General features: G+C 36.5%; 15 protein-coding genes across 21 annotated transcripts in view; 7 read left to right on the plus strand and 8 right to left on the minus strand.

Moving 5' to 3' along the window:
- Positions 1-6,104: 6,104 nt before the first annotated feature.
- Positions 6,105-9,716, minus strand: LOC120632091 (exosome complex component RRP46). Its single transcript, XM_039901879.1, has 5 exons — positions 9,517-9,716; positions 8,463-8,589; positions 7,676-7,784; positions 6,671-6,869; positions 6,105-6,336 (listed from the first exon to the last, which is right to left on the minus strand). The coding sequence occupies exons 1-5, from the start codon at positions 9,611-9,613 to the stop codon at positions 6,212-6,214; spliced, it is 657 nt and encodes a 218-aa protein (XP_039757813.1). The 5' UTR covers positions 9,614-9,716; the 3' UTR covers positions 6,105-6,211.
- A 288-nt stretch (positions 9,717-10,004) lies between these two features.
- LOC120631937 (nuclear export mediator factor NEMF homolog) lies at positions 10,005-28,655 on the plus strand. Its single transcript, XM_039901640.1, has 18 exons — positions 10,005-10,279; positions 10,404-10,575; positions 11,261-11,463; positions 12,468-12,604; positions 13,116-13,291; positions 13,408-13,602; positions 13,844-14,026; positions 14,355-14,602; positions 15,134-15,329; positions 16,164-16,342; positions 16,839-17,010; positions 20,310-20,439; positions 20,888-21,156; positions 22,069-22,138; positions 23,501-23,709; positions 24,405-24,557; positions 25,239-25,366; positions 25,809-28,655. Exons 1-18 carry the CDS (start codon positions 10,224-10,226, stop codon positions 26,005-26,007), a joined length of 3,075 nt encoding a protein of 1,024 aa, XP_039757574.1. The 5' UTR covers positions 10,005-10,223; the 3' UTR covers positions 26,008-28,655.
- A 791-nt stretch (positions 28,656-29,446) lies between these two features.
- LOC120632263 (radial spoke head protein 6 homolog A) lies at positions 29,447-42,708 on the minus strand. Its single transcript, XM_039902085.1, has 13 exons — positions 42,578-42,708; positions 41,039-41,228; positions 38,107-38,232; positions 36,990-37,078; positions 35,951-36,038; positions 34,467-34,554; positions 33,533-33,669; positions 33,224-33,343; positions 32,425-32,578; positions 31,627-31,772; positions 30,870-31,084; positions 30,295-30,439; positions 29,447-29,539 (listed from the first exon to the last, which is right to left on the minus strand). The coding sequence occupies exons 1-13, from the start codon at positions 42,706-42,708 to the stop codon at positions 29,447-29,449; spliced, it is 1,722 nt and encodes a 573-aa protein (XP_039758019.1).
- A 205-nt stretch (positions 42,709-42,913) lies between these two features.
- On the plus strand, positions 42,914-51,274 carry LOC120632264 (mitochondrial GTPase 1). Its single transcript, XM_039902086.1, has 4 exons — positions 42,914-43,498; positions 43,941-44,149; positions 44,638-44,825; positions 49,937-51,274. The coding sequence occupies exons 1-4, from the start codon at positions 43,095-43,097 to the stop codon at positions 50,135-50,137; spliced, it is 1,002 nt and encodes a 333-aa protein (XP_039758020.1). The 5' UTR covers positions 42,914-43,094; the 3' UTR covers positions 50,138-51,274.
- Positions 51,275-57,491: 6,217 nt separating this feature from the next.
- Positions 57,492-76,308, minus strand: LOC120632034 (flavin reductase (NADPH)). Its single transcript, XM_039901791.1, has 3 exons — positions 75,915-76,308; positions 72,797-73,183; positions 57,492-59,677 (listed from the first exon to the last, which is right to left on the minus strand). Exons 1-3 carry the CDS (start codon positions 75,985-75,987, stop codon positions 59,520-59,522), a joined length of 618 nt encoding a protein of 205 aa, XP_039757725.1. The 5' UTR covers positions 75,988-76,308; the 3' UTR covers positions 57,492-59,519.
- Positions 76,309-76,729: 421 nt separating this feature from the next.
- On the plus strand, positions 76,730-99,981 carry LOC120631904 (protein RRP5 homolog). Its single transcript, XM_039901581.1, has 20 exons — positions 76,730-76,927; positions 77,669-77,812; positions 78,228-78,383; positions 79,267-79,414; positions 80,207-80,326; positions 82,439-82,593; positions 86,476-86,583; positions 87,008-87,145; positions 87,989-88,121; positions 88,915-89,103; positions 89,873-89,964; positions 90,965-91,120; positions 92,099-92,218; positions 92,728-92,808; positions 92,904-93,392; positions 93,913-94,125; positions 95,400-95,528; positions 96,801-97,056; positions 98,142-98,307; positions 99,797-99,981. Exons 1-20 carry the CDS (start codon positions 76,853-76,855, stop codon positions 99,954-99,956), a joined length of 3,228 nt encoding a protein of 1,075 aa, XP_039757515.1. The 5' UTR covers positions 76,730-76,852; the 3' UTR covers positions 99,957-99,981.
- Positions 99,982-100,311: 330 nt separating this feature from the next.
- Positions 100,312-101,460, minus strand: LOC120631906 (N-alpha-acetyltransferase 80). Its single transcript, XM_039901584.1, has 2 exons — positions 101,209-101,460; positions 100,312-100,979 (listed from the first exon to the last, which is right to left on the minus strand). Exon 2 carries the CDS (start codon positions 100,970-100,972, stop codon positions 100,358-100,360), a length of 615 nt encoding a protein of 204 aa, XP_039757518.1. The 5' UTR covers positions 100,973-100,979; positions 101,209-101,460; the 3' UTR covers positions 100,312-100,357.
- LOC120631905 (EEF1A lysine methyltransferase 1) lies at positions 101,008-103,379 on the plus strand. 2 transcript variants are annotated; one of them, XM_039901582.1, is made up of 4 exons: positions 101,008-101,232; positions 101,816-101,974; positions 102,484-102,634; positions 102,973-103,379. In XM_039901582.1, the coding sequence occupies exons 2-4, from the start codon at positions 101,825-101,827 to the stop codon at positions 103,314-103,316; spliced, it is 645 nt and encodes a 214-aa protein (XP_039757516.1). In that variant the 5' UTR covers positions 101,008-101,232; positions 101,816-101,824; the 3' UTR covers positions 103,317-103,379. The 2 variants fall into 2 exon arrangements, with proteins under 2 accessions (XP_039757516.1, XP_039757517.1); XM_039901583.1 differs by lacking the exon at positions 101,008-101,232 and adding an exon at positions 101,515-101,628.
- Positions 103,380-103,906: 527 nt separating this feature from the next.
- LOC120632316 lies at positions 103,907-105,427 on the minus strand. Its single transcript, XM_039902159.1, has 2 exons — positions 105,385-105,427; positions 103,907-105,278 (listed from the first exon to the last, which is right to left on the minus strand). Exons 1-2 carry the CDS (start codon positions 105,421-105,423, stop codon positions 103,941-103,943), a joined length of 1,377 nt encoding a protein of 458 aa, XP_039758093.1. The 5' UTR covers positions 105,424-105,427; the 3' UTR covers positions 103,907-103,940.
- Positions 105,428-105,777: 350 nt separating this feature from the next.
- Positions 105,778-107,088, minus strand: LOC120632115. Its single transcript, XM_039901913.1, has 3 exons — positions 107,011-107,088; positions 106,659-106,832; positions 105,778-105,905 (listed from the first exon to the last, which is right to left on the minus strand). The coding sequence occupies exons 2-3, from the start codon at positions 106,819-106,821 to the stop codon at positions 105,838-105,840; spliced, it is 231 nt and encodes a 76-aa protein (XP_039757847.1). The 5' UTR covers positions 106,822-106,832; positions 107,011-107,088; the 3' UTR covers positions 105,778-105,837.
- Positions 107,089-108,703: 1,615 nt separating this feature from the next.
- LOC120632124 (kinesin-like protein Klp98A) lies at positions 108,704-159,009 on the plus strand. Of its 2 annotated transcripts, XM_039901928.1 has the most exons (27): positions 108,704-108,831; positions 110,640-110,709; positions 114,828-114,938; positions 124,346-124,462; positions 127,908-128,147; positions 129,580-129,755; positions 129,955-130,079; positions 130,555-130,667; positions 130,988-131,158; positions 131,860-132,099; positions 132,896-133,085; positions 133,235-133,406; positions 134,353-134,509; positions 135,299-135,472; positions 139,007-139,132; positions 139,620-139,742; positions 140,537-140,684; positions 141,562-141,694; positions 143,590-143,821; positions 145,273-145,360; positions 145,778-145,926; positions 148,107-148,321; positions 148,712-148,880; positions 149,748-149,784; positions 150,637-150,803; positions 150,916-151,104; positions 158,497-159,009. In XM_039901928.1, the coding sequence occupies exons 1-27, from the start codon at positions 108,785-108,787 to the stop codon at positions 158,530-158,532; spliced, it is 3,915 nt and encodes a 1,304-aa protein (XP_039757862.1). In that variant the 5' UTR covers positions 108,704-108,784; the 3' UTR covers positions 158,533-159,009. The 2 variants fall into 2 exon arrangements, with proteins under 2 accessions (XP_039757862.1, XP_039757861.1); XM_039901927.1 differs by lacking the exon at positions 158,497-159,009 and having other exon boundaries at positions 150,916-151,196.
- Positions 159,010-171,856: 12,847 nt separating this feature from the next.
- On the minus strand, positions 171,857-202,215 carry LOC120631853 (bromodomain adjacent to zinc finger domain protein 1A). 2 transcript variants are annotated; one of them, XM_039901508.1, is made up of 25 exons: positions 201,884-202,215; positions 201,349-201,678; positions 199,822-200,011; positions 198,993-199,242; positions 197,995-198,194; positions 196,031-196,316; positions 194,891-195,032; positions 193,972-194,141; positions 193,071-193,195; positions 192,157-192,391; positions 191,433-191,609; positions 190,256-190,434; positions 189,166-189,351; positions 188,911-189,075; positions 187,930-188,062; positions 186,932-187,138; positions 185,968-186,242; positions 182,908-183,020; positions 182,235-182,410; positions 180,295-180,384; positions 178,317-178,428; positions 177,413-177,477; positions 177,063-177,202; positions 175,445-175,608; positions 171,857-174,420 (listed from the first exon to the last, which is right to left on the minus strand). In XM_039901508.1, exons 1-25 carry the CDS (start codon positions 201,994-201,996, stop codon positions 174,297-174,299), a joined length of 4,347 nt encoding a protein of 1,448 aa, XP_039757442.1. In that variant the 5' UTR covers positions 201,997-202,215; the 3' UTR covers positions 171,857-174,296. The 2 variants fall into 2 exon arrangements, with proteins under 2 accessions (XP_039757442.1, XP_039757443.1); XM_039901509.1 differs by lacking the exon at positions 180,295-180,384.
- Positions 202,216-203,335: 1,120 nt separating this feature from the next.
- LOC120632019 (DNA-directed RNA polymerase III subunit RPC1) lies at positions 203,336-233,807 on the plus strand. The gene is made up of 27 exons (XM_039901767.1): positions 203,336-203,379; positions 205,002-205,137; positions 205,490-205,639; positions 207,503-207,844; positions 208,771-208,925; positions 209,464-209,641; positions 210,393-210,530; positions 211,585-211,782; positions 212,923-213,047; positions 214,332-214,443; positions 214,774-215,006; positions 215,320-215,420; positions 215,704-215,839; positions 216,196-216,309; positions 217,230-217,349; positions 217,868-217,947; positions 218,745-218,858; positions 219,632-219,789; positions 221,101-221,273; positions 222,888-222,992; positions 224,104-224,293; positions 226,729-226,947; positions 228,529-228,647; positions 230,034-230,246; positions 231,006-231,099; positions 231,970-232,170; positions 233,580-233,807. Exons 1-27 carry the CDS (start codon positions 203,336-203,338, stop codon positions 233,790-233,792), a joined length of 4,161 nt encoding a protein of 1,386 aa, XP_039757701.1. The 3' UTR covers positions 233,793-233,807.
- A 1,528-nt stretch (positions 233,808-235,335) lies between these two features.
- On the minus strand, positions 235,336-250,166 carry LOC120631847 (retinol dehydrogenase 13-like). 3 transcript variants are annotated; one of them, XM_039901502.1, is made up of 9 exons: positions 250,123-250,146; positions 242,345-242,448; positions 241,760-241,838; positions 241,417-241,543; positions 240,380-240,516; positions 239,177-239,333; positions 238,232-238,400; positions 237,459-237,663; positions 236,643-236,775 (listed from the first exon to the last, which is right to left on the minus strand). In XM_039901502.1, the coding sequence occupies exons 3-9, from the start codon at positions 241,831-241,833 to the stop codon at positions 236,643-236,645; spliced, it is 1,002 nt and encodes a 333-aa protein (XP_039757436.1). In that variant the 5' UTR covers positions 241,834-241,838; positions 242,345-242,448; positions 250,123-250,146. The 3 variants fall into 3 exon arrangements, with proteins under 3 accessions (XP_039757434.1, XP_039757436.1, XP_039757435.1); XM_039901500.1 differs by lacking the exon at positions 242,345-242,448 and having other exon boundaries at positions 235,336-236,775; positions 249,871-250,152; XM_039901501.1 differs by lacking the exon at positions 242,345-242,448 and having other exon boundaries at positions 250,123-250,166.
- Positions 250,167-257,171: 7,005 nt separating this feature from the next.
- Positions 257,172-288,358, plus strand: part of LOC120631988 (thyroid transcription factor 1-like) — a 74,229-nt gene continuing 43,042 nt past the window's right edge. For both annotated transcript variants that reach the window (XM_039901716.1, XM_039901717.1), the window contains exons 1-2: positions 257,172-257,426; positions 264,925-265,124. In XM_039901716.1, coding sequence (XP_039757650.1) covers positions 257,203-257,426; positions 264,925-265,124 — 424 coding nt within the window. In that variant the 5' untranslated portion in view covers positions 257,172-257,202. The remainder of the gene's footprint in view (positions 257,427-264,924; positions 265,125-288,358) is intronic.

The raw sequence follows: 288,358 nt of genomic DNA on the forward strand, positions 1-288,358 counted from the left end.
GATTTAATGATTATTTTTAATTCAATTTGAGCGCCTAATTTTAAAACTATAAAAATATAGGTAACAGGAAATGGTACGCGATACCCTTTTAATGGTAAAGTACACGGCACGAACCGACCACTTCCATCTTTGACAATCTCCCTAGCGCAGCAGTGAGCGCTGTGGTTTTAAGTGCAAGGTCCCGGGTTCAATCCCGCAATGCCGAAGCCTTACCCATTGACTATCACCGCTCCCTACTTTAGACCTGGACTGTCAAATCCGTTCCGCAGTTTTGCGAGAAAGAGTAACAAGCCTATACCTTCATACATCCTCACAGACCTTCACGTAGGATGTGGCGCCAAAAATTGAGACAATATTTCAGCTGTCATTTGTTTATGACAGTCAGTAAGTGGTAATAAGTGTCATTAACGTCCATTTTCAATATTCAATCAATCCGAAATCTATTGATTTATTCCTTAGCAGCTTATTAGGTCAACGCTTACCAACGTTATTGTCAAAAAATATCCATACAATTTTTAACAAATAACACCTTTGCTAAGCAACTTATCAACCATGTCGATATCGATTACCGATAGAATGAAAACGGACGTTAGTAATACATTTGCAAGTCACATTTCACATTCTCCGTGATTCCCACGGTGTTGTGTCCCTCTCGAATCTTTATTAGCGGCTTGGTGAGTGGCCAACACGCTGGCCTAGATAGATGATCCATCGATAGCTCCACACTGGACTAGCCTTCAAACTACTACTATTTATTAACCTAAGAACTTTTAGTTATAAAAGAAACCCCATTTTTATATCTTACAACGTTTAATCGTTTTAGTATCTCTAATTACAAAATAGCACATTATAAACTCAAACATCAATCTACCTGAACTTATAGAACAATTTTTAAAAAACTGCAAAGAGATAACTTCAATCTTCCCTTGACACTTCTGTCCGTACTCTCCTCTTTCCCGCCATCTATGGAGGGTAGAGGTAAGGAGAGTCATCTGTGTATATGAAAAAGTGTCGTCAAAATGTATTAAATTAGGATGGCGCCACATTTGCATCAGGGTAACTCTTAAAAAAGCGCCAAATATAAATATTGTTAGAGTAGGCTTGAAAAATAAACGAGGAAGTATGGAGATACAAGGAAGTAAGGTTATATTTACCACAATATTTTGTACAACGTAAGTTGTTGAAATTCTCAATAATTAACTACTTTAGTCGATAATGACATTAAATTTTTTAACTCGGCATACTTCAATTCATCTACGATTGCTACATTCATACCATACCCTGTGCATCCACCAGCGCCATTGTGGAGGATTTTTGAACTGTTATTTAGCGCATACACTGGACACTTCTTCAACTTTTCTCCCATATAAGATGACTCTCCTTACCTCTACCCTCCATACCGCCATCTTATATGACCTTTCTTTTTGATCTGGGTTCCTGTCATTTTGAATACCTACTCCGACTTATACCGACCACAGATTTCTTCTTTAACCAAATGTACAAACAAAGGCAGATTTGCTAATAGTTAACAACTATCATATCTAGAGTTTTGGCTACGTATAAATCGTTTTCCGGCGATACCCCAATGGGTAGGGCTTTTTAATCCCAGCAAGTGCATCTAACTTTGTTAAGTAATGTGCGTTTTAAGCAATTCAAATATCACTTGCTTCAACGGTGGTTGAACGGCAACGGTTTCTTCATAATGTTCCCAGAGGTGTGTGAAGTCCACCACCGCACTGGGCCAGCGTGAACTACGGCCTTAACCCCTTCTCATTGTGGGAGGACCCAGTGCCCTGTAGTGGGCCGGTATGATCGCTTTTTCAGTTTCTTCTTTTCCTATGCTATCATTTCATTTTGTGGTTTACAAATAAAGTGTAGGTACCTACTTATCCATAAGTAAGTTATAAAAATTCTTATGAAATCAAAAAGTTTATCTAATACCATGTTAAATGGGACCGGAACAATCTTTCTTCTTTATACTTGAGGGATCACTACTGATGAAGCATGGAAAACTGTTTTTAAAAACATTTTTGAAGTGAAACTTCTTAATCGGGGTTGGAAAAAAATTTAGTGTAACATTTTTCAGTTACGCGTCACATTTTTTCGTTACGCGCCGTCTTTTTCTTGTCCCAACCACGGTTGATTCGAGTTATTCGAACTTCAAATGCATTGCAAAATTTAAACGGATGAAGACGTAAGCATATATCATAATACTAATGATGTTGTTAACATTGTAACTTCATCGATAGATTTTTCTGTTGTTGTTGCACTTTATATATCTCCAAATCAGAAGTTGGACGATATTATTAATTTTTTTCTTCCTCCTCCCTCTTCGTGCCTCTTTACTCGGTTGCAATAATGATAAAAAACCGATCTGCATCAGAAAAATCTTTGAAGCTAGTTGAATTTTTGTAAGATTATTTGAATTTTATATATTATTAAAAAAAAGTCCTCAAACATTAACAACAAGATCCGGCACTAAAATTGCTGGAGTTTTTATGGAATGTAAACAATATTTGACGGCCGACTGGCGCAGTGGGCAGCAACCCTGCTTTCTGAGTCCAAGGCCGTGGGTTCGATTCCCACAACGGGAAAATGTTTGTGTGATATGTATATTATAAGTATTTTATTTATATTACCAATTCATAAAAATATTCTTCAGTCATCTTAGTAAGCATAAAACAAGCTTACTTTAGGGCTAGATGGCGATGTGTGTATTGTCGTAGTATATTTATTTATTTATATTTCAAAATTCTGTAATAATCTTAGTAGTAATAAAGTAAAATGACATAATTGTATTATTTGCATTCATGTCCATGATAATAAAAGCCTTTTGTTAAACGTTATCTAATTGAACTTTATTTAACCAGTTTCTGTAAAGTTGCAGTAGATCATTTTTCGAAAAATAAGAAGTCTTTAAGAAGTTTCACTTTTTACGTGTGTACACTAGTACACGCACACATTTTTTTTTTTAATTCAATTAAGTTCCATTGTTCAAATACCGAATGCTTTATTGAAGTTGGTTGTGTAATATCTACGGAATGCAGTAAAAGTTACACTATCTGGCGGCCATTTGATCCCCGCAGTTGATTCGTACGGACAATGCCGCTGCGAGTAAATAGAGCAAAAGTGTCGCTCGTGAACGCTTCAGCGACATTTAAATGAGCGGCGTCGCTTTGAGGCCGCCATTTGCATGGGATCGCGTCGATCCGCCATCTTTTGTTCTTTTTTTCGCGCCAATACTTTGCGATTGAGCTGTGAGCACACCTATACCCCTCCTACAAGTTACTGTGTCGTGTGGTATTAAAAATTCTGGATCGACTCATTTGAGTTGAGTTTGTTGTGGGCTTCTTCGTAAACCAGGGCGCGTTTGGAACCATCGTAGCTTTAGTTTTAAGTTTACGAATGTAGTTATCGCCATCATTACTCACTACTATGTACGTTTTGTATGTACTCAACGCATCAAAAGTGCCATCTATGTGCCTATTTGAATAAAGAAATATTTGACTTTGACTGGGTGACTGAAACGCTTTCGCACACAATCGCAATCCATTCGCACACAAGCGTCCTACCTTTCTCGAAAACCTCTCGTTCGAAGGCGCATCTTACGGGGTACCTACGCCTTGTTTTACCGTAGTGTAACTTTTTAAAATAAATATCACTTCAAATATTGTCATCTGCGATAAATATATATAAATAATTTTATCCGTTGTCATTTTATATTGACGATCAAGCTTCTTCAGTTTCACAAAAATTACATAAAAAAATATTGCACTATCCAGTTTCCATTTATTTGCTTCTTTTATTAAGGGTTGCCTAGAGGAGATCGCTTAAAGCGATAAGACCGCCTTTGAGCATTTTTATTTTTAATATTTATTATCTTTATTCCTTAATTGAGTGCAATAAATAATATCTAGGTATCTATCTGAATCCTGTGTGTGGAGACATTATAACATTTTGATTACACACCTACCTCTCTACTCTTTTTAAAAAGTTTGACTGAAATTAATTGTATATTGTGTAGCCTTGTGTACCACCGGCCTTGCAACAAAACGATTTATATTACGCCGTGCCGTGTCCTTTATATTCGGGAGCGGCATCAGCCGATCAGCATCACAAACACGCCGAACAATTACTTTTCTTGTTTATAGTTACTTGCTTAAACGCACGTTTGCGATAAAGATAGAACCGCTAATTAAGTGGGTATAAAGTTTAATTACAAACTAAGTATAGTTGAGGGAGTTTGGTAGTCGCAGCACTTCGGCCAATTTCACAGACTAAGCAACGTTGATCGGAATCGTCAACTCGATGGATGACCGATTTATGATCAAAAAAGTAGTCTTACTTTACTTTAATTTGAACTTCTCATTATTAAATGTTCTCGCTCATTACTATGAATGCTCGCGTTAACACCTGATTGAAATATTTTAAACCATTTGTGCTAAGTGTCTACAAGATCTAAGTATAATACTTCCTTTTACAATCCCATCGTTCGGATGTGCCGCCTTACATCAATCGCCTCGTATCAAGTAACCTTAAACAAATTGAGATTTTTAAGGGGGGATAGGGTTCGAGTCAAATCTCATCTAATTTTAAGTTGGAGAGAGGGGGGTCTGGGAAAATAACACGCATTTTTTTTTCTAATTGAAACAAAACAAAAATTCTATTTTGGTCCATTTCATCTAGATTGTACATGCTTAAGATTTAATTTTAAATGCAATCGTAATACGATTAAGATCACTAATTCGTTTGAAAGAAAATAATTTCATTCATACTTCGACGTTATACATCAACTGACTGTCAGAGCACCGTATTTGTTTTATACCATTTGTTTCTTTCTTTTTACAATAAAAATCCAACGCGTTTACGTTAGAAACCCACATTTTAAAAAATTGGGGGATGGTTGAATAAAATCTCACGACATCTCACCAGGGGGTTAACAGAAAATCTAAAAAACTCCTCACGCTATTTATGGACGCCCCCTTATAATTATATATATATATATATATATTTATATTTTTTTTTTCTTTGTTTACTCTTTGTTGTAACTTTAATTTTATTTCATTTAATTTTTACTTTTTGATTAATTCGAAGTTGTGTACACATACTTTGGGTTAAAGTATGTGTACACATACTTTGGGTTAAAGTATGTGTACACATACTTTGGGTTAAAGCTTTAGAACAAAACTTATTATTATTTATAAATCACATACTTCTACCAAATTACTGGTACTTTCCTTCCTTATATAGTATATAAAAAAAAAAGGAAGTATATGATCTAAACCTAGTAGTTTTCAAAATTTTACTTTGCACCAACTTAGAAATGCATACATTATTTATTTCTTGGTTTTTAGTTGTATAACAAAGTCGGTTTATTTTTGTAATTTTTTTTTATATTTTATTTAATGAAGAGGGCCAAACTACAGTTATAAAATAACTCAGAACAATTTTCATGTGATCGGGACAGATTAAACACACAAATTTAAAAAATTAATATATTCAAATTTTAAGGTTTACTTATTGCTAAATTACAATATATTAGGACAGTTTTGTTCCATTCATGTTTAAGAGGGTTATCACACTGTTATGTTCATCTCATCAACTTAGGTCTTCTCCTAAAATGAGAAGGGGTTAAGTCCGTAGTCCACCATGCTGGCCCAGTGCGGATTGGTGTTCTCCACACACCTTTGAGAACATTATGTAGAACTCTCAGGCATACAGGTTTCCTCACGATGTTTCCCCTCACCTTTGAAGCAAGTGATATTTTAAATACTTAAAACGCACATAACTTAGAAAGGTTAGAGGTAAGCGTGCTGGGATTCGAACTCGAAAGTGAAGTCGAGCTCGTATCACCGCTTCCTATTACGTTATGTGCGTTTTAAGCAATTAAATATCACTTGCTTTCAGTGGCGTGCATAGAGGGTATGCAGATGACATTAAAATGACGAAAATCTCCAGTACGAGTTATAAACATTTAAGGGAAGGCTTTTAATAACTCTTACAAAGCCTATCCTTAAGTTTTTTTAAGTCGTACTGGAGATTTTCTTGATTTTATATCATCTACATACCCTGTGCATACCCTCTATGCACGCCACTGCTTGCTTTAACGTAATGGGTTGATGATGAAAAACAAAGTGATGATGATAAAAAAGTAAAGTTTTTTTTTTTAAATCCAGTCCCAGTGTCTACTGTCAGCGGGACGAGGTTTAGGTCAGATAACGTTGGAGTACTTCTTGACCACATCTCGGTAGAATTGGAACACGAAGTCGCTTGCGAGTCGACACCGCACCAGGGCCTCTTCGTATGTATCCTCACTGAAAGTGCCCTCCGTGAACCCTAGACAAATAATAAATAAATATACTAACGACAATACACACATCTATATCAGCAGAATTTATATCACCGCCGCACCGCGCCGCTGACACTCTATATAGGATGCTTATTAAGCACCTAACTTTTTTTTTTTAAATATTTATTAATTAAGTTGAGTGATCGCCGCTGCTCATAAAAATCTGCAGCACCAGAGTGGCCACCAATGTGTTAACGGTTTTTAAGGAGTTTGTTTATCTGCCCTTTGACCATTAATTTAAGTTTCCTTTTTTTAATTACCAATGAATAGTAGGCACTGGACAGATTAGCTGGAATACTCAGAGATGTGTTAGTAACTCACCAGTAACAAGGTTCTTATCGCGGCTGTCGAAAACGAAGTAGAGTAGAGCCCGCGCGCTCTCTGCTTCCTGTTGCGTGGGCTCGAGCACCAGATCGCCCACCTCGTTCACTGCGCAGCTGACAGCCGCCACCACGTGGCGCATGCCCACGCCGGAGTTGATGAGTGCGAGACACGCGCAGTTCACTGCACACGTCAGTAACTATAAGAGAGTGGATCTTTATCATTATCATCAAGATTCGGTCTGGTGGGAGGCCTTTCTTCGCCCTGACTTGGTACGATGTCGCGTAGAAACCGATATGGGTTTAATATTACTCTCTTTCAGGTTAGATTGCAGTCAATTTCATTTAATTCTTTTCATAAATAAAGACTATAGAGTGAAAAAAAATTAAGCTTAATTTGTGTACTCCGCGAAAAACAGGAGAATATGTATGGTGTTATTTATAATTTATTCAATCCTTATACTCCACACCAAACAGATCCTCGGCAATGTACTCACTACGCACGTTTCGCTTCGAAACCGGAGCTTCTTCAGGAGATGTTGACTTTACATTGAATAATTGTTAAGTCTTTATTATATTATTATTATATTAGATTACACAGCTAAAATAAACCGCGCAGATAAATTCGACCCCGCAAACTTTGTACTATGATATAAACATAGAGTGTATACATAAGGGCTTGGCAAAGCACGCCGCTGAACAGATGGCGGCGGCGGCGTTATGAAAATTATTTATTTACAAAGAAATATGTTTTAATTTTCCCTCTACGCACGTTTCGCTCTGAAACCAAAGCATCCTCAGGAGATGTTGTCTACACTTAGAATGTTTTGAATTCGTTTGTGTGGAAATATAAATGTGCTTTTTTTGATTTAATATTTTTCAGAGTGATTCTTTATGAAATATACTTAAGCATTCTCCTAATATTATTTCGTATTTCTTTTACACGTTGTATAAGTCTAATTAAACTGAGTAATAAATACAATACACAATTAACAAAGTCTCTCACCCCTCCATAGTTTTCCAATTCTTGTATTGTCAAAGTGATGCCAGTGCGAGGATACAGACACCCGAGAATTGCTGTCTCACAAGTGTTTCTAATAACATTCTCTTTGAACCTGGAAAGGTTATATATTGTAATGATTAGAAGTGTAGTTCGCTCTTGTTTTCTGACTGAACCTCAAACCATCAAAACATATTTTATACCCACCATCTGGATATCTAATATAAGGATTTTAAGTAAGCTTACATTTTATAGAAACTTTGAACTTATTGAATGACATCTAAAAGATTTCTTTCGGTAATTTGTTATAAAATAATATACATTTGTCATTGATTGAATTGGTAATTTTATTGTAGCCTAGTAAACTGCACAAGTTTATTTTTGCTATTCTATTATCTTATATTCATATTGTTGGAATGTATGGAATATGTATTATATTTTTATACATATCTTTAATATGTTATGTTTTATATGTACTAATGTTTATTTTATGTTAATTTAGATTAACTCCTAATATTTCTCTAATGTTTGTTGTACCACCCACTAATTTTGTATAGCATTTGGTTGCCTGGAAAAGATCACTATTTATATGAGGCCATTGTATGTATTACCTTATTGTGCTGTTATATTTGTATCTCTGTTGTGTACAATAAAAGTGTATTCATTCATTCATTCATTCATTGTTAGTCCTCATTATATTTTTATGGACATAAATTAATCTTTCATAACGTAAGATAACATCTTGCAACTAAGCAGGTTTTTCATGCAGGGATGTGTATGTAAAATAACAAACCTATCAGCAACTGAGGGTTTACCCTCCTTGCTGCAGAACAGTACTTCAAGGGTGGCTTTCTCTATGTTCTGGCTTGTTGTCTTGATGTCCAGTGGGCCATTTACACTTGCTAACACTACTGTATCACCTGGAAATTCAGAATAGCACCACTACAGAGACCACACTATTTCATAATGATGCTTACTCAGTTAAATGCAGAACTCTGAACTAAATAAGTGGACAAGTGTCGGACTAAAACAGATTTTACTTTGAAGAAATCATGTTAAAAAAACATGTTGCTATAATCTTTAACAATCCAGACAAATACTGTGTAATTTTCGATTACACCATGCAGATCTGTTCTCTACCTAAGCACATACTGCTCAATTAGCACAGGATCCTCAGGAGATGAATGAATGAATGAATGAATACACTTTTATTGTACACCAAAGAAAAAAAGTAGTTACACAGATATAAATACATATCAAGAGAGTACAATTTGGTGGCCTTATCGCTACATAGCAATTTCTTCCAGGCAACCAATGGCGTAAAAGATGAAGAAATGTTTACGTATAATGTATGTTGGAAGAGATGTTTACTTGACAAGTCAAAATACTCTATTATTCTACAAAGAATGGTGATATATATGATTAGAATAGTACTTTTGTGCTGTATAAGTGTGTTGTGTGATGAAGTCAGATCAGAATTCAGTTGACACCACCCCTCCTCTTCCTGCGGGTGTAATATGACGCAACTATAGGATGGTTAAAGGATGACAGCAGTATTCCCTATGCTACTATTACCAAGTATTGCAATCAACAAACCGTCTGCCTAGCATGGTTATTAGGGATAAACATCCCAATTTTAGTCCAGTTGCGGATTAGTTATTATAGTTTTTTGTTGGTAAGGCTATACTAGTTAGTATAGCCTTACCAACAGCCAAAACATTTTATTAAGTTATATGTTCTTAAAAAGTTCGTTTATTTATCCATAGATATAATAGAACGACTTTTGGAAATTGGATTTCCACAAGCAGAAGAAAGAAAACATAATGAGGCGATAACTATAATATTACCTTGTGAGAGAATCGCCGACCCATCAGATTTACTAAGAAAATTTAGTTCGCATTTCAAAGGTTTTAATTTAAAGTCTTGCAAACGTTCAGGTACCATTTTAATAATTATTACAACGGAAATGCGGACAGACCAAAAACTATGAAATTCAAACTTAACTTAAAATACAAACTTAACCTCAAAAATTAACCAAACGTAAACAAGCACCACAGAAAGTTTTTAATTACCTTGCTTTTCGGCTCTCTGTTCTAGGTTTTTTAAGCAAGCAAAAAGTATGACATAAATCCTTATTTTTGATGCTTGCAGGTTTTCGAGTATAAAAACACTGTAACATCAATACGTTAATAATGTTTCTCATCTTAGCAAAAGCAGTTTTGAAAGGTGTAGAAGTGACGACTAATTAGAATCAAATTGTATCGTTTACAGTAGGCTTTAATTGTTTGTATTTCGTTATCGCTGTCAATGTCAATGTCAAAAACGTTGCAAAGACCAAAATTACCAAAATAGTATGCCAAATTGCAATCATTGTATTGCAGATAATTCGTTCATATCTGAATTATTTTAGGAAAATTCATTTGTAACACTATAACTGTCCAGTTTTTAGACTTCCATAACTGTGCAAAAAAGGGAATATTCCCTTGTAAGATATTTTCTTTTTGGTGTTTACCATTGTTTTACTTATTTGTATCGCTTGAAACACAATTTAAAAATGAAGAACCGATTCAATACTTACGACATAGTGTGCATGGTTGCTGAATTGCAAAGGTAATTGCAAAGTTGTCCTAATATAGCCTTTTAGTAGAAAGTTTTGTGTTTAATGTTTTCTAGGTTATGTTGTTTATGTATGTATAATTCATAGATTATTTTCAAATATTTGTATTTTTTCTAGGCTCGTAGGTATGAGAGTGAATCAAGTGTATGATATTGACAATAGAAGCTATGTGATACGCTTACAGAGATCAGAAGAAAAGTCTGTGCTGTTACTCGAGTCTGGCAATAGGTTCCATACAACACAGTTTGAATGGCCAAAGAATGTTGCACCGTCAGGGTTTACTATGAAGGTTTGATTCACGAACTATAGTTTTGATAATTAAATAAATCAGTAAACAAGTCTTGGTTTGATGGGTGGGTTACCCACAATAGAGCGATAGGATTCTATAATCCTTTCGCTTCCCTCTTGGGGAAGGGGGTTTACCAACCCCTCCACACACTCAGCCGATGAAGCATAGTTAATAAACAACAAATATGAAACTTCTATCGCCTTATAATCATTTTCAAAAATAATTTCTCCTATAAATTCTAAAATTAAAAAAAAAAATCTATTGAATGGGCTGCCTTACCCACCAACCAGAGTAAAGATTTCAGGAGATATAAAGGGGCTGCCTTTGTTATCTATTCAAGGCTATAACCAATCTTTAAGAAATTTAGCATAAAGATTGCATTTAGAAGAGCTTGCATACTAAACAGATAATAAAACTAGATAAATGCTGAATGCTAAAAAGCAAGAGATTTAGAATCTTATTTGAAGTCTTATTTTACATATTATATGATTTCTAACCATACTAAAAGGCAACAGAATAAATAGACTATACCTGCACATTCTTCTATATTCAGCAGTTTGAAGGACTTTTTGCTCATCAGTTGGGAATCTTTGAACTAATGATTTCTAAAACATTTAGACATTAAGATATAGTAAAACTAATTGAAAAGTTAAGAGCCTATTTATAACATTTTGTCCACTTTCAGCTCCGAAAACATCTGAAAAACAAACGTTTAGAGAAATTAAACCAGCTTGGTATAGACAGAATAGTGGACTTACAGTTTGGCAGTGGTGAGGCTGCATACCATGTTATACTTGAACTGTATGATAGAGGCAATATTGTACTGACTGACTGTGAATGGACTATACTTAATGTACTCAGGCCACATGTGGAAGGTGATAAGATTAGGTAAGGTTATGTTAATTTTTTAAATAATATAAACTGTTAATACCTAATATGAACTGGAAAAGTTGATGAGATTTAACTAACAATGAAAAGAATAAAATGTCACTGAATGTCCAATATTCTAAATGTTGGTTTGCCGCTTAGCTGTAAATTGTTGTAAATTGTTCTGTTGTACTATGCTTTGTTTAATCCACACCCAAGAACACTCGCTGTAAAATTAAAAAGAATTGTTAACATGCATAGAGGTGCTTCTTGACATCCCTGTAGTAATATCTGACATTAATAGTGTTACATCAGGGAACACTAATGGTATTCATGATTTCTATAATAACACTGCTTAATTCAGAAGAAGAAGAAGAAGAAAAAGTCTTTATTGCACATACAAATATAAAATCAGGTTAACAAAAAAATAAAAAATAAAAACTATACATATGCACAAAGGCGGTCTTATCGCTTGAAGCGATCTCCTCCAGACAACCTTTGGTTGAAGAAACATATTAGAGAAAACGGGATAGTGCAATTATTAAATTGTGCTAATTATAAACATTACATACTAATACTAAATATATATAGTAAAACATATATATTTGTATATAAATATCAATATATATATATATATATATATCAATATATAAACTTAAACTATTTAAACATACACATAAAATACATAGATATTTTGCTACATACTAGACAGGAAATAGTCTTTTAACCGTGATTTAAAGATGTTGATGTGATGTTCAGATATGTTTACCCCAGAAATGAGGCACCATATGCATACATACATGTGTATATACATAAACTCCACACAGTAACATATTACACTAGAAATTTTTTCCAGGATTAACACTTGTTAAATGCTAGTATTAGAAGTCTTGCAATGTTATCCTATCCATGCTAAATAAAAAAAATAGGAACAATCTGAACCAAATAGATCCTTAAGCCAGAATGAATATAAATAGATGAATTTTTTTCGTCCTTAATTAAATTTTGCTTGTATGTAATTGTAGGTTTGCTGTCAGAGAAAAATATCCACTAGACAGAGCTAAAACTAGTTATGAGGCGCCCAGTTCTGATGCTTTGAAGGAAATACTTAGCAAAAGTAAACCTGGAGACAATCTCAAAAAGATACTTAATCCTAAGTTAGGTAAGTAAAGAATTGGAAACAAATCAGTATATGTATAAATAAAAACATTGACTCTCTACACGATAGAGAAAAATAACGAAAATAGACACAGAGTTGGTAAGATAAAAGGTACAATTTAGTGGCCTTATTGCAACCTCTTCCAGAAATATAATCTGACTCATCTTAAATCATCAACTAGGATTATAAGAAAGTCCATTCCAACATAACTGAAATAGAGTAATATGCTCTGTTTTAAAACCAGAAGGTTCTTTTCTTTCATGAACTACAAGTAAACTCTTGGCTGTAATATTTCTTGGATCTCACCTTATGAAAATCACAAATCAAATATACAAATTTGTTTCTAGTTCTAATTAATTTTTAACGCATTCTAACATTTTAATTGTCAGTGTAGATTTGAATGTGTTAATATATCCTATTTTCAATGTTTTTTTTTTACTTCCAATTCTGTAATTAACTTCTTACAATCAATTATGCCAAAGATTTCAACCTTCAATCTTTCTTTACTTTTTAGAATATGGCGCAGCTGTAATAGATCATGTATTACAAGAAAATGGCTTAACAGGCAATATGAAGATTAATGCAGACCCAAACAAGGGCTTTCAAATAGAACAACACCTAGATAAATTGGTTAATGCTTTAAAACAGGCTGAATTGCTCATTGATAACGGGAAAAACCAAATTGCGAAGGTATACATAGAAAGTATCCCACTTCTGATAGCAGAAAAATTGTGTCATGCTCTCCAATTTTTTTTATATATTCATTTAAAAAAATGTAGTCACTAATCACACTTTTTTCCCTTAAGGGCTACATAATTCAAAAGAAAGAAGACCGTCCTAACCCTGAAGGCGGTGGTCCTACTTTCCTGCTTACCAACCAGGAATTTCATCCAATGTTGTACAGACAGAATGCAGACCAACCCTATGCTGAATTCGACACTTTCGACAGGGCTGTCGATGAGTTCTTCTCAGCTTTGGAAGGACAGAAGATTGACCTCAAGGTATGTTTTCAAGTTTCATTTAAAAACAAAATGTTTTGGAGATTTTTTAATTTCAATTTATTGAACGCATTTGATAAAAGAGATTATGAATAGCTGAGTTATATTTCCAAACTGGTTAAATAATAATTATTCTATCTATCAGCAGAATGTATTAAACTGAAATAACGTTTATCATTTCAAGTATGTATATTACTCGGTCTCGATAAATAGAACATTAAATAATTGTTAAACATTTTTGCAGACAATACAAGTAGAGCGTGAAGCTATGAAAAAGCTCCAGAACGTTCGAAAAGATCACGAAAAGAGGATAACAGAACTAGAGCGAGTGCAACTGGAGGATAGAAAGGCTGCCGAGATGATATCTCGGAACGAACCTCTGGTTGAACAAGCAAGGCTGGCCATCCAAACTGCGATAGCCAATCAGGTAATTATTCTATCCTGCTAAAAAAATATAAATTTGTCTATTTTTATATTTCATTTAGTGACTCTACCACCATTCTCGTTTGTGGATGGTGGTAAACTCACTATTAACATATATACTTCGCGGCAAAAAAAATTGTAGTCGTAAACAGGCCTACCGTCATCATCAATATTTTCTGATTGTGTTCTGGTCTTTGGTAATATGAAATAAATTTATAATATTAAATATTTCATAAGCTAGATATACAGATATCATAAATCAAGACGTAGGGCGTTGGCCGTAGACCCTAAAAATGTGTTAACTCAGATTTAGGAACAATATTCACCCTCAGATGTCCTGGGACGACATACAACTCCTAGTTAAAACTGCCCAAGATAACAACGATCCAGTTGCTTCATCGATCAAGGAGCTCAAACTTAAAACCAATCACATCACGTTGCTACTCAAAGACCCTTACAATTTTGATGAAGATGATGACGGTGAAGATGATGAAGATGATGATGAAGATGAAGCAAGAAGACTAAAACCAATGTTGATCGATATAGACCTATCGTTGACTGCGTTTGCTAATGCTAGGAGGTAAGTGCAAAAATGGTCATCTTACGAAACTTCATTTGCTAATTTATTATCAAACATATCATTGGAAAAACATAGAACTTGTATTTTTAAGGATTCATACATTGGAGTGAGCAGTGTTGCAGTGTGCCCGCAATAAATACGCACTTTAACCATATTATTTCGACTTTATAAATTGAAAATATTCTAAAAAAAAATTTAAAAGGCTTTCGATCAAGTCGTACATAATGTTTTATGATTACTATTACATGTCAATTAATAAATATAAACTTAATTAATTAATATAAATAAAATTTATACACCGGGGTTAATATAAATGAACTATTAAGCAAATACAAATACTGGTGTGCTACAAGGTGCTCCGTTGTTTCCAATATTTTAGGCTCTTTTATTAACCCGTTACCGACCCACAGGGCGCGGGTATTATGTTAGAATGATCTAGTAGACTTCACAGTTTGAGAACTCAGTCCCCCCTAATTTACCGCTTCACTGGTCTAACACGATTCTACTCACATTTCTCATTACCGCCACTAGGTACTATGATCAAAAGCGTAATGCAGCAAAGAAACAGCAGAAAACTGTAGAATCAGCGGGTAAAGCGCTTAAAAGCGCCGAGCGAAAAACAAAGCAGACTTTGAAAGAGGCCCACACGATCAGCAACATTACCAAAGCCAGGAAAACTTACTGGTTCGAGAAATTCTTCTGGTTCATATCCTCTGATAACTACTTGGTAAGTTGATAAGTGGATTTGTTAGTTGTGTTTTGTCCAATTAGTTTGTCTAAAGAAAAAGTGATATGATATCTTATCTTATCTTATATAATCGTGTGTACATATCCTAACTAATGCCTTTTTTTACTCCACTACAAGTTACCTACAAAAAATGTTGCTGAACCAACATATTTTGTATATCACATAAATATGAATTTATAAAAATTTACATTTTTGTTCTATAATAAGAGATGTTAATAGATTTAGGAAAGGAAACCCAAAGAGTTTGATGAAATCTTCATTATCGCGAGAATAAACTCATCACATATGAAGGCAAGCATTAAAGCAGCCTTTTCCCAGCAGTGGGACATTAATAAGCAAAAATATTGTTACAAAGAATCATATACATATACCTATTACTTGGAACGTAAAGTACATAATCGCTCTTGGCAATGTAACGTTAACGTGTACCGACTCTACCAAGCAACAAAGTAATTCCGAAACGTTTCTACCTTCCTTTTGTTTACGATTTTCGAGTAAATAAGGTTCTAGGCCTCCGAAAAGTGGTATAAAAGCGGGTGCACGTCACTACAAAGTGAGTCTGTTCTGAGAGCGATGTTAAGTAACATCTAAGCGATACTTTAGTCAAACAAGTTGCAATCTATTAACCTCAGCTGCGAGTGTGCTCTGGAACTTTCAATTGCAGAGAAGGTCTTACAGGTGGTCCGATTCAGATCTGAGAATTGGTCTTAGAAGTCGGATTTGTAAAAATATGCCATCGAAATGCCATCTGCCAAATATGCGATCTTGTGCTGAAATGTTTTTTAAATATTTAATAACAAATCTTGATCTTAGGTCATAGGGGGTCGCGACCAGCAACAGAACGAGCTACTCGTGAAGCGGTACATGCGCTCCACAGATATCTACGTGCACGCGGAGGTCACGGGAGCCTCCTCCGTCGTCATCAAGTGTCCCTCCGGCCCTCCGCCCCCCAGGACCCTTAGCGAGGCCGGACAGGCGGCGGTCGCTTACAGGTACATCATAAAGGTGGAAAAAAGTTATTGGACGCGGTTGCCGGACGCAACTTTCCCAAGACTTCCGGACGCCGCGCCGTCTTGCCGGCACCCATTTTATATGTATCGACCAATAAAATAGGTGCGGTATATAAGAAATAAAAAAAAAAATTGCTTCGAAGAATTGAAAAGAAGTTAACAGTGGTGCCCATTTACAAAATAGACGAGTCTAATGAGGCTTTCATTTTTAGTGGATTTTTTGTAAATTTTCTATATTCAATCTATCCGTAATCCATGGATTTATTACTTAGCAACGTTGTTCTTGTTGCAGAATAGCCATATAATTTATAAAAACCAACAACTTTACCGAGCAACTTATCAACAGATCACAGATTGATTGAATATAGAAAATGGACGATAGTGCGAAAAGGACAGATCTGTCTGTTCTTTTTTTTCTGTGTACAACCAGCTTATCTAAGCAGTCTTATTAACCACGATTTTATATTGTTTGCCACAGCGTGGCTTGGGAAGCTAAAGTGCTGACGCGCGCCTGGTGGGTGTATGGACACCAGGTATCCAAGTCTGCGCCAACGGGAGAATATTTGACTACCGGCTCTTTTATGATCCGCGGCAAGAAGAACTATCTTGTGCCAGAACATCTGCAGTTCGGCTTCAGTTTTATGTTCAGGGTAATTCAACTAGCTATATCATTAAGAATCTCGAGAGAATAGGCTTGTTTCACAAAATCGTTAGTCCTACTTTCCGGGGCTAATAATAAACCCATGTGTCGATTACAAAGTAATTAGTTTCATATTAATTTATGGCGTGAACACAAAATAAACATCTCTCTCCTGTTCAAAAGGCGAGCAACGGCCAACGCGGTTCATCAAATGGTGCAAGCAGCGTTTGAAGCGTGTTTTCCTTAAACTTTTTGCAAATTAATTTATGCTTTGAACACAGAATAACAATTTATCTTTGTTGTCCGAGTGCGGCTAGCGCGTTTTATCAAATGGTACTAGCAGCGTCTCGCGCGAGCTTCTCTGAAAATATTGTTTCTAATCCGACTAGTTTTATATTTTAAGAGCTGTTCAGTAGGGTTTTTATTTTGTTTGCGAATTTCTGCTGAATTCCTTATCGGATACTTCTCCGTACAATCTGCTTTCTAAATCGGTGGATAAGTCAAACAAAAAAACTTAAGGACCTACTTAAAAGTGGGTCTACTTGAAACGAAACGAATTTGTGTATAAATACCGGATGTTTGGTGCATCGTGTGCCAAATCGAATCTGATGATTGGAGGGGTCTTTGGCTATCTCTTCAGCCCTCGTAAAAAAATCTTGCTCAAACGGTTTTTTTTATACTGATTTTAAATTGTTTTTTTAAAAATTGTAAAAATTCTACATTTAAATTTTAATAAAAAATAAAGTTGTTAAGTATTAATTAATTTTCTTTTTAATCTTTAATTTGTAACGTTTTACGCTTCTTTTGAAACTAGAATTACACGCCAGCAACATCTAGTTTTTGTTTTACAGCCCCGCAAAGTTTTTTTTACGTAAAAAAATAAGCTTGAACGTCAACTTTCGGTTTTAATAAAAAAAAAACTAAAAGTGATCATGTTCTTCCAATTTTTTTAAAACATCTCTGGACTGTCCCCTTTCTAATGGTGTGCAATATGCCATGAAAAGTAATTAGTAACATCACTAATTTTCAAATTTTCTAAACTTAGTCACAATTTTCTAATATTCAACAGATGAAAGAAAAACAAGTTTTTGCGTAAATAAAACTCACAAGCAGGTAAAATTTTTAAATTTCGTAGGTTTTACTTGAAATAAAAATAATACATTGCATTTGAAACATTTATTTCATAATTTTTACAAATTCTGCTCAAATTGTTCACCCCTGTTTCGAATGCAGGCCCGACATCTTTGACGTATTGTTACAGTTGTAGTCCGAAGCCGTATTTCGTTCTTAATTGTACCGAAGGCCGCTTCTATGCGTTGTATTAGTACCTCCCTCGTTGGGACTTCTGTGGCGTATACTAGCTCTTTGGCACGTCCCCAGACATAAAAATCTAACGGAGTTAAGTCTGGGGAACGTGGAGGCCATGCAATAGGCCCATCGCGCCCAATCCACGAATTGGGGAACACATTATCGAGGTATTCCCTCACAGTTAAACGCCAATGCGCGGGACAGCCGTCATTTTGAAATACTATGGGCACATCTTCATTAAACACGGGCACCTCGGCCAATAATTCCGGCAGATCATTTTGCAGGAACTCTAAATAATTATCGCCATTTAAGTTATCAGGCAGGTAGTGCGGTCCAATTACCTGATTCCCAATCACTCCTGCCCAAACGTTCACACTAAACCGTCTTTGAAAAGATTGCTGTCTTTTGGCATGTGGGTTTTGCCGTTTCGGTGCCCAATGGTGTAAATTGTGCAAGTTAAGAATCCCTTCTCTGGTAAATTTGGATTCGTCAGTCCACAGTATTCTTTTTAAAAAATCAGGATTATCCACATCTGTGTGTAACAAAAACCGACAAAAGTGCATTCGTCTGTCAAAGTCGCCACCCTCAAGACCTGCAACAACCAAAAATCTTTTTAATTCCCCTTGAGCAGTAATTAATTGCACTAGAAGATTATGGATACCTGCTAAACAAAGGCAACGTCAAACAAAGGTTTTAAATTACGTACCTTGAACCGGAGTCTCGTGGAATGGATATTTTTCGTTTTGTCGAAGGACTTTCCACACTTTCCATATTGAAATATCAAGTTGTGCCGCCACATATCTAATGCTTCTTGTGTCGTCTTCCTCAAAAAGTGCCAGTATTCTCTCGTCCACTTCAACATTATGTCGCACAACATGTCCCCTTGGTTCATGAAAATTGACACTCCCAGTCTCGCGTAAACGTCGGTATGTGTCTTGGAAGACTCTGCGGCCAGGTAATCGTCGACCAGGAAAGCGTTCCTGGTAAAGTCGTTGCGCTGCACGAGCGACACCACGGGCTGCACCATAAACCATTATGATGTCCGCATATTCCTCGTTAGAGTATGTCGTCATTGCAACAACAAAAAAGTCAACAAAGTTTAACAATAACACCAAAAGTAAATAAAACGTAACAAAAAACAACAAAACTTAACGAAAACTAAATAAAAGAATCGTGGAGTACAGTAAGCTAGCACACACGTTAGGCAGCAGAGGCAGTGATGTCTCGACTAAAAAATAAGATGGCCGCCGTGTCGACGCGACGCGGGGCCCGTTCGCGATTGGTTCAAACAGGTTTGCACTATGCAAGAAAGGAATAGAAGATAGATTTCGCTTCACTAGAGTGAAAAAACTATTTTTGCCTGTTTAAACGAACAACGGGCGTATAACTTTATGAAAGAGACAGAAAATGTCATCTGCCTTGTGAATTGTGAGTGTTATTTACGCAAACCCTTGTTTTTCTTTCACCTGTTGAATATTAGAAAATTGCGACCAAGTTTAGAAAATTTGAAAATTAGTGATGTTACTAATTACTTTTCATGGCATATTGCACACCATTAGAAAGGGGACAGTCCAGAGATGTTTTAAAAAAATTGGAAGAACATGATCACTTTTAGTTTTTTTTTTATTAAAACCGAAAGTTGACGTTCAAGCTTATTTTTTTACGTAAAAAAAACTTTGCGGGGCTGTAAAACAAAAACTAGATGTTGCTGGCGTGTAATTCTAGTTTCAAAAGAAGCGTAAAACGTTACAAATTAAAGATTAAAAAGAAAATTAATTAATACTTAACAACTTTATTTTTTATTAAAATTTAAATGTAGAATTTTTACAATTTTTAAAAAAACAATTTAAAATCAGTATAAAAAAAACCGTTTGAGCAAGATTTTTTTACGAGGGCTGAAGAGATAGCCAAAGACCCCTCCAATCATCAGATTCGATTTGGCACACGATGCACCAAACATCCTGTATAATAGTTTTTGGTAATAAAACATTTTTTCAACAGTTGGAAGACAGCTGTATAGAAAAGCACCGCGATGAGAGGAAGTTCATTGCGGCAGATGACGCCAGCGAAGTGACCTCCATCCTGGATACCGAGGACGAACAGGAAATTATAGTTTCCGATGACGGTGATGGTAACTATGCTTTAATAGTAAACGTATTGCGAGATTTTAACTTCCTAAGTAGTTTATTAACACTCTTTTAACTCTAAGTCAATATTAAGTCGATATTTCTAAGCTTATAACTTGAAAAACAAATAATAGATGTCTATGTTGTTTATAAAGCGAAATTTAATGCTTATTTTTTTAATGTTATTACACTCTCTTTTTTTAGTATGGCAAAAACAAAACTTTTGATATATTATAAAGTATTACATGATAAAATATATAGATATTTTTGAAGAAACATAAAACACAAACATATATAAATAAATATATATATATATATATATATATATATATATATATTTAATATAAATATAATATCCGATCTATATCGGAATGGTGATCCTGAAGATCTGAGAGAAAATTTGCCGTCTCTAAACGTCGCGGTTATACTGATTCAATAAGTCCTAATTTTTAGACGATCCAGCAGAAAAAGACCAAGATACAAAACCGAAAAGTGCTCTCGAAACGATATCTGAAGAGGTACCAAAACTAAAACAACAAGAAGCAACGGATGTTAAGGTGAAGGAAAAACGAGAATCAGACAATAAAGAAAAACAAGAACAACAAGAAACGGAAGAGAAAGATGACAATCAAGCTGAGATTGATGTTCCGGAAGAGAATGGGAAAGATAATGACTCGGACAGTGACAGCTCCGAGGATGGAGTTTTAAACACGCATATCAAGGTAAAGTAAATAGAAAGAAGATTTGTCAATTCATATTTCATATTATAAATGCGATAGTATATCCTTTTATTCTTTACGAATGAAAGCGTACCGATTTTGGCAAAATTTGTCACTAGTTAGATACTAAAGATACCTCGGGAGTTCTGAATTTGTGTGCGTAAAAAGTCTAAGTGTTATCATAACTAGGTACTAAACAGACGGTTATCCTGGACCCATCTTGAAAAAGACCCGATACTTATGACACATTTATCCTGGGAAAGCTTATCAGTTTTGTTCAACATACTTAATTTAAACAATTGTTGACTTATTTATTTTAAAGACTAGTGATGACATTTTGATGACATAGGAAATGGTATAAAATGCCCAGACACAGAATTCTGGGTGCTTTCTGACCACGTAAGTTCACACCTACTACTTTATCATATCAACCCATTGCCGGCCCACGACAGGAAACGACATTATGGCACAGAACTCTCATGCAGATTTCCTCACAATGTTTTCCTTCACCGTTGAAGCTAGTGATATTTTAATTGTTAAATCGCACGTAACTCAAGTTAGAGGTGCGTGCTTACTTAACCCACACTGAGCTATCACCACAACTTTCTACAAACAACTAACACGTTTTAGAATTGCTGTTGATATTGTTAATTATTTACTTATTTATTTTTATTATAATTATTTATACTCTTTATTTGTACACCACATCAATATCAAAAGAACAAAAATAATGAATAAACACTTTAATAATGAAGTAGGATACAAAAGGCGGCCTTATCGCTAAGTAGCGATCTCTGCCAGGCAACCTTAGGATTGAGAAAACGACAAATACATACTAATAAATACATACTAATACATAAACCAGACTACAACAATATATATTATGTTATGTAAGTAATGCATCGATTATTTCAGGTGGACCACGAAACGGGTCAAGTATTCATTGCATCCAAGACCAGGACGATATCCGAAGTTTCTGATAGAAGTAAGTTATGATACAATAATGGCCGACTGGCGCAGTGGGCTGCGACCCTGCTCTCTGAGTCCTAGGCCGTGGGTTCGATTCCCACAACTGGAAAATGTTTGTTTTTTTTTGTTTTTGTGTGATGAACATTATTGTTTTTGAGTGTCTGGGTATTTATCTGTATATACAGGAATATAATACAGGAAACACACACAGGAACAATTATCTTAACATAGATTATGTGCAAATGGCCGCCTTATCACTAAAAGAGATCTCTTCCAGGCTACCTTAACTAATGGAATAAGGCAATGAAAGGCGGGAAATCGCAATTCTATCGCATCATAAATAATGAAATAAAATAGTAAATGCAATTAAATATTATATGTATATATATATATATATATATATATGTTCATATATATATATATATATATGTGTGTATTATATTCATAAAAATATTCAACAGCTATCTTAGTACCCATAAAACAAGCTACGCTAACTTTGGGGCTAGATGGCGATGTGTTTATTGTCCTTGTATATTTATAATTCCTAAAAGTTCCATTTTTTATTTTTAGTAGTTGTAGAGTTTTTTGTGATTGAGCTCTTCCAGGGCAGTCCGTCATGCTTATATCTGCCGCTAAGAAGCATTTCTGTGTTCTGATTTGAAGGGCGTGGTTACTGGTGTAATTTCATTCATATGAGGCTTATCACCTACCCGCCACTTTGTTGCGCGTTTTAGCGTGCATGTCCTTGCGAATCGTTGCTCTGTTATAGACGATGTTTTGCCACTTAACATCGTGTCTAACATCTGTTTGGCGCCTCCATAATTATAAAACATATATAAATTAAAAAATTTAATAAACCCCCTTTTTATATAGTGTACATTATTTCACTAGTCAAGCCATTTCAATTGACACCCATTCATTTATTCATAAGAAACACCAGCAATGAATTGTAAATATGTACATTCATATAAAAAAAAATATGTTTTAGAATTACAAATTCTGTCTAGTGCCATTACAATAATCAATAAATGTTTAATGTAATGTAATTATAGGTGTATACAGCATTATCGTTGTTATCTCCGGTCACAATTTAAAAACTTAAATAAGTATTTAACTAAAGTTTATTAAAAATAATAATATAAATATGAATTAATTACAGATTGATTAGTAATATTTAATTAAAATTAAAATATTAAATTAACATTGAGGGAGAGTGACAAAAAAATTCAATTCGCCATTTTATTACGGCGGCCATCATGGACCGATTTTCAAAATTAAAATCGGTTCAACCGTTTGAAAAATACGATGCAACAGACACATACACACGGCAGTCTTATAAAAATCCTTAACTTATTAAAGTAACTGCACATATTTTTAGGTGAAGACAAATCTTATTCATTCCCCGCTTTACCCAAGAAGGGCAGCAAACCACTCAAACAGAAGCAGAATAAAAAAGAACAGAAGAAAGAAGAAAAGAAAGAAGACAATCAGGGGGTAAAGCGCGGTCAGAAAAGCAAGTTGAAGAAGATGAAAAAGTATAAGGACCAGGATGAAGAAGATAAAGCTAAGATAATGGAACTCCTACAGGTATGTTATGGACCTTTGTGATAGTGATGATACCTTAAAGTACTAGGCGCCCAGCATCTCGAGGCAGTGCCAAAACTATCCAGGATTTCTTTTAATTATTTCGATATAAAACCTCCTATCATAGATTTAATATATTATACTATATCAGCTATAAGAAACTAAGGCGAGACCAATCAAACCAACCAGGTTGATGGACACAAGGCGGCACTTTGCTAGGTTACAATATTGGTAGTGTGTAACAAAACCAAACTGGTATAGTAAATTTCACGCTTTAACTACTCAATGGATCATCTTGAATTTTTGCGTACACGTTGTCAGGGAAGAGCAACCGAAATGATTGAGAAAACCAAGTAAACGCTAGCGAAACCGCGAGCATAAGCTAGTGTGTCATCTTCATCTCAACCCATTACTGGCCCACTACACGGCACCGGTCTTTCCGACAGTGAGAAGGGGTTAAGGCCGTAGTCCACCACGCTGGCCCAGTGCAGATGCCTAGAACATTAAGGAAAACTCTCAGGAATGCCGGTTTCCTCACGATGTTTTCATTCACCGCACATAACATACAAAAATTAAAGGCTGGGATTCCAACTCGGCCCCCCGAAAGTGAAGTCGAAGTCCTACACACTGGGCTAACAAAGCTAGTGCATAAATTAAACAAAAACAAAATTAACAGCCATTTTAACACTACCTTACAGCCAAATAAACCTGCGAAGGAATCAAAGAAGGCACTGAAACAAGCAAGCAAACCAAAAAGCAAATCTGCCTCGAGGCAACAGAAAATCCCGCAGCCCGCACCGCTCATATTGGAAGCCGAGTCCGATGGAGAAGAACCGGAGCCCGAGCCGGAGGTAAGTGATCTAGAAGTGTGTTGTCATCTTGATACTTCTGTATACATATATATATATATATATACAACGTGTAAATTAAAACCGAAATAATACTTCACAGGCTTTCTATTACATTAGGTACTGTCGCTGAGACTTATCTGTGAGACCGAAAAATAATAGTTTTGAGTAAACCACTGTCCTAGTTTTTACTGCAAGAGTTCAGATAACAAAATTAAAACCATGTGACTCCTGTCGCTCTGTTAGTTGCGTGACGCGTAGCTTACGTTCTATGCGCGTGTCGGTCATTTATCTTCAATAGGGTTGTCAGAAGTAAACACTTGTTGTGAGTGAGTGTTTTATTTTGTAAGGAAAAATAAAATGCTTTTTTTATTTAATATTTTTATAGGGTGCATAAGTAAGAAGTTCATTCCTTTTGAAATATACGTGTGATGAACATGAATAATTTTCAGTGTCTGGGTGTTTATATGTATATTATTCATAAAGATATTCATCAGTCGTCTTTGTGCCATTGTACCCAACACAAGCTACGCTTACTTTGGGGCTAGATGGCGATGTGTGTATTGTCCTAGTATATTTATATTGTGGGATACCCGTGCCCTGATGTGGGCTTATAACTGGTTGATATGATGGTGATGAGCGAGAACAAACAGATGGTAAAACATGATCTCGTGTGTCCCCCAGACGGAGCAGGCCGGACCTGATGCAGACACTGAAATGCTATGTCAGCTGACCGGTAGTCCCTTCCCGGAGGACGAACTGTTGTTTGCGGTACCAGTTGTGGCGCCTTACTCCTCGCTGCATAATTACAAGTGAGTACCATCTTCGAGACTTGAAATCATCTTCATCATCTTCAGTCGTCTTCAAATGTCACAAACAGGGTTCTAGTGACATTTGGCGATTTGTCCAGTACTCTTTTTGAAGTGAAACTTTTTTTGAATCGTTGTAATTAGAAACTCGATGAAACGAAAATGATAGAAAGAATATACATTTAATCATGTTTGGTGTCATAAAACCTTTTATTAATATAGTAACAGAAAGTCTGTGTGTAAATGCGTAATGATAAAGAAAGAAATACATTCTATGGGAGATAATGAGATATAACTATTTTAGTTACGATAAACAAATAATTCCAACAGACTTCGTCGCTTCGCCTAGCTGCGTCATTACATCGTTTGCTAGGCTTTTGTTCTCTCAGAATTTCGTTCGCCGTTTGCAAAGGTTGTACAATAAATTTGAAATAATGTTTCGCAGGTACAAAGTAAAACTGACTCCCGGAACCAACAAGAGAGGTAAAGCAGCTAAAACGGCAGTGCAAGTTTTCCTCAGGGACAAAGCGGGGTCGAACCGGGAGAGAGACCTCCTGAAAGCCGTCAAAGAGGAGAACATCGCGAGAAACTTTCCAGGAAAGGTCAAACTGTCCGCGCCACAGTTGCACAAAAAGAAGAAATGATTAAAATCATTAACAATCGGTTTAACATCGGGTTAGTTCTTAATAACAGGACACTAGGAACCCCCTTTAGCACTTTAATCATACGACGGCGCCTGGCGACCGTAAAAATATGCGTACGCGCACGCGCTGCTAGTCATACACTAGCGCGCACAGAGTTTTTCGAACATAGTAGACCTAAAGCAGTATGATGTCATAAAATGGAAAATCAACCTTCCATACCAGTTACGTAAAAAAATTTGAGTAGGCAGTGCTGGCACGCCACTGGCCATACATTTCTGTTTTCTCGCAACCGCATACACTAGTTGTTTAAGAGCGAGGCAATTTACTTTAAAAATTACAATAAAGTCGATAACTGTTAGAAATGTTTTGTTAAAATTCGAGTGCTCCGAGTCTCGTACGCGGCGAAGCTACACAACATTTATAGTTATTAAAATTTCTATGGAACATGACGTGTTCGGGAAATATGAGAAGTTACTACGTAAGGGTAATTAATATCGGATTTTGAGAAATGGATTCTTATGAAATGCTTTGTCCAATTAAGGATGATTATTTTGACAGCTCAAGTCCATGAAGTTTTGTCTATTTTGTCTCTTAAATGTACTACAGACCATTGTCATAAAGTGCCATTGGTTTAGAAATATAATAAATGGAACGTAAATTAACTGAATAATAATTCGCACCAGTGGAAATCGTCGTTTGGGAGGGAATGTAACTAAACAAGCTGCGCCCCGCTGTGCTACCCGCGGTGAAAGAGTGATGACTCGTTCACCGTGGCTTTGTTTAAATTCAAATTCAAATTTCATTTTTTTACAAGTAAGCCTAGTTTAGAAGCACTTTTGAAACGTCAAGTCATTCTGTTTGTAGTAATTCTACCACCGGTTCCGATTCCACCGAGAAGAGCCGGCAAGAAACTCAGCAGATTGCTCTTTTCCAACAGCAATTGGTGTAAAAATATGACCGTGAATGACACATTCGGTGTTTTATACGAATGTCCCTGTAAACTAACCTTGGAAATTTGATGTTTTTCGTAATCCAAAAGTAGCCTATTTTACTCTCCGTCCTTTCAACCAACTCAAAATATCAAATAAATATATAAAAAAAATTTTAAGCAATCAGGTGGGAGAATGATTATTTAAAAATGATTCGACAGAATCTCACACTGTTTGGTTCAATTTTACTCGAAAAACAAAGAAATGCACATAACACAATCAACTAACTAATCACAATATGGCGGCGCAACGCCACTATTCGACGGTAGACGACAAAATGACTCCAAACAAATGTGGCAATCGCCTTTTATAGGAAAATTCCACCACCTTTGGTGCTAGGTTGGAATTGATTCCTAACAATATAATGTTAAATATCATGTACATTTGTTGCTTAGTTACGGCCCGAAGTAGGGATAAACAAACCAACACACTTTCACATTCCAAGTTTAATGCGAATAATAAACATTACATCATTTCTAATATCTGAGTCAAAATTACCATCCACAATTTGATAAAGCATCTAGCAAGGTTCTACGACGTCATAACAAACCGACATGGCTGATGGCGCATATGACAGACAAAAATACGAAAAGAAAATAAAAGTTTATGACAAATCTATGTAAAAATCTTATGTTTTTATTGCCTGGCACAAAAGTCGTCTAAAAGCAGTATATCTGTGTGTTTATGAGACTTTCGATATGATTTCATGTTTTTTTGGAATAACGAGTATCTTAACAATAACTAAGGTTTTTTTTTTTAATCCTGCTCTATAAAATCTCTACGAGTAATTCATAAAGATCCTTGAGAAAAAATATAGCATTATTTATATATGTATTTAGTTTAGTAATGTATATACAACCGTGCCTTTTTCACTCCGGACTTTTGGTACGAAATCGTATCTAAACGTTAGAGTTTTGGTTACTCTTTTTTGTCACCCAGCGACAGTCTTAAGTTACGTGTTCGTTTGTTTTAATATTCAATGCTTCGTTTATGGTTTCAACACAAATATATATTTATCTCTTTGCTGCCTCATTGGGAAGACTAAGTGAGGTTCGTTAAATGGAGCCGCGTTTCGCAAGAACAATAAAATCGTTCGTGTGTTGCTAGAGTATGATACTAACTGGCTCGCTTGTTGAAATATGAGCCGTCTAATATGGACATTAGGTTCAATTTGGCTTGCACCATCGCAGAATAGGTAAATATTAAGTTAGACGTCTACAAACACTTTTATCAATTAATGCCCACGCTCTTAAAGTCTCATTATCATGATCAGTTTTGATGAAGTACTAATTCGAATTAACACCATTTTCAAAATTTTTATATAAGATTAAGTTTTTTATTCATCATCGTAATTACTATGATACACGATAAAGTGAAACAGTTCTTAGATTTTTGCGCTTAAAATTGCAATATTCCCAAAATCTATCATGGCGGAATATCTGTTTATGATAGCGTTAACAAGTTTGTATCCCTAAAGAAAATGTAGTATTTTTTTACATGGAAATGTATTTGTTTTTACTTCCAAGTTGTTTCTTTTGATACAAAGTGGGAGTAGAAATAAACTTCTTAAGAGCCCCTAGTTGCTTGTTTACCAAGAATCTTACCGTGATATTACCGTTATTGTAGATAAGAGGAGTTTAATAAAGTTGATCGATCGTACTACGTGTTTTTATTTCGTCAATACCCTATAACAGTCCACTGCTATACTTTAGTCTACCGAAGGAAGGGTTTGTCCGTAACCACCACTCTGGGCAGACGGGTTGGTGATCGCAGATGGTAGTAGTAGACCGGAAGACACTGCTGCCCATTCTCCGTTATATTACCTTAGTCACCTCGTACGACACCCGCGGGAAGAGCAGGGACGGTGACAATTGTATTCTGGTCTGTCGTCACTACGCGACACACATATGTATTTATTTTTACAACACAGGCAAGTTAACGCTTTGTAGCTATCTCAACTTCAAGCAGGATGAAAAACAAGGCGTGCACTTCATGCATGCACAAAAGCACTGCCTACCCTAAAAATTTTGTATAACTCATAAGTGCGAAGGTTTTTACCATTTTATGCCATCTTACTTCGTTATGCATACCCTGGTCAAAAATCCTGTGCACGCCAATGATGAAAAACATAACAAAACTACGATATTTTTTCCCGTTTTTAAAATTGTGGTAAACGAATAAAATAATTACTGTGAACTCCTAAATGGAATGAAGTGAAAAACTGCCTGTTCGAGAAACACTACTAAAATGGAGTGATTTTCGATGCTTCTATTAGCCGAGTACGGTTTCTGTATAGTCTTAATTCTGTCATTCAAAAACACCATCTTGATCTCCATCTTGTCTTCATCCTACTAAAAGCTGACGATATCGCAAACAATAAAACACATTTAGACACAAAAAAAATTATAATTAAAATTGTACTAACCTACAAGGCATAAAAAATATTATATTTAATCTTCTTCCTCTTCTTCGAGGGGGAAGCCTTCTCCTTCTCCTGGCAGCTCAGGTGGTGGGGGAGGGGGTAGGTGAGCGATGCGATATGCCTACAAAGATATAAACACTAGAACGCGGAGTTCTTTGTTCCTTAGAGAAAAATAAAGTGACACAATCTACTTAACGCATATTACTACCCTATAAGTATACCTTGCACGTTGGATAACATTCGAAAAGCTTCATCAACATTATCACCATCCTAGTGACCACTGCTGTAGCCTTAGTACGTACAAAATTTGCTCGCTCAAATACATAGAACAGTCGTATTCGAGTATTAAACTCTGTATCGTCAAAGTAAAACTGAGCTACTATTATTCGTTTTAGAGTCGCTTCTGATTTTAGTTTTACAAACGTTCTGTCAAAAGCCCGAGATAAATTAAGGAAATTCGAGCTTTAATACAATGTTAATAAGATCCATTCTACTCCGATGTTCTCTATTTCGAGCAAGCAAATCTTTACTAAGCCTTAGATTGGACATAGGTCTTTGGTAGGCAGTTCCGACGGCTCCCTGCGACTCGTTTGATGTCCACCTAGTCGGGGTCTACCAGAGCTACGTCTACAGATGCGAGGTCGCCATTCCTGCACCTTGAGACTCCAACGTCCGTTCACCGAGCTACGTGCTCCGCTCATTGCCACTTCAGCTTAGCCACCCTCGAGCTATATCGAACGGCTAACACTTGTATAAATAGCTCAAGTATTTAGCTTGTCGAAAAATAACGCGCTTCACCAGAAAGCGTAAAAGAAAACTACCAGCTACAAAGCCAGCAATAGGCAAAATAAAAAAATAATGAAAAACACTTTTTACCTCTTCATCTGCAAAGGTCGGGTCAGCCATCTCCATGACCTCGGGGCCGATGACGTATTCATCCTGAGGTCGGGGCAGTTGCAGCGGCGTGAAGTTTGGTGGTTGGGTTTTGAGACCCCAGCCCACATAAAGGCACTCTGATTTTCTGAAACATATGGCTACGTGTTCAGGACAATGTAATGATTTATGAAAGCAAGTATACTTACACAAATTCTACCTAAGATAACGAAAGCTAATAATGTGAACTTTTCTGTCATCTCCGTACAATATTATCGACAAGTGTACAGCACTCAATACATGAAATCAACTTGTTGGAAAACCTGACAGGAAAGATACTAAATAGCTAAAAGTAAAATGAATGCGCAAAAATCGCAATATTGTAATGGGGAATGGAAACGATAGATAGAAAGAGAGAAAGCTATTTAAGTATGTCTACTCAGGAGATTAGATCCGTAGCGAGTTAATTTGTAACCAATCCAACTAGAATAATAGCCTAACCCCCACGTCACTGAAGTAGAGTTGCGTGTTTAAATTACCAGAGGAGATAAATCATCAGAAAATCAAGGTCAACCCACTTCCCAGCCGTAGAATACGCAATAGCGCCAGGCCATATATTGCTCCTCAGCACAGCAATAGCGCGATCTGGAACCAGGTTCGAGCTGACGCGCGTGCTCCATGCGGCGAGGCCCTCAATCCGAGCATCATCAGACAGGGGAGAGAACAGCAGAGGCCCTGATTCGGGCTCTACCGGAGGAGGGCCTTCGTCTTCTTCTTCTTCGATACCTTCTTCCTGTGTATCCAAACTTTATTAGTATCACGGTTTGACGAAATATATAATAAATTCAAATTCATATGGCCCTATTGGACGGAGACCTCGATCCTTGTCCTCTTTTGTAACTACCTGTACATTTGACCCCTATTTCTTTCCAAAACTTGATGTTGATGTGTTTGTAGAACTCGGATTTCATTGCTGTTAATTAATCAACCAATAGCCTAAAACACAGCTCTGCTGGACTAAAGGGCTCCTCCAAGTTCCAACGGGAGAATTTGCCCACAATCACCACGCTGGGCCAGACGTGTTGATTATCCCAGCAAGTGGTAGAAGTAGCAAAGAGGACGCTGCTGGCGTTAACCGCTATATTCCCTTAGTCGCTTCGCACTGCGTACGTCACCCGCGGAAGGAGAAGGGGTGGTAACAACTGTATTGTTCCTATTCACACGGTATAAATTAATGGAGTACCTAGTTAAACTAAACCAGAAAATCCCACTGTTCTCAAACCTTCTTAACCCGACTTTTTTTAAATCAAAGATTATTTCAATTTTAGAGCTAACCATGCCAGCGTTAGGATTCCACCATAAGGTTCTGCCCTGCTTCAGAATATATCTCCCGTGGTGCACCCAGTACGTCAGGTTGGGGTCCAAAAGATCTTTTAATGTGTGGCCTTGGTAAAACGGGTTGGGATTGAATGCCAGGTCTCCTGATACCAAGGAAATAAAAAAGGTAAAACGAAGGTAAATCTCTATTCGCGATTTCCATTGGAGTTGTGGTGACGAAGAAAGTGTATAATTGAGATGTAGGTTCATGTTGCAGGTATTTACTTGACCCTGGGTACTTTTAAGTAAGAAACATTCACAATTTTACAACTAAAAAGGAACACGGATCACAACTTCGTAGTGCTAACATTTGCTTTAACAAACCACGAACAAATTACGGTAAGGTTGAAGGAGCATTAATGTATAATTAATTACCTAACAACATTAAAATAAAACAAAATTTAAATATTTTTAAGAAAAAACTTAAAACTTTTGTAATTGACAAAATCTGAGTGCGGTCCTGGCTATGTATGACAGTATGAAGTGTTTATAAATTTATCCTCAAGTTTTTTATATAACTTTTGATTGTTTTGTACGTACCGTTGTTTATAGATTTAATATTACCTACATAATAAATATTATCATTGAGTGAAATTGTATTTTCTTTTGATAAAATAAACGTCTTTAACCACAAGCTTAGACCACACAAGGTACCACAGATAGATTTGCAATTTTTGATTGGTTGACATGATATCATCTAACCATCATCATTTTACAACATGGACTTGAACAACGCCTGCTTCTACGCAATATTACCTGCTCCTTCTTCCATATCAATATCCTCTTCCTCCTCCCCGGAGCCGAAGGTGTAGAACCCCTGCGGGGATATCGACGTGGCGGCCTGGATGCGAGCAATCTGGGCGCGGAGGTAGTTGCGCTCCGTGCCCTCGAAAGGCGGAAACGTGAGCACCTAATATGGACACCATGGTTTAAATGGATGTAATTAGGGTGATAGCCTAGATGGTAGTTAGAAAGTGGTTGGATATTTATCCACCGCTGTAGGGCCACCAGATCGATCCCCGGCACGCACCTCAATTTTTACAGCATTAGCCGCGTTAGAAATCATTTAATATGTTTAAACGGTGAAGGAAAACATCGTGCGAAAATCAGCATACCTCAGAGACAATATCCTCAAAGGCATATGAAATCTCGCACTTGTTCAGCGTGGTGAACTAGGTATCTACAGCCCAAACCTAGCTCAAAGAAGTATCTGCAGTGAGCCAGTAATGGGTCGATAAGTTGAGGTTATATATTTTAACAACGATATTATTTGCCTGTAATTGAAGGAAGGAGTTCATCAGTTTATTAAACTCAAATCCTCTAATCGGTTTTTGCACGGTTATCCGGGACCAAAGCATCTCACCAAACCTTGTATAAGTATATTTGGTTACTTTCTTCATACACCTGCATATTAGGTAACCACCCTGAAGCGTGTCGCGAAACCTGGTGCTCTACGTGGCATCGTAAAGGAAGACGAAATCGCTTTCCGGCAAGGATTGGCAAGAAGATTGCCTCTGTAGGTTGATTAATGAAAGTTTTATATCTGACGTGGTACCTCAGCATCCAGATCTCCAGTCATGCATCGCACCGTAAGCCTGGCCACTCTTATTTGCTCCGGAGTGACGTCCGGCAGACAGACCCACGGCTCGCCTGGCTGGTTGCACACGTAATATGCCTGCACACATGTCATATTTTCACGTTCAAATACCGTCTTCTTTGACACGTTTACGATACTAGACAAAGCCTATACCTACCAAGTTAATTTAAATTACTAAATGAAGAACCCATGATCTTTTCCCCTTCCATGAACTATTCCGTCGGAATAAGCTGGTACTTTTGATACAGTAGTCAAAAAGAGACTTACCTTTTTGTTAACTCCTTGCCCAGGTCTCTCAACGGGTATGGGTATGGGAGGTGACCAAGTGGATACAGGTACAGGGGGCAATTTAGGAGGAATTGGACCCTTCGGCTTTTCTTCCTTGGTTTCGCCACCTTCACCCACTTATGAAAACGCCAAATATGAATGAATGAATGCCTTAAGGAATGAATATACTTTTATTCTACACCACACACAGAAAATTCACAAAACACAAATATAATAGAGCGTTAAGGTAGAAGGTACAATTTGGTGGCCTTATCGCTATAGGGCGATCTCTTTCAGGCAACCAAAGTTGTACAAGAAAATACTATAGAAGCTTGGTAGGTGGTACAACTTATATTTATATATACTCGTATATATAATAAAGAAGTATTTGTCTTTGACTTTTACTTTTGACTATATATATTAATGATATAATGATAGAAATACATAAACTTAAAAATAAACAAATGTTTAGCACTTCAACGGTAAATACTTTTAAAAAGGCAACATTTTTAACTATTTACGATAAAAATAGGAAAAAAGGACGACCAAGGAATAGGTGGAGTGGAAGAAGACAGGGTCATAATAAATAGCCGCGTAGTTTCAGACCAGGGTCTGCCTCGGTGGGCGGAACAAAGTTGTGTGCAAAAGTTTCCTTGTGACCCAGTCAACTTAATGATGGTTTGTGTAGAAATTCCCAGACAGGTTTTCATGAGTATATCCCCACTAAATAGAAGAGGCCTACCACGTAAAGACGACTTTTCTGTAATTTTATGGCCTTGGCTAGATACCACCATAACGACAAAGATGTCCCGCTGAGCAATTTAGCATTCCAGTTGCATCATCCTTTACAGTCAAAGGCTAACATGCAGTCGAATATAAAAAAATACAAGCTTTAATTTTAAAACTGTTATTTTGCGATTGTAACAAAACTAACCTAATTCCTTTTGTTCTTCAGCAGCTTCCTGGGCGCGATCCTCGTCCAATCCCTCTCCTTCACCGGGCATATCTTTCAATTCAAATGCCTAAAAAAATAGTCATGAACGACATCGAACCGAGCAGCTTCAGTAAAATTGATTCGCGCTGTCTCATACAGAAACTTTGAAACCTTTTATTATTGGCTTTAAGCTTTCTACAGAAGCATGCTTATGAAATTTTAAACGTTAATATTCTAATAATAGTCTATCATCTAGTAATGTGTTCATGATTTGATTTTTTTCTAACAATTATTGGACAGATTAAGTTTCCATGACGCTTTGTCAATGCTATGTGCACTTGTAAATGACGCGCATATCAGTGCATATTACTGCGAGTGTGGTATATTTCAAAACGTTTAATATGTATGTTGTTGCTCTTAATAAATAAATAAAGCCGCAAATAGAATTTATAAAGAAATCCGAAAAAAATATGTAGTAGGTAACAGTGTCGTGCATAGAGGGTATGCTCAGGGTATGCAGATGATATAAAATGAAGAAAATCTCCAGTACGAGTTAAGAATACATAAGGGTAGGCTTTTTATATAGGCACTGTAAGAGTTATAAAAAATTGGTTGCCTGTAAAGTCGGTATACGTATTCGTATAGTAGGAAGAAGGATGAAATAATAGTAACAATTTAAAACATTTATTTATACAAAGAATTATATTTAAAACATTTATTTATACAAAGAATCTCGCACTGAATTTCATATTAACAAAATTTTATTTTTACTTTTTTATTTTTTTATTTTATATACAAATATACATACAATAACTTGCAATACATTTGCGTACAATGAAACAGCGTTTACTACAAAGGGACGCGTGCCTTTCACTGTTTATGTCTGTCTCTCTCGCTCTTAGGCGGGCGCGTGCCTCTCACTCGCTCTCATTGTGAGCGCATAACGTGAGCGGAGCGTAACGCAGTTTCTTGAAGTGTCACCCGGCAAACCAATTTATAAGACGTTGTCACGTCAAAAGCTCGTACTGGAGATTTTCTTTATCTTATATCTTTAAACGAGCAATTCTTATATATATAATTGGAATCTCGGAATCGACTCCAACGATTTTCATGAAATTTTATATACAGGGGTTTCGGGGGTGATAAATCGATCTAGCTAGGATTTATTTTTAGAAAATGTCATTTTATTCGTGTTTTCCGGTAATAACCGATTTGTCGAAGTTGCACGGGTCAGCTAGTTTTATATCATCTGCATAACCTGCGCATACCCTCTATGCACGCCCGTGGACTAAGTACATACATAAAGCTAGTATTGTACGATACGGTTGTTTCGTTTGAATTAACCTGCATGTCATCTAGCAACTATGGATGGGAAGGGGTGGAATGTCGATTAGCGGTCTGAGTGAACATTGGCCACATTTTTCCGATAGGAAGACTACCATCAGATCATGATAGATAAAAGGTTTAAACGAAAGAATGCTCACACGAATCCTCCGTTCCAACTCTTCTATGGTCAGATCAACTTCAGCCACATAGTAGTTTATTCTGGTACCGAAAATCTTCCCAAAAAATCTGTTTTCAAAAACTATAATAAATTGAAATTCCTGATAATACACTGCTTTACAACTATAAACCTTTCGCAGAGTACATTTAATAATTTGGCTTAGCATTGAACTTTTGATAGTCGCAATGCGATTCCTACATTTATTGTTGCCATTGGTTGCATTTATTAATTGCTGGTACTCGTTATTTATAAAACACACGAATATGAGCCAAATAAAAACTAAATTAGGTATCATTACACCACACCGAACGGCTCACGCACTGAGCCGGATATCGAATATGCCTACTGGCATTGCGCAAGACGCTGCTGGCACCATTTAATTACTACGTTAGCAAATGCTCACCAGTCGGATGACAAAGACGAAATCATTTATTTTATGTTCAATCTATAAACAAAGTGTAAGAAGTAATACCTACCAAATATGAATCGAACAAGCGCTTGCTACTTTAGAACTTAGTAACAAACCTCCTTCAGCCAATAGATTTTACTGGCTTCATTGAACATTTGTACCTTTGTTCAATGAAGCCAGTAAAATCTTAGAGCTTTCAGATTGCAATAATCATATTATCACTTTCAATGCTGCCATTCCATGGTCGGTGTAGCCCTCGTTCACCTTCGCAAGCACTGTGAAACTACCATGCTTATTTCTGCCGCTGAGCAGCATTGTTGAAATATTGTGTTCCGGTACGAAGAGCATGGGTGCAGATGTAAATACTGGCACATGAGTCCTAACATGATGGACACAGAGTAGGGCACGTTGCTGGACATGTTGCTTGCATGCCCTACGAAGTGTTACTATGTTTATCGGCGATGGTTTAACACTTACCATCAGGTAAGTGCCATCTGCTTGGTCCGTTAATTTTTGTCCCAAAAAACAAAAGGTTTTTTTATGAATTGTTTTTTTATAATAAACGCGGACGATAACGCGAGCTACAGCTAATTTAAGCAATAAAACTAACCTAACAGTAGCGACAGGTTCCTTGATGGCTAGCATGTTTAGGGCTATGTAAATCGCGTAGCACTCGCTGTCTGGCAATCCGTAACCTCCCTACAACAGAAATAACCAGGTAAAAATAATAGTTTAAAAAAAACTAAAAAACACGCTTTTTATAGAAAACCGAACTAAAAATAGAAAATAAATTTTAATAAATTTAAATTAAGAAAAGCATGGGGTGCTTTTTAAGATATTATCAAAATAATAATCACCCTACTCATATCTGTCAATAAAATATTTATAACTATTGACACCATGCAACCCATGCTTTTTTTACAATAAAATATATTTTTTATTCACACTATTATTAATTTATATTTATTGAAATTTTTAACACTATTCTTAATTTAAATTTATTAAAATTTATTTCCTATTTTTTAGTTCGGTTTTCTATAAAAAGCGTGTTTTTTAACTATTATTTATTTTCTACTTTTTAGCTTGGATTATTTTAAACTGTTATTTGATCTAATCTACTATCAATTCCGTGATAACTTATCTAAAACAGCCCATTAAAAAGTAACAGCTAACGCCCTCTACCATCTAGTAGCTTAATGTTTTCTGTGGTATTTGTTAGGTACGCAAACGCCATCTGTTGGAAACGCCATAGGTTTTTTACATTTGGGTCTAGATGGCGCTTTAGTAATTAGTAAAAAATCTTATTTTTTATATTGAAAATTGGAATAATCTTCTCAGATTAGTGTATTGTCATCGATCCTCGATATGTCTATAAAGTTTGAATCAAATCTGATCGTTCAAAGTGTGTCAAAATCGCGCCCAAAGAAGTCGGTTACAAACAAACATACAAACATACAGGTGAAGCTAATAAAAAGCGTGTAAAAAAAGCGTATGGTATAAAGGTAGGGGAATCTTAACCTTTGCCTAACTTTTGAATAAACCGCTCAGTAGGGCTACAGTCGCCAGCCAGATGGTCAACTTTACTTTTATTTATTTAACTACCTATAAAACTGGATCATTTGCGTCTGTTTGCCATACACACTACACTAGCTAATGTTACATAGAGGTATCTTTGGGTAGTTTTGTGTGACAGTACGTTGTGATGTAACATACATAAATTATCTAACCTCACGAAAGAAATAGTTATGCTCGATAAGATCCGCTACTCTCGGCTTCATGGTATCTTCCTCCAAGTCCAACTCCTGCTCCTCTTCACCCAAGTCTTCTTGTCTCTGCGATTTGCTGGCCACCAGCTACATAGATTTGATCGAATTAACGGACTATACAAATCGTGACACACTCTATATCAAGATATTTCAAAGTGTAGACATGTCATCATTATATCACCCGTTACCGGCCCACAGCTGAGCACGGGTCTCCTCCCACAATTACAAGGGGTTAAGACCGTAGTCCACCCACTGTGGACTCCTCACACCTTTTAGAACATTAAGGAGGACTCAGAAAAGCCGGCAAGGATTCACCGTTGAAGCAAGTGATTTTTAATTTCTAAAAACGAGCATAGCTAAGAAAAGTTAGAGGTGCGTGCTGGGATTTTAACTCCCTATGTGTATTGTTCTTTGGTCGCCATTTGCTTTTAATATCTTGATGTATCCTTTAATCTGTATGTCGTATTTTACGCAATAAATATTACATAAATTTAATATTAAAGAGACTATTATATAATTTTATCCTGCGTCAGCATTGTTTTTGTAAAAGAATCGCTACTATCACGATGGACGAGGTAGGTAGATAGCACCTAGGTAGTCGCGCTAAAAATAACTGTCCCGATAAAAATATATTATTTTAATACTGGGCACTTATTGATAAAATTAATACTTTATCAACGAACGGGTTAACTGATTGTTGGTAAGGACTTAGGAACTTTTCCGAAAAGAGTTATCGCGTTATTGTGAAAGGCAAAAAATACGCTGGAGTCAAACTACTTAGTATTGACGTCCACTGCTTGGTATGGGTCATATCAAGCAGAGGAATCAGTTGATGAGATGATGTTTATAATGATGATGATGCTCTGGAGATGTGGTGCTGGAGACGAATGCTGGGAGTGTCTTGGACCGAATTTCGTACCAACAACTCTATACTACAAGAAATCGGCATTAAAAAACGTCTTTCGGCGTTAGTACAGAGTCGCATCTTAAAATTCTTCGGGCACGTCTCCCGGCGTGAAAGTGACTCCATAGAGCGTCTTGTCGTGCAGAGCAAGGTAGAGGGCACAGAGGTCGGTCGATCGGGAAGGTCACCCATGCGATGGACCGATCAGATTAAGTCTGTTGTGGGCGGTCCTTTGCACGAGTACACCAGGCTTTCGGCCAGCCGAGAAAAGTGGCGGATGCTCGTGGGGCGTGTGACATCTGCCCTCAAAGACGCTCCATGATGACGACGACCACTCTGTCAAGAGTGTAACGACAAAGAAGAAGAAGATAATTATAGCGAGCAGCATGTGCCATTTAATTTCCATTTTCGAAGGGACATTTGCCGATGACCACCTGAGTGGAGTGGGGGAGTGGGGCGAGCGCGGGAGCTCGCCATGAGAAGAGCCCCAGTGCTACCTTTACCCTTAATATTAGATTTACTCGCTCGCAATCTAGAAGTTGTTTTCGAGTAACGAAATACTTGAACATTATAGTAAAATAGTTCGTAAGTTTTGGTTTTAAAGCTCATATTTACCTGAAACTCTGCAGCTAGGGCTTTTTGCAAATCATTTGTTAAATGAAAGTCTAGTACTAGATTTGCTACAATAAAACCAGCGAATAAGGCCCATTTTATTTTGACGTTATAGCATATCAAATTCTGTAACGTAAAAGTTAAGTGAACCTATTGTTAACTCAACGTTTTAGAGTCGCAAATTCTGTACTCCTGATTTTAGATTTGAAAAAGATCTGTCAAAAGCCCGAGCTAAAAAATTTTAGGCAAATATGAGCTTAAACTCGAAGCGAATAAGATCCATTTTCCTCCGATTTTCGAATATTTCCATACTCGGAAACTGTGTACACCACTTTAACAGTGTGCCTCGAACAGGCGGTTAGCCACTTTATTCCATTAAGCAGCCGACAATAATTAGTTTACCTCTAATTTTCTAAACGTTTACCATAAAATAGGGAAAATGGAAATAGTTTGTGAACTAGCAACTTTCTTCGGGTGTAAAGTGACACGTGCAGGACGTGTGTACTGTTTTTGGACGCAATGCACTGCATGCCCTGTAGAGGGCCTTTAATGGGTTGATAGTGATGATGACGTCAACTACATAATTTCAAAAATAAGTACCCATAAATGAAACTGTTTAAACTAAGGAACTAGTACTTACAATATAATTTGAATGATAAAAAAATTTCAGTGTTAAGGAAGTACTAGCCCGCGTTTATTACGATTTTTTTACAAATCTCGTCGGCACTGTTTGTTTTCGCCTTTGTTACTCTCCAACTCCCCAATAAACTCTATGCTACAACTCAATGCCACCTTCACGCGCTCTGTGAGTAACCGATTACTCACAGAGCGCGTGAAGGAGATCAAACTTTCGCAATTAAAATATTAAGTAAGGATATTGATTATTTATTTAACTCTTTATTTGTACACCACTACACAGCTAGGAAAATTAAAGACGAATAGAGAGAAACACGAAGACTGGAGTAGAATACGAAAGGCGGCCATATAGCTTAGAAGCGATCTCTGCCATGCAACCTTAAGATTAGGGCAACAAGAGCGAGAACAAATGGGTATCAAATCATAATAAATAAATAAATAAATAAATAAATAAATAACCTAAGACAATAAACACATCGCCACCTAGCCCCAAAGTAAGCGTAGCTTGTGTTATGGGTACTAAGATGACTGATGAATATTTTATGAATTATATATAAATAAATACTTAGAAAATACATATAAACACCCAGACACTGAAAAACACTTAATGCTCATCACACAAACATTTTCCAGTTGTGGGAATCGAACCCACAGCCTTAATTAACCTACATTCAAATAACTACATAAGAAAACATAAACAAAAATCAGAGAATAGCTTTATAATAGGGCGTATAAAGAGACCTGAAACATCTCTTCAACCCGTCTAACAAGCTGCAATTGCTCAGGCGAGCGGTAGATATCATTGAGCAGGTCAAAGTTAGGGCGGAACTTCTCGTTCTTCACTTCCCAGGAGTACTGCTCAAACTGGTCCACTACGTCTGGTGGTTTCTGTGAGAGGATCTTGTGGATGACATCGACCAGGTGATCGTATCTGGAGAAAATTTGGATCTTTTGAATGAATGAATATACTTCTATTGCACACCACAAAAAAATAAACGTACAACAAAATAATTTTCGGCCTTATCGCTTCATAGAGATATCTTCCAGGCAACAAATGGATCTTTTGACGATCTGACGTGACGTGGTGATGCAAGGAGCATTTCTATTTTCTAGTACTTTAAGTATTGACTGTGAGATGGTGATAACAAAAAAAATGCTTCCCTCCATAGAAATCTTAATGATGCACTATAAATGCTCCTAAGCACTGCGACTATGAGATGGTGAAAAAACCCGTTTAGGTTTCTTGTGGGCTCTTCTTAGATCAGGGCGCGTTTGGAAACCTCGTAGCATTAGGTTTAAGTTGGCGAAGTTATCACCACAATTATGCAAACATATATGAATGAACGCTTCATAGGTACCTGCGATAGGCCTGCATGAATAAAGAATATTTGAACGTCGACTCCCAGCGAACGTACCTACCACCGGCATTTATACATTTCTGTTTTTCACAACGACGTCCACTAGTTGTTCTAGACCATTAAAGGCCAACGTAATTTAATTAAAAATTACAATAAAGTCATGACATGGTGACGCCTACGCAACCCTTCAGAGTTCAGATGTCTTGTTCTTAACATTTCTATGGTTCCCTTAATTCCCCATAACCCAGGTAAAAATTAACGAATAAAATATATTCAAAAATGTTAATTTATTAGTCTATCAACCAGAATCCTCGACCTCTGTGGATCAGTGGTAAGCAGTGTGTTTTCATCAGGCAGCACGGCTAGCATGGGGCTCGGCTCTTCGGGGAAAGGATAAAATTGTATCTTCTCCCACAGCTTTATCAACTCTCAGAGCACTGGCGCACAAATGGCAATAATATATGTATAATAATAAACAGGGGTAAAATTCTCCTATTTAATGTCCCCTTGCAGGTGGAAGAGTTATGTCCTCTGCCAGGGAATATAATTTTTGTCTCCTGCCTTGTGCTAGCTCTGCAGGAGCATTTTTAGGACTGTTTGGAGACTTCGGCCGTCGCTAGATACTAATCTATCGACGTGCAGCCAAACTATTAAGCAGCGTAGAAACCGATGAGGGCTTATAGTATAATACTACTGTACCCCTAACAGGATGGCGCACCTTAGATTGCATCACCACTAACCAGGGGAGAATGCCGTTCAGGGCTACCTTGTAGTATAAAAAACGATAAAAAAAAAACAAGCGAGGCGTGTCATGCTCTTAACTCAAATCGTAGATATTCTGAGGACGTCTTTCACTTTTTTTTGTCGTTCGCCGGATAAATATATATATTAAAGCAGAAATAACGTTTGTTTTATTATTTACAATGTATCTCCAGTAGCGGCGCATTGTTGTTTTAGGAAATTCTTCGCTAGCACCAATTCATTATTGAGATCTGGCATAACATTTTCTGCCGCTGCTATAATATCAGGCTCCAATAAAAATGTTTGAGACATTTTTACTATCTTTATTTATATGAGATAAAAAGTATTCGAAGGCTTGAATATTTGAAGTTTAATAATGATGTTGTCATTAATGAATATTTATTATTTTGTTGATTATTTGGCTTATACATCTCTAGTCTTTTTTTTTGAATAATTTTCTGAACGAATTATTTTTATGTCAGTTAAACACATGTCAATGGGTCAATGTCATATCAGTTTTGTTTTTCTGGTTTGAGCTCAAAACAGCATAATCGAATAAATTTCAATATATATTTTGTTATCTTTAAACACATTAAAGTTCTTACTTAATTACTTTAGGGTTAACTTATTAAAATAGCGATGTTCTAACTAAAATAAATGACATATAACCTCTGAATATTATCAAAACAAACACAGGAATGGCAGCAAAATTTGACGCCGCTGCTTATACTTTTCGAAAGAAATGCCCGTACGTAAGCAAGGATCTCCTGCGGTGGTTCCCGGGGCACATGAACAAGGGTTTAAAGCAGATGCAAAGGAAATTAAAGTCTGTCGATTGTGTAATCGAGGTTCACGACGCAAGGATACCGTTTACGGGTCGAAATCCCATATTCACAAGCACGCTAACTGGTGCTAAGCCTCATATTCTAGTGCTAAATAAACAGGACTTAACAATAAGGTCGTTAATACCGAAAGTAAAAGACCAGCTGAAAAATGAAGAGGGTGTTCAGAATGTGGTGTTCACGAATTCTAAGGACCAGCATTGTCGAGGATTGAAGACCTTGCGACCCCTTCTTGTGGATATTATTAAGGCTTCTAACAGGTAAATCATACAAGTTGTCTCTGTTTATTTATTTTCTAAATTATCACTTCATTTAGATTCATAATAGCTGATATGATAATTGCTTTATTTATATTCAGAAAACTATGAGTTTCTGGGTTTAACCTCCAGGTTGAGTCAAGAATTATTAGTTTTGGGGCGTCGAAAAATTGGTTGTGTTGTTTGTTCCTTGTTCCTCAGAGAGCATCTTTAGCCATGGATCATGTTATTATCACTAATAATAATTGATAGGCCAGGACCTCTTTCATCTTAGATTGCATCATCTCTAACCACCAGTTTGTCAAGGCAGTCAGAAGGCCACCATTTTAAATATTATTTTGTACATTTGTTATACATATACAATTGTATAAGAAAATTACAAAATAAATAAATGTAGCTTTTACTTGCAATCATGCTAATTCTATAACACCTTGCCCCGTAACAGATACAATCGTAGTGAAGAACTGGATTACAATGTAATGATAATCGGAGTGCCGAATGTTGGTAAATCTTCACTAATCAACATGTTGAGGAGCACGAACATGAACATAAGGCATGCTTTACCTGTTGGAGCTGTTGCTGGGATCACCCGCAGTCTGATGACAAAGATCAAAATAAACAGTCATCCGAAAATATTCATGTTTGACACGCCTGGTAAGCATTGTCAATACATGTTGTTATTGTGTATAAAGATTGAAAACATTATAAATTGAACCTATTTAATTGAGATTTGCCTGTTCGCTGTTTGTCAATTATAGCAAACTAGATGTGATGTTAGCTGCAAGTGTAAATTAGTCAAATGCTTAGTCTGCTGGCTGATGCTGGTATAACGGATACACATACTAGTAGTTTATTTTAGTCAAATTCAAATTCACAACTATTTTATTCATGTTGACCTTATTACAGGCACTTATGAAGCGTTCATATATTTTACATGTTATACTAATGATAGTGATGATGATAACTGCATTCGTTAACTTAAAACTAAAGCTAGAAGGGTTCCAAACGCGCCCTGGTCTAAGAAGAGCCCACAACAATCGCCAGGTTTTTTTTTTGTTATTACCATCTCACAGTCTAGTTAATGTTGAGCTATGAAGTTAGAAAGGTGTTGCAATACCTCCATTGTATGAATTTGTAACCAGGAATCCTCGAGCCTTCGGTAACAAACATAGAGATGGGTTTGAAGCTGGCCCTGTGCGCTTCCCTGCAAGATCACATGGTTGGCGAGGAGATCATTGCCGACTACCTGCTGTACTGGCTCAACAAACATGCCAATTTCAAGTATGTGGAGTACATGGGCCTCTCTGAACCCTGCGATGATATTAACAAGGTTAGTTTATCGTTAAAATAAAACGTGTGTGTACTTATGTTCACAAGTTAGAAGTTATACTTCTTTGGCCTAACTCTACGTTTATAGAAAAAACGACACTAACTAATGAAAAGGGTCTCGCACTCGGTTTCGCAACTACCTTCATCCTGTTAAAATCGTGTAGTGTAATGTAATCGTGTAAACTTGCTCGCATTTCGTTACATCGTATTATTTCACTGCCATGATTTTTTGCTAACAACGCTAAAGAAGTATAACTTCAAAGAACAACAATTCTTCGCGGCCTTGACACATAAATATATTAAAGTATATATTTACTGTGGCCTTGAGAACATTTACAAATACAGTTGGTAGCAGGTACCCACTTCATTAAGTATAATATTGTATAAAACGACACAATAAAGCTGGTTTGATTTTATTTTTGTCCTATTGATAATTTCTTGTTAAATAATTTTAACAGTTTGTTATTCTTAATCATCGGCGCAAAAACGACGAAAATAATTAAACCTTAAATGTTAATAGCATTCGACCTTAACTGGCGTGAATTTTAAGTACCAGCGTAATAAATGTGTAACTACCGATTTGTTAAATAACAGTTTTTATCACTGTAGTTTTATGACTACGACTTGAATTATGAACATTTTATTACTGGCGGTAAGGACTTCGTCAGCGTAAAACTTCTCGTTCCTTTTCCTTTATAAGTTTCCCGTTCAACCCGTGCACCGCGTCGCATCGCCCACCTGCGCTGTTATTTCGTAAGCTAGGCTACTTTCGCAAAAAATATTTTAAAAGTTGGACTGTTATTTCCTGAGTTTAGTGCGTTTAATTGAACCCCAATATTTACTGAATGGTTAAGTCTGGGGTAAGACTTCACCATCACTTTTGGGGGGCCAAGTTCGAATCCCGCACCTCTCACTTTTCTAAGTTATGTGCGTTTTAAGCAATTCAAATATCGCTTGCTTCAACCGTGAAGGAAAACATCGTGAGGAATTCTGCATGATTGAGAGTTCTCCATAATGAGAAAGGCGTGTGGAGTACACCAATCCGCACTGGGCCAGCGTGGTGGACGGCTTTAACCTATTGTGGGAGACCCGTACCCTGGTAGTGGTCCGGTAAGTTAATATGAAAATTGACTGAAATCTAGGATGTAAGCAACAATTCGCAGGCAAGGAAAACGTCCAACTAAACTGCCGCCATTAGTCTGTAAACCTGAGGCGTAACTACACTGGCAAAAACGCCCTTCAGAACTCTGTGTTCTGGTCTAAATGCTTGGCGCCACAAATAACCATGTCGGTAATACATACCCGGACGAGCTTTGGCACAAAATGCTCTATTGCCACTAAGCTGTCTGGACTGCATATCTGTAGGTACCTACGTTTTGAACGAATGATGCCTGGACTGCATATCTATAGGTACATTTTGACCAAATTAGTATCCAGTATGTAATACGGAACACCAAAAATTGTAATCTAAGTGCATTGCATACAATCTGATTAGCATTATGTTACGTATGTTATACCTTGAAGTATCTTATGAGTTTTTTTTCACATTTTCACATCCTATATATTGTGTGATATAAGCTTCTGCCTGCGACTTCGACTGCGTGGACTTCAGAATTGGGTCTAAAGGCACATTATCATTCGCGTTAGAACTATTGTTTTCATTTTGTAAGTACATGTTATAATTCCTTTTTTTGACATGCACGAAATCCTCGGACACGTCCCGTAGAACTATGTTCCCGCCAGTATTCACGATTTTTTTCAACTTTTGTTATTGGCATAATTTTAAAATTAATTTATTAAGGAGATGAAAATATTGACACCAATAAAAATTCATCAACAACCAACACACTTATGATAAAACTTTCTAATACGCAGGCGCAAAACGTAAGATTAGATGAGATTTGACTCGACTCCCTCCCCCCTTATACATTTTACGTATTTTATGAACGCCCCCTAATGTTTTATCTCATTCTCTCGCCGACTGAATTTATACATTTATGAGTTTGTGTCTCTATGAACTTATTTTTTCGTTTCATTGAGTTTGAAATCACAACGCTTCTAAAGAAGTTTCACTTAAAAAATCAAACAGTCGTATTATGAACCCTCTTCTTTTTTTAGGTTTCTCATTTACTAGGTTACTTATATTTAGGATCGCAGCAGGGTGCAGAATAAAATTAGGTTAACACTAATATTATTATACTAGTTGTACCCTGCAACGCTTCGCTGTGGCACATTGTGATTGAATGGTTGAGAAAAATAGATAAAAACAATCCTTGATGCGTATTATATATTATGCTAAAATTTCAGCCCGATCATTGCAGAACTTTTTGAGTTTTTGAAGCGTACACAAACCAACATAACATTTTTATATATATAGATATGTGTTTTAGCACTACAGATGACCCTCCTTCTTCCAGAGGCAACCAGTATTATTTGGAAATTATAGATAGTTGCTATCATTGACTGCAAATCCTACATAGACTCTTCCGCACGTAAAGTTTTAGTAGTAGTACCTATTAAAGCATTTTGTGGCCAAGCTTGTCCAGGGAAGTCCCTACTACCCCCATGCCTATTTAAGCTGCTAAGCTGCGTTCCAGTCCGAAGGGTGTCATTTCATAGGATGTGTTCCTTGCATGGTTATTCAAAGTGTTCCTCTGTTTATGTAACAAATTATGGTTTTTCACTAACCATTAGGTTACCACAGCTTGGTCCATCATTTATTACTATAAAAAAAACTTTTAGGATGTTATCAACAATTATAATTATATAAAAAATTTTAACGCCCCCACAATCTCCTCTAGGGCTAAAATTTTTCGAAATCTGATAGTAAGTGACCTGAATTTAACAAACATGAAACTTTTATTAAATTTTAAGTCTGTGGGAATTTTAGTATAAAATTTTCATTTTTTTTTCATTAGCACCCCCGTAACCGATTTTGTGATTTAAACTTCATTCAATACATTCTTGTTTGCTCCTAACATAGCCCAAAAAATTCTGTTCAAATTTCATGTCTAAAAGAGTTAAAATTCAAAATTTAGTTTTTTATGATTTTTTCTAATCATTAACGCCCCCCGCTTTACACTTCGGAGATTTAACACTTTTAAGTTAGCCTATCCATTAAGTCAATGTCAAATCCTCTACATGGATGCAAAATTTGAATTCAATCGGATGTATAGTTTAATAGTTTTAACGGAACAACCGTAAAAAACTCTATAGATTTATATATTAGTATAGATATAGATTAGTCTAAGAGTTACATTATTAATTATTATAATTTTAAAACTAAACTTATTAACTATGCTCGGCCGATTAGTGGCACGAGCTCCCTAGCCTCGGTCTTACATGGTTATTTCGTAATAAAGGATCTCGCATCACGATTCAAAGCAGCCGAATGGCGCAGTGTGCAGCGACCCTACTTTCTTGAGTCCAAGGCCGTGGGTTCGATTCCCACAACTGGAAAATGTTTGTGTGATGAACATTAATGTTCTTCAGTGTCTGGGTGTTTATCTGTAAAATATGTTTATGTACTACGAGTATATTATTCATAGAAATATTCGTTAATCATCTTGGTACAAACAACACAAGCTACGCTTATTTGCTAGATGGCGATGTGTGTATTGTCGTAGTATATTTATTTATTTACCTTAAAAAAAAGCTTGCCTCCGAAATTCGCTGCACCGACGTAGCTTGAACATGATGCGATACGGCCGCTGCTTGGTTAGCAGGCATACTCTGGCTGTCCCGTGGGTATGCTTACGGAACAGATTAATAAATACAAACAAAAAATTTCGCATTTGTAATATTAGTGTGATTGATAAGGTGTCGATCAATGTCACCCTGTTGTTGACTGATAAGACATTTCCCGTATCAGCTATCACCCGTTTATCTAATCATATCTATTTATATTTTTCTGAATTTCACAAGTTTGCCTTTTTACAGGCCCACAGGGCTTGCACGTCAAACTTTTTTGTTTAAATCCAAGATTACTTGAACTTAGCGACGCTCATGCCTGATGGAAACCAATGTTGGAAGATTTGGGCGCGCTTTCCTACAAGATGCCTGTTTACTATACCTTGAGGTACTCAAACCCATGACAATCCTCTATCCTCGGGGCTTAGAAAGCTATATATTTTCTTAGCCCATCATCCCTATCCCTACTTCCCTATTCCTACTAATATTATAAATGTCAATGTAAGTTTGTTTGTTACGCTTTCACGCAAAAACTACTTAACCGATCCTCATGAAACTTGGTACACATATTCTTGGAAGTGTTAGAAGTAATATAGGATACTTTTTATCCCGACATTAAGCTCGGTTCCTTTGGGAGAGGGGATGAGTGCTTGACGATTTTACACCATAACTAATTATAACCGATTTAAATAATTATTTTTGTACTATAGAGTTTATAATATGTGTTTAATTTTGCCCAAACTGTGGTTGGAGATAGAAGACAGAACTCCTCAGCGGACAGCAGCAAACCCCTCATTTAAGGCTTAGCGATACTAAATACTTTATTTTTTTTAGATCTACAACTAAATTTAATGCCACATCAGAAAACAAAAGCAATCAACAGCTAGTGATAATAAAAAGCAATGAATAAAGGGTAAATGTAAATTCCTCTTCTTGTCTTACTCATAGTAGACGGTTTGGGCACCCCATGAAAACTTAGTGGTTTTCGTGGTGCTGAAAATATGTTTTTATTAAATACTAGCTGTCCCGGCGAACTTCGTACAGTGGATCATTTTTTTTTTATGAATGTTATATTTTAATACTTATTATCCTATTCCGGTCTAAGAGGAATCCAAAAAATCAAATATCATAAAAATTTGTCCCGCCGTATTTGATTTATAAATGGTGTAACTAACACAACTTTCTTTTATATATATTGATTTAATAGCAAAAGAAGGATCTTAACACATAGCTAACGTAATCGAGGACTTCTACAATGGACATGGTTTAACGCCGCTGTTTTGCCTTGCCTTTAATCCGGCAACTTATTAGCTTGGCGGTTAAGAGCTCTCGTACTCTTTCCTCTATGCAAAACGAGGACAATGCCCAGCACTGGGATAATAACACGGTGATGATGTTGAACCCGGTATTTCTTTGTTCCAGGTACTAATATCAGGCGCTTTGAAATTCAATCGGATAAGGCGTACCCGAGACTTCGACGGCCGCGTCCGGGACGTGCCTGACGTCACGGAGGTCGCCCGGACAATGATACGCGCGTTCCGGACAGGGGAAATCGGGAAGACTTTATTGGACATAGACCTTCTGAAGAGGGTCCGGGAAAAAGCGGAACAGAATTTAGCGTAGATTTTTTTAATAGATAATATGTAGATAAATTACCTTAATATCGAGGTATAACGGATACCGATTGATTATACTGACAAAATATAAATATACTCCGACCCACCGCGTCGTGCCAGCCACGCTTGTGATATCAAAAAGTCTGTATCCTCAAGAACAAATAGTAGTTAGCCCGAAGAATTTCCAATGATATGAGTTTATGACTCGTGTTATTCTTTTTTTGTTATTATTCTTCTACAAATTAAGTGTAGCATGTAAGTGATGATGCACTCTAAAATGGTAACGGGCTAACCAAAATGGTACGGCAGTTATATTAAACCCATACCCTAATTGGTTTCTACGCAACATCGTACCGGAACGCTAAATCGCTCATCGTCTTCATTTTGGTGGTAACTACACTACCAGATCAAACCAGCGAAAATTTATAAAAAAATTAAATTCCCAGATTGCCTCCGACGGCATCGAACCCTCTCAATTAAACTCAAAGCTTTCACCGCTGCACCAGGCAGGTCGTCAATAATTCAAAACATCAATATCACGTATTGTCTTGACTCATAGAGTCACCCGATATTCCACAATTGGTAAGTAACGCAACACCGTCAGAAGCTGGTCAAATTACGTGCCACTTATAATGTTTTTACGGGTGACAGTCGCACTGGTATCGAATTTCGTGTTGCCACTGGTATTAGTAAAATATCACTTTCTAAGAGCAAAATAGTGTATCGATTACACAAGTTAGTTTGATTTACAGTTTGTATAATATTTATTTTATTGCCTCGTTGGTTGGTATGTTCAACTACGGATCCCGAGGTGTCGGTTCGAAACCCGTGGCGGGCTGAGAATTTTGTAGTATTGAGTCTTTCTTTCAATGAGTAATCTTTCATAAATTTCTTTCAAAAAGGGAACTCAGTACCTCCGTAAGAAACACCAAAGCCACTTCTTAACATAGCCACTGGGCTGTCACCGCGAATTACGACCAACTTTTACGAACTCTCAAAATATTTTAGTTAATATGTTGCTATTTAAGTTTTAGAATGTACATAGGTAGGTAGTAACTAATTCTATTGATGTAGTTGTAAATACTGTAAAGTTTTGTGATACCTAGAACTTAGATAGGACGTTAATAAAAAAATGTTTTTAGAATTGAATCTTTAACTGACCTATAGCCACGTCATATCTATATATATTCCGAGGTGAACTTACTATAATGACTGATCTAATAGAACATTTTTTACTGACCTACAGCCATGTTATCAGTGGCGTGCATAGAGGGTATGCAGATGATATAAAATGAAGAAAATATCCAATAAGTGTTATAAATTACTTAACGATAGGCATTGTAAGAGTTATAAAAAGCCTACTCAAGTATTTATAACTCGTACTGGTGATTTTCTTCATTTTATATCATCTGCATACCCTGTGCATACCCTCTATGCACGCCACTGCCTATAGCAATGTCATACCTATATAGAACATATTTTACTGACGTATAGTCATGTCATACACAGAACATCTTTTACTGACCTATAATCAAAACTTGTTCGTCCGTTTTTATAACGGATTTCCTGAAATAAAAACTATACTACGCTACTCTCCGTCCTTTCGAGTAACGTTAAACGGTTTTCTAAAAATAAGTTGATTGATTGCTTAGTTAGAGTGTTAAGGAAGGACAAACAAACAAACTATATAACTTAACCATATATAAAATTAGTAAGGATTGCAACTTTTTGCTATTCCGACGACATTTTGACAAAGTCCATTATACAAACGTCGCTCATAACAGACGTCATCGAATCAACCGCAAAACAAAACTTCAAGACAAAATTCACAAAAGCAAATGGAAAAAAAACTGTATGCTAACCAACAAACCTAAAACAAACGAAATATGGTCAAGACATATTGAACAGAACATTGAGGGTGGAAACCTAGACGGTGTCCATCCAAAATGAACCCGTTCGACTGTCTCCAGAGGATAGTGGAGTCTCTCGAAGACTACCGATGGATCATAGAAGCTGCCACTGATTGCTACCCCATAGCAATGATGTCTAGAATACACACAGCATAGTAACAACATTTAAGAAATCAACCGTCCAGAAGCTTTTCTTGTTCCATTACAAGTTAGCCCTTGACTGCAATCTCAATCTGATGATGTGATCAAGTGATGATGCAGTCTAAGATGTGAGAGCGGGATAAACTGTTAGGTTGACTGTTTTATTACACACGGTCCCCTAATCACTTTCAAATCGGTATGCTATATCGTTTGGCTACACGTCTGCTGAACCAGACCAAACCAGAGAAAGTTCAGAAGTTCATTCAGACTTTATTCCATTCAGTGCATTGTGCCCAAAAACAGTGAAAACTACCCGCGCATATTTCACTTCACACCCGCGAAAATGGTAGCTCAACAATTTTTCCCATTTCCCCCATTTTATGGTAAACATCAGGTGTAAAATAATTTCTGTCAACTGTTAAATGGAAGTGTCTTACCGCCTGTTCTAGAAACACTGCTATAGTGGTGTGATTTTCTGATGCTTCAATGTTAGTCGCGTACACGGTGTCTGTATGTTTTTAATTCTGTGTTCCCACCAGACAAAAGAAAAGATGCCAAAAGCAGCACGTGTTACTGGGCTATACCAGGTTTACAGGGTCCAAAAAGTATTACCACTAACACGTTCTGTTAGCATGACGTTGTCTTTGAGTTTACCGGAGTTTGAAACATCAAGTTCAGATCCGACCAGCACAACCTCAACATCTGATTTGAGTGAATCATCCTTCTCATCGGACATAAGTCCTTGTAGCACCGATAACACGCTAAGTATGATCACCACTCCGTGGACAACGGAATCTTGGTCTGTCGGGAGCATACCAGGAACTTATTCGGAGACTTTTACTATGGCAAATATATCATCTCTAACAATAGATCCAGCGACTACCGTCTCTACTGGCGCGGACAGACCGCAGTTATATTCGCCAAGCCTAAATACGTTACTCGAAATCAGTGAACCAAATACGTGCTGCTCTGTAAACTTAAAATGTCCGTCTAAAACAGCAGTTTCAAAAAGGAACACAAGTGAAAGCACTTTTGAATCGTGGACAGTGGAATCTTTTACAAGTTTCGTTCACTATTCTGACTCTAATATAATAAAAGTCAAATACCCCTGGAGTCCATGCTCGTATTTAAGTGGCACGGACATTTACCCCGACTCGATGGACACGTCCTCCCGGATCAGTTTGGTCAGTTTGAAAACATTGGATAGTATGGATATGATAACGTCTGCACCAAAAGTGATGTCGTCATGATATAGAACCAGGTATTTTTCAAGTGAACAAAATATAAGTACATTTTTAAACAACCGCAGTTTTTTATTTGCATAATGTGTGGTGATACGATAAATGTTGAAACGGGTACGTTTAAACATTTCAGTCGTGCCAAATTTTTCCGTGTTTAGTAACTTAACTGATAACAACAAAGTAGTAATCTTTGTTGAAAACCGATTGCGAGCTAGTGAGAATTTTTATTTGTATTAAATAATTTTCATTATTCGTCTGTCTTTCTTTATTTTGTTATGTGAAAATATCATCATCATCGTCTGCAACCTATTAACGTTGCATTGCTGGGCATAGGCCTCCGCTCTCATAGGAGAGCATAGACCCACCAAGCTGCTACAATGCGGGTTGCTGAGTTGCGAACCTGTTACTGTACATAGAGGAAAGAGGAATTGGGGCGCATTGCCAATGAAAATTTATAGGCGAAACAACGCGTCGGGTGTATTTAAATTTATGCTAATGATTATTTGAAATTGTTATTGTTTCAACTTACTTACTCAACTGAAACTATCTACCTACCTGCCCCTGAACTGTCATAAAAGAAGCAGTCTATTATTAGGTAGCGCTGATAGCTTTCGAGGGCGGCCGAGTGCGAATCCCGGCACGTACCTCTTAACTTATCAATGTTATGTGCGTTTTTAAACAAATATCTTTTGCTTTAATAGTGAAGGAAAACATCGTAAGGAAACGTGACCTAAAAGTTTACAATAGTTTTCTCTAAGGCGCGTGAAGTCCAACAATCTGCATTTGACCAGCGTGGTTGACGGCCTGTCTTCTCTTCTTAGTCGTTAGTCTGGACAGACTGGTCGTGGTCCCCATCTAGGTGTTGAGGCTCGCTTAAAAATCCGTCGCCACTCTTCCCTAACGGTTGCCTTTCTTGCGCATTCATGTAGAGGAGCCTCGATTGCGGTTTTCACTTGGTCCGTACATCTCATTGGTGATCTACCGCGTGCTCTGGTACCTTCTACCACAAGACGCTCAATGGCCACGTGACCGAAGATTCTGAGAACTCGCGCTTGAACTGCGGAAGATAGGCGATGTTTGATGCTGAGCTGACGGCATGTAGTGGGCCGGTAATGGGCTTATATGACGATGATGATAGTTTAGAAAGCTTATCTCTCAAGGCACAATACAAACACAGTAGTACAGCAATAAATAATAATAGTAATCTTTTATTTCAGGCTTTACCCATAAAAATTTAACATATTACTTACATGAATTAAACAGAGTTGCAACTTGCAACGTAATATGATTGGTGTTCTCTGGACTTTTATCTTTAATACAAGTATTACTTGTACCTAACAGAATTAAAATGAATAAGAATCCCAATAACGTAAAGAATAGGCCGGTAATGGGCAGATATGATCATGATACTAAGTTCTACGAGCACTCGTTTACAGTGCAACATAGAGCTATGGAATGTGCTCCCAATCGACATAAGGCAGTCTAAATCACTAAAGCTGTCAAAAATAACTATAGTTTACATTAAAGACGACTTGTAATAGTATTTACTGTTATTAATGTATTTATGACCAGCTGTTGCCCGCGACTTCGTCTGCGTTTGATTTTGTTTTTAAAGTATTCAGTATTGCTAAGCCTTAAATCAGGGGTTTGCTGCTGTTCGCTGATGAGTCCTCTATCTCCAACCACCTTCATCAGATCTACACAAAGTTTGGCCAAAATTAAACACATATTATAACCTCTATAGTACAAAAATAATTATTTAAATCGGTTATAATTTGTCAGAGTTATGGTGTAAAATCGTCAAACAATTTCATCCCCTCTCACAAAGGAACCGAGCTTAATGTCGGGATAAAAAGTATCCTATATTACTTCTAACACTTCCAAGAATATGTGTACAAAGTTTCATGAGAATCGGTTAAGTAGTTTTTGCGTGAAAGCGAAACAAACTTACATTTGCATTGATAATATTAGTAGGGATAGTAGGGATTATTTTATTTGTGTAATCTAGTTCAAGTATTATAATAGTATGTAGTTATTAGTATGTATTTTTTTTTAATATGCACAACCTGCAGTCTGTTATCCTTTTGTTTTCCTTATCCTAAGGTTCCCTGGAAGAGATCGCTACAAAGCGATAAGGCCGCCCTTTGTATACTGCTTCTGTCTGTGTTTTTTTATCCTTCTTCTGTATTTTTTTTATGTGCAAATAAAGCGTATAAATAAAAAAAATATGATGATTATAAGGTATGGAAAGCTAATTTCTTCAAAAGCACATCGTAGACGCAGTAGTGCAGCAAAGAGTTGCAACGTAATATGATGAATGTTCTTTGGACTTTAGAACACGTATTTCCTGTACACAGAATAAAAAATACTAAGTAGCATGTGTGTAAAGAGTAAATAGAGAGTCAACTGCCGAACTCGGGCCGAAACTGCAACGAATTGTAGCGGGGGGGGGGGCGGGTTATCGCCACCCCCTGCCTAACTTGCGCGCCTGTACGCACAATGAGTATAATTAGCTAGCGGGATGTCTATTCCAGTACCTACCTTGTGATTCCGAATTCTTAAGCTACCTAACAGGTTGACTTCCTATACCTACATAAAGTCAGACCGAGGGCAAAATTTTCAGCGCCTTAGCCCTCCACGCGCTAAGGCGGGAGTTGCAAACGCCCTGCGTCACACATAATGGGAATTTGCGTGAGACAGTCAAATGAGACATCTCCTGAGTGAGTGGCCTTGGGGTCATTAGTGTGAGAGAAAGCTTAAACCACTATCAGGGTTGGTTCATTAGGGTGTTAGGTGACTGTGTTAAATCAAACAGCTGTATTAATATAGTTATAGCCACTATTCGTAAAGCTTAACAATCATTTCATTGTAAAGTCAACGTCTCCTGAGGATGCTCCGATTTCGGAGCGAAACGTGCGTCCGAAGGAACATTGCCGAAGATCTGTTTGGTGTGGAGTATAAGGTTCGAAGAAATTCTGAATTACACCATACAGATTCTCCTTATTTCCGTGGAGTATAGGAAATTAAGCTTAATCGTTATAATCTATCATGGATTTCCTCAAAGTAACGCCTGCTTCTATCCAATATCCTATCCAATATTAGTTAGGATTTGACCGACCAAGCTCAATGTCCACCGGATGGTAATTGAAAACCATAGTATAAAAAGAGGAACTCATCACAGAGAAAACATCCTAAAGGTGGCACAGTATATCCCATGAACCTGAAGCGATACCTTAAGCCACATGTGCTTGTAACTAGACCGGGAACGATGCCCTTCAGATCGGAATACAGCAACGCTGCTTCTTGGCGGCAGAAATAAGAAGCACTACCAACTACGTAATTATAAAGGTACAGCATTATAAAAGTAATCTACATAATTTAAATATCTTTCCAAAAAATGGTGTCCCCATTTTTAAAGAAACGTGTTTATTATTTTTAGTTTTTATCAAAGAACCTTGTGCTAAAATTAAAAAACAGGTTTAATTACTATCTTCGGTTTTTTTTGATTATTTTTACCTTCAAATTTAACAATGTTAATATTTTAAGTTTTTATCAGAGCCTTGTGCTAAAATTAAAAAAAAACAGGGTAATTAAAATCTTTGTTTATCGATTCTTTTTTACTTCTGTTAACATAACCGTCTTTACCTGTACATTTATAAAAAAAAACGACTGTATAGCTGTTAACAAGCAAGAAATAAATATTTTCTACATTTTTAAGTCCAAGTAATAAGGAATTTACTTTTCTACATTTCAGTAAAATGTAGATAAATTACCGCACCGACTTAAAAATCTTGTAATATTTATTTGCTGCTTTTTATTTGTTTAACAAAGTCGGCTTTTTTTCATAATTACATAATTATTCTAGAGAACCTCCTCTTTTTTGTAGGTCGGTTAACAAAGGGGCCTTAGTTAAGACTGGCCCAAGTATATACTTAAAAAAAAATTATAAAAATTGAAGGAATGGCATGAGTAAAAGAGAAGTTATAGCTGTACCGTGATGTACCTTTGCCTTTTCCCTATGGGATCGGAGTAAAGAAAAAAAAATGAGTAAAGGAGTTCAAGACTGAAGAAGAGAAAGAATAAAAGTATATTAAAAAGTTCAAATTAGTTGATTTTTGAGTTTTAATGAGTTATGCTACAATTAGAGATACTTGAGAGATTTAAGATAACAATAAGAGATTTATTTTACTTCAAATATAACAATTTGTATATTTCTGTCAAAGAGGCTTATGGTAAGGTAAAAATTGACCAAACGTGAACAAATTTTTTGTTGTATATTTTCGAGTAGACAGTATTTTGTATAAAATATTTTACATATAAAACAGTTCGTATAAAATATTTTACAGCTAAGTTAAATAAGGCAAGTAAGCATATTAATTTAACGTACCTAGGTATATTGTAATCGTAACATAAATACTGATTTTATACTACCAGTAGAGTTAGTACCTATACCTAAGATTTAGATGCTGCGAGAGTACAAATCTTATTAGTAAATCGTAGAGACGTTTCCAGTATAAAATCACTGAAATGTCAAGAGTTTATGAAACTTACTTAGGCAGAGCTGGGAGGTTAAGGGACAACAATAATTAAATATACACGACATTTATTATAGCTACAACGTAACTACAAGCTGTAGAAGAGCTATTGTACGACTTTAAATAGCGTTTCCACTTTTATTGCCAACTCTAAGTTTTCATAGAACGCCGTAACTGAAGACAATTTTTCAATTATTTTAAATGGCCTTTTGAAAATTACTAGGATGACATAGTCGTAATAGTTAGGCAATGTTTTTTCACGCTCTTAAATTTTAAATCACTGCGAGTTATTCTGAGGTTTTGCCACGATTACTAATAAGGCCTTATAGGCGTTGTAGTAGCATTCAGAGTGCTAAGTATGAGATTTTCCACCTACGTTTACTTATTCGATCGCGTGAAAGTTATCTATAATTTATATGGAGAAAGAGCTCCATCTATTGACAGTACAGTTTCCAAGTATACTAACTAGATGGCGCTCCTTCGATACCGTATATCGCGTTTAACTTCCACGCGATAGAATAAGTAAACGTATGTAGAAAATCTTACACTTTACACTATGATATTTGTAAGGTGCTACCAGTTGGAGTGTGACAAAACATTGCGTTACTATTGTAACGTGCGAGTTCAAGTTAATGCAGATGAAAACGTTGAGCACAACGATCCTACATTATTTTGTCTCTAATTTAACCTATATTACCTCTACCTCATTTCACTTATGAATTTATGACAATTACTAAGTTGACAGGGCCAATATAGCCTCCACTTTAGATTCTAATTTCCACACTGTAAATTTAGTTTTATACAAAAATGCGTTAAGAAACTTAATCACAACCAGCAAAAAAAAAAGAAAGTATTATACAAGAAAATTGTTCATATTTTTTATAGACTTCCGTCACACGCGTCCAAAACCTATGAAGTCGACCGAAGATCGCCCACAAGTGCCGCAAGAGAGTGGGAAAGCAACGTATAGGTACTTGTCATTTATATTGTTTGTGTTATAGTTTTACTTTACACACATAATGACAAGTATCACTGTAACTATTAACTTTCGAACTCAAGTATATTTGTGCACGTACTATAAGTTACGCCTGTAATTGAAAATCTATTTGTAAAAAAAACATCTATAAAAATGCGGCCGTCGCATAATAAAAGGGCGCGCGAATATCTTTTTATGTAAAATGAATTAGTGAAAAACGTTTTATTTAATAGTGCGGGTTATATAGTTTAATGAATAAAAGAAATGTATTGTTATCCGTAAAAGTCGATCGCGTCAACAAACACAAATGCCATATTAATTATCGGCGTCCGTTGGTTCTGGCATATACTTTTTTACTTATATTTTTTTGCTGTAACGTCACGAGGATCAGAGTTCAAAACCAGCATCGTGGATGCGTCTATAAACGACAGCATAATTTATGATCAATTTTACGCTACGATAAAACGTACTATTTTTATCGTAAACAAGAAAAAAACTCTCTTTACTTTGTTAAAACTCTGTGTTAAAGAAATGCGTGCGGCTCTTGCGGCAGTCTGCGACCGACTTAACATGAGAAACTGAAAAATCATTGCTGCGGCACGTTACAAAGTCCTATCACAGCCTTGTAGTACTCCTCCTGCGTCAGGGAGTCCACAAGGAACTTGCCCAGGTCGTATTTGGATATGCAGCGACCTGGCGACTTCTCAGGATTGACCTCCACGATGATGTCACGGCTCGGGTCATCTGTGAAACAAAATTATGTTACTACTAGTTCTTGCGTGCGACCTCGTCCGCGTTTATTTGCGAGATGTGTGGCATTCAAGATAGTTTAAAGTTCTTATGTTTAAAAACGGGTGTAGTTTTTAAAGATCTGTTTTGTTTAGGTGAACTCCTTCTAAATTAAATGTCCATTTTGAATGATGATAAAGCTAATGTAACCCACCTCTGTTTCAACCGGCGATTTAACAAAATTTTACAATACAATAGGTGCTATTGCGACTTATCTATTTGACGGCCGATTGGCGCAGTGGGTAGCGACCCTGCTTTCTGAGTCCAAGGCCGTGGGTTCAATTCCCACATCTGGACAATATTTGTGTGATGAACATAAATGTTTTTCAGTGTCTGGGTGTTTATTATATTAGTAAGTAATTATGTATATTATTCATAAAAATATTCATCAGTTATCCTAGTACCCATAACACAAGCTAAGCTTACTTTGGGGCTAAAAGGCGATGTGTGTATTGTCGTAGTATATTTATTTATTTATTATTTATCTAAGTACGATAGTTTAATATATCCCCTCGCGGACTGTAGGTAATAATGACTATTTTAATCTATTAGTACATACTTATTTAGTATCATCAAAAGTTTTCTCAGCGCCCGCCAATTATCATTAAATTATCCATTCAATTAATTTTAAAGGCAAAATTTTGTTACTTTGCGTTACATTACTGCAATTTTCTAAAGTATCTCAATTTTCTTTTAAATAAGATATAAACGTTACTTCGTGAAACTAGCGTTATTTTTTGCGAAGAAATTGTTTAAATCGTCCAGTACTTTCGGAGCCTATTGGGTACAAACAAAAAAATCTTTCCTCTTTATAATATTACTACATGTGGCCCGCGACTTCGTCTGCGTTTGTTTTTGTGTAGTTCTACTGAATTTTTTTAGTTTTATATTCTTAAAAAAAATGCGGGTTTTTAAAAATAAATTTTTCAATTCACAGTAAACAATATCTAAAATGAACTGTCTGATCAGTCTCAGCTCTTTCGTACCTCCGTACCTCCGCAGTCGCGTCGTGCCCACGATCCATACAACTGGGTCGAAATATCGACAAATCCCTAAATATTACCGTTGTATGCACCCGTTGAACTATATTTAAGAAGTATTTATTAAAGTAGTTACGCCAAAATAATAGAACCCCAGTTTATAATAAAAATCCTACTAATATAATAAATGTGAAAGTGTTGATGTCTGATACTCAATCACGCAAAAACGGCTGAAGGGATTTGTATGAAATTTGGCAGGCCTTTTACATGGATAAGAATATAGGTTACCTTTTATCCCGATTCCTTAAGTAGTTCCCGAGGGAAAATTGAAAATTGCTTACGAGCTAAGCCACGGGCAGACAGCTTTGAAATATGGCATGCCTGTCACCTATGCTATGGAAAAGGACATGTACTCTATACCGATCTCTCGAATAGTTTCTGTGGTAGGATCAAAAATTGTTAACGAGCTAAGCTTTAGACCTATTTCTGAAGTCCACGCAGACGAAGTCGCGGATAGAAGCTAGTATTATATAATTTCCAAAATTAAATTATTTCACGTTAGCTTTTAATTATTAAAAGCACTTTTGATACGTAAAGTCTGTCTGTTTGTAGTGACTCTATCAATGGTTCGGAAGGCAAACTCTACAGAAAAAAAGCCCAGAAACAGATGCTCTTCTCTCCATTTTTTTAATTTATTGAAAGCCTCGAAGAGGTACAGTTAAGATGAAGTTCTATAGATAGCTATAGGAGTAGATTTATGCCCCTAAACGAGGTCTATGCCCTGCAGTCACCCTCGCGTAGACGGCCGGAACAGGTCCATTACACAGACGGGACAAAACAATTTATCAGTTAATATCGTTTTGATGAGGATGAAGTCTTAGCTGGAACTGAAATCTGTCAAGTGTTAACAAATGGCCGTTTTCATGAACGTCGAAAAAGGTAAGTATCGTCTACTCCTATTCTTGTTTTATGTTTGAATTAATGTAAAAAAAAAAAAATATGAGCGATTCATGCGCTTTCATCAATTTAGCTATACGAAAAATGAATATGATAATATACAAACACAACTTTTTTTTGACAAAACAGGACCGACATTGTTATGCAATTAAAAGGCAAGAAATAAATATTCTCTACAACATTTTTAAATCGGTGTATCTAAGTAAATAACGAAAGTTACTATCTATAGATCATATACTTCGTAGCAAGAAAAGTTCAAATCGGTTTATACATTACATAAAATATATATATATATATATATACAAACGAATTGAGCACCTCCTTATTTTTTATAAGTCGACTAATAATACCTCACCTTGTGACAAGAATCATAGACAAGTTAGGTTATATGAGTTGACTAGGCAAAATCGATTGGTGAAAGGTAAATGTATGCCTAGGAATCTTCTTTGATTAGGCGTTACTTACCTATGCATTGCCTTGTTCATCGTTAGTGAAAACGGGCATGTGTTAAATGCATACACAATATTATAGTGTTCAGAGGGACATCCATTTTATATCAAACTGTGACTTTGCAGCCAAAGCCTAATTTCGCCAAACAATACCAGTACCAATTCCAGGCAAAATAACGGAACCCTCTGTACGCTAGTTTTACTCGCGCTTGTTTAGTTTTTATTATTCTTATATATTAAGTTACAAGCTACAGCAAAGTTATTTATAATCAAGAGTTTTTTTTTTAACAAAATGTATTTAATTTGAAATCTTTCTTATTCCTTTGACATAAAGATCTAGTAAGGCACTTAACAGGTTCTTGGTGTTGTAATAAAACTTAATTGTTCGTCTATAAGACTTTGACGTCGTCTACATGTCCTTTAAATGTAGAGTGACCTACATCTTCAACAAATAAATAGGTACCTATTAGCTTCTTAATAAGCGTCTAAATCATAATTATCTGGTTTATTTGAAATTAATATCTATTAATACATAGCCATAGAGGCAAATTTATAATATCAATTTTCTTATTAAGCGACATACTATTTTATATTTTATTTCAGGCCGCAATTGTCAGAGTTGCAAGTTCAAATCCTTTCAGTTCCGAAATTTTATATGCATTTTAAAAATTAAATCTGAGATACTATTTGTGTATTTACAATATCAGTAGATTTGGCCGAATACCGATGTATCCACAAATATCCCAAATACGCCAGCCCCAAATGAACATTCTTAAGACTTCTTCCCAAGCTAAGTGATACGGGAATCTAAACGGGGACTTCGGAATTTACTCGAGCACGACATAATGGGGGCAAACTCGCGTCTTGTGAAGTACTCCCACCATACCTGAGCCATGTACGTCAAACGTCTAGGACAGCCGATAAGATTGGTATACAAAATCGATCGTTAGATATACTCGAGCGCGTCAGATAAAGGTAAGGCATATAAGTAAGAAAATTGTGCATTTCAATAATTGTGACTGGAAGAGAGCTGTCGAAAAAAAAACGTCAACTGTAATTTCTCGAGCGCGGTTAATTTCAAAACATACAAATTCCAAAAGTTTCAAACGAGATAAATTGAAAACTGACAGCTATTGAACTATTCTAAACTTTATTAGAATTATTTTATTTTTTTAGTTTTTGAAATTTGTGATTGTAGTCTAATATTTATTTAAATTTTAAATTTTAATATTGTTTTTAATTTTTTTGTATTATTTGCAATTTTAATTTGATTTCAGTTTGTATTGATTTAAGATTTCTTATTTTTTATACAGTATTTTTTTGTTTTTATTTTTATCATTTTTGTCATATGAGTATTTGGCCTGAATTAAAAGCATTTATTATTATACATATTACTATTATCATTCTCTTTCTCCATTTTAAAAACACTTCTTACCTCTCCTCTAGAAATCCTTTCTCTTTCTTAAACACTAAGCTCTCGCGACAGCAGCACGTCTTTGTCAGTAGGGTGAAAACTAGCCACGGCGAAAGCCTCCCACCAGACCAGATCAAAGAAAATTCAGAAATTATAAATTCCCAAATTACTCCTGCCGGAAATAGAACCCGGGACCTCCTACTTAAATTCACAGCGCTCACCGTTGCGCCAGGAAGGTCGTACAATTATAGTGTATAATGTAATTATTATAGCATAATTATTATAGTATAATAATTAATAGCTTCATGGTTCTAAAGGTGGAATGCTCTAACCTTGTGTACCTTTAATGTATATTCCGGCCACTTAAAACACTCATTCAAGAAACATTTCAAACGTGAACCTACTCGTATAACTTGCAATTTATTTTATATTCAAATTGACTATTTATATTTGCATTACTTCTCTAAATACCGATTTTTTTTTTTGGGATAACAGTATTAATAGACCGTAGTAGTACGTACCGAAGCTCGACTCGAAATCGACAGTTTTGTGTGGAGAGGTGACGGAAAATGGTTTGATTACTAATGATTTTCAGAATTGTAATAAATAGCATATAAATAGCAGCGGTCAGATTAAGAACCCATCTATGTGCAGTTATTTTATTTGGTTTAATTTAGTTTAAGAGCGAACCGCAAAACTCCCATATTTACAAACAAATATGCAAACGAATATATTTTTTTTAACACCGAATATTTTTGAGAATAGAATAGAATAGATCTATATAGAATATAGAATAGATCTATTACACGATTTTAATGCAGCAAAGCATGGGGGGGTTGTATCGTTAGAAAATAATTTATTATTATAAAAGCAAATGTTCAATTGTACAGTTGTCACCATCCCTCCTCTTCCCGGGGGGTTGCAAAAACTGGCATGACTTTTATCATTCCGCTATAACCTTGTGTAATAATAGTCCTTCTCACCTAGTGCCAACAATGATGCATCGAAGATGGTAGCGGGCTAACCGGTTTAAGGATATGGCAAGCAGTCCGAACCGCTCAGTTTCCTACGCGGTATCAAACCTAGTTACTAGTACATATTGAAATTTTCCATACTCAGTTTATTTCGAGTTAGTTTTTTTTGCGAGTGCCAGCGAATGAGTAAAGCAAATATTGATATCAAAGTCTACTGACGTATATATTGTGTTAGGGCCAAAACATGCAGAGCTCTACGTCAATCGCATCACAAGGTCAAAACGGCCATATTTCACATATTCTATGAGCCTATCCTCACTAATATTATAAATGCGAAAATGTGTTTATTTGTTTTTCCTTCCTTTGCGCCCTAATTTTTGGCATTGCTTTAGTCGAATAGTTGACTAGGCTACTTTTTATCCCAGCAGCACGGCTATCATGGGCAGAGGACAATTATATCCCCGGGGAAAGGATAACAATTTATCTTCTCCTACAGCTTTATCAAATCTCAGAGCATTGACTCCACTAAGAGTGGAAATTATATCCAAATGATATATTATGTGTAATAATAAACGGAGGTAAACTTCTCCTATTCCATGTTCCCGGGCTTTAGCAGGTTGACACGTTAATTATATCCCTTGTTAGGGGAAATAATCAGGTGATATAATTTTCATATCCCCTGTCAGGGGATATAGTTAACGTCTCCGCCTGCTAAAGTGCTGAAACATGGAATAGGAGAAGTTTACCGCCGTTTATTATTACAGATATAATATTTAGGATATTATTTCTACTTGAGCGCCAATGCTCTGAGAGTTGATAAAGCTGTGGGAGAAGATACATTTTTATCCTTTCCACGGAGAAATAATTGTATTCTGCCCATGCTAGCCGTGCAGGAAACCTAAAGATCTCCACGGGATTTGTAAAAAACCGTAATAAACGTATACGAAGAACGCGGACGACAGCTATGGTTGTGTTACTCAGGAATGAGTCATTCGAGTGTTTCTCTCACTTTCCCGCTCACGGGCTGTATGGCACGACTCCCTTGCATTACTATATCTTTAAAAAATATAATAGTAGTACCATAAGTAATAGTTCAATTCAAATCTCTGGGCACTTGCTAATGAAAACCCTATCCTTGACCAAATACAGCGTAGTAAATGATTTACGCCGAACATCCGGTGTCCAACAAGAAGCATTTCAATGACAGCCAGGGGGAGGCAAACGAAGGCGTGGAAGGCCAAAGGCAACATGGAAGCGGTCTCTGGAAGCGGAAATGAAGGCTTCAAACTTATCTTGGAACACGATTAGGTATGCAGCTCGGGATAGGTCTGGGTGGAAAAGAGCACTTTTGGCCCTATGCGTGGTGCAGGTTTTGAAGGACTCAAAGAAGAAGAAGACCATAAAGGATTACAAAAACGTTGAAATGGTTATGATTTGCTAACTAGAGTAAGTTAGTTTTATGTAAAGGAGAGCCGTAGCTGTGTCAAAGCGCTCATTGTCAGGTTCAAATCCTGTCAGTTCCGTAAATTTTTATATGCATTTTCAATTTATAAAATTGATATTTCCTCCAAGTGCAGGTAAAAACACTATTAAAAATTATTAATATACTTTTAAGTGATTCTGCGAGATATACTCGTAAATATAATTACAAATGCTCAGATTTAACAAGGCCTTCCTTACAAAGGAGTTGAAATCTAATGGAAAATTACGGCGTTAACGCAAGATCGCCAATGAAACATCTGTGCAGAATACTTTTTCCTTTTCTGGAATTCCTACAACAGGTTAAAAAATAAATAATTCGGGTTCATAGTACCGCGCTTTGATGGGAGATCAGAAAACAATTTACCAACCCTCCTCTTACCTCGGGTGTTGTACGAGGCGACTAAGCAAATATAATGGAAAAAGGGGCGACATCGTTCTCTGTGCTACTACTGCATCTGACAGCCAGTTGGCGCAGTGGGCAGCGACCCTGCTTTCTGTATCTAAGGCCGTGAGTTCGATTCCCCCAAACTGGATTTTTTTTTGTGAAATAAACATGAATGTTTTTTTAGTGGCTGGGTGTTTATCTGTATATTATAAGTATTTACGTGTATTACATTCATAAAAATATTCATCAGCTATGTAAGTACCCATAACACAAGCTACGCTTACTTTGGGGCTAAATGGCGATGTGTGTATTGTCGTAGTATATTAATATTAAAGAGCTAAGTAGGAAAATGTTTGCAACCATGAGCTCACTACGGCGCCTACGTTTTGTTCTCCCGATCCCTACCAAAGTTATGTTGGCTCATTCTCTCCTCCTCTCTATTCTAGATTATGCGGACGCAAGCTATCTGAATCTGACTGAGGACCAACTGAACAAACTTGAGCGTCTCCAAAATCTTGCTATTCGGTTCATATTTGGCTTGCGCAAGTATGACCACGTATCTGAATTTCGTCAAAAGCTCAAGTGGCTACCTATTCGCCGTCGCCGGGATCTGCACGTACTTTCGCTTCTGTACTGTGTGTTATTTAATCCCAAAACACCTCCTTACTTGAAGGATAAGTTTAACTTTGTAGGAGCGGCATCTGACTTAAGATCTTGTCGTATGCTGACTTTGAGCATGCCATTCCACAAGACGAAGTTTTATAAGCTTTCCTTCGCAGTTCAGGCTATCGAATTGTGGAATGCTCTCCCTACGAACATACGACAGGCAAAATCGCTTGATATGTTTAAAAATGCAGTTAAAGCTTATTATCTTGCGCAATAAGACGACTGGTTTTTATTTTTATATCACTATTAATTAATATAGCTTTTCAGAATATATATTAGTTTATTATTTTTAAATTTATTTATAAATATTTTATTTTATGTTTTTATTTGTGTATATTTTGTTTATGTATTCGTATGTAGTTATTGGTATGTAGGTTTATAATAATTTTACACCACCTATTTGTTCTCGCTCTTGTTGTCTCCTAATCTTAAGGTTGCCTGGCAGAGATCGCTTTTTAGCGATAAGGCCGCCTTTTGTATTCTACTCCAGTTTTTTTTTTTTTTTTTTATGTTTCTCTCTATTCGTCCTTTATTTTCCTAACTGTGTAGTGGTGTACAAATAAAGAGTTTAAATAAAAAAAAAAAATAATATTATGTGTTCCGGTTGACGTCCGAAGTCCTTTATGAAGAGTACATCGCTTTTTTGCCACGGCATTTCCGTCAGATGTCACTAATTTCGGTCACGTGTCGCGCCACTGACGCCCCCAACAGCTGTTCTGTGAACTAACTACCACAAACCAAAACAAGCCACCCTAATTTGTCATTGTTGCGTCGTCTTTCGACCACGCAAGTTCGTTAGATGTTTTATTATAACATTTTCTCTAAAACTTTTGAGATAGAAGTAAAAAGTTTTTAAAATTAAAATTAAATAATAATTTTTGTTTTTCGTGAAGTAATTAAGTTTTGTAAAATGGATAATATTCCCGCGCCACCGGAGACCGACAATATAGTTCGGTCTGAGAATTTAACGTCGAGTGAAAGTGAAGATTCATCATCAGAAGGACCGCCAACGCCACCGAAAAAACGGCGGCGTAGCGGCCCAGAGCGCCGCAGCCGCTCGCATTCTGCCTCAGAGGAATTGGAACGGAGGTTTGAGTTGCTTTCTCAACAATTGGTGAGTCAAGTTAATAATATTTTGTGTGCCCAATTGGCAATGCCAGAACCAAATTCAACTACTAGGCAATATGCTAGCCCTACTGAGGCAAATACTAGTGTATTACAGGATCCCTTTTCACGACCGCCTGGGAAAATAGAGGATATTTCTGAACTTATTGTATCAATTAAAGAACCAACCGTCTCAAAGGCTAAACCGGAACGAGTTGATAAGATATCCGCTATGCAAAGATTTAATTCCACTGATTGGAATGCCGCACGATATAATGAAGTACAGAAAAAGTATGTGGCGTCTCCCGCTTTCACGGAGTTAAAAGTAAATGAGGAGTTAAGGCGTTTTGAAGATCCTTTCAGCCCTGTTAGATGGTTCCAAATGGAACGTAGTTTTGCGGCATTATCGAATGCATTTCTGGCCCAAAATGAGTTGCTAAATGAAGCCTTGCAATCCATAATGGATTGGTCGACTAAATCTGACACACAAATAACTTCAACTTCTGTGTACGATAAGTTAAAGCAGTTATTTGGCAACGAATCTAACTATAAGGGTATATCACATGATATTTTCCAAATAATATGTGGAAAACGAGCCGAAATTTTGGAATTACGCCGTAAGCAACTTTTAAAGGGCTTAAAGGGAAAGTACATTCGTGAAGATTTAGAAAAAATACCCCCTTCTTCGGAATACATGTTTAGTCCATCGGATTTGTTACAATATCTACAAAAAATTGGAGGTATTGTATTGGAGGTATAAATTACAAAAGCAAAATGCTGAAGCGCGCCCGCATTCACGGGCACGTCAAAAATCCCCAGTACCATCCACATCTGCAGAAAATTCCTTTCGCCCTCAACAAGCCAAGGGTAAACCAGGAAAAAATAGAAAAAGAAATATTGACTCTTCCGATAGGAAGAAAAAAGGGGGGCAAAAAGAGAGCGAAAAAAAAAATAGAAATTCAAGAAGATGACTCGACAAGGTTTTCGGGCGGCTGTCTCAAACTTTATCGAGACAAGTGGGTGCATTTCAAGCCACACAAAACTATTTTAAAGCTAATATCGGGCGCCAGAATTCCCTTCAATCAAGCTCCTCCTTTAGTTCTTCCAACTTCGGAGGTTTTAAAAAAATTTCAAACTCCATCTTCCCAAAGCATGACTTTAGAAATTCAGTGGATGATCAAAAATCAGGTATTAGAACCAGCCCCGCCGACGGCATCATTCATTTCCCCATTATTTATAATACCCAAGAACAATGGAAAGAGCAGAGTCATCTTCAATCTGAAGGCTTTAAATCGTTACATGTTACCGAAACATTTTCGTCTTTTTCATCACCATCAAATGCCAAATTTTTTACAACCGGGCGATTGGATGGTCAAGCTCGATTTAAGCCAGGCCTACTACCATATTCCGATAAAGGAAGATCACCGACGTTATTTACGTATCAGTTACAAAGGTCAGTTGCTACAGATGACTTGCCTGCCATTTGGTTTAGCGGCCGCACCAAGAATGTTCGCTTCTGTGACAAATTGGACGGCCCAAGTATTACGCGACACAGGCCTCCGCCTAGTGGTGTACTTGGACGACTATCTTATTGTCCACCAGTCCGAGAAGATTCTGAGAACTCACGTTCAACTAGCTATCCAATTCTTAACCAACTTGGGTTGGTGTGTCAATATCGAGAAATCGATCACAACACCAAGCAGATCGCTCGAATATTTGGGGGTAAAATGGGACACCGACCTCAACGTAAAGTCCCTACCCCTAGACAAGATAACAAAAGTTCGTCAGATTCTGATCTCTCTCCTAGCATCCGGCAGTTGGACCCTCAAGCAGGCGCAACGCCTCCTAGGGTATCTCAACTTCGCTACCTTCGTCACCCACCGGGGAAGGTTGCATTGCCGTACAATCCAGCGTCACAGCAATTGTCTTCGTCAACATCCACGCAAATCCAGACAGTTTCCGAAAAAGGTACGTGTCGAACTAGAATGGTGGCTACAAAATCTGATACAGACTACTCCGATCCACCCAAAGAGAAGACCGACAAATTACGTAATCACAGATGCATCAGATGTACAATGGGGAGCGCTAGTAAACAACAGCAAAATAACAGGCACGTGGAATCGAAAACAGCAAAAATTCCATTGCAACTTAAAAGAAATGTACGCTGTGATTGCCGCCATCTCAACGAAGGCCTCAACACTCAAAAATTCAACAGTGGTCCTTCAGAGCGACAACAAGACCGTGGTGTCATATATAAAGAACGAAGGAGGAACAAGGTCAGCACTGCTTCTAGACTTGACAAAAGAGCTTTTCAATCTGACGGACAGCCTCAATATTGTACTCCTTCCACATCACCTTCCGGGAGTGTACAATACCGAAGCCGACAAGCTCTCACGCAATCAAATAGGCTCGGAATGGCACCTACAAGAACGAGCAACTTCAAAAATATTCGAACTATGGGGAACACCAAATATAGATCTGTTCGCGTCTCAAAGTGCTCACGTGGTGCAAAATTATGCTACGCTAGACTTGTCCGACTTGAACGCCTGCTTTCACGACGCATTCAGCACTTATTGGAGATACGAACTGGCGTGGATCTTCCCTCCGCCGGGACTTCTTCCCCGCGTCCTACAACACCTCAACTCAGCAGAGGGCAGGTACATAATAATAGCCCCCAAGTGGAAGAAGCCTTTCTGGCGTCCGGATCTAAAGAGCCGTGCACTAACGCGTCCGGTCAAGATACGAAACCTCGGCAAAACACTCGTCGACACGGTGACGGGACGACCGCCATCTCACATAAAGACGCTGAAATTGGAAGCTTGGCTCATTTTGGGTGGGACGCATTGACGGTAGATTGGTCGCATGACGAGAGAGAACTTCTTTTATCATGCTGGAGAACATCTACGCTAAAAACATATGCCCCCATTTGGAGAAAATGGTCAGAATGGTGTTCATTAAATAAGGTAGATTTTCGCCGTCCGTTACCGAAAGATGTAGCTAGGTATCTAGCTAAATTGTATTTGACGGATAATTTAGCTTACCGTACCATACTTGTACATAAATCAGCAATAGCTTCTATTTGTGAAACAATTTCAAATATCAAAATTTCATCAAATAATTTAGTTAAACACATTTTAAAAGCAGTGTCGTTGGCTAGACCGATACCTCCTAAAGTACCTATATGGGATGCAAGAATACTCATTAGGTACTTACAGGAATCAAATCCCAAAATAAATAGTTTATACGAGGTATCTAAGCATACTGCCACAATACTTTTGTTGTCATCTTGTCGACGTGTTCATGATCTCACACTTTTACATTGTGATCCAGAGCATTTTATAGATAGGGATAGTTTGATAACGTTGCATCCCGTATTTGGTTCTAAAACCGATTCCGCTACATTCCAGCAATCAAGCTGGACATTCAAGGCTTCTCCTGATAGAAATACTGATCCACTTTTTTGGCTCAGAACTTTAATTTTGGTATCAAAAAATTTTAGAGCTTCTATGACTAACTTATTCATTACCACTCGTGAACCATACAAACCAGCTACTCCAACTATTATTGGGGGTTGGGTTAAGAAGCTTTTATTAGAAGCCGGTATCGAGGCTACACCAGGTAGCTTTAGATCCGCAGTTTCGTCCTTAAATTGGGTTGAAAAATATTCTATAAATGATATTCTATCTAAAGCAAACTGGAGACATGAAAATACATTTAGGAAATTTTATCATAGAGAGATTGATAGAAGGGAAAAAATTAATAATAGTACAGTACTTACAAAGTCCCTGTCACAACATTCCTCTGTATCAAATTAAATTTACAGTAAATTGAATATTAAAATTATTGTGTACTGTATTATTGCGTATGTGATTATTTATTTTTGATTGAGTATTTTTAGCATCTAGCAACTAATGTTAATAGTTCCTATAACTGCTAAAAATAATTCTACTAATTAATCATTAAATAAAAGCTTTTATCATGAATTTATAGTTATCATGAATTAAAGATGTACTTATCACATTGTTGCGTTTTTATTTTCACAAGCCACCAGGAGATAACAAACAGATCTCTTCATAAAGGACTTCGGACGTCAACCGGAACACATAATATAGAAATTTTACCTTTAAATAAAAGTTTCCTAAGACGTCCGAAGTCCAAATAATGTCTTCCTGGTGATACCATTCTGTATACGCATCATTATGAACAGAACAATGACAAATTAGGGTGGCTTGTTTTGGTTTGTGGTAGTTAGTTCACAGAACAGCTGTTGGGGGCGTCAGTGGCGCGACACGTGACCGAAATTAGTGACATCTGACGGAAATGCCGTGGCAAAAAAGCGATGTACTCTTCATAAAGGACTTCGGACGTCTTAGGAAACATAATACAAATTTTATTTAAAGGTAAAATTTCTATATTAATATTATATTATATTAATATCTACTGCGTTAACCAACCCGTCTGCCTAGCGTAGTAATTGGGGGAAGCCTTAAACCAGCAGGGGACTGTTAAAAGATATATATGAAGAACCTGTTCTTATCTGCACTGTACTGTCATAAAAAGTATCGATAAGTTGCACTCTAAAGAGTCCAGCACACAATCGACTTGTCAAATCAGAAAGTTAAAAGACTTCGGAAAACCATAAAGAACTAAAAATATAACTTACCAGAAATATGAGGCGAAAAAACGGCAATCCAATTAAGACCACTCTCCTTCAGTTCAATAAACATACGTTTATGATCTTTTGTCACCTCCACAAATCTTGGCGGTACCTTATCCATCTCATAAAACAAGAAAGCTGATATACACGCAGAAACATTCTTGACGTTCTTCGCTCTCATGCCTTCCACGATGTTCTTAGTCCCCTCTGACATATCCGATGTGGGGTCCAAGCTGCCTCTAGTGCCTATAGCGATGACCACTCCATCCGTGCCTTCGATTGCGTTCATGACTGAATCCGGTTCAAGAAAGTCCCCTTGGAAAACATCAACTTTGTCCTTGATGTCATCAGGTAGCCTGGATGGATCGCGTACGAAGGCCCGGACTTCTAAACCTGGTGAGGAATGATGGGTATTTAAACTGATTTGTAATTGTTTCTAATTTATTTTATCGATAGTTGTTAGAGCCAGCAAGAAACCCGGTTGCGTCTGTTCAAAATAAATCCGTTATTATTATATTACTAGCTGTTGCCCGTGACTTCGTCTGCGTATGATTTCGTTTTTTGAATTTAGTTGTAGTTCTAAAAAAAATTATAGTATTCAGCAGGCTTAAATGAGGGGTTTACTGCTGTCCGCTGAGGAGTTCTGTCCTCTATCTCCAACCAAATTTATCAGATCTACGCAAAGTTTGGGCAAAATTAAATACATATTATAACCTGTAAAGTACAAAAATAATTATTTAAATCGGTTATAATTTGTCGGAGTTATGTTGTAAAATCGTCAAACACTTTCATCCCCTCTCCCAAAGTAACCGAGCTTAATGTCGGGATAAAAAGTATCCTATATTACTTCTAACACTTCCAAGAATATGTGTACAAAGTTTCATGAGTTCGGTCCAGTAGTTTTTGCGTGAAAGCGTAACAAACAAACTTACATTGACATTTATAATATTAGTAGGGATAGGGATAGGGAAGTAGGGATAGGGATAGGGATATGGATATATGATATATAATATATTTGCAAGTGTTAATTAGCATATATAATATCAAATAATGTTGCACATAGATTCCCATGTTAGGCTTATTACTCCAGCCACTAAATGAACTGAGATGGCTGAAATGTATACAGTAGTACGAATGTATCCCTCAGGAATAAAGGTGGTCTATGAAGTTCTGGAATGACCTTCATAGCTTGAAGTAAAGAGTATACGGCGGTGACGGCTGATTGAGGGTAGACAGCGACAGCCCTGACAGCCCGCGTAACGATCGCTATTATTCTGTGACGTCCATCCCTACAGTGTTTTTCTTATACGAGTAGACAGTTTTCAGTTTATTAAGTTCTGAGTGAATGGGTATACGTGATGTCACCGCTACCTGTTGCTGTCAACCATCAATCAGCTGTCACAGCTGTAAAGTATGATGAACCTTCCTCACGGAACTCCTTAGTTTAAAGTTATCATGATAAAGAACTTATGTGATGAACCTGGGCTAGTGAAGAAAATATGTGTTTTGTTAGAAAACAACATTTATACTAGTTGTCTCAATACATACCACAAATTCATTGTGTACCAAACACAAGGTACATCATAAAATAACAGGATAGATCATTTAAATGACAAGTCAACAGCTATATCAGAGACTGGCAAATGTTTTGAAGCTAAAAATTAGTTCCAGGTGGTTTAAAATATAGTAAACATTCAATCTCTTCTCATTATCCCTAAAATTATTGTTACCAGTGGCGTTTACTTCATAGTTGTACAAAACCACCGCTTACGGCTTACCCTCAAAATTTTGTTTAACTCATAAAGGCAAAGGATTTTTCCATTTTACACCATCTTCCTGCTTCATGCATACCCTGGTCAAAAAACCTTTGCACGCCACTGATTGGTACATAAATCAATCGCTGCTTTGTCATCATTATCATAGCCATCCCACAGCTGGGAACATTCCCTCTTTCATAGGATAGAGGGTTCTAGAGCGTGAACTCGCAAGTTAAACATGCTCCCCAATACACTGCAGTGTACACTGCACACTGTCAATTTCATTACTTCAGGCTTGTACTGAGCATTTTTACCAGAATAACCTTATATTTGACCATTATTAAACCAAGCCGGAATCGAACCTAGGACCTTGTGATCTTTAGGTGAACATGCTACTGCATACTACTAGACCAATGAGGCAGTTATAATAAGGAAATTAGAAGTTTAATCAAATTAGATTTTTAACTATTCACACAGACAGTAATGAATAAAAACAAAGCAAATTAATTTATTTATGATAATTTCCTACTTTCATAAATACATTAGCTGTATAATGTTACCTTTGTACTTTGACAAAATAAATACCTAACGGTATGGGAATTCAAAAAAATTTGATCACAATTGCCAAATATATAAGGTGATCCTAAATAAGTTTTTACAGACATTTGAATTGTTTGTACATCTTTACTTCATTGTGAAGTGGTCATTGTACTAAAGCAAAAATGGTTTATTTTTAATGAAATTATGAATCTAGTAAAACACTACTTAGTTCTTATGTTTGAAAATCCATAAATTTTACAAGGAATACAAAGATAAGTCTCTATGATATATATCTGAAAAAATGCTGAACTGATCTTGATAAAATATTGGCAACTAATTAATTCTGATTCAGAATTGTAATAAGAAGCCAGGAGCATGTCAAATATACGAATATCTTTAACGGTGCCCAACAGTGGGACTTTAATAAGTGGATAATAATAATAGTCTCATAACAAAAAAATGCGAAAGTATGTTTGTTTCCTGTCCTTACTAAGCTAAGTCCTTACAAACTAAGCAACTAAACAACTTTAGTTTTGGCAGACTTAGTTGATACGACAGATATTGCCTACATAGGCTGCTTTTGGTACTGAAAAACATCAAATTCTCAAAGATGGATTTCATGAACATTCGTATTACACCAAATATAGTCCTTCCTTCACGTCGTAATAAAGCATCCAATCGGCTCATTCACCGCAGCTATGTATTAAATAAATGTTCAAACTTTTCCCTATAAAAAATGAATATTGAAAAAGGAATAAATGAAAGCTCTGTCTTACGAAACTTATTTATCTGTGTTTAAAGATTTTGGTAAATTATTTCTAAATTACCTTTTTTTAATGCCGCCTCCACAGCGCAAAGGCCGGTCATGCCGGTAGCACCAAATATCACGATTTTCTTCATAATTTCAAAACTTTTTTATACGTCGATACGCTTCGCACAACCGTTCACAACTGCGGTGAATTTAATTCGGACTGTATTATCGCCTCTGATCGATTATGAAGAAAGGAATGGATTAGATTAAAGTTATCTTAGTAAACTGATAAAACCTGGATTCTTTAATTCGTATTAAATGTTTGAAATTCGATCAAAGAAAATTCATCTAATCTTGTGTGTTCTTTAAATTAAAAGCAAGTTTCAATTGCCGCTGAATTAAATGAATAAATTAACTTTCGACCTAGGTAAAAAAATATTTGGTACGAGAGTCAAACAAGGAAAAGGAAGACACATGGTGTACCGTGTAGTGTAAATTATTTATATGAACATCTTTCAGTCACCCTTTTTAATTATAAACTATTTGCTTCCCTGTTGCTCTTATGAACATTTTCTTAGGAAAGACAAGGATCGACTTTATGAATTTCATCCAACTAGACCTCATTTGGACATCTTAAACGAGTCATATTATAGTGTGACCAGTGGTTGATAAAGAGTTAACAGAAAAAAATTAACAAGTTTATTCAAAATCTTAATAAATAAAAATAATGACTGCATAAATCATTTTCAGAAGTTTTAATACATTTGAAATTGTAAATTTATAAAGGGTCTTATTGATATTTACCACTTTGACAAAATAATTTTTAAAATGGTTAAATCTGAGCTGAGGTCTTTATTTTTATTTATTTACTAGTCTGTGGCTCTAACCTCAAAAATTCATGCCTGGTTCAGCTGTGATAAATTTGAATTGTTGGCGAAGTAAATCGTACCCAATTGGTACTGGCTTGCATTAAAAAAAAAAAATGTGTATTTATTTGATTTAGTTTTATAAAAAATGGCTGACACTGAAGACTACTTTCCCCGAGGGGGTAAGAAACCGACAACAACATACTTTAAGCAAAATGAGAACGTAAGTTTCACAAATTTGTAACCAAACAAAATAGTAAACATTAGGCAATACGATATTAGTTATTTAACACTTAGGGCCATGGCCCTAGGGACTAAAATGTGAGAGTATGAATTAAAACTTGAGATGGTTGTAACGTAACTACTATAATCATATTCTTCAGTACATCAATAAGTTGTCGTTCGCAGCATATGAGGCCTTCTTCCATTATATAGTTATATTATAAATAAATTATTATGATAACTGGGACTCTGGCAATATGTGTTGATAGCCAAGGCTTCGGCTTCCATTTCGAGGGAACAGAGGGAGGTCCCCGGCGCACCTCTTTTAATATACGGAGTTATATGCGTTTTTAGTTACAGCAAGTAAAAACCTGCAAGCGTCATTGTTCTCCATAATGTTCTCAAGGGTGTATGAAGTCTTCAGAACTTCTGTGTCTTGTTAGTAGGCCAGTAATGGATTGATGATGATGAACTTAGACTAACAGCCTGATATACTCTCAATAATCATGGCTGAAATAAAAAAGTGAAAACATTAAAATTGTCATTGGCCACAACTTTGTATTTTGCACTCTATTAATTTTTTGGCCAGGAATAATATCTTAATGTTAATATTATTCAAATGCTATGATTTGGTGGGTGAAAAGGTAACTTGAAAAAGAAATAAATAGGATAGATACCAATAATCTTTTAGACATTCTTACACACTTGCCTTTTGAATATGAATACAGACTTTTCTTCATAGTTTTTAGGAGGCACTGAAAAAGGGGAACGGAAGAAAAAGAAATTAAAGAAAAGGTCTGAAGAGGATGATGGAGATTTATCTGATGAATTGGTTCAGGAGGTGGATCAATCATACAAAATCTGCGGGATTTGGTTGAATTATAAGGTCGGTTTTTTCATCAATTGTGATAATTTACTACATAATAAAAGTAGTTCTTCTCAGAGAACATAACATAGTAATAACTGTGCCCTGGCTTTGCCTGTGTTAATTATGGGATGCAGTGTACTGCCACATGACTATGTAGCAGTATGTTGTGTCAACCTTCCTGAATAAAACTTCTTTAGCGAGTGAAACAGTGGGGAATATAGTTACAAAGGAAAAATAACTGTACCTATGTTTTTATATTGATTAATTTTTTCTCCATCTTGTTTTTTATTATTTAATTTTTTAAGCATGCTCAGGTAACCTATAAGTGGGTTTATATTAACTTATTTTTATTATTGTTTAGCTTGTATGTAATATTTTTACATACAAATAAAAAGAACGAAATTTTGATTTTTGTCAAAAATCTGTGTTTTAGGTTGTTAAAGAAGGGCAGTTACTGCTTGGCAGGGTCCGCCAAGTCAAAGAGACTAGCATCCACATATGCCTCCCATGTCGCACCCAGGGAATTGTCATGGCATGTCATATAAGTGAAGCATATAATAAAATGTTGGAAGCATTTATCAATGATCAGGTAATTATGGTATTATGTTATTAATTATGGTACTATAAAAATGTAACAAATCTTAAACAATAAATATAAAGAGTTCTTATTGCTAATATAAACTAATATTTTTTTGCTGTGCAAGCTACAACACACCTTTGGAAACATATAAAAAAAATTACAATAACTAAAAACCTTAACCTTATCGCCTACATTAAAATAATAGTTACACTATTTAACCTTATACAAACATGCTGGTTCCGCACATCATTCATACTTATTCAAAATAAATGGTATTGGTTATTAGATTTCTGCACTAATATGTTGTTAATATGACAAAGTAAATCTTACAATTTGGCTATGCAGCCACAAAGCTAGACAGAGCATGATCCAATTTCCCTGATTGTTTTTGGCTACAGTGGTCAATCTTCAGAGAGATTTTTCAAGTTTGCAGGAGAAATTATAATGGGACAGCAAGTCCAATACTATGTGAAAGAGATCATTTGTAGGACTGACAGCTTAATGTAATCTCAGAAGCATGTAGAAAACTAAACTATTTGATAATAGAACCCAATACTATTCATTGACCTGAACTGGGGACCAAACCTTGTGATCTGCAGTAGAACAATCTCACTACTAAACAAACAGGGCAGGTAGCCAGATCATACAGCAATATTAAAATCATGTGGCACGATAGACTTCGTACTTCGGCTAAATGCCATTTGATGTGTTTTAGATTGAATTTTATTTGCAAAACAGAAATGTATTTAATACTTAGAAATTATGGTGTTAATATATTGAAAACATAAGTATTCAAGCATATCAAAAATTGGAATATTAGGAATACCACACACCAATGGATCTATAAAATGTAAATTTGTAAAATTCATGAAACTAAGCAATCTTTTTACAGATCGAAAAAGTGTGTGAACTACCGCAGATGTTCCGCCCGGGACAATATGTAGCGGTAAAGATTCTAGAAGTGCAGGACAATAATCTCATGCTATCCATGATGCCTCAGCATATTAACAGTGCAAGGACTTTCGCTGACTTGCATAAAGGTACAAATTTCTTTATATAGGTAACAAGGTGCATGACATCAAGCAAGATGCTAAGTGTTGTTGGATTCAAAACTAATCTGAAAATCTTAACCAAAGTCCTAGGTGCTGCTTTGAACCAGGGTTTGGAACCTTTATCTGGTGAAGTTTCAATTCAACAGATAATTTTAGTTAATAACTGGTTTATTTTAATGTTTTACCAGTTAAATGATTGAATGAACCAAAATGCTATAGGTTACTGCTCTAATTGAGCGAATTTCAAAGAAAAACCAAGCAGTTTAAGAAAAATGTTGTGCATTTATGCCCATTTAGTCCTGCCGCTTCAGATTACCCATACTTATAGCAGCGCGCGCAGCAAATCACAAATAGAACTGAAATTAAGGTTTGTTAAACCAGTTAATATCAATCAATTGACTGAAATAATGAACGGTTTAAAATAATGATACTAAACCTCAACCAACATTATTCCAATATCGGGGTAAATTTCAAACCAGTTTCGGTCACTCGGACCTCACATGGAGAACAGCTCATATCTTTGGACTGGGGCACCTCTTTACCAACTCCTTCCATTTGATTGAATACAAAAGCGGTGCTACAAATATTTGTTTGCCCATTATTAATATGAAAAAAACAAAGGCTTCGCCCCAAAAGAAACACATCACTGATACAAACATTGTGCACCTAACCTAATAAGCCTAATCTCAATCTCTACGGACGAAATATAAGTATATAAGTATATTTCAGCCCACTTTCCCTTAAATGCGACTCGCTGTTGACTGGTTCATACACTTCCAGGTGCTCTTCTTCAGGCAGCAGTTTCATCAGTGGAAGACCACGGCTACGTGATGGACATTGGCATTCCCAATGCAAGGGCGTTTTTACCAATAGGCTCTACTAACCCGGAGATAGAACTTGGTAAGTGGATACTTCCAAGAAAGAAATAAAAGTAAGGGCACCTGTCTCCTCTCAGAATAAAAAAGGTTTGGGCTGTAGCCAATAATAACTAACCCCGGGTCGTAAGTGCGGACTGGCAGACTTCACATGCCTTTTTATAATTTTTTTATTTATTTATCTATTTTTCAACTTACGACTAATGTTACAGTACTTTTTATTTATTTAACACACAAAGCGGATCATGACATAACATAAACATAAAAATAGCAACCAATAAAAATAAAACTAGCAGCTCTCCACCACATGCGTGTATAAATGCAGCCAATAGATGTGACGTAGTTACGTTCTAGGATATTTTCCTAAAAAAAAAAAAGCAATTATTTACATATCATATAATATAGTGTAAGAGAATTATGAAAAATTATTGTAAATTTTACATATGTCAAGCAGAGACTACAAGTATGGAGAGATTTATGAAAGAAACAGATTTATGATTGAAGATGTCTAGATCACAGGAGGATACCAACTTGTTATAAAGGTGGCACATCCTTACCACAGGATTGTGGAAGGAAGTGTTGTGTTTGTATACATTAAGAGTAAAAGTTTTACTGGTTTTGGGATTACTGCATGTAAATTGAGCATTATGGAGAACTCTCAGGCATGCAGGCTTCATTATAGCTATCACCATTTATCATTCATCATTTTTTTTAATACAAATAGTTGACGAACAAAGCCAATGGCCCACCTGATGGTAGGTGGGAAACCATCGCTTATTAATACTCACATACCTTTGGATTGCAGGTATGCGTGTCACTGCTGTGATATTTCAAATGGATTAAAGCGGCATATTCAAATATTTATTATTATTAACATAAACAGAGCATCAGGGTAGGCAAGGGACACATCCTAGGTCCCAACTTGTGTCCATCAACCTGGACAAATACGGCTGTCATTATACCATCGAATGCGCCCAAACGCAAACCAAAAGATATTGAACTCTATTCATTATCTCGTCAATCTTTATAGAAAAAATACGAGTAACGGGTAGATATCATTATATCGTGGTGTTATTAAGGGGCTTCCTACGTTTCCATTAAAACGGGCATTAGTTTTATATATCTTCGATATCATATAACAGTCCATTTCTGGGCTAAACCCTTCCTTTAATGGCAATCCTCGATGCCCATACTGCTTTAAAAAATTCAAAAAATTCAAAAATTTGCAGGCAGGCACTTTTCAATACATATATGCGAGCGTTCATACATATATATCGGAGAAGGCGTCTTGCCGTCGTTTAAAAAGATGCTGAACCGCTGACCTAACTTGGGTCACCGGTTCTGCCGGTTATACTGTTCTTTGATATTAAAATTTAGTTCAAAGCAAACGGGATTAAATGCCAATAGATTATAATTATTCATAAATTGTAAACCAAAATACAACTTATTTGTTTCTTAGAATTATTATAATTATTCTATTGCGTCTATCACGCTTGCATATTTCTTCAATAATAATAACCCTGCGCCCGGGTCCGCCACTGCGCACCACGTCTTCTCCAAAACTAGCCACAACAACAAAACAAAACAAAACAAAACAAAACTATAATCTTACTTATTTATTACAAGTAAGTTATTGGCAATTAAATTACATTAAAAATCATTAATAAAATGATGATAAAATTTAGGTAAGATCTGAATGGCAATCAGACATAAAATTCATTAGGAGTATTTTATCGCTGATATTGCCATCTGTTGTCACAGCGTAGAACTATCTCACAAAGTGTAAAAGTTATTTAAATAACATTACCAAAGCCAATATCAAACCATTTGACTTGAAAGAATGAGGTTTTACGTTACAAAATAAGTTGCGAGTTAAAATTATTAAATAAAGTTGTTCAAATAAACGTCGCTCAGCCTCCGCGGCGACATATATGTTTTCATAATTATAAGGGGATAGTGATAACTTCGTTAGCCAACTTAAACCTAAAGCCGTTATATTCCGTTATAACCGTTATATTCCTTTAGTCGCCTCGTACAACATCCGCTCGAAGAGGGGGGAAGGGGGGGAGTGACAAGTGTATTCTGATCTAGCAGATCAACGCTACTGCTACTCTTAATGAATGTATTCTATTGACAGACGTAGGCGTGTTGACTTGGGTGGCCGTCCGGGAGCTGTCTGCGGAGAGTGGGGTGGTGACGCTCAACAGTGAGCTCGAAGGGCTGCAGAAGGCGGTGCAGAGGAAACCAGCTGCCCTGCTGCCGGGCACCGCTTTGGAGTTCACTGTGGATAAGGTGACTTTAAATAAATAATAAATAAACACACATCGCCTCCTTGACACAAAGTAAGCGTAGCTTGTGTTATTGCTATTATTATTTGTTGCACACACAAAAACAAAATACAAAAAGAAACACAAAGATAAAATGAAAATTAAATTAAACTAGTTTAGGTGTGCAAAGGCGGTTTTATCGATGAAGCGATCTCAGACAACCTTTGACAAAAGTAGTTGTAATATTGGTACTAAGATGACTGATAAATATTTTTATAAATAATATACAACGTGTAACAGAATTACGAAATAATATTGAAGGATGCATAAGTATATTTCATAAGGCATCGACCTGTAAAAATATTAAATGAAAAGCAGCACGTTTATTTTTCCATACGAACTAATTTTAAACATTCTAAGTGTTTACCTATGACAACCCTATTGAAGATAAAAGACCGACACGCGCATAGTACCTAATAAGGCGACCGGAGTCACATTTAAATTTGCATGTGATGTTAGGACTGTATCTGATTTCTTTCAGTAAAAACTATAGCGGTGGTTTACTTTAAAACTATTAAGTTTTCGGTCTCTCAAATAAGTCTCAGAGCAAGTAAATAATGTATCTCTAAAGTCTGTGAAGTATTATTTCGGAATTCAATTACACGTTGTATATAAAAAACTTGTAATATACAGATAAGCACCCAGACACTGAAAAACATCATCACACGAACATTTTCAAGTTGTCGGAATCGGACCAATTAACCTAAATTTTAGCTCTAATGATGACAATGACAATGCCATAAAAATGCAATATAAAAGTAACAGTAAACAGTAAACAAGCGGAAAAAAAGATATATAACTGAAAGTACCGTACACTTTTTTTTACAGGTTGTACGATAAACTTGTCTCTACACTAGTGTACTTAGTGCATAATAAATAATCGTCCGATTAATTTATATTGAGTTTAAGTATTTTGACGGCCGATTGGCGCAGTTTGCAGCGACCCTGCTTTCTGAGTCCAAGGCCGTGGGTTCGATTCCCACAACTGGAAAATGTTTGTGTGATGAGCATGAATGTTTTTCAGTGTCTGGGTGTTTATATGTATATTATAAGTATTTATGTATATTATTCATAAAAATATTCATCAGTCATCTCAGTACCCATAACACAGGCTTACTTTAGGGCTAGATGGCGATGTGTGCGTTGTCGTAGTATATAAAATTGTGTATAAATTTTCCTGCGACTTTTGCCTCTATATTCGAGTATGAAATCAAGTGGCGAAGAGTAATTTACGCGGCGCAGTTATAGAAATGTTCCTTAGCGTTCAGCTTACAGAAGTTAAAAAGGTGAGTGTATCTATCATTTGTGGATTCGCTTAGGTTTGGATTCATTTTTTAAATATCCTTTTTCTTTTCAGGTATCCTAATAACCTACCAATAAAAACCACATGCTGGCACAATACACAAGCCAAAATCAAAAGCTAACTTGTTCGATGTTTGTTAAATGATCGATATGCATTTTAGTAAAAATTACTCAATGGCGTGCACTTCATACAAACACAAAAGCACTGCCTACTCTGCAAATTTTATTCAACTCGAATATAAGAATTTGTTTATATTTTACGCCATATCTCTGCTTCATGTACACGCTACTGTCATTTGACGCAACATTTTATGAGAAAGTATTTAACAGTGAAAATTGATTTCGAAATCCTTTGTAAGAATCTGATGTCGAGGAGGTTTAATTCTATCTGAAGATTTTCCTTTTTGAATCCACATTTATAGTAAAATTTTCTATTATTATTATTATTTTTGTACAATTTATCTCATTCATAGAAGATATGCATGTAATCCTGACCAGGATAATAAAAACTCTGTTCTGTGGACTGTGTTATATTCATTTGAAAGAGAAAGTGAATAGAAATTATAGTTGGATTTTTATCCGCAATATGGCGAGGGTTTTTATTTTCCTGGTCAGGTTTTAACTTATGTACATGTGTCAACTCTGACTAACAATAGTATATAATTCATCTATAACTTCTCATTTTGTTTTCCAAAACGGGTGAATTTTATTCTACACGTTTTATTCGATTATTGTCTTCTGGTACTTATTGTCGACATATCGTTAGGTTTCGATATAAAATAATTAATTTGGGTCAAGTTTAATTATATTGATATTTTACGAGGTATATAATTTATTACAGGCACTATAGACGCACTAATAAGATCGGAGCATCGATTCATTAAAACTGACAAAAGAAAAAATTGCGTAGGCTGCTACGCCAAATTAAGATTAACTTTATCAAGCAAGGAGGCCGACAAAAAAATTACTAAAATCAAATCACGCTGCAACAAGTGCAATAAATCATATTGTTTGTCATGTTTTAACGAGAAACATTATACAAATTAATTAATACTAAATCTATTGTAAATTGTAATATATATGGACCTAATTAGAAGGCTCAGAGTCACTCAGCGGGCGATGGAGAGAGCTATGCTTTTTATTTTATTTATTTATTAAAGGGACACCAACAGCTTTTTCCCAATACATATTAAAGGAAAAGCACAAAAATTTTGTTTCTAATCAGTGTGACTAGCCACTTAAGGTGTTCACAGCCTTTACTACAAAATGACCAATTTTAAATCACAAACTATAATAAAAATACAAATAACCATAAGTAAAATTAAAAACTAAAAATATAAAATATAAATATGATACGATCGGAGTATCTCTACGTGATCAAATGAGAATATCCGTAGAAGAACTAGAGTTACCGACATAGCTCAACGAGTCGCGAAGCTGAAGTAGCCATGGGCATAACACATAGTTCGGAGAACCGATGGACGGTGGGGTCCCAAGGTGTTGGAATTGCGACCCCGCACCGGTAAGCAAAGCGTTGATCGTCCACCCACCAGTTGGATAGACGACATCAAACGAGTCGCTGGGAGCTGCTGGAAATAAGCGGCCAAGAATCATGGTGTTTAGAACTCCCTACAAAAGACCTATGTCCAGCAGTGGACGTCTATTGGTTCATATGATGATGGTGATGAATCTATTGTACATTCTATCTCACCGCTCTATTGTATTTGCTCTTTGGTCTGGTCTTCCTCTGTTGTGTTTAATAAAAATGTATTCATTGAATCATTGATTGTTCTTTTTTCTAATCTCGACAGTTGAAACGATAGTATACAGGACTAAATAAAACATACCAGATAGCTCTCGGCCTAATTTTAAATTTCAGTATTAATTTATTTCATACAAACAAAAAACGTGTTATATCTGTGAAGTGACACTGTGAAACCAAATACAATGTACCTGTTGCCAAACTGCTTCGAGAGTCGTGGTTCGCGCGCTGTAGCCGATGTTAGATTACAGAGTAGTATCAAATAGAGTATCTATGTAAAATATTGAATAATTCACAAAATATACAGTAAAAAAAAAAATGTAGAACAAAAGTTGTTAGTTTTTATATAAACAGTTACAGGCCGAGAGATTTCGGGTATTTTTTATTTAACCCTGTATAGGTTTGTCTTTTATTTATAATATCCATATTCTAGTCCGTTGCTGGATGTAATAAACGAGGCAACTTTTTGAAATTGGACCCTTTTTTTGAGATTTAGACAATATCTTATCCCGTGACCTTGAATTTATTTCCGTTCGTATTACCTGGGTCCTAGGAAAACCGCTATTTACGCACCTGCGGAAATGTCACTAGGTCGTATCACACTAAATATGCACTGTATGAAAATTCAGAAAACCACCTCGCATTCAATACGTTAATTAAACTGCAGCTCTGACAAGAGATTACAATTTTCACTGTACAAAGTTATATTCTATTTACCTAATGTCTTTTAGGGACATGGATTTAGTGTAAGGTTTTCCCTAATAGGTAATGGTTTTTTTTCAGCCTCTAGACAATGGGATAGAGGGGCACATATTAGACAACAAAACGGCGTATATTCAAAGAAATCAAGTTGATACTGTGAGAGGGAAAAAGCCCGGTCTAGGACATAAGGTAAGACAGAGTGTTTTATTTTTAGTTAATGGTTAATTTGGATATAGGCCTGCGATACTTCGCAGAATTCCATGACATAGAAGGTACATTAATAATAAATATATTGCACAATAAAGATTTTTCTATTCGCGGATTATAGCAAATTAAGTTTTATTTTCATTGGTCACCTCTCAATTTGACAGCTTCAAAAGTGGCTGCGATAAACTTGAACAAAGAATTTTTGGCATATAGATTTAATTCCTAGTATCTTGACTACTGACACCTATATAGATGATATTCTTAAGAAGTAAAACGTTAATAACAACAACTTAAAGTAAAAACTCAACAGTCAGTCCACCATCCAGTGATCGACTTGAGTACATTCTTAAGATTCTTTAGTCACTCTATGGAATCTATTAAATGTTTCACACGCCATTTTTTTTAGATAAGGGCGCGATTACTTTACATGGTACAGCCTAACAACATCCCATTCCTGACTATGAAAAATATCTTCGAAACCACTTACCCCGACTTGGCGCAAGAGCAGAAGTTCAATAACGGAGACATCATAGAGGAAGCTAAGGTAAATAATATATATGAAGAAAGATAACTAGAAATATTCTTAAGTGGTTGGTAAAATTTTTAATGTTAGGTCATTAATGTATACAACTTGAAAATGTAAACCGAAATATTACTTCACAAGCTTTAGAGGTAGACTTATCTGTGAAAACGAAAACCTAATAGTTTTCGAGTAAACCACTGCCTTAGTTTTTACTGAAAGAAATCAGATACAGCGCTTACATCAAATGCAAAATTAAAACCATGTGACACCTGTCACTTTATAAGGTATGCATCGGGTATCGTAGGTACTATGCGCATGTTGGTCTTTTGTCTTCAATAGGGTTGTCATAAGTAAACATATATAATGTTTTGAATTCATTTGTATGGAAGAATGGGTATGCTTCTTTTCATTTAATATTTTTACAGGGTGATTCCTTATGAAATATTCTTATGCATCCTTCAACATTATTTCGTAATTCGGTTACACGTAGCATTGTTGAAAAGGCAGGACCAAGCTCCCTTGTGGAACACCAATAAGTTTTATGCATAGTATTGAGTAAGAAAGCCCTAATCTTATATCTTTATTTATGTGTGACAGAAAATTTGCTTTGTGTAGTGTAGTTCCCATGTTAGAAAAACAATCCTCTTGTTAACTCAAAGTCACACTTGTTAGACTGTAGCAGTTAATTTAATGTGAGTGAAACATGCTATAACCCAGCACTTCTTTTGACAATACCTCCCACGCCCTGCATCACAGGTAATAATATTATCAATATTCACATTATCGGCAATAATATTGGCTTGTGTTCGTGGTGCCATAGCTAACTCTTCATGGTCTAAAAAGCTATTCATACGGTTTTTGCAGGTGATAAAAATAGTGGGTCGATCAATACACTTCAAGTTGGGAGAAGGTAGCTTAGGCCAGCTCAGTCTGCGCAGGGTTACCATCCACGAAGACCTCACTGATGAGCAGGTCTTGCTTAAATCTTATCCAATTGGTGAGTATCGTTAAATTTAATAGAACATCTTTATTTCCTGGAATGTGGTTCTTTTGCTCTTGCAATAATGTATGTTCCCATACATTCAACTAATTTAATAGTAAGTTATCTGTATATATATATATATATATATATATATATATATATAAAAAATCCATTAACCATGAGACATTGCTTTATTTTTGCTTTAAAAGTTGTGGTATCTTATAGAATCACAAATAGCCATGAAAAAGCATATGTTAATATATACTTCACGTTTAAAGATGTGGAATAATATTGGGCCCTAGTGGCAACCCTGTGGTATAATCCTAGTTAATCAGATTCAATTACTATACGGCGAATTTTTTAAGTAGATTTCCATTTAGTATACTTTTTTTCTCTATTACTGTGTTCTCTTCAATTATGGTTGACCTGGTCCAATGCCTTCCTTGGTTATAACACACTCAACATCATCATATCAACCCATTACTAGCCCTCTACAGGGCACGAGTCTCCCACTACGAGGAGGGTTTAGACCGTAGTCCACCACGCTGGCCCAGTGCGGATTAGTGGACTCCACACGCCTTTGAGACCTTTGCGTTATAGAGAACTCTCAGGCATGCAGGTTTCCTCACGATGTTTTCTTTCACCGTAAAAACAAGTGTTATTGGTGCGTGCTGGGATGCGAAGTGGGCTTCCTGAAAGTGAAACCGAAGTCCTAAACACTAAGCTATCACCGCTTTATCAACATTAGTTATCCTTTTTGTCAGACATTGTTTACTGGTTGAATCAACACTTAATTTTATTTTCCCAGGCAGCACTCACAAAGTGCGGATACTAAGCTACAATTTATCAGACTACGTATACTCGGTTAGCGATGACCCGACTTTGCTCGCTCAGAAGTATTTCAACCTGTCACAGCTTCATATAGGTGATGAGGTGGTGGCTACCATCACGGCGGTCGCTGATAATATACTTAACGTAACAGTAGGGAGAATTAATGGCGAGTATAATTGGTTAACTTTATATTGGTTATAATTTGTTAAATTCGTATATCTATATAAGTTAGTATTTCAATTTAAGTCGTTATAATTATAATCTAAATAATTATTTTTTATTTTAATAAATAAGTCAACGAAAAATAAATTTTTGTAGGGAAATAATTATTACAAACTAAAATTAATATTTACAATAAATATAAGCCGTCTAACTGTTCACTTATGGGGATGGTCTATTGCCCCTTTGAATAGCTAGACTTAGCCGTTGGGTTAAATAAGCGATTGGTCAATAATTGGTCACTCTTGTCTTTGTTATTTAAATCTATGAGTGTCGAAACATGATGAAAGCACATATTTACAGGCAGTGGAGATGATTTTCGATTTCGATTTACGATGATCGTTTTCGTTGTCCTAATACGATAAAAGTTTTCAATTAATGCCGTTTCGTTATCGTTTTGGTTCTAGTTACAGTTTTATTTTCGTTATGCAATGAAAGACCAAGTTATTGTTTTTGTTACAGTTTTATTTTTAGATGAACGTTTTCGTTTTCGTTATCTTAATACGATAAACGCTTTCGTTTTCGAATCTGAAATGAGTGAGGAGTATAAAGATTGAAAAAGTTAGAAATTGCCACGTACAGATTTTCTGGTATTCCTGAATTTTATCAAATTAATATAATAAGATTTTACGATTTGGTGATGGTGATTTTAGATTCCGGTGACTAACTCATCAGTGATGTAGATTTTTAAATAACAAATTTACGATATTTTTTAGGTATTGTACCTCAACTGCACATGTCAGAAACGGGCATCGTTGTTGATCCCAAAAAGGCAAGCAATTCTAAGTTACCAAAGAAGAAATTCAAGGTAAATTATATTTTGCTACTCATAAGTTTGGTTTCATTCTCTGATCTCTCAACTACCACTTTGTAGTACATATCATCTCTCGCTCTGTAAAAACTAAAAACAAACCATTCCCACGGGAATTGTACATATTTCCGGGATAAAAAGTAACCTAACGCGTTATTGTCAATCCAGTCTATAATAATTTATCTGTCTGCTAAATTTCATACAGATTTGTTCAGCGGTTCTGGCGCGATTGAGTAATAAACATCCATCCATCCAACACATTTTCGCATTTGTAATCTATACTTTTTTTTTTAAAGATTATTTTGTTTGCTAATAAAATTCATTACTTGGCGTGCGCTGAGTAAACCATTGATACAACTGATGATTGTATAATAACTACTTATTATTTACGTACAAAAAAAGTCCAACAGTATAGTAGTAGTATTAGATTGCCGTTAGAAACAAATGTGATTCTAATTTGTATTAGAATAAGTATCGCAGTAATTATTCTAATACAAATAATTAGTTTTAACATCAAGGATATTTATAAAAAATATTTGGATTTTATAACTCATTGCAATCAGACATATAAGCTATTGCGAGTTAAAAAATGTAAAGAATGCACCTAAATAAAACAGTTTTTTTGAGATTTTTTTTCGTGAATACAAAACTTAAAATATGCCTTAATAACAAAACCAAATTTAGACAAAGTCCGGACAATAGCTAGTTTAATAAATGATACTAGTATAAATAAAGATTAGCGATGTAATCTAATAGTGCTAATACAATAAATTAAAATTGGTACAAAATATTAAAATATGTCAACTTAAAAGATAAAAAATAATTTCGATTTCCAATTACATTAATCAGTTATGGAATTAAGATGGGAAGTCACTTACAATTTTGTAAATAATTAAGATGTTATAACATGTAACTGAGGTCTTAGCATTCCTATATATTGGTGTAGTATATTTAAATACTATGTAAAGGTTGACTAAAGAAATCTGTCTCCATACAGGTGGATCAGGAAGTTAAAGCCAGAGTGTTGTGTATGGATTTTGATAAGCAACGTGTGATACTGACGCTGAAACCTTCGCTGTTGGATCAGGAGCTTGAAATCTTGCAGAGCTACGACACCGCTGCAGTGGGAAAAGCCTATAAGGGTGTCATTGTGGTAATGTAAATTATATACATTTTATGTGGTGATGTGGTACAGTGTTGCGGTGGAAGTTCACTACTAACAGACTGACCTGAGGTTTCAAAAGTGTTTATACTACACCTATCTTCCTACTTGTAATAAAAGAATTTGAATATAAACCAAAGAAATATTAGAGTTAAATAGGGGAAGGGGACGCCCGAGACTGGATTTTGTAGGACAAATAAACCGAAAGGTTGGGGTGTATGAAGAGGTGAACAGAGGGTAATGGATGAAGAAGGTTGGAGAGGGCTAGATCAACAAGAGTAGCCCTAGGAGGAATAATTATTAGTACATTTGATATATTTTTAAATGGAAATAAAAATTCTACGACGCTTTGACCACTAAGCTTCGGCCAGTGCCGTGCACATCATGCATGCACACAAGCACTGCGTACCCTCCTACTAACTTATATGCCTCGTATGGCAGGAGGATTTTGCCAGTTTATGTCATCTTGGGATTCTATGCCTACCCTGGTTGAAAACTCTGTCCACGCCAATGCCTACGGGTCTCTTACCGCCTATATCGAAATTAGTATATGCCTTTTATATCAGTCCCATAGCGAATGTAGCGCCATCTAGTAAGCAGTAGAAAACTACTTCTTTTTAAAAGTCCATATAACAATTAGACACTTTTAAAACATTTGACAACATGCTTTTTTTTATTGGGGTACACACTAAAACAAACACTGATAAAATTATAAAAAATGATTAGCACAATCGTTGAAATGCTAGAGAATTTAATTCAAAAAAATTCATTTATTTCAAGTAGGCCTAATACAAGCACTTTTGACTTAATAAAATATCTTGCACATATCTAGTTACATTTATCAAAAAATTTAATTATTTATCCACTTTACAAATTTACTGTAACACTTGTATTAAGAATTTTAACATTGATCTGTTCAAATTCTTCATCCAAGTGTTATTGCTCATATTATTTAATTTCTTTTTGCAGACTATCAAAGAATATCTTCTAGTATCCTTCTTCAATAACGTAGTGGCAGTGATACCAAAAATTTTTGTATCCACTGCACCGCTGGACAACCTCACTGAGGCGTTTCATCTTGGACAAATAGTGAGTAGGCTTCACACAATTTTATTCTATTGTTCTATTGTACCTTTTCTTCTTTATTTTAATTGTGTATTTTTTTTAATGCTTGTTTTTTTAATTTAGTTTACAATAAAGTGTATTTGATTTGATTCTATTAAAATATAATACAGTGAGTGAGTAAAAAGATACAAATGGATGATTTTATCGCTACATAGGAATCTTTTTCACCCAATCTTAGGCAAAAAAAGGGGTATTGATTCAGGCTCTTCTTTTCAAAAGGATTGGACTACTAAAAAGAAAGATAATTCGTAAATGTTTCAAAAATTGTGCTATGAAACCGTATAAATAATAAACTAAACATAAACTTGTATATTTAAAAACCAACAAATTATCGTTTCTTTTTTAAAAATCAAACTGAAGTCTACATGTTTAGATTATAAAGAGCTTTTATACGAATAACTTCAACCGATCTGTAACTGTTTATGCTTGAAGTATCGTTATTTCATATTTTACCTAAAATTAATAAATTTCAGCTAAAATGCACCATCATATCCGTAAAACCGGAAGAAAAAAAAATGTGTGGCAGTCTTACCAAGGCACCATTTACACCATCCGTAAGTATACGTCAAAACATATTGATAACTATTCATATATTTTAGTCACAAAAATAAAAAGACATCTTTAAGTTTAAACAATATTTTTTGTTCAGGAGAAACAGAGTAAAACTACAAAACGTAAAATTGAAGATCCAGGAGTTGTAGGCAAAAAGCAAAAAACCGATCATTCGATAGAGATTAAGAAAAAACCGACAAAAAAAGACATTAAATCAAATAATGATAGAAAAGAAGTGGATATCGCAGAATCAAAAGAGGATATCAAAAAGAAAAAAAGGTCAAATAAAGAATTTAAAGAAGAACAAGTGGACGAAAACAATGAAAATGTTGAAATTGACACAGAAGAAAAGAATAGTAAAAAGAAAAAGAAAAGTAAAAATAAAATTGATGACGAAACACATACTAAAAATAATAAAAATAAAGAAGAAAATGAGAAAAATATAGAACGGGTAAAGGATGTGAAGGTGTTGACTAATATGCAGCCGGCAGTGGAATTGCCCAGTGCTAAGGACTTTTGGTCGTTAGATACGGATGTCATAGCAGATAAGACAAAAGATGTAGAATCGAGTAGCAGTGAAGAAGAGGTATGTATTTAAATCTGTATTACACTCCAATTGAAACTTTATGACTTCTTGAACTTCGTGCGTTTCGTTGCGCAGAATTCAATATTTAATATCACCCAATCAGAAATCAGTACAGTGGACTACATGCGCGAAGCTGCACTCGCAGCTGACTTCCGCGACGACATAAAGTTTTAATCGGACTGACCTTTGAAATTTCTTGTCGTCCTTACAAAACTGTTTTCCTTTAACTAGCGGTGATAGCCCAGTGGATAGGACTTCGACATCACTTTCGAGGGAGCGAGTTCGACACGCACCTCTCACTTTTCTAAGTTATGTGCGTTTTTAGCAATTAAATATCACTTGATTCAATGGGGAAGGAAAACATCGTTAAGAAACCTGCATGCCTACGAGCTTTCTATAATGTTCTCAAAGGTGTTTGAAGTCTGAACCCCTTCTCATTGTGGGAGGAGACCCGTGCCCCGAAGTGGGCCGGTAATGTGTTGATATGATGATGACAAAACTGTTTTTGACTACTATGCAGGAAGAAGATAAGCCCAAAAAGAAACGCAAGAAGCTCACTGTCGCAGAAAAGGCGACTAAAGCAAGAGAAGAAGAAGAGAGGATAAGAGAGATGGAGAAAAGAGCGATAGAGAGCGAGAACGCACCTCGATCCAGCGACCAATTCGAAAGGGCTTTACTCGCTCAGCCAGATTGCAGTCAGCTTTGGATCGCATACATGGCATTCCATCTGCAGGTATGTGTACAGTTTTTTTTTATTCCTTTACAAAATAGCCTCGTCCTTGAGTGCGCATTGTTTGAGCTCACCCGATGGTAAGTGATAATGCAGTCAAAGATGGTATCGGACTCACCAGTTAGGATAACGCAGTTACATTAAGCCAATAATTCTCTTTAATAACGGTTTTTATGCGGCATCGCTAAATCGATTGGCGAAACGTCGTGTGTCGAAATGGACTAATGCCCGTCTTCACTAAAGCTAGGAATCGCATAAATGGAATGCCTAATGATTTAGGCGATGTCAGTAGAAAAAGGAGGAGGTCCGTCGTTCGATTCCAAGTAGGGGCAATTTGGGTCCGAATTTTCTCTACTCTGGACTGGCGGGAGGCTTTGGCCGTGGCTAGTTACCACCCTACCGAGAAAGACGTGCCGCTAATTGATTTTGTGTTCCGGTGCGATTTCGCGAAGAAACCGATTAGGCATATGACTACCATACTCCCTAACAGGTTAGCCCCCTACTATCTTGGACTACATCGTCACTTACCACCAGATGAGATTGCAGTCAAGGGTTGACTTGTATGTGATAACTATTGGTGAATGTTGATGTATGCCTAGGAATCTGTTTACATTAGGCATAACTTGATAAAGCATTGCAGTTTTAATCTTTAGTAAAAATAGATATAAGACTCCAACCATTTAAATACTTGAAAAATTCGATATCCAACACACCAAACAGACAGATATATATTCTTATGTGTAAGATTAGGCAGTGTGGTGACGACAGATAAGAATACAGCTGTCAGACCCCCCCCACTTCCCGCCCATGTCGTATGAGGAGACATAGGGAATAATACGCAGAACCGGCAGAGCTTTTGTGCTACTAGTAACATCTAATAATAAATAAATAAATAAATATACTACGACAACGCACACATCGCCATCTAGCCCTAAAGTAAGCCTGTGTTATGGGTACTGAGATGACTGATGAATATTTTTATGAATAATATACATAAATACTTATAATATACATATAAACACCCAGACACTGAAAAACATTCATGCTCATCACACAAACATTTTCCAGTTGTGGGAATCGAACCCACGACCTTGGACTCAGAAAGCAGGGTCGTTGCCCACTGCGCCACTCGGCCGTCAAAATGCGATCACCAATCCGCTCTTGGTGATAATGTGCAAACCCTCTCGTTGGAAGAGGCCTTAAATCCAGCAGGGTCCTGTAATAGCCCATTGGTTAATGTAACATTAAATAGCTCAATGTCATATTTTATTCTTCAGGCAACCGAGATCGATAAGGCGCGTGCGGTTGGACGCAAAGCTCTTAACACCATCAATTTTCGAGAAGAAGGAGAGAAGCTTAACGTTTGGCTAGCGTTGCTGAACCTCGAACATCGCTTCGGGAATAAGGTGAGGATAATAAATAATTAAATAAATATACTACGACAATACACATATTGCCATCTAGCCCCAAAGTAAGCGTAGCTTGTGTTTTGGGTATTAAGATAGCTTATTTTTTTATAAATATAATGGACATAAATACTTACTATATACCGATAAACACCCAGACACTGAAAAACATTCATTTTTATCACACAAACGCTCTCCAGTTGTGGGAATCGAACCTACGACCTTGGATTCAGAAAGCAAGGTCGCTGCTCACTGCGCCACTCGGCCCTCTAAAAGTATAAATCCTCTAAAAGGATAGCAGATTATGATAAGGCTGCTGTTTTGGTTTGTAGGGTCGAGTTAAATAAGCCTCAGCCATAGATTAAAGTTTACCTTTGAATGTTTACAAATTGTATACGCTGTTTTTTTATCATTTCTGTTTTTATGAACTTTTACTAGTTTGCTATAAAAGTAAATTGATTGATTGATTGATTGATTGGTTGACTCATTCATTCAATGTTTATATTTTCCGACACTAACAGCCTAACTAAACAGACAGCAAAATACCGTTATTTTTATAGGAAGTGTCAAAATATGTCGATATTATACGAAAGAAAAAAAATATCTTTATTAATAAACTATGCTACAAATTACAAATATCAACGTTATTCACTTAACTCAAATGCTCAAATAACAATATTAAAAAACGTATTGATGACATAATCACTTATTAGGAAAATGTTTTGTTCTTGTTGATTGTATATAAAACTATTAACTATGACGCCTCTCATGGCGTCTTCATTTTCTGCAGAGGAAAGGGACATTCTATTGATTTGAACACTTCACTTTTGATTGATTGAAGATCTAGTTATTAATAAAGCTAGCTTTAAAACAATTTTTTTCTATAAACTCTTTATTTAAGACAAAATATGTAACGAGATTCCAACAAATAGATGTTTTATTATAAATAAACAATATGAATGAATGAATGAATACACTTTTATTGTACACCACATAAACATACGGAAACATCGTAAATGAAAATTAAACGAACAGTATACAATTTGACGGTGTTATCGCTACATAGCGATCTCTGCCCGGCAACCAATGGCGTAAAACACAGCTCAAGAAGAGAGAAAGGTGGTGCATATAAAAATACATATATATTTGCATGTTTACATATTTATACATAAATACTTTTTATTAAACTTACAAGGTTATGTATCGATACTGATAAATAATATATACAACGTATGTCAATAATACAAAAAATATATACCATATTATATTCAGGAAAGTCAACAAAAAACTCTCGAGGACGCCCTCCAAATGAACGACACGTACGAAATCCACTCGAAACTCCTGGACATTTTGGTGGACACCAGCAAACCACAGGAGTTGGTTGCGCTGGTGGAGCTGATGATGCGCAAGTACAGGAAGCGAGCGGGTGCGTACACGGCGTGCGGGGAGGCGTGCTTCAAGGCCGCGCTGCTGGATAAAGCGAGACAGGTTATGCAGAAGGGGATCGCTGCGTTCGAGAGGAAAGAACGTAAGTTGATCCAAATAAACATATGAATGAATGAAGAATGAAAACAAGAAACGTAGAGCACACTAGCTAGAGGGTACAATTTGGTGGCCTTAACGCTACATAGCGATCTCTTTCAGGAAAGAAAGGCGTAAAAGAACATAGCTAAAGATGTAGTTAAATGAATTAGATCTAACCCAAATTGTAATCGTTTTGATACAGTTTATCCATACTTATATTATATATGCGAAAGTGTGTTTGTTTGTCCATCAATAACACAGCAACACAAAAAAACAATCACAATTATTGTAGGAAGATACACTTAAGCTTACGTTTTGTCCTTCAATCACGGAAAAACTGTGCAAGGAATTTTTGACATAGAGATAGTTTATCTGCCGTAGAGTGGCATGGGCAGTAGCCCAAGTATTTTATCCCGGAAAAAAGCCAAGTTCCTAATAGGAACTTACGCTCACGCTTTCTTGCTTCTTTTTTTGCTTGCTTGCTTGTGTACTTGCTCGCTTGGTCGCTTGCTTTCTTACTCGCTTGCTTGCTTGATTTTTTTCGGGATAAATAGTAGACCATGTAGCTCATGAACTTTGTCTATGCTAAAATTCTAAATCTCCTGGCAAAGTTTTCAAAAGACCACACGAGCGAAGCCGCGGTTAAAAGCTAGTCGTCAATATAGTTCACAGGCTTTAGCTGTACATTATTTACTGTCTCTGAGACTTATGTGTGAAATCAAAACGCTAATGGTTTTTGAGTAGAGCACTGTTATAGTTTTACAAAATTAAAATCAAGTCACCTTATTAAGTATGTATCACGTAGCGTAGGCACTATGCGCGTGTCGGTCTTTTATCGTCAATAGGGTTGTTAGAACTAGCAGTAGAAAGTTTTGAATTCTTTTGTACGGAATATAAATATGCTTCTTTTGATTAAATATTTTTACAGGGTGATTTCTTATGAATATGAAATATACTTATGCATCCTTCAATATTATTTCGTAATTCAGTTACACGTTGTATATCTTATATCTCTTATACTCTCAGATCTTGTCTCCTCTCCTCTCGGTGTATCTTATAAAATAATTTAAATAACGTGTCCGCACTCAGATGTATCGCTGCTGGTTCGGTTCGCGCAACTGGAAAGATCGCACGGCGATCGCGAGCGCTCGGAGGCCCTGTTCGAGCAAGTGCTGGCGGTGTACCCCCAGCGGGTGGACGTGTGCTCGGCGTACCTGGATATACTGCTCAAAGCGAAAGACATAGAACGCGTGAGGTGAGTTATTTATCATCATCAGAGCGTATGCGTAATGTGAGATTTTCTAACTACGTTTACTTATATGGTAACGTAGGAGCGCCATCTAGTTACAATACTGGGAAACCGTTCTGCCACTAGGTCGTTACATCGTTCGCCATCTATTGATTATATTGCTTTCCAGTATTGTAACTAGATGGCGCTCTTCATCTCATGCGATTGAATAAGTAAACATAATTATAGTCGTAAAAATGTAATAGGCCCGTTTTGACATTTGTCATCGCGACGTAACTAGTTATGGAACCATAAGACTCGGGACTCGATACTCACAATAAATCAATTCAAGTTTGTATCAGTACTTGATTGATATTATTATGTATTGTTAAGTGTTCGTTTGTTCAAAGTATTGCTTTAACTTCACAACCAATACGCGTGACTGGCTGTTGATTATACGTCCACTTTTCAACATGTTGAAACAGAGTTAGTACTATATAACAACAAACACAAAAATCGGGTCAAATCACTATGTTTAAATTAATGTCCAAAATAGAAGAGCCATAGTTAACGTAATAGTAAACAAAATATATCAAACTTAAACGAGCGCACAGTCAACTTACAAGATGAGGAACGAAAAACTGCGCAGTGCGCGCGGGGACGCTTCAGTCATGTGCCGCTTGGTTAGATACATCAACTCAGACTCATTATTTAGAACCCATTTTGAGAAACAAGCTCATTCTTTGCAGTAAAGATAACTACACAATATTTAATTTCGATATTCAGTAAAAAAATGGTTACAGCTCTAGTATAAAATAAAAAGACACTGAGAACGTAACTGTTTTTGGAACGTTTCGCAAGAGTTATAAATTGCATGCTACTATAAAGTAAGCGCAAAAAGAATACTCGCGATATATTCTTTCATATTATTTAACGTCCCAAAAAAATTTACGTATTTTTTAAAATACTGTATGTAATTGATTTTTATTTTATTGTTTCTTTCAGTTTCGTTCCAAGTTACATTCTATGGTCTTGCACAAGTGTCACTAGGCACACAGACCTATTTAATATATAGACTAGCGCTTGGTTAAAATTTGAAAGGTCACAAAATACCGCGGACGAAATCACAGTGACGTAGAAAGTAATGAGGTGCACCGAAAGGCGCTCCTTATGCTGAAGTTTGTTGATAGAGCGGACTTGTCCACACATTGAAAATTGTGTGGAGATAACCAAGCTTAGCCATCCTATTGTTGGGGTAGTATGGTTTTATTATATTCATAATGAGGATATTTTATTATTTGCACCTATCTGCCTAACTAACAAGTACCTATATTTTTACTGGCTAGGTTAGGGCGCGACAATTTTTTAACTTGTAAGAGCGCAGATGGTTTAATAAGGTTGGGAACCACTGCTATATACCGTGGAGTCACTCTGTTACACAAAACTAAACAATATTAACAGGTCTCTAAACTCCTTAAGAGCATTACTAAATATAATACATAATAACGATTTGCAGGCAGTTGATGGAGCGAATGACGTCACTGCAGCTACCGGCTCGCAAGATGAAAGTGCTGTACAAGAAGTGGATCGAGGTGGAGACGAAGATTGGCGACGCGGCCCACGTGGAGAGCATACGACAGCGCGCGATTCAGTTCATCGACAAAGCGAAGTTCTGATATATTAAATGAATTAACAATGTTACTTGTTTTTTTGAACTGGAACCTCCCATTCTGATTTCACAGTGACGCGTTTTACTCCGTACGGCTCTTACTCTATAAGCTCCTGGACGTTTCCTAGCTAGCAGCACAGAGCCACCACTGGTAAACCAGCCTTATCTTCGGGCTATAATGTTGCACCAGCTTAGGTAGTAATATCTTATTCTCGGTTTTAAAAGCTCGAAATTGAATTAATTTATAAAATTAGTTTAAAATAGACTCAAAAATAAGTAGATTGTCAGACTGGTCGTGGTCGTCACCGGGGTGTAGAGTAAGTCGATTCATAGGTAATAAATAAAAAAATAAGAAACAAATATGTACTTCAATTGTATTTATTACAGACTAAAAAAACGCTTTGTATGTCAAATTAAATATTTGAACATGTATGTTCGGTTGCTTTTCAAAGTATTTATAATACTTTGCGGTTTCGGCATCGGGGGGGGTGGCGGTGCAGCACTATTATCATTAAGCGCTGCACTATTATCGATATTCTGTATTGGCACTGGCGTGGTTAGAGTACCACACTTTCCTTTACTGTTATAACTATAACTAATACTACTGCCATAAATGCTAACTGGCGGGCAAACTACGTAACCTAACTTAGTGTAAAAATCCTCTTGCCCTTTGGTCGATAAATGAATCATTTCTAATTTTAGCACGTTTTTACAATAATCCTCAACTTTTCTCATTAGAAAGGTACCTAATTTTTTGCCCCGCATCGATCTGCTTATTACTACAGTTTCTACAAAACAGCTTTTTGGCATACTGGGTATAGCTGTGAGCTTGCAATGTCCGAAAAGATGTTTTTCTTTATTTACTAAAATTAAACTGGTGGGTAATTCGTCGCAAGAGGCTTGGAGAGACATGATTCTTGCTGTTTCACTGCGTGGCCACTCATTGTTGATCAGTTCGCAGCAGGACTTCAAATATTGTGGGTACTTGTGGAGTAACACCACTTCCAGATGTTCAAAATCCATTTTACTTCTGGAATATAAAATAACGAAACTTTTTTAAACTTCACTCGCTGAAACAAAAAGTTTACCGCTGTGCCTATAACAAATGCTGTCAAGTTGACAGTTCTCAAAGTCATTATTACGTCTACTGTCAATAATCAAAGCTAAATGTCAATTCTTTCTGTTTATTTTAATGTGCATTTTGCGTAAATTACTTGAAACACAACATAAAAATAAGAGAAACTTAACAATAAACTTACAAAAATTGTGCTGTTGTAATTCAGGTACGGTTTACTAGTGTAATGATGTGTTAATCCATTTTTGTTTATGAATTTAACGCGCGGGAGGCCTAAACACCTTCCATGCCTGCTGAAAAAGAACTAACCTATTTTTAGCTGTCATTTAATTTCGCTGTAGAGGTATAGTAGTTAGAATGAGAAGTATTATTAGCAAAGGTAATGAATTTGACACCGAGTCATCTTCTGTATTGCATATCAGATTATCTCCTGCTTTTAACTAATGAAAACATCGTGAAGAAATCAAAGTTTGATATAATTATTATGAATTCCCCCTAGAGTGGTGGGATGGATCTGAACTCCACACCTTTGTTCTATGAAAAACCAACTTTATGATTTTTACTTAGTATCAAATAAACAACCTCAGTCAAATCCAACAAAAAGGTAACCATTTGATTTATCTCTGGAAGACCAATAGATATTGCATCTTTAAGTTCTGAAGCAGATATCCTCCAGTGAACAACAGTTTTTGCTGTACTGCTAGTTGGTCTTCAAGAGAATCTACATAAAATATCTAAAAGACCTGAGTCCAGAAGTGGGATCCGTTATGATAATGATGATGAAATTTTAGGTTTTCTAAATGGATGATGACGACGTTCCATCACTCTCTGCTGAGACATTTGCAGCACTCCAAGAATTTTATGCAGAGCAAAATAAACGAAAAGAGATCTTGGAGAAACTAGAGTCACAGAAACAGTTGAATGAAAATATAATATTTGAAGAAAATTGGGTAATTGATATTGCTTAAAACCTATGATAAAAATTAGGGACCATATTGTAAGTAATACTAACACTTGACAATAATTATTGGTACTTGAACATTATTTTTTTTACTTAATGATGCCAACCTGCATTCAGTTATTGTGGTGGGTCTAAACTCTATATTTCTGGTATAAGAAAGTACTGTTTACCTACCTAACTATTATAATACTTGTAAGCTATTTGCTTTAAATTTGTACTAAACACTAAAGAACATGTCTGCACCAAACATAAACTTAATTTTTTCTAACTTATTTTGTAAACAATGTTATTTTTACATAAGTATTTTTAATATAGAAAAAACTAATTTGTTAAAATAAATAAAGACATGTATCCTTAGGTGTATAATAGGTCTATAATCAGGTGCAAATTAGTTATACTAATAAAATTTATAATACTGAATACATTTTGAATTAAAAACCACTTCCTTTTGTTGAAGTCCATTTAAAAATCAATTACATTTTAATCTTTTGGTTTCAGCAATTAAGTCAGTTCTGGTACAATGATGCAACCGTGCAGGCACTGGTGAAAGTTGTTGACAAATTGTTACCATGCAATGGGAAGGTGGCACTTATATCCTGCCCCACACTGTTTGTGCCAGTCAAGAGGCATCTTGGAAATAGGGCAAATGGTAAGATCTGATTATATTGCTTAAAGCTATGGAATGTTTTAGTTTTGGGCATTACCTGTTTTAAAACCTCAATGCAAAAACAGCAATGCTGTAAGTTTTGCTGTAATGAGGCTCATGGACTACAGCAATTTGAATATGTATGGGTCACACCTGTACACCCTCTACATGGGTTCTTAGATATGCAGTTTAGGTGTCCTGTAGGTTTCCCTTTACAGTGTTACCATAAAAACTACTGGACCTATTTTAATGTGGTTTATTGGCATAATGCAGCATTTATTCTCGAAACAGTTTTGGATATTATTATTATTTTATTAATTATATTATTATTTGATTTTCAGTAACCCTTCTTGAATATGACAGAAGATTCGAAGTGCATGGAGCTGATTTCATCTTCTATGATTACAACTTACCAGATAAGCTACCTGCAGATTTAGAGCATACCTTTGACCTGGTAATAGCTGATCCACCGTTCTTGTCTGAAGAATGCATAAGCAAAACATCACAGACCATACAGTTGCTAGCTAAAGAGAAAATAGTTATTTGTACTGGAGCTATTATGAAAGAAAATATAGAAAAATTGTTAGGTTTGAAGCAATGTGTATTTCAACCACAACATAGGAACAATTTAGCAAATGAATTCTCCTGTTATGCTAATTTTGATTTGGATGATGTGTTGAGATGAAGTTTTTTTGAGACTGTTTTGTATGTATATATTGTTTTTTTAAGAATAAAATAATTAATATTCTGTTATTTTATTATTTCCTTCTTGTTTATACATACACAAAAATGTGGCATCTAATGTTTTGGTTGGGGATGCTATTAATGATTACCCACTCAAAATCAGTGATGACTCATCAGGCTTCTGCCTCAGACAATTCATATCCATATGCACCTGCACCTCTTTAGAGTTATATGTTAATGCAATATCACTGCCTTTATCAATGATGGAAAAATGGTTAGGAAAGCTGTACTGCATTCTCCACAATGTTCTCAAAGACATGGCATAGTTTAGGATCACTCACTTCGAGGGAAGCCAGCCAGTTGCCAAGTTGGTCTAAGTTGGCAAATCATTCAGGTGACTTAACAGTTCATGCATTAATAAAAATTAATAAATAGTTATAGATACATCAACTCAGTTGTGCGCGCGGCCCTATGTGTGGGTAAACCTTGTACATATACAGTGACTTTGTGTGCGTGACAAGAGGTACAGTCGGGTACAAATACAAATACAGTTATTTACGGGTTATATACGGGTTTTTTTTTAAAAAAACAGTTATTTGGTAATTTAATGTTTATTTATTGAACATTATTCTGAATCGCTACTTGAAAAATCAAATGATGAATTTTCGGATTCGCTGCTCTCATCAAGGTTAATTATGAATTCTGACTCCATGTCAAAATGTCTATAGTATTCTTCTTCTTTCTTTTGTACATGTCGACAAGTATTACCCCACATCCCTTCATCAATTTGACTTAAACATTCATTTATGAGTTTCATTATTTCCGTCACATTTTGGTCGACATTACGCGAAGCAATATAATTTTTTAAAATTCCCCACACATTTTCTATGGGGTTTAGTTCAGGATGATATGGTGGCAATCGAAGAACTTTTATGCCATATCGCTGAAGTATGTCATCAATCTTGTAACAGATATAGTTTTCTTTATTTTTTTTAATCAAATCATACAGTTCAATTTTTTTCATATCTTGATTAAAAGCTATATTTTTTTCTGTCAGCCATCTCTGCATTTCTATTTTTTTGGAATTCGAATTTGGGGCTCTGTCATTTTGAACGTTATGGTATGAGGCATTATCAAGCACAACCACAGAGTTAGGTGGAAGATTCGGTACTAGACGTTCTTTTAGCCACTTTTCATAGTTTTCCGCGTTCATGTTAGAATGGTAATCACCAGAAACACTATTTGCTTTGTATGTCAATAGTGCGTTAGGTACGAAACCTTGTTCTGAACCAGCATGCACAATGATAATTCTTTGTCCTTTCGACAGGTTTCTCTTTAAAGGTGGTCCATCTTTATTACCCCATCCTTTGTTTTGAACATGATTAGTTAAGATATAGCTCTCATCTGTATATACGATACACCGATTTTCTTGACGGTATCTGAGTAAATTTTTTAGGTAGGAAAATCGTAGTTTTTGGATGTCATGCCGCTCTATAATAACACGTCTGTTATCCACAGTTTTTCGCCATTTGTATCCCAACTTTAACAAAGCTGTACGCAGAGTCGAAATACTTCCATCATAGTTAAGTTTATCTTGAAATATTCCTTTCAACTTTAGCAAGGTAGGTAACTCACGATGTTCTAAATGGTAATTTTGAATAGTGGAACGTATAACATCAACGTTAAAGTTGTCTAATTCTAACTTCTTTAAACGTTTTTTACGGTCTTTATGCGGAGATTTAAACTTAGAGTCAGATTCTTTTCCTTCAGCCAATATATTAGTAACTGTTCTCTCTGATACCCCCACTGCCATTGCTGTTCTTTTCCGTACGCTATTTAAATGTTCACTTAGTTTCGATATTAAAATTGGACTTGCACTGCAAACTGGATCACTTACTAGTTCCAATATATCTCTCGCATCTATTTTCAGAAATTCGTATACCTTAGCAATGGTTTCTCGAGTCTAAAACAATAATACGTAAACGTCAACAAGGATATATTTTTTCGTATATAGAATCATAATAAATACCTATTCATTACATCTAAATTTAAAAATAAAAAATATTTACCTGACTCCTTAAACATTTTTTCCGTGAAGAACTAGACATTTTCGTAAACCACTGTACCCGTAAGAAAAAGCGATAGGAACACGTCTTGCTCGAACGACGACTGCCGCGTCACTGCCACACGAATGAAAGTTGTATATTTACAAGCGCACGCACACATAGGGCCGCGCGCACAACTGAGTTGAAGTATCTATACTAAAGTATTGGGTAACACCAGATTCCTTTATGACATACCTGTTTAACCATACTTTACTAAAAATATCCCTCTGAAGGTGAAAATGGATTTTTTTCCAGCAACCAGTATCAAAAAACAAAACAACAATTTGGACGAGTTGTAGAAATTGTCAGTTGAATTTTTATTACGATTTTAGTACAAGTGAAAAATATAAAAACCAATTTAACTATGACATGATTTTATTTATGCTTACAATATTTTAATTTATTACAACTTTGTTGTTAGTGGTGCGATGCTGCCTCCTTCTTCCTCATCTCTGCCCATTTGCTTACATTCTCAGGGGAGTTAGCTGTAAAACAGAGTAGTCAACTTAGTGGAGGAAAAGAAGGAAAGATACTTTTTCTTGATAATGGCACTACTAAAAAAGATGTTACAACATTTAACCTCTAAAAGCATTTAAATTTTATCATGAAACATGAACAAACATAACATCTTCACTTTCTCTAGATGCCAGAGTTCAGTTAAGTCGCTTTAATTATTTCAAAACTAATACATTAGTCTGACTTTTTCAGCCACTACACACTACTCTTAGCCATTTTCTGCAGTAAAAGTGGAAGCTGTCAATAAATAAATCAAAATGCTATGAAATGATTCATTCTTATGTCAGGCCCCAAGCGTTTTACTTTATCAGGGGATCCCTGGCCTTTAAGGTGAAGTTCTATCAACCCTGACCCTCTATTTGTGCACATATATCAGCTGAGGAAATACTGTTACAAAAAATGCTTCAACTTAATAGAGTAGCAGTTCAGCACAGCACATCTTGCTCCTCAGCATCAATCCCTGAAGCCTAGTAATCTAGCTCCTGAAGTAAGCTTAGTTAGAATGACTTAGTAGGGAGAAAGAACAGCATTTCTAGGTACAAAGGACCACATAATTCCTGGGCCTGACCAGGATAAGATTAAGAATACTTCTGTCCCTTGGAGAGCTATTCCTTATTGCTGCTAAGTTCCATTATCCACATTGGATGATCTCTTTATTCCTATTTCCTATGAGACAAAGCCTTTAGCAGCGGCAGGAAACTAATAAGATCAGAAATATTTACCCAGTTTGTGAATCTTGTAGAACACTGGGGTGGCAACAGCAATCCCAATCATCCAGTAACGCCAGATCCATTGGTTCTGAATGTAGAACTTGAACGGGAACTGCGCTATTTTAGCGCTGATGGTGTAGGGATATTTCATAGGGCGGCCGGCTGCGTCCGACATTCTGGCTGGTGCTACAGGACAAAATCCGACAACTTTATTATGTAACTTCTACGGTCAGTCTTTAGAAAAAATTTTAACAATATTTATAACGATAATAAAAATGTACAGTAAATAATGGTCTGAGAAGCCTTAATAAATAATTTTGCCAAAGAAATTAATAGTAAAATTAATAAAATTGAGAATCCTAACCTTTCTCACGAGATCCACAAATGTGAGCTGACAGTTCGGGCTTCGACTAATGAAGTATGGAGGGTAGAGGTAAGGAGAGTCATCTGTGTATATGAAAAAGTGTCGTCAAAATGTATTAAATTAGGATGGCGCCACATTTGCATCAGGGTAACTCTTAAAAGAAGCGCCAAATATAAATATTGTTAGAGTAGGCTTGAAAAATAAACAAGGAAGTAAGGTTATATTTACCACAATATTTTGTACAACGTAAGTTGTTGAAATTCTCAATAATTAACTACTATATGGAGGGTAGAGGTAAGGAGAGTCATCTTATATGGGAGAAAAGTTGAAAAAGTGTCCATAAAATGAAGGTACATTGAACGAAATTATGGAGGGTAGAGGTAAGGAGAGTCATCTTATATGGGAGAAAAGTTGAAAAAGTGTCCAGTGTATGCGCTAAATAACAGTTCAAAAATCCTCCACAATGGCGCTGGTGGATGCACAGGGTATGGTATGAATGTAGCAATCGTAGATGAATTGAACTATGCCGAGTTAAAAAATTTAATGTCATTATCGACTAAAGTAGTTAATTATTGAGAAGTTCAACAACTTACGTTGTACAAAATATTGTGGTAAATATAACCTTACTTCCTTGTATCTCCATACTTCCTTGTTTATTTTTCAAGCCTACTCTAACAATATTTATATTTGGCGCTTCTTTAAGAGTTACCCTGATGCAAATGTGGCGCCATCCTAATTTAATACATTTTGACGACACTTTTTCATATACACAGATGACTCTCCTTACCTCTACCCTCCATAAACGAAATCAATGAAATATCATAGACAACGACCACAGGATTTAATTCGTGATGTGGAGTCAGTACAACATACATTACAATTACGTACACTTATTTATTTATTTAAATCGTGTCGTGGGTATATATCCTACGAGAGACGAGGCCCATCCAGCAATGGGACGTTAATAGGCTGGGATGATGATCTTAGGTATAGAAACGTAGCTATTTTATAATTTATTCTCTCTTGATACAATATCACGAACCTCGCTACAAAATTGTTTGTTAGTTGTGAGCACTGACCTCCATTATACGTAATATCTTAATATATATAAATCTCCTGTCACGATGTTTGTCCGCGATGGACTCCTAAACTATTTAAGCGATTTTGATTTTAATTGGCACACCGTGAGCAGTCTGGTCTAACTTAAGAGATAGGATAGCTTAGATCTTTAATTATAGTTGCAATTTTATTTTATTGCAAATTATTTGTCTATAATTAATTGACAGTCACATGTTATATATATATATACTACTATAATCATTTAAGGCTTAGCAATACTGAATACTTTAAAAACAAAATCAAACGTAGACGATGTCGCGGGCAACAGCTAGTAGTATTATAAATGTCAGTGGTTATGACTTAATAATTGAAGGATCTCCACTCAGTTAACGTTTAAAAGTTTATCGATAAATACTATATCATTAAGTCACAGTCATGTGGTTTATGAATGCACCTGTACCTCAGATAAAGGGAGACCTAATGTGTGACCTATCTTTTATTAATTTGACATAAGGCCTTAAAGGACTTGAATCCATGGCGGTAAAAAAAAATTAAAATAAAAAAAAATTGACATAACACTTTGACATTTCGCTGTCGCTTGTCAAAGTGTCAATTGAAAATGTCGTCAATTTGATTTGCTTTGTGATGTTGCGTTCGTGTTTTACGTGAAAGAAATTAATAAAAATCGCAGTTAGTGATAATATAATGTGTGACAATGGCCTCGGTAAAAGTGGCTGTAAGGGTCCGCCCATTCAATCAAAGGTGAGCCAGTGCACAAGTCATCAAAACAGTAGTCTGTGCCAATACGTATTTTCAATTAGAATCATCGTTTTGGGCGATCGTCTTCAATAACATCAGTGTATGATCCAACCAAGTTTTGCATGTATAAGGGAAATATAAAATGTGTACACAGAATAATGCAAATCATTTAATTGTGTCAATAAAATAGGGCTCGCGTAAAGAACCTAGGATTTTGAAAGTGCAAAAAAAAAACAATGATGTCATTAAAGGCAGTGACTTTCACGGTTCGGCTGCATTTAGAACACAAACAGTAACTCCGCAATCCATTTAAATGAAAGTTGTCGAAATGATGTAAAAAATTTCGACCCACATACAGTCACCTTTATTAGCTTAGCTTTGGGAAAGCATCTCGCGTATGTTTTGTTATGTTGTTTATTTTGTAAACAACATAACAAAACATACACTGACAATACAACAATTTTTTCCACTATTTGTTTACTTTGGTCACATTGGCATTTTGCATTGGCAAATTGTAAACATATGATTTCCTATGCCCAATCCTGCGGAGAGAATATTAGTTACAGAATAAAAATCCGCTAATAAGACCAAGGGGCCAATCACTAGGCCATGTAGGTTGACTAATTACCGGACATCAAAAGAAAAGAATTACTTTAAACACATATAGTTTATATTAAAATAAAAAAAGTTTTGATTTAATTTCATATTTACTTCATAAACACTTGAAATTGATATTATAATGCTAAATGTCAGTCATTCAAAAGCAAACTAATTTGCATAATTTGCACTTGAAAAGTCTTCATATTCTACCATTAGGCTGCCAGTCCACCAGAGCGGAGCGAGGCAGCGGAACCGAGAAATGGAGAAATATTAACCATTAGGATTGCACAAATTCTCCGCTACTCTTAAGTGAACCAGACACAGTACGCAACTGTGCTCCGCATAAGTCCGTTCCTCAGCTCTGCTGATTGCTCCGCTCCGGTGGACTGGCAGCCTTAAACAGCTCTTATCACAACTTTATGCACCTATAGTCATGAAATTGAAATAAATGTTTTTTATTGAGTACTTATTCAAAATGTGTCCAGTGGAAATGTTAATGTCAGATTTTAATATACATATTAAGTTTCCCTGAAAGGTCAAGGAATATTGGAATCAAAAGGATTGAAGTAATTAAATAAAAAAAAATCCTCAACAATAATCAAATATAATGGAAATATAACGGAATCAATTTATTGGTAATGTTACACATAACAAAATCAACAAATAAAACAAATTCTGTATAATCCTACTAATATTACAAATTTGAATGTAAGTTTGTTCGTTACACTTTTGCGCGAATACTACTTAACCAATCATCGTAAAACTTTGTACATGTATTCTTGGAGGTATCAGAAGTAACATAGGATACTTTTTATAAAAAAATATATTTAATACAAAGGATAAAACATTGTTTGTCATAAATCTCATGTATGACTATAGGTGTAAACGATGCAGCAGTACGCTGCATTCGAAATTTGCGCGAGCGAAGCTGCAGGGCATATCTAGTCTTTTATAATTAAAACTGTATTTTTTATTTATTTATTTGAACTCTTTATTTCTATACCACTAAACAGTTAAGAAAATAAAGGATGAATAGAGAGAAATACAAAGACTGGAGTAGAATACAAAAGGCGGCCTTATCGCTTAGAAGATATCTCTGGCAGGCAACCTTAGGATTAGGACAACAAGAGCTGTGTTATAATTAGAATTTCTTAATATACTGTGCTTTACCGTTATTTGGTTGTACCTTTAATAATTATATATTGTTCCAGAGAGAAGGATATGAACGCAAAGTTGATTGTCCAAATGGAAGCAAAGAAGACGAGACTGCTCACCGTAAAAGTAAGTTAAAAGTTGTAACCTGTTCCCTTCGAACGACCCTTATGTAGATCGTCTTTCTACCTAGTGAAGGTTATACCAATTATGTTTTCGGTGCGGGGTCTTCACTACAACTACCTTGGAACCCCTTCGTCCATTGATCTCCGTAGGTATGTGCTCCGGTCATTGCCACTGCTCTAGGCAATTTTCTGAGCTACGATACTTCGTGGAGTACCGATTGGAAGTGGTAAGGACTTCGGCTTTCCTTCCTGGATAACCGAGTCCGATCCCCGGCACTTTAACTTATCGAGGATATGTTTGTTTAAGAAATTAAATATCGCAAGCTTTGACTGTGACGTCTTGAAGAGACCCTCAGGGTCTCCACAATGTTCTCAAAGAAGTGTAAAGTCTACCAATTTTCATTCGGTGTGGCGTGGTGGACTACGGCTATACTATAGTCGGTCATGGGTTGATGATGATGAATAAGAAAGCATAATGTAAATTGTAGCTTTCGTTCTAAAAACCTCGACTAGCTGAGCTGCGGTGAGTTTAATAAAGCAATTCTCGGTATATATATATATATATATATATAACTTCTGGAAGCCGCTTCGTTCAATGCATTCGCTCATACGTTTGTGTTGATATACGACTAGCAACTGATGATTATATGTATTTATATATACATGCACCTGGGAATTGTATTCGAAAACGCTGGTTATGACTAAGGTCATTCGTTTGACATTATCACGCGAACCTTTCCTGTAGTCCGTAGTCATACGTACGGTGTTCCTATTAGAATATCGCTTGGATCTACCAATTCATAAGTTAAAATGGGCTAGAACCGCGCTGTGTGCATCAACCTGAGGCGTGGCGGTTGAGCCTCATGAGCCAGTAATTACACCGGCAAATAATGAAACCTAGCAATGCTCTTGGCGGCAGAAATAAGCATGGCAGTAGGTACTTTCCCGGACGAGCTCTTTCCCAAAAAGCTCTATACTTATTAAATCTGGGAAACTTGAATTGATGAATTTCTTTATGGCAAGGTTGTTTGGAAGCTGACCGACGTTTCCATCTATCACAAGCAATGGCGTGCATAGAGGGTATGCACAGGGTATGCAGATGATATAAAATGAAGAAAATCTCCAATACGAGTTATAAAAAATTTAAGGATAGGCATTGTAAGTTATTTAAAGACTACCCTTAAGTATATAAAACTTGTACTGGAGATTTTCTTCAGTTTATATCATCTGCATACCCTGTGCATACCCTCTATGCACGCCACTGATTCACAAGATAAAATAATAATTGTTTTATTCTAAAAGTTGCTGAATTCCGATAATTTGGTAGGGACACTACAAACACATTTCGAAAGTAGGCCTACATCAAATAAATAAATTTAGAGTTTTGGCTTCACTTTTACCTATATTTTTTATATAAGGTACCTCACAAGCTCGGCTGTAATGTGCATAAACAATATATTTACAAGGTTATGACGTCACAAATTTTAGCGTTTAAAACCTATGTCAACATTTCTTGTTTAATTTATACAGGTGTTTATAGCATTGTCACCATGTTTGTAGATAGTTTTCCTGCAGGACTACAATTTATAGTATCTACCATCAAACCGGCGGGAATAGGACGGCTGATTGGCGATGTGTGCATTGACCCACCCTGCTTTATTGCCTACAGTCTAGGGCTGTAGGTTCGATTCCCACAACTGGAAAATGTTTCTTTCGTGAACATGAATGTTATTCAGATTTTGGTTGTTTATCTGTGTGTTATAATTATTTATGTATATTATTCATTACTACGCTTACTTTGGAGCTATTTTTAACATACGAAGTGTTTCGCTAACCCGATTTTGATAGCCCAATGAGTAAGCATTTCGTACCGCAAAGATTTAATTTTTCAAACTCTTCTTATTATATAAACAATGTTTTCGTTTTTTTTATTGGAAATTATGTTTTAATAATTGAAGAAAAACAAATGTATTGAATAATAAAAACGAATGAATTAAAAAGAGATATTTTTTTATTATTTTTCATATTTTAAAAAAGGTTTTTGCACTAAAAAGCAATGGAAAGATGGTTTATATAATAAGATACGTGAGAAAAAATAGAGGTATAGAATGTCCATCCGGCATCCATCTTTTCTGGAACTTATGTCATTCTCTGCCACTTCATGTCAGCTGACTGCTGAGTACGGGCCTAGGCAAAACCGAGGATTTATATTATCGTAGATCATTTGTCTTAGTAAAGCTTTAGGAGTCTTTTTCGAATATCAAACTTTTTTCCTTACCTAACCTTGTTGGTACTAGGGGTGCATATGTGTAATGAGTTTATATTGAGTCAAAGCGCTCGACACGATTTCGGATGAAAAACGGGTGCGGGGCGGAGGAGTGCGGATGCCGGCTGGCTTTACCCACTTGCGCTCCACGCTTTTCTCGGTACTCCGTAGTAAGAAGTTGACTCACGGAAAGGACGTGGACGAAGTTCTACGTTACCTCAGAGCCAATTGCGTGCAAAGAGTGTATGCACAGGATATGCAGACGATATAAAATGAGGAAATTCTCCAGTACGAGTTATAAATATTTAAGGGTAGGCTTTATATAACTCTTACAATGCCTATTCTTAAGTTTTTTATAACTCGTACTGGAGATTTTCTTCAGTTTATATTATCTGTGTACCCTGTGTATAGCCTCTATGCACGCAACCGCTCAGAGCGGGTTAGCGTTAAGTTAAGTTGAGAACTTAAAGATTATACCCTACTGACAAAGCTGAAGCAAGTGGTATTTTTATTAACTCAAAACTTTGAAAAGTTAGAGGTGCGTGCCGGGATTGAACTCGGTCCCCCAAAGTGAAGTCGGGCTCCTACCCAATGAGCTATCATCGCTTCTCGGTTTTCAGCGTCCCATTAAACTGTTATTATTGTTCCGTACGGCAACCGCCGCGGTAATTAGCTATTATTATCTACCTTGAGGTAAAACACGCGCGTCAACCGTTGCGAAATACATAATTAACTTTACTGGCAGTTTTAACGAAAATATTATATAACTTCTAACTGACCTCTTGATTCGGCTCACTTGTGCGTGGGGCGCACAGAAAATTTCTGGAATCAATAAATGAAATTACTATGTTATATCAAAAATTTGTTTATTGATTTTGTAAATTCAAATTGCATATAAACATTTTCGGAACCCACGAACATTTGAACACGCGACTCTCTAACAATCGCGGTCTGTAATGTAATGGCCAGCAGGTTCAATGCCTGTAGGTTCCTAAAATTTTTATATTCAATTTAAATTTATAAAATTGATATTTCCTTCAAGTGTATGTATAAACAAATCTCAAAAGGTTCTCCGTTAACATAAATGCACTCTCTCATACCATTTTCAAAACATTTAAGAAGGGGGTAAGGCCGCAGTCCACCATACTGATCCAGTACGGATTGGTGGACTCCACACACCTTTGAGAACCTTATGAACAACTCTCAGGCATGCAGGTTTCCTCACGATGTTTTCCTTCACCGTTGAAGCTAGTGATATTTTAATTACTTAAAACGCACATAACTTAGAAAAGTTAGAGATGCGTGCTGGGATTCGAACTGCCACCCGAAAGTGAAGTCGAGCTCCTACCAAATGCGCTATCACCGCTTCCGATAATCCCTATCCCTACTAATATTATAAATGTGAATGTAAGTTTGTTTGTTACGCTTTCACGCAAAAATTACTTAACCGATCCTCATGAAACTTTGTACACATATTCTTGGAAGTGTTAGAAGTAACATAGGATACTTTTTATCCCGACATTAAGCTCGGTTCCTTTGGGAGAGGGGATGAAAGTGTTTGACGATTTTACACCATTAATCCGACACATTATAACCGATTAAAATAATTATTTTTGTACTATAGAGATCATAATATGTATTTAATTTTGCCCAAACTTTGTGTAGATCTGATGAATGTTGTTGGAGATAGAGGACAGAACTCCTCAGCGGACAGCAGCAAACCGATATTAGCGATACTGAATAAAGTTAGCGAAACTAAATTGAATGCCACATCAAAAAACAAAATCAAACGCAGACGAAGTCGCGGGCAACAGCTAGTATACTATATATAGACTTACAATATACTTATTTTACAGAATAGCAAGGAACAAAACGATGGCAGTCGGGAGAAATACAAGGACTTCACTTTCGACCACTCCTACTGGTCCTACGACAGCGCCGACGCGCAGTACGCCTCGCAGGAGCAGGTCAGTTTTTTTTTTAATTTTTATTACACTACAAGTTAGCCCTTGTGGTAAGTGATGATGCCGTCTAAGATGGTAGCGGGCTTACCTGTTAGGTAATATTGCAGTTATATTTAATGTCGGTAACTGGCTACGGCCGAAGCCTCCCAGCACATTAGATCAGAGAAAATTGGGAAATAATAAATTCCAAAATCTCCCCAATCGAACCTCCAACTTAAAACCACTGCTCTTACCGCTGCGCCAGGGACGTCGAAGGAATCATCAGACATCATCTATGTTCTTTTTGTGACAGCTCCTCCGATGACTATAGAGATATTTAGAGCATAATACTCCCACGCTGCTCGAATGCGACTCAGCGGGCTTAAATGATTGATATCACCATAGTTAAAGTCAAAGACAAAGTCAAATATTTCTTTATTCTAATAGGCATATATAGACGGCACTTTTTATACATGCATTATGTATTAAAAAAATACATATAAGTGAGATGATGGAGATAACTACATTTGTAACCTTGAGACTAAAGCTACGAGGGTTCCAAACGCGCCTTGGTCTAAGAACTTTTTCTTAGACACACAATTAACAAAGCCGGGTGAAAAATATATTCATATTTCATGTCATATGTGTTAAATAAAAATTAAGATACCTTTTGTTTTAATTCATTTAAATTATCAAATATGTATTGGCTATAGACTATCATTATTTTAACATATTTAAATTTACCTCTCGATCTCGAGCGATGAATGTATCGGACCCATTTTATAGATCTCACGAACAGCCCTCTCTTGCAGTAGGGAAATAGTGCCAATATCAGCAGCATTTGCATAGTAAAATTCCATATTACATAATGATTACTAAAAACTAAAATAGACTAGCCTAGCAGTTTGTATATCTGTCATATGGCGTATCTTCTTTACGGCATAGGCAGCCGAACTAGGTATGTTAGTACCTATGAGGGCCCCATTGAAGTTTAGCATCTAACGCTAGCATCCAGTCTAACCCCGATCGACGGCTTAACGTGCTCTTCGAGGCACTGTTTTTTTATAAACTTGGACTGCTTCTGTGCTTATTTATGTCAGAAGATCCCAATACCTAACAATTTTTGATCCGACCCGGTACTGAAAAATTATGTAAATTAGATTCAAATTGTGAACTAGATATTTTAAACTCATATTTCAAAGTTAGGGTTACCACTTGTTGGTTTTTAAATAAAATAAATAAATATACTACGAAAATATGCACACCGCCATCTAGTCCCAAAGTAAGCGTAGCTTGTGTTATGGTTACTAAGATCACTGATGAATATTTTATACATAAATACTTATAATATACACCCAGACACTGAAAAACATTCATGTTCATCACACAAACATTTTTCAGTTGTGGGAATCGAACCCACGGGCACGTCAAAAAATGATACTAAGCATATAATAATGAGTTACTATCTACAGGTTTTTAAACGATATAAATCTGCTGTTAAACATTTTTGGAACGATAAATAGTTATACAGTTTTTGTTTTTTATTTTGAAACAATACCACAAATATAGATCTTTTTATTGTTCTTTGTACAAAATTAATTTAAGAAATATCAACATAAGTATAATGAATAATGAAAATACAAATCGTTCCATTAAAAAAAACAGCAATGACCTTTCTGTTTCTGTGGGAGGTTGAGGATAGCGTGAAGAACCGAAAATAACAGACCATCAACTGTCAACCCTAAAACGGCATGCCAAATTGCTAAATTCTCTGTGCAAATGTTTTCTCATTTTAACGCGGAACAGGCTCCTTTCATTGTGGTGTTAAGTAAAAACGCTGCACGCTTTTTTGCACATCAAACATTACAAAATACTACATTTTTGTTATAAGAAACCACTGTTGAGCCCGAAGGTAACTATTTTATGTATTTTGTAATATACCAATTGAAAAACACGTAGGTTTCACAGTAGAAAGAATCTATACAAGAGTTGGTGGTAAATGAAGACAACTTCTTGACAGCGTCACGATAGCGTATAGATGCTAAATCGCCGCTAGAAACAAAAGTGGGCTACATAAGTATCGCAGTAATAAATAAATATACATACTATTGAACTAATTCAAATCGAACATTGAATTAAGATGATATCGCCCGTTTAAAAATAATTAAGGACTAAACAAAACATTTCTTTTAAGAGATACGCTTAATTGAAAGTCAAAGTCAAAAATATCTTTATTCAAGTAGGCCCCTTTTATGCCACTTTTGATGCGTACATTACATGAGAATTACACGGTAGTACCTCACTACCGATGGCGATAACCATATTCGTAGACTTAAAACTAACGCTACGAGGGTTTCAAACGCGTCCTGGTCTAAGAAAAAGCCCACAATAAACTTAACCGGGTGTTTTTTTTTGTTATCACCATGTCACAATGTCATGTAAAATTATTAGAAGAACAACCTGGTTAGAGCAATAATTCTCACCTAAACTTTTTTATCGATTACGTAGCCCTTTATACTATAATAAGACTTTTCTATAAGTTTACGTTGAATACTCAAATAAAGTCAAATGGACTATAAGCTTACGTTTAATACAAACTTCGAACTTTTTAAGAGACATCTCCAAGATGTCAAAGGGTAGTTTATTGTAAAATTGCAATTTCCTTTAAACGAATTATGAATTTTATGTAATGTAGTATATTAGAAAGAGTTATTTTAAGAAACAACGCCCGTTGTTCTTTTACAATAATACACAACTCAAAAATACCTGTAGAACTACATCAAATAAACTGTTCCTTCGCAAACATAAACGCGGGCGAAGTCCTATATGGTCCTATGAACAAAAAAGAGTTTAAGCGATGCGGTGAGTGGTTGAACATTTCAAAATAATGAAAAGAATCTATCTAAATGACCCATATTTCGAAGCCGTTATCACATCAGACAATGTGCGCTTATCATAGAGCTGTTCCGGATCGTGTAAGATCAAAGTCTCTATGCTCTCGTTCGTGCCAGGCACATCACAATTATCCAACTAAATCGAATGATAAGGAAGATAAAAGACATCTACATATCTATGCAGACTGGAGACGATAAGAGAATATTATTCGTCACCATTATAGGACACTAACACTACAGGGCAAGGATCTCTCAGAACGAGAAGGGTTTAGGCCGTAGTCCACCACGCTGGCCAGGTACCCACGTATTGATAGACTTCAAACTCCTTAATGAGAGCGTATGGAGAGACTCTCACTTATGCAAGCCTCACGATGTTTCCTTCACCGTTACAGCAAGTCATATTCTAATTTCTTAGTAAACGCACATAACTCCGAAAAGTTAGAGGTGCGAGGTTCTTAACTCGATCTAGATGTCTATGTTTCTTACGCGATTACACCGGAAATTATGAATTTATGATTCTTATTTTGTTTGGTACTTTAGAAGAAGATTTGACGCTTTTAGATATATCAATCAACCGATTGACGTCCACTGCTGGACATAGGTCTTTTGTAGGGTGTTCCAAACTGCACGATTCTGGGCCGCTTATATCCAGCGGCTACCGGACTCGCTTGACGTCGTCTATCCACCTGGTAGGGGGTCGACCAACGCTGCGTTTACCGGCGCGGGGTTGCCATTCCAACACCTTGGTACCCCAAGGTCCATCGGTTCTCCGAGCTATGTGCCCCGCCCATTGCCACTTCAGCTTCGCGTCTCGTTGAGCTATGTCGGTAACTTTAGTTCTGATTTGATCACGTACGTTGGGAAATTCAAAATAAACAAAAAAAAATCCAGCCAATTGCGAGTCAGACTCTCGCACGGAGGGTTCCGTACCATTATAGATCAAACGTGATTCTTTTGACGTTTTTGAACGCAACCTTAAACATAAGTTAAGTTTAACTATTAATTTTAAAAGCGAATAATATATAACCTAATATTATGTGAATATTATAAGAATGATCTACCTGTTGCCTTTATCAATATCGTGCAAAAACAAGCAAAAAAATCTCGGTTGGTGTATGCCCCGTTAAATATTTATTTTATACTGTTTTTTTGGTAACAGAAAAACATCATGCAACTATCACGGTTCATGATGCCTGGTCACGTTCAGACAGACCAACGGACGGACAGTAGAGTAAATCAGTAATAGGGTCCTATTTTGCCCTTTGGGCGCGGAACCTCAAAAATTGCTTTTTATTTGTAGGTATGTGGAGTATAGGCAAGTCGGTTTTTGTATTTTTTATTAACTCTTTCGATGATAAATTTTGTGTTATCGGCGTGGAAACGAAACAGTGTTTTCACTGATAAAACACATAACGTTTCTTTCGCGATCGCAAGCCGTCCTTCATGCGAAGGTTAAAGCGAATCTGTTAAATCGGACAGTTATTGTGTTCATGCAATGTAATGTATGGGTATTATTGTCCGTGCAGTTCGCATGGTATCATTTCCGTTCTATCAATCTACTATTTTTGAAATTAGAGAAAAATTTAATAAAACTCTATAAATAAATATTTCCCTCCCATTGGGAGGCATCAACTCCAACTGCTGGACTTGATGCCTCTCCCAATGGGAGGGAATTTTTGGAGTTATACTTCTTTTGGCGCGTGAGGGAAAAATGGTGAAAGTAAATTTTTCGTCACAAAAAAATTTTTCAGGTTTGACAGTTGACTTTCAATAATTAAAATAATACCTTTTTTCTATTGTTAATGTAATTTTTTCTACAAACGTAGAATAAGGCGTAAGATACAAAAATTTGAAAAGATTTTTATCTTGTTACGCCAAAGAAGTATAACCTCTAACTCTATAATTTATATATATAATCTCTATTGTTTATTTATTTCATGTAGTTTGCTATTATGTAGGTACATGAGACCTGTCAGGGCGTTGCAAACATGATTATTTACTATTCGTTATTCATGGTTACACTAAACGATTACATGTCATATAAATTTCGGTTGCCCGTACTCACCTCGCTGAGCAGACGGGTTGGAGATCGCAGTGTATAGTAGTAGTAGCACAGAGCCAACATACTGCTGCCAGTTCTCGCCGATAGTGAAGTCTAAGATGGCAGCTAAGCCCCCCTTCCCCTAATCGGTTTCTACGCTACATCGTACTGGAACGCTAAATCGCTTAGTGGCACGTCTTTATCGGTAGGGTGGTAACTAGCGACGCCCGAAGCCTCTTACCAGACCAGACCAGAGAAAATTCAGACATTATAAATTTCCAAATCATCTGCTCAAACTTACAACCAAAGCGCTCGCTGCGCTACGGAGGTCTTCGAAAATTGATTTGAAGACAGCCAAATCCTTAATGTTTAAGTTAACCCAGTGTAAATTAATTATTTGTATGCTCCCTCTTTATGGAGCATGCAGCATAGTGTTGAGCTGGCCCCCAACGCAAAAAGAGAGGTGTGTTATAAGTTTAACGTATCTGTTTATCTGTGTATCTGTCTACGGTATCGTAGCTCCCAAACAGATGAACCGAATTTTGTTTAGTTTTTTTTTGGTGTCATAGATAATTTTTTCACGATTGTTCTTAGCCATGTTTCATGAAAATATTTTCTAGTTTATGAGGGGATCTGATTAACTTCCTTGTGTCCGATCGATTCAAATTTGGTACCGTGTGATTTTAATAATTGAAAGTATATTATGGTGGCCATACGTACGTACCTCACGGGCGTATGGCGTTCTTATTAGAAATTTGGAGTTTTAATTTGGAACCGTACTGCTCACAATAATACCACTAAGGTCAGTAGCCTTAGTACAACATTTGCATTTTTCGTAATCGATGAGTCGTTTTTGCGTATTAACTATTAAGCAAAGTAAAATGGACCTAATGTCTAGGTAAAATAGACCTAATGTCAAAGTATAATAGACCTAGTGTTACTCGTTGTAGAGTCGCAAATCCTGTATTTATGTTATTTGTTATACAAACGCTAAGATCCACTTTACTCCGATGTTCAAGTATTAACATACTCGAAAACGACTCTTCGATGGCGAGCGAGCAAATCTTGTGCTAAGGCTGCAGAGTATAATGCAGTGACGTCACCACTGCACCATGTCTGCTAGATATGAGTCAACAATCCAAATTGTATACGGAAGTAGTTTTTTGTTGACCAACTGTTTGTGATATCCTTTTCATAATATGAGACATGGTGGACTTCGGGTCACGAGGGCTTTATTTCCCGGGCCAGTGAATGATTCCTGATTTTTTTCACTAACATGAAATTCATAGTGAAAGCCCACCAAACCACATTGTAAGAGGATTAACAACCTAAATCCCTTGCTACTATGAGAGAGAGGGCCAGTTATACCTAGCATAGTTTATAACCCTAATTGGTTTCTACGCGACCTCGAACGTTAAATCGCCTAGCGGCACGTCTTTGTCGATAGGGTGGTAACTAGCCACGCCCGAGACCTCCCACCAGACCAGACGACCCAAAAATCAGAAATTATAAAACTCCTAAGTTCGCTTAGGATAAAAAACTTGTAACCACAGCGCTGGCCGCTGCGCTTGGGAGGTCGTCCAAAAAGTTATTAGGCCAAGGATAAAAAACGTGTGAGCCGTCACGGGACGCCTGTCAGATGTGAAACATCGAAATCTTTTTCCCGTAAGTTATTGCAGATTTTGCTTACTGAAAAGATGAAGCATTACAAATTTGTTACACAAATTAAAAAAAAATACAACCAAACGGATAACCACTCCTTTTTGTAAGTCGGTTGATAATGACTGTTTATTGCAAAATTAATATTCATTTTTATTGTTACATTCAAAATACTAAAATTCAACCATATAGCGTGGCGATGCGTCGCCACGGGTGTGTCGCCACGCCAAAAATCAGGTTTACCCTCCGCCTATAGATGTTTCACATCAATAAAGTAGAATGATCCAGGGTACCGCAACCTTAATGCGCCCATCACACTTTGCCAGTTTTATTACATTACAATTATATTGCAAAGGCAAGTACCGGAAACCTTTCTAATTACCGCTCGAATTGAAACTTCTCTTGATGACGCAGCGATAAAATAGTTTGTGGTTTTGGCGTGCAACAAGTGATTATGGATAACTGGATCGGGCGAGAATAGAATGAGGAAAACGATTAGGGAAAATAGATTTTAAATAATGAATTCTAGCAGGCGTTACTTTGATTACTAGCGGTCCCTCGCGACTTCGTCCGCGTATGAGTCAATCGAGAAGCTAGAATAGATAACATAATAATCATCGTGTCTAGCTTTGTACCTACGATTATTGTACGATGTATCTGTAAGTAAGTGGTCATTATGTACATACGTACATGCATACATCCATCCTCACAAACTTTCGCATTTTTAATATTAGTAGAATGGTACGCATGCATTCGATCGTTGCCTCATATGCCTTGCGACTTGCTGTTCTTTGTGAAGAGCTATGTCCTTTATCTCCCACAATATTTATCAGATCTTCATTAAAATAAGACGAAGTAGATAGTATACACTTTCAAATAAAAAAAGTAGTTTTAAATCGGTTTAAATTTAACGGAGCTATGAAGTAAAATTTATAAAAACTTTCATCCCATTTCCCGGAGGAAACTTATTGTTTATCGGGATAAAAAGTATCCTATATGTTGAACCGGAATGTCAGCTACATATACACACAGACAGACAGACAGAAAGACAGGCAGACAAAAAAGAAATAAAAATCTGTTTTGGACTCAGTATCGATTATAAAGCATCGGCCGGTCAAAATTTTCAAAATATATTGATTTATTCCTAAAGATTAACGAGTTTCATACACAAAAATAAACTCTTCAGCTTTATTATTTGTTTATTAGCATATCGAGATTATGGTGTTTAACTTAACATAACTTTAAAATTACGTGAATTTTTAAGTATTCCACCGTCTATGACTATTTTCGATTGGCTTAGCTAAGATATCAGATGTTGAGCGTAGATAATAATATTTCATCTTAAACCGAAGATTCCTTAATAATATTATAATTTCGACGATATCCTCAGCATAGTGGCTAGCGCTGTAGTTTTAAGTTGGCAGAACAAGACTTTTTTTTTTTTTTTTTTTTTATATTTATAGACGAGTGCTTGACTGCAATCACACCTGATGGTAAGCGATGATGCAGCCTAAGGTGGAGCGCGCTTGCCTAGAAGATGCCTATTCACTCTTGATTTGAAGGTACTAATGTTGTAAGAACTGGGGAAAATGGAAGCTGGAAGAGCATTCCAGATCCTAGCGGTGCGAATTAGAAACGAAGATGCGAAGCGCTTCGTACGCGTCCGCGGTATATCGACCACGTAGGGATGCAGATCCTTCCGGTGCCTCGCGGTTCGATGGTAAAAAGGCGAGGGGGGAACTAGATCAAATAGTTCTTGAGCACACTCTCCGAAATATATCCTATAGAATACCGAAAGGCAGGCAACCTTGCGACGATGTTCCAAACTCTTAAGTTTTTTATTGGCTAGGTCACCGATGAGCCTTCTAGCACGGCGATCAACCGAATCCAGGGCATCAAGCTGATACTTGGCAGAGCCATCCCATAAATGGGAACAGTACTCCATGCACGATCGAACTTGAGCTTGGTACAAGGTAAGAAGCTGTTCAGGCGTGAAGTACCGCTTGACCTTATTGAGGATGCCAAGTTTCTTGCCAGCTGTTTTTGCCCTGGATTCGATGTATTGTCCAAAGTTGAGGTTGGATGAAATATTGACACCTAGAAGCTCTAAACTGTCGGTAATAGGCAAAGATATACCTCGGAAAGTCGGAGTCAGGGGAAATGGACTCCGTTTGGTAGTAAATAAACACGCTTGCGTTTTGGTAGCATTAAATTTGACCAAATTGGCGTCTCCCCAATCAGACACCTCATTTAAGGTCAGATTAATGCGTTCCACCAAAGCCTCTCTGTGTCCTAAAATTTCAGCACTCAATTTCAGACTCGATTCCACGTCCTTTTTTGTTTGTTTGATGCATGGTAAAGTGACGTTTGACAGCAGTGCTTACGGGCGCCGGGATAAATCCCAACGCATAATCCCGGCGCCCGTAAGACATTTTACAGACTAAAAATATAAATAGAAGGTAGATAGAAAAGTAATTGTAAATGTTTAATATTCTCCCTTACCAAGAATATCCGACATTTATAACGATTACGTAAAAAAACAAAAAGAAATAGATTTATTTCATAATGAATACACTGACTTAAGGCGTAAAATTATTGACACTTTTAATTGTACTATCTGACATTTCAAGATAAAAATAAAATAAAAACTTGACTTCTTATGTTATCAAATATTCAAAATTTAATAAGCTTAAACTTGGACATTGACGTAAAATTTTTTTTTTTAAATTTTATTTTTAATTTAATTTGAATTTGAATTTTAATTCTATTTAATTTTTTAACATTATAACCTTATTAATTAGTAGTTAGGTTGATATGATGATTATATGTTGTTGCAGGTGTTTGCAGACCTAGGTCTGGATGTGATAGACAGCGCGTTCGAGGGCTACAATGCGTGCGTTTTCGCGTATGGACAGACCGGCAGCGGGAAAACATTCACCATGATGGGATCGCCGGTGAGTTTAAACTGCACAAATTCAAATTCAAAATCAAATTCTTTATTTGGAAAAATTATGGTAGGTACTAAACACAGGTAGGTAGGTATATACAGAGGTTAACTTTTTGTGTGTTGACGCATATTTTGTCTTACACATCGACGCCCGAATATTACATAAATATTAGGTAAATTAAAAAGGATAATATTTATTTGAATCATTGTAGCTTTCTTTGATTAGAAAAGGGTTAGTTTAGGTCGTAATTATTCAAGCAATTTTCGAAATCAAACATTTTTTTGGGATTAAATATACATGTGACACGCCGCCAAATCCTGGGCCTGTCCACGGGCAATGTCCTTTACTGTAACATAAGTTTACATGACGGTTTGCCAATGCACTTGTAGGTAATTGGCGTGCATCAATACATACGTTTGGTTTATATTTAATAAATAAATAGTTCAAAAAAACTAAAAAAAACACACTTGGTATAAAAAACCAAACTAATTTCTAACTTTTAGTTAAGTCTATTTATAAAAGCGTGATTTTTAGTTTTTTCTTTAACATCCATTGGGCTATCACTGCTGTCGGTCCATTAGCAATCATAATTAATCGGATAATAAAAACCAATAACAGCGTATACGAAACGCTTAGCTGCCACATATTTCAAATGAATACAATAAAATTAGCAGTCTGCATTAATTAATTTGAGTGCTATACATTTTAATGACCATAAAGATTTTATAAGCCGGGTTTGCATCACACGAGTTCAGTGTTTGTCAGTTACATTCTAACACCCGCAATCGTAAAGTTGTTTTGTAAGTAAATGACCTTTGGTTCCTTATTTTAAAGTCGTACATTCTTTAGTTATTATGTTTGTTATTTTATTAACGATTCGCTAGAAACCCTTGGTGAAGAAGTGTGGACTAACTAAAGCATTGTAACGAGGGGTCATTAAATACTTACGTAACGTAGCTTCCCTTTTCTATACTACGATAGGAACCATGCATATGTTAAGGGTACAGGTAAAGAAAATGCCGTTCATCTATTGTTGTGCTAGGCCGACTCAGTTTTCGCACTGGCTAAGAGATGATACTGGCTGAAATGTGTGCTTTAGGTTTAGGTGCTGCGCGCTGGTAGAGCCTATAAAAAAATATTTATCTATCTCCAAGTGGTATAAACACTTTAGTAAAAATATTAATTATGAAGCACCCGTTGACTCCTAGAATGCCATAAAATTGCAACGTTGCATACTAAAATAAAATCAGGTGATGTCACGATCTTAGTGTGGACCCGGCTTTACTAGGTTATAGGCGCTTTTGCATCAGCGGCGACCAAATCTTCAATCTTATTTTCGTCAAATTATTGGATATGTTTCTATTTTTATTCGACGACTTCTCATTTTGGTGTCAGGTACAGACCGCGTTATACGTAAGCCAAGGCCGTTTAGTCTACCTACTAGTGCAAACGCACGGAAATAGCCGATTGAAAAATCGTCTACAGCTGAGTTTTAATGTACACAAAATTATAATTATGTAGTGGGGAAATTTCGATAGAACAAATGAAAAAAAAAAGTATACCCGTGATTTTTTCCGCGTTTATAATATTAAGTACTAGCTGTTTCCCGCGACTTCGTCTGCGTTTGATTTTGTTTTTTGATGTGGCATTAAATTTAGTTGTAGATCTAAAAATTTTAAAGTATTCAGTATCGCGAAGCCTTAAATGAGAGGATTGCTGCTGTTCGCTGAGGAGTTCTGTCCTCTATCTCCAACCACAGTTTGGGCAAAATTAAACACATAATATTATAACCTCTATAGTACAAAAATAATTATTTAAATCGGTTATAATTTGTCGGAGTTATGGTGTAAAATCGTCAAACACTCATCCCGTTCCCAAATGAACCGAGCTTAATGTCGGGATAAAAAGTATCCTATATTACTTCTAACACTTCCAAGAATATGTGTACAAAGTTTCATGAGGATCGGTTAAGTAGTTTTTGCGTTAAAGAGCACCAAACAAACTTACATTGACATTTGTAATATTAAGTAGGGATTTACTTAACGTATGCTTTCAATCTAGAAGTTTCCCTCTCACAAACACTCAACACCTATTAACACAATGAGGATTAATTTTTAAGGGTTTTTTTTGTAACTACAAGATTTAGAAGAAGACAATTTGTTGAAAACATTATTTAATAGTTCACGTAGCAGACTTCTTTTACCAAATCTTCTAACCCCAGTTTCATCCCATTAGGGGTGAATTTTAGTAACACCTGTTCTTAACGGATGCCTTTACAGACTTAATTTTAACATAAAACTGCGTGCTGAACTATAATTAACGTAAGCTTTAAAAATATAGGACGTCTACAGCTGAGTTTTAATGTTTTCAAAGTTATAATTATGTAGTGGGGAAATTTCGATAGAACTAAAGTAAAAAAAATAAATATATCAAAAAAAGCCGTATTTAACGCGGACGAATAACGCGGCCAACAACTAGTTTATAAGTTTAGTCGATTTGGTATACTGTATTATTTGGAGACTTAAGATAATATAGAAAGAAAGAAAGAAAAATAAGTTGTTTATTTGGGAACAACAGAACTAAAGAACGCGTTTAAAATGAAAAAAAAAAAAAAGAGAAATAAAAAATATAATATATCGCTCAATATCTAATCTCATCAAAATCCTATCCATCTAAAAAGCAATCTGTCATTCACCGATCTATACATACATAATACATATACAATCGCTATGCGTATAATCACGGTAAGTTATTGCTTTATAACTGCCTCGTGTTGCTAGTAAACACGTTCGTCTTGTGGTATATTATGTTGATCTACGGATCACCAGATCTTGGGTTCGGTCCCGCGCACGTGTCACTTCACACCTGCGGAATGTTGCTAGCTCAAAAACTTTTTCCCATTTCCACCATTTTATAGTGAACGTTTAGGATATTAGAGGTAAAATAATTGCTGTCAACTGCTAATGGACTGAATTGACTAACCGATGTTCGAGGAAAACTACTGAAGTGGAGTGGTTTTTGATGCTTCAATATTAGTCGTAGGCACGGTTTCTGGACGTTCTCAATTCTGTGCTTAATACTTAGACCGCTTCAACACTTCCCAGGCTATCTCTTTCAGGCTTATTAATTGTGAAAAAAGACGGTTGGTTGGTTGGAAAATGTTTGTGTGATGAACATGAATGTTCACACATTTAAACACTTTTATGTATATTATTCATAAAAAAATTATCAGTCATCTTAGTACCCATAACACAAGCTACGCTTACTTTGGGGCAAGATGGCGATGGGTGTATTGTCATAGAATATTTATTTATTTTCATTTATACTTTTAATTGTACGCCCGGCTGTGGTTCTACTGTTTTGAATACTTTTCTAGGCCTTGTCATTTGCCTTTCTATGTGTAAACAGTGAACAATAAAATTCTATTCTAATATTCTTTTTCAATTCCCAGGATTCCCAAGGCCTAATACCTCGGATATGTCGCCAACTATTCTCCAGAGTAGCGGCCGGCAAGGAGTCCGGGGCGTCATATCGCACCGAAGTCAGCTATCTGGAGATCTACAATGAAAGGGTGAAGGATCTTTTGGCAACCGACGCCGGACATTCTCTGAGGGTCCGGGAGCACCCGAAGTTGGGACCCTACGTGCAGGACCTATCCAGACATCTGGTGTCGGATTATGATGATATACAGGTTAGTTGGTTACTACCACACAGGAAGAGAGTAGTCTTAAAACGATAATAAATAGAAACAATATTACCTACTATTCTAACACACACAACACACTTACACTCACCCAGTATTACACGCAGTAAATAATCTATATAAAATATCTCAACTCCCCTAACTCAAATATCAGAATTCAATAAATTCAATAAATAGTTTATAAATTTCAAAACCACAGTACCCTGTGGAACCAAAGTAGATTGTATTTTCACCAAACTATTAATTTAATAGTCATATATTATATGCAAGAACTGATCCCTTCTGACCAGCAAGAGTTCCAAAATCTATAACACAAAATCGCAAGATTTTAGCTAAGTTTTTGATTCAATCTAATTTAAATTAATTTATTATATTTTGCAACAATGATAATGATAAAGAAAACTGTATTTATGATAAATTATATAAATATGATATATAATGTTTTCAGTATTATGGATTCAATAAATTTATTATTATACTATATAATGTCCTACTTGTGATTTAATTGTAAAAAAGGCTGCGCCAAAACTGAGTGTACATATGTTATATTTATTTTAAATTCTGTATTATAAATGTAACATTTTTTAATTTTCTTTTTAAATTGGAAAATACTCTCTCGCCTTTTGTTAAACCATTTTTGTCTACTGGATACAACTTAACTCAAGTTAAGTCTAACATGGTTACGGGCTAACCGGCTAAGAGTACTGAACCTTAGATAATTAATAAACCACAGAATTAAGACCATACCGAAACCGTGTACACGACTAATATTGAAGCACCAAAATCCACTCCACTTTAGTAGTGTTTCTCAAACAGGTGGTTCTTCATACCATTTGGCAGTAATTATTTTACCTCTAATGTTCTAAACGTTTACCATTAAATGGGGAAAATTGGAAAGTTTGTGAGCTAGAATAAATCCAGGGGTGTGAAATGAGATGTGCCCGGAGCGTTTTCTTTGTTTTTGGATACAATGTACTGCAATGAACGCATGAGTATCTTGTGTGAATATAACACCATGACTAGAAATAAACTTTAGTAAGTGCTTGTTCCATAGCTAAAGATTATTGATTTTGGTATTCATAAACTAAATCTATAAAAGTAATTCAAAACTTAGCAATATAGATAGATAGTTTGAAATCACAAAATTCTAAGTTAGAGTGATACAAAATTATATTTATATGGATGTGACGTCATAATTTTTTTATTCGGCGTCTCACCTGTCATGGCGGTTCTTTATTTTTGCAGATTTTGCAGTTTTGTTTATTGAAAATAAATACCAATCTCACTTCGAATATAAATAAAAATAATACATGTAACGTAATGTATGTAATAACGTATGTAATTAGATAAATACAATATTTTAGCGATTCTTTGTTACTTTCATCATGCCTATTTTATTCGTTTCTCGTTTGCTTGTTAGGAGTGCATGCACCGGGGCAACCTGCACCGCACGACAGCGTCGACGCAGATGAACGACGTGTCGTCTCGCTCGCACGCCATCTTCACCATCACGTTCGTGCAAGCCAGCTACTTGCGCCACAACAACATGCCGAGTGAGACAGTCTCCAAGGTGCACCTGGTGGATCTGGCAGGAAGGTGACTGGTGATCCATGTATATATTGAGTTACCGGCCTGTGAATTTAATTCTGCTGCAAATTTTGCTGAGAACCCATCAATTTTTTGACATGACATAAGTAACTTTCATTTTTTGTCGTAATAATGGTTAGATGGATAAACAGAACAAAAGAGCTCAAAGAAACGCTACAGAATGTAATAAGTTTTTTTTCATTAACAGTGAAAGAGCTGACGCGACTGGCGCTACTGGTCAGCGGTTGGTTGAAGGGGCACACATCAACAAATCGCTGGTGACGCTAGGTTCTGTCATATCGGCACTAGCTGAGGCTACTCAAATTGTTGACAGTGAGTAACTTTGATTTGAGATAAGCTTTGGATACTGTAACCCATTACATTGCATAGTTTAATAAGTAAGTAATGATAAGTTTGCTCCTAAAAGTATGTAATGTGTATGCCAAAGAGTTACACAAGGTAGTCACTTAGGTCACGTTTTGCTTAAATACGACACATTAACTAAAGATACGCTTTTTATACTATCGACGCTATTAAAAAATCACATTCATTACTCGTTATATGATATGATATATTTCTGTTCAGTAAAGCTAAAACTTTTGATGCATCAATTGGTGGATTTGTTATATTTGTGTGTGTCATAATTGATATGTTATTTTTATGTTTGCATCAAAAGGAGTTCCACAAGGTAATTACATTAGTCACATTTTATTCAAGGATTTTAAACTGATGTTTAATGTAGCAAATATGATAAAATTATTTATTATATGTCGACTACAAACTCAAACTTCCATTTTGTATTCCTCAGGTCGCAACGCTAAGAACAAGAAGAATGTTTTCATTCCATATCGAGATTCAGTGCTAACATGGTTACTGAAGGATTCGCTCGGCGGGAACTCAAAAACCATTATGATTGCTGCGGTAAGTTTTCTTTAGCCTTTTGTCAGCTTCATAGAATAGGGCGTTTTGAAATTATCTTAGCTTTAGTTTTAAATTCCCGAATACAGTTATCGCCTCCACCTCACTACCATGTACATTTTATATGTAACGTACGCATCAAAAGCGTCAGCTACGTGAATAAACATTTTAAAAAAAATAGATTTTGACTTTTCATAAAAGAGAAGAAAGAGCTTCCCTTGATTTGCACCATACTTGTATAACCAGAAAATTCGCAAATTTGGGAGCTTCTTTTTTTCAACATGAAGCCATCGTTATTTAAATTACATATCTCACTGTTTTAGATATCTCCAGCTGATTGTAACTACGGTGAGACGCTTTCAACGTTGCGGTACGCCAACCGCGCCAAGAACATCATCAACAAACCCACCATCAACGAAGATCCCAACGTCAAGCTCATCCGAGAGTTGCGCGAGGAGATTGACAAGCTGCGCGCGCAGATATCACACAATACGGTTAGTGATATCAGTATTGCCATTATTAGGTGAATTATTAATAAACGTTTTCACGCTAAGACCGTTGCAAGGTTTTGTCAATGGTAGTGGTACAATACACTGCGCAACTATTCTACTGTATGCCATGTTAAATATAACTTACCACTTTTCTACAATAGCCAACCGGACAGTTATTTCAATAAACTATAAAATATATTTTTATATATACTGTTCGTAACATAAAACGATGTTATAAATCGACAACCAAAACTTAAAAATAAACTTCTTTTTAATCTGTGGTTCGCTCCCAACGAAACACGGTAACACGCGTGTGACGTCATCTGTGTGTAAACAAATTTACTCAATACATGACGTTACGCGATTCGATGTTTCATGTTGACGTTTTGATGATGACCGTTGAAGACGACCGTTTCCGCAAGATTAACAAAAAAAAAATTAAGCCTGTTTTTTGGGTACTTTGAACGCAGTAAAAAAATTAACCTCCTCATTCATCATCGAAATTACTATCAAGATCATAATGACGCTCCTCAGTTTCATCACTTATTTAAACGTGTTCATTATAATTATCATCAAAATAAACCGTATTCACCTCGATATTTAAACTTCACGCTATCCTTAAGATCTTCAACGAAACTATCATCTATTGCCATTATAATCACCATATCACAATTATATCATCTACAATTTATCTTTTCTTTTAGGATCAAATTGAAATGGAGCCAGCCGTACTTGCCACACTCCAACGCAAAGAGGCCCAGGAGAAAGTCCTCACTGAGAAGTGGACGGAGAAGTGGAGGGAAACCCAGCAAATTCTACAGGAACAGAAGGCTTTGGGGCTGAGGAAGAGTGGCTTAGGAGTTGTTCTGGACTCTGACATGCCACATCTTGTTGGCATCGATGATAACCTTCTGTCCACTGGAGTCACCTTGTATCATCTCAAGGTAAGATTGACCGACGTTCAAGACATTTGCGCTTATCTAAAAACTTGTAGGACCCAATTAGTGACCTTGTCCGACTGCAGATCAAGAGTTTCTGGATCGGGCCAAACTGAAGTATCGGGGTTTCCTATCAAGAAATTGTTAGTAACAGCCTGAAGTTTTGTAATTGGCGGTGATTCGCCCCCGTGCCTGTGAGAGCAAGTTAATCTGTTTGTCATGCGCCTAATCTCTTTCAGGTCGTGTCGGAGACTGAGAGTGAAGGATTATATAGTGCACCTGTTTTCGCGCACACACTCGTACATTAGAAAATCTCCCACGCAATTGGAAAATTCATTTAACTTTTTGTCGAACCAAGGCTGGACAACAGGCGCCTGTCTTTCGAATTTTCCCACGTTCAAATCCTAACAGAAGCAAATGTGACATTTTAAGTAGATCTTTGACCTCATTAAAAAAAAAGTCAAACATGTACATAAAATAAATTTATTTATTTTAAATTAAAAAAAAAGAAAAGAAATCTTCTAGCCACAGTATCTGAAATCGCTCAGGAAATTAAGGTGCCTAAGCCAAAGTAGCGCTCTGGTATTTTCTAAACAATAGATAAAAATTAAAAAAAAATTTAAGTTTAAGAATTTATTTGAAATTGCGATAGCTCAACTGCGTATATGACATATATTCTATCATACAGCACGTCGCTACGGCACGTATCGCCACGCCAACGATCACCCTCAATCATCGGTTTACCCTCGCCTATAGAAATCACATGAAAAAACCAAAATTCTTATCTGCTCTTTCGTTTCAGGAAGGCGAAACCTTGATCGGCAGCGAAGAATTCACCCCTACCCCGGACATAGTCCTAACAGGAGCAGGGGTATTGCCTCTACACTGTCGAGTCACATTGAGGGAAGGCGTTGCCACCATCACCCCAGCTTCTGGAGCACAGTGCTGGCTTAATACAGTGCTGCTTGACAAGCCAGCTAAGCTCAGCCAGGGTGAGTGACTCCCCTCATTATTAGAATTAGACCTAATCTTTGTCTTGCTCATGTTAATTCATAAGCCCACCACTTGAGAGACTGCTGAGGTCGTCGAGCATCGTATTAACTGTACCCAGCAAAAGGATATTGAAAAGATTTTTTTCCAGGGTGTATTCTTCTCCTGGGCCGCACGAACATGTTCCGGTACAACGACCCGGCTGAAGCAGCCAAGCTGAGGCAAGAAGGCGCGTCGGTTATGAACCTCTCTCGGCTGTCGCTGCTGTCCTGGTCCACCACGGATCTAGCTGCCAGTACAGAGAACCTCAACACAACTCTGTCGTATGTATTTTGTATCTCTTGTATTTGGGAACGTTTAAATGAAAACCGAAATAATACTTCAAAGGCGTTAAAGGATATCTGTGAAACCGAAAACTTAATAGTAGCCCAAACATAGCATGCTAAATAAAAATCAAGTGACTCCTACCACTTTATAAGGGACGCGTCGCGTTGCGTAGTTACTATGCACGTGTCGGTCTTTTATTTTGAATAGGGTTGTCCCTTAGAACATGCATGTGGAATTCGATTGTATGGAAAAAAATGCTTCTTTTTATTTTATATTATTAGAGGGTGATTCCTTATGAAATATACTTATGCATACTTCAATATTATTTCGTAATTTAGTTATACGTTGTATAGGTTGGATATATTCTGACTTTTTTGTAATATAATTCGGAAAAAAAATGTAACATTCCGACTATAAATGACGGAGCTATGCCCGAACATACATACAAAAAAATATTTTTATGATTTAATTAACTCTTTACTTGTAAACTATGAAGTTAGGAAGAAAAAAAAACAATAAAAAAAAAAGACAGAAGTAGAATACAAAAGGCGGCCTTATCGCTTAGTAGCGATCTCTGCCAGGCAATCTTTGGATTAGGACAAGATGAGCGAGAGCGGGCAGGTGGTGTAAAATTATTATAAACCTACATTGAAATAGCTAAATACAAATACATAAACAAAATTGCACAAATAGGAAAAATATGATAAATAAATATAAAATAATAAACGAATATATACTCAATCGTACATAAATACTTAATAACATATAGATAATAAAACTAAACATAAACAAGGTACTAAAAGTCGTCATTATTGAACAAGATAGTATTATTTCACCGCGTTTATAAATCTTAAAACCGATTGTGAAAAATCCCGAATTGAGAACTCCTTTTTGAAGGAAGTGGGTTAAAACAACCCTTTTAATGTGTTCCTTTGTGTGTAGGGACCTTGAGAGTGAGATAAGATGCGAGCGTATAGAAGCGCAGCGAGCGGAGCTAGAGCGAGAGAGACAACAATTCGAGTTGCAGCAGGAAGAGCGGCAACGGCGCTGGCACCAAGAGCGCGAGCAGCTGCTGCAAGCGCAGCGGCAACTTGATGAGGTTTTTTTTTTTTTCTTTTTTTTTTTTTTTAATGAACCCCTAACATGATTCAGGAATTTAGATTTCGTGTTTCTCTGCTACTGGTATTAAAATTGAATGAAGTAGTCTTAATGGACTTGAAAGTTGCCTAATTGATAACTATTGAAGATAGTTAGCTTTTTGGAAGAAATAAAGCGTTGGAACTTATACTAGTAAGGCTTTATATACAAAAAAAAGTGTGTGCGTGTAACCTTGACGCGCGTATGAAGGAAAACTTTTATTATTTATTGATGTAAAATGTGTGTTAATTTGTACTATTTCATTTTATATTCTATTTAAAATTCATTAATATCACTTTCATATTTTATAAATATTTTCATTTATTAAATAGAATAATTTTGAGTAGAAAATTGAAGGTTAGATCAGTACATGTCAATATAACAGTACACGTCATTGAATATTACGGAATGTCGCAATCGTCAGCAAATTTATTTATTAAAGTAATTTATTTTTTAAAGTAATAAATAAACAAGTAAATTTAGAGATTTTCAAAAAAACTATGCAATTTAATTTTTTTTAAAACTGTTGAATTGATCCGTTTGAGAATATTGGAAATAAATAATCCTAATTGATTATGATATTTGCCACTAGCTGGTGTATAAGTCAAGAAGCGTGGAGTATGTGACATATCCAAATTATTCTTTTTAAATAGCGGAAACTACACAGACGTCTGACGTAAGCGTTACCTCCGTCTGAAAAAAATCTGAGTTTCTCCCTAGTCTACTTCAATAAAAATTCTTATCAACCAAGGAGCGGTCAGCAATGGAGAAGGAATACGCGGCCGCGTGCAGACGTCTCTCCGGCGACTGGAGAACTCTAGAACGCGGATGGACGTTGCGCCGCAGAGCGTTGCGTTGCCGTCAGCGGGAGTTGAGCGCGCGTGTCACGCGACACGCAGCTGCCGCGCGCGAAGTCATCGACACCGTAAGTCAAAGTCAAAGTCAAAATTTTCTTAATTCCCCACGCAAGGCACTGTTTTTGTATACAATATTAATTTTTTCACCCTCCAAAGCATCTATAGCATTTTCACGCCTGGAAGTGATCGCTACGTAGCGATGAGGTCGCTAAACTGTAACATTTAACTCACCGCTATATTGTATTTAATTTTTTGTAATTTTTATCTCTGTAATGTACAATAAATCATCCACAGCCTATAAACGTCCTACTTTACGGTTTAAAAGCATCCCACCACGCTGTTCCAGTGCGGTTAAGTCGGCATAGCGTGCGGTGTGTTGTGTAATAACTCTTGATGCGATCTCTCGTAACTCGTAAAATGACACTTGACAGGTGAAAAAAATATAAAGTAGTTTTTTTTTAAAACAAAAAATAAAAAATATGTGCATTAAAACATAAAATACCACACCTTTCTAGCAAGAATCATAGACAAGTTAGGTTATATGAGTTGCCTAGTGAAAATTAATTGGTGAAATGTAAATGTATGCCTACGACTATTTTAGATTAGGCATTGCTTTATTCGTCTTTAATGAAAACGGGCATAAAGTCAAGAACTTTCTTTATTTAACCTATACAAGGCACTTTTGATGCGAACATACAAAATGAATTATAGTAATACTATTTCGCGGTAATAATGATATCGTATAGACAGTGCATTTTTCTTAAAATGTAAGTACTATTTACAGCCTAGTTTTGTTTATCTGGTGGGAGGATTTGGCCGTGTCTAGTTACCACCCTACCGTCAAAGTCGTGCCGCGAAGTTCCGGTGCGATGTCGCTTAAAAACAGATTAGGGTTATGACTCTCATACTCCGTAACAGGTTAACGCGCTACCATCCTAGACTGTATCATCACTTACCACCAGGTGAGATTGCAGTCAAGATCTAACTTGTACTGGGATTTAAAAAAAACTCTTACATTAGTTTTCACATTTAATAAGATTAAAAACATTGACATAATTACCTGAAGGATTCAAATATAGCTTGTTACTGGGCTTAGGTTGTGTAGTTTTTATAGATGTATCACGCTAAGATTATGATGAGCATAAGCTAAGATCAACAAAGACTTCGAAATGTCCTTCAATTCTAATTTTACCTGTCTGTTTAAATTCTTAGGTATACTCAAATGTTTAGGTGTCCAGAAACTTAACCAAAGTTCTCTTATTTCTGGCATACCAATGTATTCTAAGTTTTGTCAGTAGTCAATGTTGTGAACTTTGCGTTACGAAGCGAGAGTTTAGTCCACACTCAAAGATAATTTTACAAACACCAGCTCTGTCTTAACTACAAAGTATAGACTTAGCTAAGTATATGCACGATTAGGTATGTATTATTAAATTCACATCAAGCTTAGGACAGTTTCTCAAGTATAAACACTACAGTCTATGATTAAGAGCAAACGTGAGAACCTGAAAATAATACTGCTTCAAGCTATGCTAGTAGGTAGCATCGCTTAAAGCAGTATTATTTTAAAATAACAGCTTTATATAACAAACCTTGACATCCCTTAGAAAAATATGACAATTCTAGAGGCAAAATCCTCATAGCTTTATCTGAGTATGTATTCGGCCCACCAACCCGAATTCAAGCACGGCACTAAAACCATTGTGTCTTTGACTATGAAAGAGGAGGCCTACGCCCAACGCTGGGACCATTGATAGCCTAAAGATTCTGATGTATTAAGGCACGTGGCCTTCAGATGCTAATTAAAAGCAAAAGCACGTACAGTTCGGTAGTGGTGGCGCGGCGTGAGTCCCACCGGACGGGACCCAGTTTTCAGGTAACGTAACCGCTATAACTGCCGCTTCTGCTTTACTCCCCATTAGGCATGCACGCGGTTTCGTCCGCGTGTTCCATTCGCATGAGCTGTATTTCGGCCGGTTATGGGTTTATATGATGATGATGATGATTAAAGTCATAGTGTTTTTGATATTTCCTACAAAGTGTAAGTAAATATTTAAATAAAAATATAAAAATGATATAAAATTAGACGATTATATAATATAGTATAAGAGTTGCCAAGCCAACATTCGCATGAATTAGATAAGAGCTGTGCACCCACCGTACACTAAAAAACAAACATTACCTCACGCTCAATGTAATCACTAGTGTCATTGTCCCGTGCGCCTGCGCCGCTACTAATGTGTCTAGATCCAACTAACTGAACTCACAAAGGTTGCTTTGTGGTGCATTTGCTACTCTTGTAAAGTTTAGTGTGTAGGTAGGCATCAGTATCTACGCTAGTGCATTAGAAAATTCCTGTAAACTAGTCGTAAGTTGGAAATAAATAAATAAATAAAAAAAAAAAAAAAAACTATGATATTTTTCGATCGTGTAAAAACTGTCGTGAATTGTTATCAAAGTTAAATAAAAAATTGCGATCCTAATTCAAGAAAATAATTAATCATTGCAATAATTTAAATACATGGATGGTAGGTAACACGTAGGTAGGCTGAATATTAAAATGAAGGACTTTCGAAGCAACAGCGCATAATAGATTTTCCGAACTAAGTACCTTAAATTTTATAATTTAGTATTAGTTAATTACTAAAATTAACATTTCCATCATGATAAACATTTGTTTAATAATAAGAAACTTTTGTGGAGTATTTTGTAATGTGCACTCACGCGGTGTTTAGTCATATTTTACGCGATACGACGCTATAAAATTCATTGTAACCATATGCGAAAACTATCGTTGCATTCTAGTTTTAAGTTTTTACTTGTACAATTCTAGATACGTTGGTAGGCGCTACACATTCACTTTTATGCAAACAATAAAGTTGTTTTTATTTTCTCATTATCGCAGCACTTGTGTCCCAGTTACCGCTGTACGTTTATAATAGTGCGCTAGTGCTAACTTCTTAGTCTAGATTTCCTTATATGTGCTATTTTTTTTCCTTTTTTACAAAGTGGAGATTTTAATTTCAAGTATTATCATAGTACATGCCTATTTTAATTACTAAATTAGTAAAAATCAACGCTTATTGTGATGGTAATATAAATTTTCATTTAGTGTAACATATTAATTTTCAATATGAATATTTATTCTAGAATAGGTTTTTAATCGCGTGGTTTTCGTACTAACTAAATCAAATAGAGAAAGCCATAAAATTTATGGATCGATATAAATTGAGACAGTTTCAAATAATATGTATAAATTATTTTGGTAAATAGAATACTATATTTTCACATAATAATAATTTTGAAAATTGTACCTTGTGGGCATGCCAAAAAGCTACTAACCAAAAATAGAATTAATCATTTTAATTTATAATCTTGAGTTTTTGGTATAGAAAAAACCTTATCCGAGTCCCATGGTTTTCAAATTGTGTATACTTTCATCTTTATCCATATTTTCGCGTAATAGACATATAAAAAACCCACGTGTAATGAAAATTTTATTTGTTAGGGTCCGTGCCTCAAGGTCGTTAGTTATTTTGTACTTGAAGTCAAGATCTCCCATCTCCAAGTTAGTTTTATGTTGCTATCCCCATGTCCCGTAGATTGAGAAGGAGGAAGGGCAGATCACGGACCTGCGACGCCGGCTGGGGGGGAAACAGGACGACCTTGAACAGTTCGTGCGGGAGAAGTTAAAGGAACTAGTTAAAAATGGCTGCAAGATTGACGAGGTTAGTGTTTTTGTAAGTTCAAAAGGTTTTATAGATGGTGGAGGAGTGTCTATGAAGATTAGAGACGACGTGGTTTTACTACCGTGATTACTAGTTTAAGTAGTGAGGCTTTTTTTCTGTGGTTCCGACAAACGAATACAACAAAACGTTTAATAATGGCTAACAAAGTATGTATCCATAAATTTATTGTGGACCAAACATTTTATGGATTTTCATTTACTGAAATAAAAGCCAAATATCATACGCGGAAAACTTCAGGTGATCCCAGAAGCTTGATTTATAAAGTGTTTTAGAAATGCTACATAAGGATTGTCGATTTTTAAATTAACTGTCAATCATTTTAAAATTTCAATAAAATATTACAGTATAAATACAATACAGTTAAAACCACCGGAACGCTGAATTGCCTAGCGACATCTCTTTTTCAGTTTAAACTGCCGAAGTAAACGGTAATATTTCAGAGATTCATTATTTACTTTGACAACAGAGCGTGACGCCGAGCCCTGACGACAGTCCGCCATCGGAGACGTCTACGGAGAGCCTTATGCACTTACTGCAGCAGTGCGAACCCAATACTGCCAAGAGCATCAAGGAGACTGTGGAAAGACATGTGAGTTAAACAAGATAAAGGTCGCTTTCTTTAATTCAAATTTCAAATTAATTTATTTGAAGAAGGCCTAGTTTATAAGCACTTTTGAAACTTCAAGTTAGTATATCTGTAGTCACTCTATCACCGGTTCGGAAGGCAGATTTCGCCGTGCAGAGCCGGCAAGAAACTCAGCAGATCGCTCTTTTTCAACATCATTTTACAGTTTAGCAATCTTTATAACTCTTCTATCTTGTGAGAGGTGAGAGCGGAGCGACTTGCTTCTCAGCAGCCTTTGATAGATGAATGTACAGAACCTGCAATTTTTGGGCAACTTGTGGACAAATGGTGTATGTGTAAAAACTTAAATATCAAACTTACCTTGTTTCTTTTTTTTTTTTTGAGTAGAACGATAATAATACCTCAGGACATTTTTTGAAAATGCATAGCACTATCTGGCGGAGTAAAGACAACTGAAGTGTTCTGTAAAATCGTAGATCTAGAGCTGAAATAAAAAAACATAGTCTGACAAAACGTTAATTACTGTTATGGTAATGTAAATATTTCAGCAACGCGATTTCAATAAGTAAAAATATGTTTTTCGATTCAAATCGTCGATGTTCTTAATTAATTTGTCTAAACTCAAAATACTTTAGAATTTTTATGGGGAAAAGAAAACCCCTAACCCAGAGTAGTAGTAGATATAAGATAATATTAGATATTCAAGGTCAAAATATATTTTTCCGGTAGCAAATGAAATCGTCGCCGTCCGAGAATTTTTTGTGTGAACTGAGACTTTAGTTTGAGATTTTTTGTAGAAAAAAGAGTTGGAAAGCCTGGAGCAAGAGCTCCAAGGTCGCGTGGCCAGCGTGGCGGCGCACCGCGTCAAGATCGAGCGCCTGCAGAAAGAGCTGGCCGTGCTCGCGGCGCGGGAGCGCGGCATCACTCGAGCGCTGGCGGACGGCGGTAACTTGACACTCCATTCTTCTTCCTCGTGCACTTTACTGCTCCTTCTTTTTAATCGAATTGAGAAAAGAAGAAGATTCCGATTTTGAAAATTCTTTTATTGTTTGAAATTGAAAAGGTTTTAGAGTCTCCTGTTAATCTCAAAAGGGAAGGTTCTGATGAGCGGATCCCACGAGAATCGTGGAAATATGTTAGAACTATGTAAAATGTGTATAACCACTTTAAGCGATTTAGTGTTCAGATGCATCGCATAAACCTCGTAGAAACCGATTAGGGGTATGACTACCATACTGACATCATCACTTACCACCACGTGAGATTTCAGTCAACGGCTAACTTGTAGTGGAATAAAAAAACAAAGTATAAGTTAGTGTAAGTGCCATATTAACAAGATTTAAAATTAATAAATAAATTTAGAATCAGAGTCAAATCTTACTTTATTCGATTACGTCCATAGATGGCATTTAACAGCCTATGCAATAAGCAACCTAATTAGAGCAGTAATTCAGACCTAAGCTTTGTTAATGTGTTACGTACACATTAACAAAGCTTAGGTCTGAATTACTAAAAATCCTAAAAAGATAATTACATTACATTTCTAATTTGAAATAACACATATTTCAGTTTTGTAATTGTGTGTAAATTGTTGTCTTAATATTACCTTGTCTATGACTTTCGACCTTAAGCGGTAAAACAGCTGATGTTATCGTTGACACTGCGGTTTATTCTCTAAACGTATTAATCTCCGGTAAAAGTTGAGGGTTGAAAGTTTCTTATTATTATGTATACTGTAATACCCCGTATACTACAATGGCTTTGAATGGCCTTCACAATTTTAGATGGACATTTTCAAACCTTTTTTATTTTTTTATAACAGAAGGGGAAATCGACATGTCTCCCACGGAGGGAGTAAAGCGCAGCAAGTCGGAGTTAGTCCTTCGCAGTCGCACCGAGGTGCCCGAACCGCTGTCCGCTGACGAGAGAGAACACTTCCGAGACAAGAGACTCAGGTAAGCTGTATGAGGAAACAAAGCCAAGCCAGAAACCGTCAATGCCAACGACAAAGGTATATTTGTTCGTTAGTTGTAAGCCTTCATTGCACATTAATAATAAATAATTAATATACTACGACAGTACACACAGCGCCATCTATCCACAAAGTAAGCGTAGCTTGTGTTATGGATACTAAGGTAGCTGATGAATATTTTTATGTATATAATACACTTAAATACTTGTAATATACAGATAAAAACCCAGACACTGAAAAACATTCATGTTCATCACACAACCATTTTTCCAGTTGTGGTAATCGAACCCACGGCCTTAGACGCAGAAAGCAAGGTCGCTGCCCACTGCGCCAACCGGCTGTTTAAATTAGACTTATATATGCCGAAAATTAATGCCAAGATCATATTTTCCCCAGTCTGGTAAATTGAACGAAGCAACCAAACAACTTGATTTTGGCATAGAGTTAGATGAAAGGACGGAGGGTAGCATAGGCTTATTTTTATCTCAGGAAAAAACTGTTCCCACGGGATTTGTACAAAATCGTTATAAACGCTGATGAAGAACGAAAAAAACGGTTTCCGCAGAAAAATGACCGTAATAATAATAATAATAAGTTTATTTCAATTAACAGTTACACAATATATTAAAAATAGTACAAAATAAGGCAAACATAAGGTAATGTGTATCATGAAACCCAAATTCGATGATACTGCTATAGTGCAAGACTGAGTCGCAGTTATTATCGCCCATCTCTGGAGCGAGAACCATACACTTAAATTAAATCTAGTGAGATGAATAAAAATAGAAACCTAAAAACCTTTTGAATTAAATTCAATTGAAAGCATTGATAAACTCAATTTTTTTTTCTTTTTCTACATTTACATAAATACATCCATAAGATTTTTTTTTTTGTATAAATATAATTAATTGTACTTAAAAAATTAAATATGAGTGTGTGCGTGCGCGTGTGTTTATGTGTATGTGTATGTGTATGTGAGTGTGGGTGTGAGAGCATGTGAGAGGGTGAGAGTGTGATTGTATGTATTATTGAATAAGGTTTTCAGTCTCATCATAAGTTAGGTTAAGAAGCCAATTCGTTATTTCAATTTTACATTTTCGAGATGTTAATGAGTAAATGGATATTTTTTTATTCATTTTGTTATAATGCATTGAACTTATGAGGTACGAGTGGTGAGCAGCTTAAGCGGTTCTGCGTGGTTCAACTTGACAAATCCTATCAAACCTACGCTTATTTTTAATAAACGCGAACAGAGAACGCGGGCAACAGCTGCTATTATAAATGTGAAAGTATGTTTGTTTGCCCTTCCTTCATGCCCTTACGAAGCAGACAAAAAACTTGTTCTTGGCACACAGTTACTTGAAAGTACGGAGAGAACATAGCCTTCTTTTTTCTTTATTTCGTTTGGGATTTGTAAAAGCCCGTAATAAATACGGACGTAAGCATATAAAAAAATCCTATTATTATCCTATTTTTTACATGTATGATCAAAAGCTTGGGTATGAATTGGTCTAATTTAATAGCTCAACATTAACTAGACTGTGAGATGGTGATAACAAAAAAAAACGGGCTAAGTTTGTTATGGGCTCTTTTTATACCAGGGCGCGTTTGGAACCCTCCTAGCTTTAGTTTTAAGTTAACGAATGATGTTATCACCATCACTAACATTAGTATAACATGTTGAACATGTATGAACAGGTGCCTGTAATAAGGTCTACATGAATTAAACATTTTTGATATTTGAAATTTGAATTTGAAATTTTGATATTTTGAAATTTGACATAGTACGAAAAAATAGTTCAACACTTAACAAGAACAACTGTACTGTCTTTCTTTGTAAATATCTCTTTTGCTAATGAAACCATCGTATTTCCACAGCCTCAGCCTTTCCCTAGATCCGCTACCCTCCCCAAGCTCCTCCCTCAATACACCGGAGACGTTCCACACCGCCACCTCCTCCCCGAAACACCAATCCTCATCTTCCGTCCCCACCCCCTCCACTACGGAGACGTCCGCGCTGCCGAGCGACCCCGCGCCCGTACCGCAGTTCCGCCTGGGCGTTGCCCCCGACGACAGCGACGACATGTCCAGCACCGAAGACTACCATAAGGTAAATTCACTGTAACTACTGTCAGTCCAGTGGTTAGGACTTCCTCCTCTCTTTCTGGGGACTGAATTCGATCACCGGTACGAACCGACGACTTCTCGGATTTTGTGCTACTTAAGCTATTGGTGTCTGGTGGAGGCTTCGGCCGGGGCTAGTTACCGACAAAGGCGTAGATGTCGCGTAGAAACCGATTAGAGTTATGGTTTAAATAACTTGCATACTCCCTAACAATTTAGCCCGCTACCATCTTAGACTGCATCGTCACTTAGCACCAGGTGAGGTTGCAGTTAAGGGCTTGTAGTGGGATAAAAAAAAAAACTGTCACTTGGACTGTGAAAGAAAACGTCGTGAGGAAATCTGCATGCCTGAGAGTGCTCCATAATGTTCTTAGGGGATTGAACCGCACTTGGCCAGCTTGTTGGTCCGCACTACAGCCTTAGCCCTTCTCATTCTGAGAGGAGACCCTTGCCCAGTAAAAGGTTCATGATGATGATGATAATGATGATGACTGCCAATCGAGACCCCTGATGACACCCTACAACTCGCTTGATGTTATCGTTCCATGTCATCGGGGGTTTATGAACACTCACAAAACACTTCAGTGGACTTTTATCGATTGATTTGATGTTGATGATTATAAAGCTTACTGTTAAACTATGAAATTGCTTTTTCAAAAAAATATAATAATTAAAAATTGGTTGTCTGTAAAGTCGGCTTACTGACGATAGTTGAACGTGACAACGTCGTACGAAAATACTGATGGAATGGTTGCATTTTTCAAAAGAAAATTTTAATTTTATTTGTTTGATAGATATTATCGTTGCTATAAACAATTGACACCACATTCACTTTTCACTGCACTTCATCCTGGCCGAAAACATGTAAATGTATTATTGTATAGAAGCTGTCCACGCGGACGCATCGCTCACTCAAGTAGGAGAGAGACAGATGTCGAACGCGGAGGCCGACTGTGCCTCTTTGTGGCTCGTACCGCGCTCTCGCTTGCACTTCAAGCCTTGAATGGAACGCCTCAGAACGATGTAACGCCGCATACGTCATGTTTTTTCGTGCGTGCAGCCGGCTCCATCGAATTATAAGACGTTGTCACGTCAAAAAAACCGGCTTCGAAAGTTCCTCTAGTTACATCTTAAAGTAAGAAAGGATACAGTTAACTTTGTTTACAGATTATTAAATTAAAAGCATAATAGCATAAAATATAGTCACCAGTTAACACCTACGTCCTAGGTTAATGGACACAGGGCAAGAATTTGCAGGATGTTTTCCTTACATGACCTGGGAAGTGTTGGTCTGTTTATAGGCGATTGTTTTCCACTTACCATCAGGTGGGCTTCCTGCTTATTCCATCTATTGTTTTAGCTTCCGGAAGTTCTTATAGCCATCATAGAATGCATAAGGTATCAAACTGGCTTAAGCGTGTTGTTTTTTCTAACTAGCCTCGAATAGTGGAGGGCCAGTCCTCCAGTTCGGTCGAGAGGTCGCCGGAGGAACGGCAGCAGAGGACCAAGTATAGGAGACGAATAGGTGAGTTAACCAATAATCTATAACCGTAAACCTAACCTTACCTAACCTAACATTATCATAAACTTTTGACTATCCTTCTTATTCGTTTGATTATGTGAACAATGTTTTTGTTACGTTAGTGTTAAGAAATTTCATTTTCTGCTTTATTTTAAACTTGTTTTTGATTTTTTTTTACATACTTTACAATGAAAATAAGAGTAAATAATAAAAGTTATAACACGAAATAAAAGTTTTTTTGTACTATAGAATAATTGTACTTTTTAGCAAAGTAAGAAGACACATTAAAGGTTGCACTGTTTATATTTTAATACATTTCAAATGTATTGGATATGTAGTCGACCTTCTCTTGACTGTTATTACGTAGCCCACTCTGCTGAAGAAACATAAAGCGTGATAAAAAAAATCCCGTGTGTGCAGGTGAAAGCAAGAATAGACGCCAAGTGACAGAAGCGGAGGCCTTGCGCGCGATGCAGAGGCTATGCTCACGGATAGCGTCGCAGAAGATGCTCGTCATATCCTGCTTGGAGAACGATTGCTCCAAGGAAGAGCTGAATCGACAGATCGCGGTAATGACAAGGAAATACTTAAATTTTTTTTTGACGACCTCCCTGGCTCAACGGTGAGCGCTGTGAATTTAAGTAGGAGGTCCAAGTTCGATTCCCAGCAGAGTCAATTTGACAGAATTTATAATTTCTGAATTTTCTCTCGTCTAGTTTGGCCGTGGCTAGTTACCGCCCTACCGACGACGACTTGCCGTGCCGCTAAGCGATTTACTGTTCCGGTGCGATGTCCTGTAGTAACTGATTGATTGTAACTGTATGACTATTCCCTAAAAGGTTAGCCCGCTACCATCTTAGATCATTACTTACTACCAGGTGAGATTGCTGTCAAGGGCTAAGATGTAGTGGAATAAAAAAAAAAGTTATTGCTATATGAGCTGTGGCCGTTTATTAAGTTTTATTTTACAAATCCCATGCGAACCGTTTGTTTTACTGGGATAAAAAGTAGTCTTATGTTACGCTCCGTCCCTTTAACTAACTCTATGCCAAAAATCGAGCCAATTTGTTGCTAAGTTAGAGCGTAAAGGAAGGTCAATCAAACAGACAAACACACTATAGTCGTAAAAATGTAATAGGCCCGTTTTGACATTTGTGCAAGACCATAGAATGTAACTTGGAACGAAACTGAAAGAAACAAAAAAATAAAAATCAATTACATACAGTGTTTTAAAAAATACGTAAATTTTTTTGGGACGTTAAATAATACGAAAGAATATATCGCGAGTATTCTTTTTGCGCTTACTTCATAGTAGCATGCAATTTATAATTGTTGCGAAACGTTCCGAAAACAGTTACGTTCTCAGTCTTTTTTTTTTATACTAGAGCTGTAACCATTTTTTTTACTGAATATCGAAATTAAGTATTGTGTAGTTATTTTTACTGCAACGAATGAGCTTGGTTCTCAAAATGGGTTCTAAATAATGAGTCTGAGTTGATGTATCTGACCAAGCGGCACATGACTGAAGCGTAAGATGAGGAACGAAAAACTGCGCACTGCGCAGTTTTTCGTTCCTCATCTTGTAAAGTTGACTGTGCGCTCGTTTAAGTTTGATATATATTGTTTACTATTACGTTAACTATGGCTCTTCTATTTTGGACATTAATTTAAACATAGTGATTTGACTCGATTTTTGTGTTTGTTGTTATATAGTACTAACTCTGTTTCAACATGTTGAAAAGTGGACGTATAATCAACAGCCAATCACGCGTATTGGTTGTGAAGTTAAAGGAATACTTTGAACGAACGAACACTTTACAATACATAATAATATCAATCCAGTACTGATACAAACTTGAATTGATTTATCGTGAGTATCGAGTACAGAGTCTTATGGTTCCATAACTAGTTACGTCGCGATGACAAATGTCAAAACGGGCCTATTACATTTTTACGACTATAACGCATTTATAATATTAGTAGCTAGGATTCTTCGAATGGTTTTTGTTGTCATGATTTTCACCTCTAATTGTCTAAATAGATTATATAGGTATCTTTACATCATATTCAGAGACAATATAGTTCAATTAAAAAAAAACATATGGCTGCTTTATGGCGCCAATTTCAAATGTGGGAATTCGTCGTGTTTGGCAGATGTACGTTCTAATTATTTTTTCGGGATAATTTCTAAACGGATGATCTCATCACCGATTTCACAACATTGACCATTTTTAGGTATCATTCTCGTCACTAGTTATTTTGTTATTTGGAGCATTATTAAATTATCGTAAATAATATATATATATATATACATATATTTCTACTAGCGGACCCCAGTGCCATCTGTCGGGCTGATTTGTGAATCTAAACCACCCAGGGTGCCACCCAAACGCAAAACAAAAAATTCATTCAAAGCGGTCCAGCCGTTTAGGAGGAGTTCAGTGACATACACAGGCACACAAGAAATATATATATAAAGAGAAATATATATTTTTAACATATAGAAATGTAATTGACTGCAATCACACCTGATGGTAAGTGATGATGCAGCCTAAGATGGGGCGCGCTTGCCCAGAAGATGCCTATTCACTCTTGATTTGAAGGTACCCAGATTATAAATATCGGGGAAGACGGAAGATGGGAGGGCATTCCAGCCCTTTGCGGTGCGGATCAGAAAGGAAGAAGCAAAACGCTTCGTACGTGTTGATGGTATAAAATAATTAAGTGAAACCTTTGCCCCGTAAACCAGGTGCTTCAAGAACTCCAAAAGAAATATGTCCGCTTGGAGATGGCCCTCCAGTATTCGTTCTTCGACAACCAGCCGAACAAACGCACTATCATGGTCACCCCCATACAGGAGACACCGTCCCTGACACTCAGCGAGAGCGACATGCAAGTGTCCAACGAGACCGCGCCCGCCTCGGACACGCAGAACGGACATTTCGACGACCCACTACTCAGCAGGTAGGCAACTCTCAAAATGTTTAACCATCTGCCAGATTTTATTAGAAACACTGAAAATTAAAATGAATTTAATAAAATACTTAGAAAATTATTTATTATTGAGCATTGCTTTTATTCAGTTAATGATTTTCGTGATATTATAATAAAATCAGTAGAATATATATTTTTTAATTTCTTCTGGACTTAAATAAATTAGCCAATGTCAGGTAGAATACATTGTACTATACATTATGATCAATTTCAAATCCAAGATGGCCGCCAGTACAAACAGCGCAAACAGGCGATTTTTTGCAGAACTTCCTCAATCAATTTGATTAAAATTTTATGTGAAGAGTATTGTAAAAAAAAAAATTATATTTTTTATTAATTAACTCATTAACGTATTTGCAGGTTGAAAGAGACGGAAGTGGAGGCGTCCGACAACGTGTCGACGTCCAACGACGAGCTGCCGTCGGAGCCGTGGCCCGACCCGCTGCGCGCGCTGTGTGCGCCGACCCCGCACCGCACCGACCACGAGCACGAGCAAAACCATCGACAGGACGCGCAACATCCGCTTCCGGTGAGCCACGATATAATGAATTTTTATAGCTCAACCGCACAGAATTAAGCAATTTGACTGCCGGTTGGCGCAGTGGGCAGCGACCGTGCTTTCTGCGTCCAGGTCGTGCGTTCGATTCACCAAACTGGAAAAATGTTTGTGCGATGAACGTGGATATTTTTCAGTGTCTGGGTGTTTATCTGTATATTATAATTATGTATATGTATTATAATCATAAAAATATTCATCAGCAGGAAGAATAAAAACGCTTCTTTGTATTTAATATTTTTATAGGGCGGCTAAGTAAGAAGTGATCCCTCATAAAATATACTTATGCAATATACTGTGCGATGAACATGAATATTTTTCAGTGGCTGGGTGTTTATTTGTATATTATACATAAAGATATTCATCAGCTATCTTAGTACCCATAACACAAGCTACGCTTACTTTGGGGCTAAATAGCGATGTTTATACTGTCGTAGTATATTTATTTATTTAAGAACACACAGAAACCGTGAACACGACTAATAATGAATTCGTCAAAACTATTCCACTTTAGTAGTGTTTTTGGAACGGATGGCTAGTCACTTGGCAGCAGCTATTTTACCTCTAATGTTCTAAACGTTAACCGTAAAATGGGGAAAGTGGGAAAAAATTGTGAACTAGCAACATTCCATTTGAAGTGTGACGTGTGCGGGGCGTTTTCAATATGCTTGGACACAATGAAATAGACTTGAATGAATAATAACTTGGATAAAGATATTTTCTTTCTTTCTTTCTTTCTTATAGGCTATTAATTGATTGTCTCATATATTTCATATTAGTATTAGAGATGTGCCATGTTTGATGGAAATATGAAGTTTTTAAACTGATCTATTGTTTCAGGATAACTCCGAAGGTCTCATGCATCCCGTAGACTTCGGTAAGTTTGACATAATAAGCGGACCACACTAGTGGGCATAGGAACTCGAAACACGTCAGTCTTATGCAACTCATTGGTTGTCATCTATTCATTCGTTGACGGCCGATTGGCGTAGTGGGGAGCGACCCAGCTTTCTGAGGCCAAGGCCTTTTGCCACAACGGGGCTATGTTGGTGTGATGAACAAGTTTTTTTTTTTTTTAGTGTCTGGGTGTTTATCTGTATATTATACCTAAGTATTTATGTATATTATTCATATAAAATATTCAGTTTTCATCTTAGTATCCTTAACACTACGCTACATACAGCTACGCTTACTTCAGGGCTAGATGGCAATGTGTATATTGTCGTAGTACATATATATTAATTGATTTTTATTTTTTATGAGTTGAGTGTCAATGTTAAATTTTCCGGTCCGGGGTACCACGATCCAAAGTAACCATTGCCAAAGTTTTTACTGAAAGAAATCAGATACAGCCCTAACGTTAGGTTACGTTAGGCGTCGCGTAGCGTGAGTACTATGCGCGTGGCGACCTTTCATCTTTAATAGAGATGTCATAAGTAAACACTGAGAATGTTTGAATTAGTTTGTATCGAAAAACAAATATGCTTCTTTTGTTTTAATATATTTACAGCACACCCTTAAACAGAATTTCGTTATTCTGTTACACGTTGTCTCGACGAGCGCTGGACTGATATTAAAAGTGGAGCGCGCTTACCTAAAAGATGCCTATTCACTCCTAATTTGTAGGTACTCATATTGGAAGAAGCGGGAAAATGGCAGCTGGCTGGAAGCATTCACATTCACGATCCTAGCGGTGCGAATCAGAAACGAAGATGTCGTTTTGTTTCAGCGGACGTGGTGAGTTTGCCCGGCTGGGTGACTCGCGGTGCGGGCGCGCGCACGCATCACGAGTACGAAGTGCGGGTGCGGTTGCCCAACGCTTCGTGGGCCTTACTGCGGCGGTATCGGCGTTTTCGGGACCTCTACCTCGCTGCCAGAACTAGTTATGGGGAAAAGGTATATACACTTCTTGCATACTCTTACGCCCGTTTTCACTAACGATGGACAAGGCAATGATTAAGTTTCATTTTTCGCATGGATCAGCTAGTAATACAATATTTATTACCAGGTGGCAGCGATACCGTTCCCCGCTCGCACGCTATGGTCGTCGGAAGCGCTCGCTCGCTCCAGAAGGTCGCAGTTGGAGACGTTCCTCAGAAGGCTACTAACAGTGTGTTCAGCGGACAGAAGGTGTCCGTTGTACGCGTCGCCTCTCACCCGCGAGTCGCTTGTCGCCTTCTCGCCCTTCTTCAGAAAGGTATTTTTACTTCTTCGCTTATCTTTGACTGGAGCCTGTTTTTTTTTTATTACACTGCCAGTTTGAAGAACTAGATTACTTACTGAAGTGTCTGTAAAATAGCCTACATTACTTGATGACTCTTTAGTGTATAGTTACTCTACCAAAGGGTAAAGTAAAAAGTCAAAGTCAAATATTTCTTTATTCAAATAGGCACATAGATGGCACTTTTGATGCGTACATTACATGTAAAATATGACAAAGAAGTGAGTTGATGGCGATTACTAAATTCATCAACTTAAAACTAAAGCTACGAGGGTTCCAAACGCGCCCTGTTCTAAGAACAAGCCTACAACAAACTTTTGTTATCACCATCTCACATTATCATTTAAAACTATTTAAGAAGCAACCTGGTTAGAGCGATAATTTACAACTCAAGCATTTTTATCGTTGCATAGTCCTTAATACTATAATAAGTCTTTCCTATAAGCTTACGTTTAATACAAATTTTGAACTTTTTAAGAGACATATCAACTGGTAGTTTATTGTTAAATTGCATAAGTACAGTTTCCTTTAAATGAATATCTTATTTTATCTAGCCAGTTTTTTTTTTATTTATACGAATACATATATATATACATATAAATATTAATATATATTTATTTATTATATCCTACCTCAATGTATATATCTACTTGTATCTTGGTACCTATAATATATAAATATTTACATCATAAGAAGAAGTCGCCTACTCCTTTGTTAAACAAAAAAAGAAATCTTTCATGGTCTCCACGATACATGCTACATCGTGTGGAGACCACTAGCAATTGAATGTTGTAATCTTATTGAAAGTAAAGTTATTTTATTAATTATTATTATATTCTATCATTTATTGATTTTTTTTTTTTTAATTTTAATATATAATTCTTAACAATGATCTTATTTATTAAAAATATATAAAAAACAAAAGTCCACCCTTCCACCCGCGTTCGGGGCTTTTGAATACCCAAGCAACCGGCCGTCAGGGCTTCAGAGTGAGGAACTCCTCACAATACGCGCCGTTTCAAGGACTACTGCCTTCTGTATCTGATGTTGGTCGAAGGCAGCTTTTCGCGAGAGGACCATTGACTGAAACGACTATCACAACAATAACAGTCGACTCAACACCCCACATGGCGGTAAATCTCGTGGGCAAGGTCCTAGTATTTAGATACTTTTTCCTTTTCAGCTTTCACCTCATGTGGAATAGTAATGTCAACAATGATTGCACGGCGCACTGATCGATCAACTAGCACTATATCAGGTCTATGAGATGTAATATACTGTGTCAGTGATAATCGTTTGACCCAAGTTTAAGAACTGTGTAACGGTTCTAGCCAGGTCTATTAAAAGATGGAACACGTCATCACAGATTTTATTTAGGGTAAAAAGGTCAGCGGTCGTGGGTGAAAGGGGCCCGTCAATTAATTCGCTTCCAATTTCTGCAGTGGGCGAGTACTGCCCTAGCTTGTAGCCGTTGATTGCGTGGCCCAGAAGAAACAGGCGGAGACACGAGGTGGTCTTCAGCTGCAACAGGATCCGGCACGTTGAGCATGCGGAGACACGAGGTAATCGGCGTCGGAGGTGACGTCGACAACAACAGAGTGTCGAACTTGGACCGAAGCAGGCGGAGACACGAGGTAATCGGCGTCGGAGGTGACGTCGACAACAACAGAGCGTCGAACTTGGACCGAAGCAGGCGGAGACACGAGGTAATCGGCGTCGGAGGTGACGTCGACAACAACAGAGCGTCGAACTGGGACCCTGGAATTTTCGTCCAGCGTGTGAAAAATAATTCCGCTTCAACTCGTCTGATTGCAAACACGCGGCTCAGCTAAGCGGTAAGCACTGCACAAGATGGCGGATGCGTTGTTCACAATCAGACGGAGTTTACATTATGAGCTAGTGAGAAGCATTAAAATAAAACAAAAGACATTAAGACTAATATTAAATAAAAGATAGCAAATAGCAAAATGTACGTGAGATTATTAGCAAAATACAGAGAACTACTATAGTATGAAAATCTGGGAATTTATCGAAATAGGAAAGTTAATTATAAAGAAAAAAAATAGGAATTAAGCTGCAGATGAAATTTTAACAAAGAATATGCAAGGATTAAGCCAAAATATGATCGATGCATGGGTCAATGTGCGAGAACAAAGAACAAAGGTAATGAGCGTAATGGCCGACTCGCATGCGTAATGTACCTGATTAAAAGATATTCTAACGTCTAAACTTTAAGGAAACGTTCAACACTTACCCGATACACGGGGTTTAGATAGCTCGAGGGTAAGTAGCCTTAAGGTCAAAGGCAAAAGCAGCAATCAGGTGAGAGTCGTAAAGAAAAAAAATAACGCGGCGGCCGCACAGCGGCCGCGCGGCGTCCAGTCTCTCGTAGAAGTTCTGGGCGTCTGCCGTGCCGTGCGAAGTGAGAGAAGACGCGAGCGCGGTTGGTCCCCGCGCACCGCTCCCCTCGCGCCGGGATGCCAGTTTCGCGACATTTCGGAAGATTGCCCGCGCGCAAATTCCAACAATATTAATTTATAAAATTAAATAGACATTTATTACGTTACATATCCCCCTCGCCTACCAAGGATTTCACTCCACTTAAATGAAATCCGCTAGGACTCTCAGTAACGTCCGTACAATACTCATTCAGACCCACCTTTCAAATTCTCTCATACTTCACGCATACAATGAAAGCAACAGTATTTGTATTTGAAATACTGACGCATCCTTCCACAATTAAAGTTAATGGTTGTAAGACAAAAATAAAAACCATAGACTCTTGTACAAACTTAGTTATAGATGAAATAACGAATGGCGATGAGAGGAAAATAGCATAATATTGTGTATTAAAAGATAAAAAAAAAAAAAAAAAAAAAAAAACTAATTCAGATAGGAAACTAATTGGGCAATACGCGTGATTTTAAGTCTTTGACATGCCAGGTTCCTAGATCCTTTCCAGTCATGTCTTGTAAAACATAAACTAAAGGAGACTTCTTAGCAGTTATTTTAGCCCTAATAAATTTAGGAGCTAGTTTTTTTAGAAAAAAAGGTTTTCCTTGTTGCTAAGGAAGTAAGCACGCTTCATAACTACGTCACCAACGTTAAATTCGGCAAACTTACGGCGCAAGTTATAGTGGGAAGTATTTTTTATATGAGCCTGCCAAAGTCGAGATTGAACAGTGTCGAAAATTGTTGATAGGCAACCCAAGTTGTCATCTCGAGGTAAAAACAATACTTCACTATCAACATCCACACTATCAGTGTAGTGTGTTCCACAAGGAACGAGTTCGCGACCAAAGACTAAGAACGCGGGTGTGAATCCGGTAACTTCATTAACGGAACTATTGATAGCGAACTGAACCTTAGGGATAAACATATCCCAAGATCTATGATCGTCCTCTACAAACGTGGAGATGTACGTTATAATAGTTCGATTATACCGCTCAACCAGGTTAACTTGAGGGGTATACTTAGTTAAGGATAGTCCCCACGGATAGCAACCCCGTATTCGAGTTCCACTTTCTGAAGTGACAAGAACTTAACTTCGAATGCCATCACAAAAAAAAAAAAAAAATTTTTTTTTTTTTTTTTAACAAACAGAAGAAATAAAAAAAAGTGTTGAACGAATCGCGACGAGAAAAAAAAGAAACTAAATACTCCGTCTGTTACAAATTAATTTAAATTAAATAACGTCTTGGTTGATTCGAAAAGCAAAATAATCAAAATAAAATTATTATTGCAACTATTGTGTACGTAAGGACAAATAAAATTTAAGCAATTAAAAAATTGAAAAGAGTTAATTAGAGGTACGTAATACGTACACCTTAGTTGCTGGCAACCAAAATAAAAAAAAAACGTTTCACATAAATAATAAAAAAAACAAAGCACACACGCCAATTTTACCACTACAAACTTTGGAAGCAAAATAATGACTATTATTACCACGTTGAGGGCGCCAGTGTAACTGGTCTACCACCAGCGAGGGGAATATGTAACGTAATAAATGTCTATTTAATTTTATAAATTAATATTGTTGGAATTTGCGCGCGGGCAATCTTCCGAAATGTCGCGAAACTGGCATCCCGGCGCGAGGGGAGCGGTGCGCGGGGACCAACCGCGCTCGCGTCTTCTCTCACTTCGCACGGCACGGCAGACGCCCAGAACTTCTACGAGAGACTGGACGCCGCGCGGCCGCTGTTGCTGCTGCTTTTGCCTTTGACCTTAAGGCTACTTACCCTCGAGCTATCTAAACCCCGTGTATCGGGTAAGTGTTGAACGTTTCCTTAAAGTTTAGACGTTAGAATATCTTTTAATCAGGTACATTACGCATGCGAGTCGGCCATTACGCTCATTACCTTTGTTCTTTGTTCTCGCACATTGACCCATGCATCGATCATATTTTGGCTTAATCCTTGCATATTCTTTGTTAAAATTTCATCTGCAGCTTAATTCCTATTTTTTTTCTTTATAATTAACTTTCCTATTTCGATAAATTCCCAGATTTTCATACTATAGTAGTTCTCTGTATTTTGCTAATAATCTCACGTACCTTTTGCTATTTGCTATCTTTTATTTAATATTAGTCTTAATGTCTTTTGTTTTATTTTAATGCTTCTCACTAGCTCATAATGTAAACTCCGTCTGATTGTGAACAACGCATCCGCCATCTTGTGCAGTGCTTACCGCTTAGCTGAGCCGCGTGTTTGCAATCAGACGAGTTGAAGCGGAATTATTTTTCACACGCTGGACGAAAATTCCAGGGTCCCAGTTCGACGCTCTGTTGTTGTCGACGTCACCTCCGACGCCGATTACCTCGTGTCTCCGCCTGCTTCGGTCCAAGTTCGACGCTCTGTTGTTGTCGACGTCACCTCCGACGCCGATTACCTCGTGTCTCCGCCTGCTTCGGTCCAAGTTCGACGCTCTGTTGTTGTCGACGTCACCTCCGACGCCGATTACCTCGTGTCTCCGCCTGCTTCGGTCCAAGTTCGACACTCTGTTGTTGTCGACGTCACCTCCGACGCCGATTACCTCGTGTCTCCGCATGCTCAACGTGCCGGATCCTGTTGCAGCTGAAGACCACCTCGTGTCTCCGCCTGTTTCTTCTGGGCCACGCAATCAACGTCTACAAGCTAGGGCAGTACTCGCCCACTGCAGAAATTGGAAGCGAATTAATTGACGGGCCCCTTTCACCCACGACCGCTGACCTTTTTACCCTAAATAAAATCTGTGATGACGTGTTCCATCTTTTAATAGACCTGGCTAGAACCGTTACAACTGACTCTGGGTTATACCTATAGTAAGCCACCTCAAAATCTATCTAGGCAAAATCGATATTATCATTTTATTCATCATCATCATCATCATCAGCCAATGTGAGTCCGCTGCTGGACATAGGCCTCTTTCAAGCAGCGCCAACTTTCCCTATTTTAAGCTTTCCTCATCGCGTCGATGCCTGCCACTTTTCGGAGGTCGTCGCTCCATCTAGTTTATTATTATTTATTTTTATTATTGAAGAGAAACTTCTTTAGAATCGTTGTAATTTCAAACCGGATGCAACGGAAAAAACGACAGGTAAGAGACACAAATACAAAGATGTGTAGGAATACAGCCGGCGAGAGAATGAGATAGAACACATGTGTTTGCGCCTGCGTATTAGAAAGTTTTAGTATAAGTGTGTTGGTTGTTGATAATTTTTTATTTGCGTCAATATTTTCATCTCCATGATAAATTAATTTTAAAATTATGCCAAAAACTAAAGTTGAAAAAAAGCCGCGCACGCACTGCACTTTGGAGTTAACTTGCATTGCTTTGTGTTATAATAGTTATTGAAGGGAAATTAGAACCGATGTGATTTAAACTCGACGTAAAGCAATGCTTCACGATCAAGAAAGAGACAGATTTATAGGATATGAGATAGAATACATTACACATTTTGATTCGCATTTAAGTTACCAAGGAAACCGAATAATATAGATAAAGAAACAAACACATAAATCTATAGGACAGAGTGAGATAGAAAACATTGTACATTTTTTTAACTATTCTAGTTACCATGGAAACTAAACAATAAACATTACATTTATCCTAATAGTTTACATTTTTTTAACTATTCTAGTTACCATGGAAACTAAACAATAAACATTACATTTATCCTAATAGTTCTGTTACTCTACATCCAGCTCCATCTGTCTTAGGCTACTTTTCAAAAGTTACACTTCTGCAATGGGTAAATAAATTGCACAGGATTTTTTTATTGGAGTTTACTCCTTAAGAATCGATTTTCATATACAAGGCGCCCGCTATGAGAAAAATGTGAGGAGTAAAATCTACTGATGAATGACCTCGTTACGTTTTCGCTTTGCGACGTTGCATGCCCGGCAACTGTGATGCGCAAACATTCAACGTCGCTTTCGTTTAATTAACTTATTTTTCCTATTTAAGTTACCAAGGAAACCGAATATTATTATATAGGTAAAGAAACAAACACGTAAATATATGGGACAGAGTGAGATAGAAAACATTATACATTTTTTTTCCTATTCTTGTTACCATGGAAACTAAATAATAAAAATTACATTTGTCCTAATAGTTCAGATACTCTACATCCACCTCAATCTCTCGTAGGATACTTTTGCCGTGGGTAAATAAATTGAAAGGATTTTTTTTATTGTGTGTAGAGTGCCTGTAAAGGAAATCTTCAAGGTCATCTCGAGGCACTCGTAACATTCGTTCAATAAAATATATTTTTTTTTATTCACACTATTATTAATTTATATTTATTGAAATTTTTAACACTATTCTTAATTTAAATTTATAAAAATTTATTTTCTATTTTTTACTTCAGATTTCTATAAGAAGCGTGTTTTTTAGTTTTTTTTAAACTATTATTTATTTTCTACTTTTTAGTTTGGTTTATTTTAAACTGTTATTTGATGTAATCTACTATCAATTCCGTGATAACTCTAAGTAACTGTTATTAATTATTATTTAAAACAGGCCATTAAAAAGTAACAGCTAACGCCCTCTACCATCTAGTAGCTTTATGTTTTCTGTGGAATTTGTTAGGTACGCGAACGCTATCTGTTGGTAACGCCATAGGTTCTTTACATTGTTGGTAACGCCATAGGTTTTTTACATTTGGGTCTAGATAGCGCTGTAGTAATTAGTAAAAAATCTTAATTTTTATATTGAAAATTGGAATAATCTTATCAGATTAGTGTATTGTCATCAGTCCTCGATATGTCTACAAAGTTTGAAAGAAATCTGACCGTTCAAAGTGGGACAAAATCGAGCTCAAATGGGTCGGTTACATACATACAGGTGAAGCTAATATAAAGCGTGTAAAAACGTCCGTGTTGGCGGCAGGGCGTGTTCGAGAGCGGCAAGTGCGGCACGGGATGATGCCGCGCGGAGCTGGTGTCGCGCGCGCTGCGCTCGGACGCGCGGCGCCTAGCGCGGCTGCTGCTGGCCGCGCTGCTGCTGCTGCTGCGCTGCGCCGCGTTGCTGCTGCTGCTGCTGCTGTTGCTGCTGTACCTGGCCGCCAAGCGCCGCCGGTAGGCCGCCGCGCCGATACACCGCTCACTGGGGGAGGACTCAGTTACTGCTGCTGCTGTTTGTGGACATATTTGGGAGGACTGACATTATAACAAAAAGCTCTGTTCAAACTGAGGCGAATCTTAAACGGGATGCGGTACGCGGCGTAAAGAAATCCGCTCGCTCGCTTAGCCTCACAAATTTATGGATTTAATAGGAAGCCAACGTTACATACAATGCTTTAAATCTATTATAAACATAATCTATATAAATAATACATTGTGTACACCACTTATAGGCTAAATCAGTGGCGTGCACTGGGTTTCTTACCAGGGTATGCATTGAGCAGGCAATGCAATTGCATAAAACGGCAAAAATCCTCCTCTTATACAAATTATATTTAAATTTTAGGGTAGGCATTGCTTTTGTGCATGTATGAAGTGCACGCCACAGGGCTGACTGTGCATGCAAATTGATGCGACGCATGTTATTCTTGACTCAATGGAGAATTCATTAATAATGATTTTAATTTTTAAAATTTTACAGGAATTAATAGAACTAGCAGGAAGCTCTTGGCCTTGTAGTTCCTATCATTAAAACTAACAACTTTTGTTCTACGACTTTTCAAAACTCAGCATTAATTTATTTCATACAAAAAACATGAATAAATTAGGTTATTGCTCTGAAGTGACATTACACTGAAACCAAATACATGTCCCTGTTACCAAACCGCTGCGAGCACGCACGATAGAGCCGTGGTTCGCGAAATTCTGCCGATGTTACAATACGGAGTAGTAACAAGTAAAGTATCTATGTAAAATATCGAATATTTAATATTTCACAAACTACCTAGTAAAAAAAAAAGTAGTAGATTAAAAGTTATTAGTTTTAATGAAAACAACTATAGGCCGAGAGCTTTCTGGTATATTTTATTCAACCCTGTATTGTTGTTACTTATTACCTACTGCCAATTACGATACAAGTTAATTAGAACGCATTAAATTTTAAATGCAGTTTAAACAACGAAATCGTAATAAAGGGTGGTATTTGGTGCGGTATCTTGCTATATGGTTTTCACGTCAATTTAGCGCCTATTCGCGCCAAACTGGGTCCTTAGTGTGGGATTATCTACCGACGTTTATTTATGTGAAAGGTAACTACTATTTATATGGTATCCACAGAGCGCCATCTAGTGACACTATTGAGGAAACGTATTGTCGAAGGAGCGCCATCTACTGGCAACACTTAATGTATTCAAATATTTGTGGGTCAGTAAACCTTGTTTTACTATGAATGAATGAATGAATACACTTTTATTGAACACCAAAGAAAAAAGTAGTTTACAGACCAAGACCAAGAGAGTACATTTTGGAAGCCTTATCCAACCAAAGACGCAAAAGGAAAAAAACCCATAGAAAAGATGTAGGTGGTGCAATTAATGAGATATAAACATTACACAAATATATAAATATAATATATAAGTGTAATATTATAATATTTATATATACTATATATATAAATAAAAAACACTGGATTTCACTATTATCACTAGATGGAGCTTTTTCAATAGTCCCACCACAGATACTCTCAAGACTTTCTTACGTAACGTCTTTCTGGACACGATCGGGGCGAGCGTTTTCCGTCCCATTCCCATCCCATTTCATTTCGGTTTGAACACAGCTTTAAACTAATCTACAACGGGAATTAATTTACTCCTCACCGTAATAAATCATTGGTGATGTTTTCATGTTGATTGCGATGAAGCGACGTTACATATCTACTCAAGTGATTCGGTTAATGTTGCGTAAATTGTGCGGAAGGAATCATTCGTTGGTGCTACTCATTGCGGATGCGACGTTGTGAATTTATGTGATTGAACATCGAAAAGTTGATCGTTGATAAAAAGGTAGACGTGATAATGCCGCGTTTCGAAGAGATGCATACTCATGTTTTTGTAAATCGAAAACAGGATAATACCAAAATTACATAGAGATAGGTTAAGGGACAGAGAGTGTCATTGGCCACTTTTTATACTGTTCATAAATTGATTGAAGAAAAATACCAGCAACGAGTCGCATCTCATGGACATATCATAGTGGATTGTTGCAATCATTACAAAAGTTGGTGCTATTAACAGAGCGATTGCAAAGTTGCATAACGAGTCAACTTCAAGGTCATTATCAATGGTGTTGGAGATATAAATAGGATAACATTTTGTGCTGTCATCGTCAACTGATGAGACTTTATGACGTCGCCTAGTGTGTGTGTCACATAATACTCTGTAAATGAGTCTACACACCAAAGCGAGACTGTTGACAAGTTGTAAAACTTTGTCGGTGATACGAAATCAATAACTTCAAAAAAATTGCGCAATTGGAGGAAAATCGCGGACAAACCCATGACACGACGCTGACAAGATTATTCCACTACTTAGTTGCCGAAACTGAATCTTCGGGTTTTTGGTGTGTAAACTCCTCAACGTGTACCAGTGTGAGACAAGAATTATATTGAATACGGGATCACAAATTAGTTTAAGTTTCTATCTTACAGGCATTATCATAAGGTACATAATTGCTTACGAGTAAAACTACGGGATTACCATTTTAAATGCATCCTCACGTTCTTTTGGTTTTATACTTATTTTGAATGCAAATGACATTGTTAATTCAGTTGTACAAAAATCACTTAAATAGACTCACAGGATTCAAAATAGAGCTATCTTTTTCCACAAAGAACAATGTGAAAACGATAGTGAAACTTTTATTCTTATCTAATTAGTTTTCTAGAACAGATTAGTGTACAACCGAATTCTAAAAACCAAATTCATTAAAACTTAAAACAAACTGTAGTAAAATGGGTTATAAGCATATTTGATGTAAATATGGAATAATAAAGTAGCAAATATTTATCGTATACTATGAGTAGAAATATATTTTTAAATGTCATATACATTCCCCAAAAAATATATTTTGAAAGCCACTCTGTGCCCTATTTTAGAAGACTTATACGCAAGAATCAGATAGTAAACATTGCTATACATATCGCATAGCATAAAAAACAAAGCGTGTTTAGAGCTAAGCTTTATGACTATATACGCAAGTGACCTCGCTGTCACGTCCGAACATCCGTTTGTGTTGGTTATGCGAAAACGTCTAATCAAGAATGACTCAAATTTGGCTCCAAAAATATGTTTTATTTTTGTATTAAAGCATGTATTAGAAGGTTCTTAACTTATAGTCCTCCAGTCAAATAATACATAAATTTGTCTGGAGGACTGAAAGACTGTTCTCCATTTTGTGTGAAATCTGGTTTAGAACTTTTCTGCATAACTACGTCCTCGTTTTTGCTGTGATCAGGAACAAAGCGATATTTACTGTCTGAATCTTACCATAATGTATACCTATAATGTCCCCAGTAGATTCATATTATTCTAACAAAATTGAACCTCCCAAATGTTTGACCTCTCCCAAAGTATTGGTTTATCGAATGTTATGTAGGTGTAGGTAGCAGCGCGAATCTAGGGTGCCTTTAAACTATTAATTAAGACTTTTAAAGTGTCCAATATACTGATAGATTTCTTGAAAAGGCTACTTATAGATTTATATTAGATTTCGGATTAAAAACTAAAACTGAATATCGTTGTCGTCTCAAAATTTGGACTTTGGAGTTCCAGCTCCGGGGATTTTAAGTTCACAGAGTTATTTGAGTCGTCATTATTCGATGGCATAACTTAACAGTCCCTAACAAAACTATATCTAGTCTGGTAAATAATCGAAATTACCAAAATTATAGTAAAATATGAAAATAATATAATGCTATAAAGTAGCAATCTAATGACCATCGATTGTAAATTGAAGTTAGGTAATCGTATGTGGTATCGAATCTGAAATGAAGTCTGGATGGTACAACTATTTCAGACTTATCTTATTTCCTATCATGGATTTTATGAGTATTTTGGACACTTACTCCCTGACCAACGGTTGTCCTTAACTGAATTCCCTTGTTATTTTATCACTACCATTCCTTTATGACATATCAGACGAATATATCACCTTCCCAAATAGCATGATGAACCTTACTAATAAAAATTGTATTGCATGTTTGCATTACTTTACAATGTTCCCCTTCACAATGTTTCCCATGTGTTTCCTCTCGATCTGTCATTAATAATTTGACTTTCGAAGAAAGAAGACAAAACATTGCGTATGCAACCGATTTACATCGTTTATTGGTATGGGGGAAAGTGTAATACAAATGTCTAATTGCTGTTATGTTATGTTCTATAGACACCAGCTTTGAAGCAGTATAGACTTTTATTTTGAACTTTTCGTCCTAGTCCGGTGTAGCCTCGGGTTTTGAATCGCTGACGTTGCAGTCAGTTATATTAATACATTTTTGCAAGACTTTTGATGAGGCAGCTCAAATATAGTAAACTCATCTTTAGATAGGTTTAAATTTTGGACTCTTCTTTTATGTGTACCTTAACATGTACTCTGTCGAGAAATGCAATTCAAAATTGCCTCTATATAACTTCTGTGACCCTAGTACGAGTGCACATCTCATGATACTATAACTTTAAAATAGCGGTCCTAAATCTCTTCGACTTTAATAAACATGCGCAAAACAACATCTTTCAAAGAATTATACTACAACATTAGGCATTACTCGACGCTAAAAGATGTATTTTATAACTGAAGTATTAAATCATCGTCGAAACATATTATCCTTCTGCTAGCCACTGACACAGAAACTGTAGTAATCATCATCATTTCAACCTATAGACGTCTGCTGGACCTAGGTGATTTAAATGGATTTCCACCAAACTCAAAATTTGACTGTCTTGAGTCGTGGGTATGCATCGAGGCCCTTAATGTAATCTGTCTTGATGGGGGACCGACGTCGTATTTTCTGTGGCGGGGTCCGCTCTCTATGACTAATGAAATTTGAATCACGATGAAGAAGTCACGGTCTGCCTTCTGAACCGGTGGTAGAGTCAGTACAAACAGTGCTGGCTTGACGCTTCAAAAGTGCTCATAACCTAGGCCTACTTCAAATAAGTGGATTTAGATTATTTTTAAATGTTTCAAATCGTAGAGTATTGACACTAGTAAAACTGTATCGATATGTGTGAGATGTGCAAAACCACTTGCCACTATAAAAGCTCGAACTAGGGGTAAACCTTATTTCAAAAGACATTTAAATCTATGTTACTTTTAAAGGCATTGGGGCATATTTCTTAGACCCCAGTTGTTTGTATATTTTGTGCAATTTAGTCTTACTCGAGTCTTCCCTTACTCTTTGGTTATTCCGTCAATTGAGGACAATCTTTTTTTATAGTACAGTCGGACACCTAAGTATTTCATTATTCTAGTAATATCAAATCTTAGATATTTCAAACTTATGCAGAAATATACTGTTTTGATTCATGGAGGGTAAACTTGTAATATTGTAAAAAAATAACATAAAATGTTTAGCAGTCATACATTTTTTTTTTTGCTAAAATGTAAAGAATGTATAAAGAAGATTTACCTGAATTTCATAAACACAATTTTTCAATATTATGTTATTTTTCTGGCATAATAACTGTGTCCGACGGTACTTGATATTGTCGATCATAAAATAAATTTAATTTCTGTTACTAAATTTATAGTAGGAAGTAAATAAGATCGTTAAAACATAAAGGGTGATTTTTTAGATGGGCTTAGTATGGCAACTATCCTAACCTAGAAAGAAGCAATAGGAAAGACTGTTCTTACAGTGTATATACTCGAGTTCTTTAAAGTGTATTAAGACTATGCAAGAATTTTGAAACTTCAACCTTTTGATTGACGTGCAGATCTGTATATAGCCCGTAGATCTGTGTTTGAAGCAAAAAGTTTTGGTTTTTGAATGTAAAATTTATAGCCTTTTTTATATTTAATTCGTCACCGTTAAACTCTTGTGCCAGAACAATTTTGGTCATCAAGAAGTGATGCTATTTTGATGTCACTTTATGACACACCATGACCAGTAATTTTTAGGATGGCTAACATATTATGTCCATTCCGTAAACTCACCCTATATAAAGTGTATTTTCTCCTAATATTTAAAGCACCCAAGATATATTTATTGGCGACACGAGCTCCCTAGTTTTTAAGTATCTTGTAGATACTGATAAAAATATTTTTCGTAAGAACTTAATAATAATAACATTAGTTTTCGAGTAATGGCACGGACAAATGCAACAGGCTGTTCCACCCCATGCTGTCCAATAGCAGTCAACTTCATACAATAAGTATAATTTAACAGCGACGGTTTGTAAACCCATCGCAAATTATGTATATTGATAAAATTACATACATAATTTCATTACGAGTTTATCATAGGTTTCCGAATTTCAATTAATACAGAATAGTGGTAATTTCGGCACACATCTGTACAAATATAAGTATTGATAGCTCTTTTATAAAGTAGTGCTTACTACCATTGCATCGTTTAAAGCAGTATTATTTTGAATTGCCAGTTTTATATGACATACTTCGACGTCTTTAAAATAAGAATTATAATTCTGAAACAAAGGCCTGGGTCAAGGCCAAGGGGTCAACCATATTAAAATAATACTGCTTAAAGTCATGTTAGTAATGATATACTTTCGCACAGATAAATTTGTCAAATGATAAAAACTACAATTGTTAGTGTAATCTCAAAAATTTGATTTCCAGGCAATGTAGTGTAAAATGGACATCACTACTTTTCGACCTGTCAATTCAATTCAGAGTTTCGTATTCGGCACCAGTGAGGATTCTGGCCATACGAAATATTAATAGTTAATTAGACTCCACACGCGTGACGTGTGGGTTGGGAAAGCGTGCTGCCAATTTGTCCCCCGGGCTTAAATAAATACCACTAATTAATTCTAACTACCAATAATTAGTAACTCAATTTTTTATAAAAATATTTGAATCCAGATCTAGAAAACTTTCTTTGATGTTTTTGTTATAAAATTCTAAATTAATTAATGAGAAAATAATAAAAGATAACTTGTATATAGAATAACTTTGTAATTTAAATTAAAGTCTTACCAATACTCTTTAAAACCTGATATCTGAGATAAACAAAACTTTGGACAAAAACCTACAATGTAGGAATAAGATTTTCCATATTGAATAATAGGCCTACCTTAACGTTAGTTTAAATCCTAAAAAGTTTTGCGTTTAAGCAATGAAATGCAATGATGACCGTGAGTATACAGTCTTTAAAGTTTTGTATATAACAGATTCCATACCATTTTATTAAATGATGTAAATATAAAAAATGCAATGATTAGTTTTAAACGGAAATTATTCCGTAACGCTTCTCCATTTTGTGCAATGTTTTATTTTTTTACATATTTTAGGCTTAAGGAATTTATTATTTTTATACTTGCAATGATTACAATTTGAGAGAACCGAAACTAAACTGAATTAAGTTTAAGTGCATTTAGTTATGTCAAATTTATTTGTACGTGACGTTCTATCTTATTATATAAAATGCGAAAGAATATTGGTGCACGGAGCAACAAACCAACGGTTGAACGGCAGGTGTGACCGAGCAACTTTCCTGAATTTTAATGAAGATGAAGTCGCCAGCTACAGTATAGATACAACTAGAATAAAGTTGACGGTAAAGATTAAGTTTGTTCAATCGTTACATGACTAACTACTACCGTCAACGTATGTAACGTTACTTAATTAAAGCGTGTATCTTGTTTCTTGTTTCTTGTATTTTCATTGTTATAAAATGCACTTAACTTAATTTTCTTTTGTTCTGGTTTGATTGAATTTAGGTACAAATAATGCATAATTGTTGCTGATTTGCTTGTGCACAAATTTTCAAACTCGACAAATAGAAAAAGTGTAATAAATCAGCAAGAACTACTTTTACAGCTGTCAATTTAGTTTAAAATTTGTGTTCTGTCAAATAAGCATCAATACGTATAGATTAGTTTAGAAAAATAAAAGCCTCTTGTGTTTTAGCATTGGATTAAGATAGCAAGGGTTGTGATTTATTTCTTCTAATTCGTACTCTTTCCGGCACAAAGCTATTGTTTTCTCTATTTAATACTTGGATAGATAATTTCAAATAGCAACACCGATTTTTTATCGTTTTATATTTAATTGTTGATGAAGTTAATACATTGCTTTATTACAGCATTTTTGTTTGTTTATACAAACTTTGAAAGATGAAATTTGTAATATTTTGTGCGATGTTTCAGGAAGTCAAAACTAATAATTTCAGATAACTCGGGCAGAACATAAGTTCAATCTCGCAGAGTTTTGCGCGGTAATACATTGTTTCGTTTATTTTTAACATGCAATTAAATACAGTGAAAATGTTATTACCTGTTATGTCAGAATCAGATTCAATTACTAGAAGGTTGGCTAGATTGGTACTAATAGTTCCAACTTACGTCTTTTTCTTTTTGATTCCGGTTCAAGAGGTAATAACATGTCATTGTTATAGAAGGATACTTTTTCTCCTTTTTTTAAATGTGAAATAACTTATGCGAGAAAGAAAAAAATCGATGTTTAACTATTCGTTCGACATACGATATATATTGTTAGTATAATGTGTATGTACAAATTGCGCTACTGATGTCATAAGTAGAATGTAGATTTAGATTGTAAATAAACCCCGTGTAATGTGATACTAACAGGGTCACATAGACATAATAAATTGAATTTAAAACGTTTATGGATTGCTTTTTTAATTATCTTTTTTTTAATGTCTATATTGCATTCGAATAAGACAGTTTCAAGAGCCGTATATCTATGGCATGATTTAGATAGTAAAAATATTTTTGTTTAGTACAAATTTTTATAAACATAATAATGCACATTATTATTATTAATTAGTTATGGCGATCAATATGATATTTAGTTTTTTTTCGACACGCCCATTTATTTACTTTAGAGTTCAAGAAACAATATGTATTTTAGCACCAAAATAAATATAGTTATAAGGGATGTTTTTTATCGATTGAAGTATTTATTTTAATTCTTTAATGTATTTGAATAAATATTAATTAATATAATTAAAAAATGTCCACTAAAGTAATGGACAATATTTATGGCCTTTTGTATCTGATAATATATATTTCTTTATTTAGAAAATAAATAGAAAATTGTTACTACTTAATCAATGTGTTCTCAATAACAAATAAAAAGGAATCTAATTATTTTCTGAACAGTAACATATGATACAGTAAGTAATTAAGATAAACAATAAAGAACAGTTAATTAAATAAATACTTACATTTTTAATGCTGGTAACTATACAATATAGATAAATTATATTTAAAACGGCCTTGTTAATTCAATTATCGGAAATGTGTGGCTGTTGTAATATGCGATCTAAATTATATAACGCTAATGGATGGGCTTACTCTCAAAGGAAAAAGAATATTTAAATCTTAGTTTAATATATGTGTTTCTATAACTCCAGGGTTTTTATGACAATTGTGTTTTATACAAATCTATCTCTATCAATTAAACTCAACTAATTAGACAAGTGTAAAATTAGTGGTTTTCCTTAAGGAATATTGTGAAGGATTGTCACTTTAGTTTAGAGATATAAAAACAATATTGAATATTTCTGGGAAATTTAAACTATTTTAAAATGTATTTAACTATATTCAATAGAAGGCCTTCACAAGTAGGCAATCTCATAATTGGTATAATATTGTAAGAGATGCATATTTATTGAGAGTAAGACATCATTCAAAGCTAGAATAATTGTTGTCTCCCAAAATTTTAAAGTTATTGGTAATATAAATATTTAAAACGTTAACCGGCATAATATGACAAATTAATAGTTTTGTTAAGTTCAATAAAATACAGAATGTTTATAAGCTTGCTTTTTTTTTTACCCGTTCACAGATTATCGTAATTTACCAAAGAGGACTATTCTCTTAAGGAGCTTTGTTTCTCCATACACTTAACTATGATTTTGTCGCCTCCTGCCGCTTTGCCTCCTTTTCTAGATAAGGGGCTGAAAAAAATCTTCAAAGAACAGATCTGATATTAACTTTAGAGAGAAAATAAAAGCTATGGCCCGTTTCACTAACGTTGAACATGGCAATGTCTAAATAAGTAACGTCTAATCTAAGGAGTTTCCTAAGCATACAGCAATCATTCACCATTAATAGTTGAGTCGGTGAAACTTTTTTCTTCTATTGATACAGATGTGGCCTAAAGAATAAGACATTCGACTTAGGCGATGCCAAGGTTTATTGAAAACGGGCATATATCTCTTAACATGCAAGGTGCGCGGAACCTTGAGCTTTAATTTTAGGTGCAGTATATAAAGTAACTTGTGTTTCTGTTCTTTACACTGTCGAACCTAAGATCCAATCTAAGATCATGAATTGTAAAATAATTCATGATTACCTTTATTGACTTCCGATTTACATTCCGATTGACATTTTGTGCCCCAAAAGATTGTTTTAAGGGCAAGAAGTACAGGTTGTCTAAGTCGCACTCCGAAAAAGCCTCCGGATCCTATTAGGATGACTACTGAATGATTTTGTTGAGCCCTAGAACATTTTTTACTCCTTTACAAGCTATCCCATAGCTACAATATCTCCTGGTGATAAGGCATGATGCCGATGATTGTACAGGGCCAACCTGTTAGTTTAATGTCAGTTATAAACCCATACCCATTTCGGTTCCTACGCGCATCGTAGCTTTATATACTTGGCGACAATGCTTTGTGGGTAGTGTAGTTACCAGCGGTGTGCACTTTCTACATGCAAAAAGATAAAAGCACTGCCTACACTATAATTTTTATATAACGCGTAAGGTTTTCCATTTTTTTTATTCCACTTCAAGTTAGCCTTTGACTGCAATTTCAACTGGTGGAATTGCTGGAAAGGGATGATGTGGCAGTCTAAGATGGTAGCAGGGGTATGAGTGATATACGCCTTATCCCTTTAGACGACCCCCTATTTATTTATGAATTAAACAAAAAATTGTGTCAGGTGCTTTATTGCTAAAATATTTATAAATTATTATAAAACTTATAAATTACATCAATAAATAATAATAATTGCTGACATAAAATGATCAATTAATACCTGAAATTCGACATAACAGTGCTGTCTATGCTCCTACAGGAATGCTCTTTGATTCACAAAACAAATACAAATAAACATGGATTTAAATCGTAGATATGTCCTCAAATTCATGAAGTGTGTGAGCTCACACACTTCTGATAAGACATGCGGCTTTACTAAAAACCTTTCTAATACGGCTCTAATAGCCATTGCCATCAACTGTTAAGTTGTATTAATTTTCTCGATGTTAAGGCAAATCTACGATTGATTTTTTTTTTTTTCTATAATTTACTCTGAACGCAAAATAGTAACAATTTTATTGTTTAAAAAAAATGCGAAAGATTATATAAAAAAACAAATTATATGTTATAGGTAAAAGAGGTACATAAATTTCTCTTGCATAAGCCGATGTGTTTATGCCACCTTATATAATATTAATGTACCTGCTACGTCCCGCGTATTTACCGAACAGCGTTATGCTTCTTAGTCCGCAACCTTGTTGTAGACAATGTAAAGTTATCAAAATTAAGTTTAATTTGCTATACTCCGCGAAAAGCAGGAGAATCTGTGTGGTGTAATTTATAATTTCTTCAATCCTTATACTCCACACCAAACAGATCTTCGGGAATATACCCCTCTACGCACGTTTCGCTCCGAAACCGGAGCATCCTCAGATGTCGACTTTACAATGACAACAATTACAGATTCTCCTGCTTTTCGCGGAGTATTAAAGCAAGCAAGATTAATTATCAAAATTAAGCAAATTAAGCTTAATTTTGATAATTAATCATGGATTTCCGCAAAATAACGCCTTCTTCTATCCAAATGCAAAGTTGTTTTTATTTTATTTAATGCTTACATACCTACATTTCTTACTGAAAAAATGTAAGTCCCATTCAATCTTTAGTGTAACTCGTCTACCTCTTTTACTTATAACATTAGAGGATAGGATAATAAAATAATAAATGTTATAAAGCGACTTAATCGATAAACAAAACAACCAATTTACGTAACAAAAATAAATCAAAACAAATGAACCGAATAGATCACATTTCACGTTGGAATTAGATCTTGATTACCAGCGAGATGTTACTGACTCTAGAGGGAGCGTTTTTTTTGTTATTTCTTTATTCTACTATAAGTTAGCCCTTGACTGCAATGCACTTTAAGGTGGTAGCGGACTAAGCAGTCCGAGATATAGCAGTTATACTACAAACCGATACCCCTAATCGGTTTCTTCGCGAAATCGTACATAAATTCGAAATCGCTAGACACCACGTCTTTTTCAAAATACCCTAGGGTAGGGTATTTAAATATAAAAAACGTAACGGCGGCGTTACGTTTGTTGTTAGTTTTTTTCCTTCATACAAATTTGACATTTAAAATTACTAACACCGATATAATGATTGCATAAAACTTAAGCCCTAGAGACGACCGGACCGGTGTAGGCAGTCTCTGACGCTCGCAGGGTCAAAGCGTATTCAATGATAGGATTTTGTTATCACTGTTTCGTTTTTGAGGGGCTCCAGAGGCAATAACATCTCATTGCAGATTACAAACTAAGTTCTTATAACCTAAAAAATGTCAAACGGACCGCGCAGCGTATTATAATTTACACGTAACAGTAACAAATGCAATAAAAACTAGATTTTGATGCCTAAGAAATCGTCCCGCTCATGTCTAAAGCTGAGGGCTAGAGTAAAACATTCCTTTTAAGCGCTTCAACTAAGATGAAGCGTAGTTTCATAGGAGTTCTCCTATCATATCGACTTGACACCAACTGAAATAAAATAATTTAAATGTGAACTTTATGTGTTGAGACATAAAGTGTTATTTGCAGTGTAGTGATGGCAGATCAGAATACAGTTGTCCCAGTCCCTTCTCTCCCTGCAGGTGTGGAACGAGGCGACTAAGGAATGTAACGGAGAACGGGCAACAACGTCCTCTATGATGCTACTTCTACCATCAACTACGATCAATATATGAACGTAGGAACACAGCACAGTATATTTTAATTTCAAAATATGATTTTTATGCATTTGGTTTCGTTGGGCGAAAAATAATAAACTATTTTTCTTACTTTTTTCAGAATGTAAACATTATTTATAGTGTAAAGTATGTTTAAAATCGGAAATTTAGTTTGTTTTTATTCCTTTTTTCTTTTTTTCTATTTAAATAAAATGTAAACCCATTACCGGCCCACTACAGGGTAAAGTGCGGAATGGTGGAATTCACACGCCTTTGCGAACAGTATGGAAAACTTAGGCAGGTTTGCTCGCGATGTTTTCCTTCACCATTTAATCAAATTATTTACTTAATACGCACATAACTTCGAAGAGCTAAAGAAGCGAGCCTGCCATCGAATTGGATTCCTCTGAAAGTGACGCAAAAGTCTTTTTAAAACATACGTTACAATAAAAATAAATAGAAATATTGTTTACAAAATAAAACAAGTTACAATAAAGAGTAAGTGTAACTTTTTGAAAATCAAATATAGCGATAAAATTTGTGTGACATTTTTTTTGTGATTTTCCTTCTGGAGTTACATAAGGTAATTTTTAGTTCGTAAATATAACACAGTTCCACGAGAAAGCTTATAATCCGCACGGACGAAGTCGCGGGCATCAACTAGCTATAATAATATATGGTTTATAAAATCTAGACTATCCATAGTACGAACTAGTAAAGCATGTCGTCACAGAGAATCGTTATAACATTGCGTATTATTATATTTACAATCAACTTCTAACGGAAATATTAAATTATATAATCCGCGCCATTAAAGAATAGAGTTACGTGTTTTTTTTGGCGATGGTACTCCACATCTCCGTTAATCTGAACTGATTTCCTATATCTCCTAAGATATGGCTTATAAATGCCATACCGCTAACAGGTTAGCCCGCTACCATCTTATCTGGATTATCAATAACCATCAGGTGAGATTGCAGCCGAGGGTTGACTTGTAGTGGAATTTAAAAAAGTCAGGTTTGACCTCAAAGGGGTTAATTTTAATCAAAACTGTTAGAGAAATAACTGTACAAAGTTGTCATAAACAAATAGGCAGTGGCAAACAAAATATCAGCTGTCTTTACAGTGTATGTCAAATGGAGTCACGGATTACTGTGTCTAATAGTATTAAAATAATAATTTACACACGTGTAAATGTGATTTCAAGTCATTTGACGTAACTGAAATATATGTTATAAAAAATTGTATTAATTTCTCTAAATCGAGTTTCAGTTATGTTTTTTATGGGTGTAATGTTGGCATTGTAAACCACTTTATATAATAACCATTCATAAAAATTAATTTGGATATAAAAGTAGTTTGGATACTTTTCGTTTAGCTACGTCAAGTTTATTTATGGGTCTTTACAGCGAAGGCATGACAAATCAAAATGATTATTTAAGAAAACTTTGACTGTAAACCCATTTAAAATAATAAAAAAAAACAAAAACTTTTACAAGATTTAATGGAAATATGGAGTGAGAACGCCAAAAAATACGCGTTTGGTACGAATTCAAAAAACCTCCACCTCCTCAATCGAGATAATTAAAAAACAATCGCTATATAGAAGCTTGGTGCTTTTTACATAATCTATTGTACTTATTGAGTGCATTGGCATAACCTTTTTTCTACAATCATCATAGAACCACATTACTGATTGATACAAACCAGTCATGAGCATATTTTAACATGATATAATTTTTTTTTATATTTAACGATTAATTACTTGTATAGTTCGATTCAAACTTTATGTCGTCTTGGAAGCCTAGCTGCGAGTGTAGCTTCCCGCAACTGTACCGACGTGAGTGGCTGATACCGAATATTTAATTCTGCACATCGAAATGCACGAAGTTCGTGAACTTATAAAGTTTAATTCGAATTATGTAAAGTATGATTAATAGTTCTTATTTACCGTGCTTGTAAAACAATATTTTCAGTACTTTTTAGTGTAAAGTGTGTTTTAAAAATGGAAATAAAAACAATTCAAGTCTAATATGCTAAGCGGGCTAACATGTGTACGCGTTTGTATATTTATGAGGCTGTAATTTTAAATTCATACTCTGTCTTTTACGTGACATCATACCAGAACAGTAAATCGCCTGGCGGCACATCTTTGTCGAGTGGTAGAGTGGTAACTAGCCACGGCCGAAGCCTGACCTGGCCAGTTCAGAGAAACTTCAGAAATTATAAATTCCCGCTTTGCAGTGGCAGTGGGGGAATCGAAACCGACACCTTCCACTTATTAAGACCTCATCACTCACCATTGCGCCATAAAATACAAATGTAGTAATAAAAAATGCTTTTCACTAAAAAGTAATCAGAAGAATGTCCTAGAAAAAAAGACAATTAAGAAAAAATTAACTATAGACGTGTACGAAATATTTCAAATACCTACAATTTGTTCACCTTGTACCTAGCTAAGGAAAGACTATAACTTCGGTGGTTTGCGCACATAAACCGTGTATCTATCTAGCTGAGGGGAGACTACAGTCACGCGGGTAACTGGTAGTCAGTACAGCAAGTAGTCTCTGTACCGCGGGGGGGTGAGCGTGCATCAGTCCAGCTTGGCTCGCTTGGCTGACGGGGGGTCTTCGTCTTCGACGTTGGTGTCGGGCAGCGAAGGGAGGTTCAGCTCTGTGCAGCGTTTGCTGATGAACTTCTCTAGCCGCATGCCCGCTCTGCAACAAAATATATTTTACAGATAAATAATTATATATTTTTTGTTTACATTTTACAAAATAGGACTTAAGATGGCAGTTTTTATGAGATGTGGACCCCAATCTCCCGGCAATCGCAGCTAAGCCCCGTTGCTTAGCCAACTAAGATACGGTGCTCATACAATTGAAGCTGAATTTATAGTTTCGCCTTTTTATCAGCCTTATAGCGACTATCAGCGCCCTCTATTAGGGTAAAATAAATAAGGTAAAATTCAATTTAAAAAAAACCAACTTAAGATTTTTTAATTAATATGTATTTAATGTATTTTTTTATTTAAAGGGGTCTTTAAGAAAATAAATCTTCATTTTAAAATATACTATATTAACTAGCCGCACCCTGCAGTTTTACCGGCACGTGTATAAACGCAAGTTTGTTTTTGTCAAAATTGTTCATTGCAAGGTGCAGTTATTAGGTTATATATATATAATTTGGAGGAAATTTCCTATACTAAACCGTCCGTTTGAGAGATGTTTGTAAAAATCGGGTGTTTTAAAAATAACTTTTTCAGTTAAATGTATGTTTAAAAAAAACACTTGATGATAAAACTTGTTATTTTAATAAGAATGAATACTGCGATACTAATTGTAATCCACTTTTTTTCTATCGTCATTTTAAAACACAAAAGATTCTATTAAGACTTAACTATAATATTCAGATAAATTCCCTCGCAGTCTTTTTTGTGGGATGAGTACTTTAATCATAAAAAGTATCATCTCTTTCATCAATAGTTTTTCAGCGCTCGCCAAGTAATGAATTTAACAGGCAAAATTTTACTACATTATTGCAATTTCTTAAGATCTCCAATTTTTTTGAAATTAATTGTTTCTGGAAGTAACATTTTCCTGACTATTCAGCTTTCTTTTGGCAACGAAATCTTTAATTCAACGAACGAATTCGACGAAAAGTACTTTCGTACAAAACAATAACCAAAAAACCATTTCCTCTGCATAATATTAGCATAGATAGATCGAGGAGTATACTAACTTGGCTACGGGATGCGAGTCCTTGTTGTAGGTATAGCAGTTGTTGAACACGAGCGCCACGTCCGCCACCAGCGCCGCGTCCGTCGCGTACTGCGAGCTCTCTAGCTTGGCCTTGATCGTCGACAAGTCCATCGGCTGCTCGATCACATTCAAGTAGTCGGGCACCTGGAATCAAACAATCACATTACAGTGGATCCCCGGTAGTCCGGCCCCTGTCTAATCCGGCGCCCCCTGTAATCCGACATGGTCTATTATTTATTATTGAATACGTATTCGCTAAGCATGATTAAACAAGTTACAACTTGTACGCACCATCACTATTGTGGTCGGATTACAAGGTACTCTTTTGTAAAAGAATCCGGACTATAGGGGGTCTTAGGCAGTACTCTATAATCCGACGAATTCGATAGTTCGACACTGCCCTGAAAATTTTTGTCGGACTACCGGGGGTCCACTATATTGCAGATTGACAGTGTTCCATAGCCCAAAAATGAGTAAAAGAGTGAGTGGTTCAGCGGATATGGTTCTTATAACGCCAACTAATAATATTAAAATTTCAATGAGGATGTGATTGTTGAAGACCGTGGCGACCGATTTGTGGCGCAACAGTGAGCTCTGTGAATTATGTGTGTGAGGTGAGGTGTGAGGAATTATGTGAGGTGAGGTGTGAGGAATTATGTGAGGTGAGGTGTGAGGAATTATGTGAGGTGAGGTGTGAGGAATTATGTGAGGTGAGGTGTGAGGAATTATGTGAGGATGTGTATTATAAGTGGGAGGTCCCGGGTTCGATTCCCGGCGATTTAGTGTTCCGGTGCGATGTCGCGTAGAAACCGATTAGTATGACTACCATAATCCCTAACAGGTTAGCCCGCTACCATCTAAGACCACTATTACATACTACTATTTATTATTACAATTTACTTATATTACTTTAGTAATTGATGTAAGAGGTACTGTCTTCCTTATATATATATATATATATATGTTACCGACAAACGATAACGCGATACGATGAGCGCTGAAATGGGGATAATATCATCTGTCGGCAACATTGGTAACTACTCTGTAAATCTATAGTCTATGCATACTACACTATAAATTTACTTGGCCCCTTGCGGTGTCCATTTAAAGTGAATTTGACAAGACGTGACAATAACTTACTATCATTTATATATATTTCTTTTTTTAATATGATTCTTCTAGTTTATATTTGCATCTAGCATAATACCTAAGAATTTCGCACTATCCGTGTTCTCTTTAATACCATTATTGACTACTATATTTCGTTACTTCCTAAATTGTATCAATTTAGTTTTTGTGCCTTCATTGATAAATGTATCTCTTCAGTGCATTTAATGTTTATTTTTTCATATTCTAGTGTAGTGTTAAAGTTTTTTTACTTCATGTGTTTTAGTATTGTCGGCGAACATAACACAAGTATGTTCAGTTATATTCAGTATGAGCAGTCATTTATGTAAATTAAGAATAATAATGGGCCCAAGATGCTGCCCTGAGCAACACCTATTGCAACTTTTTTACAAATTGTTAACTTATATATAAACAGTAAGTTGAACTAATAAAGAGTATACAAACACTTTCGTTAAAAAAGTCTTTTTTACCTCGTCGACGGGCACGGGCTCGTAGAAAGGCCAGCTGTCCTTGTGTCGCATGGCGTCCGTCAGCAGCTGTGCGAGCGCCTCCGGGTGGAATACTTCTACCATCTCTCTCCGCCCGCGCTTCTTGCCTGTTCGGGTCTCTTCTATAAACAATAATTAAATTTTGTAACATTCTTACTGTATTCACCTATTCCCTAAATGAATAACGCATCTAGAGCAAGAATGTATTTTTCTTGAAACATCAAAAACGTCTATTCGTTTAAATGTCCACTGGAAAGTTGACGTTTTCCATAACTAAAGTAGCCATTATTATACTCTGTCCTTTTAACTATTTCTATGCCAAAGATACTCACCATGTACGCCATGCGTTAGTGATTTTGATCTTCTCGTTGTGCTACCGTTTAATACTTCTTTCGGCCTGTTAACAAAACAAAATTCATAATTATTATTAGCTTTTAACTGCATATTAATGTTTACTTATTGATTTTTATTATATGTACGTATTGAAGCGGTGATAGCCAGAGGGTTCGAATCCCAGCACTCAACTCTAACTTTTCTGAGTTATGTGCGTTTTAGTTGAAGTATTACTTGCTTCAAAGGTGCAGGAAAACATCGTGAGGAAACCTGTATATACCTGTGTATACCTGAGAGTTCTACATGTTCTGTTGTTCAAGGTGTGTGGAGTCCAGCAATCCGCACTGGGCCAGCGTGGTATACTCTGGCCTTAACCCCTTCTCATTGTGGGAGGCGATCCGGTCCCTGCAGTGGGCCGGTAATGGGTTAATTTATTACGAAGGAACCATTTAATTATTATGGAACTATGCTTGGAGTATATGTACGTGATCAAATATAAAATGAGGAGATCCGTAGATGAACCAGAATTACCGAAATGGCTCAACGTGATACTGAAGTGGCAATGGGCGGGGGCACATAACTCGGAGAACCAATGGATGTTAGGGTCGCACGGTGCTGAAATGGTGACCTAGTATCGTTGGTAGACAGATGTCATTTTTAAAATCGCGCAGGAACCCTTAATCTTCCCTGGATAAAATGTATCAAATGGCCGTCTCCAGGATACAAACTATGCATAGATAACAATTGCTTTTTTGTTAAATAGCGAGACTATTTTTTACCAGCAGATTTTCCGGAATAAACAATATCATATGTACCTGGGATGCTTGGCTACATTAATGCCAATTTTCACCGCCATTGTACCTCCTTTTTACAAAAAGCTTTATATATCGTTACCATACTCACTTGCGTCCCCTTTTGGGCGTGCCGTTCGTCATAGGCGAGGGCTCTTTGCTCCCTCTAGATTTCTTCCCCTTTAGTGACACTAGCGATGAGTTGTAGTCGCTGTCTTCAGATTCTAATAATAAAATAGTAATCATTATTAATTGCCATTTCATTGCTCGATATAACTTACACGCCCAGCGAACGAGCAACGAGACCACAAAAGAGTATCATCACATTAACAAATTAAACTGTACTAAGAAATTAATCATTTCTGCAATAACCGCGGCTTAAACGATGTGTTTCAAACATCGTTTAACTTTATACAATGACATACATAAATATAAAAAATACCGTCAGGATTATTTTCTTTAAGCGTATTTACACACAAAGGATTTCAGAATTTTTCGCAGTCTATATTCGTAAGAATTCAAATTGCAAGTAAAATGAAATCTTATGACTAACTTCTTATTTGCTAATTAGAATAAATAGTTAATCCAAGCCCAGCATTAGATGACACGTATCAGCCATATGAAAAGAAACGGAAATGAGCGGAGATGTTACATACAGGCTTCGAAAATTATGTAACTATGCATGTCGCCTAACAAATTATGTAACCTATCGCCGTACAATGAATGATACAATAAAGTGGGTAACACTCCGAAAATAAACTTCGAAAGTTTGTGAAGAGTTAGTCGAAAAACTTAAATAAAAATTGATGATAAAGAGATGATTGTGAATGGATATACAGTTTATGGAGACCAGCTTGAAAACAAAGCGAGCGGTTGTACAATGAGTGATAACATAAAATAAGTAACGTTCAGAGGACAAACTTGAAGATAACCTTAAAAATCAAGCATGTGAAGTGTTAGTTAAAGAACTTCTTTACATAAGACAGGTAAAGAAGGTATTAGAGATATCATAATGAGTGTGATGACATATGTAATCCATGCTTAGCCTATCAATGAGTATCAAGCTATCAATAAATGGTAACACAAAGTGGGGAACGTTCAGAAAGAAATAAAAAAGAAGCTTGCGAAGATTTAGTATACTTATTAACATAAGACAGATAATAGAGCGATGTGTAATGACATAGTTAACCCAAGGTTAGCCAATTGATGAGTACAAGGCGATCAATAAATGCTAATACAGAGTGGGGAACGTTCAGAGGAAAGAAATGAAAATACCCTTAAAAGTAATAAAAAAAACTTTAAAAGAATTTGTTAAAGAAATTATTAAAATAAAACAGATAATAAAAAGATGATTTTGAATGAGTAAATAGTTATTCCATGCCCAGCCATTGAATGAGTATAAAACAATCAGCCGCACAATGAATACACTCACACAAAGTGGGTAACCTTCAGAGAACCAACTTCAAAATAAACTTCAAAGAAATAAAAAATAAAAAGCTTGAACTTTTTAAAATAAGACACATAATAAAGAGATGATTGTGAATGAGTAAATAGTTATTCCATGCCCAGCCATTCAATGAGTATAAAACAATCAGTCGCACAATGAATACACCCACACAAAGTGGGTAACCTTCAGAGAACAAACTTCAAAATAACCTTGGGAAGAAATAAAAAAAGCTTGAACTTATTAAAAAAAGGCAAACAATAAAGAGAGGTAATTGTGAATGCAACCAGCCGAACAATAAATTATAACAAAAAGTGGGTAACCTTGTAAGGACAATCTTGAAAATAACCTTCGAAAGAAATAAAAAAAAGCTTGTGAAGAGTAAGTTAAAGAGCAAATAAAAATAAGACGCCCAGCCACTTTATGATTATCAAGCGATCATTAAATTCTAACACAAAGTGAGTAACGTTCTGAACACCGAATTGAAGATAGCCTTCGAGAGTAGTATAAAGCTTGTGAAAGGTTAGTTGAAGAACTGAAAGAGAGATGCAAATTGCATGCGGAGATGAGCATTTCTATGATTTCCAAGCGAGCCGTACAATGAGATTGAGTGATATCACTAAGTGGGTAACGGTCAAAGACAAACCCGAGGATATCGTTCGATTGTTAATCTCACGCGCGTACTGCTGGATGTTGGTGATGGCTGCAGCCGCACATCGCCGCTGACTGCCTTGCGCTTGGGAGACAAGAAATACATTTTTTTTTTACAGGAATAATTGACGGACGTGGAATCTATCGCTTATAAACAGACCAACACTTCGCAGGGCATGCAAGGATTACGTCCTCCAATATGCCGCCCTGTGTCCATTAATTTGAAGCGTAGAACAACTACGCTTCCTGCCTGTTTTACCACCAGCAACCACGCCCTGCAGACCGGAACACAGCATTGCAACAATGCTGCTTAGCGGCAGAAATAATCATGGCGATAGTACTTCCTCGGACCCCCGGACGCTCTCCGTCACAAAAAGCTCTACTTATATTATGACATACGTCGTTAACATCGTCGTTTAATAGCCTTAGACTTAATGCTATGATGACGGCAGGTCGTAGAGCTGTCACCTCACCTCCTTTTTCCGCGGATTTCAGACGAGGCGACTAAGGTAACGGGTAGCAGCGTCCTCAATGCTGCTGCTACTACTACCGTTCACTGCGACACCAACCCGTCTGCCAAGTGTGGTTATAACGGGCAAATCCTCCCGTTTCCCTCCCAAGTTTTGTCAAATTGAAGATGGAGGAAGCAAAGTCGAAAAACGAAAATTTTTATTTTGTTCAATTACTTTTTGGCTTCTCTGGTATTTGTACCTAGAATCGCGAATATTTCTACGATATTTTGGATAGGCATAAAAGTCATTAACAGTCGAAGTAACATATACCATGTTACTTCAACTACAAATACCTTTTAGTCAAAGAACGGACAGCGTCGCGGAATAATCCAGTTAATGTACTGACTTGTTAAAGGATTGAATCAGCATTGGTGTGCAATTCTGCGACCAATCAGAGGGTCTCAGTTTATGCAAGGCCTGTCACCAGTAAGACGCAAATAGCACGCCTCTTTGAAAGCGTTTGATTGGCGCTGCTATCGCTCGCTACGACGGGAATACCATTTTAACTTAATTATACTGTCCCAACCCCAAGTTTGGAGGCTGTATTCCCACTCTATCACGGGCGACCCTATATTTTTTCATCTGTCAAGTGTTAGTAGTAAGAGCTCCCTCTAGATTTAAACGATTCATAAAAACAGGCATTAGAGTCTGAAATCCTGTACTTGTGGTTGTTGTTTTGCAAACGTTCTGCCCTGAGCTAAAGAACTGTAGGCAAATTTAATCTTTAACACAATGCGCATAAGATCCATTCTACCCCGATGTTTAAGTATTTCCATCTTGTGCTAAAGTGGTTTTGTCTTGCTCTGCAAAACCCCAAACGAAAGAATTGTAGGCAAATTGAAGCTTTAACACAATTCAAATAAGATCCTGTCTACCTCGATGTTTAAGTATTTACATCTTGTGCTAAGGCGGTTTCTGTTTTTCAAACGTTCTGCCAAAAGCCAGAGATAAAGAACAGTTGGAAAATTGAAGCTCTAAAACAATGCAAATAAGATGCTTTTTTTATCCGATGTTTAAATATTTCCATCTTGTGCTAAGGCGGTTTTTGTCTTGCAAACGTACTGTCAAAAGCCTGAGTTACAGAACTGCGAGCAAATTTAAGCTTTAGGACAGTTCATATAAAATGCCTTTTACTCAGATGTTTAAATATTTCCACCTAGTGCTAAGGCAGATTTTGTCTTCCAAACGTTCTGCCAAAAGCCAGAGATATAGAAATGTTGGAAAATTTAAGCTTTAACACAATGATAAAAAGATCCTTTTTACTCCCGTGTTTAAATATTTCCACCTTGTGCTAAGGCAGTTTTTGTCTTCCACGAGCCCGAGTTAACAACTTTAGGCATATTTAAGCTTTAACACAATGCAAATAAGATCTATTATACTCTGATGTTCAAGCATTGAAAATGCTTGTGCTAGGGCTACTCACCTCTGGTGGGGTTGGCGCAGGCCTCGCACAGGAACCGGCGCGACAAGCGCTGTCGCGGCGCGGCGCACTCCTCGTGGAAGCGCGCGGCGCATGCGCGGCACTGCGCCGCCAGTCGCCCGCCGCTGCCGCACGCGCCGCAAAGCGATAGCGCCTCCTCAGCATCGAACGCTTCCGAACTGTCGAGACCATAAGCCGGATTCAGTATGTATCTATGCCCAGCGGGATCCCATAGCGGAGGAGAAAGCAGTTAGGTAAGGCCACATAAAAATCAATAAAGACGACTATAATTGTTTTTTTTATTTTTTTGACTAAATACATCGCCATCTAACCCAAAAGTAAGCTTAGCTTGTGTTATGTGTACTAAGATGACTGTAGAATATTTTTTTTATGAATAATATACATAAATACTTATTATATACAGATAAACACCCAAACACTGAAAAACAAAATAAAGTTTAATATAAAGTTGGAGGTCCTCAGCCGTATATTAAACAAAAATCGCTTCTAAAGCATTTATTTCAGTCTCTAGTTGTAATTTGTTAACAGTCTGTGCACTTAGAAATACTATTTTTAGAAATCTCGTGGGAAACATTTGTTTCCATCTATTCTAGAATGTGCAGGAGACATTTTTCTCCCCGGAGAAAGGACACAATAAACTGAGACTTAAACGCACCTATCGTCTAACTCCTCCTCAGGTTTCTCCTCTGTGTACAGTTTTCTCCGTTTCCTTGGCGTTTTTTCCTTCGGCTTACATTGTTCGCAGAACCAGTCACCTTCTGGAACTTTCTGTAACAAAAAAACAATGTTATTAAAAAAAAAAAAAAACTTTGTCCTTCAATACTTTACCGCAGCGTTCATCGGATTGCAATAAAACTCTAGACAACTTATTGCTTGTACTCGCAACAAGGTTAAAGCCAATAAGGGTATATACGTTTCGACAATAGACAAATAGTAATAATTGACGTACCAAGGAGATTTACCACTAAATCAGATCAATCAGAGCAACACTTCGCAGGGCTTGCAAGGTACAGGTCCTGCAAAGTGCCTCTCTGTGTACATCAACCTTATGCGTGGGTGTTAAGCCTTCATCATCATCATCATCATCATCATCATCACCATCATCACATCAACCGATAGACGTCCACTGCTGGACATAGGTCTTTTGTAGGGAGTTCCAAGTCCCACGGTTCTGAGCCGCTTGGATCCAGCGGCTACCTGCGACGCGCTTAATGTCGTCTGTCCACCTCGTTGGGGGCCGACCAACGCTGCGCTTACCAGTTCGGGGCTGCCATTCCAGCACCTTGGGACCCCAACGTCCATCCTTTCTCCGAACTATGTGCCCGGCCCATTGCCACTTCAGCTTCGCGACTCGTTGAGCTATGTCGGTAACTCTGGTTCTTCTACGAATCTCCACATTTCTGATTTGATCGCGTAGATACTCAGAGCATAGCTCTCTCCATCGCCCGCTGAGTGACTCTGAGCCTTCTTATGAGGCCCATAGTTAACGACCATGTTTCAGAGCCACAGGTCATCACTGGCAACAAGCACTGTTCGAAGACTTTTGTCTTCAGGCACTGAGGGATTTTTGACGAAAAGATGTCACGAAGTTTCCCGAACGCTGCCCATCCGAGTTGGATTCGGCGGTTCACCTCCTTCTCGAAATGGGACCTACCTAACTGGATCGTGTGTCCTAGGTATACGTATTCGTCAACAATTTCGAGTGCAGTGTTCTCAACGTTAAACCTTATGTGTCTGTAATTACACCGGCAACCACAGACCGCAACACAGCAATGCTACCATGCTTTGTGAGAGGAATAAGCACAAGCTATACAACTAATGTAAGTCATTCGATTTGAACTATAGAGTCATTCGGAATTTAATTACGACAAAACTCCGAAAACTTGTGATACCAGTGTTTAGTAATTACCTTTGTTTGTAATCTTAACTGTATGCATGAAAGAAAGAAATATTTTTATGTAAATAAGAATACTATTAATATCTACCTTATTTATATATAACACACAAAATTATGTTTCATGAACAATATACATGAAATATTGACATACTTATATTAAAAAAAGACCGACAGATATGACATGCCCTTTTATCATAAAGCATGAAGTATGAATGAATGTACACTACAGAACAACAAAAAAATATAACACAGAGCAAGTTTGGGAGAGGGTTCATACACATAATAAACATAATTCAATTTGGAACACTAAGAGACAGTTAGTTATCGGAAAACCAAGTTTCACTCAACATTAAAATTTCAGATTTTAGTAGAAATGAATTAATAATATCACCGGAATGAGCCCGCAGTCTTTGACATTGAAGGTATATACTGTCAAACCTCGTAGCTAAGTTCAGGGTGTCGGTTTTTTGTGACGGTGTCCGCGCGCATCGTAAAAATTTACCTTCACCATTTTTCCCTAACGCGCCAAAAGAAGTAGAACTTCAATAATAATTATAATAGTGATAAATGGGCAGTAACCAGAGTTAACATTTTGCCAATAGTTATCTCTACCACCAGGTGACACCCCAAAAACTTTGCAAACCAATCTCGACTTACTAAAAATGCCAAATTTCACTCACACACTTACTCAGAAGAACTAGTTATTCTTAACACATGTCGTATAACCCGATTTTTTTTATTATTAACATCACCTCATAGCCCCTTATAAAAATTACTATTTGCTAATATTATTACTAAGTGCTGTTACGCTTGGTTACGACCCGCGTATCAGTTTATTGACCCCTTTTAAAAAAGGGAGATTATTTAGCATAAATAAATATATTATATGTCAGTTTTCTGTAACGGTGTGCGCGCGCATCTTAAAAATTTACTCTCTTCATTTATTCCGTAGTATAACATTAAAATTCTATAACGTTAATTAATTGAAGAAGAAAAAACACTTTATTGCACGTATAAAATACATATGGGAAAAGAAACATTAATGAAACAGTAAACAGTGTAGACATGCAAAGGCGGCCTTAATGCTGCAAGCACTCTCGAGCAACAGAACGGGATATTGCCAAGAGGGATGTAATATATACATAAATACCAAAATGTTGATACTAATACATAGATAATTTAAATAAAAATACCTAAAATATAAGTATAAAATATACATAATAACTATAAATATATGATATACATCTATATATATAAAAGAGAAAGTGTGTGGGTATGTTCCGTATAGGCTCCGAAACGGCTGGACCGATTTCAATGCTACTTTCAGGGAATCTCCGGATTGACCTGCACTCCTATTTTTAAATTGTCAAACTGTCAAATACAGCTTTTTTTTACTATGATGATATTCTATTGTTGGGTGTACATGGGTGTAGATAATGATCTTCACCCGCTCGAGAAGAGAATAAATACGGAGAGAAATAAATGATTTAATATATTATGAGACTTAAATTAAAAATTTAATTATGTAAGTTTATTGTTTAAATAAAATAAAGCAAAATCAAGTCCGGCGAAGCGGGCTGGGTACGCTCGTAATTTATGAAAGTAGATTTTAATACATAATTTACAGACAGTAATAAAGCAACAACTTCAACTGCCAACACCCAAAGAGACGTAGTAGTTCTTCAGACGACTCTTAAATATAGGAAGGGAACTACTTTCCACGGATTTCAGCAGGAACTTGTAGGAATGGACTGGATAAACGTCCGCCTTGTAGTTCTTGTACGTACACGTAACGTTTCAAATTGTTCAGCCACTCACCGCCAGCTTGGGCTTGAGGCAGTAGAGGTGGTGGCCCTTGTTGCAGCCGTCGCACAGCAGCATGCTGTCGGGGTCGGCGCGGCGGCGGCACACGCGGCAGCTGGCGTTGAGCACGCTGGCCGCCCAGCTCACGCTGCTGTCCAGCGCCAGTAGGTGCAGCGCCAGAGCGGCGAAGCTGCGGCTCTCCAGCAGCGACACCTCCCAGCGCTCCAGCGCATCCAGCTCCAGCGGCCTGTGGCGCGCCTCGCGGTCCCGGCGCTCCTTCTCGTCCAGCCCTGCAACCACCAGCCGATTACTGTAACTCCCGAAATCAGAATCCACAACATTTTTTCATATACCATTTATTTATTTACTAGCTATTTATTGCCCGCAACTTCGTCTGCGTTTGATTTTGTTTTTTGATGTGGCATTAATAAATCACTCAAAATAGAGACCTCCAAAGTTTTTCTGGGCGTGACCTTGGATGATAACCTATGTGGTGCCCATATAGACTTTACTGACTTTGAAATAGCTAGGCTTGTCTATTTTGCGTACTTTCATAGTTCTATGTCCAACGGAATAGTGTTATGGGGTAAAGCTGCTGATATCGAAACTGTATTTATATTGCAGAAAAGAACTTACCTCTAACAATTTAGCCCATTACCATCTTAGACTGCATCATCATTTAACACCAAGTGAGATTGCAGTCAAGGGCTTTCGGGATGCAAGTTCGATTCCCAGCAAGCATCTAACTTTAAGTTACGTGCGTTTTAGTTACAAAATTATCACTTGTGCTTGAACGGCTAAGGAAAATATTAATATTCTTCTTATATTTATTGTTCTCAATAATATTCTCAAAGATGTGCGGAGTCCACCAATCCGCACTGGGCCAGCGTGGTGGACTACGGCCTTAACCCCTTCACGTTGTTGAAGGATATCCGTGCCCTGTAGTGGGCCGATAATGGGTTGATATAATGTATCTCACCCAGCGGCCTTCTCAGGTACTTCTGGTGTATGGACTGCGCAACTTGCAGCAGTGCGCAAGCCAGTCCTCGTACTACGTCCGGCTTGGCCGCAGGACTGTCTTCCTCTGGCTCCGACTTCACGCCGTTCACCTTCGACACCTCCAGACAGTGTCCCGGATCGCGATATTTGTTTTCTGCTATTATTTCTATTTCTGATTTGTCAATGTCTGCAAAAAAAAAAAGCACCATCTTTGACACAGAACTTGTAATACGATAAGTAGACAGATACCTATAAAACACTGGCAGTGCATATTTTTTTACGTGTTATAAACTAAAACAGTATTTTCGTTGCTTTTTATTGTAATGAAAGTGTTTTAAGATACAAAATAAAAAAACCAAGGAGACTTTCATTTGTATCCCATTTTTTTTTTTAATACTGTGCGCGTGTCTGTCTTTTATCTTCAATAAAGTTTTTATAAGTAAACACTAAGAATGTTTACGAATTAATTTGTATGGAAAAATAAATATGCTTCTTTTGATATATTTTTATCAGGGTGATTCCTTATAAAATATACTTATGCATCTTTCGAACAAAATCCCTTATTCGTTAACACATTATATACTGTACCATAAAATAAATACTCAGATTATGTTTAGCAAATACATTTAATTATTTATTAGCTTTTTAAGGGAAACAAACAGTACTATTTATTCTATATATTACATATACTATAGAGTAATGCAGTATTATTATATCAAATAAACCAAAGTTTCCACGACTCAGTTATACATAAGCGATAACATTAACTACAAATTGCTCAGGAATTAAGTACCTAGTGAAAATTAAACACAAAAAAAAATCTTATATTACTTATTTTGCCATTATTATTTTCCTAAAAGTGCCAATTTTAACGTGAAAATTGTCCGTCTAACTATATTTGCTGTTGATAGCACGAGATAAAAAAAAAATTATAAAAAAAAAAAAACGAAGGAGAAACCACAGAGCAGATGTACTTACCGTGCGGCAACCGCAGAAGCCCGTCTGGTTGGTGGTAATCGTCTCTGAACTGCTTGGAGGGTCCCCAGCTCAGGTAGTCGGCCTGCTTGTCGTAGCCCCGCAGCATGATCGTGCCCCGCCACGCTTCGCGGTCCTGGTCGTACGAACATCACACTCTTAGACTAGCTAGCGAAAACTTTTAAAAATCCCCCTTTTAACGCATTATTCAAATTTTCCGCCCCAAAGCCGCACCCAGTGGTGTGCATTAGGGTATGCATGGGGTATGCAGATGATACAAAATTAAGAAAATCTCCATTACAAGTTATAAATACTTATAGGTAGGCCTTTTATAACTCTTACATTGCCTATCCTGATGTTTTTTATAACTCGTACTGGAGATTTCCTTCATTTTAAATCATCTGTATACCCTGCCCATACCCTCAATGCACGCCACTGGCCGCACCAATATATAGGGGGCGATAGCGCCTTTAAAATCATTATTAATCTGTTAGAATGTAAAGTAATAAGTGACATCTGTCTAACGTTGTCACTTATACGTCATTGTAAATTCTCTTTTCTAGATTGTCTTGTCTCACCACTGGCAGGAAAGTAAAGTTTTGGTTAAATTCAACATTGCATATAGAATAAACCCTTTTTGTATTTAGCTACAAGTTAGCCGTTGATTGCAATCTCACCTGCTGGTAAGTCATATGTAGTCTAAGATGGTAACAGGCTAACCTGTTAGGGGCAGTTATGGCAGTTATATTAAACCCATACTCCCTAATTGGTTTCATCGCACCGGGTCAATAAATCACTAAGCGGCACGTCTTTGTCGGTAGGATGGTAGCTATCCACGGCCAAAGCCTCCCACCAGAACTGACCAGAGAAAATTCAGAACTAATAAATTCCCAAATTGCCCCTGCCGGAAATCAAACCCGGGAACTCCTACTAAGCGCCGCGGAAGTTGTCTAAAATAGAGTAAATTATGCTGAAATCTTTTACCTTAACTTGAAGTGCACCGAGGCAGCCGTGGAAAATCTTCTCCTCCAACTCTAATATGTGGTCCCTTAGAGAAAGTTCTAGAGCTTCTGACAGCGAACAGTCTGGAGGAACTTTTAACGAGGGCTGCAATCTACGTCGCGTCGTCGGCGCTATTTGTGGTTGAAGCTGTGAATTGAATAAATTTAATATAAATTAAAGCTGTTAACCACTGCTATCTAGGTCTTTTAGAAGCGAGCAAATAGTGTAGTCACGTACCTGTGCCGCTCCGGGGGTAAGGTAGACCAGTGGACACTTCTTGATGTACTCAACCAAATGCTCTCGCTCCAGCTCTAGGTTCTGTCGCAGTTCACTTTCTCGGAGACCTCTTTTGTTTAGCGATTCTATCAGCTGTTCGATTTGCTCCTCCGTGTTGTACACCCACCACTGCGGTCTGTAGTCTCCCTGTAAGATGTAAATAATTAGTTAAATTAAATTATTTTGACGACCTTCCTGGCGCAACGGTGAGCGCTGTGAATTTAAGTAGGCGGGTTCGATTTCCGGCTTCAACGGCTAACTTAATAATTAAAAAATATTTTAAATACAAAAGTGTGTTTGTCTGTTTGCCCTTCCTTAACGCCTAAATAAGCGACCAATCTACTCGAGTTTTGGCATAGAGTTAGTTCATAGGTTTGAGATTTTTTATCCCAGAGAAACTAATAGTTCCCACTAGATAAAATGATGAAAACTCATAATAAACCCCGAATGAACCTGCAGGCAACATATAGTTTTCTTATAAATATTTTATTCAAAGTATAGTTTAAGCAGTAGCTTGCACCAGATTTTTGAATTAATTCTACATCATTATATGTATTACTTCAGTCTTTAGAGGTACATTATTTACTGTCTCCGAGACTAATCTGTGAAACAGAGACGCTAATAGTTTTTGAGTAAGCCACTGCTAAAGTTTTTTACTGAAATAAATCAGATAGTACAAAATAAAGATCAAGTGACTCCTGTCGCTTTATTATGTACGCGTCGCGTAGCTTAAGTACTATGCGCGTATCCGTCTTTTATCTTTAATAGGGTGTAACCTATAAGTATGTACCTATAAGGGATGAGTAAACACTTAGAATGTTTACGATTTAATATTTTTACATATAATTCCTTATGAAATAATACTTATGCACCCTTCAACAGTATTTCTTAATTCGTTCAACACCTTGTATATAGACACAACATACTTTTTAAAAAATACGGTTAACATTCTTTTAATTCATGTGCTGCATTATTAATGAGAATTAATACGACACCCGCTGAGTTGCCGCATTAATCTGATTCTATGATAGACGTAAGATTTGAAATTTACCTTGCCATGGACGTAGCACGTGTTGGTGTCAGCAGTGCAGAGCAGTAAGTCGCGACAGTGCTGCGTGCTGGGGTCGACTCCGTTCAGTTTGTGCGTGAGCCCGTTTAGATTCGTTAAAGGCTTTTTGGGCGAACCGCTGCGGGAATTAGCTGCGGATTCATTTTCCTTGTCGCTTCCGGCTAAAACATATTAATAAATAAATAAATAAATATACTAAAAAAATACACACATCGCCACCTAGCCCCAAAGTAAGCGTAGCTTTTGTTATGGGTACTAAGATGACTGATGAATATTTTTATGAATAATATACGTAAATAAATAGCAATAAACATATAAACACCCAGACACTGAAAAACATTCATGCTCATCACACATACACTTTCCAGTAGTGGGAATCGGACCCACGGCCTTGGACTCAGAAAGCAGGGTCGCTGCAAACTGACGGTCAATCGGCCGTCAATTTGTTATGTTAATTAAGCTTCATTTGCTGTACTCCGCGAAAAGCCGGAGAATCTGTATGGTGTAATTTATAATTTCTTCAATTGTATAATGTATCATGCAATTCCGCATTTAGGACAATTTCCTTACGTCTGTCTGTCTGTCTGTCACCAGGCTGTATCTCATGAACCGTGATAGTTCGACAGTTGAAATTTTCACAGATGATGTATTTCTGTTTTTGCTAAAACAAAAATACTAAAAAAAACAGAATAAAATATATATTTAAAGGGGGCTCTCATACAACAGTCATGATTGTTTTATATGATATAGATAATAGTACGGAACTCTTGGTGCGCGAGTCCGACTTATGCTGTCATTTGAGACAAACACTGCATAATTATTCCGTTAAGCCTTGTTATTTGTAAGGCGATATCATCATCATCAAACCATTAACCGACCACAACAGGGCAAGGGACTCCTCCTAGAATGATACTTACCTAGACTTATGAGTACATTACGGTAAACTCTCAAGATATGCAGGTTTCACGTTTTCTTTCCCCGTTAAAGCTGGAGATATTTTATTAAAAGAGCACATAGCTTTAAAGTTAAGAGCCGAAAAGTTATTGGTTCGTGCCGGGGATCGAGGTCGGTCTACCGAAAGGGAAGCTGAAGTCTTACCCAATAGGCTATATAATGTCAGAGAAACTCGTACAGTTCTGTTAGTTTATAAGCATCTCACCCTGCTCTTTCTCGGAGTGGTACAGCTCGGTGACGTAGGCCATGACGTCATCGGTAGGCGCTGGCGGCGGAGGCAGCGGTTTGTTCCGGCACGGCCCGCGCGGTTCAACGCCCGCCTCCACGAAAAGGCCGGCGACTCGCCGGCTTATCCAGTAGCGGCGAAATGCGCGGTCGGATCCTAAAATAGTAATAACGGTTTTTTTTGTTTCTTCAGACGTCACGAGTAGCTATAATTTTAATAAATACATACGAACATACTAACTTACGTAGTTTTTTTTTTAAATAAATATTGAAAAAATTCAATTTAAAAAAAAGAAGAATAAAAAAAACAGACAGAAGCAGTACACAAAAGGCGGCCTTACCGTTTATTAGCAATCTTTGCCAGGCAACCTTAGTAGTTATTACTTATAAGTAATTAAATCAACAACGAATAATCCTAAATTCAACCATATTAACATAATGTTATGTGTTATACTAAATTAACAAGCAATTTCAGTCGATCGTGACTAGTCCATTTTTTCTGTTTCTTAAAATATTCGGTCGCGAACTCTTGTGTGTCTAACATCCATACATACATACGTATAGTAACTATTCCAACGTAACAAAAATTTAAGATTGGAAATAAATAAATAAAAAAATAAATAAACGTATATCGATTAACGAAAGTAAGCCTTTACAATGACAACCACGATAATTTTAAGAAGCTACTCGAAAATGTTGCTTACCAACATAAGTTGTGTAATCGAAGAGCTGAGCCTGCAGCTCTTTTGTCTTCTTCTCGTTCTCTAATTTTTTGGCCTCGCTTTCCTTTTTCAATTTATCTATGGCCATTGTCAGTTGGTCGTCTGCTAGCTTCGCTTGGTCGCCGGTCAACTTGAGCTCCTCCTTCCTCAGAGCCGTTTCTTTCTTGAGTTCAACGCGTGCGGCTGTTAATTGAGGCTCGCGTTTACGCTCACTTATCTGTGGAAAAAATATTAAATTACATAAAAACCCACTAAAATAAAACCCTGCCACGTCTTTCTCTAGTGGAAAATAAGTTAATTAATCCTCATCAAACTCTAGTAATTATTAAACAATAAAGTATGCGAAAACATAAAACTTTTTTTTAATTCTATATAGAAATGTTTTTTTATTCTATATAATAGGACTATTTAGAATTTACTTTGAAGTTATTCTTATTTTGGTATGAAGGATTACGTAATAGATAAAAAAAAGCTTGAATGTGAATTGTTCCTCAAACCAGGTTGCTCTTCTAACAATTTTAAATGACAATGTGAGATGTTAACAGTAAAAAGAACACCAGGCTAAGTTTTTTATGGGCTTCTTAGACCAGGGCGCGTTTGAAATAAAGGTACTTTTGAATTTGACTTTGACTCCACCACCAGATTGACCTGGTGGTAAGCGATGATGCAGTCTAAGATGGTAGCGAGCTTACCTGTTAGGGTATGTTATGATACCTCTAACAGGTTTCTACGCGACATCGCATCGGAACACTTAATCGCTTAGCGGCACGTCTTTTACGGTAGGGTGTTAACTTGCCATGGCAAAAGCCCACCAGACAAAGCACCAGCCTCCTGCATAATATAAAGCAAAGTTTAAGCCTTCTTCAAAAGCATTGATGTTAATGATCACAACTTACTTGTAACATCCTTAAAGCCTGCTTTAAGTTTTTGTATTCCTCTATTTTCTCCTCTACTTGGTCACGCACCGTCGCGTAACTTAATATTTGGTTCATAAGGCACTGCATAACTAGGAATTTGTCACCTAGAAAACGAAAATGTTCATCAGATATAAAATTCTCTAGCCCCGTGGCCCCTACTTTGTCATGACATAGGTTCTGTCATTTAAAGGTTGCCTGTAAGGGACTGCTTGCAGAAATATAATAAGGCCGCCTTTGCATGCCTTCTTTTTTTTAATCATTTTCTTATTTTATTGTTTTGTGTTATCTGTATTATTTTATGATTTGCGTGCATTAAAGTGTTTCTTCTGCTTCGTGTAAGGGATAGCACGACATCGGTTGCCTTTTATAAATGTGAGTTAATAGCATCATGAACCAGAAATTTTGTATTGTTGTTTGCCTGCATGCGAATGTGAACAAATGAGTGTATGTATCGCAGATGAGTAAATACAATGTGCATCTCATCTTAAAAACATTTATTGAATAATTTAAGTCCCATCTAATCTATTATTTAATGGCGCAGGTAATATAGCTGATGTTCCCTCGCAAAATGAGAAGGCGTTAAGGCCGTAGTCCACCACGCTAGCCCAGTGCGCATAGGTGGACTCCAGATACCTTTCAGAACATTATGTAGAACACTCAGGCATGCAGGTTTACTCACGATGTTTTCCTTCACCATTGAAGCAAATGATGATATTTTAATTACTTAAAAAGCTTAGATAAGTAAGAGGAGCGTTTCGCTGTGTTTCGAACTCGGCCTCCCGGTGAAGTCGAGCTCCTTAACCCAATGCGCTATCACCGCTTCCGCCTAATAAGCAGTCAATGACAGTTCTATGCGTCGGCTTGGGAAAATGATACATACCCATCGCCAAATCAGCGAGGTGCCGCGACCGCAGTCTCCTAAGCAGTTCCGGGGAGGTGGCCCGGAGGCGCAGCGCAGGGTCGTCCGCGCTGGAGTACCCGCCTCGCTGGTGGTGCCGCCACGCCGCACAGCGCGCACCCGCCGCGCCGCCCGACGACAGCAGGTGCAACCTGTATGCAGGTGCATTTAGTATGGAAACGTTACACCACGCTTAAGAGTAATTACCAGCAAGTCATCAACCCGTTACCCGGCCACTATAGGGCACACGTTTCCTCACAGAATGAGAAGGGTTAGGCTTGAGTCCAACACAATAACAAAGTGTGGATTAGAAGACTTGAAACACTTTTGAGAACATGCTGGAAGAGTCTCAGCCATGCAATTTACCACACGTTTTCTTTCGACATTAAAGCAAGTTATACAACATGTAAATGAAAACCTAAACATTACTTCACAGGCGAAACGGCGGCTTGTGAAACCGAAACGTTAATTTTTGAGTAAACCACTGCCATAGTTTTTACAAAAAGATCTATCTTTTAGTAAAAACTATGGCAGTACTGGTTCCACATGCAAAATTGAAATCACGTAACTCGCTTCGCGTAGCGTAGGTAGGTAGGTCTTTTATCTTAAATAGGGTTGTCATAAGTTAATGTTTAGAATTTTTTGAATTAGTTTGTAGGAACCTTCCTTACGAAATATACTTATGCACCCTTCAACATTATTTCGTAATTCGGCTATACGTTGTATTTCATTGCTGAATAAGAATATAAGAACTTATAATGAATAATTAAAACTTTCTAAAAGTGGCATTTTTGGTGTGAATAATTGCAGACTGATCGACTGTTTTTTTTCTGTCATACGCATTACAAGTAAAAAAGATCCCAACATGCTTTCTTATACATTCATCAAAATGGCAACTAACCGTAATACTTCACTGACTGTTGTGGGGTCAAGCGGCAACTTGCTGAGCGATGTACCGAGGTAAGTTTGCGCCCATTTACCAGCTTTCGTGGCCAACTCCATCGCACGCGATGTACTCGCGGGCCCTTCTATTTGTTCGTTCTCTGTGGAACAAAAGATTGGCTTAAAATAATAGTATTAGAGCTTTTTGTCGCAGATTTAGTTTGCCAAGCAGTTTTAATGTGTTGCAGTTCGAAGGGCGCAAAAACAAAATAGAAAATGATACCCAAAGTGGTCTATATAACGAATTGCGGGCAGTTTCAGTGAAAAAAATGGAGGGTGCATAGTTAAAGACACAACCGACAAAGGTCACGATTCAAGCCAGCTTCTTATTGATTAACTGGAATGTTTAAAAATTTAAATCTTTTAAAGTAAGCTAATTAATTACTTTTTTTTAAAACAGTTAATAAGTACAGGCCTGATATTTGTGGACTGTAACAATGTATATATGTTTATTTTTACTTATAATAAGTATTAATATAAGTAAAAATAAACTTGTAGTGCAGTTTACTAGGCTACATAAAATTAGTAGTTCATTTAATGCTACTTGTATATCATTTTATAACAAATTACCAGATGAAATTCTTGAGATGTCTCTCAATAAGTTCAAAGTTTATATAAAACGTAAGCTTATAGAAAAATCCTATTATAATATTAAGAATTACAAATATGATAAAAAAACTTGGGCATGAATTGCTCTAACTTCATAGCTCAAATTAACCTGACTGTGAGATGGTGTAACAAAAAAAACCTGGCTAAGTTTGATGTGGGCTTTTCTTAGACCAGGGCGCCTTTGGAACCCTCATAGCTTTAGGCTTAAGTTGACGAATTTAGTTATCGCCAGAAACTCACTTCTATGTCATATTTGACATGTAATGTACGCATCAAAAGTACCATCTATGTGCCTATTTGAATAAAGAAATATTTGACCTTGACTTTGACTAACATTAGTTTTACATGTTAAATGTATGAACGCTTCATAAGTGCGTGTGATAAGGTCTACATGAATAATACATGTATGAATTTGTATTTGAATTTGTTTATGATTCAGTTAAAAAAAACTCCTGAATATTTTAGCTTATTCAGGAGTTCCAGAACTCACCAACAGATTCCTGAATCCCTTTTTTCTCATTATACTCCTCAGCCTCATCCTCTTGCAATGAAAATATTGTCGTAAGAAACATCTGCACTAGTTCACTGAACATCCAAGCGTTCTCCTTTGTGGTCAAGGCCTTCCTGAATGTCTCCATGTCCAACTCGTTGTGAAACACGTCCTTGACCTTGAGGACTTCCGAAAAATTCTGGACAAACTCCAGAACTGAGAGAAAGTCCCCAAAATGCTTGTGCGATATTCCTTCCACTTCGACGACTGTTCCTTTTGGTATTACCTGTTCAGGGAAATGAATAAATACATCATCATGAGCACAATTTACATTCCTAGCTTAAATCCAATGCTGACCCACTCCTACAGCCCAATACTGTACGTCATTGAGAAACAATGCCACCAAATGACCTGTTAAATCCATATTTTGCTTTTCTGAAACCTTAGCAACTGAGTTTCATGTCAACTTGGTTGGCAGATATAGTTACGTGACGTATAGCTATGCTTTGGGCATAATGTTATGGCAACTTTCGACATTTAGTAGCTAAATCTGGTGCCAACTGGGATCCAGAATATAGACCCATAGACTAGCATTTTTTGGCGAAGATTTTTACCCCCTAGTCCATTGTAGGTGGAAAGGTAAGGTTTTTTTTGTAAGAAAATATAAGCTTATCTCACACTCTGAAGGAAAGGAGAAAGCTAAGTTCAGATCCTTTAAATCAAATTATCTTTCAGTTAACTCATTTGTCCGTTCCACACCACCAACACTAGGTTGCGAAAGGACAAATGAGTTGTCCCACTCAAATAAAAAGCCATTGAGAAATTATTGTAAACTCTGCCCATGGAGTTATATCAAAATATAGAGTGAATGAATGAATGAATGAATGAATGAATGAATGAATGAAAAAAAACATAACAAATTAACAGTAAAAATTTAACAAAAGGTATACAATTTGGCGGCCTTATCGCTACATAGCGATCTCTTCCAGGCAACCAAAGGCGTTAAAAACAGCTCAAGAAGAGAGGTAGGTGGTGCATTTAACTGTACTGTGTTGCAAATAAACATGCATAAACCTATATATACAAATATAATATGTACATACAACAAACTTACAATAAAATATATAGATAGTGATAATAATTAATATATACCTATATAATTAATATCAATAATAAATAAATATATACAATATTGTCAAACCACAAATAAAACAGAAGGGAATAGGCAAGTTAAAGATCCGCAGATGCAGACAAAAAATGATCTTTGACAAGTTTTTTAAAAATGGTAATAGACTGTGCCTCTCGGATTTCAAGAGGCAAGGCATTCCAAAGCTTAACAGCCTGAACAGTGAAAGATCGGTGAAGGCACCCTTAAGATCAATTTCCTTGCAGTATGGAGAACTTCACCAGGGCGACCAACGAATTCAAATTTTTCCTTTAAATAAGGTGGAGAAGAAGGAAAAAACAACACACAGTAGAGAATAGAAAGAATGTGCAAATTCCGGCGAAGTCGAATAGGTAACCACTTGAGACGAGAGCGAAATTGTGATACATGGTCATATTTACGTAACCCAAATATGAACCGAATGCTAATGTTTTGAAGTCTCTCAAGTTTATTTAACTGATCGTCAGTTAGGTTAACAAAGCTTAACCAAATAAACCATGTGCCTAGAATAATATCATTCACATTCTGCCACATTTGGTATCAAAATAAGTTTTGAATTTACAGTCTATTTTTGCAGATTTGTAATGCCCAACCTCACCAAGCTAAAACTTTGAACGGCTAAATATTTTCTGATCACTTAAAATGGTATGGCGCATTTTGCTGCGTCTAATTGAGTTAAGCTTATTTATGTATCCCACTTTTAAAACATCAATGGACCAATAGCCAAGATCTAAAGTCAAGACAAGCCAAAAATGTATTCCAGTATGTTTTCTATGTATCAGATGAAATGAAACATTACCTTATGATCTTCCAACTCCTGGTCATCTTTGACCTTCTGCCACTCCTTCATGAACGCCATAACGCGCGCGTTCTTCTCCTTTTTCTTTAGCTTCTCTTCTTCTTTGCGCTGTCGCATTAATTCTTCTGCTTTGCGCATCTTATCTGCTAGATCCTGTTGTGTCTTCCTAGCTGCTGGATCTATTGGTGTTTTTGGTTTAGCTGGTGACAATTCATTAATAAAATATAAAGAAGTATTTTAAGTGTAACTTAAGTGTTAATTAAAATTTAATCGTTATTATATACCCACTCAGCGGAGTATAGAGCATGTCTACCATGCTGGCCAAGTGTGTTGATTTATAGTGATATTTAATTGAGGTGTGTGCGGGATCGAATTCAGTCCTACCCAGAGGGTGCCACTAAGTTATCACCATTCATTAAAATTTCATACTACTCTCTGCCACTTTAAATTATTTTATGTCCCGGCGAAATTCGTATCGCGGATTTTTTTTTTTGATGAATGTTATATTTTTATTTATCCTATTCCAGTCTAAGAGGAATCCAAAAAATCAAATATCATAAAAATTGTGTGTTATAAATGGTGGTACCATGGTGCCATGATGGTTGGTACTAAAACAACTTTCTCTTATATATATAGATTTTAGAAAATAATTTACCTTAACTAATAGACAGCAACAATACAAATATGCTTTTGCTCATAACAACATCCAAGTATTGAAAACAGAAGTGGCTATTAAATATTTTTTTATGGTAATCAAAATCTCGATTTATAATAAATGATAATTTGTCTGAGTTTATTAAAGAATTGCACATAGTAAATCTTCTCTCAAGGAATTGGAATGATGATTATTCTAAATACACTGCAAATGGTGTGAATGATAAACACTGAACATATGGCTTTACAATGATATACCTTTGCCATTTTCCTATGGGAAAGGGTAAAAAAAATTGAGTGAATGACAGCAACAGTAACTAAGGGTAGTTCAGGACAATAATTACCTTCTGTCTTGTCAGTTTTTTTGACAAATTTGTCCATAGACTCCTGCCGTCCTTTCTTGTCTGGACTGGGTTTCTTCAAGGACCTGTTCAGTTTAGAAGTGGAGCCTGGTTTTGCAAGCAGTTTGGACGTGGTAGGCGGCGACATACTGGATTTTATCAGTTTTTTTGATGAAGGGAACTCTGGTGGGTTCCCTGTGAAAATCTGCTCAAAGTTCACTTTGGCTATGTTGTATTTGTCTAATGCTGCTCTCTGTAACAAAACGTTACTTTTTAATAAATTGCATGCATGCATGTGCTTTTGTGCATGAATATAATCACACAAAATGGTAATAGATGATGCAGCGTCTAAGGTAAAAGTATAAGTGTTAAGTATGTATAGTCCAAACTTTATGACTTAACAAACTTTGTGTGTTTCGATTCAATAATCGATATTGAAATGGATACAAATGAAATGCAGTAGTAATTTTTGCAAAAGATGACCATAGAAGTGATACTGAGGTTGTAAAAATTCTGCATAAGACCAAAACACATAATGCTGCTTGGCGACATAAATAAGCATGGCGTATACTTCCTTTGAATTTAAGCTTTACTATTACGGCGCATTGTGCGCCTATATACACATCTCGTATTAACTTATTGCATCATCATCATCATCACATCAACAATCAGACCACACGGTCCACTATAATGTGCTCTAAATTCATATCAAATTTTGTATAGAGCTGACTTGTTAAAATCGTTAATCAACTGTTAAAAATGAACTGCATAAAGAACCAATATGTAATGAGGACCTTGCTAATCATACTAATAAAAAAAATCGATTTCATACTTTTACACCAATAACAGTGCCCGGTGCAACAAACTGTTTGAGGAACAGTCTGTTTTTGTCTCGTGTGTAGATGCCCTTGCGCCTGCGCACGCGGTCGTGAGGTGCGGTTCCTATTTGACCTGATTCGGTTGGGTCATCTGCAAATTGTTCAACTTCGTAGCAGTATGCTGCTGGTGGAAGCATTGATTTGCTGGAATAAAATATTCATTATTGTGTAACTACAGTACAGTACAGTGATTCTTCTTATATTGAGGCTAATTAAAATTAGATAGTCACATTTTATTATTAGCGATTTTGTAATATATTATTATTTTGGAGGAAAAATGTTTGTAGTCTACGAACTCTTCAGGAGTATTTGCAATGGAATCCAGTTTGTCCAAGATATGCCTAGAACACATTCCTAAACTCCTAAATTACTGTAAAAGTACTCAATAGTGATTCAAATAACACTATCAGTTAACTCCACCCAACTATGATACATTTTTCACAAGCAGATCCACTACTCTGAAATGTTCAGTTTTATTATTTCACAAGATTATAGTACAGTAAAAACTTCCTTTAGTAAAATCTATTACCTATACAAGGCACTTTTTATGTGTAAATATAAATTTTCCACTTATACGAAAAGTGAAATATTTGTCAACATAAACTAGTCTTAGAAAACCACTATACAAGCTGGTTTAAAAGATAGTATACTAGGGTTGTAGTCATGCTAACATTACTTTGATAACTCAATGACCTTGATCATATGTTGTAACTTAATATGATATTAACAAATATATTTTAAGGAAAAATAAATCATATTCTTGTTCATTATAATAAATATAAACCAATGCTTAAAACCATACCCATCTGGAATATGACTATTTGAACAAAGGAACTTTTATGAGTTTCAGCATAAATCAAAAGGAATGTAGAAGGTTCTAAGTGTGCAGGCATAATGTTACTATGGCAGCTATCCAAGCAATTACATACATATATGTGTCTAACAAATTTTATATAGGAAAACATCATAATCATAAATCTTATTTCACAGAATCTGCTTGGAAGATTTATAATTTATTTGTCAATAATTAACAGTTAGAGCATCACATAAATGCTGGTTGAGTTTATAAGAATCTAATAAGGTACAGTAAAGATGCAACCTTTTACAACAGCTCCTACTAGAATCAAGTAGATGCAAATAAAATGCAGTAGCAATTTTCACAAAAGATGACCATAGAAGTGATACTCAGGTTGTAAAAACTCTGCATACCAAATTAGTAGGCAAAAACATTCCAATAGAAAAAAAATATAACCAATAGTTGCTAATTTTAAAATAATGTGTAAATACTTAAAAAAACAAAACCCTTAATTAATTATTCACTAATTGAAAATTACAGCACACCTGCCCCAAGATTTGCAGCGCACTTCAAAACACAGTCAACTTGTGTTTCTGATGTCACTCTCATTTTCAGTACTGAAGGCACCTGCAGGTGGATCATGCATTAACTGAAAAACCAATAAAGAAACAGAAGTAAAACTCACTTGTCTGGACGTTGTTTCTGTGCAGTTATTGAGAGCACATGTGCTTCTCGCCACTGGTCTCCCTCTAAACAGGCTTCAACTGTCTCCCCAACAAAGAACCTCTCTCTTACAAAGTTAAACACATCCTCTGACATCTCTGCAAACGAACACCTCTTGGTTTTTGTTGCAAGGTACAATATTGGTATCCGCAGCTCCATAGGAAAATCTTTGAGAGACCTCCGGGCTGCCTTCTCACTCTCCAAGGCCTCCGCGTATGTAAGGTTATTCCTCCCAGTCATCTCACATGTCCACACCATGGAATTGACCAGTATAACTCTCTCACAGTACTCTCTATAAAAAAACATGTAAAAACGTAAAGAAATATGGCGAAAATCGAACACAAACTGATAAAATTGTAAAACATTGCGTCACGCTCTCGGCGGTTCACGATACAACACAGGGTGCCGCGCGGAATCGATGAATGTCGCTCCCTTAACACACATTATGTTTTAACTATCGAAAATGCGCGAAAATAGTGTTTTTAAGATAAACTTACTCATAATCCTTGAAAATCTCGTCAGTGATCTCACAGTGAAAGACCTCATCGTCGTCCCTCAAGTACTCCGACACCGCTGTTTTCTCAAAGGCTTTTCTTTTCAACAGAGGCATGTTAGAAGTTCGCGGCACAGGGCAGTGGGAAAAAGTATCTTTATGAGTTCAAATTTATGACTGTTAAACGACGCCACTTAACTCTGAGTGGCGCAGCGGTAGCCGTAATCTTTTGCACAAAACATTAGTCCAATTTTAAACATTTATCAAGATTAGTAAAGTGAAAATTGTTGCGTGGTTTCAGTTGACAAGCCAAAAAACGGCGCGCTAGAGCGCTTCTTTTTACGCCAGAAACATATGAACTGGGTGGCTTACTATAATAAAATCACTATTTTTAGTAGATTTTTATTTCTACTAATTTATTTATGGTCGTGGGGTTAGTAATTTGTCATTTTACTACAAATTAAATCAATTATTTTTATTTATCTCATGATCTATTAGATTATAATCCATCAATCATCATCATCCGACTATAAAAAATGACTATTTATTTACTGGTTTATAATTGAAACAAGGCAACTACTTTATCTTACTCTATTATTATCATACGATAACTTATGGTGGGGTAGCGTAAAATATGCTCTAAGACACTCTTTTCTATAAGAGAGGAGGTCTAAGTCCAGCTGTGGAACATTTATTCGCTGATAATGATGAAGATAAAAATAAATTCAAGTGGCTGACTAAGTGGGAATATTATTAGTATGTGGGTTTGCGTTTTATGTTCCTTTTTCTTCAAGTTCCTGTTGCAGATTACACCTATAATATTTATTCAATATTAGCTCGCATATCATTATGTTAAATTTACCAAGTTTGAAATACTAAATTAATAAATAGTCCTATGTTATTCTGTCGTAGTGTATTAAGGGGACCTAATATTGGGATTTAAATTCAAATAAAGCTTTCTTTTATATTTTCATTATTTTGTGAGTTAGTGGTAAATGATTTTTATAAACTATAAAAATGATGACGGGGCATTCATTCATAAGAAGCATAAAAGGAGCATAAATTCAATAAAGCGTATTGACTTATTCTTACACTCAATTATAATAATATGATTGAAAAAGTAGAATTTTAGTTTTTTTAGCGGGCAATATCTTCTAAAATGCGTTAAACTTTTTATTGCCAGGATTTATGGCAAAATTAAATTATTCTATCTGATTATGTCTCTCGCTAATGTATCGATATATAGAATATCTGCACTCTGCAGGCATATTTGTGGTGTGGACTGTCATCTGTAGTTAAATTTCACTGTCAAGTGTCAAGTGTCAAGTATGAATTTGAAATGGGTCGTAGATGGTTAAAAAATAATTCAAATGACTATTTCAAATAATTCAATGAATATTGAATTGCAGCACCAGATGTGAATCTTGTAAAAAAGAAAACTAAAAAATTACTAAAAATGCCTAAAGAGCAATATCGTGAGACAAACTTCGGCAGAAAGATGTGAGTGAGGTTATGTTTACATATTGTCTAGTTAAATAGTTGAATATTTTCTTACTGCCACCTTTACTGCCATGGAAATATATTGTTCACACAGCAACTGGCAGTGCCAGACCCACGCATATAAGCGTTTTTCACGAAGTAATAAATATATTTTCTTACTCTTGAAAATAATAAATAATTAACAAAATAAGGGAGTTAACCTATTTTATTGTAAACTATGTTTCAATAACGGGAAAAAAAGGAAAACAAATTGTTTGATATAACGAAAAGTTTCTTTAAATTATAAGGTTTAAGATAATGGACTATATGCTAAAATTATGTGTTTAGTAATTACATGGGCAATTTGGAAATTTATAATTTCTGAATTCTCTCTGGTCTGATCTGGTGGGATATGGCTTTGGCATTACCACCTGAGACTGCATCATAGCTTACCAAGTGAGATTGCAGACAAGGCCTAACTTGAAGTGGTATAAAAAAAACTGTGCCAAGGAGCCGTATACCGAAGCATTAGCACAGCATTAGAGACTTCAATTCAATACTTGTTTATGGCTTTTGTCTGTGCCAACTATGCACAAGGTACTTCGCCAATGTCTTGTAGATGAAGAAGGCACGAAAGAGATTAATCGGTGAAACTAATGAAAAGTTAATTTTGAATATGTACCAAGAAATAGTTGTGATTAGCTAGTTAGTTCTTAACCTAAGGCAGCACAGACAACACGTGCATATATATTAATTTTATTACTTACTATATATTTACATAAAAATCTACAATAAGGACTGAAAACAAACATTAACAAACTTTTAACACTCAAAGGACGGGGGACTTTGGGAGGAAGAACGTCATAGAGGGGATAGGTAAGTTTGGGACAGTTAAAAATAATGTGAGTTATAGTGCCCTCATCCAAGCCACACTCACAGATAGAGTTGTCCCTTATCCTGAGTTTGGCCAGATGAACAGGTGGGCAAGCATGACCAAGACGCAAAAAGGAAATTGTGGATGTAATCCAGCGATTTGTACTCCGAGAGTGACAAAACCAGGGTTGTCTTGGTATGTTTGGTTGGATGGAATTAGAGACTTAATAACTTCCTGCCAATGTTCTGCTGTTTCTGGCAATAATTAGTATTGTTGTAGATATGGGTACTTATAATATATAGACAGCCGATTGGCGCTGTGGGCAGCAACCATGCTTTCTGAGTCCAAAGCCTTGGGTTCGATTTCCACAACTGAAAAATGTTTGTGTGATGAGCATGAATGTTTTTCAGTGGCTGGGTGTTTATATGTATATTCTAAGTATTTATGTATATTATTTATAAAAATATTCTACAGTCTAAATATTCTACATCTTAGTACCCATAACACAAGCTATGCTTACTTAGGGGCTAGATGGCGATGTGTGTATTGTCGTAATATATATATTTATTATTAATAGTTTCTGTTGAAAGTATTGCACTCATAAGATAAAAAGTTATTTGCTGAATACCTTATCTTCCATCTAGCCCACACAAAAGGAGGTTTACATTGAACTAACCTCTTGCAATATCTATTATATTAAGTTTAAAAAATACAATCTGCGCCAACTTCTCAGAAAAAATAATAATAATTTGAGATCTTGTTTTTTCAGTTCCCATGTAACCTTCAATGTGGACAGTGCATCTGACATCCAGCAGGCGGCACATATCCAGGTCATAACAAAAAATTTGTATGCCCAGGATGGTCAGAGGGTCCCAGCCAGCTATGGCGTACTTGATAGGAGAATGGTGGGTATTGTAATAGGAATTTTAGTTTGTTTTTTATCTATGCTTAACTCTACCACTGCAGCAATCTTGATACAATTTGATACAAGAAAGCTTCTTGTATCAAATTGTATCAAGATTGGTGCAGTGGTAGAGCTTGAGCATTACAGCAAAACAGATGTTGTCAAATCCAAGAAATCATTATGAGTGAACTAATGTTATCAGTATTTCAAACTCTTGTAGTTTTGAAAGGCAGAAGCAGTCTTATTTCCGATTATTTATCTATATCTAATATGTAGTATGTATATAATAATAATATTTTATTTAAAGGTACCCAATATATGATAAAAAATATTAAGAAATACATTTAATGCAGGGTACAAATCAGAAGAATGCCAACTGTGACACATGTGGACTGGGCCTAGCTGAGTGTGTGGGCCATTATGGCTACATAGAACTGGCATTGCCAGTATTTCATGTTGGATATTTCCGGTCTATAATCACCATACTGCAGACAATATGTAAGGTATGACATATCAAACTCTTTTTACTCCAATATCTTGTACTGGTATGATATTTGAATATTAAAAAGTTTTATTGCAGGATAAGTTTTCATTATAACCTCCCTGGTGCAGCAGAGAGCGCTTTTGTTTTAGTTGGAAATACCTGCATCAACTCCCGGTGATCTGAAAATTTTGGTTTCTGTATTTTCTCCAGTTTGGTCTGTCCAGGCCTTTAACGGTACTTTATCGCGAAGATACCGATAACGAGAATGGGTTTAATATACATTTTTAAAGTTGCAGTCCTTATTTGAACTACTTAGTTCATATCATTTGCACTACCAGTGTTTCAGTAGATCCAAATCACAGTAGTGAGTTCTATATTTGGTCACTCGGGTAACACTGTTAGCAATATAACACTAAATAATGATATAATATATCTGTTATATTGTATTGTAAATACCCAATTATTATTAGATTGTAAAACTGCTATTCACAAACTTTGACTTTTTGAAAAGACTGCCTAAATGCTGCATGCATGCAACCTGTCAGAGGAAACAAATAGCAAAACAAAAAAAAAAACCTTTAATTGAATAAAATAAAATAAAAAGAAATTTATTTGGTTATACAGTTTCAGTTATTAGTTATAATTCAGTTTGATATGGCAGGCATGTAAATATATCTACTTGTAACAAATTATGTTCATGACAGCATTGCAATCACTAAACAGTTGCACTAGGTGATCTGTATCACAAATCCAAATTTTTAAATTTCCTTAAATTGGTAAACACGGACTAGGAATAGTTGCCTGTTAAATTCTATTGTGTATATAAAATGCAAAATACTTAAATAATGTATTTTTCATGTTGTTCAAAATTATTGTTTGTATATATTCGATTTTATAGATATTGAATATGTTAATATGTGGGTAGACTATATTATCTATACTTATAATAAAACTGTAACTGGAAGATTTCTGTACATTTAATATATTTTGAAAATTTTGACAGGGGGATGCTTTATAATCGACACTGAGTCCAAAACAGATTTTTATTTAATTTTTGTCTGTCTGTCTGTCTGTCTGTCTGTCTGTCTGTCTGTCTGTCCGGGCATCACGTGAAAACTACTGAACGGATTTAAATACAATTTGTTATAGTGGTGGCTGATTTACTGGGTCAACATATAGGATACTTTTTATCCCGATAAGCAATAAGTTTCCTCCGGGAAATGGTATGAAATTTTTTATCAACTTTACTTCATAGCTTCGTTAAATTTCGACCAATATTTATAATTCTTTTTTTTATTTCAAAGTGTATACTATCAAGCATGTTCTGTCTCATTTTAAAGATCTGATAAATATTTTTGGGGATAAAGGACATAACTCTTCACAGATAACAGCCAGTCACGAGGCATATGGGACAACGATCAAATGCATACGTTTCATCCTACTAAATACTAATATTATAAATGGGAAAGAAATAAAGTAATATAAATATTAAGTTTCATTATATACCTGCAAATTCAGTTTTTAAATATTCAAATTGGTCCTATCTCTAGCTTAGAAGTTGCGACGGGTATAGAATAACACGTACGGCCGCGAATAACATAGTTTGGAAATAAAACAGGTCCACCTGGTAGGTAGCGCTGCAACTAGTTTCTAGGTTTCTTTCTAGGTGCAGACGAAGTTGCGCGGGTCAGCTAGTCAATATATATTAATATGAATGTTAATAAAAAAAAATCATGATATTATAGTGTTACTTCAAACTATCAGTTTAAGTAACTCTTTATATAAAAAGGGTACTAAGCCAATATGTCAATTTTACTTAGCCTGCTTTCGCGTTAACTCCGTTAATTCTTACTGGTGATACCTATTTTCTAAACTCCATCAGAATTGCGCCAAAGTAATGCTCCAAGACACAATTAAGAAGTCTTTCCGCCGCAAATTCATGAATCCCGAACTGTCATATCTCCACAAGAAAAACCTCCGAGCTGCTGTATTAAAGAAAGCAAAAACTTGCACAAAATGCCCATACTGCGAAGCCTTGAACGGTATTGTAAAGAAAAGTCCTGCAGGTATTTTGAAGATTATACACGATAGGTATAGGACGAAGAAACCCACAGACCCTATTGTCCAGAAGGTTCTAAAGGAGTTCAATGAAGCTAAGGAGTCAAATAAAGAGTTGGCGACTATGATCAATAGTGGATTGATTATTGAGCTAAGTCCTCTAGAGGTGAGTGTTTTGACAGGACTTTCAATCATACCAATCGATTTCGTTCAATATTTAGACGATAGGTGGATGGCGGCTATAATGATGTTTTAACAGTGCATAAGTCATTTTTGCAGAGTTACAACATTTTAATGTCATTCGATGTAGGCAAATCACGTGCTTTCATCTAAGATATTCTAAAACATCTTTAGGTAGTCAATTAATTGATTTTAAATCCTTTTTGCATATACATGTATATCAAGAGTTGCTAACAAATGTTTTATACTTATTACACCTAGTATATAGACGTTTTTTTGACATATGCACTGTTAAAACTTCACTGACGATATGTATGTTCACCCAAAATCTTCGATTATATTTAAACTTTGCGAAGTGTTATTTAATCACTCGCAATGCCGCCTAAAATTCTCTTATTAGTTAGTATGTTTGAACAAGGTTCACGAGGAGCTAGATACAATTCCTGGGTTGTGTCCGAAATTTAAGTAATGGGGTATCAGGAAATTCTGAGTACTGTCACAGCATAAATAAGAGATATCTCAAGATCTAAGACAAATCTAAAGAAGGGTCTCAGCTCTACACCATCTGTCTTATGAGAGAGAAGGTCTGTTCAGCACATTATACATTAAGGTGCGAATTAAACCGACATCAAGCTAATAACAGGTTTCAGGGTAAGATTGAGATTAAGTCTGGGCTTCAAGCTGTCTATCAGTACAAAGAATTTTTAGTTAAAGAAGATTGATATAACATAGACAGGATGTTTCAATAAGCAGATTTTTTTTATCTTCTTCTATTCCTTGGCGTGTATTTATGCTGTACGTTTGAAGTCGAGACTGTGGACTCTCCATGCCTGCCAAAACTTCCATTTGTTAAAACTTAGAATATATTAACATGTTATTAGGAAGTTTAACATCTATTTTTCTGTAAATCAGGTTATAAATCTATTCCGCCGTATCCCGGACGAGGACGTATCGCTATTAGGGATGAACGTTAAAAGCTCTAGGCCGGAAGATTTGATCCTCACACGATTGCCCGTACCGCCGTTGTGCATTCGACCTAGCGTCGCTTCTGACATTAAAGCAGGAACGTAAGTGTACTCTTTCAGTAATATGGTAATAAAACCTACGCCTCGGGTTGATGGACACCTGGATGGATGGGTAGGAGCTCGACTTACCTTTCGGGGGACCGAGTTCGAATCCCAGCACGCACCTCTAACTTTTCTAAGTTACGTGCGTTTTAAGTAGTGTAAAAATATCACTCGCTTCGACGGTAAAGGAAAACATCATGAGGAAACCTGGATATCTGAGAGTTCTCCGTATCGTAGCTTTACCTGTAATACACACTAGGCTAAGCTAATTTGAGTAAGACCTAAATTTATTGTTTTTAGAGGTGACCTATTGTCTTTTAGCTTTCAGAGCACACCTCTAAGAGGTTGGTCGTCAACCTTCTGTTAGGTCTCTTTTTTTATTCCACTACATGCCTGAGAGTTCTACATTATGTTTTCAAAGACGTGTAGAGTCCACCAATCCGCACTAGACCAGCGTGGTGGACTACAGCTTTAATTATGTGAGGAGACACGTGCTCTGTAGTGGGTCGGTAATGGATTGATGTTTTGAATCTTTCAGTAACGAAGATGATCTGACTATGAAGCAGTCAGAGATTCTCCTCATCAACGACGTGATCTCCCGCCACGTGGCCAGCGGTGGTAAGAGCGACCTCGTCCAGGAAGATTGGGACTATCTGCAACTGCACGCCGCTCTCTACATCAACAGTGAAATGTCGGGCATCCCTCTCTCCATGCAGGTTTGTATATACCTCCATCTTTCTCAACGGAAGTTGATATTTCGAGGGCTGAAAAATAATGGACCAGTACATTCAAATGGATTTCTTGTTGTATTTTCATCAACACGGCGGTTTATTGGTCATACGGATAAGTTATTTTTGCGATGGCATTAATTGCTATTTCGACTGATACTTGTACATAAGATTTTTAGGTGTAATAAACTCAGGAAACCGCACTAACTAATGTAAACACTAATGTAAATGTACATTCGTGCCAATTTGACCGCGCATGCAATTGGTCTAGGTCTATCTTCTAAAGTTGAATATAAAACTATGAATAAATAAACCTAAATTTTGTTATGCTGTCAGTTATCGAAGAAGGTTTATTTATTTATTCATTCGTAAGACACACAAGCAATTAAATGTAGCGACATTCAGGAACAAAAAAAAAATGTTAGAATTACAAATTCTGTCTAGTGCCATTACACTAATCAATTATATCCCCTGCCGGGGATCGAAGCCGGGACCTCCTGCTTCAATTCACATCGCTTACCGTTACGCCAGGGAGCTCGTCCCTCAGGACGAACATATAGACTATAGGTGTATACGGACAGCATCATTATTATATCCGGTAAAAAAAAAATAAGATGAAATAATTGATAATTTTAATTCCAAATTTAAATTTGCATACTTTATAAGCACTTTGGTAACGTCAATTATATATGTTTGTTGTGACTCTACCACCAAGCCTTGAACATTCTGTATTTGACAGCCGAAGAAACCCGGGCGGGGGCTAGTGCAGCGCCTTAAAGGTAAACAGGGCCGATTCCGCGGCAACCTGTCCGGCAAGCGAGTAGACTTCTCGAGCCGCACCGTCATATCTCCTGACCCCAACTTGCAGATCCAAGAGGTACAGTAACTAATACTTTTTGAATTATTTTTTGTATTCCAATACAGTGGACGAGCGCCCCGTGTCATAGGTGGTGGCCTCCCCAAACTACTGGAGCACGGGTAAAAGCGGTGATGAAAAGCTTGACTTCACTTTCGGGGGGCCGAGTTCGAATCCCAGAACGCACATCTAACTTTTAAAAGTTAACAATAGAATGACATGATCGTGTAAAATATATGAATATCATGTGATTATAATTGCTCCAGAGTCTCGACTTTAAACACTCGTTGAAAGTCGAGACTGTTTGTTTTATTAAACTATTTAAAAATTGAAAATCGAAATGATTTTTTGCTTCTCTTACAAACTATCTTAATTGTAAAAGGTTTTCGTTTTCTTAGTTAAAAAAACTGTTTTGGAATAGTTTTAAAATAATTTCGATATTATTGCAATGCCCTGACGGGGCTTCGTGTTCATATGCGTATCTACCTACTTACAGTATTGGTTGTGCGTTGTATACACAAATGCGATAAATAAATACAAAATCCCTACTAATATAATAAATGTGAATGTAAGTTTGTTTGTTACGCTTTCACATGAAAACTACTTAACCGATCTTCACGAAACTTTTTATACATGTTCTTGGAGGTATTAGAAATAATATACTTAGTGTACTTTTCATTGAAAAAAAAAATTACGTAAGATAAAAAAATGTTAGTGAAAATCTCAAAATCTCAAATGACTATAGGTGTAGACTATGTAGCAGGATGCTGCCTCCCAAAATTACGCGGGTGAAGCCGCAGGGCACATCTAGTAAATAATAATTAATTAATTAATTTATTATTCAATGAGGTGGAATTATTCAATTATTATTTAGTAAACAAAAATAACCTAAAATAACCGATGTAAAACTTAATAAATCTAAAAGGTCTTCGAAACCACCGCAGCGAGGCAAAGTTCCTTATATGCTGGCAGCTTTGTCCCTTTGGATGGCCAAACTAATTCTTTGGCCGAGGTAACTGCCCGCTCTAGGATCTCGATAACCCTTTTTGAATAAATAATTGTATTGGTTAAACAGGTAGGAGTTCCAGTCCACGTAGCCAAGATCCTGACATATCCGGAGCGAGTGTTCCCGGCCAACTTGCATTGGCTGCGGCAACTAGTGTGTAACGGCCCGGACATCCACCCCGGAGCTAACTACGTCCAGCAGCGAGGCTTCAGCCATAAGAAGTATCTTAAGTACGGTAATAAGGAGAAGATCGCACAGGAGTTAAAGGTAAGAAACAACTCTGAATTAATATAATATTTTTTTCTCTGAAGTTGTTTGTTTCAAAAGTGTCTCATTGTAATATGGACCTTTGAAAAAGTAGATCGAAACTGCAGTGTTTCTTACTAGATGGCGCTACAGTCGGTATAAGACTGATGTCGCAAGGGAGTCGCAAGTTCAAATCCTGTCGGGTCAGAAGAAAAATTATTTGCATTTTAAATTTAAAAAAATTGATAATTCTTCTAAGTGTTGGTAAAATACTAATAAAAAAAATTGGTTGTCTGTAAAGTCGGATTAATGACAATAGTTGACCGTGACAACGTCGTAAGAAAATACTGATGGAATGGTTGCATTTTTCAAAAGAAAATTTTAATTTTATTTGTTTGATAGATATTATCGACTTGACACCACATTCACTTTTCACTGCACTTCATCCTTGCCGAAAACATGTAAATGTATTATTGTATGGAAGCTGTCCACGCGGACGCATCGCTCACTTAAGTAGGAGAGAGACAGATGTCGAACGCGGAGGCCGACTGTGCCTCTTTGAAGCTCGTTCCGCGCTCTCGCTTGCACTTCAAGCCTTGGATGGAACGCCTCAGAGCGAGGTAACGCCGCATTTTCGTGCGTGCAGCCGGCTCCATCGAATTATAAGACGATGTCACGTCAAAAATTAAAATTATATGTAAAATTAAATAATAAATTCTCTGATTCCGAATACTGAATAACTGAGAAGTGTAAAATTAAGTTAAATTTGGAGTTTGTCTATCATTGCTCTTACCAGTTTTTACTAATATTATAAATAAGAAAGAGTGTTTGTTTATTTGCTTGTCTTTCCTTCACTCTCTAACCAAGCAATCGATCGACTTGATTTGACATAGAAATATTTGAAAGGACGGAGAGTAACATAGGCTACTTCTTAATAAACTCCGTAATAAACTCGGACGAAGAACGCATCAAGTAGTTAGGTACTTTTACTATATTGTAACACGTGGCACGAGATATTTATCTCTACCAGTTACTCGTATTTGTCAATCTAAACGTTTTTTCTATAGCGATTTCTCGAGATAATGGGTAGATATGGCTAGACGAGATAATGCGTTTTGTCGTGGTGCGCATGCTAGCTAGCCCTAATGGTCATTGTTGCAGTGCGGCGACATAGTGGAGCGGCACCTGGTGGACGGGGACGTGGTGCTGTTCAACCGGCAGCCGTCTTTGCACAAGCTGTCCATCATGTGTCACAGGGCACGCGTGCAACCACAGCGCACCTTCAGGTACAGACGCACACACAGACTTACACAATTATTTGCTTGTTAGTTGTTTATATGAATCCTTTTTTTATTTATATGAACAGTGTGTGATACTTGGTACATGACCTTGGTATATAGTTTGTTTGTTTGAAAGCTTTATTGCACACACGCATTTTATACAAAGTAAACACATATACAGAAGAAAATTAGAATAGACAATAGAGCGTGCAAAGGCGGTTTTATCACTAAAAAACAAGTAAAGTATACTTATACGATTATGTGTTACTGTATATGTTTACTTTGAGATTAAATAGGACTGGTAATATTCCGTTGATCTTCTCTCAGGAAACATGTTTTGTATTGTCGGGTAAACCTTTAAAATCAATACTAATTTAAAAAACTTATCTTTACAAAGCTTTGTTCTTTTACGCCTTTGGCCAACTCAGAAGTAGCAGAGTTGGCACAGGCAGGAGACAAAAATATATCCACTGACATGGGATATAATTAACATGGAATAGGAGAATTAATCCCCGTTTATTATTACACATATATTATTTTGATATTATTTTCACTTGTACGCCAATGCTCTCAGAGTTGATAAAGCTGTGGGAGAAGATAAACGTTTATCATTTCCCCATGGAGATGGATTGTCGCCAGCCCATGCTAGCCGTGCATGAAGAGATTGATATTGTAATTATTAGTGAATTCTTCTTTTAAGTTGTGTCGACTCAGTCGGCATACATTCTGGATTAAATCTGAATCCTGGAACCGCCGGACTTGACTCTGACAATAGCTGGACTATTGCCAGGGTCAAGTTTACCTTCCGGGTTTTAAAATTACACATTTCATAAAATGTTCCTTTAGGCATAACAGTTTTCCTATAAATTCACTAATCTTAGTATATTCTATGCGCTTACCTTAAATTTAGTTTTTTGCAAAGTCATCGCCTTCGAGTCATTTTTGTCATAGTGCTATACAATTCCATTCAGTGAAAGCGAAAATAAAGCCATATGAGATCCACTGCTCTAGACCAAATTTATATCTCGCAGTCCAACCCTATTCGCTGCACACTCGACACAACCGCCTACGATGCTCTCCAAGTTTCTGGAGATAGCATTGAATGGCCGTAGCATCGTGATTAGGAAACGCATGGATTGAGATGGTCAGTTCTCTCACACATGAGGGGTATCGACTAAAGGAGGATATCTTTTTGTGTCCCAATTTCTTTGACCCCTTACGAATTCGTCTTCGAACCCAGGAGGTTGATATAGACCAGTATGAGCTAACTGGCAATGGTTGGTCGTTCAGGTTCAACGAGTGCGTGTGTACGCCGTACAACGCCGATTTCGACGGCGACGAGATGAACATGCATCTGCCGCAAACTGAGGAGGCCAGGGCCGAAGCTCTCATCCTTATGGGGGTAAGCATTCACCATTGTCAACCCATTGCCGGCCAAATCAGAAGTAGCAGAGTTTTTGTGGCACAGATCATCCTACACTACAACCGCCGTGCTTATTTCTAGCATATGTATACATTTCGAATGCGCGATAAAAACCCTGTGATGGTGTCTCATTGTAACCACATTAATCGAGAGGCGGATTAATTATTATCATCTAGAAATTCGTTAATTTCTTATCAAGCTTTCTCGAACAAGTAAGGTTGTAAAAATTTAGTAAATTTATTTTTTGGATTTTTATTGTAAATTCTTATTACACATTTGCTCTCACTAAATTACGCGTACATCCTACAGAACAAATCGAACCTAGTGACCCCTCGCAACGGCGAGCTCCTGATCGCGGCGACGCAAGACTTCATCACCGGCGGCTACCTCATCACCCAGAGGGACACCTTCTTCACCAGGGAGGAGGCCCAACAACTGGCTTGCTGCCTGCTGGCCGGCCCAGACAGTAGCATGAGAATCGACATGCCACCGCCCGTCATACTGAAGCCCAGGATGCTGTGGACTGGCAAGCAGATATTTAGGTAACAAGCTGAAGTTTATTGAAGTGAAACTTCCTTAGAATCGTTGTGAAACATTATACATTTATTTACCAATTCTAGTTTTTATCCTAATAGTTCTGATACTCTACATCCACCTCAATCTCTCGCAGGCTGCTTTTCAGAAGTTACACTTCGACCATCGAATAAATTGCAGAGGATTTATTTTTATTTTTCTTCTCTCGGACCGGTAATAGGTTGATATGAAGATCCTAGGTACTTAGAGTCATTCAATTATTATAAGAGTCGAGTAAATAAGATGTTGGTGTACTATTTAACCGTATTATTTTGTTTGCAGTTTAATATTGAAGCCTAATAAGCGCTGCGAAGTGAAAGCGAACCTGGAAACAAAGGGCAAGAACTACACGGCCAACCAGGACATGTGTGTGCAGGACTCGTGTGAGTTTAACCTTTTTCTACATCATTAGACCATCTGACTGATGAGCTGAAGTTAAGTAAAAAAAAAAAAAAGTAGTCCTAATATTTTTTTTCACTAAACTACTACTTTTTATCCCAGAAAAACAAAGGGAATCTAACGGATTTGAAAAAAAAACCATAATAAATGCCGGCAAAAATTATTGCTAGAGTTACTGTAGATCCATGATCGATCTAAGGATCGATCATGGATCGGATTATTTTAAAAAAACACGGTCCTTATGACCGTCCTTGTTTTTGTTTTAAGATGTAATAATAAGAAACTCGGATCTGGTGTGCGGTTCGATGGATAAGAGCACTCTGGGCTCCGGCACTAAGAACAGCATCTTCTACATTCTGCTGAGGGACTGGGGCGAGGAGTATGCTGTCAGGAGCATGTGGAGGCGAGTGTCCAAGATATTTCACCATTTTCAATATAAAAGTTTATGACAACAAACGCCAACGTTAACTTCTCGACTTAATTGGTTAGTTTTTTGGTCATATCAAGAAACAACAAGCGCAATAGCCAAAATGGCGGCTATTTAAAGTGACTGTGTATTTTTTTTTCAATTATTTCTAATAACTTTAAATTATTTCTAGTAGTTAATTTTTTTAACAGTATATTTTACTTTTAGGATATTTTTTACTAGCATATGTATCTTTTTTCCGATAGTTGCAGCGATGTAATCTATTGAATAAAAAGTACAAGCATACATCCTTTTATGAAATTAAAACTTCAAAGTGGGACGTATAACAACAGGTTAGCGCGAATGGCTTCTTACTACATGATGAACCGTGGCTTCAGCTTCGGCATCATAGACGTGACGCCGGGCAAAAAGCTTATAGACGCCAAGAACAAACTTTTAGAGTCCGGGTACGTATGAAACTAATATAAAGCAGCAATTTCATTAAAATACGCCATGTCGAGCAAGGATTGACATATTTACATAGAAGTATGGCTGGTTTTAACTAGATGGCGCTTTAATAAATTTTTGACTTAAAGTTGATTTTATTTTCAAACCCTTTATGTGAGAAAGGGCTTGAGTGTTATAAGCGGTGATGACCCAGTGGGTAGGACTTCGACTTCACTTTCGGGGCGTCAAGTTTGAATCCTAGCGCGCCATTAACTTTTCTAAGTCGAGTGCGTGTTATGCAATTTAAATATCACTTGCTTTAACAGTAAAGGAAAACATCGTGAGGAAACCTGCATGCCTGTGAGTCCTCCATAATATTCTCAAAGGTGTGTGGAGATATCAAACCGTACTGGGCCAGCGTGATTGACTACGGCATTGACCCCTGCTCTTCGTGGGAGATGCACACGTAACCTGAACTGTGACTGTAATGGCGTGATTCTTGTGATGATGATTTTCAGGAATGTGTAATAGGCCCTAAGGGTCGGGTATGCACTGCTTATATGCATGCATGAAGTGTACGACACTGAAGTGAAGTTAAGTGTAATATTAAGTTCATTCTTATAATTTTGCATGCATGCCTAATGTATTCACACTAAGAAATAAATAAATCCCTCCTCGATTTGCATATTCTTTTCTTATGGCTGGGGTTTGAAACACCCTTCGGAGTTCTATGTTTTCTAATTCTTACAACCTGGGTATCTTTAAAACAAGAGTGAATAAGGCATCTTCTAGGCAAGCGCGTCCCATCCTAGCCCAAATCTACATGTTCCATGAGGCGAGATTTTGGTCAAGCGCAAGTCAATAATTAGCTTAGGTTTGTTTTCTTGTCAGAAATTAAAATGCCATCTCGTGAACTTATCTCATTGTTTTATCCCAACAGTTACTCCAAGTGTGACGGGTACATCCTGGAGATGGAAAAAGGCACTCTGCAGTGCCAGCCCGGCTGCACCATGGAGGAAAGCCTGGAGGCTGTCATGCTCAGCGAACTTAGCAGCATCAGGTTAATACCGTACTTCTAGAACCAGTCCAGCTAAGAACTCAACAGGGTATTGTCGCAGTAAACAGGCCGCAAAATTTTACGCTGTTGACTTGACTTTGCTTTTTATTATATTTTCTGTATTTATATGTGCTGTACAGTGAAACTGTGTTCATTCTTCATAATTACACACACACGGGTTACTTACACAGTCTTATCCAGATACTGAAAAGACGCTGGAAGTTGTGTTAACACAAATAATAGTAGCATACGAGGCACAATACTCTCGGGTCACATGCACACCCACACCCACGCTCACCCACACACCCATACATCCACACACGGAATCACCCACGCATGCACAACCCACACACTCACACACACACGCAACACCCACACACGCAGGCACTCACACACATGCATACTCGCACTCAAATGCGCTCACAAAAGTTTTTGAAACTGTTTTATATGTGTCGGTATTTTTAACTGCCTCGTTGTTGTACAGTGGAAGGTTTATTTTAATAAATCTAACTTCGTTTCAGAGAGTTGGCCGCTAAAGCTTGTTTCCGAGAGCTTCACCCTACGAACGCACCCCTAATAATGGCACAGAGTGGATCAAAAGGTTACATTTTCATGATGATATACTAATAAGGCAGATTCTTGTTCAAATTTCTAACTAAAATGTTATCCACTGTATAAAACTCTTAAAGAAAAAAAATTCTGAGTTTTCTGTATGGAAAAAAATATTAAGTTCTCATTCTTTAACCATGTAAAAAGGCTCACCGATCACCTCTCGATTTGATTATCAATCTACAACGTTCCTTAGAATCAAAATCCATAAAGTTCTTTAGAATCACACTTCAGAAGATGGTTTAAGATAAGTGCTTGGTTTTAATAAAATTTAATTCAAACCAGGGTAAGTTTTTCTGTATGAATATATAGTAATGTTGTGTACACTTGTTATTGACAAACAGCTCATGCTCTTGTCGTGAATAATTTTAAATGAAAATTATGTATGTAAAATTAAAAAAAAACAGCCAAGTTTGTTTCCGACTCGCACACGAACCATCATCTATAAACACGGAAAATAAATCATGTTTGTTGTATGAGACACCCTGTTTTATAGTACTTGTTGTTATCGCGGCAACAGAAATTTCAATTGTCCAACTCTCACAGTTTATGAGATTCATTTTGGTGACAGACAGACGGATGGACTGTTGAGTCTTATTAAAAGTTCTGTTTTACTCTTAGGTTCGGAACCCTAAACATTGCAAAAAGAAGTGAAAATAGTATAGTGCACAGAGCAACCACGAAGCGTTTTTAGTTATGTTTTAGTTTGCAAAGTTCTGAAATCGAACACGGCATGCTTCTTATAGATTGAGGATGCTGATAGTAAATAGATGATCTGTTATTACGCAGGCTCAAACATCAACATATCGCAAATGATCGCGTGCGTGGGCCAGCAGGCTTTGAACGGGAAGCGTGTACCCAACGGGTTTGAGGACCGCTCGCTGCCACACTTCGAAAGACATTGTAAGTACGATACCTTTTTAATTTATTCAAAGACCAGCGTGCCGTCTGGTGATGACAGGTCAAAATATAAACAAAGTGTAAATGAAAACCGAAATAATACTTCATAGGCTTTTGAGGTACATTACGTACTGTCTCTGAGACTTATCTGTGTAACCGAAAACCTAATAGTTTCTGAGTAATCCACTGCCATAGTTTTTACTTAAAATAAATCAGATACAAACATCACATGAGAAATTAAAATGATGTGGCCCTGTCACTTTATTAGGTACGCGTCGCGTCGAACTATGCGCGTGTCTGTCTTTTTATCTTCAATAGGGTTGTCAAAAGTAAACAGAATGATTTGAATTCGTTTGTATGGAAAAATAAACACGCTTTAGATTTAATATCTTTACATGGTGATTCCTTATGTAATATACTTATGGATCCTTCAATATTATTTCTTGATTATGTCACACGCTGTATATATATATATATATATATTTTTTTAATTTAAGTAATAATTATAAAAAAGGTATAAGTGCAAAACCATCGCTTATTAAGAGAGCAACATTAGCCAGGGCATGCAATAAACGCATCCTGCAAGGTGTTGCCATCAACCTAAGGCGGAGATATAAAGTCTCATGTGCCTTTAATTACACCGGCAACCACGCCCTTCAGAGCGGAAAACAGCATTGCGAAAATGCTGCTTAGCGGCAGAAATAAGCAAAAAAAAAAATCAAAATTTCTTTATTTTAAGCACAATTCTTATTGAGAAATCCACTTTAAATCTGCAGCGAAGATTCCAGCGGCGCGTGGTTTTGTCGAAAACAGTTTCTACTCTGGCCTGACGCCCACGGAATTCTTCTTCCACACGATGGGCGGCCGAGAGGGGCTTGTCGACACGGCTGTCAAAACTGCTGAGACGGGCTACTTACAACGACGACTTGTAAAGGTTAGATTATTCAGTTCATAACGCCTATACAGACACGGTTTTCGCATAGAATTAAGAACATACAAACATGTATGAGACAACCATTATTGCATGCAGTGCATTGTGTTTGTTACACACATACCAACCTAACCTGGGGTAATGCTGATATTGATTCTATTTTCGTCCTGCAGAAGATAGACATTAAAGGATGAATTTAAAGAAGTTAAAATAATAACAGTGCATAGTCTGTACATATTTGAAAATTTAACTTATATCCATAAAAATATAACAAAATTTTAAAGGCAAATGGACTGTAATAATATGTATATTATAAGCAAAAATAAACTCGTGCAGTTTACTAGGCTACCTAAAATTTCTAATTAATTCAAAGGCAATGGTATATTATTTAATAACAAATAACCGAATGAAATCTTTGAGATGACTTTCAATAAGTTTAAAGTTTATATAAAACGTAAGCTAACAGAGAAATCCTATTATAATGTTAAGGATTACAAAAAACTTGGATGGGAATTGCTCTAACTTCACAGCTTAGTATTAATTTACGTGAGATGGCGATAACAAGAAAAAATTACCCGCCTAAGAGTGTTGTAAGCTCTTCTTAGATCAGGGCGCGTATAGGACCCCGGCCTCTTAGCTTTAGGTTTAAGAAGTTGGCGAACGAAGTTATCACCATCCCCTTACAATCATGTAAAAATATATGTATGAACGCTTCCTAAGTGCCTGTGATAGGCCTACATGAATAACGAATTTTTGAATTACACAACATGGCCGTTAGCACTCACGATAGGGTGTTTCTTATGCACCTAAAGTTATAAAGTGTTTAGTTACTGCAATAGTGCATTCAAGTGATTCAAACTGAATAATGAATGTGAGGGCCGCCGGCGCCGATGGAAGACTATAAAAACGTTATTGATGCTGAAAAACTACAGTAGACGTATCAATAGTGATTGAAGACCAAAAGTACTCGAAATTAAATGAATTTTGAATTTGATTATAATATACCCCTTTTTAAAATCTTTATTTGCATTGCAAATGCAAAACTGCTGATTATTTTTTTTTAACATGGTTATAATTGACCGACCAAGCAGATCGTCCACCTGATGGAAAGTGGAAAACCATCGCCTAAAAACCGAGCAACACTTGGCAGCATGCAAGGAGCACGTCCTGCAACATGTCACTCTACCATCAACATCAGGCATAGGTGTTCAGCCTCATGTGCCTGTAATTACACCGGCAACCACGCCCTTTAGTCTGGAACAGCTACAATGCTACTTGGCGGCAGAAGTAGGCATTGTTTTTGGACCGTTGCAGTCGCTGGAAGACCTGGTGCTGCACTATGACATGACGGTGCGCAACGCCACCAGCGAAGTGGTGCAGTTCCGCTACGGCAGCGACGGGCTCGACCCGTCCTACATGGAAGACCGCGATCGCCCCGTGAACCTCGGCCGGGTACTGGCACACGTCCGAGCCCTGTGCCAGTCAAGGTACGACTGAGTTTGTTCGTACCCATACTATAGTCGGAAAAATGTAATAGGCCCGTTTTGACATTTGTGCAAGACCATAGAATGTAACTTGGAACGAAACTGAAAGAAACAAAAAAATAAAAATCAATTACATACAGTGTTTTAAAAAATACGTAAATTTTTTTGGGACGATAAATAATATGAAAGAATATATCGCGAGTATTCTTTTTGCGCTTACTTCATAGTAGCATGCAATTTATAATTGTTGCGAAACGTTCCGAAAACAGTTACGTTCTCAGTCTTTTTTTTTTTTATACTAGAGCTGTAACCATTTTTTTACTGAATATCGAAATTAAATATTGTGTAGTTATCTTTACTGCAAAGAATGAGCTTGGTTCTCAAAATGGGTTCTAAATAATGAGTCTGAGATGATGTATCTGACCAAGCGGCACATGACTGAAGCGTCCCCGCGCGCACTGCGCAGTTTTTCGTTCCTCATCTTGTAAAGTTGACTGTGCGCTCGTTTAAGTTTGATATATATTGTTTACTATTACGTTAACTATGGCTCTTCTATTTTGGACATTAATTAAAACATAGTGATTTGACTCGATTTTTATGTTTGTTGTTATATAGTACTAACTCTGTTTCAACATGTTGAAAAGTGGACGTATAAGCAACAGCCAGTCACGCGTATTGGTTGTGAAGTTAAAGGAATACTTTGAACGAACGAACACTTTACAATACATAATAATATCAATCAAGTACTGATACAAACTTGAATTGATTTATCGTGAGTATCGAGTACAGAGTCTTATGGTTCCATAACTAGTTACGTCGCGATGACAAATGTCAAAACGGGCCTATTACATTTTTACGACTATAATAGCAATTAAGTCAAATTAAGTTTACACGACGCTTTGTCAACGCTATGTGCACTTGCATATCAGTCCATGATTTTGTGTGTTTTCTATATTTAGAGACGTGTAATGTGCATGTTGTTAGTGCTCTTAATAAATAAATAGGATTACCGTTCTATTAAATTTAAATGACAATGTGAGATGGTGATAACAAAAAACCGCCTAAGTTTGTTGTGGGTTTTTAAGTTTTTAGATCAGGGCGCATTTGGAACCCTCGTAGCTTTAGTTTTACGTTTAAATATAAGATTATCGCCATCATCTCACTACTACACATTTTTCATGTAATGTACGCATCGTATCTATGGACCTACTTGAATAAAGATTTAAAAAAAAAACTACAAATGTGAAGGTGTGTATGTCTGTTTGTTTGCTTCTTCATCAACTATAAAAACAACCTTGAAGATATTTTGTACGTGTATAGTTTGCATCCTGGAAATGGATATATAATCTTCATCATCATATCGACCAATTAACTACCGGCCCACTACAGGGCACGGGTCTCCGCTAACAACGAGAAGGGTTAGAGCCGTAGTCCACCACGCTGGCCCAGCGCGGATTGGTGCGGTGATGGTGATGATGACCACATACATACATACTTACTTGAACCCTAAAAACATGACACTACTTTTATAGGCAGAGTATACATCTCCCGCAATGCGCTCAACCGAGTAAACTAACTTAGGACTACCTGATTTTTATATTGATACCTGTATTTCAGAGATGAGGAGCCTCTGGACGGCGACGGCATCGTGGTGGCTGCGGAAGAAACCCTCGCGTTGGACGACTTCAAGACTTGCCCTAAAGAGTTCAAAGCTGAAATGCTGTATGTACAAGCATATGTTAAATCAGAATTTATTGTGGCAGCTCTTTGTGTACTCATTGGAAGTACCGTGGCGCAAGCAAAGCCGCGGTGGCCTACCGCAGGCGTCGGCGGCAGATTTGGGACTTCTCATTTTTTTTCATTTGTTTATTTGCATTGCAATAACTGAAAATAACCCTCGGGGGGACACCTCGTACTGGAAAATTAAATCTAAAAACTTTGTCGGTAGGGTGGTAACTACCTACGGCCAAAGCCCATCCAGCCTATCCCACCAGCCTAGACTAGAGAAAATTCTGAAATTATAAATTCCCGAATTGCCCCTGCCGGGAATCGAACACTACTACTTAAATTCACAGCGCTCACCTTTGCGCTAGGGAGGTAGTTAAAGTAAACGTAGGTAGAAAAAAACGTGTGTGTACTTATGTACACGCGTTAGAAGTAATACTTCTTTGGCGTAAAAGATAAATTTTTTTTCAAAATGTTATCTTTCGCCTTAACGACACTAACTAATACATTATAATGTTTTACTTTAACGCATTATCTAGTTAAAAAAAAATATTTATTTATCACAAAATAAATATTTATACATAATTAAAGAAACTTGACTTTGGGACCGTGGGGTCCGGAGGCAAGAGCCCTTTTCAAAGAATTATCGAAAAGGGTTATCGAGTCTACCGGTGATCCTAGAGCGGGCAGTTACCTTGGCCAACGAATTAGTTTGGCCATCCAAAGGGGCAATGCTGCCAGCATCTTAGGAACTGTGCCTCGCTGCGGTGGTTTCGAGGACGTTTTAGATTTTATTTAGTTTTTAAAAAGCTTATTTTTGGTTATATTTATAATTAGCATAATGAATTCCAGTTTAACATACGAAATTAAACTTACATGAGATAAAAAAAAAATTAAAGAAATGGACATTTTTTTTATTACCATGAAACTTATACATATTGATATTAACTTTTTTTGAAAAACTCAAATGTTTACTGTAGCTAACACTGTGTCGGTTTTTTGTGACGGTAAGCGCGCGCATCGTAACAGTTTACTCTCATCATTTTTCCCTAATTCGCCAAAAGAAGTATAACTTCAATAATGTCACACTTGGTCCTCTTTTGCGCAGAACGTTCCTGAAGAAGATCGCTAACCGCGTGCGTATCCTACGGGGCAAGTACGCGTCGTGCGGCGCCGTGGCGCACCAACTAGAGCGGTTGACGCTGACGCAGCTTGTGCGTTTCATCCGCGTGTGCCACGACAAGTACCAGCGCAGCGTCATCGAGCCCGGCACCGCCGTCGGCGCGCTCGCCGCACAGGTCTGTGTTTACTAACCGCCGACGCAAAACGCAGGATTACTCAAAAGAAAAACAATATACTTATATTTATTTAATTTGTATAAAATAATTTACAAATATTTATTAAAACTATAAAGAGAGTGACGCCTTTCGATGTGGGAAAAGAAGTGTCCGTTCGCCGGTCACGAGCCCGGCACCGCCGTCGGCGCGCTCGCCGCACAGGTCTGTGTTTACTAACCGCCGACGCAAAACGCAGGATTACTCAAAAGAAAAACAATATACTTATATTTATTTAATTTGTATAAAATAATTTACAAATAATTATTAAAACTATAAAGAGAGTGACGCCTTTCGATGTGGGAAAAGAAGTGTCCGTTCGCCGGTCACGAGCCCGGCACCGCCGTCGGCGCGCTCGCCGCACAGGTCTGTGTTTACTAACCGCCGACGCAAAACGCAGGATTACTCAAAAGAAAAACAATATACTTATATTTATTTAATTTGTATAAAATAATTTACAAATAATTATTAAAACTATAAAGAGAGTGACGCCTTTCGATGTGGGAAAAGAAGTGTCCGTTCGCCGGTCACGTACGCCGGTCACGTACGCCGGTCTAGGTATGTGATCCAGCGTAAGCGGGCATAAGTAGGTACTCCAGTGCAAGTTGGCATGCTGGCGCCGTAGGATGTAACAGGGTGCTATGCGTTTGACGTTTACTTGCGTGTGTGCTTTTATAAATAAATATACCACCACCACCACCTAGTCCACCAATCCGCAGTGTGTCAGCTTGGTGGACTACGGCCTTAACCCCTTCTCATCGTGGAAGGAGACCCGTGTCCTGCAGTGGGCAGGTAATGAGTTGATATGAGGATGATGATGAAATAAATATACTACGACAATACACACATCGACATCTAGCCCCAAAGTAAGCGCCATGTACGCGATGGTAAGATGGGAACTACAAGGTAAGGACAGTTTTAGTGTAGAAGACCTAGCAAACCTCTCTATAGGGGATATCCTGAGGTTCACAAAAGAGACTGGTAGGTTTCAGGGGGGGATGCTGCCGGGACACCAGTAAACCTGTGTCTCAACATGGGGAATAGTCCTTACAGAGGACTGATCACCCGTCTGGCAATGGCAGGCGTCCCCTCTATAAATAATAATAAGCGCGGATTGTGTTATGGATACTAAGATGACTGATGAATATTTTTATGAATAATATACATTAATACTTAGAATATACAGATAAACACCCAAACACTGAAAAGCATTCGTGTTCATCACACATTTTCTAGTTGTGGGAATCGAAAGCAGGGTCGCTGCCCACTGCGCCAGTCTGTCGTCTGTGTGTGTGTCGTGTGTCTGTCTGTGGAATCGTAGTCGCCGAACAGATAAACTGATTCGGATGTTGTTTTTTATTTTGAAAGGTCAATTAGTCGGGATTGTTTTTAACTATGTTTGATGAAAATTGATCCAAGAGGGCCGCCGCCACAAAATGGCGGATTACATATTTTTTTCACAATTTCCTCATCGGTATCAAATAAAAGGGATTAATTAGTAGACTACACGACACTATGACACATTTCAAATCAAAGATGGCCGCCTTTGATTTGAAATGTTTCGTCTCAACATTGTGAAAAACACCTCAATATGGATACGATAAAAAAACTTGGGTATGAATTGCTCTAAATTCATAACTAAATATTAATTTACTGTAAGATGGCGATAACAAAAAAAAAATCCCGGCTAAGTTTGTTGTGGGCTTTTGTTAGACTAGAGCGCGTTTGGAACTCTCATAGCTTTAGGTTTAAGTTGGCGAACGAAGTTATCACCATCCCCTTACAATTATAAATAAATAAATATACTACGACAATACACACATCGCCATTTAGCCCGAAAGTAGCTTGTGTTATGGGTACTGAGATAGCTGATGAATATTTTTTTATGAATATAATACACATAAATACTTATAATATACAGATAAACACCCAGACACTATAAAACCTTCATGTTCATCACACAAACATTTTCCAGTTGTGGGAATCGAACCCACGGCCTTGGCCTCAGAAAGCAGGTTCGCTGCCCACTGCGCCACACGGCCGTCAAAATTATGCTAACACATATGTATGTACGCTTCATAAGTGCCTGTGATAGGTCTAAATAATTAAGAATATGAATTTAACTCCTTTTTTTTAATTTGAATTTAATTCCTTAATTCCACTGTGTTATTTAATATTAAGCTATGAAGTTATAAATTAGGATTAAGAAAAATTGTATTTAGCCAGTAAGATATTTCATTGTAAGGAATGTAAATATTTTTTTATTAGAGTAATTCATACTCGAACTTTTTTTTATTAAAGTAATCCTTAACATTATAATAGGGTTTCTCTTAATTAAATGAAAACTTTATTAATATTTGTAAGGACATCCATCCTAAACACTTATGTTGTCATTGCAGAGTATCGGCGAGCCTGGCACCCAAATGACCCTCAAAACTTTTCACTTCGCTGGCGTCGCTTCCATGAACATCACTCAGGGTGTCCCTAGAGTCAAGGAGATCATCAACGCGTCCAAGAACATCTCCACTCCCATTATCACAGCGGAACTCATACACCCACTGGATCAGGAGTTCGCGAGAAGAGTCAAGGGGAGAGTGGAAAAGACTACCCTGGGTGAAGTAAGTTCGCTTCGGGTTTAGTTTAATTTAGTACGTCGGATTAATATTAAAATGGAAGTATTCGAATGTGAAGGATTCAACTCACATTTACAACAAATAAATGTGGCATAACACTGGAATAGATATGCAGTGTACACACTTCAACTGACAGCACCTTTCAAATGTTAGAGCGTTATTGATCGTAGCGTAATGTCATAAAATATAGCTTTCTTCGATAAATGGGCTATCCAACAAAAAAAAAAATCCAATTGGAAGCAATAGTTCCTGTGCGCATTCAGCCAAACAAACTCTTCATCTTTATAATAAATCAATCATAAATCAATGAATGACTCATTGCAGATCAAGATATCAAACCAAGTTTCGTCTACCGGCATGCAATATTACAAATATTTAAAAAATTTAAATAACAATATACCAAAATAAAGTAATGTCAAAGTTATTGGATCATTAAATAATGAAATGTCTGCTTTAATGTTCATTTACAACGTAAAAACTGTAGATAGATATATAAAACAATACACACAAAAAAGAAACGACACAAAAGACAACTTAATAAATTTACTCAAATATTGGTATGCTAAGGCGGTCTTAGCATACCAATAATATAGCGGATAATAATAAGGCGGTATAGCAATTAAAGGTAGTAACAATTATATAATAACCAATCAAATAGTCTATGTTTTGGTTTTAATTTATTAAGCGTCATAGTTCCTGCTTTAAAGTCCCCTGTAGTATACGCATTGGTTCTTTAATGCCCAGTGACCGTTTAGTGAAGTTATTTATAATATTTATTTAAGTTATTTATAGTCGTGATTCTGTAATGGCGCCGGTCATAAAGGCTCCTATCCATTTACCGTTAAGTAATGTTATCCTACTTCCTACTAATATTATAAATGTGAAAGTTTGTATGTATGAATGGATGGATGGATGGATGGATGCATGGATGGATAGATGGATAGATGGATGTTTGTTTGTTTCCAATTGGATTGCATTTTGGAATGGAGATAGATTATACCCCGATTAACACATAGGCTGCTCTTTTCCCCGGGGAGTGTACGGTAACGCATATGAAACGGTGAGCAACAGTTGCTTTATAATATTATTAGTGATTCTTTAATGGCTCGGGTCAGAAAGGCTCCTATACGTTGAGAGTTAACCTACTTCCTACTTATATTATAAAATGCGAAAGTTTGTATGGATGGATGTTTGTTTGTTACTCTTTCACGCAAAAATTACTGAACCAATTTGACTAAACTAACATTCTTCTCAGTTGGTTCGCTCTTGTCAGAGCGGTCGTGGTGATCACTAAAGTGATGTGGCACGCTTGACTATCCGTCGCCACTCCTCTCTGGCCTTTCTTGCACACTCATGTAAGGGGACATCAGCATATAGGCTGCTTGTTATCCCGGCAAAATGTACGGTTCCCGCAGGATTCATAAAACCAAAAACCGAGCACGGAGCCGCGGGCTACAGCTGGTTTTTAATATTAGTAGTGTTTCTTTAATGGCGCGGGTTATAAAGGCTCCTCCATTTGCCCAGTGAGACCGTTAAGTGATGTTATTGTGTTCATTTCCTCTGCAGATAACAACGTACATAGACGAGGTGTATCTACCGCACGAATGCTTCTTGCTCGTCAGACTTGACGCGGAGCGTATTCGACTTCTGTGTTTAGAGGTCAACGTCCACTCCATTGTTTACTCGTGAGTATATACCATCTTAAAGCGGTGGTGAAGCGGTGATATCGCATTGGGTAGGAGCTAGACTTCGGGGGGCCGACTTCGAATCCCAGAACCTCGCACCTCTAACTTTTCATTAATATCGTGAGGAAACTTGCATGCCTGTGCCAACCTAATTTATTTTATATAATAATTAAATAGTTCAAACAAACTAAAAAAACACGCTTGGTATAAAAAACTAAACTAATTTCTTTCTTTAAGTTTATTCATAATAGCGATTTTTTTTAGTTTTTCTTGATCTATTATTGTTATTAGAGCAAAATTAATCGGTAACCCATCCACCATTAAAGAGATAAAATATAGATAATTTTTTTTTTTTTATTCAGTGTGCCCGTCTATCGAAATGCAAGTTCTAATTATTATTTAAAACAGGCCATTAAAAAGTAACAGCTAACGCCCTCTACCATCTAGTAGCTTAATGTTTTCTGTGGAATTTGTTAGGTACGCGAACGCCATAGGTTTTTTACATTTGGGTCTAGATGGCGCTGTAGTAATTAGTAAAAAATCTTATTTTTTATAGTGATAATTGGAATAATCTTTTCAGATTAGTGTATTGTTATCGGTCCTCGATATGTCTACAAAGTTTGAAAGAAATCTGACCGTTTAAAGTGGCCCAAAATCGCGCCCAAAGAAGTCGGTTACAAACAAACATACAAACATACAGGTGAAGCTAATAAAAAGCGTGTAAAAAGAATATGTCATGTTGTATCTGCAAAGTGTCATTAGTCTATGAAACCAAATACATGTGATTCGACAACGTCGCTTAGTCGGGTCAGTCAGTGACCGCACGATAGAGTCGTGGTTCGCGTGCTGTTGCCACTGTTACATTACAGAGAAGGAACTAGTAGAGTATATATGTAACATTGAATATATAATATTTCTCAAACTATGGAGTTAAGAAAAAGTCGTACAATAAAAGTTGTTAGTTTTAATGTAAATAATTACAGGCTGAGAGGTTTCTGGTATTTATTTAATCCTGTGTACAACGTGTAAATGAAAACCGAAACAATACTTCAGGGGCTTTAGAGGAACATTATTTGCCATGTCTGAGACTGATCTGTGAAACTGAAACACTAATAGTTTTTGAGTAAACCATTACTTTACCACTAGAGTAAATCAAGTGACTCATGACCCTTTATTAGGTACGCATCGCGCAGCGTAGGTACTATGCACGTGTCGGTCTTTTATCTTCAATATGTTTGTCATAAGTAAACAATTTTGAATTCGTTGTATGGAGAAATAAATATGCTTCTTTTGATTTAATATTTTTACAGGGCGATTCCTTGTGAAATATATTTATGGACCCATACAGAGTATCTTGATTCCGTTACACGTTGTATCTCTTTGTAGGATATGCACATCAAAGCTCAAGGTCAAACCGGCGAACGTGCAGGCTGTATCGGAATGGGCGATCAAGGTGTACGCGGACCCCGGCAAGCACGGCGGCTGGCTCAACATGGCCTTGCAGCAGCTGGCGAGGCAGTTACCCGCAGTGGTTGTGAAGGGCCTAACCAGGGTGTCTCGGGCGGTCATAGCTTGCGATGACTCTGGGTCCATTAACAGGTGAGGTATTCGACTTTCCGACTCTCTGGTTTAAACTGATGTTCATGATTTTGTGTCGAGCACAGGGAAATCCCAGTGGTTAGGAACTTGGCCTCCCGTTCGGAGGACTGAGTTATGTACCCGGCACGCCGACCTTTAACAGCCGGATGGCGCGGTGGGCAGCGACCCTACTTTGTGAGTCCAAGGCCGTAGGCTCGATTACCACAACTGTAAAATGTTTGTGTGATGAACATGAATGTTTTGCAGTGTCTGGTAGTTTATCTGTATATTATAAGTAATTATGTGTATTATATAAATAAAAATATTCATCAGCTATCTCAGTACCCATTACACAAGCTACGCTTACTTTTGGGCTAGATGGCGATGTGTCTACGAAGGTTTCGTCACGATGTTTTCCTACATCGTTGAAGTAAGTGAAATTTTAATTGCTTAAAATGCACATACTCATTATTTTTAACAAGGCGCGTTTGGAACCCTCGTAGGTTCAGTTTTAACTTTACGATTGTAGTTATTGCCATCACTACTCACTGCTATGTACACATTTTGTATATAAACAACGCCATCAAAAGTGCCATCAAAAGTGCCATCTATGTGCCTATTTGAATAAAGAAATATTTGACTTGACATAACTTAGCAAAGTTAGAGTCGCGTGCTGGGATTGGAACTGGATCCCCCTGAAAGTGTAGTTGAAGTCCTAACCTGGGGCTATCTATCACCGCTTCATAATTATTTGTTGACCATGACCTTTTTACCTTCCAGATATAAATTATGCGTTGAGGGCGACGGCTTACGGGACGTAATCGCAACATACGGTATCGATGGAAGGAAAACCTCTTCCAACAATATTCTTGAGGTAACTAGCACTAGTTTTGAATAACCTAATATTCGGATAACATTATCATGAATGAATGTATTAATAAACTTTTATTGTACACCACATAAAAATACAGATTTTATTTTTAATAAAAAGTTAACACAAAGTTTAAAATATAGCGGCCTTATCGCTACGTAGCGATTTCTTCCAGGCAACCAATGGCGTAAAACACAAAACTGTATGCAACGTGCAACGTGAATTACGAAATAACATTGATGGATATATTAGTTCATTTCATAAGCAATCACCCTGTAAAGATATTAAATCAAAAGAAGCATATTTATTTCTCCATACAAACGAATTCAAAACATTTACTTATGACAACTCTATGTTGTTAATATCCCATAAACTCGCACGAAGCGAATTGCATCTTCTTTCTTATACGCATGGCTGGGGTGTGAAACGCCTTTCTGAGTGTTCTAATTCTTACAACCTGGGTATCTCTAAAATTAAGTCAATGGACATCTTAGGTAAGCGCGTGCCACCTTAGGCCACATCTACACTTTCCATCGTTTGAGATTGTGGTCAAGAGCTAGTCTTATCAAAGTTAAAAAAAAATATTAATCCATTACCGGCCCACTTCAGGGCACGGGTCTCCCCCCACAATGAGAAGGGGTTAAGGCCGTAGTCCACTATGTAGACTTTCAGGCATGTAGGTTTCCTCACGATGTTTCCTTCACCGTTGAAGCTAGTGATATTTTTAATAACTTTAAACGCACATAACTGAAAAGTTATGGGTGCGTGCTGGGATTCGATATCGGCCCCCCGAAATTTAAGTCGAGCTCCTACCCACTGCGCTATCACCGCTTCTCAATGATCCATTAATGAGTACTAATCGCATCTCCGTAGGTGTACCAAACGCTGGGCATCGAAGCCGCCGCGACCACCATCATGAGCGAGATCGAGGCGGTGATGGCAGGCCACGGCATGGCGGTGGACCGCCGCCACGTGGCGTTGCTGGCGGCGCAGATGTGCGCGCGCGGTGAAGTGCTCGGCATCACGCGCTACGGACTCGCGAGGATGAAAGAGTCCGTGCTCAATCTGGCAAGCGTGAGTTCAACTTTAAAACTTGTTTAATCATCAGAGAATTTAAACTATCGTGACTTAAATTAAAATTATATTAGTTACAAAAATATATTAAATTTAAAAATCGAAAAATCGCCTTCTGTTAAACTAACAATTGTACTAGCCTCGGTTGAATGTTGAAATTGATTGTTAGTGTATACAGACCACTCCTATTTACCTTCGATGAAGTATAATATAAGATATCTAAACCGGATAATAGTATATAGATAAAAACCGATAATTTCGTACGGGAATTTAATGTAAATATATTTAAGAAAGCAACTCCCAAAGTTGGCTGGTCGGTTTATTGTCTATATAATACTAGCTTTTGCCCGCGGCTTCGCTCACGTTAAGTTTTATTTTTGATTTGGTAAATTTACTACAAAGGGTTAAAAAAAGGTCTTGCTATAGACATCATATTTACATTCTCCGTGGAAAAATACATGGTCATACCAATTTTTATGACAATCGGTTGAACGGGGCGGAAGTCGATACTTGACAGCGCCGCCTGGTGGGGAGTTACATCAATGGACATAGCATGTTCGTTTTCTCCGTGGAAAAATACATGGTCATACCAATTTTTATGACAATCGGTTGAACGGGGCGGAAGTCGATACTTGACAGCGCCGCCTGGTGGGGAGTTACATCAATGGACATAGCATGTTCGTTTTCTCCGTGGAAAAATACATGGTCATACCAATTTTTATGACAATCGGTTGAACGGGGCGGAAGTCGATACTTGACAGCGCCGCCTGGTGGGGAGTTACATCAATGGACATAGCATGTTCGTTTTCTCCGTGGAAAAATACATGGTCATACCAATTTTTATGACAATCGGTCGAACGGGGCGGAAGTCGATACTTGACAGCGCCGCCTGGTGGGGAGTTACATCAATGGGCATAGCATATAAACCTTCTCCGTGAAAAAATACATAAGCATACCAATTTTCATAATGATCGGTCAAATAGTTTCTGAGTTTATCGATGACATATATACAAACATCCTCTTTTATATATATAGATAACAGACAGACAGACAGACAGACGGATAAACAGACAGACAGACAAAGAGATAGACGGACAGAGAGATGGATGGACGGACAGACAGATAGACAGACAAACAGACAGACACAGAGAGACATACATACAGACAGACACAGACAGACAGACAGATAGATAGACACAGACAGACAGACAGACAGACAGACAGATAGATAGACACAGACAGACAGGCAGGTAGACAGACAGACAAACAGACAGACAGACAGACAGACAGACAGACACAGACAGACAGACAGACAGACAGACAGAAAGACAGACAGACAGACAGATAGACAGACAGACAGCGCGTTCTATCAACATATGTATATATATATATATATCACCCATCAACAGTTCGAGAAGACGGCGGACCACCTGTTCGACGCGGCGTACTACGGGCAGCGGGACCGCATCGAGGGCGTGTCCGAGTGCATCATCGTGGGCGTGCCCGCCGGCATCGGCACCGGCGTGCTGCAGCTGCTGCACCGCCACGCGCAGCCGCCCGCCGCGCCGCCGCCCGCGCTGCTGTTCGACCGGCCCGCGCACCACGCCTCCATCTGGGAATAAACTACTGCACGCTTACACCGCTGTTTCTGTTCTCTTGAAACCTCGAGTCAGTCTGTTTGTTGTGACTCTACCACCTATATACATAATAATGTTTATAATACTCCCATCAATGGGTAGTTGAAATAAAGACGAAATTGCGTTTCTGTGAAAATACAAGAAACATCATTCAAAGCCTTAGGTCTTTAAAATCATAAAATTTCTTCATATAATAAACTCTTAAACATCTTTTTTAAATGTCACTTATCACTGTAAAAAACATTGGTGACTATCAGAAAACGTTCGATTTATGAACTCGAGAAAAGAGTTCTTTACATATATATTATAGTAATATACTTTATTTATATATTTTTATAATTTTTAAATCTTATTCAGTGCAACACCTACCTCTTTTCTATGTTTTTTCCTTTTCGCCTTGGTTGCCTGGAAGAAATGGCTATGTAGCGATAAGGCCACCAAATTGTACTCTCTTGCTCTGTATTTATATCTATGTAACTACTTTTTTTCTTTGGTGTAAAATAAAAGTGTATTCATTCATTGATTCATTCACCGGTTGAAGGCAGATTCCACCGAGAAGAAGCCGGCAAGAAACTCAGCAGTTGCTTTTTTGAAGTAAAACTTCTTTAGGCGCGACTAGGGAGAAACTCAGACGTCTTTCTAGTTTCCGCAACAAGATATTGTAAAAAAAAAGAAAACCATGGTGAAAAGTGAAACTTTTTTCACATTATAGACAATTAACTAAAAATTTTCGAAATAATATTCCTTAAAGGGTATTAAAATCGCTTCATCAATGTTAATTTTATACTTGGAAAATGGGAATGAGACTGGGAAATGATAAAAGTAGACTCCAACTGATAATTTTATTAAACTCTGCATGATATACGCATATTAAAAAAACAATATTTTATAATCGTTAAGTCCGATCGTTAAGTTATTGATCCGTTTTTCAATTATTTTCAATTATGCTATTATCAATTCCATCTTCATCATGAGTTTCACATTGACCACTGGCACAAATGAGTTATAGTCACGGTAGGCTGATGCGAACTATAGGCGCCGCCATATTGGCCTCGGCTGCTCTGACTAGCGACTGTCACTTTATCCCACCTCCGTGGCCGACCGTCACGCGACATGCAACATAGTCGATCTTTCGAGACGATGTAAATGATGATGAGATGTGATCCGAGTAGAAGAGAGATAAATGCGTCATGAGCCGAACGTTTATCATGCCCTCTACCGCACTAGGTTGAACGTGACAATGAGTCATGCTAAGGCATGTAAGGTGGTCCAACCATATGGCTTCATTTACTTGTTCTAAAACAGACGTATCCAGAATGCTATGAAATGCGCTCTTAAATCGTTAATAATATACTACCTCAAGAATAGTCGTCGGTTTTCGATCAATGAAAATGCGCCCGTATGAAAATAAGTATATCTATACTCTTCTGATCAGAGGATTAGGGAGATTTGGAGCTTTGATCAGGAAGGAGTTTTACAGCTTAAAAGTGGGTGCAGGGCATAGCTTGTAATCAATGAAAGAAGTAAATAAAGATAAATACTCCTATTTATTAATACTAAAATCTACACATTTAGAAAAAATAAATGCGAATCACTAGTTTACAATGTTCAACTAACAGCCTTGTTCTAAACTATCGTCAATCACACTAATGTATTAAGTCACGTCAAGCATTAAAAATCTCCACTAAATAATTTTGAGTTTTAGGTACCAAAGTATTTGTACCATAGAATTAAGAACATACAGAATCCTCAATCAGACATTATTCCATGCAGTGCATTGTGTCTAAAAACAAAGAAGAAGCCGCGAGCACGTCTCATTTCACAACCGCGAAATGCTGATATTTGAAAATCTTTTCCCGTGTTCCCCATTTTATGGTAAACAGTTATAACATAAGAGCTAAAATGATGAATAAATTAATGAAATGTTCGAAAAACACCACTAATGTGGAGTGGTTATTGATGCTGCAAAATTAGTCGTGTACACGGATTCTGTATGTTCTTAATTCTGTGATTTGTACTTTTTTGTTGATGGCGTCATCTGTATCTTTGGCGAATACTAATGTACCTAGCTATGTGTATAATATACGTAAGGATAGCTGTCTCCCTTTTAAGTTATTGGTTGCCTAGAAGAGCATGGAGCAAGCTATTTCAATACTCTTTCTCCAGAACTGGTGTCTGATGCACACTTCCACACAAAAGTGTTACAGAAAAGCTCGGTTCATTTTGACTCTTGACGTATTTATCTGTGGTATTTCGGATATCATGTCTAAGAGTTTATTACTGTATCCCAAGTGTAAGTTTTCAGAAATCAAATGTGATATTTGATATAATAATAAGATGTTATTGAAACTTGATAACTCCATGCTAAATAATTGTTCATCTTCGTCCACAAAATATGTTATACTCAACGCGCTATGGAGCAAATTTGATGAGAGTTAGCGCCCAGACAAATAGTAATTGCTTATCGTTAGTCGAAACTATAACTCCTACACTACTTTGACTAAGCTAAGCACAGTTTCCCATACCGATTAATACATAAGGGACGAAATTCTTACGGGAGACATCCGTGGAATTCAAATCACCGACATAGCTCACTGGATAGATGACCTTGACAAGGTGGATGGGGGCTCGCGGAAATGTTCAGCAATTATTACTACAGGCTTGTAGAATGTTGATGAACATATAACAGGTATGAACTTGATAATTTCCACTACTAAAGGCCCAAAATACTGAACACTTAACGTTTTTTTCTCTTCAAACATTCGATATCTTGTTGGACTGTTTTCCACGCCGTTTTATAGGTTCCAAATAACCCAGCTAACACTGTTAGCCAAATCAAGCGGCCAATGCTTTGGCCACTGCTGCCTTATGCTCGTCCACCTTAGTCCACTTGTCGCTCACCCGCCACAGCCACTGCGCCAACTCATAGTCTTGCGCCAACTCCGATGGAGGTGTTTTCTTCATGTCACTGGGAAATAGAGAAATATTTGTAACGGTGATACTACTTGAAGACCTGAAGATTTTGCTTAATTCAGAAATTTGTGTTCAACAGAATTGGCACTACGGTACCGTAGGTCAACTTTAGGTTCCCGTAAACTTAAGGTCACTCAGCGAGCGATGGAAAGAGCTATGATAGGAGTATCTTTACGTGATCAAATGAGAAATTAGAAGATCCGTAGAAGAACGCCAAGCTGAGCTATGTCGGTAATTCTAGCGCAAGCTGAGGTAAACACAGCGTTGATCGACCACCCACAGGGTGGACAGAGGACATCAAACGAGTCGCGGGAAGCTGCTGGAAACAAGCGGCCTATGTTCAGCTGTGGACGTCAATCGGTTGAAGTTATATTGACGAAACCACAGGTTTGATCGGCCGCTTGAGCCGTAGTCGTGAAAATTTTTCATCATCTAGCTTTAAAAATCACAAGGCATACCTATGTTGGTAACGCTTCTGTTTTGAAAAAAATATTCGGTGAAAATTTTTTTTCCAACTACCCTCCTGTTTCTTATATCCTATATTTCGTTATTTTTTAATTCTACGGGTCGATTTTAGCTCCTGCCTTTTGAAGCTGGACAGTAGAGGCACTTACGTCTCCAGATATACTAATTTTCATACTCGGGATATAAAACGATGAAGTTTTATTAACTACTCACACGAAGTAATCTCCCTTGCTCTTCTGAAGATCAGGATCCAAGCCCGCGTGTACTACAGTTTGAGCGCCAGTACGGGCCTTCTTCATGACGGGCCAGAAGATGGGGTACACGAAGAACCGTGTGATGCTTTTCATCATGGCAAGGTTACGCGTTAGGTTGGTGTCTGTGAAGCCCGGGTCCACGGCCGTCACCGCCACGTCATAATCTGCGCAGAAGTATATTATGAAGAGTGGCAACGGTTGAATATACACAATCTTCATATTAAAAAATATACAACGTGTGAATGAAAACCGAAATAATACTTCACTTTAGAGGTACTTTATGTACTGTCTGTGAGACATATTTGAAACCGAAAACCTAGTAAAACCTAGTTTTTGAGTAAACCACTGCCATTGTTTGTACTGAACGAAATCAGATGCAGCCCTAACATCAAATGCAAAAATAAAATGAAATCATGTGACTCCTGTCACATGATTTACCCTCATTGTGGGAGGACACCCGTGTTGTGTAGTGGGCCGGTAATGGGTTGATGTGATGATGATATGTGTAATAATAAACGGGGGTAAACTACTCCTATTCCATGTTACCGTGCTTTAGCGGGTGGACACTTAAATATATTTTGTTGGGGGATATAATCGTGGGATATAATATTTGTCTCCTGCCTGTTCTAGCCCTGTTGCGGGGAGCGAGATGTTGCCATCCACTTTTAAATCCATAGTTCTCATCGCTTCGTCAGGAAGGGTGAAAATTATGATGACAAGAAGGTATCTGACCTAGCATCCTTCTGCCAAGTTCCCTTGCGAAGAGAATATTCGCCAGCTTGCTCTGGTTGTACGCAGCCATGGCGTCATATTTCTGGCTCATGTTCAGGTCTTCCTTGTGTATCTGGCCCTTCTGGTGCGCGCTGCATGACACTATCACCACCCGACTAGGGGTTGATTCCTAATGGAAATAAATAAAGTTTCAAACGCCATGTTAGCATTTTTAAGTTTAACCAATACTATTCTGAAATAAGGCCGAATAAGTTTCAGCCATATTAATTAATATATAAATTTAAAAATCTAAAAATACCCTCGACTTAAAGTATTTTAAATATATTTTATTGTATTCTACTAGTCGAGCCCTTTTCTAATTTCTGATCTAATATTTCACATATTTTTTGCAAATAAATGATTATTATGATTATTATTATGATTTTATTTTATATCCATATTCACGGAGTTGTGAAAAAAATATTTAAATCGCCTTTATGTATTGGCGGCCATCTTGGTTTTTAAAATTTGCCATAGTTTATAGTATTGTACTAGTCGAGCCCCTTCATTTGATACTCATATTGAGGGAACTAATTCACCTTTTAACAAAAAAAAAACACACACACACGGCAAACAGCACGGGTGCACTACTCCTGCAAACTATCAGATGATATATCTGATGCAACGGCAGCTCTGTCACGACCGGAAAGAGATCAGGCGCAGAAACGTCAGTTTCACGTGCTCTCCAAGGCGCGGGGGTGAATCACCGCCAATTTCTAAACACCAGGCTGGTACTATAAATTTTTTGATAGAAAATCCAATACATTGGCATTAAGTTCAATTACATACCAGTGACATCCTGCTTCTGAAGAAAATACTATCAATGCACTTAACAACACTGTGGTGGAGTGGTGGGAGTGCAATGTGGAGTTGTTTGAAAGGAATTCTGGCTTGAATTTCTCTCACCTTGAGTGTGTCTAAAAGTAGATGTGTAAGTAGGAAATGCCCGAAGTGGTTGGTGCCCAGTTGCGTCTCGAAGCCTTCCCGTGTGACGCCTTGGGGCGATTCCATCACGCCTGCGTTGTTTACTAGAATGTTCACTTTGGGCTCCTCGGATTTAAATCTGAGGAAAATAACTTATTGGAGATGTCTATAAACAGTATAGAAGAGTTCTATTATAGTTTGCATCCTACTAATATTGTAAATGTGAAAGTGCGGATGTTTGTTACTCAATCACGCAAAAACGGCTAGACAGATTTGGATGAAATTAGCTTTTGACATGGAAAAGCTACCTTTTATCCCGATTCCTTAAGAAGTTCCTGAGGGAAAATTGAAAATTGTTTGCGAGCTAAGCCGGGGGCGGACAGCTTCGAAATTCGATATGCATATCACCTATGCTTTGGAAGCTTTTTGCAATTTCAATACCAATCTCTCAAATAGTTCCTGTGGTAATATTAAAAATTGTTAACGAAACTTTAGACCCAATTCTAATGTCAACGCAAATTCTCGGGCAGAAGCTAGTAAATAATAAATTAATCACAAAAATTTTGTTTCAGTACATAAATATTTTTTAATTAACAATTTATTTTTTAAAGACGTTAGTAAACTTTGCATGTTTGTTACAATAACCTATTCTATAACTGTAAATTTTTAGGAGTGGTTTTACCTACACTAGGAGGAATTATCAAATTATCAATTTAAAATGCAAATAAAATTTTTCGGAACCGACAGGAAGCTGGATGTGAACCTGCGACTCTCTGATTATAGCGGTTTGAGCGCTTGAACCAACTAAGCTATGCTTTCCTAAGTACTCTAACTTCATAGTTATATATGAATTGACTGTGAGATAGTGTTAAAAAAAAAATTGACGGTCTATGTTTGCTTTGGACTCTTCTTCGACCAGGGCGCGTTTGGAACCCTCGTAGCTTTAAGTTTTAAGTTGACAAATTTAGTTGTCGCCACCAACTCGCTTCTATGCCATATTGTACATGTAATGTACGCACCAAAAGTGCCATATATGTGCCTATTTAAATAAAGAAATATTTGACTGTGACTTTGACTTCTCAATAGCCCGCTCCTCATGGACGCTACGCGATTGCGTTGAATTCATTCACTCAAGCATCCGTACACTAGGATGATATACGATTGTTTAAAAAAAAAAGATCATACCTAGCGACGAATTCTTGTATTGAGGCGGCGCTAGCGAGGTCGCAAGGTCTGCAATACACGTACTTATTGTTTGTGCCCAGAACTATTTCACGCCGCGCCTCTTCGCATTTCGTCATGTCGCGACATGCCATGAATACCTGAAAAGGCAATCTCTATGAGTACTAAACGCAGGATTTTAATTGGGAACCAGAGTGCCAAGTGTGAGATTTGCTAGCTACGTTTATAATGAAAATTAAGCTTATTTGCTATACTCCGTGGAAGCAGGAGAATCAGTAATTTATAATTTCTTCAATCCTCATACTCCACTCCAAACAGATCTTAGGAATGTACCCTCTACGCACGTTTCGCTCCGAAACCGGAGCCTTCTTAGGAGATGTTGACTTTACAATGAATAATTGTTAAATGAATTTGAATTTGCGTGCCTGAGAGTTCTTCATAATGTCCTCAAAGGCTTGTGGATTCCTCCAATCCGCACTAGGCCAGCGTGGTGGACTACTTTCTCATTATGGGATTAGACCCGTGCTCTGTAGTGGGCCGGTAAAGGGTTGATGTGATGATAACGATGGTGATAATGCCAAGAGTTAGATTTTCTCCCATCATTTACTTATACGATCGCGTGACAGTTAACTCTTTATATAGAATCTAACAATTTATATAGAATCGAAAGAGCGCCATCTAGTGACAGTACGGTTTCCCATTAATGTCACTAGATGACGCTTCTTCTAAGCAAGTGTATTTTAATTGCTTAAAACGCACATCAACGCAACGCATGCTTGCTTCAACATTGTGAGGAAACTTGCATGCCTGAGAGTTCTAAATAATGTGCTCAAAGGTGCGTTAAGTCCACCAATCCGCACTGTGTCAGCGTGGTGGACTACGGCTTTAACCCCTCCTCATTGTGGGAGGAGACCCGTGCCCTGTAGTGGGCCGGTAATGGGGAAGATGACCTTAGTAAGCATAACAGGAGCTACGATAACTTTGGGGCTAGATGGCGATGTGTGTATTGTCGTAGTATAGTAAATATAGTATATTATTGCCTTAGCCCCTCGTTGGGCAAACTCCCAAGCCGCCTCTTTTCCGATGCCGCTGGTAGCACCCGTCACGATCACAGTCTTGCCTTCCGCTGACACGCTGTTATCGAACGCTATTCCACCGTTCATGTCCCTGAAAAGTATTTTTAGACGTATAGTTTAGGCCGAAAGTCGAATAATAGATAGGTAAAAACGCGCGTTTGGAACCCTCCTAGCTTCAGTTTTAAGTTCACCATCACCTAATATTAGTGGTAATATGTTAGATGTATGAACGCTTCATAAGTGCCTGTGATAAGGGCTACATGAATAAAACTTTTTTAAATGCGATACATTGAAAAAATTCACTCACTTAATAAGACACAACGCTCCAGCGCCCGCCGTTAGCCCCGTGAGGATGGTGACCGGCAAGTTGGGCACCCACATTGTATCTGCAAAATAGTAGAATAAAAAATAAATATTTCTCACACGTATAACTACTTAATTTTTAGTCGCATTATTAAATTGGCGATATCAAAGATAATAAGTTTAGTTAAAGTTTTCAAAGTTTTTAGGTAGATGTCTAAAAATTGTTACTATAACAACAAATGATAAAATGCGAGTTACACTCGCACGTGTAGGGTAGGTATAGGTGAAGATTCTACCATAATATGGCAACCTGTGTGCGAGGGTGCCACCCATTGAAAAACGAGCTCAATTGTAATTTTAACTGGACGGCCAACTTGAATTTTAAAAATAACCGGTAACCCGGTAGGTAAACCTTGAAAATGACACCCATATTGTTAAATTGACAATTTGCCACGGCGGCCATCTTGCAAACGCTTAATCCCCTTTCCATTTCAAATAATAATAATTGCAACATGTTTAATATTTGACGATAAACATATTATATTCTAAGTATAGAAGATTTAGCTCACTATAAACTAATATTATTTACCTCTATTTCGGTTACCCCCCGAAATGTTATTTTCCTCTTTTGACAATATTCTGGTCCTTCGAGCCGGACCGTATCATAGTACTGTCAGACTCGAAGCAGAATAGCTAGAAATTTAAAAAAAATATCCTTATTAAAATTATGTGAGAAAGAAAACAGCATAGATAGTTAATTACTTAAGTTTATTTCGTTCTTTAATGATTTTACATTATTTTATAATAACGTGTAGGTACCGCTAGCGTGGTCGTAGCGCACATTGCCCAACTTTATTTATATATTTACTGAAAGCTATTTATAACATTTTTTATTACTGCGAAATATGTGAGAATACTTTATCTGTTTATTTATATGTATAAAAAGCATGTTTTTTTTCATACCTACATTGGGCTTATGCTGAACGATTCTATCATAAAAGCGACTCTTCTGCAATACAAAATCGTGTTATAAAACTTTCATTTCGAAACACAATTGGCCGCTGTAAGGATGCTTTTCATTGGTCGATTCGGTAAACATATTTATTGTCGTTGTGTTTTTCTTAAATAAACGAAAAAACTAGAAAACATCACTAGTTTTTTTTTTCTTTAATAATTATTGTTTCACCCATGAAGTTAATAAATAATGAAGTATACTTAGATATAGATAAAATCATAATCTATAATGATCTACAACCAATATAGTTTTTTTAAACTGGCCTTAAAATGGCAATAAAGCTCAACAAAGATTTTGCATCCTACGTAAACATGTATAAGTTATTGTATAAGAATTTGTATTAGTTTTAATGATTCTGGTTTTATTTTATTGGTCTGAACAACTACTTAGGGAATTGAAGTGAAGTCAATAATCTACATAGTACTATACATTTTTCGTAGTAAAATTATACCATACATTTTGAAAGTTAATTGAAAAGATCCACAACCACTATGAAGTAGGAACTCATAAAACTCGCTGAATTGAGTTTCACTAAGTAAAAAGAGCATATACGTATTTGCTTTACAATATAATCGAATATTCTCACATATTACAGAGTCTATACACTTTATTTAGTCTATTTTCAGTCGGGTGAAGGAAGATTTCTTATAAAGGGTACAACTGGGATTAATCCGTTTTTTATTGAATATATAATTTATAATCTGTTAGACTGCATTCTAAAGTCTACGGCATACTTTTTACCTGGAGCTTCGAATGTAACTTTTTACTAGAACGGTAACTCAAGTAACTCGTTTACTAGTAATAGCTTTAAACCAATCATTATTTCAGAAAATTCACGGAATTTTAACAAAATAGATAATAAGACTATAAATTATGAACCAATAAAAATTCTTCGATAAAATACAAAGTTTTAATATAACTGAAATAACACTGCCATGTTTAATAAATTAGCTGTTTAAATAACTGTTTTGAAATGAAATAAGTTTTTCGGTAATTTGTAAGTAGGTAACACAATCTCGAACTTGTATCTCGATTTTATAATTTTAAGGGATATATACATAAGTAATTAATCAACTTTATATTTGGAGTAAAATCTATAAAAAGTTTGACAACTATATACACCAGTGACGAGTTTTGATGCACAATAAATTACGCACGAAGCTCCGTTGAAACACAATTTTCTAAACATTTTTTGTATTATTGTATTCTATGGTATCATAATTTGTCTGGTATTTACACTTTTATATTTTACAGTTTATAACAATGATAAATAGTTTGGGAGGTCGGGACCGTAAGAATGTTGACATGGTGATGTTTTATTTTGACATCATTAATGTTACAAATAAAAAGAGGTAAATAGGTACACCACATGGGAGAAGTACAGTGTGAAAGTAAAATTAGTAGTTGGCTAATGAACAAAGTTTGAACGTGACTAATTTAATCCGGCTCAAAGGACCACAATGTACATGCTGATCTTATTGTTTATAGATTATGATAAATTAATTAAACGCACGCGATGCCTGCGATGTTTAGTGCACTAATGTGCATGATTGTATGGAAAATAGGGTAGTGATGATGATGCTAAATGTACGGCTTGAACCGCACAACATCATACCTCTCTTAACTTATAACATCATTGATGAAAAATATGCGCATAGTATTGCTTGTATAAGTATGGGTACAGCTGATTGTATGGGGAAATTTTGCGAAAAATAAAAAATAAAACTATATGCTGGTAGAAAAATCAACCATCTTAGATTTTTGAAGTACACAAATTGATTAAAAAAATAAACTCACCAAAATTCATATACATCAGGTAGACTTATGTTTTTGATGAAAATAATACATAAATTGCGTTTTACGATATACGACTGAAAATCCTGAATTATTAAGTAATTCTTGATATTTTCTCAGTATTGCCACAAAAATTTGACAAAATAATCATGGCGATACATTTGACCATATTAGTGTTTAATATATCTCCGTTGATTCAAAATTTCCCCCTACAATTATACAGACTGTATATTGTAAATATTAAAGTTAAATTTATTTCCATCTCCGCCGGTTTGCTAATATTTATACACAATATAAAACAAATTAAGTCACATCCAAAGTTAAATTAACAAAGATTGTAAAAATTAGATATTATTATTTTCGTAAGTTATTATATAATACATATTATTAATAAATAAAATATCACATGTGCGTTTATAATAGTGCACTTTTCTTTTGAGGGATCATTAGTGACTAGAATCCCTAGTTTGTATTTGCATTATATACCCGTTATAAACGTGTTTCAGTAATACTGGTCATTGACAAGATTTTTTTCCATAAAATATTGTTTTTACAACTATATGATATTTGACTGTAATATTATGTAGCATATCTTAGAACTAGAATTTTCAACCAGAAATTAAGATATAAAAAAAACATCTTTCGAAATATAGTTATATATTTATGAAGTAGAATCAAAGTGATGAGTATTCTAAATAAAAAATGTCTAGATCACTTCATTCTGCCGGTAATTACGTTAAAACATATTTAAATTAGGGCATTCGATATCAGAGTCAAATACCATAGTTTGTAAAACAAATGTTCAACAATTTTTGTCATTTCACTGAGATTCAAAATTTTATTTATTTACATAAAGATATTTTATATAATTGCTCCCTTAGGTAAAATCTACAATATTCGTGTCTATCCTATATCTATTGCTAAGTGATGAAATAAGATTTAAAACGTGTTAATTCCTTTTAATATTTTTAATCTTATTATGTACGCTTTGCAGGTTTTTTTTTTAGCTGGAACCATCTAAATCTTCTGCGGAGGTAGATTTTATCAAATAGTTCTTTTATTTATAAGTGGTAAACAGACACAGAGACGAGAAATGTTAACCAAATTGTTAAGAACACCAGCGATTTTTTTCTAGCAGTAAGTATTATCTTAGAAGGTCTCGATTTATTTACCTGATTTTTTTTGTCAGTAGGAAATTTTGGAGTGGAACAGTTTTGTATTTTCGTATCTAGGGTAATCAAGATGCTACAAAGTTAACACATCATATTTAAAGATTGAGATATGTTATATATTGATTTAAGAATACATAAAATAAAGACTTGCGAGCTCGAAATACTCGTTTTCGAGAATCGAAATAGTGAAGCTTCAAAGTAAAAAGGATAATGATGCTAAATTTAGAATCGCAAATGTCTTGCAACTGATTTTACTTATACAAATGTTCCAAGTGCCCTGACTGTACAGCCGTAGTCGAATAATTTAAAGCATAATATTTTAAAGATTACTTCCATTACACACTCCAAAGTGACGGTGTGTTTTCTCGAAAGAAGTCTCTATTATTGGGTGCGTATAAATTTCCAAACTGAGGGTAGCTACTAAATATCGCGGTCCAGCACTCGACCAATTGACTCACTCAGTCTTGGTCGTCATTTATTGATGCTGAAACATCAACTTTTTTGTTTTTAAAATTAGATACCTCTTTTTTATTGAGATTTCTGTTTATAATTTGAGATCTGATTTTTCTCATTCTGATTTTTTTTTATAAATATCCATGATACGTTTTCAGTGACCCTGTAGTCAATCATGTTATGCGTGAATATGTGTCGAGGGATAATAGATTATGAAAGAATGGCAATGATTCTCTCCTATATTAGGTTATAATACAAAGTTCAGCTAACTCGGGTGTACACAAAACATAAACTAATCTTGACAGCACTAAAATTGAATTTTTCGAAACCATGCTGATGAAGAAGCCAATAATTGCTGAAAGTCTGCTGTACAAAACTCTGAACTAAATCCAATTAAAAAGCTTAAAAGAAACACTTTCTTTATCCCCTGAGGATGCAATATGAAAAGGACAGCACTTCTTTTGTCGTCGATTTAGTTTAGATAAGAGATTATTGTATAACAGAATCAGTACCAATGTAATTATATATGGAGCAGCATTACAACAAACATTTTCAGTTGGCTTGTAGTTCAAATGCTGTCTGTCTGTATACACTTTATTTAAGGTTTTAGTTTTGTGTACAAGCGATTTAGCACCAATAAGTGTTAAAAATTGTGCATTAAAAATGACATGTGAGTATATAATATACAAATTATTATTAATAATCTAATAAAGCGTTAGGTATTATTGTATTATAGACTTTGAGCTCTTTTTTAAGTAAGTTAATTGGATTTTTGTGAGCTTTGGAAAAGTAAATAATTTTGCAGCTAGGAGAAAAATGGACACAAATGGGTAATTAATTAATCAATTTTTTAAAACCTATTTTTGTTTGAGTTCTATGATGTACAATATAAATGTATATTTTGCTATTTTCGAATATATTGGCATTATAGACCTTGTAACACTTGGAATACCGTATAAACAATTTTCCTAATACTAATTACCAAATAACAAAAATAGTTAAAAAATGACTTGTGCCACTTTTACTCTCAGCCACCCATGTTACAAATTAAGAAACTAATGTTCTACCTACATGATTCACATGGTGCAATAGCCACCCCTAAAAGTACTAATTTAGTGTATAACTTAGGCTCCACTAATATATTACTACTAGTTAATATTTCACAATAGCATTCTAAACGCCAGTGAAAAACTTGTTTAATTAACTAAGCGTAAAATAGATATGGTTTCAACTTTGACTAGTTGTAACACAGTATGGTCCAAGAGCTGGTGGAAAGTTGTAGAGGGTTTCTTGATCAAAGCTAAAAGTTTGTAACAATCAGTACACTTCAAAAATATATCTACATCAATAAATCAAATCATATTACCTGCATCTGCTATTGTATTCTGTAATTTTTCTACTAGTTACTAATCTGCCTTCTTTCATACAAAACACATGATAATATTTTGCAGATTTTCTACTTGGATATGATTGGTAAAGTTTAAAAAAATGTTTGGTGCCCTGCAAAGTATCCAAAACCTCAAAGACTGATTTAAGAAATATATGAGAAATAAAAGCTGTTTTTAAATCAAATAAAAAAGAGACTCAGATTTAAAATGACTCAGAATTTTTCCGCGCGCGCGTCTGGGTGTTTCAACCTGAAGTTTAGGTCGCCAGGTTCCCATTAGAGGTCTGTATAACAAACTTTTAGCATTTATTAAATACCTGCAAAAATTTACCACCAGCTCTCCAGCTAGTAAGTGTAAATAAAACAAAACTAAGATTAACTTGGTTTAGTATTGAGTGTTGTGGTGCTTTTTGACTTTGTTGATTCAAATGAGGGCAATGGCCGAGCTATTCCCACTTTTACAATACCCCTCGGAGCTCCTTTTAGTGCTTGAACTGCTTGATCTAATGTCGCATTCTTAATACTAGCTCCATTTACAGACATAACTCTATCTCCTGGAGAGATATCTCCATTTTTCTCTGCTACTCCACCAGGAACTAAACTTCTAATGACAATAACTGTGCCATTTGGATCGATTGGGTCTTGATAATCCAAAATAGAAAATCCTAGGCCTTGATCACCTTTAAACAGTTCAATAATATCTTCCTTACTTTGCCACATAGCCAACCCAGACACACACTCCAATGAACGTGACTTTTTTGAACTTGAATGATTAGTTAATGTAGCTGTACTAGATGTATTAATAGATGTGTCAGACTGAGCTTTAACTATCGTTGTCAAGTTATTCAAGCTACCAGATATAATTTTTCTAGCTTCAAACCCTTCTCGATCCTGTGCTAAATTTATTACTGGTCTTGGCCCGCTATCTGTGCTGCTGCGGGCACAAACTAATCTCACACGGTTTGGTAGCTGTTTTAATATATTAACAACTTCCGTGTGTGTTAATCCATGCAATCTGTATTCATTTGCTTCTAATAACTCGTCACCAGCTGTGAGCAAGCCCTGTACACCTACTGGACCTTCAGGAAGAACTGATCGTATATAATGATGAGGTCTAACTTCTTGTCCTCCTTCTACATCCACAGTACCTTCTAGACTTATCCCTAAACCAGATAACTTATGTACTTCAGCGATAAGTATATCTTTATCAGGTCCAAACTCAGCTTCCCACTTTTTCTTAATGTCTTCTTTATCTATTGCTAGTATTGCATCAAATTTTTTATCTAAATCTTCTTGGGTGGGTTCTTCTTCATTTTCACAAACTTCTAACACACCTGAGTCTATTGTTGTGTTTGATTCTGGTTCCGGTTCTATTTCTGTAATACTATTGTCTGCTTGGGAAGGCACTGGAAACCAGGTAAGGGTTGTAGTTGATGGAGAGGGTGAAGTTGGTCGATCTTCATTGAATATAGCTAGTTGTAAGTGCTCAAACTTTGGACCTCTCAGGTATCTTTCTAAAACTAAATGCACAGATATACCAGTGTTCCTTAATATCTCTACAGCTTGAGGATTGCTTTTGTCAGCCAGTGATGTTCCATCAACCTCAATAATCCTATCATTTAATCTAATCTTACCACTTTGCTCTGCACTACTGCCTTCTATGATACTTTTTACAAAAATCCCTGACAACTCTTCTTTCTCACAAACATAACCGGCCACAGTTATACCTAATCCATAAACATTCTTATTCAAATCAACATGAACAATCTCCACCTCAGGTAAAGGGGGTAATTCAACAGGTACAGTGATAGTAATTGTTGGAGATATAGTGTTAATGATTGGATGGTCAGGTATTTGTTGTGGGTTATCACTTATGATGCTCACAGCCGCCACTAAGTTCTCCATATCACCATTTTGACCGTTAATATAATCACTGTAACACTGGGACAAGTCATACACTGCGCCATAGCCTGTTTCTATGAGGTGTCGGTCGAGCAGCTCAGGGTCTGCGAGGAGTTTAGTGGGGACGAGCGCTGTTCCCGGAAGAGGAGCACGGAGAGCCGCTGCGGGGTCGGCGGGCCGAGCCACCAGCAAGCGAACGGTAGGGCCTGCCTGGCGCAAAACAGCGGCGACTTGTTCAGACGTAAAGCCGCGCAAGTTCACAGAACCGACCTGTAGTACGTGATCACCGCTCTGTAACCGACCATCTTTATCCGCGATCCCTCCAGGCAGCACATACTTTATCACTACGCCCGTGCTCCTCCCACCCACCAGATTAAACCCCAGGCCGTTACCGTCGTTCGTAAGCTCGACCACTTCCACCTGCGCCCACTCCGTGCTCAGCACCATCGTTTTCCTGACCATCGGAGCCTCTGGATGTTACGTGATACGAACGAGGTTATAATCGCGACCGCCAGATACGACCATTGTGGATTTTGTAAAGAAAAAACAGATTTTATCACTTCAACGGCTATAAAAAACAATGCGCACGGCCGTTAACGCAAAATAAATCTTGTAAATTCGGTATAAAAATGACATTTACATACTTGCTGAATCGGAGACAGCGAGAATGTGGCCAGCTCCCTGCAGGTTTGCCCTGTGAATAATTGAAAGAAAAAAGAAATGCCAACATCAAATGAATGAGATTAAGTTATTTTTTTTCTAATATTTAAAAAACCTCTAGTTCGGTTTTTTTAGGTTCTGTTACTAATATATTTTAAGTAATTTAAAATCATGTAATTTAAAACCGGCTATTTCATAGCAGAGGTACACTACACACTTAAAATGTGATAAGCTTTGTATTAATATCGAAAGATGTCGCTGTTTGGAAAAGGCTAAAAAAATTACTCCATCGAACACTAGATGTCACTGCAAATCTCAATTTTTTGGTGGCTTTAGAAAGTTTTTATTTTTTAAATACTGAATTCATTTCGACACTAGATGGCGGGGAGTAGAAGTCAGTATTGCTAAAGTTAAAACCTAAATCTGGAATTTTGCTGCTAGCGGCTGAGGTTCATTCGGTCCATCGACCGCTTGCGATCTATTGTGAATTGTGAAAAAAGCTGTGTTTTCACTTAAACTTTCAATCGTTTGCACTTCAATCCAAACAATGTTGTTGTCCCTCAAAAGCGCAGTGCAGATATTTTTCTTAAATCATACATATATTAATTAGGAAGCGTTGATAGCCCAGTGGGAAGGACTTCGACTTCACTTTCGGGGGCCAAGTTCGAATGGCAGCATGTGCCTCTAACTTTTCTAAGCTATGTGCGTTTTAAGCAATTAAAATACTTATCACTTGCTTCAACAGCGAAGGAAAACATCGTGAGGAAACCTGCATATCTGAGAGTTCTCCGTATCATAGCTTTACCTTTAATACACACTAGGCAAAGCTAATTTGAGTAAGACCTAAAATTATTGTTTTTAGAGTTGACCTATTTTCTTTTCGCTTTCTAAGCACACCTCTAAGAGTTTAATCCTCATCCTTCTGTTAGGTCTCTTTTTTTATTCCACTACAAGTTATTATCCCTTGATGGCCCCTGCGACCCTGCTTTCTGAGTCCACGGCCGTAAGTCCGATTCCCACAACTGGACAATATTTGTGCGATGAAAATGAATGTTTTTAGTGGCCGTTAGGCCGTACCTAGTCCATGCTACCCTACCGACAAAGACGTGCCGCTAAGCGATTTAGTGTTCCGGTACAATGTCGCGAAGAAACCAATGACAGAAGCACGCAGGGTTTTTGACCAGGGGATGCATAAAGAAGGAGGATGCCATGAAATTGAAAAATTCTTCTCCTTTATGAGACATACAAAATTTTTAGGGTAGGCAGTGCTTTTGTGCTTTTGTGTAAGTGCACACCACTTGCAGCACGTTAGTGTTGATAGTGTGGCCTAACTATGTTTGTGACTGGATAGTATGAAAAGTGAATAATTCTATAATTTTTTATTGTTTATGATCAGAAGTAAAACACCAAAATTTTTATTAAATTTGTTTACTCCGCTGCAAGATTTGGTAGTTTATTTTCTTCCTAGTAGCTGTAATCTTTGAGGACCTACTTAATGATCGGGTTGCTGGTAATAACCAACAAATCTAATCAAAGTCAAAAATGTCTTTATTCAAGTAGGTCCATAGGGGGTATGGATACCATACCCTACCAGGTTAGCCCGCTACCATCTTTGACTAAATCATTACTTACCACCAGGTGAGATTGCAGGGGTAGTCAAAGGCTAAATGTAGTGGAAAAAAATGGATGCGGATTGGTAAACTTCACACGCCTTTAAGGACATTTTGTTCTGACGGCCGAGTGGCGCAGTGCGCAGCGACCCTGCTTTCTGTGTCCAAGGTCGTGGGTTCGATTCCCACAACTGGAAAATGTTTGTGTGATGAACATGAATGTTTTTCAGTGTCTGGGTGTTTATCTGTATATTATAAGTATTTATGTGTATTTCATTCATAAAAAAAAATATTCATCAGCTATCTTAGTACCCATAACACAAGCTACGCTTACTTTGGGGCTAAATGGCGTTGTGTGTATTGTCGTAGTATATTTATTTATTTATATTTATTTATTTTGGGAAACCCTAAGGCATTCTGGTTTCCTAACGATGATTCCTTTACCATTATTATACTTATTTATTTATGATTCAATCAATACGGTTGACACCAATTATACTAATTAAATATATAGGTAATTTAAATTATAAAAATTGTATAAGAGAACAAATGAAAGCCGTGGATACGATTCCCACAACTGGAAAATGTTTTTGTGATGAACATGATTTTTTTTCAGTGTCTGGGTTTTAATCTGTATATTATAAGTAAGCCTTTTTTTTTTTCCTCCTATTCGAAATATCAATGTTAGGGTATGCAGTGCTTTCGTGCATGTATGGAGAGCATGCCACTGAACACATGCTACGCTTACTTTTGGGCTAGATGGCGATGTGTGTTTTGTCTACTTATTTAATACAATATTTATGAGATTCTTTGTTACAGTCATCACGCTATTCTAAGCATTCTTAACATTGTTAGGTAAGGAACCAGGCCGGTTTCAGGTAGGTATATAGATACACTAGCTGACCTGCGCAACTTTGTCTGCACCGAATCAGTTATTACAGGTAATATCTTTAAAAAAACCTAGAAACGAATTGCAGCGCTACCTACCAGGTCCAGTTTTAGCTACAAACTATGTTATTGGCGGCCGGGCGGCCCGCTGCATTTTTCATGCTTTTTCGTTTCTATACCCGTCGCAACTTCTAAGCGATAGGTTCAATTTTAATAATTTAAAAAAGAAATTTACAGGTAATTTGGATAAGGATTAATAACATGATTTGGCATTCCTGTCAACATCTTACGATTAACTATTCTACTATCTTATAAAACTATTTATACACAATAAATTAAACAACATGTATTTTTTCTCCTTTATTTATTGTACAGACTCAATATTTAACAGATAGGTATCTTATATCATACATACCAATATTATAAATGCGTAAGTTTGAAGTATAAAATGAATAAAGCAGATCAGATGAAGCGGTGATATTGCATTGAGTAGGAGCTCGACTTCACTTTGGTTGGCCGAGTTCGAATCTAAGAAAATCTCGAAAATATGATGATGATGGATGATGATGAGGGGGATAGAGCCTGGGACCTCCGTCTTATAAGACCACTGCTAACCACTGCGCCAGGTAGGTAAGATCAGTACCGGAGGTGAAAATTATTTAGCGAGTTTACAAAACCTAAAAACTACTTAACTTAAGACTATTATGTCGTGTACTGGTCTCGTCTCTCACAGGCGAGAGAGAGGGTTTTGAGCATACACCTACCACGCTGCTCCAATGTTGCTTGGTGGGCTTAAACGGTTATGAACACAATAAGTGGTTACATAACAGGCACCGATGGCTTCACTTATTCTCTGAACCGCGTAGGTGGACACCAAATATTTCCAATATCCTAACCCGGAAATCGAACCGGTACCTCCGTAGATGTACATGCTAACCAATAGACTAATAAGGCGTAAGACATACTTTTAGGTAAAACCCTACCTTAGATAATAATAAGTACCTACTAGCATAGTGAAAAGCTTTCGTTGTTACTAACCCAAACTATAAATATATATAATCTTTATATGTATATATATTTCTTGTGTGCGTGTGTATGTCACTGAACTCCTCCTAAACGGTCGTACCGATTTTAATGAATTTTTCGGTATGCGTTTGGGGGGAACCCTGGGTGGTTTAGATTCACAAATCACCCCGACAGATGGCGTTGGGGTCCGCTAGTATATATGTATATTTATAGCAAAGTGTGATAGTTTTTAAGAATGTTATACACATTTTGTTAAAAAAATGTATACAACATACATTTTATTAAGTGGCGTGCATTAAGAGGGAAGATGGCATGAAATGGAAAAAAATCTCCTTCATGAGACATATTTTTTTTTAATGGTAGACAGTGCTTTTATGCATGTATGAAGTGCACGCCTCTGATAATATTTAAAGTAATTAAAAAATGCATTACAATACAATATTAATACCCGTTTCACTAAACCTAGGAATTGCCTGCTAGGTATCTAACTATATATAGGTATTATTCACATTTAAAAATTGAACTAAAAGCGACTCATATATATTATACCTACAACTTTATTGATTTTTCTTAATTTAAATAAATTTTAAAACCTTCAAAACTAGTGAACTCGTTAAACACCGTTAAAACTTGGGTAACGGCACTGAGGTCGTCACCATCGTGAGGCTATCATCCTACCGCTGTGTACAGGTTTCTCCTCTTATGGGAAAACGAGAGCCAGAGAACCTCCTTCAATTAGAAATGCAAAAAGTGAGTCTACTTCACGTCTACCTTTGGCTTGTCGAGAGGTCTTTTTATAGCCCTAATGGATTTTTACATTGTAAAATAATATAACTAAGACTGTAACATATCCACTAAGACTATACCTGAAAGATGTATATCTTTCCGGTATATAACGGGCATATGCCCGTTTTCAGTAACACGGACAAGAGATTTTGATTATGTACCTGCCCTATTCAGAATTTCTTGATAGAAAAATTTATCACTTATCAGCCTGATCCGTGAATCGAACCCATCACAGTAGAATAATAAAATCAAACAATTTTGTCTACCAAGACGTGCCGCTAAGCGATTTAGCGTTCCTGTCCGATGACGTGTAGGGTTGCCATAAATGCCATACTCCTTATAGTTTAGCCCGTTATCATCTTAGACTGCATCATCACTTACCAGAAGGACAGATTGCAGTCAAGGGCTAACTTGTAGGGGAATAAAAAAAATCCACTGTTGGACTAAAGGCCTCTCCCAACGGGAAGGTATTCCCATAATCCCCACGCTGAGGAGACGAATTAGTGATCGCAGTAGTACTAGATACTTAGCAGGACTTTTAATTCCCTTAGTCACATCGTACGACACCCGCGGGAAGAGAACCAGAGAAAATTCAGAAATTATAAATACCGAAATGTTGACTAGTTGTAGTTGTAGCACTTGACGTTTTAATTATTTTATAGACCAATAAAAATATAATAAAATCATTTTATTTAAGTAGGTATGTCTTAATCGTACCTACATATAAAAGTATAGGTACCTACTTAAAACACAAAAGATATTTTTCCTATAATAAGAAAATATTAGATTAATTACAATTTGCCCCATTTTTAAAAAACATGGGGCAAAAAGTGACCGTCTATTAAAACTATACCTACAAATAAATTAAATGAAAGCTTGTGTTAGGAAATTTGAAATAACTGTCTTATTATAATATATCTCTTTAGGAAGGTTACTGATTTATTTCCAAGGCGCACTCGAAACAAAGACAGATAAATATTCAATAAGTGCCCTAGGACAGCCATGTATTTGAAAAACTGTAGTGCCACGTGTCTAAATATTTATGCAATTCTAAAATCAATAGCCATACTACCGTATCAAAAATTTAAGAATAGATTGAAATAGTGACTATTGAGCAATGAATTTTATTCAATTGATAAATTTCTGCAATTTAAGAATTAGAACTAGATTGTTTATATATAATTGACCAAATTTTGTATGTCTTGCCTGACCAGATATTTTGCGATTTTTTGTTTTGTTAAGAACATTTAATCACATATTCATACAAACAAATACATTTCATTTCATTCGAAAGAAAGCATAACCCATATTCTTAGTCGTAAACTTGAAAGCCACAAGACTCCATCTAAACCGACGGAGTCTCAAATCACATCAGTGAGTTGAGCCAAATCGAAGAAATAATGAGATTACAACTAATAATATGTAGGGTGTCAGAACGGTAACTACCTACCTACCTACATATCTATCTTTCAAAACTCCGGATCGGCTGAAACAATCCTATCGAGACTTTTATAGATCGGTAGTGGAGTTGTAATCTAAGCATCGCATTACCACGAGAAAAACTAAAGCATTTTGACGGAACTTTTTCAGTTACTTTGGAAAAGGATATTAGGTACAAGAGTTTTTCTAGGCTTCTTTAAACCTTCTTTATAATCGTGGCTCTTGTGGGGCACCTTTAATTCTGTATGTTAGAATCAAAAGGAATGTTACCTATATAAAAGCTCATGTTCAGCTAATATATTTTCATTTCATTTCAGACCACTAAACCCGGGAAAAAGCGAATTCACAGATAACTGATAGTTTAAGAAATCAAATAAAGTAGGTACTGAGTTCTATAAGTTTCATTGTGGCTTACTTAGTTGTGGTAACCGAGGCTTTCAAAGTCAAATTCAATTTTGATAGGTAGTAGGTACTCATCAGGGACTTAGTTACAATTTATGTAAGTATTTTAAAACTCTAACTCTACCATTTGTCACTTGTAAATTATATTTGAACATTATGTTGTTATATGTATTAGATATACAGTATTTTTACCGGTTAAATCAATTTAAATTAGCGAAAGGGTTCAATAATGTTATAGCTGTATTGTGGCTAACATTAGAATATTTTATCTAGTAAGTTGCTAGGGACCTGTACAATTTTATAGATTCATTAAGCAACAATAAATAACTAGGTAGACATAAGAAATCAAAAGGTTGTTATAGAGTTCTGTTATCAGTAGTCAGTTATTACATAACTTGAATACATAGAGTCTATAAATCGATTTATTAGATAGATGTAACAAACACAAATATAAACACAAAGTGGATATATATAAGTTCAATTGTCTGATATACTTTCTCCTAATGAAAACAAAGCACCAATTGTTGTATGATAACAATAGAAATTGAATTCGCTATTCCAATTAGCTCTTAATTGCTCGAACCGCCAACCGTCAAAAGTTCAATCAATGTCCACGCAACATTAGCAGCCGCGCGGCAATTAGCAACAAAAACGTTCGCGACACGGGCTCCCCCCTCCACGCGGCGCGGCCGACTGCCGCGGCGGAGCCAACGGACTGCGCCCGCTCGGGGGCCTCGCCAGCCACCCGGGCGCCGCCGCCGGCCAATGGCGGCGCAGGGGCCCGCCAGGGGGCCGCGCCGCGCTCGGGGCGGGGCCGCGGCCGCCGGAGCCGCGCGGGGGCTCTCGCGCCACTCGCGCCCCGAGAGCCACTAGAGGCTGAGCCGTCGAGTGGCGTCGAGTGTTGCCGGTCGGATGTCCGCGGAGGGCGGCGGCTACTCGCCGTGTCCGGCGGAGGCGCTGCCGGAGCTGAGCGCAGCCGAGCTGGCGATGAGCCTGTCGCCCAAATCGGTGCTGCAGCAGAACCTGTCGCAGCTGCAGCTGCAGCACTCAACGCCCTTCTCCGTCACCGACATCCTGTCGCCCATCGAGGAGTACCGCAAGCTGGAGCTGGCCAACAACCCGCCGTCGCCGTACAGGTGCGTGGATCGATCGGAGGGGGGGCCCTCCACCCGCTGATTTGTCGAGTGGCCCCGAAGGTCTCGAGAGCACTCGAGTCGCGCTCGTAGTCGAAGGATATAGTTCGGTGACGTTTGTTTGTGCAGGTATGTTGTGATCGCCGGTCAAGTGATGATGCGCTGTGAATGTGAGGTCAACGATGTGCTTTAGATATGTCTCGGCGGTTCGGACGTTTTATTTATGCCGCGGCTTACTCGGTCGATTGCAATAGAGAGCGTTAAGTTTCGATGGTATTTACGATGAATAGTAAAGGACTTAGAGTGCAGCCTTGAAACACCCCCCGGCCCGGAGGGAGAACGTCATGCCTCTCGAAGCTTATATGCATATGTATGTACCTATGAATAATTAAACTTAAGCACTTAATGACAATGCTTTTCAGACGTTAATATTCAAAGCTCTACAAAAAAATATTGCAGCTTTTTAAATTATTATTTAAAAATTCCATAAAGGAGTGACAATTATTTAAAAAATCAGGAAACTCGGAAGTGAATTTAAAAGTTTTTTTGTTTCGTATAGATTAGGTAGGGTTCAATTATTCTACATACATTTTTAGTATGACTAGTTACTACAACAATAATAACATAGAAATATTATTAAAAGATTTGCAATCAAAATCTATAGTTCGTTCTTATTTAAATAAAATGCCCTAATAATAATCTTTAAATAATGGGTAGGTCTTACATGGCGATAGGGATAAACAATAAAAATGAATTAGGAAGTCAAAGAAAATAAATAATTTTAAGCAAATAATATCTACATAAATGAAATCAATACCTACGCAGTATTTATGAAATGGTTATCATTATATTAATGTATGCTCTAAAACAACTTCTCTTTAAAATAGGCCTAATAAATGATAAGATTATTTATCTATACTTGTACAGGTTTAGGTAGATAGGAAGGTTTTTGATTTTAATACATCATATAATGCTCTTTAAATAATATGCCTATTTAACAGAAAACTAGTACCTATGTGGTTATTTAGCACTTTTATCCCCAAGTTATTTACAGGCTTTCTACTTATTTCATTATACTTATCGAGCTATAAAACAATTATTTTAAGGGTTTATGTTACCTTTTAAATAGATACTAGATATATATTCCAACTCATACTATCTATATACCTAGTGCGTTACATATACCTACCATTTACCATATATTTATATAGGTAGATGTCGGTTTGTAAAGAAACCTGTAAATACCAGGGTGTGATCATAACTTACTGAGGTTCACATAGGTATTTAGGTGTCATATTTTCTTATTAATCTGCAAATCACAAATTTCCCCAAATCGGGGCAAATTGTAATTCTTACACCTAAACTAAATACGATATTTAGTTTAACGATTAAAATACTATTATGGTTTATTCATCATACATCTGTCATTATACTTTATAGATTATTATTATAACTACTTATAGGTAGTTCAAAGATTTATCAAATATTTATCGATTATGAAAATGCAAATTTTTGTTGATATAGACACAATTACTATGCAAATAAGTAGTTATGTTTGAGTTAGTAGGTATACCAAAATGTCGTGTTTGGTACCGCGTTTTAATATTGGCAAACTAACGTCACTTATTTATTTTAATCATAGGTAATAATTCTCTCGGAGAGAATCGGGTATCTTTTAAGAAGATTTCCCCCCCGTCAAAAAAAAGTGTGTGTGTTCTATAAACGATTCTCAAAGGAAGTTGGTAGTTATAAATTGGCTGAGATATTTTTAAGTGACGTAACTTTAATACTCTGCTAAATTTGATGTCAATTTTGTTTTTTTAATTCCTAAGGGTATTTTTATGAATATCTTTGGAGTTTGAAGAGTTACAGAACAGAATTTACCAAGTTACAACATTAAATAACTCGTAATTAGTGCAATGGAAATACTTTAGCTGTAAAAAATCTACTTTAGTTGTTGTACTGGTAACAGTATATATTCATATCAATCCTGTTATTTTAATTAGGTGATTTCCCACAATTTAAGCTTAGTTTTTTCAGCAGAACCTGCATTTTAAAAATTCGCGTTTGTTACTATCAAATTATAGGACTATATATGTTATGCTATAAATGATAAATAATTTCATTCCTTTAAATGTGTATGGCGCGGTGATAGCCCAGTGGGTAGAATGACTTCACTTTTGAGGAGTCCGAGTTCGAATCTCAGCACCTACCTCTTACTTTTCTAAGTTATATGCGCTTTAAGTAATTAAAATATCGCTTGCTTCAACGGTGAAGTAAAAACATCGTGAGGAAACCTGAATGCCTGAGAGTTCTCGATAATGTTATCAAAGGTGTGTGGAGTCCACCAATCCGTACTGGGCCAGCATGGTGGACTGCGGCCTTAACCCCTTCTCCCTTCTCTCCCTGGGAGGAGACATGAGTAGTTGGCCGGTAATGGATTGACATGATGATGATGAAATGTGTATGATTACGTAACTGTAAATGTATCTACCTAATAAGGAATGGTAGAAATACGAGAGGGTAGGTACAAAATGGTTTATTTATTCTTAATCTACTCTTAACTCTTAAGTATATATTACAGTTTTACCTACATTTATCAATAGGAGTATATTTGGGTCAAATATAATTAAATTAATGAATATTTGTAAATGATGTAGTGGCCTACATCGCGTTGAATTCTTTTATATAAGAATATTGATTCCGGGAAAGTGTGAAACCATTATTTAGTCGAATCATGAACGTAATCGATATTTTGTGGATTATTTTTAGACCGGGCGAGTTTGAAACCATATAAAGATTAGCTATCAGTTTATAGGTTAACTAAATGAATTGTCAGCCGTAATATCTTATAAGTTAGAGCTTTGGCATTCCTTTCGGGAGGGCAGAGTTCGATCCCATTGAACTTACTTTTCGGAGTTATGTGCGTTTTTAATTTAAGCAGTAAAAATATAGCTCGCTTAAACGGTGAAGCGGGTTGATAGCCTAGTGGGTCAGGCATCGGCTTTTCATTCGTGAAGACCAAGTTCGAGCCCTTACAGCAGTGCACCAGTCAATTTTTAGAGTTGTTTCATTTAAATATAACTTGCTTGAAACGGTGAAGGAACATATTGTGAGGGAACCTGCATGCCTGAGAGTTCGCTATAATGTTTTCAACACCCTGTGCAGTCTATCAATGCCGTGACCCTGTAGTGGTCCGGTAATGCGTTGATGATGATGATGATAATGAAACGGTGAAGGAAAACATTTCCATAACATTCTCACAGGTGTGTGAAGTCTACACCAATCCGAACTGAGCCAGCGTGGTTTAGGTACGACTGAAACCTTCTTATTCTGAGAAGAGACCCGTAGCTTGTAGTGGGCCGATAATAGGTTGAGAATATGCTTTTTTTTTTTTTCTCCACACAGGAGGGGAAATCTTCATGGACACCGCAGCGCTAGGTAGTGCCGGACGTTTACCGGCTAAAATCCCCCCTGTCACCTCGTTGACCGTGTACCCGCCTTTCAGCCTAAAACACGACAACGATTTTGAAAATTTTTCATGGACTTGTTTTTCTTCTCTTTTTTGAGAATGATGCTGAAATTAGCAATAACCACCAAGTACTACTTACAATACAATAAAGAAAAATAAACAGTATTTAAACATTTGATATAAGTTAGCGTTACTTTGCTATTACTACTCCTTCACCCCGTAATGATTATAAAAAGCAGGAGAATCTATACGGTGTAGTTTAATAATTTCTTCAATCTGTAAACTCCATACCAAACAGATCTTTCGCAATGTACCTACCCTCTATGCACGTTTCGCTTGTGAGTTTATTTAACTAGATAATGCGTTATAATAAAACTTTTAATGCATTAACAATGCTACTTGGCGGCATGAATAACTAAGTACTTTTAGTTTTAGTTCCAGAGATACACTTGTATCTTGCGTGGTATTATGACGCTTCCGATGTGCACAAGCTGCTATTGGTATTAGGGACAGCTAGGATATAGTGTGAATATAATATAAGATGTAATTTGTGCTGAGTGGGTGATACGGGGTGTGTAATCTTGCAGGTTCGTAACTATTTAAAACACAACACACCTTTGCTAAGCCAAAGGCGAGTAAAAGAAGAAGTTGGTAGTTTGAAGACGTTTAAGTAGTTTTGCATAACACGACATATGCTGGAGTGTTGACTTTACGAGTGCTAGCGAGGTGACGGACTCACGCCCGATGTTTAGACAATGTCAATACATTGGTTAAATATAAAAATACATGTTTTAGTTAGGTAAGTGTTTGCTTTACTTACATCATCATAATACATAGCAAATTAGTGGGCACACAGCTTCCCACAGCTGGGCTGGGGGGTGTAGTTCTTTGTGGAGTGATGATAACTGGTAGAGATTGCTTGAGATTGATAAGTGGATGGTATGTCCTATGATAATAATTGATTTAATGAATATAATGATATTGATAATGAGTACGCGTCGAGTGGCAGCCCGAAGTGAACAGTCCTAGTTTTAGCCACGAGGCTCGACGATTGCTCTCACTGCTGACAGTGTTCGGTACACGCAGTGGCATAGGCTCATACAGATCGTTTTGGAGGTATTATCACAGGTCACGAAGCCGTGATAGCTTAATGGTTAGGACTTCGGCTTCACTATCGGAGGGTCAAGTTTGAACCCCGGCACGCAACTGTAACTTAACATAACTCTGACCTAAGTTATGTGCGTTTTATATGATATATCAGTTGCTTTAACGGTGAAGGACACATAGTGACGAAACCTGTGATCTATCTATATAGTACTAAAAGGCGTGTGATGATCACATTTCAGTGATATAATATCATCATCATTATCATATCGACCGTGAACCGATAGACCTCCAATGCTGGACAAAGGGCTTTTGTGAGGAGTTCCAAATTCCACGGTTTGTGCCGCTTGGATCCAGCGGCTGCGACGCGCTTAATGTCGTCTGTCCACCTCGTTGGGAGTCGACCAACGCCGCGTTTACCAGCTGCCATTCCATCATCTTGGGACCCCATCGTCCATCCTTTCTAAGAACTGTGCCACTTCAGCTTCGCGACTTGTTGAGCTATGTCGGTAACTCTGGTACTTCTACAAATCTCCACATTTCTGATTTGATCGCGCTCTCCATCGCTGCTGGGTGACTCTGAGCCTTCCTATGAGGATATAGTATTTCTTTCACATAATTACACCATACTTACGTTCTAGGGAAGCTGGGAGAAATCTCTATTATAGGAATAAGCTTATCCTTTGTATAATTTTATCAGTAATCATAATATTTTGCTTAACTTTTTTTTGTAACTACAACAAAAAATAGCCCCTGTTATCACTAACGTGTGTTAACCTACCGCGGGTTTAATTTGCTCTCCAACAGAGAAACAGAGTTGGCAAATTTCCTAACCCGGGAGGATAAATAACAGAAATCTGTTTGTCTGTCTGTGCAGTGACTCTACATTGTTAGGCATTAGTGCTAGTGATCACTGCATGCTTAAAACTACAGCAACGTAGGTTCACCAATCTTTATTTATTTATCTTTTGATAATAGGTAAAGCTGAAGATTTTTATTTTGTTGCTTGTTTTTTTGGAAGCGCTAATCTATGGATCTATTAGTCTGCTTAGATAAATGTTCTTTGGATTTGATAATAAAATTATTTTAACTTCACTTGTGTCATTGTAACATTGCAAATTACAATTTTATTCCACTAACCAATGTTATTTTTTAAAATATGTCTACTTACATTTTAATTTTTGTCTTTAAAGGCCTGAATTTTTTTTAAATTAATTCACAAAGTTCAAATTAAAGAAATAGTCTTTGGGTGCATAGTAAAAAAACCTAAGAGGAACCTTAACTAAGCTTGGTATTTACTTAGGCACGCAAATGGAAAGAAAACAACCTAAATTCTAATTTCAAAATTAAATTATCCCCAATTAAAACGTCCTAGCCTAAGTAAATGTCACAGTTTCCCGCCCTGTCAAAACGCAATTTGTCAAGTCAAACAGCGATGGCGGGGGGGTCTTTTTCATGCACAGTTCGCGAAATTTTAATGATAATTTCTATTCAGCTATTCGTAAAGCCTAAAATCGTGTGTAATTTAAGTAAAACATTTTACTTGAATTGAATCGGTTAGGGCTCATACACACGGGTTAGTAAAAGACGCTTAACTTAGCGATTTAATGTCGTTTTAAATTATTATAACGCCTAAGTAACTGAAAGGTTTTAAATAAACTTATACTTAGAAAACTATATAAGTCGATTAGTTGAATTTATTTTATATGTTTGTGATGTTAATTAAATTGAATTGAAAGAAGAAGTTACATATATTGAAAAACCCAGACTCATTTAGGTATGCTATTAAAAAAGCTCATTAAGTATTTCAGAAAATTAAGTTAAAAAGATAAGATTGCATTGTTCCATTATTGACTATAGCCGTAGTTAAACTTAAAGTACGTAACGTGCGTAAGTAATATTTTACTACAAGAAGCATAGAGACAAGGATAGCACGACTTTTTTACTTACCAATTTAGTTTAGTAATTACCGTTAGAAAATTGAAAGCGCGCATTTAGCGGAAGAGAAACAATCGTGAGTAGGAGCCCTTATTTGTATTAAGTCGGTTAGGGACTAGGGTAGTAGAAGATTAAATTGTGTAAATAGGGATTAGGCAGATAAGCTGCGCTTTGTTCGGAAGTGACGAGTTGGCGCCATGACAGAAGCAGCGTTGACTGCGTGCGGCGGATTTGGGTCAAGCCTATTCAAAAGGCTACATTAAAAACAAAATTATCGCTGGCGACCGCCGCCATTTATATTTATAAAAAAAAAATTATTCATAAACATTATTTTTAAAAATATAATTATTTTTTTTCCATTAGAGATGAACCTATGTATCTTTTTATAGACTTTATTATATTATTTCAGCTGTTTAGTCTGGGTATATCTAGTTGACTGTTTTTTGCCTATTTTTGTAGAACAACCTATTCTAAGACGGAACTTTTTAGTATAAAATAGTCCAATAACATAAATAAAACTATTGTTTTAAAAGAATATATTTATTAGTTAAAAAAAGATTGATTTCTATCGAAATATATTTTTGAAACATAGTTTAATGTTGCAAGATATTCAAAATTCATTTGGATGTTTCATGTAGGCCTACTTTACAAGGACTTTAAAAAGGACAAGTCCATCTGTTTGACGTGACTTTACCGAGGAGCCGGCCAGAAACTCAGCAATTGCTCTTTTCTAACATCACAACAGCAATGATGAGTGGTGTACCTACCCCGCTTAACATAGTTCAACGACTTTATTGCTTTTATGTCTTGATTGAAATTTTGGTCGCCCACACGCCAGAAGCCACAAGGACGTAGCTTGGACGCGGCGCGGCGGTTTGGCTTTGGTCCATCCAGCGCCAACGCAAAATTAAGCAGCGTGCTTGAGCTTATGTCTCGCAGTGACATATTAATAAAGGATTATGAATCTAACTCCTGCATTCTTTTCAGGTCAAACTCGTCCGGGAGTAGTATAAACTCTCCACTCGGACCAACGGCGTCGTGCGGCATGGCGGCCAATCCGTACGCTGTCCCGCTGTACAGCGGGGCGCCCATGCAAGGCTACGGCTGTGCCCCGGCGGATCTGCCCCACTACGGGGACATGCGTGGAGCCAGCTGGTACCCCGCGTCGAACGACCCCAGGTTTGCCAGTGAGTCGGCGGAATGTTATTTTTTAAATTTTATATCTTATTCAGTACATGGGCTATTTATTTTCCATCTTGTCAGTACGGCAAGACGACTTACACTAACTAGATTGAACTACACAATTTATTGATAAGTATAAGTAAAATGAATCAAAGATGACAAAAAACATTATAAAAGACATGATATTAATATATATGACTCTGGGCTATGATTTTGCCCCAGCGGATTTGCCCCATAAATGGGGACATGCGTTGCACTTAGTTTTTAAACCTTAGTTTGAAGAATGTATCATGACTCTTCATAGCCACGAAACTCGAACAAAGGCAAAAACTAATTTGTTATTACGAGAGCCACATATTAAATCATTGTTTTGTTCTTAATTTCGCAGACAATTGTTTTTTTCTCTTCGCGTTATAACACTGTTTGAGAAGTAGAGATAACAGAACACGCAAATAGATTTGTATCCCCGTGTAAAATAAACTATTACTTTTTCCCTTTTCTTAAATAAATAAGAAAGACTAAATAGGTAAGTGCTTGCAATACAGCAATTGTAAGTAACTACATGAAGTACCTAAGGCTTAACAGACAAAATAGCGCGTAATACCCCACTCGGTTCAAAATGGCGGCCCGTCGATAAATGCGCGCGCACCGCTCCCGCCTATAACACTAATAATGCCACACTCCCGAACTGTGCCCAAGTTGTTACTTGAGATACCTAATCAGTAATCGTTATCAGAAATCCCGTTGTTTATCAGTAGATTTCTAACATATATATATAACTATTTAGCTCAGTAAGATAATAAATACTTATCATTGATAGTTAGTAACAATTATAGTATAGTATAATTCAAATTATTAGGATAAACACATAAATAAAGGATTGTGTGGTTTTATGAAATTGAAACTTTTTTCACATTATAGACATTTAACTCAAAAATTTCGAAATAATGTTTCATTAAGGGTATAAAAATCGCGTCATCAATATTAATTTTATACTTGGAAAATGGGAATGATAATGGGAAATGATAAAAGTAGACTAGGTCTCCAACTAATATTTTTATTGAACTCTGTGTCTTAGAGTACGACATACATAATACTTAACATTTATTTAGATTATATAGCAGGTACATACCTATTAAAAAACTGAAAACAATATTTTATAATCGTTGAATCATTTTGATACGTTTTTCAATGATTTTCAATCCTTCTATTATCACTTCCATCTTCATTAAGTTTCACTGTATATAAATGGGCGCCGCCATATAGGCTTAAGCTGCTCTGACGAGCGCCTTTCACTTTATCCCTACTCCGCGGCCGACCGTCACGCGACATGCAACACAGACGAAAAAGTTTGAGACGAAGTAATAAAAGTTTCACTTATCAGGGGGTTTAGGGGACGATAAATCGATCTAGCTAGGGTTCATTTTTAGAAAATGACATTTTATTTGTTTTCCGGTAATAACCGATTTGGTGCAGACGAAGTTGCACGGGTCAGCTAGTTATAAATGCGAGAGTTTTGTTTGTTTGTCCTTCCTTGGCGTCCTAACTAAGCATCCAATAAACAAATCAACTTGATCATAGGCATAGATTTAGTAGAAAGGGCGAAGAATGACATAGACTAAGTACTTTTTATTCCATGAACAGACACGATAAAGAAATTTATCTTAAATATTTGTAAAAAGAACAGTAATAAACGCGGACGAAGAAAGCTGGAAATGCTTTGTAATCTATATAGGTTAATGCGGAATAGACTTTTAGAATTTTGGTGTAGGACTAGGATGTTTTGTCTTAGGTTGTTTGACAACCTCCCTGGCACAGTGACGATCGCTAGGATCTTGGAAGTGCGGCAAGAACAGTCCGGGAATTTATAATTTCTGTGCTCTTCTATCGACCGTCCAGAACCGATTTTGCGTTCCGGTACGATGCGGTATCGTATAGGTACGGTCAATAAACTAAAATACATAATAATAATATCTTTATTTTATCAAAATATATTAAGTATATAATATATAGTAAGTTATAAAATTAAAGTATATTGTATAAAAAATATCCGTGTTAGATATATATGCATGTGCTGTCTGTGCTGCGTTAGGTTAAGAACTAACTAGCTAATCACAACTATTTCTTGGTACATATTCAAAATTAACTTTTCATTAGTTTCACCGATCAATCTCCTTCGTCTTCTTCATCTACAAGACATTGGCGAAGTACCTTGTGCCCAGTTGGCACAGACAAAAACCATAAACAAGAATTGAGTTGAAAGTTCAAAGTTTGTATTAAACGTAAGCTTATAGAAAAGTCCTATTATAGTATAAAGGACTACGTAATCGATAAAAAAAGCTTGGGTGTAAATTATTGCCCTAACCAGGTTGCTCTTCTAATAATTTAAAATTACATTGTGAGATGGTGATAACAAAAAAAAAAAAAAAAAAAAAACACCCGACTAAGTTTGTTGTGGGCTTCTTCTTAGACCAGGACGCGTTTGGAACCCTCGTAGCTTTAGTTTTAAGTTTACGAATGTGGTTATCGCCATCATCTCACTACCGTGTAATTCTTATGTACGCATCAAAAGTGCCACCTAGGCCCTACTTGAATAAAGATATTTTTGACTTTGACTTTGACTTTGAAGTTTAGCGGAATAGACACTAGCCTAGCCAAGGCTGAAGACTCCACCAGATCAGACGAGAGAAAATTCAGAAATTATATATTCTCGAATTACCCTTGACCATAACTGGTGTATACCAGGGAGGACGACAACAGAGGCGTGCACTTCATACACGCACAAAAGCATTGCCTACCCTAAACTTCTTATATCGCTCGTAAAGAGAAGGATTTGTTCCATTTTAAGCCAATTTCCTGTATTATGCCAAACCTAGATTGCAACCCACACCACTGGACGACAAATGGCGGAAGATAATACCCATTTGGGTTCAAGAAAATAATGATAAATAGGTGTTTTACATTTTTTGTAACTGGAAATGGAAACGAAAAAACATAACGCAAATGGAAATAGGGAATTTCATTATGAATTTTATTTGCATTTTGTAGCCTGTTTTCTGCCCGATAAAAAAATTCTTAATCTTGCGGAATATCAGAAATTATACGTGAACCGACTTCTCGGCTTTCGCTAGTTTTATTATAATTATTGAATGGATTAAGATCGGTTCGGTGTAAGGTTACTAAGCGCGCCCGTAGCCGCGCGGGCACGCGGACTGACGTCGTTTTGCTGCCAGAGTGCTCGAGCTAATGGTGTTGACTCTGCGGCTTTAATCCTGCAATCCGAGACACTTTAAACTTTTTTTTATCACTGCAATTTGTTTTTAAAACCACGTGTTAATGAAACAGAAATAAGAGAGGCTTTTGTCTAGTAGTCCGCTTTGGGGCACGCGCTGTAAAGTTTTCGGAACAATGTGAACAGGAACCTACACCAATTAAACAATTTACAAATTCAATGAAATGAGAATTTAAATAAATAAATTCGTTAAAAAAATAAGAATTACAAACAAAATCGAATCATATCAAAATTAAATCAACCAACACAAAATTAATAATTTAAATTAATCTTAAATTATTATAAAAAATAATTAAATTTAATTATAACAGAACTTAAAAAAAAAAAATGTTTTAAAAAATTAAATAGCTTAAACGGTGAAAGGAAAAGTAGCGAAAAAACACTCAGGTAGGTACGTCCGTGAATTCTTCATAACTTCAATATTTTAATAATATAATATATATTTATAAACCAAATCAACCTTACTATCGTGGTTGCCCTAACACGTTAGCCCGTTCCTTTCTTAGACTGCATCATCAAGGGCTAATTTGTAGTGAAATAAAGCTCTCTTCATAAGGCCTTATCTCTAGCTGTGGACGTTTATAGTAGAAGAAATAATGAGGCACCCTCTAAGCAAGCGTTTCAGATTAGACAGTTTTATCAATTAATTGCAGTCAAGCGTTGGTCTTTTTAAATAAAAAAATAAAACAAGAGAATCAACAATATCGGTTTCATCCTACTTCGCCGTGTAACATGAGCCGGGCCGGGGGCAAACTGCAAAGTCGTGTAGCTGTGCAGGTGTGTGTTTGTGCTGTGCCGCATTGTTTGCACACACGTATCATTAATTATGGTCTTATCTAACGCTACTGTACTGTAGTCCCAAATGTGAGGATTTTTACCAAGTTTGCTTTCTGGTCGCTTAAAAATTAACCACGATTGGTGTTGTAAGAATGCCATCTATATCTACATTATTGAGAAACAGGTTCGTCAATAGATGGCGCTCTTTTGAATCCATATACATCGTAGTTCATTTTCACGAGATCGAATAAATATATATTTTTTTCTATATTAAATTAAACAAATTTCTACAGAAAATTCAGAGATTGTTATTAACTCATAAACAATCTCCTAAGGCCTTGAGACTCAGAAAAGAGCGTTAAGATTTATCTATGTTAAAATATATAAAATATACATATAAAACTCAATTAGAATATACCTAATAAGTCAAGATATGAGTTCGACGCACATGTTTCACAAGCACAGATAGCAGGTTACAAACCGCACTAAGGTCACTGGCAGCCAATATGACATAATTACAAAAAAAAAAATATCCTTCTTAGACCAGGCGCTGTTTGGAACCCTCGTAGCTTTAGATTCAAATTTCGATGCGAACGTAGTTATCACAATTATGTTAACAAATATGTAATATATGAACGCTTCATTAGTGCCTGCGATAGGCCTAAATGAATAAAGAATTTTTGAATTTTGAATTTATATTTTAAGCATGTCAGACTTGGATCGTACGTTCTGGGATTTTTGTTACTGAAAACCTGTAAATGGCCAAACTAATTCTTTGGCCAAGGTAACTATTACCGGTAGACTCGTTAATCTTTTTTTTTTTTTATTCTTTAAAAATAGCTCGTGTCCCTGATCCCAACGTTCTCAAAGTCTCTACTCCAAAAGGCACAATAATGACACTGATATCAAGTACCGCATTTATTGCATGTACCTACCTAATTATCGCCGTCATCTCACTATTAAGTATGCATTTTTCATGCAATGTACCATCTTTATAACAATAAAATTGTCTTTGTATTATCTATGGAACTATTTGAAAAAAATATTTTTGACTATGTATTTGACTATAATATTAGTGCGGATGTTTTATTTAGCGGTTCCTTTACCGATATTCAATTGCCGCTCATCCGCTAGACCGAAATAGATTATTCCTATGCCAACTAATTCCAAAAGTGCACTCGGTTCAAGATGGCGCTGACCCGTCCGCCACTCCGCAACGGACAATACAAATCAAGGAACTCGGAAACTTGATCCGAATTCCTAAACTGTAGTTGAAAATCCAGTAGTCCGAGAGAAAGTTCAAATACTCACAAACTAAAGGAGTATGATAGACGGAGCTCTGAGGCAGAGTTATTTCATCATATCATCAATAGTCCTATGCTGGAATAAAAGCCACTCCCAGCGGAAGGGTTTGCCCATAGTCACAACGCTGAGCTGAACGGGTTGATGATCGCAGTGGATGTTAGTAGTAGCACTGAGGTCGCTGCTGCTTGAGCTACGTTATATTGCCTTGGTCGCCTCGTACGACACCCGCGGAAAGAGGGGGACAGCTGTGTTCTGATCTGCCGTCACACACGGCATTCATCTATATTTCATCAACTTCATCACCTTATTAGATAGCTTACCCACCCGATTGTGTAATAATTTTTAAGCTCTGTCACAAAAAGCTCTATTATTACGAAAAAAGCGATGATGGCCTAGTAGGTAAATTTGGCTTATTTTTCGAAGTACTGAGTTTGAGTTTCTTTGACATAGTTCCACTAATAATCTATTATTAGTAAGAGAGAAAATATAGGTAGGTATAGTGTAACATTTAAGGGTAGGTTTTTTATAACTCTGACAATGCCTATCCTAAAGCTTTTTTATAACTCGTACGGGAGATTTTCTTCATTTTATATAATTTGCATACCCTGTGCATACCCTCTATGCACGCCACTGAGGTATAGGTACCTGAGTGTTGGTTTGTTCTTCTTTAACGCGCTATCTAAGCATCCAATAAACTTGATTTTCGTCATAGAGGTAGTTGAAATAACGGAGAGTAACATTGGATACTTTTATCCCAGGAAAACAAGTTATTGGCAAGGAATCTGTTAAAATCGTTATAAACGAGGACGAAAAATGCGGGCAGCAGCTAGTAAAAAATAAAATTCCGTCTGTTTTTATAGTCTGTGTAAAACTAAACAAATATCAAAAGGTAATAAGTTTATGTTAACGTGAGTGAGAGTCCCTTAACGTCCACTTGAGATGAAAACAAGATGGCGGGTTGAAATTAGGCGGGAAACGATCCGTGACTGACGTTTGACGTGGCTGATTACACAAATCCGGCATTAATTGATTGGTGCCCATGCAGGGTGCAGGTGCGTGGGTGGATTAACAGTTCATTTTATTAGGTTTGCTGTCAATTCGCATAAAATAAATTTACTGACGTTCTCTTGCCTAAAATAATTATCAGGCCGTTTTTCTTAGATTATTATAATAGACTCTGCAAAAAACAAGTGCAAACACATATCCACCCGAGCCGAAGCGAGAGTAAATATCTGATTCAAGGAAAAAAGAGCGTTGATGTTTTCTTAAGAAATCATAAATGTATATTTATAGACAGTTTTGTACAATAACGTACTTTTGTCGTACATTCATCCTGTACAGTTTCGATCGATTTGGAAATCGTATCAGCGCCATTCTGACCGATATGTTAATGATTGACGGGCACGTATGTATGACTGCCGGTGTTTACTGCTTTTCATCAATACACCATAACAGTCCACTGCTGGACTAAAGGCCTCTCCTAAGGGGAGTATTTGCCCATAATCATACTCTGGGCAGGCGGGTTGATGATCGCAGTAGATGGTAGTAGTAGCATAGAGGACGCTGCTGCCCGTTCTCCGTTATATTCACGTAATCGCCTCGTACGACACCCACGGTAGAGGAGGGTGGCGACAACTGTATTCTATAGGTACAATTGTATCTAATTGTAAAAAAAATGCCGTATCTGCCGTTACCACACGCCATACTAGTTCTATTGCGAGGTTTCCTAAGAGGATAGTCGCTACCATCTTAGACTGGATCATGTCTTACAACCATGTCGTTACCATCATGTCGTACTATTTACTACACAAAGGTATATAAATACTTATAATTTCTTTATTATAAAAATATTATAAGCTCTATAAATATACAACCCGCTAAAAGAGATGATTCTTGTCAGCAGTGGGATATTAATCAGGCAGATAATAATCATGATACTGATTTAATTTAAATAAGTGCACCATGTACGTTACGTGTTAAAGATATAATACACACTCGGTACCGCAGGGGAGACCACTAGGTCCACTTCTCTTTCTTACATACATAAATCATTTCCCCCGTTCAATTAATCATAACTTCAAATACGTAACAGTACATTGTCATTCCGAACTTGACTATTATATTATGAAGAAGATACAAATTTCTGGTCACATTTCAATACCTTAGAGAATCAGCGCCCAGGTAGCGACGTCTATGGACGTGTTGACGAAAGAAACGTGCCTCACTAACGAGGGGGTCAGAGACAAGACGTCAACGCGCGTCGGGCAAACAATAACATCTTTAAGTTCAAGCACCGCGCTTATAAACAGATCCATAATAACGTGCATGTTGCGAGAAAATGTTTGATTGCTTTCCCATTTAACGAACACCATCGATAGTCGATAAACCTTTTAATTTTATCAATCAACGCCCGTTTGTTTTGATGTTCTTATAATAATATAAACTTCATAACTGACCTCTTCTATTTTGCAACTCATAAGGAAATTCAGATTTCAACATAACAAGATTTAAATTAAAATATTACACAATTAGCCAGTACCTATAACTTTACTCTTACGAAACAGTTCTTTCAGAAGAATTTTTAAATGCGAACTCTGCTGAAAATGCAGTTTAAGAAGAAAGCACGCTTGCTTGTTCACTAGAGTAACGGTATTTCACTGATATATACTTACACAAAACAATTCTAGATAATACCAGCAGTATTGTCTAGAATTATTTTGACTGAACTGAACTCTTGTCAAATAGTTTACCGATGACATCTAAACAAAGCTATTCAGGAGGTTATTTGAAAAGTAATCCACGTATTATAGAGAAAAAAACCTAAAAACACAAAGTGTATACTTATATACATTATCATCCTTCGACTGTTAATATACACTGTTGGTCAAAGATCTCCTTCCATAATAGTGACGTAATTAGAGCTTAGACCCTCAACGCTTTTTTAAACATAATGGATTGTCCTAACCACTGGTACTGATAATTCTCTATATTAAAACGCCATAGCTTATAATATGTTAGTATTTGGTTCCAAACGATAATCCAACCCAGGACTTTGTGCTCCTAATAAGAATAATAACTAAGAGACCAAAAAGGCAACTATAAATATACAAGATATATATATATATATATATATATATATATATATATATATTGTTATAATATATATATATTGTTTATCACGACCTAATAATATCATAATGGTCATAATTATTGATTTCAAAGACACATTTCTTACTACGTTCGGGTATCAAATGTAATCCATCAAATTTTTGCGATTGAGTAAATAAAATAGTGATAGTCTAGGCACTAGAAAAGATAAAAAGAAAATCTCCAAATCAATTGGCTAGCGATGGAGTGTTAAAAAACTAGACAATCGTAAACGAGGTGTAACAGAACTTCAGAAGCTAATAAAGCAGTTAATGAGATACAAAAAACACACGAGTAATCGCTTCCACTCATCTCGGTACTCATGAAGATTAAACGGTAAACTGTACGTGTCCAACACAAAAAACACAAGCGCTCAAATACCGTGCACCGAATTATGACGACACTACAAAAAAATATTAAGAAGAACAACACGGTATATAGGGTGCTGCCTGCTGGACATCTTTCAATCGTAGACAATACAAAAAGTAGAGTAAGAGACTAGTAAATTAAGGACTTTCTTGTACATTGATATCTGAGGAAAATATATAGGTCTTAAAATAGTCTTAAAATTTAGTCTTGCTAAGGATTATCAGTACACCGGAATTGGCAACACACAACTGTGTCCATTTTTGCAGATGTGTTTTTTATAGTATGTGTACTAAGTGTAGGAGGTATACAAAGACAGATATTACAGAAGTCCACTGATAGACAAAGGTCTTTTGTAGAGTATTTGGAAGTATACAGTGCGCCGCTTGTAATAAACACAATAATTCTAAACTTAATATAACAAACTTAATGGTTTATGAGGTTCTTAGTTAGATTCATTAATTTTTAATAAAAAAAATTAACTATTAGTTACTTGCGCTACTGCTAGAAAATGTTTTATTACGTTTAAATTCGCTTTTGGGGTTTCTTTGGTCTCTAAAATGATCACCACTATTACCAAAAAGTCTGTGAGTTATTGTTCTTATTATCTATCTTCATTATTGCTTTCATTTTTTTTCTCGAACCGTTTTGGCTTTCTCTAATCTCTAATCTAATAAATTCTTCTTTCAGTGACCGCTCCCGAAATCCTCACCCTATAGATAGTATAGTACAAGTCAGTATCTCGATACTTTCGGTAGATACCTACCTACCTGGTAAAAGGGAGTCGACAGTCGTGTTCTGTGTAGGCAGAGACAAAATAAGCAATTCCGAACGATCGGTCCTATGTTTGTCCACCACTAGAGTCTTGGCTGGGTAAATAAGAGGTCTCACGTCCGCAAATAACAGGAGGTCGATGCAGCCGCGGTAGGGTTACCAGAAACAAATAATAAAATTCCTGACAGTAGTTTATACAAAACTTATTCTGTAACGAATATCTAAACGAATTTATAGGATATTTTTTTTGTGTACAGTCACGGAACGAAAAGGTTCTTCGAAGTTCAAATTGATTCGTTCAAAGTATCGCGGGACATATTACTTTTTGAAACAATGTCACAGAATAGACTCGAGTTAGAGAAATAATTTATAAATTTTATATCATATGAAATAAAACATTGACAAGTTTTTTTTCAGTTAATCAAGATATAATAAAATTGTTTAAAGTAACTAAAAAACGATGGTTTTGGAACTTTTTAAAGTTATTGTAGCATATCGGAAAAACACGCATCCCCTTCCCCCCCGCATCGTGAAAGAGTATAGACGTGTATTTTGTGTCGTCAAAGTGTAAAAATTAAAATTTAAACTAGTTTCTGGCAAAATAATTAGTGACAAAATATTAGGAGTGCATAAGTAACTGAGGAGCATTGAGTAAACCCCTGTCTTTACTCAAACACGTGAGTCAACTACTATTACTCACACTTACGAGTATGTTCGTTAAATAAGTCACCATCCATAAATCACGCATAAGATGTTTACAAGAGTAAAGGAGACAAATATTATTCTGTGATGACAACTTAATACCAAGCTGCTGAGGTCAAAGTATACTGGACGGAAGTACAAAATATAAGCAGTCATCGATCGCTACCATTTTATTAAGATCCCTATGCACCTGTGTTACAATCTAGCTGCATTAATTACTTTTTGCATTCTATGAGCGCCTGGTAGACTTTGGCGAACTTTGTTATGTCGAGTGACCGCTCGCCCCCCGCCTCGCCGCTCCCGCCTGCGTCCACCGACGTAGCACAGCAGGCACAGTCCGCTATTGTATTTGAACGCACGGGCAATAGTATGATGCAACACGGCGATTCGGCGCCTGACTTACCCACGCTTGGATTAAATGTTACTGAGCGAAAAAAACGAAAACATGATGGACTTAATCCAAGTACTGCTTCCTACATTAGTGACATGTTCACTTCATTTTCAAGACAGCAAGAGAAACTTTTCAAAGAGTTAAAGTATACTATTGATAATTTAAGGGAACAAAATGAGGATTTAAAAAAAAGTGTTGACACCATGTCAAGCAAATATGACGAATTTTTGTTCCGCATATCCACCCTTGAATCGGAAAGAAAACAGGACAAAATAATTTTTCAACAGCTTGAGGAGAAAATCGAAAACTTGGAACGTAAATCTCGGTGTGCTGGAATAGAAATTCGAAATATCCCAAAAAGTAGTGGAGAAACTAAAGAGAACATTGCTGACACTGTTAAAAACCTTGGGAAGGTTCTGCAAATTGATCTGATTGGCTCGGACATTCGAGATGTGTATAGAATTAATTCTAAAGATGGATCAAACCCTATCATTGCGGAATTATCTAGTGTCATCATGAAAGAAAAAATCATAACCAAAGTCAAAAATTTTAATAAATCAAAACCTAAGAGTGAAAAATTAAATACAACACATTTAAATTACTCTATACCCAAAAAGCCTATTTACATCTCTGAGACTTTGACATCTAATAACCAAAAACTGTACTACTTGGCAAGAAACTTTCAAAAAAATTATAATTATATGTTTTGCTGGACATCTAGAGGAGTTGTATATCTACGTAAAGATGAAAAATCACCACAGATAAAAGTAAGCAACGAATCGGATCTCGAGAACCTTCGGAAGAAAAAATGACTAGTTTTAAGACACAAAATAACCTTCTCTTATATTTTTCTTATTTTTTACCTATATTTTATATTTTTCTTATACATATACATATTTACACTATTATACAAAATTATACACAAAAACAGACTTTACAATTTTTTACACATACATCGCCACACACTAATTATGATGAATAAGTATACCTATTCACCTTTGATTAAACTTATACATAGTATTTACATAGTCAAAAGACAATACAATACTTTAAAAATATTTGTTTTTAATTATAAAATTCAATAGTATAAATGAAATATCAAATGACTTAGACAATGTGTCTGTTTCAAAAAAAATAACTTGTGAAGTCTCAGACTGTTATAGGTACATTAAGTCACTTAAAAAATATAGTTTTACAATGGTCACACAAAATATTCGGAGTATTAATTGTAATATGAATGGTTTTGAGGTTTTAATGTCACGGCTTAAAATAGATCTAGATTTAATAGTTCTAACAGAGTGTTGGCTATCAAATACAATGTTCCTGCCACTAATTAGTGGCTACAACTCAATAGCAACCAAAAATCATCGAAACCAAAATGATGGGATAGTAGTATACTTTAAAGAACAGTACAGAGTCATAATTGAGGAACCTTCGTTCCAAGATGCAAACTGTCTTGTTTTAAAATTACAAAATTTGGTTATAATTACAATCTATCGTTCTCCATCAAACAAAACAATTGATATTTTTTTATCTTCCCTGGATACAATTCTTCAAAGTAATTCACACTACAGGAACATTGTAATTATTGGGGATATCAATATTGATATAAACCCGGATAGAATGGACTCTAACTCGGAAAAATATTTAAATTTAACTGCATTTCATGGCTTATTACCAGCACACACTTTTGTTACGCGAGATGCTAGTGGATCATGCATCGACCATGTTCTACTAAAAACAAAAAATCCCTCATTAACCTTAGTTCCACGGACTTTATTAACTGACCATAAACCTGTAATATTTAGTATTCAATTAAAACAGAGTTTCACCCAGTATGCTATAACTAGTATTAAAAAAACCGATACAGAAAAATTATATTTAGACGTAGCAAATATTGACTTTACTCCCATTTTAAATTGTCCCGAACCAAACTCTGCCCTTAATTATCTAATTGATAAAGTAAGAACAGCTGTAAATAATAACACTCAGATAGTCGCATTGTCTAGACGTAAGAAAATTATTAAACCTTGGATAACACCTGGCCTTCTTAGATGCATTCGTCACAGAGATAAATTGCATGAGAAGGCCAGGCGTTCTCCACAAAATGAAACAAATATGATAATATATAAACGTTACAGAAATTTCTGTAATACTCTATTAAAGAAACTTAAAAGAAATTATGATAAGGAACAGGTGAATATGGCAAAAAATGATAATAAAAAGTTATGGAAGGTACTGAAAGGTATCATGAATACCACAAAGCAAACAGGGTTTAATAAAGAGTTGTTAAATTTGGTAGATTCACCACAATCATCAGTTGATAATATAAATAGCTATTTTATAAATATTGGTAGGAATTTGGCTGAAAGTTTTAAGAATGCAAATAATACCAACTCGGAATTGGGTTGGAATTTTCAAAGTCAATTAAAATCCTTTGTGTTGTTGGATACGGATGAAAATGAAGTTAGTAATCTCATAATTAATTTGAAAAATGAATGCACTGTCGGATGGGATGGAATCTCCAACCAACTACTTAAACATTGTAGGAATCACCTAATTATACCATTAACGCATATTTTTAACTGTTGTCTACAAAAAGGTATTTTTCCTAATGCTCTAAAGAAATCAGAAGTTAGGCCGATATTTAAGAATGGTGACAAAAATAGCCTTAACAATTATAGACCAATCTCCATCTTGCCATCATTATCGAAAATTTTAGAAAAAATTATTAATAAACGATTAATTGAGTACTTAGAAAAGAATAATTTCCTTTCTCAAAATCAATTTGGATTTAGACATGGTAAGTCCACGGATGATGCAGTGCATTCTTTAACCAACTACATCGCTACCAACCTTGATCAGGGAAAAAAATGTATTGGTATATTTTTGGATTTGGCTAAGGCCTTTGATACCGTATCTATATCTATATTACTTAAAAAGCTAGAACACATTGGCATCAGAGGCCTTCAGCTTAAACTTTTTAGGGACTACTTATCAGATCGATACCAGTGCGTGAGAGTAGATTCCTATTGCAGTAGTTATCGGCTGGTCACCCACGGAGTACCGCAAGGCAGTATTCTGGGACCGACCCTATTTCTGGTGTATATCGATTTTCTCACACGTGTCCAACTGCAGAAAGGGCAAATAATTTCATATGCAGACGATACTGCCCTAGTATTTGCTGCGGATACTTGGACTGAAGTTTTCGATGCAGCACAATCAGGCTTCAACGCCGTTACCAAATGGTTACATAATAATATTCTATCACTCAATATAAGTAAAACCAAATATGTAAGTTTTTCGATGCGAATACCAAGCCTACCCACTAACCTTTGTCTTTTTTCACATGCATGTGCTGACCCTAAAACTGTCCCTTGCTCATGCCCAATATTGGAACGAGTCGATTATATTAAGTACTTAGGTGTGACCCTAGACAGCAACTTAAACTTTAAAAAACACATCGATATTCTAAGTGGTCGATTAAACAAAATGATTTATATCTTTAAAAACTTAAGATACGTGGTCGATTTCGAACTTTTGAAACGGATATACATGGCTTTGTGCCAATCTTTAATAATATATTGCATCTCGTCATGGGGTGGAGCATCTAAAAGTATTATAAAGAAAGTAGAAGTCGCTCAACGTGCAATATTAAAGGTTTCATCTTTTCGGCCCTTTTTGTATCCAACAGCTTTGCTTTATCAAAACTTTGAAGTTCTTTCAGTGAGAAAGTTGTTCATATTAAGTGTCTTACTGAAGCAACACACGGAACTTATATATGATACTTCCTATTTAAATAAACGCAGAAAACATACTGTAGTTAAAAGATCAAAAGTATCGAATACCTCATTTATTAAAAAATTTTACTATTTCCAGGGCCCTCACCTTTATAATAAAATTAATGAATTGACACATATCTACTCACTCAACAAAACAAATTGTAAAAAAACAGTAATTTCTTACCTACTTAGCTTATCTTATGAAAATACTGAAAATCTACTAACTATTTTAAAATAACATTACTTATCTTACGAAAAAAAAAAAAAAAAAAATATACTACATATCATTAACTTCCACACACACACACACACCATTACACACCCTCTCTTTCGACAACATTATACACACATCCAACAGACACACATCATAACATTTATTTATTTATTTTAGAGAGGAGCAAGTATAGAAATATGTATTTATTTATTTATATATAAATTGTAATTATGACTTTTGTTTTTGTATAAGTAGGTACCTAGATATCAAATTCTAAATTCTCGTAAATGATATCTGGCCAAATTTTGTTTATTTAAATACACCCAGGGGAGGTGGCACTGAAGCTGAAGCACAAGTTATCTTAGTTTGGCTTCAGAAGCTATGTATTGTATAAAACATTAAAATAAAAAGGATACCCCATCCGTAAGAAAATAAGTACGCCTAATAGCACATAAATATTATCCTTAGACTAGTTATTTAAGTACTTACTAAAATAATTATTGTTTTATTAGAATGTAAGATTTTTGAGAAATAAATTATATATATATATTTCCCAGTGAATCACGACTTATTTGTACTGCATCATCAGTGAGTTCTAGTTATACTCATATTTAAAACAATTTAACTATTATATACCGTACCTGGCTAAGTTCTTGAACTTTGTGAGGACTTCATTTTACAAGGTGGAATGCTTGTTGAATCTTAAGTTTTCACCCGAATTGTTTTAAAAACCAAATTTCGCTTAAGCCCAAATCTGGTCTACTTGGTCTGTAATATATTACGAGCCAAAATTGCGGAGAAGTCAAGAAAATATTTCTTTCCTCTGGTGACCCTACTGAAGGCTCGGTAAAATTTATTCTACGGTAAACTGATGCAAGGTGAAATATATTTAGATAAAATAGGTATAGGTAACGTGCGCCGTTCACCACTTGAGAGTGCGTTGCGAATGTGATTCTTGTATCGTATCGGATTTCTAAATGACACCTCAGTAAATTAATTTGTGGATTCGATATCACAGGTTTTAATTTCACCTATCTCGGGTTTTACTTGAACGGATAAATGTCAGTTTTTTATACTAAATTCACGTTATATCGTATTAGTTTGAAAAAAAAAGTTTTGTCAGTTTGTCTGTCTGATGGGAGGCTCTGGTCTGGGCTACAAGGACGTGCCGATTACCGATTAGGGATATGAGATTAATATAACTGTCATACCTTTACCAAGGTTAGCCTGACACCATCTTAGACTGTATTATCACTTAGCACCAGGTGAGATTAAAGTCAAGGGACGTTCTGGGAGGGGAGTTCTGTTGTAATGGAATAAATGAAAACACCTATTTTGACTTCTTCTTTAAAGTTGTCGTTTCTCATTTCTCATCGCTCTCTCGTTCTCGTTTCTCATAACTCTCGTTTCTCATTGTTTTACATTTTTTTAAAGAGTAAAAGTAATATACATTCCCACGAGAAGCGTCAAGAATTGGCTAGCACTACTTTTAGAGCTGACAATTTAGTTTATTTCAGAAATTTGTTTACATAACAGAATACTAATTGACTTGACTTTACGAAAACCTTAACTTTAGTTGACGTCACATTGTGGATATTTACCTAGTTACTTAACATCTATAAGTAATCGTATCTCTTATTTTGATATTTAGTAGATCCAAAACCAAATTAGTTTCTCCAAATTAATTTCCCTGCGCGAGTGCAATCTTTTTTATGAAAGGCAACATTTTTCCATTAATCCGATACCTGCACAGTCGAGTGTTGCCATACATCAAAGCGTCAGCCACTCGCACGCGGTCGCCGGTCAGCAAGCCTGAAATTAAAATTGCCGCGGGGAAAAAATACTTGTGCGACACACTTAGTTTCCATGTAGGCGCGCCTAATGCGAGCAGAGTGGACACGTCAGCGCCAGACGGGCGCAGTTTATCTTTCTTTAGTGTAGCAACATTGGGGAAATAGTCCGTCGCGAAATTGTTTGCGGTTACATTTGCTCCGTTAATGCGTTCCAATTTTTAAATTTCAAACATTTCATTTTTAAAATTAAATTTAATTCCTCAATCCAATTCCCTAGAGTCCCTGCGTGAAAACTTTTTACGTTTTCCTTAATATCACTGATGCCCACTGTTGCCGGTGTTGAGTATTTTCCGTTAAAGAATGATACGAGCACGCTAAGCCGTCGGCCCCGGTGATTATCACTAACTTGTGATTATACCACATTGCACCAAGTTCTCATAAACCGTCTCTCCTATGAATTTCGGAATAATAAATTTCGGATGAATTTTATTGAAGTGAAACTTCTTTAGAATCGTTGTGATTTCAAACTCAATGAAAAGAAAAAATTAGTCCATAGAGACAAAAACACATAAATTTATAGGATTCAGCCGGTGAGGGAATGAGATAGAATACATCACACATTTTGTTTCGTATTTAAGTTACGGAAACCGAATAATATCATAAATGTATAGGACAGAGTGAGATAGAAAACATTATACATTTTTTTACCTATTATAGTTACCATGGAAACTAAATAATAAACCTTACATTTATCTGAATAGTTCTGATTCTCCACATCCGCCTCAATCTCTCGTAGGCTGCTTTTCAGAAGTTACATCAAGTTCAAAAAAAAAAAAAGAGAACAGACACTTCAAGTACGTAGAATCTTTACAGCTTGAAGTAATTGGTATGGTAATTAAAGAGAGTTCTTATTATAGCTCTTATTAATCAATCTCAATTTGTAATCTGCTGATTGCGGTTAAAGAAAGGAATAACATTTTATTTGTACACGAAAAAACAAGCAACACAGCTATACAGTTGTTCAATAATATGGCAGCCTTATCGTTAAAATATGACAAAACTTGAATGAATGAATATATTCATTTTAAGTTTAAAATATTATCCATTTTTGAACCTAATTAAAATTTCTCAATTCAATGCGTTTCTATAACGAAAGTTTGTTCGAGAAAACTTTTTACCTTGAACCCATTAGTTATTTATTTTAAGACTAGTTTATTATGCTGTCTAGGTGATGCATTCCAATTAAAAATAAAAGGAATTTCCTTTTTTACAATAAAACTTGTAACATATATGGACTTATACTTAATATTTATGCAATCTGTGTTAGTTTATCTGTCCGAAGTTCTCGTTATATAAGGATATGTGAAAAATTTGCTCCGTCTTTTTTAGTCTTTTCCTTTGAGACATTAAACATACAATGAACTTCTTTTTTCTATTCCACTACAAGTTACGAGTAGCTCTTGACTGCAATCTCACCATACTCTGGTATGGTAGTCATACCCCTAATCGGTTTGTACGCGACCTCGCACCGGAACACTAACTCGCTTAGCGGCACGTCTTTCTCGGCAGGGTGACAACTAGGCACGGCCAAAGCCTCCGCCAAACGTACGAGTATGTGTACTAATAAACGTGGGTAAACTTCTCCCATTCCATGTTCTCGTGCTTTAGCAGGTGGACACGTTAATTATATCCCTTGACAGGGACCCACGTTTATTAGTACACATACTCGTACATATATTATTTGGATATTATTCCCACTTGTGCACCAGTGCTCAGAGAGTTGATAAAGCTGTGGGAGAAGATACATTTTTATCCTTTCCCTGGGGAGACAATTGTCCATGCTAGCCGTGCAGGTGGACCATCAGCTTCGTCGTATGGCGTAACAAGATAAAAATCTTTTCAAAAATGTTATCTTTAGCCTTATTCTACTTTTGTAGAAAAAACGACTTAGTAGTAGGAAAAAGGAATTAAATACATTGAAAGTTTTATTATAACGCATTATCTAGTCAAATAAAGTTTATTTAAATATTTATATTTCTACGTAATTGAAGAAATAATAAACATAATTAAATTTGGAATACTCATTATCGGACAACCAAGTTTCACTCAACATTAAAAATTGAGATTTTTCTACAGTTGAATCAATTCAATCACCGGAATGAGCCCGCAGACTTTGACAATTGAAAGTGTACACTGTCAAACCTTTAAGCTAACTTCAGGGTGTCGGTTTTTTGTGACGGTGTGCGCACATCGTAAAAATTTACTCTCATTTTTTACGTAACGCGCCAAAAGAAGTATAACTTCAAAAATTGCCAAGTTCAAAGCGTGCAATAATAATATTTAGAAGAATATCGCAGCTCGTTTCCCGATCAAGCGCGAGATAGGGGGAGTGATCGTAACACAATACCGCTATTATTGCCGATGTTTATTCACGCACAATTTGCCAGCGAGTTTATTTAGTGCTGGCAACATTGACGCGCCGGCGTGGGGAGATGGGGTGCGTTAGATGCGCTACTTGACGATTTTAATTTTTAATGTGGTTGCGAAAACGTTTTGGTGCGTTTATTCATCATCAAAATCAAACTATTACCGGCCCACTATAAAGCAACAAGGGTTTAGTAGATTTCACAAGCCTTTGAGAATATCATGTAGAAATCTCAGGCATGCAGGTTTCTTCACGATGTTTTCCTTCACTGTGAAAGCAAGTAATTGCGAAAGCGCACTTAGGTCGAAAAGTTAGAGGCCAAGCCCTATTTAGTGTGTGGTACTACCCAGTATAAACGCTTTTAAAATGTTGTCGCACTTAAGCGATAAGGTTGCCATTTCATTGAACATCCGTTTAGCTATGTGTTGCTTGTTTATTAATATTGTGTATTTCTTGGTGTACAATAAAGCATTATTTCTTAATATGAGCAATGGTCTTGTCGTCTGGTGACCCAAGATCTGGCGCTTATTTAGCCCAACGGCTAAGTCTAGCAATTCACTCAAAGGGGCAATAGCGCCAGCATTTCTGATACCATGCCCATATGTGAACAGTTAGACGGCTTATATTTTTTAGAGAAATAATAGTATTTTTAATTATAAGTAGTCTCTTTATTTACTATACTATCACAGTTTATTCTTTTAAACCTGGATGGACATTTCTCTCTTAAGGGTAATTGAACATTTGCCAAAACCGCCCTTCATTGACGTCCTATTAAAACTGGTTGTTTTATCAACTTGATTTTTGCAATAGACGTTGTTGAACAAGGACGTAGAGTAACATTGGCTGGGTCTTGGAAAATAACATATTTCCAAGGTTGTTTTACTACAATATTAGTAATTTTACACAAAAATAACGTCCTTGCTTCCGTTCCCCAGTGGTACCCGCAGTGCATTAGTCTGTACATAACGTAATTTTTATTGCAACAACGTGTACCGACTTATCCATCGCGGGTAACACCGCGGGGCGCATGCAGCTAGTTAAAGATATTTCAAAGTACTTATTTGTTCATCGTCCGCGTTTTTTACGGTTTTTAAAAAATCCCTTCTTCTGGGATAAAAAGTAGCCAAAGTTATTCTCCGTCTATTCAAATAACGCAGTAATAACAAGGAAAAAGCGGCTTTAGGCTAGTGGGTCAGGCTTCGGCTTTCCTCTCTTGGAGACCGATTTCGAGCCCCGGCGGAACCACTGTCTTTTCGAACTATTAGCGTTTTAAATTTAAGAATTGTAATGTTACTTGCTTTAAAAGGTGAAGGAAAACGTCTTTAGGAAACCTGCATGCCTGAGAGTTCTCTGTAATGTTCTCAACAGCGTGTTAACCTTCTAATCCACAGTCCACATTTGGCCAGCGTGGTAGACTACGGCCTACAACCTTCTCATTCTGAAAGTGTTTCTGTTATTGTGATTAAAATGACTCCATGCCGAAAATCAAGCTGATTGGTTGCTCATTCATGGCGTGAACGAAGGACAAACAAACAAACTTTCGCATTTTTTTATTTTTTCGCTTTATTTAAAGAGCTTAGTCACATAATGTGACTATGTCGCTCTGTTAGTTATGTACAGATATTTATTCTCTTAATCTAAAATATTTTCTAACTAATTTATATATCTTCTAACTAATTTATATATCAGTTTTGATTCTGATCTAAGAGGAAACGCTAAAAAGCTAATTACATCTACTATACTTAAATAACTATCTAGTAAAACTTATTCTAAGTTGTTTATTCCGAACACATTCCAACACAACGTGATAAATATCCTCAATTACCCTACATGTGGAGCAATTAGGGCTTTCATTTTTACCAATGAGGAAGTCAAACTTATTTGTTGGAATATGTCCAGAACGAAGTCTTAACGCTGTAATGGTATCAGAGCGATTGAGATAACAATTATCGAACCAACAGTACTTCGAAATATTCAGTCCAGTGAGAAAGGCACTTTGCTTTGACTTGCCAAGTAATATCTGAAAAATAGGGGTCTAGCAAAACCTCCACACCATCCAGACAAGCCTTTTTAGCAAGAAGATCTAACAAACTTTCGCATTTATAATATAGAGCAAATCATCTTACTCACATCCTGGGGTAGCTTGAAGAGATCTCTTATAGAGATAAGCTTTCCTTTGTACACTTAATGTATCTTATGTGCACAATCACAATTTATGGTACATAAATAATAAATAAATAAATAAAGTAACCTGATCATATGACACACCTAATGTAGTAATCTATGTGATTATCACAAATCGCAAAATATTTTATAATTATTAAAATACGAATTTAAAAAAATCTTTATTCATGTAGGCCTATCACAGGCACTTATGAAGCGTTTATACATATATTTTTACATGATTGTAAGGGGATGGTGATAACTTCGTTCGCCAACTTAAACCTAAAGCTAAGAGGGTTCCAAACGCGCCCTGGTCTAAGTAAAGACCACAAAAACTTAGATTGGAATTTTTTTTGTTATCACCATATCACAGTAAATTAAAATTAAGCTATGAACTTAGAACCATAGTAACGAGTGAAACAGTCTTCCTCGTCTCGCTCGGGCAACATCAGCTGCTGTCAGTCGCGAATCCATTAGTTGAATGTCAATATTGGCTCACCGCGGCCATGATCTTGTGCAACTGTCATGTACTGTCCGACCAGGCTTACTACCATCGCTGAAAGTAATATTATTTTAAAACTTCGTCTCTGCAATGATATAAACAGATAAACTCCTATTTTTAATTTTTACTCTTTATTTGTCCACGCCGCAACAAGTTAAAAAAAACAGACACTTCAAGTAGAAGGATACAAAAGGCGGCCTTATCGCTACGTAGCGATCTCCACCAGGCAACCTTAGGATAAGGATTTAAAAAAAACGAACAAGATAAGTCTGTTAAAAACATCCGTACGAATACCTACATAGGAGACGTAAACCAGACTACACACACAACAATACTATTAATAAATATAAAACAGAAATAAACTAATATGTATATACTTTAGCATATAAATACTTAAATATGAGTCATCATCGTTATATAACCCATTACCGGTACAGTACGGGGCACGTGTCTCCTCTAACAATGAGAAGGGGTTAAGGCAGTAGTCCACAACACTGGCACAGTAAGAATTGGTGGAGTCCACAACTTATGAACATTATGTAGAACTCTCAGGCATGCAGGTTTCCTCACGATGTTTTTCTTCACCGTTGAAGCAAAAGATATTTGAATTGCTTAAAACGCACATAACTTAGTAAAGTTAGATGTGCTGGGATTCGAACTCGGCCCCCCGAAAGTCGAGCTCCTACTCAATGCGCTATCACCGTTTCATTTTTATTATATAAATTAATTGAATTAAATAAAACTTTTAAAAACTACCCCCGTTTCTTTTGCAAGAATACACAACTTAATAAATATCAGTAGTACTTACTACTTTTAAAATTCCAATGAATTTGAGCCTTTGAATGCCACACGTCTCTCAAATAAACTGTTTCTACGGAATGCTTTAAAAACAAAAACAAACGCATACAATAAAATCTGCAACGTGAGAAAAAATTTAAATAGCAAACCATGTTTTAATCATTTTAATATTTGTGTACATCCGTATTAGCATCATTTTGCTATCAATCGATGCCATTTAAAATGCCAGTGCTAATTATCCCGGGTCAGACGGCCGCGTCAGCTGCTCCGAGCGCGGGCCCGGACCGAGTCCCTGACCCTCGCAGGCCAATTTCACGCCAATTGAGCGGTCATCAAACGCACTCCTAGGGGCGCCTCACGCCTGTATACCTACAAATAATCTTTTAGATTCACTGCTATCTCTCCCTCGTTGGTTTAGTGGTAAGCATGCTCGACTACGGATAACGAAGTCCTGGGCTCGATTCCCGTGTCGGGTCAAATATTACTCTTCGTCATTATTATTAACTCTAATATGATACTGAAGGTGATTTTGGACCTACAATGCATAAGTTTAAAAAATGTGCTTAAACACATTTAATAAATCGTGGTTACTCTATGATTAATGAAATTTTTAACGATAAGGCTGCTCGGAAGCAGGCCTCTCCGCTTTAATTTCTCACAAGATAGAAAAATTGTAAAGATTGTAAACTGTAAATAATATTGAATGTAATTAATATTGAAAATGAGCAATCTGCTGAGTTTCTTGCCGGAATTAAGAAAATACAGAATCCTCATACTCTTATCGCTTGAAGCGATCTCCTTCAGACAA

The sequence above is a fragment of the Pararge aegeria genome, chromosome 19 (assembly GCF_905163445.1).
Source record: "Pararge aegeria chromosome 19, ilParAegt1.1, whole genome shotgun sequence".
Taxonomy (NCBI): domain Eukaryota; kingdom Metazoa; phylum Arthropoda; class Insecta; order Lepidoptera; family Nymphalidae; genus Pararge; species Pararge aegeria.

Bases quoted from the DNA above. Each gene is read 5' to 3' on its own strand.
- LOC120631937 (XM_039901640.1), top strand. From the start codon at position 10,224: ATGAAGAACCGATTCAATACTTACGACATAGTGTGCATGGTTGCTGAA. The intron at 21,157-22,068 runs GTAAAGTAAATA...CGATTATTTCAG, and splicing joins TTTTAAACACGCATATCAAG to GTGGACCACGAAACGGGTCA. The intron at 25,367-25,808 runs GTGAGTACCATC...AATGTTTCGCAG, and splicing joins TCCTCGCTGCATAATTACAA to GTACAAAGTAAAACTGACTC.
- LOC120631904 (XM_039901581.1), top strand. From the start codon at position 76,853: ATGGCTGACACTGAAGACTACTTTCCCCGAGGGGGTAAGAAACCGACA. The intron at 76,928-77,668 runs GTAAGTTTCACA...TTTTCTTCATAG, and splicing joins ACTTTAAGCAAAATGAGAAC to TTTTTAGGAGGCACTGAAAA. The intron at 92,809-92,903 runs GTAAGTATACGT...TTTTTTGTTCAG, and splicing joins AGGCACCATTTACACCATCC to GAGAAACAGAGTAAAACTAC.
- LOC120631905 (XM_039901582.1), top strand. From the start codon at position 101,825: ATGGATGATGACGACGTTCCATCACTCTCTGCTGAGACATTTGCAGCA. The intron at 101,975-102,483 runs GTAATTGATATT...TTTTGGTTTCAG, and splicing joins TAATATTTGAAGAAAATTGG to CAATTAAGTCAGTTCTGGTA. The intron at 102,635-102,972 runs GTAAGATCTGAT...TTTGATTTTCAG, and splicing joins TCTTGGAAATAGGGCAAATG to TAACCCTTCTTGAATATGAC.
- LOC120632034 (XM_039901791.1), bottom strand. From the start codon at position 75,987: ATGAAGAAAATCGTGATATTTGGTGCTACCGGCATGACCGGCCTTTGC. The intron at 73,184-75,914 runs GTAATTTAGAAA...ATTCCTCACCAG, and splicing joins GGAGGCGGCATTAAAAAAAG to GTTTAGAAGTCCGGGCCTTC. The intron at 59,678-72,796 runs GTAAGTTATATT...TTTGTTTCACAG, and splicing joins TTTTTCGCCTCATATTTCTG to ATGACCCGAGCCGTGACATC.
- LOC120632263 (XM_039902085.1), bottom strand. From the start codon at position 42,708: ATGTCTCAAACATTTTTATTGGAGCCTGATATTATAGCAGCGGCAGAA. The intron at 32,579-33,223 runs GTACCACGTCAG...TGTCCATATTAG, and splicing joins CTGGAGATCTGGATGCTGAG to GTGCTCACGTTTCCGCCTTT. The intron at 30,440-30,869 runs GTGGGTTGACCT...CATATGTTTCAG, and splicing joins GCGTATTCTACGGCTGGGAA to AAAATCAGAGTGCCTTTATG.
- LOC120632124 (XM_039901927.1), top strand. From the start codon at position 108,785: ATGGCCTCGGTAAAAGTGGCTGTAAGGGTCCGCCCATTCAATCAAAG. The intron at 134,510-135,298 runs GTTTTTTTTTTT...TTATCAACCAAG, and splicing joins CGCAGCGGCAACTTGATGAG to GAGCGGTCAGCAATGGAGAA. The intron at 139,133-139,619 runs GTTAGTGTTTTT...CTTTGACAACAG, and splicing joins ATGGCTGCAAGATTGACGAG to AGCGTGACGCCGAGCCCTGA.
- LOC120631847 (XM_039901500.1), bottom strand. From the start codon at position 249,940: ATGGTCAGGAAAACGATGGTGCTGAGCACGGAGTGGGCGCAGGTGGAA. The intron at 241,544-241,759 runs GTGAGTGAATTT...AATACTTTTCAG, and splicing joins GGAGCGTTGTGTCTTATTAA to GGACATGAACGGTGGAATAG. The intron at 238,401-239,176 runs GTGAGAGAAATT...TATTTCCATTAG, and splicing joins TACTTTTAGACACACTCAAG to GAATCAACCCCTAGTCGGGT.
- LOC120631853 (XM_039901508.1), bottom strand. From the start codon at position 201,996: ATGCCTCTGTTGAAAAGAAAAGCCTTTGAGAAAACAGCGGTGTCGGAG. The intron at 196,317-197,994 runs GTAATGTTTCAT...TTCCCTGAACAG, and splicing joins AGGAGTTGGAAGATCATAAG to GTAATACCAAAAGGAACAGT. The intron at 191,610-192,156 runs GTAAGCAACATT...TTACTATTTTAG, and splicing joins CGATTACACAACTTATGTTG to GATCCGACCGCGCATTTCGC.
- LOC120632091 (XM_039901879.1), bottom strand. From the start codon at position 9,613: ATGGTACCTGAACGTTTGCAAGACTTTAAATTAAAACCTTTGAAATGC. The intron at 7,785-8,462 runs GTTTGTTATTTT...TAACCTTTCCAG, and splicing joins AAACCCTCAGTTGCTGATAG to GTTCAAAGAGAATGTTATTA. The intron at 6,870-7,675 runs GTGAGAGACTTT...ACTCTCTTATAG, and splicing joins AATTGGAAAACTATGGAGGG to TTACTGACGTGTGCAGTGAA.
- LOC120632115 (XM_039901913.1), bottom strand. From the start codon at position 106,821: ATGTCGGACGCAGCCGGCCGCCCTATGAAATATCCCTACACCATCAGC. The intron at 105,906-106,658 runs GTAAATATTTCT...TCTGTTTTACAG, and splicing joins CTACAAGATTCACAAACTGG to CTAACTCCCCTGAGAATGTA.
- LOC120632316 (XM_039902159.1), bottom strand. From the start codon at position 105,423: ATGTCTAGTTCTTCACGGAAAAAATGTTTAAGGAGTCAG. The intron at 105,279-105,384 runs GTAAATATTTTT...TTATTGTTTTAG, and splicing joins AAAAATGTTTAAGGAGTCAG to ACTCGAGAAACCATTGCTAA.
- LOC120632019 (XM_039901767.1), top strand. From the start codon at position 203,336: ATGCCTAAAGAGCAATATCGTGAGACAAACTTCGGCAGAAAGAT. The intron at 215,007-215,319 runs GTAACAAGCTGA...TTTTGTTTGCAG, and splicing joins ACTGGCAAGCAGATATTTAG to TTTAATATTGAAGCCTAATA. The intron at 216,310-217,229 runs GTACGTATGAAA...TTATCCCAACAG, and splicing joins AACAAACTTTTAGAGTCCGG to TTACTCCAAGTGTGACGGGT.
- LOC120632264 (XM_039902086.1), top strand. From the start codon at position 43,095: ATGGCAGCAAAATTTGACGCCGCTGCTTATACTTTTCGAAAGAAATGC. The intron at 43,499-43,940 runs GTAAATCATACA...GCCCCGTAACAG, and splicing joins ATTATTAAGGCTTCTAACAG to ATACAATCGTAGTGAAGAAC. The intron at 44,150-44,637 runs GTAAGCATTGTC...ATTTGTAACCAG, and splicing joins ATTCATGTTTGACACGCCTG to GAATCCTCGAGCCTTCGGTA.
- LOC120631906 (XM_039901584.1), bottom strand. From the start codon at position 100,972: ATGGATTTTGAACATCTGGAAGTGGTGTTACTCCACAAGTACCCACAA.